This window comes from Toxorhynchites rutilus, chromosome 1 (genome assembly GCF_029784135.1).
Source record: "Toxorhynchites rutilus septentrionalis strain SRP chromosome 1, ASM2978413v1, whole genome shotgun sequence".
NCBI lineage: Eukaryota > Metazoa > Arthropoda > Insecta > Diptera > Culicidae > Toxorhynchites > Toxorhynchites rutilus.
Window position 1 is genome coordinate 16,739,656 of NC_073744.1, and position 288,358 is coordinate 17,028,013.

Genomic DNA, 288,358 nt, shown 5'->3' on the forward strand with positions numbered 1-288,358 from the left:
ACATAGGCAGCATGGATGACAGGCGGCAGAGAAAGAGAGAGAAAGGAAGGAGAGAAGATAAGAATTTAAGGGAGAAAAAACAAGTGAAGCACGAAGCAGGGTGACAAGCGATCGAGGCGCTTACCCTAAACCGACGATAGAAAGAGAGAGAGAGACACACACACACATACGGAAGCCCTCGAAGAGAGTGCCCCTGAGTGTGCGCGGGAACTTTGCTTTTCGCCGCGGCCAACGGGGGGCCGGGATAATTCGAATAAATATATGCGAAATCTCGACAATCAGATGATGTTATATTTTAGCGATACATCTTTAATCTTCAAACTCTATTATTATATACTTGTAAACAATGAAAAAAAAAACAAACAGCTAAATTCTTATTATACACAGTGAAAAATTAAAGACCCCACACAGAAAAGAAACACAAACATACAAACAAACGTCGCGTTTGGAAGTCAAATACTGAGCGCGATGCTCTTTTAGAATCTGATCGAATCTGATACAGACACAAACAGACACACACACAAACACCCATGCAAGCAAGTAAATGGATATCACTAACTATATCTTAGCTCTTAAAAATAATAAAAAAAAAACAAACTTACTCATAAATATTCCCTAGACGGAGAAAAACGTATCTATACATTTATTTTTTAAACAATTATTTTCATAAGATAAATTTTCCTACTGCTATCACACCTACCCACTATCGAAACTACTTCTAATAACACTTATTTAAGACAAGATGAGACACACGAGAAAACTACTCCCCCTTAGTTGTTAGAACAAAGGCAGACGCGAAGCTGCAAATGAAAATGAAAAAAAAAGGAGATTTCAAATCGTAGCGAAACAAACAACTAATAAAACAAAACACAAGAAACTCGTTATTGCTGCTAGCCAAAAGTCGTTTTAGTTTCGTTAAAAATCGATGAACTAAGGAAGCAAGAAGTGGTGGATATGATTAAAGATAGGTTGAAATATGGACCCAACAATATACACACACTCTCACCGAAAAGGAAAAAAAGTAGACCAAGAATACATAAACACACACTCAGACACACACACATACAACATAAAGCAGTAAACCAGGAAATCTCTTCCGCTCGATGAAGCGCACTCTGCGGTATATATTTGTTTGTTTGTTTGTTTGTTCGCTCTCTCGTGCAAACAAAACCCATTCTATTTATTAGTTTTTTTTATCGTATTATTATCCTCCTATTATTACATTTAAGCTACCAATCTGAAATATCTCTATACTCTATCTTCTATATTCTATAAGCAAGTGAAACAAACAAAACAAAAAAAAAGTTAGAATCTATCTATTGTAAAACAAACAAAAAAAACACGTGAAAAGTAATTAAATATCATACAAAAAAAAATATCAATGTATTTGAAGTTTAATCAAATAAGAGAAAGCTGTTCGTACTACGTTTAAAACAAATAATTCTACGCTAGCAAAGAAAACTAAAAGAACAAAAAAAAAACACTGATGAGAGGCAGCGGGAGGACAAAACAACCACAATGCGATACAATCAAATCTAATCTACTTTGCATTTAACGCAACTCAACAGACTCACGACGACCAAGACGACTAAAATCTATTCTCAATCTACTGCGACACACAAACACATAAATATTTCAGGGGGTAACTTCTGTCGTAAGGTTATTCAAAAAAAAATCGGTGTATATTATTATGATTGCAATATCTGTGCACTACTGAGTATCGTTTACTTCGTAAGTAGCCCTTAGTTTCTACCTGTTTTTTGTCTCATATTAAGCTAGATGATCTAATTTCGCGCCTCACACACACACGCACCTCGTGAACATGGTTTAAAGTGCTTCCGCGGGGTGTTGTGGTGGGGATGTCACACAGTATTGATTCACTTTCTACACATGCACTCAATACTGATTATCGCTGTGCGACATCTGTGCAAGGCAATTAGTTTTTTTTTTATCCAGAGGAAGAAGGACATTGACAGTGGGGAAAATCAAACAAAAAAGTGACAAACAAACAAGAAACAAGAAAAAAACCAAGTCAGGTGTTGTAGTGAAAATGATAATCAAATGAAAAAACTATAAACGGTGGTTGAGAACAAAAACACGCAGAAAAAAGGAAGTGAAATATGTGTCAAATATATATCTTAAATCGATGCGACAGACAGTGGAATTAGGGTCATAATAGATATTATCTATAGAAAGAGACACACACACAATCATAAACACATATACATTTGAACACGCACGCAAGACGAACACACACATACACACACATACAAACGTAGAGTGACAATTTTCCCCTTGCGCGCGTCTGCAACTTCTTACTTTCAACCCAGCAAACATTAAATCGTAAAATTTGCCGTATCCTAAGTCCTATATAGAGTGGTGTCAAATCACAGTCGTAATAATGTCGATCAATATGTGTGTATTGCGTATATCTGCAATCGCATAAAATAACACGATTTAATTTTGCACGACAGATTAAGTCGTAATTCGGTATGACGGGCATCGGTTTTCTGACCCACCCCAACAAACAATCATTTTTAAAATGATCGGTCTTGTCGAATCGATTTTCCAAACGGCGTAGTGATCGATCGATCTTTGAAAAATTAAAAACTTTTTTTCGGTTTATCTGCTTATTCTATATGAATTTCGTCTTTTCTTTAAACAGGGAATACAAATCTCATATTTCTTTTCAAACATCAAACGCATTTTGTTTTGCTCCTCAGCATGAAGACCACAGCTATTATAGCTATTACTTGTTGGGACATGCAGCACTGCGAAAAATTGTGTTACATGCTGCGGAAAATCATTCATCAGTAAATCGTATTAGGTCGTGATGAAGGGAATATAACATCATATTATGAATTTAACACTTCTTGTTCTTCTCGTTTAGTTAGGCATACCATCTGGTTGGAGTTGAAAATCAAGACACCTGATATAGTTACGATTATGACCAAACCATTGTGATTCTTTGAGAATAAATAAATAAAAACACGTGAAATTTATTTATTTAACATATTTCTTGACGTTCCTGAAATGCACGAGCGGCACCAGCTTATATACAGATTTGTAATTTCATTGGCCTGTTTCCAAAGCAATTTTTAAACTATTTTTCGAGTTAATAATTAATAAGCATATAACTCTTAGACACTTTATCTTTTGAATAAAATGATTATAATATACTTGGTTTAGCTGGAAAAGAATAATTAACGCTCAAGGAGAAGTCTATTTATCCTCGAAAATACCCAGAACAAATAATACCCCCTTCCCACCATCATCAAACAATTTGGTTTCTTTGATATAGTGGAATATTCTGTACACCATATCCAACATTTCATTTTCTCCGTTATCAAATGTATAGCCAATGTTACCATTTGTAAACAATCTGTATCGAATTGTCATCCACACTTCGTTTTTCGCTAAACGCTTCGTTCGGTCCGGCTACAGAAAAGAAATGGAATTGGGGGTGAAAATCATAATGCATAGTCGTTTAAGCGTGACCTTCTTTTCCTTACATCGTATGACAACTAAATGGATTTCCGAGCGGGCACCAGCTTATATATGGATTTGCATGGTTTCAATAGCATGTTTTCAAAGCAATTTTCAAGCCATTGAAACAATTTTTCGAGCCAAAAATTACCAATCATATAACTCTAGGATAGTTTTCCTTTCGAATGAAGTGATTATCACATACTATTCCGTACAGCCGGCAAAGAGGTATTAATGGTCAAAACCTTGCACTTCAATCGTCACGCTTTCGTTTTTGGAACATTGAATCTACACCCCGATACAGAAGTGAAAGACGTAGTCCTACGTCAAAAATTAACCTGGAATATCGAGACAAAACACAAAAATATCTCCGTTGCCAGCGAAACAAAATCTCCAAATGAAAATGGTTTTAAGATCTTGTGGATCATCCAACTGCTACTCTTTATATGCTCACAAAACTTTTGTCTTAAAAAAAAGGGTTTACTCAAAAACATAATACACTGAGAATAATTCTGATTCTATACCAAAAAAGAATTTCTAACGAAAATCAGGACGGCCGAAATAGATCTCAAAATCAGGACAGATGGTAACCCTATCTTTAATGACACTGACGTTTTCTACAGGAACTCCGCCGTTTCAACGTTGTAGAGATTTCTATTTCTATGACCAGAATGGGAAACGAATCTGAACCTCTGGCTTGTTTGTTTAGCTTTACAAGGCTGCCAAATTGGCTTACAAATGGTATCAAACTATGTCAAACTACATTCAGAAATACTTGAGGGTACAAATTGTTGTCAGATAATTCAATTGAGAGCGTTCCCAGGAATTTGCTACTGTTTCCAATGAACGAAACTAAGTATTTTGTTTGCTTGATTGAGATGACTTTCTTTTCCTTAGAACGCAGTGGAAAAAAATAAATGACAGCTAGGTACAATGTTAGAGAAAGTTGCCGAATGTGCTGGTTATACGATTTAATGTTTGCTAGGAACACTCTCTCTGATTTGGAATTGCTCGAAACAGCGGCAGTGAAATCACCCGCAAGCATTGCCCAATAGGGTGAGCAATTCCGGCTCTCACAAATACAGCAATCACTTGTTTGGATGATGATGATGTTGGATTAAAGAGGCTTTAAACTTTTCAGTTCATTCGCCTCTAACTTGTTTGGAATTGCTACAAATCATACAGGATGTACAATCATCGAATTGTTCACCGCGCTCCCTCTCACACATACTTTCAAGGTGATGATGTTATAAAATTGTTCACCCCCTCCAATTCTTCTGAACCCCAGGACGAGTCTACAAACAATTCTTCTTACAATGGCACAGTCTTCAACTATCTCCACCTAGGAAATGAAACTAGAGATCAACTTTTTCCACAAAATAAAAAAAGATGGCTCCGCGTGAGCAGCGACATTTATCTCCAAGCTAGCCAAAAACAATTACACAATTTAGCAAGGTCTCTTCGAGTAAAACGTGTAACCAAAAGTCAATTCAGAAGAAGAAAAGAAAATGAGATAAAGTTCCAAGTCGACAAAATTATGCGTATTAAGGGATAAATTATTCGCGCGAACGACACAGAAGCAGAGGCATCGCGTGTGACTCGCAGCATAATTGTTATTTGTGATTATTATTACTATTGTTGTTAAAAATAGAGAGTGCATGAAAAAAAAACAAACAAAAAATGGGACAACAGAGGAAGAGTAGGCCAAGTCGAAAAGACAAAGGGAGAAGCATCAAACATTTTCGCCTTCCACACACAAACACTATTCGGAAGGGATATTTTAGGTTAGAGAGTTAAATTTTTAAGTAAACCAAGTGCAATATTTCAAAAACTTGCTGCTCTTCATTCTACTCACACTTTTGAGAACAACTACTCTCTCATCTCTTCTTTTCGACCTCAGCCGAAAGCGCCTCTGTCAACGATTATTTTCGATCTATTTCATCGAATGAGCTCACCCTTCTCGACAAAAAAGATTTTTTCAAGTCATCCAAGTATGTGTGAAACAGCTCACTCGAACAGAAAACAAGGCCTACTGAGTGAAATGTAAAATCCCAAGATGGGAAAATATTCAAAATCTCCGCCGAAAATATTTAGAACATTATTTAGATGAGAAAAAAACGGGACGAAACAAACACTCGCGCCACAAGTTTCACACTAACACGCATAAAAGCAGACATCCACAGACACACACACATAGAGACCCCACAGATAATATTACATAAATTTGTATATTGAGAATAACTTTAAACAAGAAATAGATAAATGTTTACATTTAACAGAAACACACACTCACTCACTCAACTCACAGCGTTCAAGAAGCATACATATGATTGTGAATTTTTTATTGCAAACTTTTACAATAAGCAACCAAAATAAGAGAGAGGAGAAGCAGAACGTACGATATAAATAATATAACTGGTTATACGTGAGATACGTGGGGTAGGCGAAACAAATTAGCGTTAAATTGTGGGGACACTTGGACCTATTCAAACAAAACAAAGCAAACATTTGAAAAACAAACTTATTGACAGCAGAAAATGGCGATTGTTCATATATACCTAGCGAGCAACATGAAAAAAACAAAAACAAAGAGAGAGAGTGAATGCCGCCGAAACTGAAAGACACTTCTCATCAGCCGAAAAACGGGACAAAACAATCAAATTATGGAACCATCATTTTTCATCTACTCTTTCTTCCTTCTGTGCTAAATAAAATGGGAACCAACAGCCAGAGCCTACTATTTGATAATCGCTGACAGCACACACACTCATTCACACATTCAATTTTCACTTTTTCTTCTCTCTAAAAATTCAAACACAGCAAAAAATCTGAATAAAAAAACAACATATCAACGGATGAAAACCAATTCCATCTAACGCTTCTTCTACTACTCGATATCTTTCTCTTTTCCCTGTTACTTTTTTTTCCAGCACACAAAATCTGAACAAACAAAAAAGGATTACTACCTGAGCAAAAAAAAACAAAGAAGAAAAATGAGTCAACCTTGAGAGCTTTAAAGGCAACCAAAAGAATTAAAAAAAAAATCGGAAAGGGAAAAGTGTGCACGAACAAATAAAATAACTCAAACAAAAAGACACTAAGAATGCGCGCGCACGGTAAGGTATCGATAGTAGAAAAGGGGCTAGAGATTATTATTATTAGTACTGTTTTGATTGAGAAAACAAAAACCCCGCACACATGCAAACAAACACTCCGCGTTAGTTTAGTCGAAAAAAAACAGAGAAACAAGAGTAAACATCCCCCATGTAGAGTGTGGAAGCTGTGCTAGATAAATTAATTACGGTTTACGATTAGACGCAAATGAGAATGTGCAAACAACCTGAATTTGAATCCCAATTCCCCGACACCGACACAAACATACCTACACCCACAGAGAACAACAACAACAAAAGCCGTTAGCAAATTGAGTGTGAACAAAAACAACTTAGCGAAAGATGTGTAACTCTAGATGAAAACGAAAAAAAAAGAATGTAAAAAAAAACTAGTAGCTGAGATTAAAGAAAAACAAACAAAAAAAAACTAGCGGAAATTAACCCCACACACACATGTGTGATGCGCTAATCAAAGCGCTGGTAAGGAAGAAAGATAGAGGAAAAGCGCAAAATTCCTGCGTCGTGCTGCGGTTTACGAGGGTACTAAATATAGCGAATTATCACACAAAAACACACCCCAAAAAAGGAGGAGACACAAGTGAATCGAATCAAACAAAACAAAGAAATCAAAGAAATTGAAAAAAAACACACAAGGTAAAGGACATGTTGCAGAACCAGGAGAAAAAATACATATTTTTACCTTATTTTTATTGATTGATAGGAGCGGGGGGAGTATTGAAAAAAAAAACAAAACGGGAAAGAGAGAATGACAAACCATCAGCAGCAAAAAAAGAAGCAAAAGAAACGCGCGAAGAAAGTGAAAGTAAACCTTGGGAAATCAGGAACAATTAATCACAAACACACACCCACACAGAAAAAAAAGAACTAAATCAGGCCTCAGACACTTCGACATTAGACATCAGACACAACTACCGTAACAAATTGTTGTAGGAAAAAAACACACACATACATACAGACAAACACATACACACACACGCGAATATGTATAAAGGTGGAGCAGTGGAATCAAGCGGAAATGCAAGATGTTTAAAAAAAAAACACAGGAAACTGGAAACTGGAAGTAAAAGTTAAAAACACAATGGAATGTATGAAGAATATATATTATATATTAATGATTAAAAGTAAAAAAGTATGGCTACGATTTTGTCGTTTTATAATAAAAAAAAACATTTAAATAAAATTTAAAAAAACAAGTACATTATACACATAAAAATGAATAAAAATTGTAAAAAAATGACCACGCGCAATGCTGTGTGCGGCTGTTCTCAATCAGCTAAGACGTATTCGAAAATTTTGAGACCCTACTTTTGTTGTTGGCGGTCCTCGGTGTCGGCAAATCACCCCGGAGCTGGGCGGATCGTCAATATCCGTGATTACATGGTTGATGACCTTCTGAGAAGCTTAGAGGCAAAAAGCTTTCGAAGTCGTGGTAATAAAAGTTCGACGACGTGATATCGAGCAGGATGCAGATGGCCTTTAACCTTACACCATCATGGTGTATCACAAAAGGTCTGAGCGTAAATGCCGCGAAAACAACAATTATTCCTCTCACAAAAAAGGAAAACCAGCATCTGCAGTCTTTGCATCTTGGGGTAGAGGAAAAAAAATACAGCGTTTCAGTGAAATATCTTGACGTTATCCTAGATGCTAAACTGAACTGAAACGCACACTTGGATTCATTCATCAGTAAGACCAATATAGCCCTATGGGCATGTTCTAAAAAGAATAAACAGAACATGGAGCCTTAAGCCAACAATGGTTATGTGGGTCTTCACTGCCTAGGATAGGCCTAGGATATCCCATTAGTAGATATCCTAATGCACATGGACCGGCGAGGACCACGTGCAAAGTTGAGTGGCGATCCAGAGGGTTTGTTACGGGTTAAGAAAAATTATAAACCGCAACAAAAGAAAACATAAACTATAAATCTTGTGGTAAGATACGAATCGAAGTATAACTTTAAATCCTATAAACTCACTAAAACTTCTCCAAATTTCCTCTTTATCTACCTACCTGTAAGGCATTGCACACGATGTCACCGCTAATTCAAAACGAAAATCATCGTGAACCTAAAACAATATTAACAATGATTCCTTTCAACTAAGTTGGAACTTTGGTCCTAAAAAATGACAAAACAGGAGTAGAAAATGCATAGGGGAGATTTAGAGAGAGGAATAGAAAGGAGGAGAGAGAGAGAAGTCCGAGGAGCCGTACACGCCGGTCAACATTCACCTTCCTCGCATGAAACAGACGACGAAGGAGGTACCTCGGAGGGAGCGCCGGTGGTCAGCGATCCCCTAACGTGCTCGCGACAGTGCGGTACCGGTGCATCAACATAAGGTGAGTACCTCTCTCGAAATAGATATAGAGGCGAATGAACTGCAAAGTTTAAAGCCTCTTAAAAACAAAGAATCGAATCGAAATAGACAGCACCACTAAACATCTCATGCGCCTGCGAAACATCTTCCGGCGTCAATATCAAAGAACTGGTGACCGGGTTAAAAAGACCATGTCAAATCGCCTCACCGGGGTAACCCAGGAGAGGATCCAAGACTTTCGAAACAGGGACTTGAAAGAAAAATTACGACAAATCACACCACATTCACAACCTTTCTGATCCATGACCAAACTTCTGAAGAAAAAACCCAAGCATATTCCTCCTCTGGTCTCGTTTTGGGGGTTCGGGCGAGGATCATCATTTGATAACACCCATAGAGAAAGTGAACGCGCTGGGAACAGTTTGTGTTGTCACATAACATGGGACGGAACATCGTCAGTCCATACGGACGTTTAGTTGCTGAGGGAGTAACCGTTGTTGATCATTCAGACAGCTTAGTTCATGAGGAAGAAAAGATAACAGCGAGTGAACTGTGAACTTCTAAATTCAAAAACATGAAGGTCTCCCAGTCCTGAAGCCAGGGAAAGGCCCTTCTGTTCCTAAAAGCTATCGACTCATCAGCTTACTTTCTGCCATTTCAAAGCTGTTTGAGAAATCGAGACAAAGTCGAATTCGAAATCGAGAAATCGATACAAAGTCGAGTTCTATTCTTCGCTAATGAGAATGTTGTCTTCCTGGAAAAACAGTTTGGGTTCCATAAAGGAAGGTCCACCACCCATGAACTCTCGCGAGTTACCAACTTAATTCAGCGCAACAAGACGACAGCAATGGCGCTCTTGAACATTGAAAAAGCGTTTGACAATGTGTGACACGATGGTCTGATGTACAAGCTACATCAACGCAATTTTCCAATGCACCTAATAAAAATCGCTCGAAGCTATCTTTCCAACAGAGCATTCCCGGTGTCTCTGCATAACACTTTTTCTCAAATCTTGAATATCCCCGCAAGAGTGCCTCAAGGAAGCATCCTTGAGCCTATTCTGTACAATACATATACATCAGACATCCCACCTCTCCCAGGTGGTGGTGTCTCGTCTCAATTCGCGGATGATACTGCCATCATGTACGAAGGTCGTGTTTTACCTGCACTTATCCGTAAGCTGCAGGAAGGCCTGGAAGCTTTAGCTGATTACTTCACGATTTGGAAAATTGTTGTTAATGTGGCGAAGACTCAGGCTATTTTGTATCCACATTCGAAATCGCCAATACTTGTCCTGGCTGATGATTATAGAATTCGAAGAGGTAGTTTACCTAGGACTCACATTGGACAGGCAACTGATCTTCAGGTCTCATGCTAATAAAATAATTAATAAGTGTAACATATTCATCCGGTCTCTGCATCCTCTTATATGCAGAAATTCGAAACTGAACCTGAAGAACCAGTTGGCTGTCTACAAACAGATAATCTATCCCATGATTGATTACGTGGCCCGGTCTGGAAGAGCTGCGCTGCAACACGCAAATTGAGGCTCCAGCGCGTTCAAAATAAGATCCTAAAATGATTTTGGATCTGCACTCCTGGACTAGAACAAGTGAGGTGCATGAGAGGGTCTCTCTGGATACCCTAGAGGTAAAATTTACTAGCTATATCCAGAAATATCGAGAGAGGTGCTCCACCTCTGAACATATCTCGCGTAACTTTTGAAAAGGTCCTATGTAACAAATGTAAACAAATCGAGTTAATGGATGCACGCTATTAGTTTTCAATCATTGAATGTATTACAAAAACAATCGTTCACGTATCTATCTTCTTCATCTTTTTATCGCCGATACAAAAAATATCCAATGTACAGATTCGGATTTTAAGCGCCCGGTTGTTACTTCGGACGCATCTTTCCTCCGACGCCCGAAACGTCCGAAGTAACAAAGCAGTCAAAACAATACGAAGTCGTCCTTCGGTCGTTTCGAGTTTTTGTTTCATACAGGTGTTGTTACGGATTTCAGTGCAATTCGACGAGTGATAACAATAATAACCTGCCTTTAGAATGAAATGCTGTTATTTGGATTGTTGTTTAGCAGTTAGTTTCAAATTCTTATCGTGCAACGTAATATGTCCAATGTGCAAATGCGGGTAGTCAAAACGTCCAATGTAACATTTTTCGCTCCTAGTCTTCAACTTTAATCTCAAATCACGGAACAACAGTTACGATTGGTTTTTCAGAGTTATTCTTGACTGCTAGTGGTGAAAGTAGCGATAAAGATCGAAAGCTTTTAAGACAATTCGCGGAATAATGTTTGGGTTTTCAACTTCGTTTTTCTCGAGTTGACGAAAATGTTACATTGGACCTTTTCAAAAGTTACGCGAGATATAACAATACAAAATTTAGTAGGTGTTCAAGCTTAGGTCAATAATAGACTCGGTACCCTAAATGATTTGCCTACGCTCACACTTTACCGCGCAGATCATTATTATCTCAAAAATCTAATCTGCATACGCACAAAGCAGATAATAGTTTTATAATCCCTTTTGTCACAGAACGAAACGAAAGACAGATAAAACTAGATACACCGATAGCTTCAGCCTCTTTCTACGTAGATAGTTCACAGAGGACACATCAAAAATTATATCGTCGGTCAAATACAATTTCGAGCAAAGGAATTGAATAGTTTTTTCCATTACTTGTCCGCGCCAACAGTGTCCCGTCCACAATCCGGTGAACCAGTCGAATTTAGTTAGTTTCCCTACAGTAGGTTAAGTTAGGTTAAGTGGGTTGCTCTTTTATTAATAATTCATACTTTGAAACACTAAATGTCTAGACACTAGACAAACAAATTTATTTATAATTAATTTTTTTTTCAAATTCACTTCTTAGTAGTATATAATTTAAACACAGATGAAAACCACATGGTCCCACTTGTTGCAGCAAGGTCTGGTCGGGCCTAGCCCCAGCTCATTGTCATTTGGACCGATGAGACCGATCCCTGTGTGCGGGCATCGTGAGTAGAAGAAAAAACTACCAAAACCCTCTCTCCATATAGCAAAATCAAATACTTACCTGGATTCAACCTGTTCCTGCTCGACCGTAATGTCCACTTATAACAAAACCTAGAAAGAAAAGGAAAAGTAGAAGAGCTTAGGGGGCACGGACGTAAGTTTGATGTAGGACTGTGATCGTTAGGAACAATTATTTTTTTTAATGTAATTCTTTTCATTGTTCAGAAATCTGTTTTTTTAACTATTTTGAAACTCCAAATAGTGGCCATGAAAAGGGCCGTTTGTTATATGTACTCATAACCGTCAAACGGGTCGTAACGAACAAATAACAAAACGTGGTTGTAAAAAAATATGTCGTCATTAATTACATTCAATATGAAGTTTATGGGGAAGAAACAAAGAAATGTTGAAAATACCTACGATTTCATGATATTTTGAGACAAAGTACACATTAAATCAAATTTATTTTCAATGGATAGCTATGGTATTGGGCGTTCAACAATATTTCCTGGATATCGCTGAAATAATGATTGTCTGAAACAATGAATTTTCTATGGAATTGCAGACATCTTACTAACCCACTCCACCACCTATATCACCCTTATTTCTACACATTGACTGGATGTCTAATTTGTTCGATAGAACGAATTATTGCACACATTGTTGTTTTGCATACAACATTCACGGGAACCAAGCTGAAAGGAGGAAGGCATAATACATGAAAAACAAATTTCTGCATAACTCGCATGTGAAGGTTTCTTTGTGAAGGTTTGTTTGGCATGTGAAGGTTTCTATGGACGAAAAATGTATATTTATCTACAATAAAACCATTCAACAATTTTCCAAACATTTTCGATCCTTACCTATTTTTTTCGAAATGTTGGAATTTCGCACCACGAATCACGACGTCAAGGCGTCATTCATTCCTTAGCCTTGGAGCGTATGTTAGACCGCGCTCTATCATAAATGAGTAGAAAAATAATGAAATCCTCCGGCTAGATATAACCCAGCGCAAAGGAGAGGAAAATAAAAATAAACAAAGATCACCAGCGTAGGCTGAGTTCATTGCATATACAATAATGCAATAAAATGAAGGCAGCATCGATCATCGCACCGTGTGTGATGTCAAAACATGCTTGGAAACGCTGAAATGGGAGATCCTATCACACCCGCCGTATTCTCCAGACATTGCTTCGTCCGTTTACTACCTTTTTCGATCGATGCAACATGGACTGGTTGACCAGCACTTCTCCAATTTTGATGAAGTCAAAAATTGGATCGATTCGTGGTTAGCCGACAAAACCGGCCGATTATTTCCGCAAAGGGTTCCGTCAGTTTTCAGGAAGGAAAGGAAAAAGTTGTGACTAGCGATGGGCAATATTTTGAATATTAAATTTGTAACCATTTTTGTAGAATAAAGCTTTAATTTAAAAGAAAGGAAAACAATTACCGGTTGGGGGAGACACATTGCGTATTTGAAACAGAAATGCCAGCAAAGAATCAATTTTCTCCAAACAATTACCGGAACATGGTGGGGTGCCCATCCAGGAGACCTCATTCAGTTGTACAAAACAACGATATTATCAGTGTTAGAATATGGCAGTTTTTGCTTCCGATCAGCTGCCAGGATTCATATTCTCAAGCTGGAGAGGATACAATATCGTTGCTTGCGTATAGCCATGGGGTGTTTGCATTCGACACATACGATGAGTCTCGAAGTTTTGGCAGGAGTACCCCCGCTTACTCTTCGGTTCACAGAATTATCCTACAGATTTCTCATCCGTTGCAAGATCATGAATCCATTGGTAATTGATAACTTCGAAAATCTACTCCAACTGACTCCTCAGTCAAGTTTTATGTCTTTATAACATGAGTACCTTACACACGACGTGCTCCCTTCACCAGGCATCTCCAACCAAGTTTGCTTCCCATACTTCTGCAATTCCTCTGTCATTTTTGATCTGTCCATGCGACAAAAAATCCATGGAATACCAGATCACCTACGCTCCAATGTTATTCCGTCGATATTTTCGGAAAAATATGGGAAAGTTGGATCTGATAAAATGTTCTTTACTGACGGTTCATACATAAACGGGTCCACTGGTTTCGGCATCTTCAATGAAAATTCCAGTGCCTCTTTCAAACTCAAAGATCCTTGTTCCGTGTATGTCGCAGAAATGGGTGCGATATACTATGCTCTAGGGATCATTGAAACACTGCCCATCGACCATTATTTTATTTTTTCAGACAGTCTCAGCTCAATAGAGGCAATCCGCTCAATGAAAGTTGATAAATGCTCATCTTATTTCCTAACAAGAATAAAACAACTATTGAGTGTTTTGGTCGAAAAATTATTCAAGATTACCTTAGCATGGGTTCCCTCTCATTGCTCGATTCCGGGGAATGAGAAAGCGGACTCGCTAGCTAAGGTGGGCGCTTTAGAAGGCACACTTTTTGAAAGGCAAATTGCTTATAATGAATTTTTCCACATTCCTCGTCAGAATACGCTCGTAAGTTGGCAGCGCATGTGGAGTGGTGATGAGTTCGGTCGTTGGTTACACACGATTATCCCTAAGGTCTCGACGAGTGCATGGTTCAAGGGATTGAATGTAGGTCGTGATTTCATTCGCGTGATATCTCGGCTTATGTCCAATCACTACAACCTAAACGCGCATCTCTATCGTATTGGGCTCGCAGCAAACAATCTTTGTGATTGTGGCGATGGCTACCACGACATCGAGCATGTTGTCTGGTCGTGTATCCGGTTCCATGCTGCTCGCTCTCAGCTCTCTAGAGCACTGAGAGCACAAGGCAGACAATCGGATATCCCCGTCCGGGATATCTTAGGTAGCCGGGATCCTGATCTTCTGCTTCATCTATACCTGTTCCTCAGAAACGCCGATTCTATCCTGGATTCCTCGAGTCGAGAAAGACGCACCACGCTAGATATGAGGTACAGACTAGGGGGCGTTGCTGATTAATGGTCAGCTGCATCCCAATAGGAAGTATCCCGTGTCGGGCACACGTACAGAGCATCGAAGACTGCAACATACCAATTATGAGAACACTTGTAATACTAACCTCGAGCCAACCGCGAGTAATCGGTTACATATTACTAACATAGTTGTAAGCAAACATTGTAGAAAAATTGAACTCCCGGCCCCGTTAGGCTGACGCCATATGAGCCTTAATAAAAATATATATTTTGGATAATTACCGGTACTCCTGTTATCTTAAAATATAACATCCACCAAGACACCTTCGTGGGTAGCAGGAAGGAAACCGACAGGAAGGACGCTAGCCCAGGTTCCAAGCCAACGCAACGGGCGTTTTTTTTTTTATCCAAAATATATATTTTATTAAGGCTCATATGGCGTCAGCCTAACGGGGCCGGGAGTTCAATTTTTCTACAATGTTTGCTTACAACTATGTTAGTAATATGTAACCGATTACTCGCGGTTGGCTCGAGGTTAGTATTACAAGTGTTCTCATAATTGGTATGTTGCAGTCTTCGATGCTCTGTACGTGTGCCCGACACGGGATACCTGCTATTGGGATGCAGCTGACCATTAATCAGCAACGCCCCCTAGTATGTACCCCATATCTAGCGTGGTGCGTATTCTCGACTCGAGGAATCCAGGATAGAATGGTCACTAGCCGGCGTAATCATCAGCTCGTGTAGAGTTGTCATAAGCGGTACAACCTTTGGCTCTTGTTGAATGATCAGTGGACTGCACAACCTTTGGCCCGTGTATCTGTAAAGAGTATTGCCGCGACTAAGTAAAAGTTTATCGTTTGGATAGGAGGGATATGAAACGGGGACACAACGAAGGAAACATCATTAAACGTTGACATCGGCGTTTCTGAGGAACAGGTATAGATGAAGCAGAAGATCAGGATCACGGCTACCTAAGATATCCCGGACGGGAATATCCGATTGTCTGCCTTGTGCTCTCAGTGCTCTAGAGAGCTGAGAGCGAGCAGCATGGAACCGGATACACGACCAGACAACATGCTCGATGTCGTGGTAGCCATCGCCACAATCACAAAGATTGTTTGCTGCGAGCCCAATACGATAGAGATGCGCGTTTAGGTTGTAGTGATTGGACATAAGCCGAGATATCACGCGAATGAAATTACGACCTACATTCAATCCCTTAAACCAAGCTTTCGTTGAAACCTTAGGGATAATCGTGTGTAACCAACGACCGAACTCATCTTCACTCCACATGCGCTGCCAACTAACGAGTGTGTCCTGACGAGGAATGTGAAAAAATTCATTATAGGCAATTTGCCTTTCAAAAAGTGTGCCTTCTGAAGCGCCCACCTTAGCTAGCGAGTCCGCTTTCTCATTCCCCGGAATCGAGCAATGAGAGGGAACCCATGCTAAGGTAATCTTGAATAATTTTTCGACCAAAACACTCAATAGTTGTCTTATTCTTGTTAGGAAATAAGATGAGCGTTTATCAACTTTCATTGAGCGGATTGCCTCTATTGAGCTGAGACTGTCTGAAAAAATAAATTAATGGTCGATGGGCAGTGTTTCAATGATCCCTAATGCGTAATATATCGCACCCAGTTCAGCGACATACACGGAACAAGGATCTTTGAGTTTGAAAGAGGCACTGGAATTTTCATTGAAGATGCCGAAGCCAGTGGACCCGTTTATGAATGAACCGTCAGTAAAGAACATTTTATCAGATCTAACTTTCCCATATTCTGCCGAAAATATCGGCGGAATAGAATCGGAGCGTAGGTGATCTGGGATTCCATGGTTTTTTTTTTTTTTTTTGCAGACTTATCTCACTTCTTAACTAGGCGAATCTAGCCAGAATTTTCACCTGCCCCCGGGCTTCTGAATGCCAAAGGGGGACTAGGCTCTGCGGAATGCACGTATCTGCATGCTCGTGCTGTTTCAGTCCTGACCGAGAAATTGTCGGACAATCGCGCAGGTGCTAAGGATGACCGACTTTTGGATGCCGGCCAATTCCTTCTCCATATTCAACACCTTTAGCGCTTCCAGAAGTGTCTTCGGGACAATTCCAGTTCCAGAGAGAACGACTGGAACAATTCTTGGGACCTCCCTTAGCCCCCACAGTTCCTTGAGCTCCACGGCCAATGGTCGGTACTTGCAGATTTTGCGACCGTGGGTCTCCTCCAGATTCTGGTTCAGTGGAATAGCGACATCGATGATGGTGACTTTGCGGTCGCTCTTGTCGTAAACCATTATATCTGGCCGGTTGTGGTGGATCGAGAGGTCGGTCAGAACAGTGCGATCCCAGTACAGCTTGAAACGGTCATTTTCCAGGACAGGTGCAGGCAGGTACCGGTAGTTTGGTACGTTGTCTTCCAGTAGAGCACATTGGAGCGCCAGTTGTCGATGAACAATACGGGCCACATTGTTGTGGCGCTCGGTGTAGGCTGCGTTGGCCAAAACGGGACAGCCTCCCATAATGTGCTCTATGTTTTCACCTGGTTGATGGCACATCCGGCAAATGTCATCAACGTCTTGATGCCAGACGTACCGCCTGCAGTTTCTCGTCGGCATTATCCTGTCCTGGATGGCTATCATGTCGGCTTCTACTACTGAAGAGAGTTCACCACGCGTTAGCCACAGATTAGATGCGGCCTTGTCGACGTGTGGCCGGTCCAGTTGATGGGGGTGGGCACCATGCACTGCCTTCTGCTTCCAAGCTGCAATCTTCTCCTCCACTGTCTGCAGATTGCAGTTGAGTTGGTACTCCGCTTGCGCCAAGTGCAGAGCGCTGTATCCTCTGTCGGCGGCGCAGACAGCCCGGTATAGCGCGTTTTGGTTGGCGCGTTCTGCGAAGTACTCGCGCAGTTGTCGTACCTGGGCAACACACAGTGCAGAAATGTCGACGATTCCAAGTCCCCCTTCTTTGCGTGGTAGTGAAACTCTCTCCAGTGCCGATTGAGGATGGTGCATTCCGGCCTCTTTGAATGCTTTCCTCATCCTCCTCTCAAGGTCCTCTAGGTTAGTTTTGCTCCATTTGACTACACCAAAACTGAAGGTCAGCAGGGGAACCGCGAATGTGTTGATCGCGCGTACCTTGTTCCCCGCGTTGAGGAAAGTCCTCAGGACACAGTTCACTCGACTCAAGAACTTGTCTCGCAGCTCCGTCTTGATGTCGGAGTGGCGAATCCCGGTGAGCTGTCGGAATCCAAGATATTTATAGGATTCGCCACGAACCATGTCTCTTATGAACTCGCCGTCATAGACTTCGTAACCTCCGGATTCGGTAAGCTGCCCTTTCAGCATATGGACACAGCGGCACTTGTCAAGGCCGAACTCCATGCAGATGTCCCTGCTTATGTCTTCGACAACCCGGATAGCTACACCTAGACGCTGACGTGAATCAGCATAGACCTTGAGATCATCCATGTAGAAGGTATGGGTCACTTCTTCGTGGGCGCCGTCGCCATACCTTATTTTATAGCCATGACCGTTTCTATTGAGCGTCCTACTGAGGGGGTTCAATGCCAGACAAAACCAAAGCGGGCTGAAAGAGTCGCCTTGGAATATCCCCCTCTTTATCTGCAGCGTTCTAGACTGCAACACATTTTCCCCATCACTGAGGTGCAGAGACGTGCTCCACTGCCTCATCGCATGCTGCAGGAACCTAACGACGACGGGATCAATTTTGTAGAGCTCCAATACCCGGACGAGAAACGAGTGAGGTATGGAGTCATAAGCCTTCCTGTAATCGATGTAGGCCATACTTAGGTTCCGCTGGTTATATACCGCCTGGCCGACTATGGCTGCGTCGATGATGGCCTGGTCTTTGCAGCCATGCGTATTTTTCCTGCATCCTTTCTGCTCTTCTGCGATGATGTGATGCTGTTCGCAGTGAGCAGAAACTTTGGCGGTAATTATGCTGCTCAGTATTTTGTACAGACTCGATAGGCACGTTATCGGTCTGTACTTTGATGGGTTCAATGTGTTGCTGTCTTTCGGGAGGAGGAAGGTGACGCCACGGGTGGCGAATTCAGGAAGGTTGTGTGGGTCACGTAGCACCTTGTTGAAGCACTCAGCTATCTTTGGATGTGCGACGGTCAGCTTCTTGTGCCAAAAGTTCTGGACACCATCGGGGCCCGGTGCTGCCCAGTTCCTCAGGTACCGCGAGGCTTCGCGGACATCGTTCTCTCCGACGATGATAGCTGGCATCTCTCCAATTTCACCACAACTCTCCTCCTCCCGTCTTAACCACATTTGCCCGTCGCGATGTTCTACTGGGGTCTCCCAAATACCAGCCCAGAAGTTCGTCACATCGCTAATATCTGGCAAACCTTCGCGGTAGTCGGGCTTCTCGTCGCTAATGTGGTCGTAGAACGCTTTCTCGTTATCTCTGAACATCCGATTTTGTTCCTGGCGCTTTGCAGAGTCAGAGTAACGTTTCAGCCGTTTTGTAAGGACGCTCAATTGCTGTACCAGTGTGTCGAGTTTTTTTTTCTTCTTTTTTTTTCCATTTGAAACTTTATTTCCATTAATCATAAAACCTTACAAATAAGCATTAAATGCGTCGTCTGGTATGTAAATAGTCACAACTTCCTTTAAAAGGCACAATCTCTCTGAGACTAAGGAATAAAAAGGTTCAAAAATATCTTAACAATTAATAAATGCACTTTAGTATCCGTTCAGTGTGGAAGACACGCTATCTCAAATGAATTGCAGATTACATTCTAAAAATGCCAAATTTGCTATCCCCAATCGGCTTATTCAGCGCGGCCTGCAAGCTCAAGCCTAGAACCTTTCGCGTATCGACGGGATCAATAATTCCGTCATCCCAAAGCCGAGCGGTGCTGTAATACGGTGATCCCTCCGCTTCGAATTGCTGAATGATGGGAGCTTTGATTGTGTTTCCAATCTCTTCTGTCCACTGTTTTCCCGAACGTCTGTATTGCTCTTCGGTAATCTGGGCAAGAACACCAGCAGCCTGCGACCCCCCCATCACTGAAATACGACTGTTTGGCCACATGTACAGGAACCGAGGTGAATACGCTCGACCACACATTCCGTAGTTGCCTGCTCCATATGAACCACCAATGAGCAAGGTCAGTTTAGGCACGTTTGCACACGCTACCGCCGTTACCATTTTGGCCCCATTTTTCGCAATTCCACCAGCTTCGGCATCACGACCAACCATGAACCCGGTTATATTTTGTAGGAAAATAAGGGGTATTTTCTTTTGCGCGCATAACTGAATGAAGTGAGCTCCTTTGAGAGCGCTTTCGGAAAACAGAACACCATTGTTGCCGACCACACCTACGAGATGGTCATATAATCGGGCGTATCCACAGACAATCGTTTCCCCGTAGAATTTCTTGAACTCAGTAAACCTACTGCCGTCAAAAATCCGTGCTATCACCTCGCGTACGTCAAATGATTTCGTCACATTGGACCCAACGATTCCGTACAGTTCCTCGATGTCATATCGGGGCGACTCAGGCTCCGGTGTAAAACTCAATTCATCATGGTTCATCATCGTTTTGGTGCTATAACCCGCCTTTTCATCGTACTCGCTTGGGCGATTCAGATTTTGCACTACTTGTCTGGCCAAGTACAGGGCATGCTCATCGCCAACAGCGTAATGATCTGTAACACCAGACGTGCGACAGTGTAAATCAGCTCCACCTAAATCTTCAGCGGACACAATTTTCCCGGTAGCCGCTTTAACAAGCGGAGGTCCAGCCAGAAAAATTGTACCTTGTTTTTTCACAATTACGCTCTCATCAGCCATCGCTGGAACGTACGCTCCCCCGGCAGTGCACGAACCCATGACGACCGCAATCTGCGGAATTCCAAGGGCTGACATGTTCGCTTGATTGTAGAAAATTCTACCGAAATGATCTTTATCTGGAAAAACTTCAGCTTGGCGGGGCAAATTAGCACCGCCAGAGTCAACCAAGTAAATGCACGGCAGATTGTTCTCTTGTGCGATTTCCTGAGCGCGCAAGTGTTTCTTCACCGTTATTGGGTAGTAACTACCTGCTTTCACGGTAGCATCGTTACCTACAATGACACAATCCACACCATGCACTCGACCAACTCCCGTAATAATTCCGCCCGCGTTTACCACATCTTTCCCATACATGCCGTTGCCAGCTAAGGTGCTCAGTTCCAGAAACGGCGAACCTGGATCGATCAACCTGTTGATACGGTCCCTTACCAAAAGTTTACCTTTGCTTGTGTGCCGTTTGACTGCTTCCGGCCCACCCCCGCTCAGCACCTTCTCTGTGACCGATTTCAGTTCATTGACCAGTTCACTCATCTGTGAGTGATTTTCCTTGTACTCGGCAGATTGTCGATTAATTTCGGTGGGCAGAACATTCGCCTCGGATATGTGAAGCATTCGGCATTTAGGACGAAGTCGTTGGTAATTAGACAAATTTTGAAGAATCAAACGCGTTTTTCGGAACATTTTCTGCTTCCTAATTCTATGGACACACAATGTTATGTAAAAAGGAGGAAATGCGGTAGTTTGAACCGAGAAACCGTGCACACACGATAGCACACACTTCCAATTTCGATGTCATATTGCGTGTTATCCTACAAACCGGCGTTGATAAGTATTATTACTTTCCTTCCATCCTATTTCCTTCCCTATCTGGCTCTGTCCGGCTAAATCTTTAGTGACGTGGTACCACCGGATCATATCAGTAGGCGCGACATCCTCTGATTTTTTCAGTTAGATGAAAAAAAAGCTGCGGAAGTCGCTTTGCTGTCAAAACAAATAACAAAACAGAACCGGTCAGCAAACATGAGACGGTCCATGTAAAATTTTGCTCGTGGACTTTATGTGTTTAAGTCGTAAAATTGTGGAGAATTCGACAATTTTATGAGCTTAATTCATCGTAGATCATTGTTCCATGTGGTTTGTGAGACGGTAAGTGGTGTTGTTACTTATCAATTCTCGAAAACATTGTTCTGAAGTTTCGAGTCCATTCGGGGTAACCTTCAGTCAGGGTAAAACCGACACCTGTTTTGCACTTCATAGACAGGAAAAATGCGTTCTTACTTTTTGTAGATGCCTGATAAAACAGTCAAAATAAACGTTTAATCGTGCATGTCAACAAAAAAAAAACACCTGGCTGAGCTCATGGTATCCCTTCGTTCAACGCCCATCGGCAGATTTCACGTGGATGCTCACCTAAGCTAGGATCAAAACTCTCGTGTTTTCTCCGGACCAGAAGCAGGAATTTATCCATCACCTGCTTGATCTTGAGAACCGTCTGGTTTTTTAATTGGCCAAGACAATCAACGAGAAACATCATTTCAATACGAAAAACATGAGTATCTTAGACCGGAATCCGCAACATTAGTTCCGCAAACTATAGACTGCATCAGCAGCTAGAGCTGTGGGGTTCAATAAGCCATCAGTGAACAGCTTTTACTTGCAGTTGAAATACATAAATTTGTTTGCTTTTTTATCATTTAAAATCTGAAATATCCAATAACATATAATTTGCCACTTTCACCCCTCTTCCCTCTTAAAGTGTTAATTAAAATTAAAATTAAAGCCTCTTAATGCTATAATTATTGTAACAAGTTTTCATTCGTCTCTTCAAAGGTGTCGCACTCCCATTTATTTCACCTGAAAACATAAATTTTTGCATTCCATTAAAATTCGAGTTCTACTCAAAAAATGATCTACAGATACTGTAGAATGGTTCATGAATAGTTGAAGAGAGGTTCTGTAGAGAGGTTTTAAGTCGAGCAAATATGGTAGATCTTGGAAATATGTGGAAATCCCTAGGGTGTCGGTATTCCCCTGATCTCCCCTACTCGTTACGTGCTCTACGTGAAATAGCCTACCAGAAACCGTCCATTAAAGAGCCTTCCTCCTACTTTTAATCAGCACAACCCTGCAGCCACTAGCCAAATCATTTCATTTGATACTGACAATGATGAGTTTGCAATAAGTATAGGGTAAATGATCTTGGTTTGTTCAGTCGAAAATATGATCATGGTTTGCCCACTTTTTTGAATGCTCTAATTCAGCGCTCATGTATCAAATAAGGCCTTCGAATGTTTCGAAACATATAAATGAAATTGCCTTTTACATGATTTATAGTAGTTTGATAGTATATTTTTACGAAATCACATGTTTTAAAGGATTATAAAATACACCTTCTATTTGTGTCAATGCGCCCCTCATTCGAGCTAACTTTTAATCGATCACCAGATGATTATTTGGCACGTATTCAGACCTTTTCTGGATTACAACACTTATAAATATTGTAAACATCATGCTTGCTCACCATTTGTATCGGATTTACATAGCTAAACCATTAAATTATCGCATTTTGATTAACTCAATTCTGATCATGAGCTGTCCAATTCAATAATGTTGTTTTGTCCAAGGCACGTAGAAGTATATCCTAAGGTGGGCCAACTTGCTAAAACCACTCTTCAGCCATCTTGGAAGTCTACTGTGTTTTGTTTGTAAACATACGCTAGTGCCGAAGCTCGCTCCTGATCAGTCTGTCTCTTTCACGCTTCAAGGAAATAATTCCCCTTCTGCTTTCTTCCGTACTGTTTTCATATACCGCTCCCCTAACCAACTTAGTGACGAAACGGCCTCACCTAGTACCATAGACCCGTCTTGGTTTTGTCCACATGATTTCTATGGCAACCGCTTGGCGCGCTGCAGTTTGTTTATGTTTGTTTATGATGTGCTTCGCGCATAGCAGAAGTATGGTTTTTCTGTGTTGATTGTGTTGAGGTGAACACTTCTAAAATGCCCAAGAAAAGGCAATATTCTGAAGAAAGCCTAAATTATGAATGAATCAATATGATGACAGTAAACTCAAGCAATGATAAATGCAACATCTAATTGTGAATTCGAATGTTTTCATTAAAAAATGGAGATTTCTAAAACCGGACAAACCATGATCATTTTTTTTTGGCAAACCATGATCATAATTCTTCTTTAAAGAAAATCGTTAAAAAACATAAAAATTTGAATAATTTCAACACCTTATGGTAGTATTAGCAACTAGAGACTTAGGGCTAATTATTATGTGTGATTTTCATGAAGAATTGCATTTACTTTTTACTTGATTTGCATTTACTAGTTGCGTAAAAACACCCCAAATTGGACAAACCAAGATCATTTACCCTATAGTTGACCATTTTCTACCGGTGACCTTTTTGAAATGATGTTGTTCATAATGTAGTTTGTTCTTCAAGTCAAGTCCATTCATTTGATACATATATCCCAATCAACTTTTTTTAAACTAATATGAAATAATTTTTCATAAATAACTGTGTTCTAATAGTCAAGCCCTTTCATTTGATACCCACATTGATGGGGTTTTGAGAAAATATTTAATATTTTAAAATACGCAGTCTTATAATAATTGCCGAGATAAAGGTGTGTTCCAAATTTCAGATCAATCGGTCGACAGAGAAGGGGTCAATTGGTACAGCGCTACAGATAAACATGTCCTTTTCGGATAGGCACAGGATAGTTCGAGCAATGGGAACAGCATCGGAAAACATGAATTGATCATTCGCTTGATGAAACCGGTCAATGAATCTTCGCTTATTTAAGTATTTATTGGGTTGTGATGTTATTTCGCCTCCAAGACAAAGAAAAAACACCAATGCAGTTTTAATACTTATCATGTATATATTCATATATATTCATAACATATCATTATTCATATTAATATTTTATCCGTTATTAATAATTATTAGTAGATTTTTTCCCCTCTCTTCCTTCCCCTTTTTTTCTCGATTCTTCTGATCTTCCTTTCGTCATCTTACGACTTTTACTTCCCAGGACTATTCTGCAATGCTCACGCGCATTCGTGTTCAATTCACTGCCCGCCCTTTGGGCCTTGGGCCCATGGCCTTCGTTTGACCTCACTCTTGCTCTTGCTTCTTGCCTTCTTCCCGCAGTACGGGGTGCTGTGTCTGTGAATGTCTCTTCGGGTTCAGTTCGTTTCGCTTTTGTTTTCTCTTTGTCTCTGTCTTTGTTTTTTTCTTCTTACTATACACAATAAACGATGTTTTGTTTTATTTTTTTTTGTTGTTTTCTTCTACGCTGTTTTGTGTTCGCCCAGAAAATAAAAAAAGATAGATGACGTTTTTCCTTCTACTGTTTTGTTGCTGCTGCTGCTGTTGTTGCTGTTGATGTTGTTGTTGCTGATGGAATCGTTTTGGTTTTGTTTGTAGTTGTTTTTTTTTTGCTCTCTTACCATTCCTCTTTCCCTTAATAATTGTGGCAGTGGTGGAATCAGAGTATTTTTGCTACTTTCTTCTTTTATTTTATTACGTTTTCCCCTCTTATGATTGATTTATACATATACTTAATCAGTTTTGTTTTCGCGCTTGTGTGTGTAGTATGTGTGTATGTGGTGTTTATGCTGAATGTATACATTTTTCCATCATATTATTCTATTTTGATGACATTTGCTTCCTGTTCTTCGTATCTCGAGTAGAGCGGTGAGAGTTTTGTTTTCGGTAGATATTTAACACTTATTTTCTGCTTTTGTTGTTGCCGTTTAGTTTCTGTAAGTATGTGTTTGCTATTTTCTGGGTGATTGCAGCGCTGTTTTTTTTTGTAAGTTTATGGTTGGGTATGCGCGTGTATGTACGTGTTGTTTGTGTATGAGCATATTCATGTGACGATAAAGATAGGTGATTGAAACAGGGAGAGAAGATGACGTTTATTACATAGTGAAGGAGTAGAACGTTTTTCCATTTCGTTATTTGTTGTGTGTTTTTACTTTGTAAGAGGGAGAGGGACACGAATTAGCGCTTCTCACTTTACCGTACGTTTAATAAATATGGTATGTGGTATTCCGCTTATTTTTATGATCTTTTTCGAATAAAATTCGACCGTTTCAATACGATCTCTCCGTGCTTTCCAAAGGACAAAAAATAGGGAAGGTTTGATTTTCGAGTTTCGTATTCTTTGATAAACAATCAACAATTAATGACGATTCTAGTGGTAAATATTTCACAGAAACAGAAACAGTGAAAAATGATTTTTTTTCTTCGATAAAGGATAGCAGAGGATCAACAATTAGTTTAAATTTACATTGTCTCAAGAACAGCTACAGGAATGCTTCTGTTTGCAGTCGAATGGTCAAAGACTCACCTTTTCGTCTTGGAATGTTTCGTAATGCTCCTCACACAGGGCGTTTGATGTGAGGTTCCTTCTAGTTATTATTATTTTTGTTTTGCGTATATTCAATGATGTTTGCAATTGTTTATTCTAGCATTTTTTGTTTTGTTATTTTTTTAGTAATAATGTGTGTCTATTTAGTTGGTTTCATGTTGCAATTACAGTTTTTTTTCATCAAATTCCTTTAGTAATTTACGAACTTCTCGCTTTTTGTTCGGTGAATGGCATTTTTGTTACTTTTTTAATTAAAAATAAAAAACACAAATCAATGAAAACCAACCAAGCGGAATAAGCGAAACACCAAAAAAATGTCATGAAAAATGACATACAGATGGCGATGATAAAGACGCCATAAACTAAAAACAACGAGAGGCCAATAATTAAGTGTTTTTTTTTCTGCGACGTCTTCTGTTTTATTTAATTGCTAAATTCTTCGCTCCATGTGCTTTATTAATCTCAGCTAATCGTTCGTTTAGTTTAGTTTTTTTCTTAAATTTTTTTCTTTTTCGAATTTTCTACTTTAAATTGGATAAATGTCAAAACCGAAACCCAGAACGTGGACAAAGCTGTTGACAAGATATCTGGCGATCAAAAGAAATACGCAAGTCGTACACTAAAACGTGTGGTCATGAGTGTGCTTTGTTTTTTCTCCTTGCATTCTCGTTTCCTTGTCAAAGAAAAAAAAACTAATAGTCGAGACTTATATAATTGGTTTACTTGATTACGTTAAAATTAACTAATTATAGGCTACCACTTGTGTTTTACTCTTGATTTCAATATATAAAACTTCTTTTTTTGTGTTTACTTCATTTACGTTTTTAAATACAGCTACTCGTTTTTTTTTCTCCTCTTGTTTCCAGTTTAAACATTAGAATTAATACTTGTGGTGTATTGTGAGTGTTTGTGTGTGTATGTGTAATCTTTTTTTTTGTAAATTTTCACTTCTCCTACATTTTAGTTTCGTTTTCATACTCGCTCAGTGTGTCTCATACTTCCGACGCGCAGTGTCTCTCGTCAAAAACTTTTTTTTTCATTCTCAAACTTCCCATAATCAACGTGATTGTACAACGAAACTTCTCAAACACAATCAAAAATACAGGCGGCGGTTTCCGTTTCGAGGTTCGTAACTTGTGTTGTCGGTTAGACCGTATTTTTTTTCTTCTTGTAAAACTGCGAGCTAAACAGCTAAAAAAAGTTTACTGTGTACGAAATTGTCTCTCAAAAGTTTATGAGTCTGTGTGGGTGTGTTAGTCTGCGCTTTGGTACGATTGTTTCCAACTGTTTGTAAGTGGGTTTGCTTGCTTTGCGTTCCGGTAGAATAAATTATCAGTGGAAAATGATTAAAGCGAAGCTTATGGACTCTATAGTTTCACCTCTCCGCCGATTTTTGCGGGGATGCGGTGATTGGAGAGAGGGCGAGGCGTGCCGAGAATCGAGAGGATTATACAACATCTGCTTCCTTCAAGTTGGGAAAGTGTAGAGCGTGATAGCGTTCTCATTTTTTTCTAACTTTTCTCGTTTAAAGGTGTTTAAAGTTTGTAAATTTATATCAAAAAATATTTGTTTACCCTTTTTGGATGTTAAATTTTACTTTCTTCTTAATAAAAGATGCATTTGTGAGTGAGTGAGAGTGTATTTATGTGTGTAATGTGTGTGTTCTTATGGGCGTTTTGTTTTCTTTCTCTCTTTCATACATAGTATCTCTCATTAGTTTCACTTGATTTTAGATGTCCATCATATGATATGCTTCATGTTTTTATTATCGCGAAATCTCCGACTATTCTCTTAATCAGCTCGACTATCCTACAGTTAGGGATGGGAAGTAGAGTGCTCGTTAGAGTGGCGCCCTCTAGCTTCCTACCGGTAGCGTTACTCGTTTTGTTACGATGGATGATATTTTTTTGTGATGATGAATGAGAGTTGTCTGGGAAACAGATGTCGAGACAGTGACAGCTAGGCGGCGTTGATATCGGAAATAAGGTTTTTCTCCGATCACAGTAGGCGTTTTGTTTCATGGTTCATACGAGAGTTGATTGTGAATTGTGAGATGGATATTTACGTTTAAAAACAATAATATGACCGTGGTATTGTGAAGAGTTTTAGCGGTGACATATTCTCAGAAATCAAAGAGCGGGAACATTAAGATGAAACCTGTAATATTTATTTTTGACAGTGCGTGAAAGAATAGTTTCGTTCAGTGCTTGACAAAATTGTGTAGATCAACAATGAGTGGCCATTTTTGGAGTAAGTATTTTCCAATTGACGAATTTACCTTAAATTCACACCCAGATGGCGCAGTGAGTAAAATGATGTTTTGTTTTTTTTTTGTATGAAATTCGTTTTAATTTGTTGCGCTAAAAATACTGCAAAACACTGCTTGGTGGAAAAGGTAGAGTTTTGTATATTTACGATGATTCCAACACGCGATTTGATCAAAGTCATAGAAAATCTTCGAAAATTTAAAGTTTGATAATGCATACAGGTTATGAATATTGTGAATAATGAGGATGAAATCGATACCATATTAAGCTGGCTGATATAGTCGATTATGCAGTGGCCGATTCGAGAAGTTTTGAAAGTAATATTGTGGACAATTTTACACACTTCTTTATTTTATCAGGTTTAAGGCCCAGTCATTTCCTGATGGGTTCTACTATAATGAAGAAATTTATATATATTATTGAACTCACTATCGAACAACTGAAAAATGTCCAACATTATCTACACAAAAATCCCGCATTCTGGTTGGTCGATCACAAGCGATCTACGCTCTCCCAGCTGCTCATTCAATACGAATACGGGACCGGGCAATGCATTATACGCTTGATTTGTTTATCTGCTGCGCTAAATTCCACATCTTGGTTTGCGCTCTCCCAATTTCCCGCTGTTTAAAAAAAGCAAATAGCGAGTAATTTTGCCATGCAGCTTGGAGAACATTTTGCAAAAGCCTTATCCAACCATAATTACAAAAGTTTTTTTTTCCAAACCAGAAAAGCCGAATGCCAAAGGTGAACCCATTGACTTCAGCTCCGACTCGGAGTACGATTTCAACAGGGACTTCCTATTATTGATCTTGAGTCGACACTTAGTAAAGTTAACCAAGGCTCTACCGGATGAGAAACGTGTTCTACTTTGAAAAAAGGGTTTTTGAGACTTTTGTAATGAAGATCACCTCGAAGAATTAGAGACAAATATACATGACGTTATCGAGAAGAAACACCACACAGATCTAAGCTATACATTTGATCGAGCATGGAGGTACCCAGTATTGAAGGGTCTTTTCGACTGGGAGATTCGCCGTCGATTAGGCTTCCATGTAAAACATTTCAGAACCATAGGCAGCAACTCCAAATCTTCGTTAAAACTGCAAAAAAGTGGAATTCCCCAGGGCTCGGTTATATTACCAACCCTTTTCATGATTATGCAATTCCTTTTTGCAAAAAAATGTAGACAATGTATAAAACCATGATTATGCAGATTAAATTGTGCTAGTTTCAGTTAGCGTCACTGCATCAGCAATCAAAACTGGGTCCAAAAAATATTGGTTTCGAAATATCCCCGAAAAAAATCAAAATTCCTTCATATCTGTAATCCTGAAGCCCACTTCAAAATTTACTACTCAAAATACTCAATATTAACTAATTTACGCGCGTACTTGTGTGACCAAATTTTGATCGTAACACCCTTTATGTGTACAGCACCAATGAGTGGCGATATAGAGATTTTTTTCTGACGCAAAACAATGTAATCTTGATGGTCATTCAATACCGGTACCGTATCACTTGACTGATCACATTGCAGTACTGTTTGATCAAGAATCTTTGGGAAATATTGACTACCTACGGAGTTTACGTTCCAACTTTTTTTTGAACACTAGTGCCTCACAGTGTACATTACCCCAATCCGCCTAACAGTCGCTGTCCACAATTAATCTGAGAAAACAAATAATTAGTTCATATACATCGATCAAGACATACACTCTGTCCAACTTCTATAAGACCACCCTGATTCTATTTCGTTGAAAAACAAACAGTTAGAATTTCAACAAGATACATTCATACATTGTTGAATGCTTAGAATAAAGTATATTTTATATTGACGTCAGTTTCGTTCAAAAGAGTTGTTTGTTTATTTATAGTGCTTAAATATGATAATTTCAGCTGTCCAGTTTCTATAAGACCATTTCAAAATTCATAAGGATTATCGATGCAAAATTCACAACGATCGTCTGATTTACATGTCAATAATTGGCAACCTTGCCATTTAGGCTAATAACCTGGAAAATTTGTGTTGGAATACTATTTACCAAATGCTCCTGAACGAATTTCTCGATATTTTTGCATGTTTCCGAAATTGCGACCTTGAGCTCTTCAATCGGTGGTGTATTCTGCGTACAAGGATCCCCCTAAGATTTTCAACAGGATTCAAATCTGGAGAGTGAGCCGGCCAGTCCAGAAAATTAAGTTTTTGGTCCTTAATCCATTGCTTAGTTTTCTTGCTGATATGAATAGTACCATTGTTTTGCTGGAATGTGATTTTTTGTGACGATATCCACTCAAAAACGGTAGGAGAGAGGATTTCAGAACATGTAGGTAATCCTTGAATGATATGAAAGCTGTCTTGAGCTTTCCGGTTGCACAGAATCCCGCCCAAACCATGCACGATCCTCCACAAAAAATCCTGATTGAAAAATATTTTTCTTTCATCCGTAAATCACGCCAGTACCCGTTGAAACCATCAAGACTTTTTTTTAACTTTTTTTTGTCAGTGAAGATAACCTATACATTGAAGTACTTTTTGTTCTGCTATATAGCAAAATGTATTCTTTTGGAAACATTCTTTGTCACAACATACCATGTCCCACTGTCGGTTCATGTGAGCTTTGGAAAAACTCAGACGTCTTCCGATGTAAGATGGTGTAAAATGAGGAGTTTTAACCTTTCAAACCCTCTTTATATGAGGATTTTTTACCAAAACTTGATGAATTGTCACCCTAGTAACATTTAAATTGAAATATTGCTTTATTTGCATGAGCGATGTTGAGGTATTCGAATCTGTTCTAGCTATTTCCCGCTTATTCCGGTCAGAGAGCTTCGATTTACGTGGAGCTCTCTCCTTCTTACCGTATCCTTGAGGATTCGTTAAATAATTGAGCACTGCTTGATGGGATTGTCCAATCCGATGAGAAATTTCTCTGATACCAATATTTTCTTGGTGAAATGCATCGATTTGTCTTTCTTTTCTCTCCGAGAACACTTTTCCCTTCGGCATTTTCCAGATTTATTGATCAAAACAACTAAAACATCGGAAAAATGTAACTGGTCTTATAGAAACGTGACACTTGGAAAATACAAAACCTTTGGTTGACGCTCAGCGCTTGCACACACACATATGAAAATCATGCAATGTATGGTAGTCACCAATACAAACACACTAGAATATAAGTTTAAGCATTGTTTGTTTACAATGACACAAAGCAGCAAGATCATCGCCTTGATCTTATAGAAGTTGGACAGAGAGCAGCAGAGAACCGCAGAGAACCGCAGAGAACCCATCGCTTTACCCAAAAGGATGTTCAGTTTCTTTGGTAGTAGTAGACACAAAATGATTCACTGATTATCGCGTGAAACACACGTACTTCGCTATTTAGCTTGTCGCTCTTGATGACCACCGAAAAATAATACCATTACATCGATGTTACTTCATCCTTCATCTGTCATAAGGTTTATCGAGATTACGTGTGAAGTAGGCTTGTGTGTTTTTTTTTAATGTTCGTAATGTCCCCCCTTGAACGCATCGTAGTAACCATGGGTAGCTGGTGTAGATGTTTTTTTCTGTGTGTGGATGTATGATGTGTGTGTGAGTGTGTGTTAGCAGAGTTTTGCACCCGCTACAAGCGATTGTTGTGTTCTCTACGCCATCGCTGCAAAAATTTAATAGGCGTGGACAGAAACGTCACCCGAAATGGCTGCTGCTGCTGCTATCGATCGATCTTTGCTGATTGTTAGAATTAGGTTCATCCAATAAGTTGTCGCTTTTTAAGATATTAGAATTGTTTGTAAATATTGTTTCAAATATTGATGATTATTTTAAATATGTGTATGTGTGTATAGCGGTTGCCTTCCTAATATCGCATTTTTTGTTTAATATAAATTTTGATATAAATATATGTGATTTAATCTGGTTCTCGATAAAGGTTTTCTTTTGTTTCGTTTTGTTCAAATTGTTGTTGATAAGGATGAGTTTCGAGTACAAAAGGAGAGAAAAAATAACAAAAACAGTGACAGCTACGATTTTTTATCCTTTCTTTTTGATTATTTTTTTTTCGTCGGTAAAGTTCCAAAGTTTTATGACTGTATGTATGTTTGTATGACTACGATATGAAACAGTGATATAATGACAAGCCCGGGGTGGCTGAAGATACGATGATTTTTGTTGTTGTCAGTATGATGGTAAGGACCAGCTGACAGTAGCACGAGTATTGTTCGGATAGTTTCGGAGATTCACGACGCAACATTTTTATTTCATAACAAGAGACACTGCGACGACTTCTGGTTTTGCTAATGGGTTGTTTTTTTTTTACTCATGGCATACATTCAATCGATGTTCCGTTTTCAGTGTTTTTTTTTCTAATATGCTTTGTCTGTCTACTACGAGGTTTGCAGTTCGTTTATAATTTTTAAAGAGTATATTGTGCGAGTGCAATATTCGACGACAAAATAAAACTCAGTTCTACCCAACGCAAAATAACGATTAATTGGATAATGATGAGTTGCTTTCGCAAAAATACGGAATATATGTTTCAATTTGCTTTTAGTGTGTATAGTGATTAAAGCAAAGTGAAGAGAAGAACAGTTCACGGAAACGGCTGCTAGCGGTCTTGCTGTATGTGGACATCATGGATGGAAAGAAGACTGTATTTACACGAACGATGTTGACTGCCAATTAAAACAATAACAGAAACAATACTTTGCGAACTATCGATACACTAATTACAACAAATCCTATCCATTACTCCCAGTTTGTTTCGAGAATGTTTTCGAGAAGTTAAAAAATGTGTTCCTACGCATAGAAACCTAAACGAGCCTAATTTTTGTAGTTGATTTTCGAATCAATATGCATTTGATACAACACGAATCATGCTTTTAGTTATAATAGTTTTTTTTGTTTGCTGTTGTTGTTAAATCAACGAACGAGAATTATTTACAGTAATATTTATGCTAGTGTGTGTGTGTTTCAAAATGTTGACCTGTCAATTTTCTATCTCCCCTGCATTGGTTCAAGTATTCTAATTATTTAATGTCAATGATTTGGGGCGAGAGATGGCTGTTTTTTTTTGTTCGAAATGGGTTCATATGGTGATATATATGTTTGATTTGAATATTCTCAACAACGAGTTAAAGGTTTTACCTAATGAAGCACGGGTTCGATAATATTTGGAATTTTGCTTCAGGAATCCAAAATTTACAACTCCGATTAAGGTTAAACCTTATCGGGAGAAAAAAAATGAAAACATGAAAATAATCACCTGACGAAACGTAACTGATCTCAATAGTTTGCAACTGCTAGAATATATTAGCCATAAGCGAGTTTTTTTCCTTTATTAAAGAATGCACTAATTTGCACAGAAAGAATTGACACTTTTTCCACTTGGGCGTGGTTTGTTAATTTTTTTCTTCTTTCATCTCTTTTTTCAGATTTTTGTTTCGGTATCACTCGGAGAACTCTACCGGAAGGCGATACGTCGCGGTTTTTCTTATGAGTAGAACATCGGAATACGTTTCTTCTTAGAAATCCCAGGTTAGTGATGGTTTGGATATTTTCTTTGTATTGTATTCAATAGCAATTGTTATCCTGAGATATTTCCTCCATTTCATCCACTTGATATCCCGCTGACTGTTCTGATGGAAGAGGGCCAATAAATTATGGTCGCCATGAAGATTTGTAGAAATTTTATAAAAATGTAAGAGAACGCATTTCCAGCTTCGTGCCATGAGTTCAACAACAGACAACAGACTTCCGTTTCTGTCCTATTTTTGAGTTATTTTATCTATTATTTGAAGTTTTTTTTTAAGTGTAATTGTCACTCATTACACACAAAAAATCTCATGAACATCTCCGATAGACAAGTATTTACCCGTTTGCTGTTTTTCCTAAAATCGCCAAGAAATACGTCGAATTCATCATCGAATTTCAAAAATTCATTATCGTATTTCAGAAACCGTCCATGTACATTTTGTTTATTGGCCCATAAAAATCACATGTGCAAAATTGCAGCTCAATCGGACATGATTTAGGCACTCGAAGTTTTGATTTTTTCATCCTCGAAAATCTTCCAAGGGGGAAGTAATGGAAATTTGGAAAATCGATTTTTTTTCGATGCCGAATGACTTTAAAATGCATGAAACGTCGAGATCTGATATCATCTCGAAAAAAAATTTGGTTTCATGCATTTTTAAGTCATTTGGCATCGAAAAAAATCGATTTTCCAAATTTCCTTTGCTCCACCCTTGGAAGATTTTCGAAGATTAGGTGCGTTTTCATTTCGCTCGAAAACGAAAAGTCCAATGTCGGTTCAATAAAAACGGCGCAACCCAGACAGAAAATTCAATGCCAGGGGGCGACGCGGGGCTCAACATGTTAATACTTCGAACTGAAAAAGTCGATTTGTCAGATCAATCTGTGGCCCTTTTAACTTGCGTAGTAGAATCTGAAGCCACATTCTAAAATGGACACGAGAAACTCGACACTCTCTTATATCTAATATTGATGTTCACAAAAGTGCAGAAAGATCATTCAACCATGGCTACTCTTTTCTTCTAGCCTGATTTGGAAAAGGTGGAAAAAAATCATCTGATGTATGAATGAATATAGTTTAATTTTTATTCAGAAAACTGAACAAAATAACTTTGTGATTAATTCTTGTTAACCATGTGTACCCAAGCTGTTCATTGTCTGTTTTCTTTCCCATTTTTCCTTTGATAATTCAACCATCTGACAGTTGTTAATGTTAGTACTCAGTGGACTTTTTCACGCTGTTGGTGTTGTTCTGCTCACACTCACATAAATTCATGCGGTTAACTGCAGTAACTGCTGCCATAGTTGATACATTCAATTATGTTTTTATTTTTTCCTAATAAAATTTATTCTGAGGTCGATGTAATGGGGACAAAGGCTTCACCTAACGAGCATAAGGAACTGAGGCGGCCCAAGCCGCGCAATGACTCAATCCGAGTCGGCCGCCGACCTGCCGTCTGATGCGACGGCCTCTCACAAGTAAAACTGTGTTTCACTGGTTGCCCGGTTCATTTTCTTCATAGAAGAAAAGTTAGGTCAGACCGAAGGCATACGTTTGCTTGGAGCATTACGTGTGCTCGGTTATTTTTTGCTGTGAAATATATCATTCATATGTTTTGCCCGGGCCGACTCGGATTGCATAACCTCGGCGGCTTGGAGGCCGCCTCAGTACCTCCCCTCGTTAGACGGGGACTCCACCGCCATTACATTAATATCACCATATTTTTTTAAAGAAAAAATAAATTCGTAATAAAAATTGTGCTTCGTTGACGTTAATACGTTAGTACTCCAATGTTTCCAAGTTTCTTACGAGAGAGGTTTTTTTCTGTATTATAGTGACTTTCAACATTTTTGGCTGGTTCGTCACTTCTACCTTCCATTTTGGAAGAATATCGAGAGTGAGAATTGGACTCGTGATCTTCAGCGTGAGAGATATGGATGTTACCACTACGCCAGATCGCCTCCAAACTTATGAGAGAGAGAACAGGGTGCACGAATGTGTAACTCCATAGAGAGAGAGAGAGAGAGAAAGTTTTGGAGAGAATTAAGTTGATTTTTGCTGCATTTTCGCCATTGAAGAACAGTCGAGTTTATTTCCATTTCAGTGTCTATTAGAAATCGCTCCTTTTTGCTTGCAGTTGCGTGTCTTGTGTATATTGAAGCGAAATGGAAGCCAGCACAAGTAAAATGGCGACATTCAATCGTTCCCTTAAAACCTGACGAGAATTTCAAAAAACGAGTAATGTAAAGCAGATCCAGCATTCCTAACGATTATCACAAGCCATCTGAACAATTTGAACTTGGGCCAGCAAGGTAAATCGGTTCAAATCTCAACCAGATCCAAAAACACGAAAGTAAACTCATGTTGTTCGAAAAACAAATGGGAAATTTCCCATCTCCCAATTCTCAGTGTCCATCTCCTGACACTGAGGCTTTCCGAAGTATCGTCAACCAGGAAGAACATTTTTCTCGCAAATTTGAGAACTTCAAAAAGCAAATTTGAGAACTTCAAAAAGATTTTTTCCGCGTCTGAAAAGAATTGACGGTTCGATCGCATTTTCGACGCTTCGATGTCTTGTTTGTGACGTTCTCAATACGCCTCACTCCTTGAATTTTTTTTCTGAATATAATCAGAACGAAAATATGCTTCGAAATCGGCTCAGCAACTACACGATGAACGCTATTTTGAGATACAAAAAATTGAATAAACATGATAGCTATGTATAAGCATCATCAAAGACACGAATGACTTGGAAATTAATATTAGTAGTATTTAGTATAAATGAATGAGTATTTTTTTCATCCTAATAAAATATATTTTTTTTACAACCAATATTTTTGATGGTACAGATTTTTTGAAGAAAAAGTACAGATGAGAAAGATTTTTACATCGCCGATCGACTTCAATTGGCAACATGCACGGAAAAAAAATCTCATAGAAAGCTTCTTTCTATTCAGAGAATGTTTCCTTTCCACTGAAAAATTTGGTGATTATTTAATCCGACTTGCTAAATATGGGTGAACTCATAGCCTCTGAGTTCATCCAATGTTTACAATACGTACTAAATTTCTAGTTAGTTTCTGTGAAAAAAAAATGTTTTGGGAGGAATAATTTTCCTCCGTGCATGAAACGAAACGAAGAGCAATGAATACTGCGACAACGGGTGGTATGTGTCATCTCTACATGGTTATGTTTGTGTATCGTTCGGCGTGTTTGGAATAAACATTCAACACTAGCGAAAAGCATGTTCGTGTAGAACAAGAACATGGAATTTGAACATCGCGTACACATGTGTAAGTGTTTTTCGGAAGACTGCGCACAGTTGGTACGGATTGTGGTCTGTACAGTTCATGATTAGTTGCAAAATTGAATCGTCTTCTGTAAGTTTTCATTCCTGACGCGGGTTGTGCACTCCTGTTGAAACATCTCATCGGGAATATAATTCCCAGCTGTCAACAGCATTCACATTTGCAGTAATCGCAGCATCAAGACGGCACATGGCATTTGATCACATGAACCTAACTAAGTAGTAACTGGAGCTATTGCTCAAAATTGAAACATTGGGTTCATCTCAACATCTTGGATCTATTCGATTCAGGTATTCCATATTGCTACCGAGGTACAAGTTTAGACATCGAGCCTTATGTTTTTATTGTGTAAAACGAGAGAATCTTATCGAGTTTAGTTCTTGTTTGAACTTCATGTGTTGCAAATTTCATATATCGGAGCGTTTCTGAAATATTTGCAATGCGAAATATTAGTTATGTGAACCAAACTGAACTAGAAGCCACAAGCAGAACAAACAGCTCAAAAAATTATTACAGTTTTTTCTCAGTCGATGCTACCGACTTTTCACAGTGATGGGCACTAAAAAATATTCACCCTCATTCGAATTCAAAGTGTTCCAATATTAGAGGTTTTTTCAAACTTTTCGGTATTCCAATGAATACTACGTAAAAGAAAGTAATTAGTAGACCATTTCGCTATTTCAGTACCGTAGATTTATTTTTTAGAAAAACAAAAAATGTTTGTTCCTAAATCGGCACTTTTAGGGTAAAAAATCCACTTGCGTAAATTTGTTTTACCGTGTTTCGTTCCTCAATGTGCCTCTCGGTTTTGACAGTTGGTTGTTTACATTTAACACAAACATAATTTTCGTTGATGTTTAGTCAACTCCTGGACGTTTTTTGACGCTTAGGAAGCTTCCGAAAAGCGTGTGGAAAGCAAATCTCAACACAGGTCCGAAATTTGACTGTGCGTAACTTTCAGCGGAAGGAGTCTCAACGAAATATTGCTGGGAAGTATGGGGTATGCCATGGTGCGGTCCAACTGGTCATTCTGAAGCACCAGATGCTCGACAGCGTGGCCGATCGACCGGGAAGAGGATCAAAAAGTAAGACTGATGCAAGAACGGACACGCTCCAACATCTGCAATCGACTATTAAGCACGATCGTGGAAGCATCATGGTGTGGGGCTGTTTCTCCTGGGCTGGGGTGAGAAACTTAGCGCAGGTCAACGGTATTATGACTGCCGATACTTACATCGTCATTTTGTGTGAGAATCCATGCTGAAAATGGGACCACACCTTCCAGCAAGATAAAAACCTGAAGCATACTGCGAAGAGAACAGCAGCATTCATCCGATCGTCCCGAATCAAACCAATGGTGTGGACATCCGAAAGCCCCGACTTTAACCCTGTTGAGAATTTATTGGCGATTTTGGACAACTGACGTTACGAACGAGCAACACTATTTTACTGTGTTGAAGAAGGCTTGGGACCTCCGGAACCTCGTGGAGAGTATGCCAAAGCGTTGTTAGTTGGTTATTGAGACCAAAAGGGGTCATATTGACTATTTATTATTTGTTTTCATTATTTGTTTTAAATCCATGAAGTGGATTTTTTTATGTCATACCCTAAAAGTGCTCATTTAGGAACGAAAGTCATTTTTTGTTTTTTTTAAATCAGCGATATTGAAATGGCAAAATGGTTTACTAATCACCTACTTTTACGCTGTATTGACCAGGGCCGACTCCTGCTGAAAAAATGAAATAATTCGAAACCAGGGTTTTGGATGTTTGGATGTTTTTTTAAATGTATTGTATCCCACAACCACAGCTTTCTCTCACGAATTAACAACATAAATTAAGGTGAAGAAGGTTACATTTTTTTCACTTCTGTTGTGCTTCTACACCCAAGCTAGCATTGCCAGAGATCGTTTCATTTTCGGCAGAAAAAAGCCTTCTCGTGTCCTGAAGCGCCAAATGAACAAATAACATCATCTGTTTCAAAGGCTATAAAATGTTCGTATGCATTGGAGCAGACATCTCTTTCTTTTTTCTCTTTTCATCTCTTTTGGGATTACACAAAAAAAGTCCAAACGGTGCCGGTGATCGATCCAAGGCTGGATGGAATACAAGGCTGTATTACATGACCACGTTATCCACACAGCTACTGGTGCTGTTGGGTAAATGCGTGATAATATTACACCTCGTTATGAAATGAAGTTGGACAGTGTTTTCTAAGAGTAAAAAGGAGAACATAAAGAAGAGATCTATATTCATCTCGGTCTGGGCCGTTTATTTGGCAAACTATACGAAAAGTGTTTATTTGCAATGTGTCTCCTGTTTCGCTCGCTCAAATTGATCTTATGTTGCTATGCCATATATATATATATATATATATATATATATATATATATATATATATATATATTTATATATATATATATATATATATATATATTTATATATATATATATATATATATATATATATATTATACAATTGCTATGCCATTTGACAAATGTCATGACATTTTCTGTTATTTTTAGGATCATTTTGTAATAAATCGGGATGACGAAACATTTGCTAAAATTCATTTTGGGTGTACTTCGATTTCACAGATACACGTTTGTCCTTTTAAATGTCGTAACGCATCACAACACAACACAAATTTTATTCAATTTTTGTATATCTGCAGTGGGTCAAAAAGTCGTGATAGAATGCAGGTTTAATAATCGCGATATTTCTGGTTCGAATCTCGATACTGCTTTTCTTTTTTTGCGTGCGTGCGTGTTGGAAAATGGAAAAAGTCTTCAAATTGATTGGTCTCATGTTGCAGTTACCAAAATGTTAGGGAATCTGACGGTCCCTGTTTGGGTGTTTCGTAACGTGGATAATTTTGCTGTTTTACGTATTTTGCAAAGCATTATTTCCATCTAGTTCGCATGATTAAACATGATCAAAAAATTTCTAAAAAATCAGGAAGAATGAAAATAAAAATCAGAAAGAAATCAGGATAGCTCATATTGGGTTGTCTTGAAAGTTCGTGCCGATTTTTGAGAAAACAAAAGCAAAATTTTTATAGGCAACCATCTTTTACGCAGCTTTAAAATTATATCCTCCCAGAATATATATGTTTTCTCGTATATTTATGCTCGCCATAGAGTTGAAGTTTTTGTTACTAAGAGAGTTTTGCAAGGATCTTTTGATCATTTATATTTTGCCCCAAAAACCTGCAGCATCATGACAGTGAATTAGAGAAGAATCAAAATTTAGAATTTCTTTGAATTCAAAATTAATAATGTTGCGGCTACTCGTACATACACATCATCCAAGGTAATGTTGTTCGTCAAACTTAATCTTGTTATTTTTTCTAAAATTCGTCAGGTATTCCGTTTTATGAAATTATCTAGCCTTTTTTTGAAAATTGATTTTCACTTATTCGGGATTTGTCGAGTAACAACGATCATACATATTGATGAAAAGTTAAGTATAGCTTTGTATCAGGAGAATTTAATTCTATGTAAGCATCATACATGTTCGGACCGAAGAGCTATTATTATCGTTCTCATTTTTATCTAAGAAAACCTTGACAGGAATCCTAGTATATTTTTCTCGGATAGTTTTCATTCTGATGAAGTAAAAAGTACAAAAATCAGGATCATTTCTAAAAAATCTGTGTTTTTTTAGTGTTTCTCAGGATATCAGACATCTCTGCACATGATGATAACACAAATAAAACAAATTTTCCATATCACGGAATAAAATTTTGTTAATTGAGCTAAATGTCTTGATTTTATTGGGTCTTTTAACTAGGAGTCGGAGTTAGTAAAAAATTTCCGACTTCGACTCCGACTTTTAATGCAATGGAATTCCTTCCGACTCCGACTCCGACTCCGTAGCCCTGGTATTGACTGGAATACCGTAAAATTTAAAAATACTATCAATGTTGAAACACTTTGATTTTGAATGAGGTGGATTTTTTTGCGCCCATCTCTGTAACATAAACATTGACCTAACGAACAAAATTCTTATCGATTTAAATTAGTTCTTTTTTTTTCTTGAAAAATTTTTCAATGACAGCAAAATGAAGTCAATAGTTGAGAAACGAGTTCCGATAAGGTTGACAAGGAATGTGAGAAATGCGTCACAATGGTCTCGGTTCATATCCATAACCAAATCCAAAAAATTTTCACTGAATACTCCGAATTGAAGATTATTACATATATTGCAAATATGGAAACAAACCCCCATATCGCTTCCGGTGAGTGCATCCTTCAAACAAACAAAAAAAAACTGTAGAATTTCCTTCCCAATACCTATCGATCCGTTCAATACAATCGTGCGGAAATGTGCTAGGAACCTGGCGCAGCAAATGATACCGTTGAATGATGTGCCACGCTCTGTGCACCTCTCCTCCGAAACATAAGGTGTTTCGTCCTTTTCTTCCTATCGCTCCGCGCCTCCGCCGCTGCCAGGTGTGTGCACATGCGCATTTTTTTTTATGATGCCTGCCTAGTATATGCGATTACAAAGAGATCAAATAGTAAGGTGATTCTACTAATTTTCGAATAGGTTTATCTTTTAGCTAAACTTGGTTCTGGTTTTCGCTACCGTATTTGATTATGAACGATCCGCGCGCGAGAGATGATATCTGTTTGTGTTTGTGTGTGTGTTTTTTTATGATGTGCCATGAAAAATTGTGCTATATGTATAGAAGAGACTATCGCCCCAATTTTTTTCCTCGTGTGGGGAAAACTGGGGAAAAAGTCCGAAATGGCTAAAGGCTATTAATCTAATCATTCTCTTTTTTTTTTGTGTGTTTCGTATAGTGACTTCCATTCTCTCCCACGCTCGCTCGGTTTTTGTGTCGTGATTTGAAATTTTGTTTAACATCAGTAATTATGCTAATCTATTTACACTCCATTTTCTGTCAGATCGATCTGTTCATTAAAGCGATCGACACTGAAGATCAAAAATTAAATGCAATTGTGATTGTTTCTTTTTTTTCTTTGAGAGGGTGGAAAAATCCTCAGCTCGTCGGCTCCCGCTGTGACAGCTTTCGGTCGTTTGCTTCAATGTGTGTTGTTGTTGAATGTGTTTGGGTGTTTTGTGTTTGTTTCGCTTTCGTTCTTATTATTCTTCACTTGTAAATTACCATTAAGTGTAATGTAAAAGTAAGTCTTGTTCTTTCGTCTTATTGTATTCAGTTGTATCTTTTGGTTTGCTCGCAATTTACCTCCTATACGCTGTGTCTTTTATTTTGTTTTTATTTTTACGTTTGTCCTCAGCTAGTGACGTTACGAGCTAGCTTTAGTGTGTGTGTGTGTATGTGTGTGATTTCGCGTTACATTTGCCACCGCTACTGTGAGTGTGACAGTTTCGTTTAAGCTTATTATTGTTTGGTTTTTTCTTCACTGCAAAATTCGAGTTTTACTAGTTGAATGACAAGTAAAGCGTATAAAATGCACGTTCAGTAATAATCTTAACAATCTGTGTGTTGTGTTTCAATGTTTTTTGGGGGTAGTTTTCGTCTAAATGCATGTAATTGATTCGAATATTTATGTATGGTTTTGCTCAAGTTGCGTTGAATTTTTTGTCAAACAAACCCGATACGGAACTTATCAGAAAGAGTCAGAGAGGTTGAGAATTAGGATCTGATTATTTCCATCCTACTTCTCGAAATATGCGCAAAAAACTAAAAACACAAATTTGCTAGTCGCAATAGTTGTTCGACAGCTTCCTATCAACGAATAGTTCCTGCTTATGTATTTCCCTCGACTAGTTTTCCACTAATAATACTGATTTGAAGCAAATGGGCTACCTTCCTATTTCATATCGAACGAGTCATCCTCGTCCGAGGATTTCAAGCCACCGTTCCGACCGCTAGCGGCGCCGTTACCTGTTCCGCCATTATCGCTCGGTGGATTGTAACTGGGTAGAAAGGGATTCGTTGACGAGTATTGCACTCGGTACATTGGATGGCCATTACTACCATTACCTTCACCGCTTGTCCCATTCCCTCCCATACTGAAGGGACTAGTGCCGCTTCCGGTGCTGAAATAAGACGACGATAGTCCACCAGAAGTCGCCGAAGTGGTCATCGAGGCCGAGGTACCATAGGAGGAAGTCAGCCCAGTGGACGAGAATCCAGACGACTCGTAGTCGTATCCGCTTGCTCCCAGATCGGCATCACTGGAGCCGGCTCCACTGTCGGTTCTGGAGCTAGCGGATGTTCCCATCATGCCACTGTCCCCAATACCTCCACCTCCACCGGTACCGGTCAGCGCTCGAAGTCGATCGCTAATACCATACGAGCTCGAGGTTCCCGTTAACAAACCAGTGGATGTACCACCGTAAGAATAGATTGAGGAATTTTTCGGAAGCGTACCGTAGATACTCATGCTACTGACCGCCGCGGCTGTGGTAACCGCACCGTTACCACCATTGTTACCCTCACCCAGCATGCTTCCGCCTGAGCTTGCGTAACTACTAGTTGGCTTACCACTACTGCCACTCGAATAGCCCATGTCTTGCTGATATAATGAACTACTCGCACTTTGCTGCCTACCTAAAGATAATGGTAATGTGCCTGTATTGCTGGTGATCGTTCTCGACAGCGACGAGGTTAGTTTGCGAAGCAACGACGAAGTGCTTCCATCGTCTGCGGAGGTTGACGAGTCTGCACTCAACTGACCGGGTAACTTCAAGCTACTCGACGGGAACTGATAGCTGCCGAGAGTTTGGCTCCTGAGTGTGGAAATGAAACTCGATCCACTGCTTGCGCTTTCCCCAGTGCGATCGATCGGCTCCTGACGCTTCAGGGACGGCGATTTCTGTGGCGAGCGTTCCCGCAGGGAAGAGTTCGACGAGTGATGAGACGATTCCGAGGGCGATGGAGACACCACCAGGTTGTTCTTCTCGTCCAGACTGAACGTGGCAACGTCCAGCGAAGAAATGGGTAATGTCCCCGCTATCGCTGCCGAGGATTTCGATGGTGATGACGTAGTGGAAACCTTTCCGTGTGATGCAATCGACACCGCGTGCGGCTGCTGCTGCTGCTGCTGCTGCTGCTGCTGCTGCGATGTCGTCGATGTGGATGACAGATAATCCGATGAGAAAAGAACACTTCTGGATGGAAGTTGTAGATCAGATGATGAGGAGATATTTGGTCCATTGTTGTTGTTGATGCTGCTGCTGGTGCTGCTAATGCCGTGAGTAGCGCCGTTACCTTCCCGTTTACGAGTGCCGTTTGTGGGACCACCGTTGCTACCCGCACCGTTCCCAAGAAGCAAGGAGGAGGAGGATGACGACAGTGCGAGATGGTGCTGATGATCAAGCGGGGCGGAACCATTGGCAACGGGATCGCTCCCATTGGTGGCGTACTTTTTCGCCAGACTGCTGCTACTGCTCAGAATGCGGCTGGTGTCGGACTTCAGGGAATAGCTACTGCTGGATTCTTTAAACTTAACCGAGGCGGGTGAGGCTCCGCGCTTGATGGTGTCAGTGCCTACGGGAGGAATCACGAGATGCGCTGTAGTATTCACTACAGTTTGAAGTTTGGTTTGAGGATTACTTACCGGATCCAGATCCGGACGCTGAAGAGGTGGAACTAGAGCTTGGGGAGGGTGTGGCGTGATGCGGCGATTGGACGTGCGCCGCCGAGGCCGCTGAGCCCTCCAATGGATGGGGCTGAAGGTGAAACAGAAATCAATTATTAAAAAAAGCTGCACTAATGGGCTACCAAAAATGAAGATTGGGCATTGAACTTTATTTGATGCAGGTGCTTTGGGTGCTGCTCCGAGTGTATTATACGCAATGCAAGTGTAGGAGTGTAGGTGTGTGGGTAGGCTTTGTTTGTGTGTCGGTGTTTGGTGTGTTATGTTATTACCTGTTGGCCCACTTGTTGCGAGACTCGATGGGATTGAGCTAACTGAGCCACTACTGATTGATACTGTAGATTGCTGGGAGTGGCTGAGAGCGGATGCGGACCGAGTTGTGAGGATGTTGTTGATGGACTGCTGGCTACTGAACGTGAGATAGCCCCCGTCCCCACCGACAGGGAGGATGATGCCTGCTGAGCCGCCTGATGCTGCTGCTGTTGCTGCAGTAGCTGTTGCTGCTGGTGGAGGCTGCTGGCCGACGGGAGGGACTGGAGAGGCGTTTGTGATTTGCCCACTTGCAACGCACTGGCTTTGTTTCCACGCGGCTCTACTGGCTCGCCGCGCCGACCTGTCTACATAGGACTCTGAATTAACCACGAGATATTGCGTACGCTTTATGAGAGTGAATTGTGAAGTTTTCGTTTGGTTTGTTTCATTTTTGTTGTTGTTTCTTATTTGGATTTGTTTAATTGGTCGGTATTTGACAGGGGTTACAGCACAAGACAGATTACGACAGAGATGTTTGTACTCGAGCAGAGGTGGAGAGTTAGGTACAGAAATAGTATACTGACAGAAAAGCTTTCGCCTCCGCGTTTGATGCACATCGATGCAATAAACAAAAATATTATATAGAAACATGATAGTGATGGATGTTTTTAGAGGAATTTTAGAGGACTTAATGCCGGTAAAATATTTTGATATGTGCGCCATTTTGACAGCTGTATTTTTTTGAGCTTAGTTTGCTTTACCATTTCATCACGAATAACGTTTGCATTAAAAAAATGGACAAAAAGTGCCGATTTTTCATGGGTTTACCTTCACACGCACTGACGAAACTACCCATGCATCATAGTAACCCATGAGTCAGCAGAAAACTACCCATCGATCATAGTAACCCATGAGTCAGCAGAAAAAAATTGACAGCTCTATCAGTCAAACACTAACCGTGATGGCGAAAACAGTGAAGCTACTCCGTTCAGAAGTGTGCGCGTTCAAAGGTCGGTACTCGGAAAACGGAAAACGGACATCGTGCGGCACTTTGTGGACGCCCGATACGCCCGTTCCGGCATCTACAATATCTTGGCACTATTGGACAACAATCTGAGCATCGCAAGAAAAAAATTGTGTAACACATCGAGATTTACAGTTATTCAAAAAAAATTGTCAAAAATTCTTTTTCAGACAAAAAATTGACCAAGAAATTTGGCACTAAAAAAATGAAAACTCCGATTTCCGGTGATTTTTTGTTTTTCAAAAAACTCAAATTTTAACGTCTTAGACACTAGTAAATGAAGTCCGAATGAGTTAATATTTTGCATAGGGAATATTAAAGTGCAAATCAACATTTCGTAGCATGTTCCGAATTAAAAATCGAGATAACTATTTTTATTGGCACCCACAACCATACTTTTCGTCTTGTCTTCCGAAAAAAACTAATTCCCAGAATGCCGTTTTTTGACAATTTTTTTTTCGAGATCCCCGATTTCCTTTACTCCCTCTGTGGGTGAATTTTCGATTTTCATAAAACTCAAACTTTGACCGCTTTGCGCCACTAAGTCCTATTGACCTTATATTTTGCATAGGGTGTTTTTTCGAGGTGGTGAACATTTTTTATGGGGTAACTTTTTGAAATACGAGATGACCATTTTCATTGGCACCCTAATAGCCATACATGTCAGGAAGCGGAAGTCCCGTCCACTGTTCTCGGAGCTGCAGGCAATGATACAGCGGCAGTGGCTGAATAAGATGGTCAAGCCGATTTTTTCGGCGAATCGTGACGTGGCGTGATTGACAGGACACATCGTATTTAACTTCTCCCACAAAAAAAGTGAGCACCGAGGTGAAGTTTATTGCACACATCAAGTTCCCCAAGAAGGTGCTGCTGTGGCTGACAATCAGCGAGAGGAGGATGTCAAAGCTGCTCTTCTTTAGCTCCGGACTGGCCGTAAACGGGGAAATTTATAGTGCGAAGTGCCTACCGAAAGTTGCATCGTTCAACAAGAAAGACCATAAGGGCGACGATGCGGTGCTCTGGCCGGATCTGGCGTCGGCTCCCTACTCGAAGCGATCGTTAGAGGAGATGGAGCGACTGAATATCGTCCCCCTGCTGCGTCCCATTGAGAATTTCTGGGCAGACCTGAAGCGTAAGGTCTACACCGATAATTTTGTCGTGAAAACTGAGAAGGAATTGATAAATAAAACGAAGAAAGAGCTCAAAAACATGCCTACACGCGTGTTCTCGTCCACCATGGCGAATGTTCTGGTTAACTGCCAGAAGGTCGCTCGCAAGAGCATAGAATTTTTTTTTGCAAGTAAGCTGACATAATTAATTTCTATGGGAAATTTATCAAACTTAATTATCTGTCTTAGTTTTTTTTTCATCACCATTCGAAAAAAGTTCATTTTTTTAATTCAAACGTTAGACTCTGACATTAGGGGTGCTCCCTTTGCCGAGTGGTTAGCGTCATAACTAACATGCCGGGTGTTCGGGTTCGATTCCCGTTCTGGTCGGGGGAATTTTTCGTCAAAAAAATTTCCTCCGACTTGCACTGTGATCACCCGTATTCTAGAGCTTGCCACTCAGAATGCATTCAAGGCGTGTTATTTGGCATAGAAATCTCAACTAAGTACTAATAAAAATGACGCAAGTAATACTACGTTGAGACGGCGAAGTTCCTCTAGGAACGTTAGTGCCATTGAAGAAGAAGAAGAAGAAGACTCTGACATTTTAACAATGACTACAGATTGCGCTAATTGTGGTGAGAGAAACTCATCTCCGAAATTTAACAATAAAATTTTGTTCAGCAATATAGTTCACTTTTGGTATTAGTAGGACTACACTACACTACAGGAACTGAACTACAGGAATAAAAACGGAACACGCAAGCCCAAAAAAAATATTATTTTATATTTTTTGAAGAGTTTTGTTAAGTCAATAAAACCGAGAAAAAATCAATCAAACATTCTTAGATGTACCCGTTTAGCTCCCTCTAATGAAATAACATCTAGATGCTGAAGAGACTGCGAAGAAGATTATGATTTTTGCATGTTTTTTCATAAAAGTCGTCAAATTTCATATCAAAGATCTCTTTGATAATTATCATAGCATTTCTTCTCTTCTCCAAATATTGATCATAATAGAAAAATCCTTTCGACTGATACCAATACTACCAGGCAAACTCAAAATATAATCAGTACAGACTTCACGAATTTCTTATAGTCTAATTTTTCCTTTTATGAAAATATATGCCCACAACGGTTTGCAACTGGTACGGATTATTTGATTTCGAATCTCCGGGATGGACTTTAATTGAGGACTGTTATGTTTCACCTAGTTTCTACACAGTTTCAAGAAATTTATCCTCGTTTTTTTTCATCTGAATCAACTAGTCCTACGGCAAGATTGCGTCCCTCAGTAATATGCCAGATCAAAAAACATGTTAAATTTTTATGGAATAATTTTAACGTTAATAACTACTTTTGCTGCCAACTCATAAACCGCTTAAAGTAACAAAAATTGGAAACTTACTCATGTCCTTACACATTTGTTCTGCGAATTTATTTGCTTTCCTGCTTGTGCTTTCTATATCGAAGAACGAGTGGAGTAGTGAGGTATAGTAATGCATCGAAATCCGGACGCTTAAGCCCTTACGAATATAACTTCAAATAGTGAAAAATATTGACATATTGACAATATTGACACAGCATAAAAAATAAGCGTTCCTATAGAATTAGAAGGTCTTCATCTAAGTTATGAATCACAGAATTCCACAAAATCATGTTATATTTGTCCAAAATTTGAAGCTTCTGTCTTCGTGTCGTGATTTCAACACACTTTTGCTTTTAAATCCGGACACTTGTTTTCTTGGTGCAATTCTTTGAGAAAAATTATTTATTAATTATTGTAGAACCTCTTGACGGGTGCGTCATAAGTAGCGGGACTAAAAGGAAACATGTTTAGTATAAAAGTTTTTTATTAATTAAATTATTTATTGTATTTTCCCAAGATGACCACTAGGGTGCCAATGAATGTATGGGAAAAAATCGACCCTAAAATTCCAAAAAGTTACCCTATATAAAATGTTCACCACCTCGAAAAAACACCCTATGCCAAATTTCAGCTCAATCGGACTTAAGGGAGAGTGGCGCAAAGCGGTCAAAGTTTGAGTTATTTGAAAATCGAAAAATCACCCAAGGGGGGGAGTAAGGGAAATTAAGGTTTTCGATTTTTTTTTTTGATGCCAAATGTCTTAAAATTGCATGAAACGTCGAGATCTAGTGTCATCTCAAAAAAAAATTTTTTTGTCATCGACACTCTGGGACTTTTTTCGGCATGCGAAACGTAAAGTATGGTTTAGGGTGCCAATTAAAATAGTTATCTCGATTTTTCATTCGGAACTTACTACGAAATGTTGATTTGCACAATAATATACCTTATGCAAAATATTAGCTCATTCGGACTTCATTTACTGGTGTCGTAGACGTTAAAATTTGAGTTTTTTGAAAATCAAAAAAAAAACGCGGAAATCGGGGTTTAAAAAAAAAATGATGCCAAAAGTCCTAAAATTGCATGACGTTAAGTTTTACAGTTATCTCAGAATTTTTTTTTTTTAAATCAAATTCTCAGACGAAAAAACGACCAAGTGCCAAAAAAACATTTTTTTTTATAAAAAAAAATTGAGATAACTGTAAATCTCGACGAATAATGCAATTTTAAGACATTTGGCATCAACAATTTTTTTTAAAACCTCGATTTTCGGTGATTTTTCGTTTTTCAAAAAAAAAATTAAATTTTAACGTTTGTGATACCAGTAAATGAAGTCCGAATGAGCTAATATTTTGACTATGATATATTATTGTTCAAATCAACATTTCGTAGCAAGTTCCGAATGAAAAATTTTTATTATCACCCTAAACCATACTTTTCGTTTCGCATGCCGAAAAAGTTCCAGTGTCGATTTTTGACAAAATTTCGAGATGACACTAGATCTCGACGTTTCATGCAATTTTAATTTTTTTTTCGAAAACCCCAATTTCCTTTACTCTCCCCTTGGGTGATGTTTCGATTTTCAAAAAACTCAAACTTTGACCGCTTTGCGCCACTCTCCCTTAAGTCCGGTTGAGCTGATAATTGGCATAGGGTGTTTTTTCGAGGTGGTGAACATTTTTTATGGGGTAACTTTTTGAAACTCGAGATGACCATTTTCATTGACACCCTAATGACCACTACAAAAGATGGCGGCCGCTACAAAACGGCTGATTACATATTTTCGCTAAACCCCATCAATATGTGTATCAAATGAAAGGGTTGACTAGTAGAACACAGTTATTTATGAAAAATTAAAATTCAAAATGGCCGCCCGCACAAAATGGCGCCATATATATTTTTTTTCCAAACCTTATCAATATGTGTATCAAATGAAAGGGCTTGACTAGTAGAACACGGTTATTTATGAAAAATGCAAATCCAAAATTTTTAAGAAATTGTTGAATGGTTTTATTGTAGAGAAATATACTAATGATACAGATAATGTACTTCAAACAAAAGAATAAAATAAGTAAAACACACTTTTGAAGTTCAACGGTTTCATTGGGATTAAACATAATAATAATACAGATGATGTACTAAAAGCTAGAAAATAAATGGACAAATAGCAGTTAGTAATTATCACACCCCTTTCTTCATTAATCTAGGGCATTGATGAGACTAAAATAAAATCGTGAGGCATGTAATGAAACAACTAACAGTAGATATTGGAAATCTGACGTGGCCCATTTTGGATTTGCATTTTTCATAGATAACTGTATTTTACTACTCAATCCCTTTCGTTTGATACCCATATTGATAGGGTTCTGAGAAAATATGTAATCCACCATTTTGTAGCGGCCGCCATCTTGGATATACATTTTTCATCAATAATTTTATTCTACTAGCCTACTATATATTTGGCGCCATTTTGTGCTGACGGTCATTTTGGATTTGAATTTTTCATAAATAAGTGTGTTCTACCAGTCAAGCCCTTTCGTTTTATACCCATATTGATGGGGTTTAGAGAAAAAATAAAATCCGCCATTTTGTAGCGGCCGCCATTTTGAATTTTCAAGATCATGAAATACGCAGCTTTATAATGGCTGCAGAAATTAAGGTGTGTTCCAAATTTCAGATCAATCGGTTCACAGGAAGGTGGTTAAATTTCTCCTAATGTGGGCCAGCGCTACAGACAAAGTTACAAAGTTACCCACGTACACACAAACGGATCATATAATCGACCCCGTCCTGTATACCGAAGAGTTTAGCGGTTTCCGGATCGAACATCTTTGCTCCACACTCCATACTCTATATTAAGGCTTCTAACATACCCTAATGCAACTCCTTCAATGAGAAAATTAATCGTCAACTTTTGACCGTCCGGATTTGAAATCATTTTCTGAATGTGATTTTTATTCCAGACACGGGTTTGTGAATTTCACATTGATTTTCGATTTTTGACATTATTTTTGTTAACAGCTAGGTACTATGTTTGGCGCTAAATTGAATTGATACAATAGTAACTATCAGTCACATTAATTCAACATGCAAAAAATGTGATGGTTTTGGCATGATATTGAATGTAATGAAAAAGTGTCCGGATTAAAAAGCGTCCGGATTCAGAAGCATCACTGTATCTCCTCCATTTCGAGTTACATCGGGCGTACCTCAAGGAGGTCATCTTGGCGTTCAGCGAATCGAGGTGATTCAACGCAAATCCGTTCGTTTCGCTCTACGTAATTTGCCTTGGAACGATCCTTCAAATCTTCCAAATTATGAATATCGCTCCAAATTAATTGGACTAGACTCACTAAATCTACGTAGAGACGTCACTAAAGCGATATTCGTATCAAACCTGATCCTCTCAAACTTCGACTGTTCTAATCTTATCCAATCAATTAATTTTAATATACGGATACGAACTTTGCGCTCACATACATTCATTTGAGTCCCCTCTTCACGCACTAATTGAACTAATGAACTAATGAACCCGTTTCGAGTATGTGCCGAGTTTTCTACCGCTCGTACACTTCGTACGATTTTAACTTGAGCCGTTCACATCTGAAAAAGATTTTTTCTAATGCCCTTAGATATTAAGGCGTCGTGCACAAATTACGTAACGCTAAAAATGAGGTTTTTGGACCACCCCCCTCCCCCTTATGTTACGTAACGCTAATCTGTAGACAAATTCAAAGTCGTTTGAAAGTTTGTTTAGCTTTTTTAAGTAATGAGAATATTAACGTATAAAACTCAGATATCTGCACAAGTCGGAATCAAATGTTCAGACGGGAGTTCTTGATATGCAAGTAGTGACTTCGGAAGAACTCTCGTCAAGTTCAATGAATTTTGAACAAACATAGACGAAAAATTAATGCTCACATCTGTTGGAATTAGTGCTTTCAAACCATCCGGCATTTATCTTATTAAGAACATGGACTGGTATAAATTGATGTTGATTTACACAAAAGTAACTAATCCTTCATTCAATGAAGCAGTCCCTGTCGTTACATTTCACTACTTGCAGAAGGTCTTGGGATGTTCTTACGTGACGAGCAAACCACTCGGCTTAATATCGTACTAATACCGCTTCGTCGATTTGGGAGTTCGAGGACTTAATATCTTCTGCTTTGACGGGATATCCATCGATCGCTATGTCATTCCACAAATTAGCTAACGATTCCCCTGCATACTAAAAATGTTTTGTTCCAATTCAAGGTCCCTTGTTTTGAGTTTTTCATCCAAGTGAGATCTCTTAGCCCTTGATCATGAAGAAGTATTCAACCTACCGGGAAAGAGGGACACTCCCACTTTCAACTCAATTGAATGCACTGCATGCTGAAGAATTTGTAGTAACTAATATTGAATCAAGATTCAATTCATAAAAATGATAGATCAAAAATATCTATGACCTTTTTAAAACGAGAGTTCTCGTCTGGTCCTCCATCCACGCCCCGTCACCCAGATATAGGTGACACTTTCCTCGCTCAAATTGAGTAGGATTTTTAGAAGGAATTTGATAGAATAGGCACCTAAATGTAACTATAGGATATGAAGAAATGTAATTAAATCATAACCATAATATTATACTGTTTATACTATACTTTTTATTAATTTATAGTACGGATGGTTTGTACTGCAGTTTTTTTTTGCAAAACCCCTATAATATGACTTTGGCATGTGTTATTGTCATCATTTCATCTTCAATTGAAAACAAACATTGCTAGATCATGTAAAAGTTATCTATAAACTAAGTTTGATCTTCATTTAATAATTTAATCGCAAGTTGGGCTCTGCAAGAAACTCAAAAACGTCGCGTTGATTATTCTTTGGTACAGAATAATCTCGAATTCAGGCAGCGTTCGAAGAACAATACCTTCCTGAACAAACTACAACGTATATTGGGACACTGCATAGTACTACTTCAGCATGATCGGGATGCCCTAGCTTTATTTTGCATCCTGCGATAACAGACGGAATATGCTTATATTTTTCAGGCATGACAAAATCATGATTCGGTAGATTAACGCGATACTCGAGAAGCACTAAGGCAGTATTTTAGACTAGAAATTTGAAAAAAATCAAAAATATTTTCCTTTATATTTCTGGTGTTGAGGCAATCGAGAATGTACCCTAGAAATAACGTTTTCGAAAATCTTATCATTTACCGAATTATAGCCATTTTTAAGATGCGGTTTCTAACCTGGTACGGCCATAATAATTGACTCGAAACCAGAAACTGTGGACACGATACCTCAAGTTCTACTGAACCAATTTATGTCGTATTTATAAGAACACAATCTGTACTCTCTATCGCATGAACCAATAAGAAATAACATTTTTTTAAATTTGATTATTTTCAAAAAATCGGGAAACAGGAGAAAAAACGTTAAAAACTGCATTTTTTTCTTCGAATGGCCGCCATTTTGTCAAAAAACATGTTTTTGACTTGTCCGAGGTTCATGCGATAACGGCATCTTTACTGATTCCGAATCTGTTCGATATTTCTTGTTTCAGATAACCAGAAGGGCTGGAATTGTGTACGCCATGGCACAATTTTTTTTGAGTCCCCTCACTTCATCAGCTTTTAACTATTCTAATTATAAATATTTTTTTCCGTTCAATTTTAGTTTTATTGTTAAAAGATAGATAAACAAACAATGATACAGGGTGGCGCATAAGTCACGCAACGTTCTCTGAAGGTAAAAAAATAACGATCGCGCTGAAACTATCGAGTGTTGGTTGTCGACTTTGTATCGTTTTTTATTCGAGAATAAAGATTTTGTATCGTGAGACATGACTGACTTATGCGAAATTCGTCCGAAATTCGTGCCTCTACACGAGAATACCCCCTTAAGCGGTGCCTGCTTACTACCCATTTTTACACGTGCTTTATCATCTTGGCTCAGTAAACACACCTCTTTCGGTCTCTGAATCGAAGTTAGGAACGCGTGAATTTATCCAGGAATAATAATGGAATTTTGTTACGTAACAATGACGGCTACCTCCCTCCTCCCTATGTCACATTAAGTAACGAAACCTCGACCCCCCGAACCCCTCTACTCGCGTTACGTAATTTGTGCACGACGTCTAAGTAAAATTTAAGTTAGATTACGAGAAAACTGAAAACTTCAGCATCCGAGGGTCACCATAAATGCATTTCTACCTGTTACTTATTTTTTCTATAACTGCACACCCAAAAAAAATTTGAAAATTTTCGAGAAAAAACTTCAAAAAGTCACAGGAGGGTTTTGCCCGAGACACGACCGCATAGTTGACGTAGGATTCCGTTAGGCTATCTGTTGATTTTAAATGAAATAAATCGTTTCATGTATTCAAAAGTTCACCCTACTTTCAGGTATTTGCAATGTCGATTTTCTCCAGGCAGAATGGCTTAGATGTCTCTGTTAGGAAACACATTTCGGTAGGAACAGAAGTTCCCCCTACTTTCATGTATTTGCAATGTCGGTTCCCTCCAGGCAGCTTGGTTTCGATGTCTCTGTTAGGGAATACATTTCGGTAGGAACAAAAGTTCCCCCTGATTTCATGTATTTGCAATGTCGATTTCCCCCAGGCAGCTTGCTTCTGATGTCTCTGTTAGGGACCCGCCGCATGTGTCGTCAATTTCGACCAATCAGAAGAGGGTATTTCCGTTAGGATAGGGGTTGAGATTTTTCAATTGTTCGATGGTTAGTTTCATGACATATATTGTTTTATTCAATATAAAAAATTGTTATGGAATGCCGAAATCGATTGACGCAAAAATTTCATGAATCCATCATGAAATGACTGAGCAACAAGCGTTTGAAAGAGGATAATTTTCACGATGTGATCGATTTTCGATTTTCAATTTGTACTCCAATATGTTCCCGAAAGACGTAATCCTACGTCAAAAGTTTGTGTGATTTCGATATTGACAACCGTCCGCATGGTAAAGATCAAAATCCTCCGAAGACGCTGAATTGGAGGCATTACTCAATGAGGATCCGTAAATCTAAGAAGAGCTTGCTCCAGCATCAAGAGTAACCAACCAAGCCATTTGCAAGCGATCGCATGCGTTAGAAATGATTCAAAAGCAAAAAACTTGAGTTGCTCTTGATTTGAAGCCAAGGGACGTTGAACGTCGTTTTTCGTCTTTGAGCAACTGCTCCAGTGGCTCCAGCTTCATCGCATCGTGACGAAAGATGAATAAAATGGCTTCTCTACATCGATCCGAAGAAAATAAAATCATGGGGGTTTATGCTGCGAATGTTATGTTGTGTATTTGGTGGAACCAGGTCAGTATTATCTGTTATGAGCTGTTAAGATTGAACAAAGCCATCACTGGGGACCGGTTTCGACGGTTTCGGAGATTTTAACTGAAGCGATTGAGCCGAGCACTGCGCGAAAAACGTCCACAAAACGAGCAGAAGCACAAAAAAGTGATTCTACAGCGTGACAACAGTCGACCTAACCTTGAACACGCTCAAATCCCATTTCCCAACTATTGCTCCAACCGATTATTACTTGTTCTGTTCGATGGAACATGGTTTGGCTGACCAGCAGTTCTGCTCATATGAAGACTTTAAAAATTGGGTTGGCTCGAGACTCTCGTAACTCTCGCTAATCTGAGCAGCAAATCATCACCATCTTCATTATTATTTTTTTTCTAAATTGTTTTCTCCATCGCTACAACAAAGGCAACTCTACACAACACACACACACACACAATAAGTAACATCTACACGATACAATAACTATAGGGCAACAACCCTAATGATTAGAGTTAGCGTAGGAAAGGTTGAAGGCTTGGTGGATGGATTGAATATGTAATAGCCCACGGCTAGTCAGAGCAGTCTTTCGATGGATACGGGAAATAGTTGGGTTGATAGAAATCGAGTGACAGTTTCTATTAGAAGGAAAAATAAGATCCGACAAACACCCACACGCACACACGCACATACACATACACAACAACTATTCCGTGGTGGTGGGAGCAGGAATCGCACACTCCTATTGTGTTTGTTGTTGTTGTTGTTTTTGTTTGCTTGTCCGTTGTTCCCAGCTAATGACTATCGATTCCGCGGCTCCGGTTACCCAGAACCGAAACACACGCACACACGCGCATATCTAAATCCGGTTGATTTGGCTGAACGGGGATAATTTACTCACACAATGGGTGGGCCAACTGTTCATAACGCTTGAGTTAGTGTCACGAGAGTAATGTTTGTTTTTTGCTTGGTATGCGTTTTGTGCCTTTTCTTTAAATGAAGTGTAGTAATCCACAATTGAGAAATATTTACACAGAGAAAATGTTTTTGTGTGAGATTGTGTACAATCTTGATTTGCCAAATCGGAATATCTACGAAATTCAAAAAAGTATCGAGAAAAAAGAACGTTCAGAAGATTCAGCGGGATGCACATGACGTTAAAAACCAAACAGAGACGTGTGCGCGTGTGTGTGTGTGTGTGTGTGTGTGTTTGTGAGTGTGGTTCATGATCTGTGTTTGGATGAGAGCGCGCACGATCGAGTTGACTCACTCGATCTCGGTTTGGATCGTTTTCTTGTGGGTGGGCTCTACTACGTGTTGGTTGTGAGGTTATGGGTGTTGGCTACGCATAAACAGATGAGAGAGCGGAGTGAGGGAAAAAAGGGAGTGGCGATTCCTGCTAAGAAAACAATAATGGTTTGATGGGTTTTTGTTTGTTTGTTGTTTTGTTGAAGATGAGAGACTAGGAAATTAGAGCGGATTAATCGCTACCAACGGATTGCATTCCATACGGTTTGAAATCTGGCGCTCGAAACGACAAACAGAAGATGATAACAATCAAAATGCCGTGCGTGAATGACAGTTTTTTTTTGTTTGCTGGCAGGGATCAGCTGCATTCGCTAGAAAAGATAATTCAACCAATGAAATGAAGAGAGGTGAAATAATACGCAACATCTAGATTTTGCAATTTGACACTTGCTAGCAGGAAGTCAGAGATTACGTTACCTGAAGTACCCACGACGGGGCCAGCTGAGGATTGCTGGGGTTGGGGCCAAATTTGCAGCAAATACTTGAGTACTGCGATTGGTTGTGCGTGATCGATCTCCTCGTTGGAACCGGCGCTGGATGAATGCAGCATTAGGGGTGGACCCATAACTGTTGCCAGAGCCTGGGCAGACATCTTATTGCGTTCCGCAGCGGAAACGACTAGCGAAAGATGGTCCAATAGGAAGACCAGCGTCGCCTATAACGATTTACCAATGTTGTCACGTACACCAGACGTCAGAAAACGTAAACAATCTTCCACCACTTACCCTATTCGCCCGAGGCAGGCAGTCTAGAATACTGAGCATCAACTTGGCATTACCCTCCGGATCATCTGGTAAACAAACACCTGGAAAAAAAGCCGCAACACAACAATTAGACTTCAATTCCTCCCCTAGCTATCTTCACTACCTAGTGCATCCACCGTCATCTGGAACAAACACTTGGTGAACAGAGGCTCTGGAAGTTCACGGAGATAGTCCTTCAGTACACCGGTAATCACGTTAATGTCCGGTACGTGATCGGGTGTCAGCTCAACCGCGCGACTATTCCGTTCGAAAGCTTCCCTATAAGAAACCAAAAAAAAAACAATACAGACTTACAATCATCGGTGTAGTGAGGGGAGACAGCGCCTCCGGCAAACTATGAAAACGGCGCCCAAAAAAATACCACTTTTTTCGATTTTTTTTCACTAGTTTTGAAATTGTGATATCTTGAGAAAACTACTCACTTATACCAGTGTTATCTTTGAGCAGTTTATTCGTATTTAGATGGTTATAAACATCATTACCAGCTTCGCATGTTCACTAGCCAAATCTTTGCCTTGTGCGCTTTAGCTGAAGCAAAATGATCCACATGTGCATCTAGATCAATGACTGCTTGTGATTATTCCTCGATCGAAAGAATTGCCATGCCATTGAATCGGTCTTGGTTTTTTTTGAACGCAGATTTTGAATCAATTCAAGCTTGCTGAAACTGCGTTCGCAAGATGGCACTAGAACTGGAAGCGTCAGGAAAATTCGTAGCGCCGTCTCGATGTTAGGAAGAGAACACAGGAACCCTTTTCAGGACAAAAAAAAAATGAAATGCATCTGATGTTCGAGTTCTTGTTTCATCCGGTAATTGTGTCCGCGCTTTTTTCGTTTCGTCTAGTGGATGTTTGCGCGCTTACAGAATCACATCACTTACCGCAGTCCCGACTGCAAAGGAGACCTTTTTAGGTCAAACTTTAATATCTTCTGCCGTTTCGATATGCTTTTGATTTTCGAGTTTTCGTTTCGTCAACTGGTCGATAATTAGTATTCACATAAACACATCACTTACCACAGTGAATCCTGATTTTCATAACCCTTACCTACTAACAACTACCCCTTCCTTGATAAACGCGAGGGAACCACGCTATACAGGCGACCCTTCTGACCTTCGGGCGGTGAATATCATACTAACATTCCTTCCCTTCCCCTGGTGACTGTAAGGCCGGCGTCATTATTGACCATTTAAGGCACTATTCTAGTCTAGAAATTTGAAAAAAATCAATTCCTATTATTTATCGAGTTTGAGCCATTTTAGTGATGCGGTATCTAACCTGGTACGGCCATAACAACGAACCTTAAACGTGTTATTCTTTGTTTCATTTTTACGGAGCTCGAAAAAACGTCCGAAATTCGTGTCTCTACACTAAAATACCCCCTTAAAGCTCGAATTACCGAAAATTGCACAACGAGAATGATTTGCTAGTTCCAAGCGTCATTCTGTGTGTTCTTTGTGCACTTTGGTTGGTTTAGGTCAATCACGGAGAGGTTAGGGAATAGATTCTTCATCTGCGTCTTGAACACTTCCGCCTCTAATGCAAATTCCTCTTTGTCAACGTCTGAAGAATACTAGGCTGTGGAGTTTCCAGTTTATTTCATTTTTCGTGGTCGAGCAGCTTTTAAATTGTCATGGATATCAAGTTGAGTACACTATTCTTTTACGTACCGAATGGCATGATTAGATGCTTCCGTCTTCATCTCCTCGAATGATGCACGCAAGGCTTTAAGAAGTTTACTTGCTACGTCTAAGGTCATGCCTTTAAATTTGTTATGATTCATTCACTTTGTCTATACTATAGTCAACTCTCCCTAACTCGATATCCAAGGGGACCATCGAGTTAGGGAGGTATCGAGATACAGAACATTTTTTCATAATTCTTTTTTATGCCATAAATTGTCAGTGTCCCAATTATGGTATGATTTTGAATTTTAGATTCATCCCCTAGAAGTCAGAAAACAGCTTTCTCACAATTTTTTATTCTCAGAATCTCTCAGGACGGTTATATTTGAAGAAAATAAAATCATCTACGCATATGTTCGAATTTCAACGATGACAGAGTTATATACAGTAAAACCTGTTTTTGTGCGGTTTTTTTTGCGCGAATTTTTGTTGTGCTATTTTTTTTTGTGATATTTTTTTTGTGCAATTTTTTTGTGCTATTTTCTTCTCTTGTGCGGTTTTTTTTGTGCGGTATATGAAAAGAAGCATATTTGACGAAGTTATCGTCCATTTAGTTTTTTTCGATTATTATTCCCCTTCCTCCCATCAAATTCTCTAAGTTGTTCTAAGTGTTTGCATGACATGATTTCTAACAGCAACACGTTTCGACATGCAACTAAAAGCACAAAACAGCCACGCGCAACCAAAAAGGAAAAGTGTCCCGTCGCAAAGCAGAGAAACGAAAGGAAATTGAACGGTGAACGGTGTGGATTTGAGTTATTTTCTTGGGGGAAACTTTTCTTATGCGGTCCCTATCTACCGCACAAAAAAGATTTTTTCAAAATGTGTACCGAACACGATTTTTTAAAGCTACTGGTGAAGTTTCGCACGATTTTTTTTTATGCGGTCCCTTTTCCCCGCACAAAAAAAGGTTTGCCTGTATATATGTATATATATATATATATATATATATATATATATATATATATATATATATATATATATATATATATATATATGCCTCAAACTGGTTCTACATTGAAAAGTACGCTACGTAAGACGATTCTGTTGCTTTCATTTGAACGATGAGAAAATTTAGAAAAGGATATAGTAGTGGAACATCTCAATTACTGGATTAACATTTTAACATAACATTTTGGAAGTGGAAAATTTTTTTTATTTTTTTTTTTTTATCTTCACTTATTTTTCGTCGGCCTATTTCCGCCACTTTAGTGCCAATCACCGACATCAGGGAGGCGACTCCACCTGTTCCTACCTATCAGACTCAACAACTCATGAGCCGGGCCAACTTCTTTTACTTCCGCTCCGAAGGAAGACGTAACCAGAGATTTTTCGCCTCAGAAAATCCCAACGACGCCAGCTGGGATTGAACCCAGGCCGATCGGATTGTGAGGCTGTTACGCTAACCATACAACCACTGGCGCCGTCCAAGTGGAAAATTCAAAAGTTAGTATTTTTTTTAATGTGTAATTATTAATTTTATCCCAAAAATTCATGCTAAACTTGATTGCTTATATCAACCAAGTTAAAATTCTTTAACCACTCTACAATTTGTTCTTTGATGCCCAACTTCTATCTCTCTAATTTCGCTGCAATATCGATATAAACAGTTCCTGGTGAAAATTCAATCAAATTGTTCAAAAATCGCGATTTTCACAATTTCACTTTAACTTTGAAAGGTTACATTTATTCTTGAAATAAGTCATATTTAAAATATAAAAAACTTTAATTTTCAAACTGTATATAATCGAATCCAAATTTTTAAATAGTCGAATATATAATCGAGTCCGACATGCATAATATTAATTAATTATGTTATTCAAACTAAATTGTAATGATCACGCTGGAATTGTTCAATCGCAAAGATATGTTTAAATAGTTTCAAAGGAACATTTTCAGTGGATTTCAATATTCCGGTCATATTCTTCAGAGATTTGATTTAACATTCGAAGGTGTAATTTCGACACAATCAACTGAACCTTCCTGAATATTCTCCAGCTCGATAGGACTACTATCTTGAGCGTTTTTCTCAGCTTTTGCAACACTCTCCAATATACCAGTATCTGGCATCAGATCACTGCAAATCACATGTTTATCCTTATCGCACTAATCATCAAAGGACGTTGATCAATCGAACGGTACTTTACTGTCGACATCAGCAAGCTCACGACGCATTAATTATGCCAGCGGAATATCACCATTCGGCTTTCCTGAAGCAATTTTAAATAGTCTCAGATTTAAAAGGGGTGAAAGTATTTCAATTGTATCCAATACCGGTATATGTGAAGGGTCGTAGAGTGCATTTAAATACAGTAAGAATCAACAGTTGGAGTATATTTTATAGTTATATTGGCTTGTAGTTAGTCAAATACTTTTGTGAAGTCACAACACCTGACTTTTTGCTGTTTCCGACTTTTGAACATTATTGTTGTTTTTTCAGTCCCGTTTCAAATGAACACCTTCTATATTTTGTCAACAATAGAAGAACGTAGATTCCAGAAGTATAAAAATGTTTGAACACAGGTTATTCTGATAAACTAAAAAAAAAGCTCTATTTTTGTGACGTCCAATCACTGTTTTACAAATCCTTGTTTCTCACAAATTACAAAATGAAACCTAGGTCTACCAACGGCTCTTCAAACAAGTATTTAATTATCTATCCAATGGTATTTAGACATTGAAGTTTGGTTAAACAAGTGCAAAGATATCTCAAGAAACATAAAAATAGTGAAAACCTAAAATATTTTAAATATACAGCCATTCCATGTCAAACCGATATAGTAGTTCTCAGATTTTCGTAAAAATTTGTAGTTTCGTTCTTTATCGCACACTATTAGACCCGTAGTTTTAATTTTTCTGTTAGGGTGCCCATTTTCATTTTAGGGTGATCCGAAATATCGACTTTTTCCCTTTTTTTTTTCCAAAAATGATTTTTTTTAAATTCATAACTTGTGAACCACTGAACCGATTTAGACGGTCGACATATCAAATTGAAGCTTATAACCTAGTCAATCTTGGAAAAATGCTGCGCTTGCAAAAATTTCAGGTTTTGGTTTTTTTTTATTTTATCCAAAATATATATTTTTATTAGGGCCCATATGGCGTCAGCCTAACGGGGCCGGGAGTTCAATATTTTGACAATGTTTGCTTACAACTATGTTAGTAATATGTAACCAATTACTCGCGGTTGGCTCGAGGTTTTGGTTTTGGTTTTGTCATTATTGATTGTATTTGTTTTTTATAGTTTTCATGGTCTCGGGATCAAGGGCGCTATATTTTTTTATGGAAAGCTGAGGGTTTTTCACATAACATATATCGAAACCAGGGAGGCGTTTTTTCGTTTTTGAGTAATGATTTTTCAAAGTTACCCGATAGTCCAATCATTTTTCCTTTTTTTTTTTTTTTTCCAAAAATGACTTTTTTCAAAAATTTATTACTTTTGAACTACTGGAACGATTGATCGACATATCAAATTGAAGCCTACTAGCTAGCCTTTTTTGAAAAAAATAACATACTTGCCAATTAATTGGATTATAGTCACATACATCAAGTCTAGTCGCATAGAAATATTAAACGAAAACTGAAAACATGTTAACTTTGAAAAATCATAACTTAAAAACGAAAAATAACACCTCTCTGGTATTCAGATATGTAATGTGAAAAAACCTCAGCCTCGAGGGAAAAAATATAAAAAATATGGCGCCTTTGGTCCCGAAACTATGTAAGCTATAAAAAACAAATATAATCAATAATTTCGGAAACAAAATCCATTTTTATTCAGAGTGTAATATTTTTTCAAACAAGACTAGCTCATTGGCTTGATTTTGATATGTCGGTCATCTGAATCGGTCCAGTAGATCAAAAGTTATGATTTTTTGTAGTGGGAAAAATGGGAAAAAATGATTTTTCGAGCCATCGGTTAACCTTGAAAAATAATAACTCAAAATCGAATTAAAAAAAACATTCCTGGTTTCGAGATATGTTATGCGAAAAATTTTCAGCTTTCCAGAAAAAATATTTGAAAATATAGCGCCTTTGGTCCTGAGACCATGAAAACTATAAAAAAAACTAATACCGGTTTGATTACAAAACCAAAACCTGAAATTTTTGCAAGCGTAGCATTTTTCCAAGAATGACTAGGTTATAAGCTTCAATTTGATATGTCGACCGTCTAAATCGGTTCAGTGGTTCACAAGTTATGAATTTAAAAAATATCATTTTTGGAAAAAAGGGACTAATAATTTGCCGTAAAGAACAAAACTACCACTTTTGGCGGAAATCTGAGAACCACTATATCGGTTTGGCATGGAATGGCTGTATAATTCTGTAGTTTTTTAAACTCGTCTCTCTCAAAGGTTGGTGCATAAAAATCAAATTCGAACAATTTATGATATAACTAGTGTTTTTAATTCTATCCTAGAACCAGATTTGGAATTTGGTTCTCTGGTGCACAACTCCATGAACGTTATCTTGACATTAAACGAAATCAGGATAAGTTGTAATTCTTCCAAAGAAAACATGAAAAAGTTGTTGTTAGAATAATGGTTTCCCTGTAAAAGTACCCATCTTCCATTGTATGGACGGCTTATAGGAAATTGTAAAGGCTAATCCCATTTTTTTAAAGAATTTTTAAAAATTAAAAAAAAATTAAAATTTTGAGGAAAATGAGGAAAATTTATGAAATTTTTTTTCGGCATTTTTTCCCAAAAAAAATTGTGATATGTTTTTTATAAAAATTCAAACAACTTCCTACATTTCATCCTAAAGTCAGAATTTCGCAGGCATCATAGTTTTCGAGTTATAAATTTTCGTAAAAAAATTAAGAAAATAAAATTTGGTCCTTTTCAAAAAGTAGTCTAATTCTTTTTTGAAGATTTCAAGTATGCAAAGTTGCTTGAATGACCCTATCTTCTACCCACAACGTTTCACTGCTATCTGAAATTATGCTGCCAACTTCTAAGACGAGTTGGCATGAAAATCGTAAATTCTGGGAAAGAATTACTATTGATTTTTTTTGGATTTTGGCGCCCTGAAAGGCCTGCGTCCCCGGCAAATGGCACCCACACACTACGCTGCTGCTTACAATCCATCAAGAAGTCTCAAAATCAATCGAAACTAACCTGAGCAAACGCTTTTTGGTGGCTGAACCGCACAGTCGGTACAGACCGATAATGTCCAGCCCGCGTCGTTCGACTTCTTCCACGCAACGCCGCAGAATAATAGGAACTGGAGCGCTGCCGGGAGCACCCTTTGCTTCGCGTGTCACCACCGTCTCCAAATCGGCTCCAAACAGAGCCGGAACGTTTCCCCGCAGGCTGGGTAATCCCCGCCGACGGTACAGTTGGAATGGGTCGGTGTGTCGCAGGCGCAGATAGATTGTTCCACGTGGTTCAACCTGCGAACAAAACGTGACATTATATTCGCGGGAAGTGTTCAAGTTCAAGGGTAAACGACGGACCTTCAACGCCAGCTGATGAATCGGTGATTGTCGGAGTAGGGTAGTGAGCGACAGGGCACCTCTGTAGCAGAGCTTGTGCCGATGCTGAGGATCCCAGGAGTAGACCAACACATCCAGCTGCTTGTTGCACACCAGATCCAGCTCGAACGATTCGTCCCAGTCGAACTGGAGATCGCCGGAGCGTACAACGGTCCGAGCCTTGTGGATCCGATCGCACTCCAGAACACAGTACAAGTCCCGTATCATTGGCTGCTGTGGTTGCGCTGTTTCGGACATGGCGCGTAATCCACGTCCCGCCAGCAAATGAATCCAAAGCATACCGGACATACCGATCGCATCGACAACTGCGCAGAAAAATGTTATGAATGGCAACAAAAAGATGAACACCTATCTTCTTACCTGGTTTATCCAACTTGTACTTGGTGTACTCGGCCGGGTTGATGTCGATCTGCCGATGGGCTCGGGGGAGTGTTGTGCTTGGTGTCGGAGCTGGACTCTGGTGACCGGTTAGGGCGGCCACAGCTGAACCGGGGACACCTCCTCCCGGTCCACCCTGGGTCAGTTCGAGCAGTTGTCGCATACGGCGAACGCTCGGCGATCTGATCGAGGAAGGTCCGATGTGCTGCGAAGACATGGACCGCACTGGCAGTGAGGACATTCGTGGACCGCCCGCGGACAGACTGTATCGATCGAGGGTACCTCCCGTCAGTCCGGTTCGGCTGCTGTAGATATTCTCGGTATTCTTCAGCACGTCGTGGATATTTTCCGCTGAGCACGAGAAACGATGCGCCCGCTGTTGGTTAAGGATATCGCGCGAGGCTCTCATTTGTTCACAGATTGCGGAACTGCTGGGTGCTCGTCTCAACCAAGCTCGGTATTCGTCCGACGTGAAGATCGATGGGCTCGCTGTTATCCGCTGGCGTAGGTCACGCGGATCTCTCCGAATAGGTAGTGAATACTCCGGGGCCGATAGATTACCGTCGTTTTCGTCCTGGATACGTTCGCCTATGCGACTTCGGAGACCCATTCTCGAACCGGGACGTTCGCGTGGCAATGAGTTGAATTTGGCGTACTCTGGGCCACCACCGAGGGCCTGGGTGCTGCCGCGTGCTATCGTATTGGCCATCGCCGGGTGGTTATAGTAGTAGTAGCTAGGCCGAGGTCCAATTGTGGCCTCCGTATCACTCGAATAATCCAGTGCAGGACGCGAGCGTCGCTGTAGAGATCCGGTTGCTGCTCCCAGTGCCGACGGAGCATATTTCGGTGTGCGTGAAGAAGGTGGAGGTTCGTAACGTCCGTAGCGGCCAAGGGTACCGCCAGCGATCGGAGCCGCTTGGACTAGATCCGACTTTAGACTAGACCGCAGTAGTGTGTGTCTCCCGAGCGAAGCATAGTCTGCGTATTCAACCCGCGGCAAATGCTGATCGGATCCGCTGCGCGGGAACCGTTGGTGGGATTGCGACATGCTGACACCGGTTCCGGCGGACATTCGACGATTGCCGCCCGGATAGAATGAGTGTACCTTTTCGGCAAGACTTTCCAGCGTGCCGGCGTTCTGATAGTACGAATGAGATGTCTGAAAGCCATGGGTACCTTTTGGCTGCTCGGTGATAACCGATGGCGGTGGTGGTGGCTTGTAGCCCCAGTTCGGTGTCTCCACTGGGGGGCCCGGTCGGCTACCGTAGTACAAATCGAGCTGCTCACTTTGGGGACTGTAATTGTTTAGGCCCAGTCCCAGGCGCGACCGTGACTCCGTCATTTCCCGACCGTCGCCAGTCCTTCGCTCTCGTGAGGAACGCGAGGAACGTGGCGCCCGATCCGAATCGTCCAGATCGTCATCTCGCAAATCACGCTTGATAACCACGACCGGTGGCGGTTTCTGCTCCGGTCGGGCCATTTGTGGTGGCCCCGGAGAGTTTGCCCCGCGGGATCCCCTCCGCTGTCGTATGGCTAGCACAAGTCGCCGGGGTATCGACATGATTATCACCACATCGTCCAATGACATCCGGGTAACGTCCACCAGATTGACCGCCAGTATCTCATCTCCTACCTGTGGGGTATAAAAATCGTGATTGAACAATTATTTGTACTTGGGGGGAAAATTTCCGCCTCTACCGCAGACAGTCTAAGCCAGCGAATGAAAACGTGAACAGATGACAAAAAATAAAAGCCACAGTAAAAAAAAAACCAACAAAAGCTGTTACACAACCGCTGTCAGTTGTCCTTTGGGTGTGCATTAGGCTGTATTATCTTGGCACCTCTGTTGTGACACATGTCCACGGTGAGCGAATGTACGAAAAATAGATAGCGAAAAATGGTGTGACTCCGGTGGCGGCCGTTTGTTACCATTATAGCTTCGGCGATACGAAACGGTCACGTAGCCGGCAAAGGATGTACAACAATTCCAGAGGGGAAGGACAAACAGTGCTAACTGTCGGTAGCGTTTTGCTTGTCCCACCATCGAGCAAGACGGCAGCCTCGGCAGGAGAAAGGTAATTTGGAAATCGGGACCAAGCTGTCACACTTGATTTGTGTGAAGAAGGTAAATCCGAAGAGTGATGGTGGAAAGCGAGTAGGAAGCGAAACCAGAGGTTTTCCGAGTTCATGTTATTTCGAAGTTTGCTCATAATAATAATTTTGAGTTTGTATTTCGTCAAGTAATACTTCAAGTAATCCTAAATGATAACTAATTATCATATTTCATCTATATATCAAAAAATGGAATGTTGTCTGTCTGTCTTTCTGTCTTTCTGTCTTTCTGATTTTCTGTCTTCCTGTCTTTCTGTCTGTCTGATTCTTATGGACTCGAAAAGCACTGAACCGATCGACATGAATATTGGTATTTAGGGGTTTTTGAGGTCGGGGAAGGTTCTTATGATAGTCCGAGACCCCTCCACCCTCTCTAAGGAGGGTAGGGGGTGCTGCTGTACAAAAAAAGCACAAATTTCTGCATAACTCGAAAACCAATCAAGCAAATGAAGCCAAATTTGGCATGTGAAGGTTTTAGGGGGCAATAAATGTTTCTATGGTGGTTGGACTGAAATAAATGATACGAATGAAACACTAATTTTTGCATAACTCGAAAACCAATCAAGGAAATGAAGCCAAATTTGGTTTTAGGGATCGATGAACGATTTTATAGTGGTTCGACACTCCTCCCCTCTCTCTAAGGGTAGGCTGCCATACAAATTAAACACACATTTCTGCATAACTCGAGAACTAATCAAGCAAATCGAGCCAAATTTGGCATGTGGAGGCTTCTATCTTGAATCAACACTCCTCCTCTCTCTCTAAGAGGGAGTGGGGGCTACCATACGGATGAAGCATAAGTTTCTGCACAACTCAAGAACTAATCAAGCAAATGGAACCAATTTCGGTATATGGAGGTTGTAATACACGGGGCAATACACGTTTCTATGGTGGTTTGACACTCCTCCCCCCTCTCTCAGGGGGGGCTGCATTACTCGAGAATCAATCACGCAAACGGAACCAAATTCGGGATGTGAGGGTTTTTGGATAAGAGAAATGTTTCTATGATGGTATGACACCCCTTCGTCCTCTGGAATGGATGGGGGGTTCCAAAAAATTAAAACACATATTTCAATCAAACATATTCCAATCAAACATGACAATTGAAAATTTTCGGAAAACTCTGAATGGGCATTGGAAAATTCGAAAAATTAAATTCTCATATGTGCTACAGTTACATAGTGACAAGCGTTGTAAGTTCATTTGATGCTTGCGCTAACGAAATCGATCTTTTTTCGAAAGTGGAAACGGATTTTAATGGGATAAAAAGCATTCCTATATCGTATATATAAATGAAATAGATTGCCGAATATGTTGATAAGAGCAAAACTCGAGGAAGGATTTGTCCGATTTAGGGCTGTCTTTATTCTATCATATTTTCTGTATCAAACATTTATTCCACGTAACGGAAAAACATGTTATTTGCAAGTGGTTAAAAAATCTTGAAAGAGAATTGTGTCTGAAAATAATCTGACATTATAATGACGAGTTTTGGTAGAAGTACTAGAAATTTTATAGTAAAGGTAATTTTAAAGGGTCGATCAATCAATGAACAGTTCTGCGATTGGACCCATGAACGTGCGCTTAGTGAGAAAACGTGGATGTTTGAAGGTATTTATAACAAACAAATAATTTTTTGGGTGAGACGAAGTTTGCCGGATCAGTTAGTGACATATAAAGTCGTCAGTGGTTCCCAAAGGCTTTGGACCTGGACGTCGCCTTTTAGAATACGGTCTTAGGCTCTATTGTATCCAAAAATCAAATTAATTTCGTGAAAGAGTACCATTTTGAGTAACGAGACACTATTTAACCTTCCTATACTCGCGCATAGGTATGACAGACCGAGAATGAATGAGGTGGCTTGAATTAAATGGTTATTTAAACTAAGAGTTGAAGAAAAAATATTTTCTGAAGTTTTTTCATTCAATTTTTTTTTCTTTGAATAAATACAATGACGTTTAAAAATACGTAATAGTAATATTACATAGACGCGCACAGTCTGTGAGTATACGAGTTACGTTCCTTCGCGCGAGTATAGGAGTGTTAATGATCAAAAAAGCTTAAGTGTTCGGAATTTGTGACAAAGCGGTACATGGTTTTCTTGTAAGCTGAGTTTTTTTTTACATCAGATATCCAAAAATCAGAGATGTGATTTTTATCGTTTTTGAGTTATGATTTTTCAAAATTAACCGTTGAATGATCTTTTTTCAAAAATGACTTTTTCCAAAAATTTGCAAAATTTTGTACTACTGGATCGATTTAGATTAGCGGTACTCAACCTTTTTTTTCATAAGGGCCACAAACACGTATTAGTCATGGCGCCGCGGGCCGCTGAAGGATAAAGGATATATGAAGAAGGGTGATGTTCAAGACACAACCGCACTGTTAACATAGAACTACGAAATTATCGCCGGAGATCACAAACATTGAAGAAATTTAATAATAAAACTCTTTGATACATATGTTTGATAGCAATAACAAGAGCCGACAAATGAATGCTTTCACTGAGTAGATTGTCGAATTAATTATAAGCAACAACATGTACTATTGATTGTTCGCTGTCTAGAGCACTGAAACTGGAATACTGAGCTTTTTCAATATCTAAGCAGTTTTTCAGAATTTTTCAGTTTCGCAGAACGAAACAGCTCAGCAACCGCAGAATGGTAGCGGAAAATCTGAATCGGTGTGGCGAAAGCAATACCATCGAAACAAAATTTCAACTTCAGGTTTTCACCGAAGAACATAACTCGCAACGTTAAAAAATACCTTACGCCGCTTTCAACCCGAAAACAATGAAATCACGAAAGTTGAATAATCGTCACAAATCGCAAATCAGTCATCCAAGCATCTACAATTGAAAACAACATCATTACACCAATAAATCCAAACTAAAAATGAATATTAAATAGATTTTTAGAGTGCATCAAAAATTTATAAATAACCCTTTAGTCGAAAATTTTAGTGGCCTTGAAAAGGACACAAACCGATGTGTTTGTGTTGTTTTGTACACGCGGCTAGAAATGGTTGGTTCATGATTCATTATTGTTCTAACGAGAACAGTGCACGTACTCACAACAATATACGTAACGCATTCAGTATGTATCGCGACATTTTTCCCGTACTATATACAGTGCGGTTCCAGGAGATTTTTTTCCAACCCTACCGTTATCTATTTGATAACGCGTAACGCATAAAATCAACAATTTGTACAATGTCAACGGTATGAAAACCGCCGACGTACAGGGTGGGCCATTTAAAGTGGAAGGATTTGTTTTTGCAATAGCAAAGTAAAGAAGTAGAATTTTAATTTTTTTTTTGAAATTCATTTATTTTGGTCCAAGGAGATTTGTTCTAACTACTTTTTGAGTATGATATCTCATAAATGACCGCCTCTGGCCTTGACCGCAAAATGTGCCCTTTTTTCGGCATTTTCCATCACTTTGCCCAATGTTTCGGCCGATATGGCAGCAATTTCTTGTCGGATATTGTCTTTCAGCACAGCCAGGGTCCTTGGTTTACCAGTGTATACCTTGGATTTTAAATATCCCCATAAAAAAAAGTCAGGAGGCGTCAAATCAGGTGATCTCGGTGGCCAGTCATAATCGCCGTTTTTCGATATTAATCTTCCGGGGAACATTTCGCGCAATAATTTGGTCGTGGCAGCCGCTGTATGGCATGTAGCGCCGTCCTGTTGGAACCAGTAATTGTCCAATTCATTTTCACGAACAAATGGCTATAAAAAATCGGTTATCATTGTCCGATAACGCTCCCCATTCACGGTTACCGTTGCTCCATTTTCGTTTTCAAAGAAGTACGGGCCGATGACTTTATCGGCATAAATGCCACACCACACAGTAACTTTTTGGTCGTAAAGAGGTTGCGTTTCGATGAATTGAGGGTTTTCAGTAGCATAAAACCGACAATTTTGTTTATTCACTCCTCCATTCAAGTTGAAATGCGCCTCATCAGACATTTTGATTTTTTACCAAAAGCCACGTTCATTTTTGGCCATTTCGATGGTCCATTTCGCAAAATCAAGTCGACGTGGTAAGTCAGATGGGTTAAGTTGTTGAGCCATTTGAATTTTATACGGAAACATTTTCAAATCAACACGAATTATGCGTCGGAGAGTGGTTCGAGCGATGCCTAACTCTTGCGAACGATGGCGACCTGATGTCGATGGAGTCTCTGCAACACTGGCTCGAACGGCATCAATATTCTCGTCGAAACGTCTTGGTCGTTGTCTGGACAGATGACTGGCATTACCAACACTACCAGACGATATAAATTTGGCATATAATCGACGTATAGTGTTGTCTCCAGGCGATGTTTTTACTTTATTTTTATTTTTCCACGCACGTTTAGTTAACACAATTGAGAAGTTATTTTGAATGTACAGCTGAACAATTTCAGCGCGTTGTTTAGGTGTGTATTGTTCCATGGTTAAAATTGTACTGAAATGACGCTTCCAACGCGGTATGACATTTGTTAATCTGACATCTCTGTCAAAAGTTATGGGGTTGCCAGATGCTTCCACTTTAAATGGCCCAACCTGTACTTCTTATGTAATATTTCTCTTCTGCTTTGATTCCGCTCCACACTATGCTTGCTTATTGCATATTCTGAAGATGCATTCTGTGGCGAAACAAATTGTTCAACACAGTCACAAAATAGAAACCGAGATTGGCCAGGGCGAGCACTATATTTAGAGAACTTTCGCTGACAGCCAACGACATGCATCGACAAATCGTGACTAAGATGGACTTTCAAGCAGGTACTCATATTTATAGATTTTTGTGATTTCAATAGTTTACTTTCGAAGCAGTATTGAGATATTGAAACAAGTTTTTGGGTCAATAAGTAAACAGTATCACTCATACATCTTTTTATCTTTCGAATGAAGCGATTGACATACCACTTTGTACAAACAGGTGTTAACACTCGAAGCTTTGCAACCCCAAACGAAAGGCTCTGGTTTCATAAATCGTAAACTTACACCGCAGTACAGATACAAATATGATGTGATGCAAAATACAGAGGCACTCTTCACCGGAAGGCATGCAAAACATTGTACCATACAGTGTGATATTGATCATTCATTCTTCTATAGAATCGAGCGAAACCATTGTGTGTGACATCAGCATTGAGAAAGAGTGCTGTTTGATATCTGGAGCGAGACGACTTGAATGATAATGATGACTATGATGTTTTGAATTATAGAGGCTTTCAAATTCATCAGTTCATCCGTCTCTAGCCTTGAAAAATATTAATTTGGAAAACTCAACTAAACACTCGGCCTTGAGAAAGGTTATCCGCAAGACTCGCTGCCGTCTGGTCGCTAGCTATTGTCCGTAGAACGAATGCTGCAATTGCATTTCGAACGACCAGTCTTATTCAATCGGCCTATCTTATGAGCAGTGATATTTGTATATTGTACCTCCCTCATACATACTCGGCCACAAGAACATGACAGGAAAATGTGTATTGTTTCAATTTTTTCTTAATTTAAATCATTTATGGCTTAGGAACCGTAATGTATGAATTACCGAAAAAAAATTAAAGAATTTCCGATTCGATTGGAATACAAACCATTCATAGATAAAATAAATATTAAGGGTAAAACTATTACATTTGAAACCATTACAAGTTTTCTGATTTGGTACCATTACTGTCAGATATAGTCTCATGTCAAAAAAGGTAATGATTTCATGTTCATATTTTCATATCGACAACTAACAAGACAACTAACTAATGTGTAGATGTGTAATGTGTAATGTGTTAAACTTCGTTATTCTCAGCTCATGCTTCCTAAATGATTTCTAAAGTTTTCGTGATTGTTACACATACAAAATCATAACGGGCATGGCGGGCCGACCGAAAGAGCCTGGTGGGCCGCAGGTTGAGTATAGCTGATTTAGATGATCGTCATATCAAACTGAAGCCGGTCTTCTCTGAAAAAATATTACACTCGCAGAAAAATTTGATTTCCTATGTTCTTACCTTCTGTTCAAGAAGCTACCGCAACAAAAAACATCTCAACTTTGAAAAATCATAACTCAAAAACGAAAAAAAGACACGTCTCTCATTTTTGGATATTCAAGTCGGACTCGATTATCCGGAGTATTGATTTTTTTTTCACTCCGGATAATCGAATCCTCCGGATAATCGAGTCATAAAAAAATGAATTTTCTCTCGGTAAACGTAATATAATTATAATTTGCACTTATTTATTAAACGGTTTTATCTAGATTGATCCGTTTGTATGTTTGTGACTCTGTAACTTTGTAACTTTGTAACTTTGTCTGTAGCGCTGTACCACATAAATAGAAATTTAACCCTCTTCCTGTTGACCGTTTGATCTGAAATTTGGAACAGATCTTTATCTCTGGTGTCATTATAAAACTGCGTATTCCATGATCTTGAAAATCGAAGAAGGTGGCCGCTACAAAATGGCGATTACACATTTTCTCAGAACCCCATCAATAAGGGTATCAAATGAAAGGGTTTGATTAGTAGAATACAGTTATTTATGAAAAATGCAAATTCAAAAAGGCCGTCACCGCAAAATGGCGCCATATATATTTTTTTTCAAAACATCATCACTTAGATTTGCATTTTTCATTAAAAACTGTATTCTACTAGTAAAACCCTTTCATTTGATACCCATATTAGCTATTCAATATGGAATTATTATACAAATTATTCAAAATTTCCGAAAATTAAAAATAAAATACTCCGGATAATCGAGTCTAAACATCCGGATAATCAAATCCCGGATAATCGAGTCTGACCTGTATTATGTAAAAAAAACCTCAGCTTTCAAGAAAAATATAAAAAAATATAGCGCCCTTGGTCCCGAAACCATGTAATCAACAATTACGGAAACAAAATCTGTTTTTTTTTTGCGAAAAAAGCATTTTTCCAAAAACTAATTGGCTTTAATTTGATATATCGATCATACGATTCAGTCCTGTTGTGATTCTTTTAAATTGCATTTTCGCTGTTCGCAATTTGAGACAAAAGTGTTCGGAATATGAATCAGTGATTTAAATTCTGAATTCGAGATAAATGTGATTGAACATATTTTTTATTTTTCACTATGAATACCGTTTTGTCTCATATTCCGAACTGTCTCAAATTCCAAACATTTCATTTTTAAATGTGAATTTACTAAACTTTCATGTTATAAATAATTGAATAATGAAAGGATGGACATTCTTTCAGGTGTAGGCTTCATTTTGACATCATTTACAGGTATCAATACAGCCTACAATTTATAATATTAGACATTTGCATAAAAGTGACAATAAAAACCAATGATAAAATGTTTGCGTTAGCAAATCCTGTAAAAAAACAAACATCGTTCACTTTCCAGTTTTTGTAGTTTTTCAACTATTTTGTTTGTTGTTTTCATGTTAACTCTTTGTGATCGTTTGTTTGTTCTCAGCCACCACAGCAAGAAACCATGCTAAAGGGTGTTCGGATCAAAAAGTGGTCAAACTAAATTGCGTGTAAATCGATTATTTGTTTTTCAAAAAAAATCTAAGTATCTTTCTTTTTGAAGTTCAATATAAATTCGACCTAGTCCAAATTGGCGTGCCTTTCGTTTGACGCCTGCCATCAGATTTTGTACAGTCACCTTATCCACTTTCTTCGCCGAGGAACGCAAGTTTGCTTTGAACTGCTTCTCGCTGTTAACAGTTTTTTGGGTGTTCTTAAGGTTCTGCTTAACTATCGCCCAATATTTTTCGGTTGGGCGAAGTTCTGGTGTGTTGGGAGGGTTCTTGTCCTTGGGTACAACCTGTTTCTTGTTATGTTTGTTATGTTTCATTCAGTCATGTTTCTTCAGGAAAGGCAGCAAACGCTTTTGAAGACACTCTTTCACGTAAATTTCCTGGTTGACGGTCCCGGTTGCAACGAAAATGTCGCTTTTCATGCCACAGGTACAGATAGCTTGCCAAACGAGATATTTCTTGGCAAACTTTGATAGTTTAATATGCTTGAAAATGTCCGCCACCTTTCCCCTTCCAGTTGCTGTATAAAACTCTTGTCCAGGAAGCTGTCTGAAGTCTGCCTTGACGTAGGTTTCGACGTCCATTACCACGCAATTAAACTTTGTCAACAATGTCGTATACAGCTTCCGAGATCTTGTTTTTGCTTATCGTCGCGATTTGGAGTCACTACCTTCTTATAAGCCGATAGTCTGGATCGTTTTTTAGCTTCATGCACGGTTGTAGACGATATTCCCAACTTATTTGCGACATCTCGAACGGAGAGGTTGGGGTTGCGCTTGAAAGCGCTAGCCACTCTTCTGTTCGTCACTGCGGCTCCCGGCTTTCGATTTCCCCCAGATCCAGGCTTTCTAGTTGTCGACAAACGTTCCCCGAACATTTTTATTACTTTGGTGATGGTTGATTTGGCCACATTCAACGATTTTGCTATTTCTGCGTGCGTGTAGTTTGGATTTTCACGACGCATGTACAAAATTTTGATTCGTCGCTCCTCTTGCTTTGACGCCATTTTAATAACTAAATATCTAATGTCAAAATCCAAATAGAGGCATCGTTCTACACACACACACACACACACACACACACACCTACAAAATGAGGGATGATCAGGTTTTTTATATGAATGATTAGAAAAAATACGGCGAATTTAAGTTGACCACTTTTTGATCCGAACACCCTTATATCTTATATTTTACTCAACCAAGAATCAGTTTATGCTTTTTCTAAACGAAGTTTGATGTCTAGTGAACCTGGTATTCCTATGAGTAATGAATAACGGTACTCAGTATCAAACAAAGTAGTACCCCACACAAAACATTGCACATTGCGTTGAATGCATAGCAATGTGTGACAAAAATCATAACAGCAGAATTTAGCCTTTGTAACACTTTGGTGTGATGGAAAAGATTGTTCATAAGTATCAGAGTTACTGTTTGCATAAATGTCTCATGTTATTTGAATAATCGCATAAGTGTCTCAAGCGACAATTCTTTTGTTTATCTAAAATAAAAAGTTCTGATCATTTTGGATAGGCAAAACTTATGTTGAAGTAGTTGTTTTTAAAAAGCAGAATAATTATTTGCGTAAGTCAGCTAGTCAGCAGTTATGTCAGCTGAATAATCTCATGAAAAATCTTTGTTTGTTAAAAGTGAAATGTGCTGATTTTTTCAGATACACATTGCTGGTATTAATTATACATTTATTGCATCAATGCCAAAAGTGTCTCATAATCAACGGATAATAAAAATAAAATTATGTATTGATTATACTTCATATGATTTACTCTTGGAGACTGTTTCGAAAGATTTAATATAAAATTATTAAAAATTAAAATTAAATTAATATAAAAAATAATGTTTATATAGAAAAATCACATTAAAACTTATTGTTAAGTTAATACATGTATATACTTCACAAAAAAAATAATAAAAAACGTTTATTTTTTATAAGCTTGCATGTATCACTGCTTTTTTAAGGAAATAAAATCCGTCCAGTACGATACGCATGCCCAAATTTAATACGACCGCAAAGGGTTAAATGCTAGAAAAGATAAGAATCTAGAATAAATGGATGAAATAAAATGATATTTTATGCAAAAATCTTCATTAAAATTAGTGTTCGGAATATGATTCTACACATGATTCCAATAAATTCAAATCAATTTGCGAAAAAGACACTGTTTTTTGGAATTTGAAACAAACCGGTAATTGAGCCCTTGAATTACAAAACAGAACCTACCGTTTACTAATACAACAATCTGAAATCTGAAACGCCACTGCCGTCTCTGTACCGGCGAGAAACATTGTGTCTTTGGCCTTCCCCCCAAAAGTCCTTAGTAACAAGTGTAGTATCAAAAACACCCGCCACGTACCGCACACACGATTTTCCCAGCAAACGGAAAGGGAAAATGGGAAACCAGTGCCACAAATGGTTCCCTTCGCTGTGAGCAGCATCGTATTGCCAAACAACAGCAATAGCAGCAGCAGCAGCGATAACAATGAAAGACCGGAGCATAAAATCGAAGCCAAGCGAATCGGGAAATGAACCAAAGGAGTGATTAGAGCGAGAGAGATAGAAAGCGCGCCGAGGGTGTGGCTACCGCGAACGGGTAAAAGATGTTTGTGTGTGAAATAGGAACACATTTCACATTGATAACAGATGGAAGCGAGCATAGGAAGTGGAAGGAAGTGACCAAGTATCAAGAGATAAACTTGTACAAAACGTTATTTTCTTGTACAATTCTCTGCAGCAATATTCTTCTACTATGTGTGTGCTTATTCAGTTCCTGCTCGCCATGGAATATATCGGCGGTTTACTGCTTTCTTCGCCACATGTCAACATGTCAGATGATGGGTGGCCGATGGGGGTGGAAGCATTCTTTTGTCCTGAGCTATTTTTCCTCGTGTTCTTCATCCAAAGCTAGAGTTGATTGTGTCGCTGGCGCATTGAGCTATCACTTCATGCTACCAAGACGTTGTAGACAGAGAAAGCGTTGTGGATTGCCTCTGAAAGACAATCCGATTTGAGATCACCATCACTCAAATCGGGTTTTGTTTGTTTGGACATCAAACGAGAATCGGACACCAGGGAGTTTGAAGCGTATCTGGAGCGCCTTCTTGCAAATCATTACCAAAGTGAGCTCAGTGATTCCGGGGATGTGGAATTTCCAATCGGAAAAAAATGAACACAATACTCAGAATTTCTTCGATACTGCTTAAGCCTAGCAAAGCAGAATTGTGATGAGCATTCTTTTTTCTCACGATCGCTATTAAGCAAATGGAAAAAAAGCAGAAAAGCAGAGCGCCCGAAATGTTGACAGAGCCTTCGAAATTGGAAATGTTTATTGGGTGGAAATTTTGTCCATAGCTACGGTTTACATTAGATAGAGAATGTATTTTCCAAGAATTCTCATATTTGTGCTGGATACACATTATTCGTCAGAAAACGCAGAGGCAGAGCCGCACAGAAAAAGATTTTGTTTCCTGTCAATACTCATTATGCACAAACAATATCACGAAATAAGGCGACAGCTTCCCAGACAATGCCAAATTGCGTATGAAGAAACTTGTCTCCAAAAAACAGGCACGTGTTTCGGTTTTTCCAATTATTGTTATGGATCATCCTATGTTGTGTGATAGAGAACTCATCGCTTTCCTAGAATTGGGAACGATTGTTTGGTGTCACAGAAACTAGTTTAGAAAAGCTCTACACCTCAGCAACTGATTCAATACCCGTTCGTTTTGGCACCGTTCGATTCTGGCACTGTTTTTTTATTTATTAAAACATGAGGAACATAGTAAAATGACCATTTAAACACTGGCCATTCTTAGATGGTCGGTGCATAGTCTGACTAGACTAAGTAACATATTTATGACTAAATATATCAAACTTAATGCTTGGAGCTATGTAGTTTTAGCAGCTTTCAAACATTCTTCCCATTTGTTTTTCTTCAGCTCTTACTTCCTTTTAAATAAGGTCGTGTAATTCTATTACAGGTCGGACTCGATTATATATGATTCAATTTTATACAATTTTAGACTCGATTATATACAGTCCGAAAAAAATATTTTTCTTATATTCCAAATATGACTTGTTTCAAGCGAAAATTCAATATTTCAATGTTAAAGTGAAAGTTAAGTGGGTATAATGAGTACAGTGAAGTAAAAATCGTTATTTCGGTAGATTCCAGTTTAACATTTACCAGGATTTGTTTAAAATAATATTGCAGCGAATTTAAAAAAGATAAGAGAGGTGGGTGTCAAAGAACGAATTTCATGCCAACTTGTCTTAGGAGTTGCCAGCACCATCTCAGATAGCAATGAAGCGTGGTGGGTGTAAAGACATTGGTCATTTAAACAACTTTGCACACTTGAAATCTTCGAAAAAAAAGTTGAACTACTTTCTGAAAAAGGCCACAAAACAAATTTTCTCATTTTTTACAAAAAAAAAATAATTAAAGAACTATAATATCTACAAAATTTTGGAATTTGGATTCTTTTAAGAATGAAATGTAGGAAATTGTTTAATTTTTGATAAAAAAAATCAAATGATTTTTAAAGAAAAATTGCACTGAAAAAAAATTATTTTGAAAATTAAAACTCTTTCCGAAAACTTTTTAAAAAAAATTACAATTTCCAACAAGTCGTCCATACATCGAAAGATGTGCACTTTTACAGGAAAAAAGTTTTACCAGCAACAATTTTTCCATGTTTTTTTTGAAAAAAAATCAATCGTAATGTTGTTTAAAGTCAAGATATCGATATAGCGTATTCGACGAAGTTTTAGATTTTATTAAAATACTAGCTGACCCGACAAACTTCGTCCCGCCTAAAATTTTTCGTTATCACATCCATGTTTTCTTGCTAAGCGCTGTTCATGGGTTCAACCTTTTACTATAAAATTCCTAGTACATACTTCTACCAAAACTCGACATTATAATATCAGGAGGAGTATCTAACCACCATAGATTCATTCATTGCACCCTAAAACCTCCACATGCCAAATTTCATTTCATTTGTTCGATTGATTCATTTGTTTAATTTGTATGGCAGCCCTCTCTTAGAGGGGGGGGGGGGGGGGTGGAAGGTGGTGTGGTGGTCTAACCACCATAGAATCATTTACTGCACCCTTAAACCTCCATTTGCCTGATTTGGTTTCATTTGCTAGGTTAATTCGCGAGTAATGCAGAAATTTGTGCTTCATTTGTATGGCCCCCCCTAAGAGAAGGGGGAGGGGTATCTAACCACCATGGAAACATTTATTGCACCCTAAAGTGATACAGTGATTCTCAGATTTCCGTGAAAAGTGGTGGTTTTGTGTCTTTATCGCGAAACATTAGACCCGTATTTTTTTTTGTTTCTTCCATTTCCATTTTGGGGTTGCCCGAAAAATCAACTTTCTCCTTTTTTTTTTTTTTTTTTTCCAAAAATGACTTTTTTCAAAAATTCATAACTTTTGAACTATTGGACCGATTTAGGTGATCGACATATCAAATTGAAGACTTTTTTGGAAAAATACTATACTTGCAGAAAATTTGAATTCTGTTTTCGTTATTATTGATTGTATTTGTTTTTTATTGTTTTCATAGTTTCGGGACCAAGGGCGCTATATTTTTCTGGAAAGCTGAGGATTTTTCACATGAAATATGTCGAAACCAGAGAGGAGTTTTTTTTCGTTTTTGAGTTATGATTTTTCAAAGTTAACCGATGGTCCGAAAAATCTATTTTTTCCTCTTTTTTGCAACACAAAAATTCATAACATTTGATCTACAGGACCGATTCAGATGATCGACACAAAATTGAAGCCAATTAGAGAGTCTTTTTGGAAAATGTTGGACTTGCGAAAAAAAAAATGGATTTATATTGATTGTATAGGTTTTTCTAGTTTACATGGTTTCGGGACCAAGGGCATTACATTTTTTTTATATTTTTTCTTGAAAGCTGACGTTTTTTACATATCATATCCAAAAATCAGAGATGTGTTATTTTTCGTTCTAAGTTATGATTCTTCAAAGTAAACATGTTAACATGCTAGACTGGATGTGTGCGACTAGAATCCAATTGTTTGGCAAATATGTTTTTTTTTTCAAAAAAGGCTAGCTAATTGGCTTTAATTTTATCTTTTATATTTAATTTCAATCAGTCCAATAGTACAAAAGTAATAATTTTTTTAAATAAGTCATTCTTGGAAAAAAGGGAAAAATGTTTTTTGGACCATCGGTTAACTTTGAAAAATCATAACTCAAAAAAGAAAAAACACGCCTCTCTGGTTTCGACATATATTATGTGAAAAATTCTCAGCTTCTCAGAAAAAAATCAAATATAGCGCCCTTGGTCCCGATACTATGAAAACAATACTTTTATTGAAAACTTCAATAATTTCCAATATTTCATTCTCTAACCAAAATTTTCTAGGTGTAATAGTTTTAAAGTTATTTTTTTTAATTTTGAGTTTTTTTCCCAAAAATCTTGACTGAAATTATTTATTATTTAAGTTTTCATAAAAAAATATCAAACAAATTTTTATAATAAAACTTCAGTGAAAAAAAAATATGAATAACCCTTACAATTTCCAATAAGTCATCCATACATCGGAAGGTAGGCACTTTTATAGGTAAAGAGTTTTTTCAATAACAACTTTTTCATGTTTTATTTAAATTACTATTAATGTTTAATTCGTAACATTTTTATGTATGAATTATCACGATTAACATGTTCTGCAAACTTTTTTTCTATTCAGAAACATGTCAAGACCCTGTCTCCATACAAAAATGCCATGTATTCCAGAAACTATAAAAGATAGAAAGTTGATATTTTCCAGAAACTATAGAAGATAGAAAGTTCATATTTTAATAAGATCTAAAACTTTGTCCTGTGCTCTATATCGCTATCTTGACTTTAAATTACGATTAAATGTATTTTTTTCATAGAAAACATGAAAAAGTTGTTCTTAGAAAAACTATTTCTCTGTAAATATGCCCATCTGTATACATTTGTTTAGAATTTTAGAAAAATACGATTTTGAGAAAAACGAATTTTTATTTTTAACATAATTTTTTTTTTCAGTGTAATTTTTCTTTTAAAAATTTTGGTATTTCTTGATTTCATTCTTTGAACAGAATTTTGTAGTTATTATAGTTCTTGAGTTATAAATTTTTGTAAAAAAAATTGACGCTTTTCGAAAAGTAATCTAATTCTTTTTCGAAGATTTCAAGTATGCAAAGTTGCCTCAATGACCAATGTCTTTACACCCACAATGTTTCACTGCTATCTGAGATGGTGCTGCCAAGTAAGACAAGTTGACATGAAATCCGTCAGATGATTGTACGAAAATGCCCACGTCTGTCCACACTGAGGGGGGCAGGGGTAACTATATTAAATATAGTAAATATAACGTGAAAATATTAAATTAATATTTCAGAAAAAAAATACATGTACAGTGATTTGCCTCTAATTGGGCATACAAGGCACCACTCTGTGTCGCATTGGAGGCGAATGTGACTTGTAATTTCGCATATCAAGAAACACAACACGATGTGAAAAACAGGTTAAAAATGGAAAATCATTGAAAATCTAACAAATAACCATTAGAAAAGTGTGAAAAATACGTAATTACTAGATTACGTATTGGTTACGTATGGTTGGAAAATAGTTGAAAACACTTCTAAAAATTTATCGTGTTGTAGAAACTGGCACAAAGGATGTTTAAAAAAATGTTCAATTAGAGGATCAAATGTCCAATTATTCGGTCGCATTACAGGATAGTTGTCCAATTAGAGGCAAATCACTATACATACAGAAATAAATGGTTAGATCAATAAAAAATTGAGAAATGTCCATTGAATATTATTTAGCGAGTTCTGTGATATAATCAAAATGTATGACATACACTCTGTCCAACTCCTATAAGACCAGGTGATGATCTTGCTGCTTTGTGTCATTGTAAACGAACAATGGTTCGATTTATATTCTAGTGTTTTGGTATTGGTGACTACCATACACTGCATGATTTTCATCTGTGTGTGTGCAAACGTTTTTTTTTTTTTTTTTATTAATCCGTTTATTTTTACAGGCTCAGTTACATAAGTTTAATGGAGCCAAACTCTTAACTATATTTCAACTAGCATATATCAACATGTTGTTTCCTTAATTCTATGGTTAATGAAATAGGAAACCGATTACTCGCGGTCGACTCGAGTTTAGAAGGGTGACACATTTTCATTAGGAAAAGGATGGGATGTAAGGAGATGTGTGTTTACACTCGCACTCACATTCACATTCACATTCTCATTCACACTGACACTTCACACTCAATTCTTAAAACTATCCTTACATCTAATATGTATTTACAATTTAACTTATTCTAATGTTAGTAGGAAGGGAACCGATAGCTCGCGAAGGACGAAAAGGAGGGGAAAAAGGATGTATGAACAATCACACTCGAAGATCGATAGCTTTAAGGAAAACATATATTTGGGACATGTAATCAAGGTCTAACCGAGCCAACACATCTCTCACCGGCACATTGGACTGCTTTCCTCCAGCCCGAAGGGAGTTTTCTAAATTCGATCTGGCGACAAGATACAACTCGCACGACCAAACAACGTGTTCGATATCGTTGTAACCATGGCCACAACCGCAGAGATTGCTGTCGGCAAGATTAAAACGAAAAAGCAGCGCGTCTAACGAACAGTGATTGGACATGAGTCGGGAGAAGGTGCGAATAAAGTCCCGACTCAATTCCAGACTTTTGAACCACGGATTGAGGCTAACCTTAGGGATAATTGAGTGGAGCCACCGGCCCAATTCATCTTCGTTCCATTTGCGTTGCCAGTTAACGATGGTATTTTTACGAACTAAAGAATAAAATTCCTTGAAGGCGATTTGACGCTGATAAATTTCGCCTTCAATTGCACCTACCTTTGCTAATGAGTCAGCCCTCTCATTACCCGGAATTGAGCAATGTGAAGGGACCCAGACAAAGGTAATGACATAACAGCGTCTGGATAAAGCACTCAAAATTTCTCGTATTCTCTCAAGGAAGTACGGCGAGTGCTTTTCCGGCCTCACTGAACGGATAGCTTCGACAGAGCTAAGACTATCCGTTACAATGTGATAGTGTTCAACAGGTCGTGAGGCGACGCTGTCCAGCGCCCAGTGTATTGCTGCCAATTCAGGTGCAAACGTTGAGCGTAAACAAATGTTTTTGTATTTTTCAGGTGTCAATTTTTTTATAAGACCAGTTACATTCTCCGTTGTTTTACTTGTTTTGATCAATAAATCTGGAAAATGGCGAAGGGAAAAGTGCTCACGGAGAGAGAAAAAAGACAACTCGATGCATTTCACTTAGAAAATTTTGGTATCTGAGAAATTGCTCGTCGGATTGGACGATCCCATCAAGTAGTGCTCAATTATTTGGCGAATCTTCAGGGATACAGTAAGAAGGAAATAGCTCCACGTAAATCGAAGCTCTCTGACCGGGATAACAGCTAGAACAGCTGTGAGTACTTCAAAATCGGTTATGCAAATAAAGTAATATTTCAATTTAAATGTTACTCGGGTGACAAATCGTCAAGTTTTAATGAAAAATCCTCACATAAAGAGAGCTTGGAAGGTTAAAGCTTCTCATCTTACACTATCTCACATCGGAAGACGTCTGAGTTTTTCCTATGCTCACATGAACCGACAGTGGGACATGGTATGTTGTGACAAAGAATGTTTCCAAAAGAATTCATTTTGCTATATACCATAACGAAAAGTTCTTCAATGTATAGGTTATCTTCAGTGACGAAAAAAAACTCAATTTGGATGGTCCTCATGGTTTCAACGGGTACTGGCATGATTTATGGAAGAAGGAACAGTATATTTCAACCAGGAATTTTGATGGAGGATCGTGCATGGTTTGGGCGGGATTCTGTGCAACTGTCGCAATTTCGGAAAAATGAAAAAATATCGAGGAAAATTTGTAAATAGTATTCCAACACGAATTTTCAAGGTTATCAGTCGAAATGGCAAGGTTACCAATTATTGACATGTGAATCAGCCGATCGTTATGAATTTTTCATTGATAATACTTATGAATTTTGAAATGGTCTTATAGAAACTGGACAAATTATCATATTTGAGCACAATATATGAACGAACAACTCTTTTGAACGAAATTGACGTTAATTATACTTTATTCTAAACATTCAACAATGTATGAATGTATCTTGTTGAAATACTAACTGTTTGTGTTGCAACGAAATAGAATCAGGGTGGTCTTATAGAAGTTGGACAGAGTGTATAAGTGTTGTGTCCTAGTTCCGTGTCGCGTCTCTTGAGTGAATAGTTATAATTTATTGTCTTTTTTATAGTAAATAGGCTTGGTAAAAATATATGCTTAGCAGTTACGTTGAGGCTTTTATTTTTTTTAATATCTCGAGAATGGCTGCATTTATAAGAAGATTGATGAAGATCATTTTTGTTTTAAATCACATCAGGATTCATAATTTGTGGCTAAAAATGATTGTTAACATACAAAAATTCGAAGTTTCGAAAATTCATAAATATTTGATGTTCCACAAAATTCGCCAAAAATAGATTTACCATCTTGGACTGATTTTGAATAAAAAAAATTTTAAAAATAAAAAGTACATATTTTAGATATTTGAAATTGAAGTTTTTTTGTCAGTGTATATTTTTTCATGTTTAAACATCAATACTCTATAACTTTTTCTAAGACACTATTTCGATACGACTCATAGTTTTTGAGATATAAATTATCAAAGATTTCTCTTAGTAAAATCGATACGCCCTTTTCAAAAGTTACGCTTGAGTCAAAAAATTCCCATTTGCTGTGTAAAACTCATGTGTCCTCCAACCCAAACGGAATACAAAATTTCATTCGAATCAAAAATACATGTTTTTAAAATCTGCATTTTAGGACGATTTCATTTGGAATTACTCATGAACAACATTTCTCTTTTTGATCCAAGAAAGCACAGAAAGCTTTATCGTTTTTTTTTCATTTGAAGACGGCAACAAGTCATTGAATGCTATGTGATGCATGTGAGTAATTTCAACCTATCAATACTGGTTTAGATGGTTCAAGTGAAAAGATTACGACACGAGCGACAAAGATCGTGAAGGATGACCTGCAACGGTTGAAAACATTGAAATGGAATCGCCTACAAGAAACATGCTGTACAAATCTCTCATCAATCCGGTAATCATTTATGGACAGCTTTCAGAAGCGTTCCGAAGGGGATTTTGAACTTGAAGTGCACAGAACGATTTGAAGTTACTGCAGGAAAAGGAGTTTTGAGGAGAAAAATTCACGGAATGACGACAATCTACGAAGAAGCTAGCATCCAAAAAATTGTCGAAGACGAACAAGTGGCATGGACGAACATTCTGATGGGAGGATGTCACGAATCTGAGAAACTTACCGAGTTTATTGACGAAGAGTCAAACCTTCTGAGCTCTCCCCTGAATGTAAAATCAACAGTTCAGAGAAAAAAGGGAGATATGAGTTCTGTTCTTCAGTAAACCGTAAATGGAAGTAAACAAAAACAGCTGGGTACAATTTAAACCACATCAATTTCAAGTTTATCTTGCTTTAATCGCATTTATGCCATCCTGGCGGGGCACCGCTTATCACCCCTTTGCGCTAATTGAAGAAACAGCAAATTATAGCTGTTAATTCTCAATTACCAGCATAATGAAAGCCGCGAAATTATTTATCATCTCGTCTCTCGACCCTAGAGTGAGAAAAACGCTGGGGATATGTATGAAACCAAAAAAAACAAGGGCGCAAATAAATAAACAAATCAATTTAACACCTCGACAAACACTCGGCGGCGTTTGCCTGGTGTGATGCTGCTCGGGATCAGTGTGTCTTTCATTAAAATTTTAATGAGAAAATGACGTTTGCACTTGCAGCAGTGGCGACTGCTGTTCCTGCTGCTGCTGGAAGTCACTTACCCTCAAACAGCCACTGTTGTAAACGGCCGACTCGAGCGCTATCCGGGAGATGAACACCCCGTCGGACCGATCCGCCCCGTTGCCCTCGCGGATGTACAATCCCAGGGTTTGGCCGGGCCGCTTCACGATCTCCACCAGCTGCAAACACGAGAACGAAAATATGTAAATGGGAGCGGGATAATAAGCCAGTTGTTGGGATGGGATGGGAAGTTGCGTCCGCCGCCGCTACTTACCTGGACCGTGTGACGTGCGTCGGCCTTATTGAGAAACTTTTGACCCGCCTCGACGGCCTGTCGGCTACCCATGCAGCGGGGTTCCAGGATCCGCACTATCATTTCACCACGTCTCTCCACCGCCTGTGGAGGAGATGAAGAAGGAATGAAAATTTATACACATATACTCAAAAATAGAGAACTATATATTAGATAAAGGAGATTATTTTGCGGGAAAAACTTTTTCCGGCGGTGGAAGCGGGTCGGAAGCGCTGTCGAACGTGACTAGAAAGTAGTTTGCAGTTTGACGAAATGCTACTCGAGAAGAGGTTTGGGTGGAATTCGAAAATTGTCCCCTGACGTGAGGCTTTGAACTAACGCTAATTTGCGATGCAAATGAATATGTTAGTTTAACGATATATTTTTTTTGCCATGTGTTATCCAGGGAATGGGTAGAGAAAATACATTGGAGTTCACGACATCCACCGAGAAAGAATTAGTCAAGGCATAGTAGGAATGTCTTTCATCACAGCCCTTCCGTCTTGGGCAACGCAGCATAAGCCGCAGCACGAATCCTCTTAACAGTTTCTGCTCCGCCTTCCCCACAAGCAAAAAAAAAATTCCGACCACATTTTTGGCATATTTATTCAAGACTAGCGGCCCAATTCTATGTTTTAATAAGTTTACCGCAAAGTCATTGGAATAGCTTTGCTGTTGCACTCAAACAGACTCTCGCAACAACGCAGACGCACACACTCCCTCACACAAAAAACGCATCGCAGCTGCTCACTGCTCACTCTCTCACTATGTTTGTGTTTACGTCAAGAATACGAACATTTACGACCGTTTACGACTGTTCACGACGACCGCGCTTTATTTTTTAGCGATTTTATTTATAGTATTCAAGAAAAAGGAAGAAACTTTTTTCCTCCTTTGATCTACATCTCCGTCTTCTCCAGCTGCTGTTGCTGCTGCTGCTGCCAATGAAGTGATGGTGTGACAAGGACAAATGACAATAATGATATGAAATTTGAGTTGGTCTTAAACGAAACAGAGAGTGCGGCAGCTTCTGACCAATTTCAACGGTTTTGTGTGCGAAGCTTTGATGTTATTGTGCCAAATGGGAGCCCACTTCGGCCGGTCAGCACTAGGATTGGGCAATCTTGGATCGATCTTTTCGTCTCCGATTTCCGATTTTTTGGATCGATTCTTTGTACCCCAAAAAATCGTGAAAATCGATCTTTTCATTTTGATCTTTCCGATCTTTTTGATCGTTGGAGAATTTGTTTTTCAGTGAACATTGATTTGAATCCCACCAAAAATAACCTGATAGTAAATTTTATAAACAAAGGATCTCTTTCAAGGTTGTCAAATTAGTGTTCGCAAATTTAGAAGAAGCAATTTTGTAAGTTTGGACATTACAAAACAAGTACACAAGTTATATTTACACCATCACATTCGCTAGGCTGACAGTGAAAATTGTAACGAAGTTGGATGGTGACATCAGTCCCGTTGAAAGGTTTTTTTCCGGAGGCGATCTGGCGTAGTGATTACCACTACGCCTCTCACGCTAAAGGTCACGAGTTCAATTCTCACTCCCGACATTCTTCCAAAAATGGAAGTAAAAAGTGACGAACCAGCCAAATGAGTTGAAAATCACTATAATACAGATAAAAAAAAACGTTTTTTTCCTAGAACTGGGACTGCTACCAAGATTTTCTAATCCAAGACTACCACATACCAGACGTATGGCACGATTGAATTTCATAGGATTGGTGCGAAGTTCAGGCTGAATATCAGTTGTTGAATTTTCAATAATAATTTTCAATTGATTTATTTAATTAAATAATTCCATGACGATACAAGATGAACGCCCTGGATTTTTGTAAGCTTTCAAGTTTTTTTTGTGACCCTCATGTTGAGAATCCAAATAAAATGCCTTTGATATTTAAATAGAATCTACTATCAATATTTTTCTTCCGAATGAACTGATTGGAATTTAACTTTGTTCAGAGTATTCGCAGGGAAAGTGTTTGTCTGCCAATTGTGTGTTAATCTTATTATGGACTCGAAAACTATGAACCGATCGACATGAAAATTGGTATGTAGGGGTTTTTGGCTCCTCCCCCCTCACAAAGGGGTGGGGGGGCCTTTTACTGCCACACAAATGAAAGATAAATTCCTGTATTACTCGAGAATTAATAAAACAAATGAAAACAAATTTGGCATGTGAAGGTTTTAGGGTGCAATAAATGTTTTACGGTGGTTAGATACTCCTCCCCTCTCTTAAGGGAGGCTGCCATACAAATGAAACACAAATTTCTGCATAACTCGAGAACTAATCAAGCAAACGAATCCAAATTTGGCATGTTGAGGTTTTAGAGTGCAATAAATGTTTCTATGGTGGTTCGAGACTCCTCCCCCCCCCCCCTCTTAGAGTGGGCTGTCATTCAAACGAAAAACAAATTTTTGCATAACTCGAAAACTGATCAAGCAAATGGAGCCAAATTTAGCATGAGAAAATTTTAGGGAACACGAATCGTTTCTGTGATGAATAGACTTTCTAAGTGGGACTGCCATACAAATGAAACACAAATTTCTGAATTACCCGAGAATTATTCAAGCAAATGAAACCAAATGCCATTATTTGGAGGTTTCAAGGTGCAATAAATGTTTTTACGGTGGTTAGACACTCCACCCCCCCTCTATAACGGGAAACTGCCATACAAATGAATGACAAATTTCTCCACAACTCGAAAACTAATCAAGGAAATGAAACCGAATTTGGCATGTGAAGATTTCAGGGGATACGAAACGTTTTTGTGGTGAAGAGACACTCCTCCCCCCTCTCTAACGGGAGAAGAGGGAGGGGTCTGTCCTTATTCCATCATATTTTCTGTATCAAAAATTTGTTCCATGTAACGGAGAAACATGTTATTTGCAAGTGGTTCAAAAATTTTGAACGAGAATTGTGTCTGAAAATAATCTCATATTATAATGATGAGTTTTGGTAGAAGTACTAGGAATTTTATAGTAAAAGGTAAATTCAACGGGGTCGATTAGAAGATCAATCAATGGACAGTTCTGCGATTGGACTCATGAACTTGCGCTTAGAATTTTTGACCGATTATTTTCCTATTTCCATTCACAAGAAGAACGACTTGTTGTACTAAGCGATTAATTTGGAAACCAGGGTCTCAAACTACAGTTACTTTTCGCCACAAATGGTTAGTGTCCTTTCAAACATAACTTGGCCTTCTTCGGACAATGTTGCTGAAATTGCTGTTAATTTTGATTATATGATAGGGGATGAAATATTTTTCACTAATGAGGTACAAACTATTCTTAAAAGTCTAGTTGATTCAGGTGGAATACAGGAGGCAAAATTTCTTGAAACTGTTTCAAAGTAGCATTAGTAAATATCTCCTGTTCAGATAGATGAAAACATTTTGTTCGATGAGCGGACAATGATTGAAGGGATTATAATTAATGAGTTAAAAAGGTGGAACAAAGATCCGTGCCAGTTCCAATTACTGAACTTTGATCTGGAATTTTACAAATTGTATGATAAAATTTTCAAAAATCATTTTCTCTTTCGTAAAGTTGCTTCTTTATCTGAATATACCTTCATTATAGAGAACAAAGAAGTTACATCCAAGAATGTTTGATTGTTTGGTTTTTTCACGGTTTCATTGAATCAATAAAATTGGATGTGGTTTCAAAAATCGATGGTGACAGATGATTTTTGCTGAATCGTGAAGTGTGAAGTGTTACTGCGTTGAAAATGCCGAATTTCGTTGCAAATAAGCAGGAAGTTATGATCTTATGTTTCCATTGGAAGAAAAGTACATATTAGGTGACTCGGATAGATTTTGTAGGGAACGGTTCGGGCGATTTGATAGTGGTGATTTTTGTGTTGAAATCAAAAAGTGTCCGGATCCGTTTGAAGCGAGCTATTGCATTAAAACGAGTCGATAATATTTCATCATGACAACGCATGGTCTCATGTTGCTGTTCATATTGAAACTATTTGGAAAATAGTGGATAGGAAATTCTGGTTCACCAGCTTTATAGCCTAGACCTTGCCCCATTCGTTTGAATGAATTCAGAACGCATTGAGTGGAATACGCTTTAATTAAGAACAGGGTATCACAAATTGGCTGGATTCGTACTTGGCTTCAAAAAATGAACTCCGCAACTCCGCCTGTGAATAACGGATCTCTATAGTAGCATCTCCAAAAAAGAACCTGAAACCAAGTATGGAAAAGTTCATACGCTCATTTCTCTACACCTAATTATAAATCACTCTTGTATCTGCTTGGAATAATCATGGCGAAGAGAAAGCAGCAAGCAATCGTGAGATTGCATGATGAATCATTTTTCACTCTCCGACCATCTTCATTCGGGACTGAGAGTGAACATAACAAAAGAAAGAGTGGAAAACAACATTCGATGCATGAATACTTCTTTGGAAGGATAGCACGAAACAAAATAACGAGTGAATCAAAATAGACTGAATCTGCGTGTATGTATGATTTTATTTTCCCTTGTATTCTTTTCTTTGTCAGCATTCAAGTGCATTTGTTATCGACAATGCACATGAATCTACCTTCCCGCTCACCAATAACTTGCGTTAATATGGTCGTTTGCGTTGGCTTAGATCGTTTCATCCTAGAAACAAAAAAAAATGTCATTGCAATAGTGCACAGAAAACAACTCGATTTCAACTATCTACCTATATTTTACTGCCGCGATCGAGGCTTCAATGTTTGATATTTGAGTGAAAAACGAATGATTTTACAGAGACACTCGCTGGCTCAAGCAAAAGTTTCCATTTTGATTCTCTCACCACGTCATCCCGAGAGGCAAATGAGAGAATGAAAAATTCTCTGAGGATAGATGAGCGAAATCGAGACAGTATTTTTCCGTTTAACTCGAGTTTGAACTTTGCGAAGATGATTTTGCCCATACCTGCCTGAAACTATTGAGAACCTGAGCAGAGGGTCCAAAGCCCCCTAAGGAGGATGGTTGTATTAGCTATTATCCATGGTTATTATGCAAAAAAAGACATGGATAAACCCCCAAGTCAGAAATTCCTTCCGTTGAAAAATATATTGTCTATTCGAGGAATATTAAAGGAGTTTCTCGGCAACCTTCACAGTATACCAAAAATAATCTCAGTGAAGAATTGTTAGAAAAAATTGAAAAGCAATATGAGTGATGAATAAAATATAGAATTTTCTCAGTGACCTCTCAGTTCGCGTTTTCAGAATCACATCACTCACCACAGTGAATCCTGATTCTTCTCACCCATTTTCACCAACAGTTTATTTTTCTTCCATGATAAGCGCAAGCGAACCACGCTGCAGAGGCGACGCTTCTGGGCGCAAGTATCATACTAATATTCCTTCCCTTCCCCTGGTGACTGTAGAGATGTGGCCGGTGTCGTTATTGACTATTCAAAGCTCAAATCACCGAAACTTGTATGATGAGAATGATTTGTTAATCTCAAGCGTCATTCAGTGTGTTCGTTGCGCAAATTCGCTGGTTTAGGTCAATCACGGAGAGCTGCTAAGAAGAGTACAATCTACCCAAGCTCAAGCTCAAAAGATGAACGCTTCTCGAGGGAATCCGATAGGAAAAAGAAGTGACTAGCAATGGCCAATACTTTGAATAACGTTCAAATTCCTTTTATTATTTAAATAAATATGTTTTTCATGAAAAAAAACAGCACGAATTAAGTTGCACACCCTATGTTATGATATAAAAGTTTTCATGGCTTACGCGTCCCGTTTCTATTTCTGAACTATTTGGTCAGCCTATTTTTACCATTTTTTGACGTAGGGCTACGTCTTACATTAAGGGTGCCAAATCAGAAAACTGGTCACGTTTTTATGAAATAAAGTCCACGTTAATAACTATATTTGCTGCGAACGGATTTGAACAATTTGCATACCAATCGAATCGGAAATTTTCTTTTTTGAAGATTTGTTTGATATGCTACACATTACAATCCCATAGTCTGTATATGGTTTAAATTGATGAAAATTGGAAGCATTCCCATTCCCCCATACATTTGTTCTGTCCATTTGTGTGCTTTCCCAAACACAGCTGTCAATAACGGACTACTTATGCAGCCGCTAGAATAGAAACAACGAAGGGGGATGCCCGAAACAACAAAGGTCGCTTATTCTGCTCTCGTGCGTATCGGCTCTGTTCTGATGTAACAAGCTCCTAGCTTTGTTGACGGTTTTGACCGAGAGTCGAGGAACGACTTTTCATAAACGGTCATTCTCGCGATGTTTCATTTTTATCGCTGCAACTGTGTGCATCTGTTAGACGCGTGTTTGATGCTTGTTGAATGGCGATGCACGGAAGATCTCTTGTTGAATACTCAGTGCAATGCGTCCATTGATATAAAGAAGCAAATTGCGACATATGACCAATTAGTGCATTGTTCTCGCAAAGGCAATAAAAAATCATTGCTTCTCGAAATGAGTCTAAATCTTTTCAGGATCGCCGGAACTTTTTACTAAAGAGTAATTTATTTTCAAAAAAAAAAAGGTTGCGTAGTCCTATGTCCTAAGCGGTCGTGTCTTGGATACAACTCCTCGATTTTTTTACTTGTTATATACTTGTCCTATAATATTGTATTTTCCAGGACATGACTGTAGTCATGGAATTATTCAATTAAATAAATTAATTGAAAATTATTATTAGAAATTCAACAACTGATATTCATCCACAGCTCCGCTGACAATAATCCCATTAAATCGAACCGTCCATACGTGTCGGATTTAATCGAAATCTTCACAGTATTCCCAGTTCAAGAAAAGAACGCTGCCGCCACCTTGGAGATGATAGATGAAACTTGTTGACCAAATTTACAAAACTACATCTCTTAATTTCACGACCTCTTGTTTGCCAACCTTGAAAAGGATTCAATGTTTATGAAATTTGTCAGGTGGTTTCAATGAGAATAAAATCAATGTTCACGGAAAAACAAATTTTCACCGAAAAAAAAATCTACGATCAAACAGATCGGAAAGATCGATTTTCCCGATTTTTTGGAGTACAAAGAATCGATCCAAAAAGATCGGAAATCGGAATGGAAAAGCTCGATCTTCTAAATATCGATCCAAGATCCGCCAATCCTACTGTGGAGGCTAATCTGAAAATTTCAAACTCAGTTGGTTAAGATGCTGGCGGAGAAATTAGGTTGGATGAAGAAGTCTGTCTGGTTCTATTGATCAAGCTGGTTAGTCGTTTGGGTTAAAATTCAGTCCATGCAAAAAAAAAACAAGTGTGAGTATAAAACTGAATTACCCATAAACTTCATATCCGCGGCGTCGACCTCTCTGAGTCACCTCTACCAAAGTTTAATCGATTCATCGAATAGACACTCTGCAGGCGGCCCCGTTTTTTTTCGCAGCTACAACCTTCAACCATTGCAACAACCTTTCGGCGACCTGTCTGGCAAATGCCGCCGCCCCAGAAACAATCACCTTGAGAGGGGTTACTCGGCATGAAAAGCGATTGTACTCTTGAATGGGGGGAAAAGACACCACCGCCACATGCATATATACTGTGTATCCATTTGGTGAGGGTGGCACTGTCGAAGCTTATTAAACTGTCTAGATGAAAAGCGTCCCTCCCCCTCCATCGAAGCGCCGCGCCGAAAGGGCGCCACTCAAGAACGCAAATAATTCATGCTCCTCGATGCAATTTCGATTGCCTCATCCATTGGACTCGAATATAGGACGGGTTGTAACCGAGAGGATCAAAGGCACTTCCCACACTGGTGGAGTTGGAGGAACGGTTTTCAATTTCCAGCCGTTAAGAAAAGCACAGCATAGGCACTATGAGGGTGGCGCAATATAAATTTTACCGTTTCTCTCTTTAATCAGAGCGAAAATTTAATTATTTTCATCAGCCAAGCAAAGGCCTTTTCTTGGCATCAGCACTGGGAGGCATAAATAAGGCAAACGGATGCAGCAGAGTCGGTTTTGTTCTGGTTCTCTTCCTCGGAGACGCTGAGTCGGAAAAATCATTAGACGAAAATCCTCCGCGCTCTGGATGAAGAGATTTCTAGAGAAGAGCTCCAATTATATGATGATTTCAAACGAGAAGAAACGATATTTTATGTGCTGTAGAGGAACTTAGGGTAAGACGCACCACCATGAAAAATCATGGAAAAAACAGTAATTGGAATTATAAATGTCATTCAATTTAGTTTAGCACCGAGAACCTCGTTTAGCTCCTAAAATAGTAATATCTTTAATAAAAACACATGATTTCATGCAAATTTGGCCGCAAGAAAATTAAATTTTCCAATCCACCTCATAACGGGGCACATCGCTCCAGTTAAGGTTAGTCAGTGTCAGTGTTACCAAATCACTCAGATATTTATTGCAATTGTTTTATGTCTAGATGATTTCTCAAAAGCATAAAACCGTTGTCAGAACGAACAAAATTATTTCAATGTTTCTGACTACTAAAATCCTTCTATTGTTACGAATAACACAAAATCAAAATAACTCAAATCAAAATTTAAACTCATAAATATGAAGGCCAAATGTTCGGCAGCACATTTTTCAACAGCGGCACATAGCAATATATTTGTGAACAGTGGCACATATCGGCACTAGCGTATTGTGTTTTGTTTACAAACAAAACACAATAGACTTCCAAGATGGCTGGAGAGTGGTTTTAGCCAAGGCGCGTAGAAGTATATCCTAAGGTGGGTCAACTTGCTAAAACCAAGGCGCCTAGAAGTGTATCCTAAGGTGGGCCAACTTGCTAAAACAACTCTTCAGTCATCTTGGAAGTCTATTGTGTTTTGTTTGTAAACAAAACACAATACGCTAGTGCCGAAGCTCGCTCGTGATCAGTCTGTCTCTTTCACGCTACAAGCAAATAATTCTCCTGCTTTCTTCCGTACTGTTTTCATATACCGCTCCCCTAACCAACTTAGTGACGAAACGGCCTCACCTAGTACCATAGACCCGTCTTGGTTTTAGCCAAGGCGCCTTGAAGTATATCCTAAGGTGGACCAACTTGCTAAAAGCACTCTTTAGCCATCTTGGAAGTCTACTGTGTTTTGTTTGTAAACTGTGTACTGTGTTTTGTTTGTAAACAAAACACAATACGTTAGTGCCGAAGCCCGCTCCTGATCAGTCTGTCTCTTCCACGCTTCAAGCAAATAATTCCCCTTCTGCTTTCTTCCGTACTGTTTCCATATACCGCTCCCCTAACCAACTTAGTGACGAAACGTCCTCACCTTAGGATATACTTCTAGGCGTCTTGGTTTCAGCAAATTAGTCCACCTTAGGATATACTTCTAGGTGCCTTGATCGATACGTTTGTAAACAAAAATTCAAAATTATTCGGCGTTTTCGGCGTTCGACAACAAAAATGCATCGATAAGTTGATGCCATCTGACGATTCTAACAGAAGAAGAAGCACATCAGAAACGGATGGTATAAGCAATGAATCAAAAATTATCCAAAATAAATACTTCGATGTCGTTTGACATTTCGACTAGTGATCCCCGACTTTTGAAATTATTCGTTCATCAACTAATCGATAATTTTTCAGCTATTCGATACGATTAACCGCCCCAAACTAATCGATTAATGGATTAAGCGCCGCACTAAGCTGAATAATTAGTTAGACTATTTTACTAACTTGCTAGATTTTTTTAACCGTTATAGTTAATTATATTTGTAATTATTTTAGTTTCTAGTGGTTCTGCGGTTGCAATTGTGAAAATGGAAACACGTTATGCATCGTGCAACAAACTCTACCCGAAACATTATTGATTAATATTGAAATTGAATTATATGAATTGCAGATAACTTCGACGTATTAGGTGTATCTATAAGTTTTACATCAGATGGCGTAACTTGATTATTATTCCAGTGAATCAAATTTCCAGACATTCGTTGGAAAGCTACTGTCATTGCGCGTCTTTTTCAGTATATTTGAAAAAGTTGGAGCGTGAACAACGTAGTTTTTTGCCACTTCGAAAATGTCGAAATTCGTACCAACAAGAATGTTTTTGCGGGGAGTGTTTCTTCATTACTTCAATATGAAGAAAAAAGCAGCTGAAAGTCATCGCATATTGGTGGAAGTTTATGATGACCATGCTCCAACTGAGCGAAGTTTGAAGATGAAGAATTGGAGGATTTAGTCGATCAATATCCGTCACAAACGCAACAAGATCTTGCAGATATACTCGGAGTATCTCAGCAAACCATATCCGATCGTTTAAAAGCAATGGGAATGATCCGAAAGATAGGACATTGGGTGCCGTATGGATTGAAGCCACGAGACGTCGAACGCCTTTTTTCACGTGCAAACTACTGCTCCAACGGCATAAAAGAAACAGTTTTTTGCATCGAATCGTTACTGATAATGAAACGTAGGTCCATTACGACAATCCTAAACGTGGGGCAACGTATGGATACCCCGGCCATGCATCAACATTGACGACCGCGCGGTATATTCACAGCCAGAAGGTTATGCTGTCTATTTGGTGGGACCAGCTGGGTGTGGTGTACTGTCGGCAGCTAAAATCGAATGAAACCATAACGGGGACCTCTACCGACGACAATTGATGCGTTTGAGCCGTGCACTGAAGGAAAAACGGCCACAATACGAGCAAAGACGCGATAAAGTTATTTTGCAGCACGACAATGATCGGCCGCATGTCGCGAAACCGGTCAAAACATACTTTTTTTTTTATCCAAAATATATATTTTATTAAGGCTCATATGGCGTCAGCCTAACGGGGCCGGGAGTTCAATATTTTGACAATGTTTGCTTAGACTATATTAGTAATATGTAACCGATTACTCGCGGTTGACTCGAGGTTAGTATTACATGTGTTCTCATAATTGGTATGTCGCAGTCTTCGATGCTCTGTACGTGTGCCCGACACGGGATACTTCCTATTGGGATGCAGCTGACCATTAATCAGCAACGCCCCCCTCAAAACATACTTGAAAACGCTGAAATGGGAGGTCCTATCCTACCCGTCGTATTCTCCAGACATTGCTCAGTCCGATTGCAACCTTTATCGATCGATGCAACATGGCCTGGCTGACCAGCACTTTTCCAATTTTGATGAAGTCAAAAATTGGATCGATTCGTAGCTAGCCGACAAACCGGCCGATTATTTCCACAAAGGGATCCGTGAATTGCCAGAAAGATGAGATGGGCAATACTTCGAATATTAAATTTGTAACCATTTTTGAAGGATAAAGCATTAATTTTTGAAAAAAAAACGAATAAGCGTGCTGGTATTCCTATTATTAAACAATCCTATCACATAGAAGATAGAAAAACATGATTCTTTGCAATTAGTGAAGATATCATGAATATCACAAAACTTATAGAAAAATGGTTATGTCATGTTTTCTTCAAGTGCAGATTTTTTCATTGATGTAAACAGAAGTTTTATCGATTAAATTTTGAAAAAAGAGATACGCTTCTATTCTGTATACTATTTTATTCTCTTTATTATTTATATATATGACTAACTGATCCGGCAAGCATCGTCCCCTCCAGAATGGATTTTTTGTAATGAATACTTTCACGTTTTCTTAATAAGGGAACGTTCTAATTGACACTGTACAATTTCCTTCTACTATAAATTTCCTAGTACTTCTACTAAAACTTGTCATTATAATATTCTCGTATAATATTCACAATTCTCGTTCTAGATTCTGCAATCACTTCAAATAACATGTTTCTCTGTTCCATGGAATACATGTTTGATATATAAAAAAAATAATAAAATAAAGATAGTTTTGCGCTTACTAACACATTTGGCGATCCATTTTTATTTATATAGACATCTAACATCGAATGGACTAACAACGTTTATCACGATATAATTATAGAACATTTATATATATATATTTTTTTGGCTTAACGTCTTTATAACATGGTCTGATTCACAATTTTTCTCCAATTAACTCGGTTCGTGGCTAACTCTCTCTAATTCCGCGGGCACCCCGTGCTCACCATGTTATGATTCACTTGGTCTAATCACCTTGCTCGTTGCGCTCCTCGTCGTTTCGTACCTGCCGGATTCCCGATGAACACCATTTTTGCAGGATAGTTGTCCGACATTCTTGTAACATGTTCTGCTCAGCGTATCCTTCCAGCTTTGATCACTTTCTGGATACTGGGTTCGCCGGTGAGTTGCGTGAGTTCGTGGTTCATCCTTCGCATTGTCGTCCAAAGACTCCGAGTGCTCGTAGGCCCTCTTCGAGTATTTTCCAAGTTTCGTGCCCGTAGAGAACAACCGGTCTCATGAGCGTTTTGTACAGGGAACATTTCGCACGACTGCTGAATCTGTTTGACCTTAACTGTTTGTGGAGACCATAGTAGGTACGACTCCCATTGATAATGCGTCTCCGGATCTCGTGGCTGGTATCATTGTCCGACGTTATCATTGAGCCAAGGTAGACAAATTGGTCCACTACCTCGAACTCATCGCTGTCGATACTACCTAATCGTGTCCTTTCGTGCTCTGATCCAGAAACCAGCATGTATTTGGTTCTAGACGCATTGATTTTCAGTCCAATTCACTCTGCTTCGTGCTTAAGTCTGGTGTAATGTTCAGCTACCGTTTCAAATGTATTGGACCTATTGAAAATCGTACCACGCAAGTTGAACGCCGCTCGTTTCATAACACCCTCTAGTGCAATGTTGAACAGCAGGCAAGAGAGACCATCACCTTGTCGAAGCCCCCTGCGGGACTCGAATGAATCAGATAATCTACCCGAAATTTGCACACAGCACTGTATTCGATCCATCGTAGCCTTACCCAGTCTTGTCAGCTTCACGGGGAGCCGTTTTCGTTCATGATTCTCCATAGCTCTTTTCGCGTTATTGAATCGTATGCGGCTTTAAAATCGATGAATAGGAGGTGCTTAGGGACTCTGTATGCACGGCCTTTCTGGAGGATCTGCCGCAAGGTGCCGCAAGATTTGATCAGTAGTAGCCCGACCTTCGATGAAGCCGGCCTGATAACCTCCCACGTATCTGTTTGTCAGTGACGATAGCCGACGGAAGATGATTTGGGGAAGCACTTTGTAGGCGACATTCAGGACGGTGATAGCACGAAAGTTTTCACAGTCTAGTTTGTCCTCATTCTTGAAGATAGGGCAAGTAACCCCACCTGTCCACTCCTCCGGTAACTGTTCTGTTTCCCAAATTCTGACAATCGGCCGATGCAGATAACTAACCAACTTTTCCGGACCCATCTTGATCAGTTTCGCTCCGATACCATCTTTGCCAGTAGATTTGTTGTTCTCAAGCTGTTTGATAGCATTCCTAACTTCATCTATCATTGGGGGTGATACATCTTCATTATTTACTGTAATCGCTTCCATCGTCATCTTGGTCCTCTGTACGTACGCCATTCAGGTGTCCATCGAAGTGCTGTCTCCATCTTTCGGCCACATCAAGTTCGTTCGTCAATATACTCCCATCCTTATGCCGACACATTTCTGCTCGTGGCACGAAGTCTTTTCGAGATGAATTGGATTGAGTTTCCGATAGAACTTTCGCGTCTCATGAGAACGGTGCAACTGTTCCAGCTCTTCACACTCCTCCTCTTTCTGGCAGCGCTTCTTTTCCCGGAAAAGTTGGATTTGCTGTCTCCGCTTCTGTCTATATCGTTCCACGTTCTGACGGGTAGCTTGACGCAGCATCAGCTCCAGTGCAGCGTTTTTTTTTTCGTGTAGCTCTTATTGCCACTCATTATCGAACCACTCGAACCGTCGTTTTCGTTCCACGTGTCCACGTGTCCGCTGCGCTGTTTATGGGTGTTTTAATTATGCTCCAACAGTCCTCAAGAGAAACTTCGTTAATTTGGCCCTCTGTTGGCACATCCTAACCATCACTAGATAGAACACATGATAGGCTTAAAATGAAAGGGGTGTATATAACATCATTGATTTCTCTACATCGACTCTCTCTTTTGGTCATAACTTAGCTTCAAACACTTTCCCAGCTGTATTTGACAATATGGAAGATTGATTAGAACCTCATCTATTGTATTCTATAAGAACATTTTTGTTATCAACTAATAAAAAAGTTGATGAAGAGAAATCGATCAAGTCGCTTATATCCCTTTCCTTCTGAGTCCGTCATATGGGAATTCAATATTCTGTATTTTTGCATATTTCTTAAGTGTTTTCCGAAAATTTTCAATTGTCATGTTTGGTTGATTTCAACCAAACATATTGTGTGATGTGTGATATTTTTATGAAAACCCCCTTCCCCTTTCAGAGAAGGAAGGGGTGTCATACCAGCATAGGAACATTCATTGTACTGAAAAATCTCACATTCAAATTTTGGTTCCATTTGCTAAATTATTTCTCGAGTTAGACAGAAATTTGTTTTGTGTTTTCTTTGTTTGGCCTGCAGTTTCTTATTTACTGCCCAGCGAATTTAATTTTTTTTCCCTCACATTCAATTTTTTGACTACTATCCAAAAGAAGTCCATTCTAAACTGAAAAGGAAATATCCACTGACAAAAACATGCAGAGGCCATGTCGGCGTTTTTTTCTGAATTTGGATCGATTAATGGACGTAAATTATTCGTTCGCTTCGATTATTGGTTGCACAGTATTCGTTCGATTAATAATAGATTTTTGTAGAAAGTATTTGATTAATAGATTAATCGAACGATTAGCGGACATCACTAATTTGGACCCGTTGCTTTGGTACATTTTGAACACGCATAAGGGCATCTTACCTCGCCTATTTAAACATGGCGTAATATACATGCCAAGGCACCTAGAAGTATATCCTAAGGTGGGCCAACTTGCTAAAACCACTCTTCAGCCATCTTGGAAGTCTACTGTGTTTTGTTTGTAAACAAAACACAATACGCTAGTGCCGAAGCTCGCTCGTGATCAGTCTGTCTCTTTCACGCTACAAGCAAATAATTCCCCTCCTGCTTTCTTCCGTACTGTTTTCATATACCGCTCCCCTAACCAACTTAGTGACGAAACGGTCTCACCTAGTACCATAGACCCGTCTTGATACATGCGTTTAGAGTTCTAGTTATTTTTGTTGGTTTTCTAATTCGTAATCGTTTTGGTTCTTTTCATTACAAAGAAAACAGATGTGGCTACGTTGTGGATGAGGAAAATGTTGAAATATGTAGTATAAATACATGTTTCATCCTGTTTTGTTTAAGATATGCGTCTTACCCTATCCTCCCCTACCCCGCAAAATAATCGAAGATTATTGAAGTGAATAAAAAGTAGGGATATTTTTAACAAACCTCCAATGCAGCGGCCGTGCTCGGATCGTGGTCATTCTCCACCGCCTCGATCTGGCGGAAGATCTCCGAACTGATGCCGGACACCTTCCGGAAGTCACCCTGTAGTAATACTGGCTCCTTGTTGGCACCACTGCCAGAGCCGGCCCCTCCGCCGCCTCCGTATCCCCGCTGGCCCTGCTGGTGCGGGTGGTGCTGCTGCTGTTGCTGCATGCCCTGGCCCTGGTGAGAGGGCATTGGTCCGGGGGGCGCACGGCCCGGACTTGCAGTGAGGTCAGGCACTGATCTTCCATTTTCCTGCGGAGAGTGGGATAAATAAAAAATAGCAATCAGAATAAATAATCGGGGCAAATTGATTCGGGCGTAGGAACAGGCACAGTCCTTGTTGTGCTGTCCGCCCCCAGAGAAGAAAATTGACTCTTGATAACCTTTAAAACCGCCCACAACACAACTCAGAGTAAATAAATGCTGATGGAGCCCTAGAAGCCTTCCCAACATTCCCTAATGGGGAGGGAAGAGTGAATTAAAAATACCAGGTATTCCATTTCTGTTCAAGCTTATTCTACGGTAAATGGTTTTGTAATTCATGATTTCCGTGTTGAGATGACCAAACAGGTTATCGATTTTATAATTATAAAGATCAATAACAATCACAACAATCTAAAAATCTCTCAAAACTATCATTACCACACTTAATTACTTCCAACTTACGAGACAATGTTTGTGTACAAATCTTCAAAAATGTTCTGTTTTCATTTACCAACGTTCCTGATGCCTCACGAAGCGTACCCTCCGCGACCAATTATTTGACAATTGGCAGCTAAACAACGCTTCACGGGCACCGGAGGAGGGCAGAGAACTCGTTGCCATTTGCATGGAAATTGTTATTTTGAGCACCGTCTAATTTTGCGAAGCGGTCAACACTGAAAAACAAACAAGTTGTATAGTTGAATGGAGGAGACAAACGGCGGTCACGGCCACCAGGGAGAGCTGTATTCTAGAACCACAGTTGTTGATTTTGGACGGAATCCAGCGAGAATGTCAGGAGCCAGAGATTTGGTTTCTTAATTAGATTCTATCGAGGAGAACCAATGGGCCATTATTTTCCAAATAGAAGAATTATATGCTCTTCCCTCGCGATCCTCCCCACAACTTGCCCCACGTATTCATGGCGGAATAAATCCCAAAGCCCGCATAGTGAACCCGCGAAACCATTCTAATTTGTTGCAAGTATCAACAGTGGTTTAGTAAGCAGCAAAATCGCTCGTCGTTGACCCCATTAATCAAACGTATCGCCCATCAATGTCCCTAATGTTTAACGGTCGCGCAGTAAAATCGAACATCGCGCGGAAACGGGGAACTCACCGAGACTCGCGTGACGGATTTGTTTTCGTTTTTTTTTGTTTTTGGCGATTTACTTTCGATTTCGTGTTCAATGAATTTATATATTTATAAGATAAAATCGACATGACATGCTTCGATGATATTTAGGATGTCATTGGTGGAAAAAAACAGTTGGATGTTTTTTTTCACAATACTTCAAAATTGGGTACCGTCGCGTCTAGACTGGATACTCTGCTCTGTTTTGAAGTAGTTTGTGATTTGTGTTTATTGTTTGGATCACCAAAAGGCCAAAGAGGAATCTTATTTTTATCCTTGGGAGTAAGGAGTGTATCGAAAAGTAGTCGTAAACATTTCACACGTTATTACACACAAACGGGTGAACTTATTTTTGTCGTGTAATCAGAGCACGCTTTGTAAACATGTCAAAAATCGAAATACAAATCATTTAGTCGCGGTCATAAAGTTGTTTTTGAAATGTCGCGGAGTGATTTGGAAACTAAAATGAAAATTCTGCACAATTGGTGCACCGAAAAGGGTGTCACACACCAAAAAATAGCAAAATAAAAATCAAAGTGTGTCCAGAAAGTGTTAAACGAACCGTCGCAAAGATCGGTAATGAGTGTTCTTTCGAAGATCTCAGCAGAAGTGAACGAAAATCCGGACCAAGTAATCCCGAATCGGGCCGAAAAGTTGTAAATTATATTCAGAATCGATTTTGCCGGATTTTACATTGGCACATACAATGGTTTTCGGAAACAACATCATGTTCGTCGAAAAAGACCTCAACCCACCTAACTGTCCCCAACTGCGGCCAAATGAACGTTACTGGGCAATTGGCAAGGCCAAGTTCAAAAAGGAAGGTACAGTGTCTAAAAATATGTCAGAGTTCAAGAAGATGTGGACTGCTTCGTCCAGAAAGTGCACAAGGGCCACTGTGCAGAATTTGATAAGTGAAGTTGAATCTAAGGTTCGATCATCTTTTTAGAAATCAACATTAAGCTTGATTTTTTCATTTAGTTGATATGTAAACTTAATATTCTTCAATAAAATTCACTTTTGTAAACACTTTCCGAACGTTTTCTGTTTTATTTTGATGTTTGAAAGTTTAAGACTACTTTTCGATACACTCCTTAATCGTCTCTGAGTAAAAAAAAACTTCGAAATCTTCAGAGCTTTTGGTCAGACAATACCAGATAATTATTTCCAGGGAAAAACCTAAGAGTATTCTAGTTTGTTTGAGTTTCAACTGTTGTGTTGTTTCGAAGAAACCGTCCAGTATTGTTTTGGAAAGTTGTTGTCATCCTTCAGTCGAAAAATGTGGAGTGGTTCTGCTTTTATGAGCCGTGGAAATTTGTGGGAAATGGGCCCCAAAGCAACAACCGAGCGACAACACCATCATCCATTGCTAACAACATTTGTAAAGCAAACCCACGCACATGCCTGTGGCATCAATGAGGAAAAACTTCCCGCACAAATGAGGGCACCGGAAAAAAATCATGTAAACGAATTCAACCGAAGATAAAAGTCGTAAATATTTAATGAGTGGTAAAAATTGATTTTCCAAATTTATCGTAATAAAACGATTTTCTTTGCGCACCCTTCGCCGCCGCCATCCTTCATTCCGTGTGCCATTCAGAGCTTTTTTTTTGAGGGGGGGATTCCATACCGCAACCTTAAAACGAAAAATTAAATGCCTCCCCGCTCTCCACTCATAAATGATTCGCTTGTTTAAGTTTATGTCCAACTTCACTCAACGAAGGATTCAATCAAGAACCAACGCACACCCCGGATTTGCCCTCATCGGATGAGGGCAGAACCGAATGGGAAAAGGAGGAGCATAAGATTCCAGGGAAAATTATTGCCAAATGATTTGTAAGTACTTTGTTTGGCTCCCTGATTGTTTCGAAGCAAAATCCTCAATTACGTAACAGTGGGTACCCGATCGAGAGCAGCAATCAATTCCGGAACAAGATAAGATGCTTCCACATCGAGAATCGAAAACTCGTTGAACCAGAATAATTTGATGAGTGGAAAGTTTTGGAGTTTGCGGTCGGATTTCTGCTACTCGGATCCAATTCAAAAACTCACATTTGGTCTAGCCTTTGCTAATGAAAGTGTAAACATTCGTGTTTCAATTCCGAGGAAGTATTGAAAACTTGTTCGGTCCATGCGAACCCCAAATTTGAGTGGTCAATGATTGAAGAAGAAAGCCACAAATAGATGCGCAAACACACGCTTGGCAATATGGCTTCTCGTTTGAGTGATTGCCTGCGGTAACAGTAGGCCATGGCAAACTTTCCTCCGCTGACTTTCCGTTTGTTTGTTTGGTTTGTTGACGAAAATAGTCGGCGAAGCTAATAGTTATGGAGCAAATTTGATTTTCTTCGGGCTCACGATTGCCGTGCGTGATGATAGTGTGTGCCTTTCACGGATGGTGATATTCTGATTATGTTTGTTTTAATTTTAGATGAAGGTTCAATCCATCAGCGGGAGAACGAATAAATTCTTGAAACTTCGTTGCGTGGTTATGTCCGAGGGACACGTAATAGACGCCCCAATTAATGGATTTGCTATTGAAGGAATTGCGCAACGGACGAAATACAGTCAATCGCAAAATTAACTGCGATTGTTTTTTTGTGTTGGTTTGTTATTTTTCAGTTTTCCCCGGTTAAAAAGTGAATAATCAGAAGCGGCTTATATTCTTCTTGAAATCGATTCTTCTTACTTTCATGAAATGAAAAAAAAAAGTTGAAATTGACACATTTCTACTTCAAAACAACTACAAAACAAACAAGAAATCTTCAATTCAGACGTGGAAAAATTGAGAGTACAGTTCAAGTTTTGACGTAGGATTACGTCTTTCAGAAACATTTTGGGGTACAAATTGAAAATCGAAAATCGAGCACATCGTGAAAATTGTCCAATTTCAAACGCTTATTGCTCAGTCATTTCATGATGGATTGATGAGATTTTTACGTCAATCGATTTCGGCACTCCATAACAATTTTTTACATTGAATAAAATAATATATTTCATGAAACTAACTATCGAACAATCTTAACCGCTCTCCTAACGGAAATATCCACTTCTGATTGGTCGGAATTGACGACACATGCGGCGGCTCATGCACTTACAATTATTGGTCCGTTATTTCCTGATGGATTTACGGGATATTTGCATCAAACGATCTGAGCACTCCAGAACAATTCATCACAATGAAAAAAAACAATATATTATATGAAACTAACAATCAAACAATCGAAAAATCTCCAAACGGAAATACCTTGTTCTGATTGGTCGAAATTTAAGATACGGAGAAATCGGCATTGCAAATATATGCAAGTCGGAGGCATTTTTATATTGCAAGTAAGGTGAGTGATACGATTAATTCTAGCAACTAAAATTTAAATTTTGAACATCAATGTTGGTTGCTTCGTGAAATTTCATATCAATGATCGATCATGTATTGAAAAACATTTAGCACAAGTGTAAGTGTAAAATTGTATATAATAGCAGTTGTGTTGAAAATGACTTGAAATATAAAACGATTTATTTACATTTTCATAAATTAAAAATCAATGTGTGTTCCCGCTCGAGAACGGATCGTCCGGTTTAAGCTGTCTGCTTTGTTGTGTTCATTTTCACCCAAGGAAAGTTCATGCGGCGAGAAAAAATGGAAAAGTGAAGGAATATTCGAAAAATTGATTTCCCACTCATTCCACTTCGACAGTTTCTATCGTGATACGCGCCATCCAACGACTAATTACCATTCTTTTGTCATCTTCACTCGGTTGTAAACACTGGTGGAGTGAACAAACAATACCCAACAACCAAACAAAACGGCCCTGTTCAGGGCCACCAAATCAAAACAAACATATCCAAAATCAGACACATCGAAACATATCCAAAATCAGCATGCAACAGATAGCCTAACGGAATCCTACGTCAACTGTGCGGTCGTGTCTGGGACACAACCCTTCTGTGACTTTTTCCTAAAAAGAAAATTGAAATCTGTTCAAAAATGTTAACATTAAAACATCAAAAATCAATCTCCTAGTATTTGGTATGACCCCATTTTGCGCCCAGCAATTCCTGCGACCGCCGAGATGAGATTACTGGTCACTGTAGACGCAATGCTCTTCTAGACCTCCCTAATCGTCGTTTTGATTTCCGTTTCGTTCGATTTTTATTCTTTCAGACGGTTCTTGTTTTCCCACATGTGTGAGTAAAAAATGCTCAATGGTGTTTAAGTCCGGTGATTGCGGAGGTGTTTTGACTCCCGCACGATGAGATCAGTTTGCTCCGGGTCACATTATCCAGTTGAAAGTAGTAATCACGGAGGAGACCCAATTTGTGCACGGAGAACCGCAAGCTACGTCTCAGGGTGTTCAAGTAAAGATAGCTACTTGAATGGTGTTGAATCGATGGACTCCATGCTTCCAGTTCTAGGAGCCGCCATTGTACCATACATCAGTTGACTGCCGCCACCGTGTTTTACCATGCGCACCAAATGCTGAACCTGGAGCACCGATCCTGGTGTTTCCTCCACACCATCTGTCTATCCGATTCAGAGAGAATTGTTTAATCCGTTTAAAGGACCCTGTTCCAGAACTTCTAAGGTAAGTTTACATTTACCTTAGCAAACTGTAGTCTTTTTTCATATTCACCATTGAGATGAAAGACTTTTTACGGGCAACATGACCTCTTAGATTGTTCATGTATGCTACTCTCCGGACATTGTCTGCGCTGACTGTTGTGTCCACCACTTGGATGTTATCCATGCTTTCTTCGTATTTCCATTTGTTTATGTTATCTACCGTAGAGTGGCTTCTTCCGACAGCTGCACTGTATTTCTTCGACAAGTCTTACTTGTTATCATTGTACGTGTAACAATGAGGACCCAAAATCTTCCAAGGTGAAAAATGAAAATCGATTCTCCTCTCAGTAACTTCGCTTCGACTAGGACTTCTTCGGCATTCGCCGTCATTCGCCGTCGTGCCTTGAATTGCTTAGAAATGAATTGACGAGCCTTCAGAGCGAAGATGACTGATTAACTGTTCTAGCTAATGGTTATTCTAATTGACGTGACTAATGCATACAAATCTGCCTCTTCATTCAACCTGACCGTAGTGTTCACCTCAATACAATAATCTTGGTTTGGATGATCCCTCGCGATGTCAACAGACAGAACGTAGGGGAAGAATGAAATGGTGTGTGAAAATAGTGATCGCAAGGAATAGACAGCAGACAGGATGGGACGAATTGGGTCGAAGGCCAATCCACTACACTGACTTCTATCCACAATACTACTCCCCCTGACACGAATCTTGTTACCCGCGTACACAATCTTATTTTAACGTCCATATAAAGTGAAACGAAAACTTGATTTCTGATGCAAAAAAGTAGTTACACCATTAATGGACGACTTCATTGTTTAACCAACTCAAACCAACAAACTTAGACAGTCACCAGATGCTTCAAAGGTCCTCGGGTTAGTATCAGTGAATAGCGTGTAGTTTGGGAGGAATTCTGAACAAAATTTCAGTTCCCTTTGTCTCCGGGTTCAATTTCACAAATTTGTCAGAGTTTCTGAACACAACACTGCACGATATTTTATATGAATTTTCGAATTTTCGTGTTCGATACAAAAAAAAATCTACGTTGAGCTCAAACATCGATACATGAGAGAGAGAGAGAGAGACGCATTCATTTTGAGGAGAGTCACTTCGAATAAAATGAGATAGTCGAGTCGTAGAATGAGATAGAAACTAAACGCCCGAATGACTGTCGAGCCCTGGTAACAATATCTGATTATGTCCTCTTACTTGCCATTTTGATAAAAACTTTTTCAAACATCAATAAAAAACAAAAACCAACACCGCCCAAGGTTGGGTGTTGACATTACACATTGACGAAAAATGTACGCTAATTTGCAATGATCTTACCTACAGAGTTTGTTTGTTTGGAGAAATTTAAAATGTACACTCAATTTTGCAATGCCTCAAGTCGAGTCAAGTTTCATCATTTTGGGGTCAAGGCACACAATTGGAAGCACCTATTACCTGAAACTATCGCTGGTGAACGGTACCGATTACAATTTTGTACCGTTTGGACAGAGTTCTGCAGGAAAATCGATCGAAATGGGAGAGTAGTCACGACAGGATAGTTTTGGACCACATGTTCAAAGATCTGTCAGGAATTATCTGGACACTGATCCCTCAGATTACTATTTATTTCGGTCCATGACGTCAGCCCTTCCTGAAGAGTTGTGCCGATGTTATGAAGAAATCCAAAATAGGCTTGATATCTGTCAATATTGAATGAGCCACAATGTGTCATGCCACTACCCACTCACGAATATATAACCTGACATGGATGGATGATTCAAATATTTGACCGAATGACAGTATTCACTTTTGTTGCACCAAATGAATATACGCAGCGAGGAATGACGCCTGCACACAAATTCGAACCGCGTATAGCGTCCCGTTCTAGCTATAGCGAATAACCTCTGCACAGACAAGTGCAGAACGATAAATGATACATGAAAAATTACGTCATCATTCGGTCACCATTTGCGGAGAGCGATGAATGGGAGAAGAGCTAAAACGAGAGAGTTTTTGTTTCTCACTGGAGCTGTGTTGGATTTTTGTCTGTCTGTCTGATTCTTATAGACTCGAAACTACTGAACCGATCAACATGATAATTGATATGTAGGGGCTTTTGGGCCCGAGGAAGGTTTTCGTGATACTTTGAGACCCCAGGGTGCTGCCATACAAATTAAACACAAATTACTACATTACTCGGGAATTAATCAAGCAAATGAAACCAAATTAGGCATATTGAGGTTTTAGAGTGCAATAAATGTTTCTATGGTAGTTAGACTCTCCACCCCCTCTCTAAAGGGGGGCTGCCATACAAAAGAAACATAAATTTCTGCATAACTCAGGAACTAATCAAGCAAATGGAACCGAATTAAGCATATGGAGGTTTTAGTGTGCAATAAATGTTTCTATGATCGTTAGACTCTCCACCCCCCTCTCTAAGGAGGGGCTGCCATACAAATGAAACACAAATTTCTGCATTACTCGAGAATTAATCAAAAAAACGAAACCAAATTTGGTATGTGAAGGTTGTGGAGGCATTTGAAAATTTTCGGTGAACTCTGAAGGAAAAAGGGAAAATTCAGAAAATTAAATTCCCATATGTTTTACAATTACATAGTGACAAGTGCTGTTTGTCCATTTGATGTTTGCGCTAGCGAAATTGATCTTTGTTCCAAACTGGAAATGAATTTTAATGTGATAAAACGCACTCCTATATCTTCTTCTATCTATACCAAAAAAGGATCGCCAGATGTGTTGATAAGAGCAGAACTCGAGGAATGCATTGTCCGATTGAGGGCACTCTATATTCTATCATATTTTCTGTATAAAACATTTATTCCATGTAACGGAGAAACATGTCATTTACAAGTGGTTGAAAGATCTTGAACGAGAATTATGTCTGAAAATAATCTGATTTTATAATGATGAGTTTTGTAAGAAATGCTAAGAATTTTATAGTAAAAAGTAAATTTAACGGAGACGAATAGAAGATCAATCAACAGTTTTGCGATTGGACCCATGAACTTGCTCATAGTAAGAAAACGTGAATGTTTGAAGGTATTGATAACAAAAAACAAATTTTTATCGGGACGAAGTTTGCCGGGTCAGCTAGTGAAAAATATAATCTGACTACCCTTCCTTGAACATCTAGCTAGTTAAATATTCCCATAGTTTGCACTCTCTGACAATTATGGGTCAGGATCTGTTGCTATAATTGAATATGAATCATTCGCTTTGCGTATTCCGTAAGATTCTGCTGCTTCATTGTGCATGGAAAGGTTCGACATGTAATCAGTTACCGGCAAAGAAAAATATAAACTTTCCGCACCGAAACCAATCATGACGGTTTTGGTTTGCTTACTCGTGTATCATGAAGTGTGAACCGAAGCAGAGTTGTCTCATTCCCTTTTGTGTCATGTTTTGTAGCGTTCAAAAGCAAATGAATGCCACTGGGAGAAAGCGAATTATTCAGTGAAACGATCAATCGGCAAATACCGTGAAATATTGATTGGCCAATATTGTGACTTCCAATGGATCACATTTTGAACAATGTAGCAGTTAGCTTTATGTTTCGAACAATTAACTTTACATAAAAAAATCTGTGCAATCATTTTTGTTCTACATAGGCTGAAAAGTCCCGGGATTTTTCAACAAATGGCGCCACTTAAAAACGAACAAGATTCATTTCGAGTGGTTCATCTGTCACTAGCTTATGTGTGAAGTTTCATGACATTTTGTTTATTTGTTCACAAACTATAGTTGTCTAAGTGTCACTATCTGAGCATTCGTATAGAAAATGGAAAAAGAGGAATATCGTATTTTGATCAAACATTGATTTTTTGTTAGGAAAAACTCCTGAACAATCAATGCAGTAGTTGACGAAATATTATTCCACTTCTACTCCTTCGAGAACAAAAATTTTTCGGTGGTTTAGTGAATTTAAAATGGGCCGTACAAGCACCGCAGATGCCCCTCGCCCAGGAAGGCAAAAAGAGGCTACGAATCCATAAATCGTAAAACAAGTTCATCGACTTGTTCTAAACGATCGTAAAGTGAAGTTACGCGAGTTTGCTAAAGCCATAGGCTCTTCAAAAAACAAAAAACAAATTTCAAAAAAACAAAAAATAATTTACACGACATTCTGGACATGAAAAAGCTATCCGCGCGATGGGTGCCGCGTTTGTTGACCGTCGACCAAAAACAACGGCGCGTTTACGATTCAACAGCCGGTTTGGCGTTTTTGAAGCGTTATCGAGTGGACTTCTTTCGGCGTTTTGTGACAATGGATGGAACGTGAATTCATTACCACCCTCCTGAGTTCAATAGGATGTCTGTAGAGTGTCACTGAGGCATAATTCGAAGACATAGACGTTTCGTGTTGAGCTATTTAGCTTTGTCCAAAACACGATTGTTTTCATTAGAAATCCAAGGACTTTCCAGCTCATGTAGTATACCTAATATAATTTAAAAAATACATCTACATCATTTTTTTGGGAAAATTTCTTTGAACAACCAGAATGCCAAATTAGGCTTGAATCCAGGCCAAATGACACCGCTAATCTAAATTAACGTGAATTGAAATGTCAGGCTTTTATCTCAGGCAGCCATCAACAAGTGAGGCAAATACTTGATCACGATGTCACACACGAGCAATGGCGAACGCACAACTGACGTTGATTGATCCGAACAGCTAACCGCTCAATCTTCATAAACGCACGATAAACATCAGCCCGAGGCACTCCACTAAATGACTCCGCGCAACAACAACAACAACAAGCCTTGAGTTCTCCGACACCTTAAATGCACCTTGCATTTGTGGAATGCAATTAGGTGCACAAGCGCTTATCTAATGTGTGCACCGGAACGCGACTATAGCCTCCATTAACCAGTAGGAAGGAGTTCAGGATCGGACAAACCCCACGAAATGGCGAGGTGTCAGCCACATGTGACAAATGGCATCATCACTTGTCCGCTGTCACCGCACCAATAACGGGTTTTTCGCTTTCGCCTGCTTGAAAAAAGAATATACAATATATCTAAGGATGGGATGTAATTGCGCCGAGTTAACTGTATTTTACGGGGTCTCTATCGGAGCAGTTCCTGTCACTTCGCTCTGGTAATTCATTTGGTCCCATCGCTGAACACGTCAATCTGGCACATGGCTTACTCGGTGAGTGGCATTATTCGTCTCAGTGACAAGTAAGCAACATAAAAAAACCAACAGTCACTGACATCTAACATCTCCTAGACGCCATATACTCCACGGATGGTGGCAGGGAAGAGTATATGTTGGACAGTAATTTTCCCACGTGACAAAACGAAGAAAGAATATGTGTTTTTGTGGGCCATATGCAATATAGCTGAAGCATAGCAGAAAATAAGGGTGAAATACTTCTTGCTAGGGTATTGACTGGAACAAGTAAGCCTCTGGCGCAGAGTGGTTGGAGAAACATAATTGCATCTCTGGTGCTTTTACATGTATGGATGTTTCGTTTTTCTAGCTGTTTGGGTCGAGACGAAAAGTTTTATTTTTGTGTCACACAATACGATGACATCTGTGTACATTATTGAAGTCTCAGTGGAAAGAGCCAAAAAAAACAACGCTCTTGACAGTATTATTTATAGAAAAAAATATTCCAATTAAAAATATTTCCCGTGCATTGTTGGTATATTCAGCGTCAATTACATGTTAATCAAACCGAACGCTTATAGACACGGAAGTGACCAATTTCTCCCCTCGAACCCGTGCATCATCATCGTCTTCCGAACTCGCGAAGTGACATCGAATACCATTGCTGCGGCACAGTTAAGAAGGAACCCACACGAACCAATGACCATGAAATGTCCGAAGGCAGTAATAGCTGACAAACTGGAAATCATCGATTTAACCATCACCCCCTGCCAACGCCAGCAACCATGACCTGGCCGCCGCGGAAAAGGGAGAGAGGCAGCAAAGGGATAGGACACTCATTTCGGCTACTGCCTGCCTGAATTCTGGCTAGCCATCCTACTGTCACTCTTGCTGCTCTTGCTCCTCGCTGCAGGAGTTCGTTTATGATGGACAGAAGGACCTACGCCTTCACGCACACTGCCTGAGAGGGGGTGGCTGTCTCCATAGGGATCCGAGCGCCCACTTCCGAAGGAAGAACATAGCAACACACCAACACACACTTACGCGCACTCAAAGTTGGGTGAATGAAAATCAATTGAGTGGTTCACACACACATCCCTCCAAAAGACTGTGGCATGTTATCTCAGCGTGTAGTGCGTGTGTCACACACTGACACAGTTTAGTGCAGGCAATGTCGATTGTTCAGATGGTTTCGGTTTGGTGGTAGGAGAGGGGAATTATTAATAATGCAAAAGAACAAACTTCGGTTTTTGAGAGAGAGAGAGAGAGAGAGAGAGAGAGAGAGAGAGAGAGGGCGTTGAACGAATCAGAGGGATGGAGAGACAGCGTTGCCAACGGTGCGATTATACTTATGATATGAAAAAGTATATTTTCTGCTGATGAATTGAAAACTCAACCATCAACATCAACGTTGATAAAATTGTGTAAGGAAAAGGGGCATTTGACTACCATTTCTATACTGTTCACTTCACAATATTCACTGTTCCATCATCCAACACACAAATTTTACTAAGACATGATAAATGAATATAGGGCGTACTCGATAATATATAATCTCCGATTTCCTTTCACTGTATATAAGAGATGAAACAGATATCCGGGAACTATCCGGTATCCCACCTATCCAAATAAAGACCTATTATCCGGTCGGATACCAGATATTGGAAAAAATCAATAATTTCTCATTAACACAAGATACATCTTTTAATTTTTTCAAAACTAAATCAATATGAGCTCATAACATTATTTCTTGAAGGCAGTATTCTAGTCTAGAAATTTGAAAAAAATTTAAAAAAAAAATCCTTCATATTTCTGTAGATTAGGCATTCAAGAATATACCCTAGAAAGGACTTATCGAAAATCCCATTATTTACCGAGAGCCATTTTAGTGATGAGGTATCTAGCTTATCTAGGTATCTAACGGCCATAACAATGAACTTCAAACGCGTTTTTCTCGAAACAAGTTTTTTCAAACTGGCGTACACGATATCTCATGTTCTACTGAACCGATTTGTGTCGAATTTATATGGATAAAATCTGTATGCATCTCTCTATCGCATGAACCTCTAAAAAATAATATCTTTTAAATTTTACTGTTTTAAAAATAAATCGGGAAACGTAAGAAAAAACGTTTGAAACCGCATTTGTTTTCTAACGACCGCCATTTTTTCAAAAAAGATGTTTTTGACTTGTCCGAGGTTCATGCGATGGCGGCATCTTTACTGATTCAGAATCTGTTCGATTTTTTGTTTCAGATAACCAGAACGGCTGGAATCGTGTACGCCATGGCACAACTTTTTCTGGAACCCTCTCACTTCATCAGCTTGTAATTATTCTAGTTATGATTTTTTTTGTTAAAAGATAGACGAACAAATAATGATAGAATAGATAGTAAAATACTCTTTGTTTTATGTTTACGGAGCCCGAAAAAAAACGTCCGGAATTCACTAGAATACCCCTTTAACACTATTACTTTTATTATGAAGATTTAACCAACCGAATACGCTTCGATGTAAACATCACTGCAAGGAGCTAAAGGATAATACCTCTAGTAAACCTTGTCAGTTGGGGGTACTGTTTAGAGTTTAATAACCACTAAACGCAAGGAACGCGTTTTCGCATAACAGTCAATAATAACGCGACGCTGACTATCATTTTCATTTACGTTGAAACTGTCACAAAAAGTGTCGTGAGGTTCGCGTGTAAGGTTTAATTCAGTTTAGTCTCTTTTGCTTCGTTTAATTTGATTTGTGGTGAAGTAAGTGTACCCGCTCTCACAATAGCATTCCTGAAGGTAGTTCTAAGTTTTTAAATCTTGAACGAAAATAATTTATTGATGTTATTTGCCTATTTGAATTCGTAGTACAGTAAGTTACCTCTAATTCGACATACCGTGGCACCCCTCCGTGTCACATAAAAGATGGATGTGACATGTAATTGGTGATTCTTGATACAGTGTAGACGTCTGATGGCGGCTTTCAATCTGGCTGACGCCAATTTGGGTCCCAAACTCGATGTTTACAAAAATGTCCAATTATTCATTTTGTATTGAGGGTCTGTCCAATTAGCTAGGTGTCGTATTAGAGGTAACTTACTGTATATGAAAAATTTGAGCTCATATTTCATTTTTTTTATGTAAAAATGTGTTCATTACTCCAGGAGCAGTGGCGTAGTATGACCGGGTGACACCCGGGGCAGGTGTCTTGGGTGTCACCCCTCCAATGAACGTCTTTGTTATCTTTGTCTTCGTTTTTAAAAGAAAAATCCTATTTATATAACTAAGAAACTGTTTTATTATGATATCGAATAAGGCTAACAAGAAATCACAAAATTTTCAAGCCTCTTGCAAATTCAAGCCACCAGCAAATTATCTGATCACATTATCGAAATTAAAAGAGTTAGCACATTCACTTTCAATTGACAGCAAAGCTAATCCATTTAAGTACGCAATTGTTGAAATCATTGTTTATTTAATTTCAATTTTGAGCTTCACATGATGCCACAGAAACGCAAACGGCTAGCAGCGGTTTCAAACTCACATTAAGATTTGGGAGCGTTTCTTGGAAATCTTACTTCACGATGAACTGTAATACATTCAATGCAATTCAATGAAAATTGGATTCGTCGTAGAAAATTGCCAGTTTCGAAATGTAATAGAAGATCAAGTGAGATGTATTACGTAAAGAAGGTCGAAATTTCTGGAGCAATTCAATTAAACTTAACGAAAAACAGTAGGAAAACCGAAAAACCACACGTGAAATGCTGCTCGCCATGTACATAAGGAAAACATTCCTCCTCGCTGGTTATGGAAAGTGGATTTATTTCAAAAATACTAAGTGTCAAAGATCTTGGGTAAGTCCAGAGGAAGCATCAACATCGATTGCAAGGTCAAATCTCTATGGGCGGAAGATAATGCTATGTATTTGGTGGGATCAAATGGGTTTGATCTAATATAAGTTACTCAAACCTGGCGAAACCGTTAATACTAATTGGCATCGACAACAAATGATCAATTTCAATTGAGCTTTGGGCGAATAACGACCAGAGCACCAAAAAAAGATAACACAAAGTGATTTTGTGTCATTATAACACTCTAACGCTTTATCGATTGAAGTCATTTGGTTTGTGAAGTTCTTTCAAATGCGAATTACTCACCAGACTCGACTGAGCAGCGCTTCAATACTTACGGAAATTTGAAAAAAATGGCTTAATAAATGATTTGCTTCTAAAAAGGAACAGTTCTCTTCACGTGGTATTCACAAACTGCCAGAGTTCGATGAAAAATACTTTGAATAAGACAGAGTTTTGACGTAGGACTACGTCTTTCATTTCTGTACCGGGGTGTAAGTTCAAAGTTTCTCAAACCGCAGAGTGAAATGGTATAATAATCACTTCATTCGAAAGATGAAATGTCAAAGAGTTATATAATTGTCACTTATTAGTCCAAAAATGGTTTTTTTTTTACGTTGGCTTACGTCTTACATTAAGAGTGCCAAATCAGAAAACAGGTCACGTTTCTATGAAATAAAGTTAACGTTAATACCTATTTTTGCTGCGAATGGATTTTAACGATTAGCATACCTTGCATAGTAAGTAAACTGTTGCTAGCATATAAGTATTGCATCTCCTCTGAGGAAAACTCTAGAGGGACGAATGACCTTTGGTTTAAAGTCCCTTTAAAAACAAGAACCGAAAAGGAAAATTTTCGGAATCTTTCTGTGCCCAAAACAACAAAGATCGGGTATTCTGCTTGTTTTGTGTTTTATGATTCCCCTCGAGTTGTGAACGCTAGCAAATATTCCTCTGTTTTGATGCAACAAATGGAAAAAAATAATTCTTCCGACCACTCTAACATGGAAATGGTCACCCTAACGAAAAAAAAAAAACGGGTCTAATAGTTTGCGACAAAGAACAAAACTGCCACTTTTCATGGAAATCTGAGAATCACTGTATCTGTTTGGCATGGAATGGTTGTGTTCATATATGAAATATGGAAAAAAACATGTTTTTCAAACTGTATGTATGTAGGGATGTAGGGATGATTTTCTGAAAGCATTATGTTAAGAAGAGAGAAAATCCTTGCCATTATGGAAGAATGTTCAAGATTAGAGCACAACTTTCGAAAATGAGCTCAAAATGTAAGAAAAAAAGGAAATCCCAATGCTCATCAAATGAATTCAAGTGCGGACATTGTTTATAATTGAATAAGTAAAAAACGGAAAGAAAATGTGGGAAAAAGAAAAACGTATGAGAATGATAATAACAATGAGAAAGAGAAAAAGGAAAATGTACTTCAACTGGACTTTCTGCGAATTTTGTTGCAATGCGACAAGCAAAACGTCGGGGCTTGATAAGTTTTTGCAAACTCAGTTCGAAAGTTTGGTAGGTGGTACAATGCCGGAGGATACATCTGTCTTGTGTAGTTGTTTGACCAAAACATATGAGTGCACCATAGTTCTATCGAGTAAAAGATACAGTAAGCGGTTCATATACTTATTCGTTTTGATTCGAATATTATGTCCAGATTTTTTTGTACTGCAGCAGATCTCAGAATAAGGCTCTAAAGAATGTTTTTAAATATCATGTTCGATTTCTGATCAATCAAGAATCATCCCGGAGTGAAAATTCGCTTGACATGGCTTGTTTTTGTTGCAGATATCAACTAATAAGTAAAAAATTATAAAAGAAAAATATATCTATATTTTTCTTTTAAAATTTTTCACTTATATAAAATATATATGTTTTCAATATAATTATCACTTATATAAAATTATAAAAGAAAAATATAATCTATATTTTCCTTTTATTATTTTTCACTTATTAGTTGATATCTGCAACAAAACCAGTCCGTTTTATTTTGCATGCTAGTGTTCCGTGTGTATTTCATGATTCAAAATTTCTCATCATAAATACATGGTTCCTGATTTTTCTTGTACTCTCAAAAATGAAAAGAACAATTAAATAATTGAGTTTCATAAAGATAATTTCTTCACAGACGGGATTATCTAAGATACACCATTCCATTTCATTTCAAAAGGTATAAGAGTGATAGTGACACCTAAACAACGGCTGAATTGACCTCCGAGATCATGCAATTTAAAATCTTTGATTATTTTGGTGTAGTCATGTGAAGTTTCTCTGTTCGCCACTGTCGCCAGGATACCACAGATATGCGGCCTTCGTTGCTGCAGAAAATGATCGAATATTCGACATTCCGATTGGGTTCCCTCTGATCCAGCAGAGCCAACCATATGTCGGAAATCATAATCAAATAAAAATGGCAAAGAATTCGAATAAAGTCGAATTTATGGCAATTAACACCATTTATGTGGGTTTCAATTTAGCTTCCAATTATATGGCTCTTCAAAAAATAAATTGTACAACATTTCAGAGAACCTACGGTTCCTTAGAAACCGATGAAATGAAAAGGAAATTTATCAAGAAAAATTCCACGAACACATTTTCACCAAATTCCACAAGAAATTAGCCGAATAAGCAGAAGTTTTATGACACGGAAGATCAAAGCATAACATCATTAGCCATCAAGACATTTCCACTAACGGAGGGCGAAAAAGAAAAGCAGGCAACACTGGTATCCGGTGACGGTGACTGAGAACGTATTTCTTCAGAAGCAGGCTGGTGACTGCGAGCGGAAGGCTAATGGAGCGCGTTCACTTCATAAGAAGAGAGGAAGCGGGGAGTGTCCGGAAAATGCTTCCGAGATCAGTGAGTGGGATGGGAAAACTCGGTTATGGCTCACTGGAGAAACCCTTGGTTTTCGATGATTCGTGCGGCAGTAAGTGAGCATGCGAGTTGCAAAGAATGTTTGTGTGGGAAATAACATTTTTTTAATGATTTTTTTTTTGCTTCTTCTCCACCGAATGTGGACCGTGGAAAATTTTCTGGACGCTGCAGGACAAGACAACGGTTCTGACAGTAACAGCAGACATCTCACCTTACTACTCCTGGTAAAAAAGCACCCTGTATTTGTGCTGTCACACATTTGAGCAATGATTGACGCTGAACTTTCTCAAAATTTGTGGTAATAACTACTGTGCTCATTTGATATGTTTCAAGCTATCACAAAATTGGAGATTTTTCTCTTCACCAATCCTCGTTTGTGCCACTTTCCAATATATATATATATATTTATATGTATATGTATCACATCTCGCTCCTGCGGAACGATTTTTCTCCACTTGCTTGCTTGCTTATTGGGAAAATAATTGATTTCTTTTCATGCCTCCGCCAGCATTGCTTGCTTATCACAACTTTTCCACCAGTTTGGCACTGCGACCAGAAGATGATCTCCGAACGCGTTCACTTTGAAAATTCTTTTGGTTCCACTAGATATCTTTTTTTTTTGCTCGTTCATAGAAAAAAAGATACACGTTATCCTAAGTAAGGCTCGCTTTTATCCTGACCACCGAACGCCGCGGCTTGGCACAATTCCGGACCTCGACACACTCCCGCAAACGGACGAAACGGGAGGACAATGGCGCTTCTTCGAACCGTGTCGAACCGAAAATGGTCCGAAAGCACCGAGCAGAAGTTCTATTCTAGCCCACAAAACTGTCCTGTACAAGGATCTCTCCCACTCAGTGACGATAAACTTCTAGTACTGCACCCACTCATCTCCATCTCCTTTTTCTTTGGGCCGATTCTTGTGCGTTGGGGGGTGAGTTACGGGCCAGGCAACCCAACGTCACTGTTGTGAAGGCGTTTGAATGAGTTAGTGTGTGTGTGGGTTGTATTGAATGTCAGCTTCTAGTACTTATCCGTACAACCACCCTCTGACCAACCTTGGTTCCCCTACATGGGCGACGTTGAGAATTTTCCCGAACCCACACATATACACACACACGCACACATATTATACGAGTGTTTGTTTGTTGGTGCGCTGCTAACGCGCAAACTCCATCTTGTCAGCACTTCTGTCGCACGCTGTTGTGCTTTCGTTCATGAAAATCCCTCTCCTGTTATGCTGCCGGGCTACTACTACGACTAGTATCACTACTACAGGTACTACTACTATCACCAATACTTGCACCTTTAGTGCTGTGCAATTCGATTACTAGCCTCATCTGTCCTCGGCTGGTATGGCGGGTTATTTTTTTTCGATAGAAAATTTTGAACAGTGCTACCTCAACAGTAACAGCCGAGAAACCGACCATCCCACGATTCAACGATAGCTAGCTGGAGCGGAGCTGAAAAAAAAACCGGACAAGAAGACATAAACGATGCATAAAATATGTATCTCATTGTTTGATCCTAAGCGCCGTCTGTGGGCATCTTTACGTAAGACGAAACTGAACATTCCAATTATGTGTCCAACTATGCTCTGAAGTGTCACCAGAATAAGGCAGTTGGGCAGTTGGGTGATCCCACACACAGACTCCAGCGAATTAAAGCCCATCATTTTACAGTGTGCGTAGGTTCGATCAGAGCCAAGAACGTGGGCCAAATAAAATCTCATCAAGACATAATGGTTCCATAATGAGATGTTATGTCCGTTCGCATAAAATGCTGGAGGAAGGTTTTTTTTCGCTTGCTTCATGAGAATCTCGTTTTCTTAGTATTATGGCGACACTGCTTCTAATGCTTTTACTTGTACAGCATTGCACGCAAAATCAAAATTATTAATGAGATAATTGAAGGTAATTATGAATGACATCCGGAGAAATCATTGTGAAAGCAAAAAAGAAACAAATCCAATCTGTTATAACTCGAAAGCATTTCAGTTGGGCGTAATATAGTCCAATGGTTGATGACAGTCATTTGTCAATTTTTTTGAATTAGTTGAATTTTTGTTGAATTCTGTTAAATTTAAATAATATTTATAATATCGAGAATCAGTATTTTCTATAGAAATACTACAGCAGGACATAATCGTCAATTGAGGGCCATTCAGAGATGAGAGTACTAAATGACGGAAGCTGACGATTAGGTCGCATAACTTTTTTGATATATTTCTTCCGAGCAAAACAGACACCGACAATTCCAAGATGGATAACCGAATCGATAGATTCGTAGGAATACACTAGAGAGGTCAAGAAAGTGCTTTCTAATTACTCAGAAATAAACAACTAGATGACATCAGCTGCGGATGAAAGCATAGGGAAAAAGTGAATATAAATACAATAAATAAAAGGAATATCCTCAGAAAACTGAGAACAACTATAGCCCATAACTAGAATATCAAGCGCTCCTTAAGTTGTACAAATGTCTAAACAACCCTAAAAAAGCATTAGTCCCAAACATGACGTTCATAGCATGTGAAGCATATAAAACAAAATATTTTGTATACAGAGAGGATGGAAAATGAATTGAAACTGATAAAATATTTATGGAAAAAAAACACAGTGCACTCATCGAATTTAACGTCAAATAATAACGTATAACGCAATACAACAGTCATACAGACAGTTCGGGTTCGGGTTTTTGCTTTTTTGCATAAGCTTTCCGAGTCGCTCCTCTCCCATCGTTGATCTTAGATAAACCTTAAGTCTACGAAAACTTCGTTTGACCGATGCTGTGGTTGATGGAAGCGTTAGTGTTAGCTTTGCGAGTAAAATAATAACCCCTTCCCCCTCTCTAAAGAGGGGGGAGGGTGCTAAACATCTCGAGAACTAATCAAACAAATGGAACCAAACTTAGCATGTAGAGGTTTTTGTGCTCCCTTGGCCGAGTGGTTAGCGTCATAACTAACATGCCGGGTGTTCGGGTTCGATTCCCGTTCTGGTCGGGGGAATTTTTCGTCAAAGAAATTTCCTCTGACTTGCACTGTGATCACGCGTATTCTAGAGCTTGCCACTCAGAATGCATTCAAGGCGTGTTATTTGGCATAGAAATCTCAACTAAGTACTAATAAAAATGACGCAAGTAATACTACGTTGAGACGGCGAAGTTCCTCTAGGAACGTTAGTGCCATTGAAGAAGAAGAAGAATGTAGAGGTTTTAAGGATCGATAAACGTTTCTATGGTAGTTCGACACTCCTTCCCCTCTCTAAAGAGGGGCTCCGATACATATAAATTTTGGGCGGGACAAAGTTTGCCGAGTCAGCTAGTAGCAATATAAGATCAATATGAGACAAGAGACACATTGCAAATAAGCACGCATTAGAGCATGCTTTGCCAAATACACGGCTCAGACCGAAATAAATATAGATTCACGTTTATGCTGTCCTTTTTGAAGTGGGACGCGGCGCGAAAATGGACATAGGAACAACATTCCCAAATAAACTCTTAACGTCAACACACCAAGCTGGTCGAGGTGTGACTGAACGATGTATCTTCCGCCCTTCTCTCATATATGCATCGCGCTTCGATACGACTTGATTCTGTGAGCGGTGCGAAAATGAGCATAGCAACTACATTCCCATATAGAGAATCACGTTGACTCGAAGCGCGATGCATATATAAGAGGAGGGTGGAAGATACAACATTCGTTCACGCTCCGACCAGTTCATTTGGGAATGTTATTGTTGTGTCCATTGCTCGCCCCGCTCAGTAAAAGCGTTCTGTACAATGAAGGATGCATTGGAAAAATAGAATAAGTTGCATCGAGAGTAGTAGATATATACATTGTGTGTTCTGTGGTTTATATTTCTAATAGCAATTATAATTCGACAGTCAGCCATTAAGCAATGGTGTCCATCAGCGGCGATGGTGTCCATCATCAGCATATGAATACGAGGGTCGTTCAAAAAATAAGTTTCAGTGCCTCAGAAATCGCAGAAAAATAAAGTTAGGACAAAAAACAATGTAATTTTCATAATCTACGTTTTCTTTCCCATCGTTCGGCGTTCGGCGGTCAACGGAGGTCAACGATTCGATAACACTGAAAAAATTCGTAACGCAGTTACATCGTACTTCAAAAAGTTGGACGCTACGCACTTCGCGCTCGGAATCGAAAAACTCATGCCACGCTATGAAAAATGCCTCGAAAGATACGGCGATTATGTAGAAAAATAGAAAATAAAACGTAGATTACGAAAATCACCTTGTTTTTTGTCCTAACTTTATTTCTCCGCGATTTCTGAGGCACTGAAACTTATTTTTTGAACGACCCTCGTATTTCCGCCGAATGAACAATGGAGGAACGCAGTGAGAAGGTCCCACGTCTCTCCGGTGATGTCCACGACATTACCCACCCGTTTTTTTTGCTCTTAGAAAACACGTTCCAACTTATGCAACAGCACAAGTGGCCATGTGGATCGCGTGGTATGTAAAACAGCCTTGCATTCTAGCCGGCCTTGGTTTGATCCACGTTGACATCGTTTAAGCTTTTTTTTCCGGGCACAATCCCAAGCTGACGCTCAGTCTGGAAGAAAGAAATGTCTGCTCCCATACATACAAACATTTTAAAGGTTTTGAAAAAGGTGCTTTTAGTTGTTCATTTCACCCTTCAACACACGAAAAAGCATTTTTTTCTGCCGGAGATGAAATGTTTTCTCCCAACGCTAGTTTGGGTGTGAGGACGATTGTGTCACATTTAACCGAATGTGACAATTACCCGAATGCAATATTGACCCGAAAGTAACATTTAACCGAATGTAATATTTACAATTATATTTAATGAGAAGCTATTTTCATATTTGATCCTGATAAGCGTTATTAAATGATAATATTTATAAATTGACTAAAAAAACACGGCGTTGCATACTATATTTTTCAAAATTATGAAAAAGATATATGGTTTCACTTTTATATTAATGAAATTTTTAATTTTGTATGAATGTAGGACTTCCAAATTCGATCATAAACATTATCCAGCCATTTGGATCACGTAGCTCATACACATAGAAAAAAAAAGTCATTTCCAAGCAGTCGACATAAAAATGATAAAATTAGATATTGAAAAAAAAAAGACAGACAATGCGTTGGAAGGAGAACAGTGTTAGAACACAATGCGAATCTGAGAAATTTACTAGAAACAAGGTCACTCGAATACCATTTATATGGATAGAACGTTTACCCGAATGGTAAATAATCTCTAATGAGAAAGAAAGAAATATTCAAAGAAAATAAAATTGTGTTAATAATGGTAGCAAATTAAAATCAGTTGAACACCCCCCGACAGAGAAGCTCAAAGCCAAATGATTAATAATTTTCGTAATTATTGAATTGAGATATTTACGTTTTTTTTTTTTTTTTTTTTTTATTAATTCGTTTATTTTTACAGGCTCAGTTACTTAAGTTTAAAGGAGCCGAATTCTTAAATATAATTTTAAAACTATATATAAAAAATTTTCTTAGATCTATGGTTAGTAAGGTGGAAAACCGATTACTCGCGGTGTACTCGAGTTTAGGAGGGTGACATATTTTTAGGAGAAGGATGGGATATAAGGAAATTGTAACAATGTTGATGAACACTCATTTCTTAAATCTATTCGTATATCTATAGTGTATTTACATTTCAGCTTATTCTACTATTTATAGCAAGGGGACGAATTACCCGCAAAGGAAGGAAAGGAGGGTATAAGGATGTAGGGACAATCACACACGAAGATCTATAGCTTTAAGGAAAACATATATATGGGACATGTAATCAAGGTCTAACCGAGCCAACACATCTCTCACCGGCACATTGGGCTGTCTTCCTCGGACCAGATACACCTCGCACGACCAAACAATGTGCTCGATGTCGTGATAACCTTGGCCACAAACGCAGAGATTGCTGCTGGCAAGATTGAAACGAAAGAGTAGTGCATCTAACGAACAGTGATTGGACATGAGTCGGGAGAAGGTGCGAATAAAGTCTCGACTCAAGTCTAGACTTTTGAACCACGGTTTGAGGCTAACCTTAGGGATAATCGAGTGAAACCACCGGCCCAATTCATCTTCATTCCACTTGCGTTGCCAGTTAGCGATGGTATTTTTGCGGACTAAAGAATAAAATTCATTGAAGGCGATTTGACGCTGATAAATATCGCCTTCAATTGCACCTACCTTTGCTAATGAGTCAGCCCTCTCATTACCCGGAATGGAGCAATGTGAAGGGACCCAGATAAAGGTAATGACATAACAGCGTCTCGATAAAGCACTCAAAATTTCTCGTATTCTCTCAAGGAAGTACGGCGAGTGCTTTTCCGGCCTCACTGAACGGATAGCTTCGACAGAGCTAAGACTATCCGTTACAATGTAATAGTGTTCAACAGGTCGTGAGGCGACGCTGTCCAGCGCCCAATGAATTGCTGCCAATTCAGCAATATACACTGGGCAAGGATTCTGAAGACTGTGTGAGGTGCTAAAAAATTCGTTGAACACTCCAAATCCTGTGGACTCGTTTATAGTGGACCCATCAGTAAAGTACATATTATCACAATTGATACCCCCATACTTTTCATCGAAGATCGTTGGAGCGATCCTCGATCGTTGGTAATCTGAATATTCATGGATATCTTGCTTCATGGACAGATCAAAATGCACAGAGGATTGATGTAGTCAAGGAAACAAACACGGTTGGGAATATACGAAGAAGGATCAACCTGCATGGAGATAAATTCATGATATGAACTCATGAATCCGGAGTGAAAATTTAGCTCGATCAGCTGCTCAAAATTTCCGATCACCAATGGGTTCATAACCTTACACCGGATGAAGAACCGAAGAGATAATAAATTGAAGCGATCTTTTAGTGGGAGTAGGCCTGCCAAAACCTCGAGACTCATGGTATGCGTTGAGGGCATACTATATTTACGTTTGTTAATTCCAATTCAAACAGGGAAACACACGTTCAGAATTAAGATAAAAAATTTGGACAACATATTAATTTTTTCGGTACTTACGTAATAACGCCACCGCAGCGTAATTTTTATTGTAAGCTCTTTATTTCGTAATGAAATTTATTCTGGTAGAATGTAATTGGGATGATGTTCCCATCTAGCGTGGATAAGGAAGCGAGGTGGCCCCAACCGCCGAAGTGACGCAATCCGAGTCGGCTGCCGACTCGCCGTCGAAAGCGACGGCCTCTTGCAAGCAAACTTGTATATTCTACCGACTGCCCGGTTAGTTTGAAACATAGAAGACGATCCTTTAGTTAGGTTCGACCGAGCATTAGCGAGAAGTCTTCAATAACATTTGCGAATTTCCTCATTACAATTTCTCTTTTTACCTCGTATTTTTGTTGCTCTTTCATGTTGTTTTCATTTAATCTCATTTATCAACAGGAGATTCGACAAAACTTGTAATTCAAAATCATTGAACTTTTCTTTCAAAAAATAGTTACTATCTAGATGTCTGATTGAAATATGATGTTTGACAAAGTTGTTGGAAAACTATTTAGAAGAATTAACGTTTAACTTACCCAAAAACTGAATTTAATATTGAAAACTATTATATCTCATAAAACTGATTTTGAATATGCTCTTTTCAAATCAGTCGTAAATTCAAATTGGTCATATGATATTGAAAATTGTGATTTTAAGTAGCTTCCAGCACAAGTACCAGGTAAAATCAAAATTTGCTGTTTTCGGCTGATTAGGCGTGGAATTACTCAATAGCAGAAGTATAAAATATTTCGATTGAAGCGATTTCGAAAATAATGAGGAATTAATTACACAAACACTAGGAACAGTGAAGCGAAAATCCAGAAGTGGAAGATCTCGTGAATCCTGGATCGACACCACTAGAACGATTCTTGTGTCAAGAGAAACCGTTGTGTGCAGGGTTGCCAACTATAATTTAAAAAAAATCAGGAAGAATGAAAATAAAAATCAGGATAACACATTGGGTTGTCCGAAAATTTGATGTCGATTTTTGGGAAAACAAAGACATCATTTTCAATCAAAGCATTATAATTTAATTTTATATGCATAGTTTTGTTCCACAATCTTTCGCCATCTTTCACACAGCTGGAATATTCTATCCTCCCAGAACATGTTTGCTTCCTCGTCGAAAACTGCTGCAAGCCATACATGTAAGAAACAGGTTGCTTGGTAGTAGCTCATAATACAGAATCCATTCCAAATCCTACCAGAAACAGAGTATATCCTCCTCCGGGCGAAGACCGAATATGTAAAAGAATTAATAAGCATGGTATAAATCCTCGCATAAGCGGGAATGCTAGTGGTTCGCCTGACTTTTTGATCGTTTATATTTTTTCCGAAAATTCTACAGCATCACTACAGCCAATTGCAGAGAAATCAATTTTCAAATTTTCACAGAGTTCATCATCCATGCTTTGGAATGAATCTTTACTCAACAAATGAGGAAAGCATATCAGCAGTGGAAGACTTGTTGAATTTTTCCTAATTTTTATGATATGTAGTACGGTTATAAATCTATTTACCACTTTGAATCAGACGAACAAATCTATATATATAAAATTCTCGTGTCACGATGTTCGTGGTCGAACTCCTCCGAAACGGCTCGACCGATTTTCATAAAGTTATGCACTGAAAACTTGGTAGGCCTGAGAATAGGACGTAAACTATATATGATACCGCTAGGGTACCGATTACCATATGTTTTATACCGATTAGGGTGGTCCTATGCAAAAAAAAATCTAAATAATTTTTATTTCTTTTTTTTATAAATTTGGCATAAATGTACATATAACCTCAAAGGTTTACCTCCATTTTTAATCGCGATTTTAGTATTTTGGTATAAATAATATCCAAATAATCGACCCGTAGATTGTTTTTCAAAGAGAACGAATGTCATCCGACCTTGAAACGCAATGCGTATAGACGTCATTGAGTTTCGTGTTCCATTTCTGTGAACAAAATTTTTAAATGAACTATGGCTCTATTGTGTGTTCTGTGTAACATAATAACACATTCTTTACAGGTAGGCAAAGTATCGGACGAAAATAGCCTCTGATAATTATTTTATATTCTGGATAATATTTTGGCTGAAATGCAAGGAGATTTATAGAAAAATAGTTGAGTTAGGGTCAAGACTATGTCTACTAAGTATTCAAACAACATCGAATAAACATTTCCATTCAAATTTCAACAATTCAAATTGCTTTCGGGTCTGCTAATGACGAAATATGGGTGATTGTTTGATATTGTTACCATAAACATAGCCTTTTTTTATAGCCTTGTATGGCAGATGGACGCTGTACAATGCATTTTCTTAAAGATTTCACCAACGACACGACCGCAAGCCTAGGTGGATGTCCAATATAGCAACGAATAAAAACTGATAATGACGGACAATATTTCATAAAAATTAACAACGCAGTCATTGACATGGAAAACCGTTCAGTAGTGCCATATTCGCCTCAGCTGAGCAAAACATTCGATGAAGAGCAACAAATTTGCAACAACGAAATTTATTCCTTTTTTCAATTTACATTTAACGTTCAAGAGAACAAACATGTCAGATTCGTGAATGAAATACATCGGGAATGGAATACAAGGAATGTTTTGTGTTTTTTTTTTTAATTTTTGTCATCGACTTGGCACTCTATACCTCGGTATGTCAAACACAAGTATGAAAGAAAGAGTAACGAACGTTTCAATTGACGAATTTACGTTGGATTTACAACCAGATGGCGCAGCGAGTAAAATGAGGATGTTTTTGGTATGAAATTCGTTCAAATTTTCTAGAAAAATCTGAATTTATCTTCAAATTTCCCGGTTTCATGTATTCTTTCCACGCTGAAAAGGTTAGAAAATCATCATTTTACAATTTGCTATGTACATTATGAGAAATAGCTTGTTATAAGTATTGTAACTTTAATTTTTTTCAACTAAGTAAACGATGAATAGGGTGTTTTGCGCGAAAAATACTGCAAATCCTTCTCGTATCGGCCCCTACATAATCAATGATATCAGCCAATTTGATATGATATCGATTTCATCGCAATTATCCATAATATCAATAACCGGTATGCATTATCAAACTTAAAATTTTCGAAGATTATCTATGACTTTACGCCTTCCGTAAACTGCAGGAACCTTGTTCCGTTTATGTTGCTGAGCTGGCAGCAATCGACTTCGCATTGGGGATGATCTCCAACAAGCCAGCAGACCATTACTTCATTTTCTCGGATAGTCTCAGTTCGCTTGAGGCTCTCCAGTCGATGAGAACTAGTAGGCACCCATCTTATTTCCTCACAAAAGTGAGGCTGCAGATGAGTGCACTGATCGAAAGATCTTATAAGATAACCTTTTAATGGGTCCCCTCTCATTGCTCAATTCCTGGCAATGAGAAGGCGGACACTCTAGCAAAGGTGGGTGCCCAGGAAGGCGAATTGTTTGATAGACAGATTTCATACGATGAATTTTTCCAATTACTGCGTCAGAGTTCCCTCTTGAGTTGGCAAACCGATTGGGACACTGGAAGTCTTGGGCGGTGGTTATATTCAATTATTCCAAATGTTTCTTCGAGAGCGTGGTTCAAAGGTTTGGACGTAAGTCGTGACTTCATTCGTGTAATGAGTAGACTTATGTCCAACCACTCCTCGCTAGATGTGCACCTCCACAGAATAAATCTTGTTCAAAACAATGTCTGTCGGTGTGGAAACGGTTACGATGACATCGATCACGCAGTTTGGCAATGTACGGATAATTACGCAGCCAGAGAGTACCTTTTGAATGCCCTTGAGGTCCAAGGAAGACAACCCTATGTTCCTGTTAGAGACGTGTTGGGAACTCGCGACATCTGCTATATGCAGTTGATCTATATGTTTGTGAAACGGTCTAGTATAAGAATTTAATGCTTTTGTGTTTTTTTTTCTTTTTCGTTATTAGTTTGTTTGTCTTGTCCCCTCATCTCACCGTCGCCCACCCTCGACAGCTAGTCGAACACCAGATGCTATCCCTGGTCATTATGCACAATGCTACAGTGCGTGCGGCAACCCTCGGTTGAGACAATGATACCTCATATCCATATCCCTAACCTGACCCGTCCCACAAAAATTGTTGCCCCTCTAACCTCGAGTAAACATAGATTTAAGATGAAATTTTTGTATAAACAAAACTTGAGTTAGCGGCTCCGCAAAGCTTATGCGATTGAGCCTTACAAATAAACGAATTGGAAAAAAAAATCTATGACTTGGGTCAAATCGCGTGTTGAAACCATCGTAAATATACAAAACTCCAACTTTCTTACCATATACTGACGACATTCAATGGCTGAAATGAATCTAAATTGACATAAAATGAATAATCACCACCGAATCTTACTTTTCAGTGCGTAAAATAAACAAACACCCTCACTTTTGTAGTTCTGAACTCTAATGTAGATGCCGCATGAGCTGATTCAGCTTTGCGTAAATTCGTCAATTATGTGTAGATCTTTAAAACATTTAAACACACTTACAATACATTAGTTATTTTTTATTTTACAATCAACATATTCACTAGAAATAATGTTTATGGCAGAATAACGTTTGCCGGGATACCAGGGAGCATGCTAAAAAGTCTGGGAAATCCTGACAAAATCAGGAAGGTTGACATCTCTGGTTGTGTGGGATACCAGCTGATGGACTGTTGTCTGCTCCTCGCAAGATTAATTCAAATAATTTAATGGTAATTAGATTGATTCAAATAATCGAATATATGCGTTTATAATCGAGTAATTGTATCGAACAGTGCAAAGTCAAAAGATCACTAAAACTCTTCTCTTCTGGTTGGTTCGCCTGGCCCGTTATCATTTTGTATGTGTAGCAATCAAATGTAGTTTGACACACTAGACATTATTACACAATACACAATAGTTGGTTGTCTAGTAAAGTAGTATTAGTAGGTCAATACACATTGAATTGCACATTCGGCAGCAAAATAATGACAATTTAGTAATACCAGTAAACGCAAACCGCCTCAACTCTTCTAACTTCGCGATTCAAAGGAAAACAATGAATATCACGTACAAACAAACATACGTTGTATCCAACTCATAACAAGTGATAATGACAACCGCTTATTAAGGGCGTTAAAAAATGTTTCCCCAACAACATTGCGATCATGACAATTTGCAGCGACCACGAATTTAGTGTCCCTTTTCATTTTGTTCCTTGCAGTGATCTTAATTGACCGGGTGAAACATGTTAATAAGGGTGTGGTGCCTTTCCATCTCATTACCGGAAGTGCTGTCTGTGTAAATGCACCTCGCTGAAGGATGAAGGTGAAGAGGAGGTAAATTTATTCCTCCGGAACTGTCAAATTTCAGTTGGGATCACCTTGCAATTTCACAAACTCCGGACTTGGAGTTTGGAACATCTATCGTCAGTCGTGTTGGAATGATATGATTCTCCAGGCTGCAGGACAAAAGTTGATTTGCTACTCTTGCACGTGTCCCATAGCGTACGGAAAACGGGTGATAATCTTTTGACAATTGCTGGTGACAACAGTACTCCTGGCTGTATGTACATTCGGTTGAAATGTGTCGTGCTCTGAATGTTTGCGGAGGCGCGCGCGTCAAACGTTGTGCTGTCATTTTAATGCTCACGTTTTGATGGAAGAGACTACATTCCATCAACAATTGGAATTGTTTTCAACTTAGCAACTTACTCATGTTTCATCTTCCAAGGTTGTCACGTGTCTTACCTGGAAGAAGGAGAAAAAAAATGTTTGTTAGCAAAATTATCGCTTAGAAGAGGGACACGAAACAGCTTAATACTACATTACTGGTAATGATAAACCGGTGATTGATCACCATCGGTTCCCAGTCTAGTATTGAGTGAGTGCACCATTTTCGGCCATAGCGCCCACCGATGGATACATTAACCCTGTCATCAACGAAAGCACCAATAATCACCAAAATAAAAAAAATATGAACGACATCCAGAACCATGTTTTCCCTCGAGATTATTAGCACTGATTTCCTGCCCATAAAAGTACATCGAAAACATTCTCCATGAAAAAACCAAAACATATTTCAGATTGCTTCCTCCTTCCTTCGACCGTTTCGTGATGGTATACTCCTATATGTATATAAATAAACTATTCCACCTACCCCACACTCACGGGGAACGAGGGGAAATCTTCTATCCCTAACCTTACCTTACCGCTAACTGACCACAGCAACCATTGGTAAAAATAACCACAACTCAGCTCCTGTCGCCATCCGAAAAATTTCCCCTCCTTCCGCCCGCCTCTTCAGGGAGGGGGGTGTCGCGTGTAATGTATATTTTGCTCTGACGTTGAACGAGAACGACCAATGCCATTGCCTACCCTTAGGTGCACGCATAGGGCCGAAGTAGGCTGGGAGTGTACCGATGCTCGTGTCGCTTGGAACCAAACAATAACAACAACGACAACATCAATCGGGAGAAGGCCATGAATTTCACAGGTGAACAGAAAGGAAGAAAAGAAGAACGAAAAAAAAAACATCAGAGGCGCGAGAAAACCCCAGATTGGAGCGAATATCGATTGTTTGACTTTTTTTTCTGCATCTTTGTTTGGTTCGTTTTTTGCACGGCGAAATTAGCAGGGAAAGCGAGCTGATCCTGGATGAATTTTGATGTTTTCCATCGCACAGGAAACTATTGTTTACTATACCGGCCTAAAAGTTTTGGGCCTTAGATCTTTTTTCGACCAATAGATCAATAGATCTTTTTTCGACCTTCAAATCTTGAACATAATTAAATAGAAGGATATTCATTTATTGCATCAAACCTTTATAGCATGAAAAACGAACTGGTTTTGTTGTCTAGCTGTGATTTAGTGCTCTTGAAGTTTTCGTGCTAAAAATTTCAGTTTCGTACTCAAAACTGGAAGATGTTTGTTGCAAAATGTCCAAAAAAGCATAAATTTCGATCAGCATCCGAAATTCGATTATGGAACATCACAAAACTGGCAAAAGCTACCGTAATAGTGCCGATATTGTCCTACTTCACAGGGATACGGTCGCTAGGATTGCACAGATGTATAAAAATCGTGGTTCTATCTAAGCGATCGGGGCGTCCTTCAAAGACAACTGGCCGAATTGACAGAGCTATCGTGAAGAAGGCGGAGCTGAACCGAGGACTGTCCTGCCGTAATCTCGCAAAGTGACGCAAGCGCTAAAATTGACATTTTACGTTTTTTGTTATAGATCGATAAAGAATACCAAATCCTTCCAAACAACTGTAAATTATTACAGAAATTTGAAAAATGACCCCGTAAAAGCATGAAAACGTCATTTCCATTGTGATGTGGCGCAAGCGCCATTTCCCCTATGCTGTGACGTAATTTGATTGTGATGCGATGTGATTTTTTGATTTGTTCTGATAGCGTAGAATGAACGAGCAGGGGCAGCAAATTTCACATAACAACATCTTCCGTAAAGAACGTTTAGCATAATAAAAGTCACACGCTTACTTTCTTGTAAAAAAAAACCCTTTCCGAAAAACTCGTCATGATAAATATGTTAATCAAAAACAGTCCATCCCCATGCAATGTTGCTTTTTTAATAGCAATTTTGTTTTAGAACTACAAATCATGTACTAAGAAGCTCATAAAATCATGTACTTTAAATTCAAAATATCAAACTCATCTTAAACGAGAAATTTATCCTATATTGAAGTGTATTGCTGTTCTAAGATTAGAACTAAATAGTTCAAACTCAATAATTAAATTGTTGATTACAAGGATTCCCTAATATGTAGTGTCTTTTTTCTTCAGGCATCAAGGGGCAAAGCTTCTCGATGATGTTTACTTTTCTCGCCTGCTCAATCTCGGATAAATTGAAGCTGAGTGTTGATGGAAGAGTAAATGTCGGATTTGGTGAACAGCTGCACTCTTCTAAATGCTCCATCGGATGCATTTTGTAAAAAAAAACTCAAAATATCCTCGCGTAAACTGTATCGCCGATCGGTTGTGGAAACAGCGATTTAAATTTGATGTTTCCACAACAAACTGGCGTTTTTTTTATCTCATTTATTTATTTATTTATTAGGCTTATTAGCATTTTAGCTGTAACAGAGCCAGATTTTAATCGTGTACATGTGCATATGTTTATGTTTCTATAAATTGTAAATTACACAGTAGTAGCTATTTAGGCGTAAGGGTATTCTTTCTGTTCATCCATTGTTCAGCAGACCGGACAGCGGAGACAGTTGATATTGATCATTGTTGAGTTATTTATAGAACAGCAGCCCGATGTGTCTTGCAGAGCAGAGCAGTTGTATGGATGAATCGATCTCATTTCGACCGTGGATCGATTTCCATCGCCGATGATGGTTGCGTGGACGTAGTTATTCTATAACAACACAAAGATGGTCAATTGAGGGCCCTGAGTTTGAACTCACGATCGATCGCTTGTTAAGCGAACGCGTAACCAAGTGGCTACGAAGACCCCCTAAAACTGGCGTTGGCACAGCTTAAATAAAATTGCATTTTTTCAAAAATTAAGCCGATGGCAATGTTTTTCCATCAACAGTTCACATTTTGTACAGATCAGATTTTCGTAATGTAAGCGTAATGCTGATTATACATGCAATTTTACAAAAAGTCTCGTACTGAAAATGCTTCTCTCTAGCGGTAAAAAGGTATTTGGTTGTTCTCTACCGATGATTTCACGTTTAACTTTTCAATAGAAACTATCTGTTTTGATCGATTCTCTTCATCGACATTCTCTACAGTTAATAACTCAGCGGTAAAAACGTTTCCTGGCCTGTTCGATGACTAGGAGTGTAGAGGGGAACATCGTTAATCAAACGCAAAATCTGTCTGCAAGGCCGTTGTAATCGAAAGAGAAAGCCAGTAGAGAGAATCGATCAAAACAGATAGGTCCTATTGAAAAGTTAGGCCTGGAAACGCTTTCAAGTGTCTTATGAGAGAGAGCGAAATGTACGTAAACGTGATTATATAAGAGAGAGAATGTTCGAGAGAGAATTCATTCGATGAAAAATGAGGGGCTTAAAATAAAAGGGGTGTGAGTGACATTATCGATTTCTCTTAATCGACTCTCTCTTTTGGTCATAACTTAGCTGCAAACACATTCCCAGCTGTATTTGACAATGCGGAAGATAGGTCAGAGCCTCATCTATCGGATTCTATAGCAAACTCAAATTGGAACGTTTTTGCAGTTGAGTTATTAACTCTAGATCAAGATTCTCTTTTATTAATAACTCAGCAGTAACAGGATTTCCTGATGTGTTCGACGACAAGGAGTGTGAAAGGGGACCTCGTTTGTCAAACTACATGGCAAAACTGGAGCAAAATCTGTCTGAAAGGCCGTGGTTATCGAAAGAGAAAGACGGTGAAGTGAATCGATCAAAGAAGATTGACCCTTTTGACATGTTGATCTAGAACTAATAAAAAGGTGATGAAAAGAAATCGATTAAGTCGCTTGCACCCCTTTCATTCTGAGCCCCTCAAATAAGAAAACAATATGTTTGATTCGTAATGAAGCTGTTGCTGTTATGAAGCTACAATCTGAAACGAAAACATTAGTTGGAACATGCGTCAAAAAAGGACGAATTTCTTGACACATCCTGTGCTGGATGGGTTAGGATCCAAAATTATTTGTTAGAATGTTTGAAAGAATGAGCTGCCGGCTATGTAACTATGTGAAAGTACCATTAGCATTCGTATAGTTTCCATAACATTATGAAAAGTAGTGAGAACAAAATTATTGCTGCCCGCGGTTATGATGAAAGTTTTCATTCGGCCCGCACTATCCCTATACCTGGCCACCACTGGTCTAGATCTACTGTCATCTGCAACAACAATTTGGTCAAAAATCGACACTCTGGGTCTCCGATTATCCCACGGATGCTTAGGGACACACAGGCTGTAACACATAATGTATGATCATTATGATAATAAGTTATAGGGAGTCTTCGTAGCCACATTGGTTACGCATTCGCTTACCAAGCGATCGATCGTAAGTTCAAACTCAGGGCCCTCAATTGACCATCTTTGTGTTGTTATTGAACAACTACGTCCACGCAACAATCATCAGCGATGGAAATCGATCCACGGTCGAATGAAGATCGATTCATCCATACAACTGCTCTGCTCTGCAAGAAACATCGGGCTGATGTGTTATTAATAACACAACAATGATCAATATCAGCTGTCTCCGCTGTCCGGTTTGCTGAACAGTGAAAGAACCGAAAAAATACTCTTACGCCTAAATGGCTACTACTGTGCAATGTGCAATTTATAGAATCAATGAAACCATGTAACATGTACACGACATGTGCATGGCACTGTTACAGCTAAAATGCTAATGAGCCTAAATAAATAAACAAATAGGATAAAAAATAATAAGTTATGGTATTAAAATACTCTTGCCGGCGAAAAAAACTTGAGTTATTCAACACTACAAAACAGTAATTTGTACTCCGGCAAGATGATATTACAAATCTTTGTGCAATTCTACATTGAAGGTTCCGTTTTGAAGGTAAAAAATAAAAAAAAAAGATCAATCGGGTTAATCGAGGCCAGAAAAAAGGTCATGCGCTCTACATTCTCTGCCTGCCTTTAGAATGCTCCACTCTTAAATCAGACCGTCTGCCTGATTTCAGTATGGACTGCAGTATGTAAATGGTAAAATCGAGCGTAACGTTGGAACGACGGCATAAATTAACGCCACTCGAAGGAAGCAGCCGAACATTAATGATGCTTATTGTGAGCTAACAATACGCTGGTGGATGCACTCTCTATGCTACTCCGGCTTGGATTGTCCGGACATCTACCCATTCTCTCGTTTGATTCGCCAGCAAATGCAATTCAATCGAACGACACAACGGACAAATTGATTCGATGCACTCTTCGTGACCTCAAATGCCTAACACAGACCCTCTGAACTGGTCCACCAGCCCCAGAAGTGATCCGTAAACAAACCCTCCGTCCAAAGAGCCAGTCATTAAATCAAGTTTTCCTCCTTTCGGGAGAACTCCCATTAACCTCTGTGCCGCGGAAGCAAAATTGAACAGCATTTGAGGAGGAACACTCAGCGAAAAAATTGCCATTTACCGGCGTGAAGTGCGTACGACGGCGAGGACGAGGACCACGACGTCGCCGGAGTAGCAGTAAATATCGGCGCGCGGTCTTTTTTGCATACCCCATTCCCGGTGCTGTGTGTCCTCGCTGCCGAGAATGCACTGAGCGATGCTGTAATATGTGTTATTTACGACGGGGAAATTCCGGAAGAGAAGTTCATTTTTACACTGGGTGGTGTGCCAAAGCCACTACTTCCACCGGCTCCTCTTGGCGCAAAGGACGATGCAATCCTTGGAACGATGAGTGCGTGGAATGCGATCGGGACATGGTGTCGTGGTGCGCTCCGCTCCGGTTTTTCGTACATATGTGGCTGTGAGTAAATAAACGACAGGAGACATTATGGCTAGGTGAATGCAAACGAGAGATCCCCGAGCAAGGAATGTCGGTAATAAATAGGTCATGGAATGAATAATGCATATTTTAATCGTTCCATAAAATGGTATCTTCTGCTTTCGAACGGGGCTCCCGTTTTTCGGGGGAAGAGTACATTTTCTGCTTCACATACATGTGTACCTATTGCACCACCACCAGAGTAGATCAGTACGGAAGAATGCATACGAAAACTGAAGTGTGTGACATGCTGATGGCATTAAATTGAGGAATGAAAGGCACTTCTATTTTGATAATGGCTCTTCAGAGCCTTGGGTATTTCCTCTCGAGGTTTTTCGTAGGCACATATGTTTGCTTCTGCTCAATCTTTCGTGTGTCAATCGGATTTGTTACCTGGAAAACTGTGTTCTCAACCAGAGAGGATTAGCGAAAGTTATTTCACCACCCCTTCTCCATTTCTATATTAGGGTGAATGGTCTTGGTTTGTCCAATTTAGGGTGTTTTCAGGCAACTAGCAAATGCAAATCGATTTTTCTTCATGAAAATCACATGTAATCAATACGAGGTTGGGTTTGTTGAAAAGCCCCATGTCTCTAGTTGCTAATACTACCATAAGGCGTTGAAATTATTCAATTTTTTAATGGTTTTTACCAATTTTCCTCAAAGAGAAATTATGATCATGGTTTGTCCATAGAATGATCATGATTTGTCCGGTTTTAGAAATCACTATTTTTGAATGAAAAAAAAATTATTTTCAAGAAGATGTTGCATTTCTCATTTCTTGAGTTTACTGAAATCATATTGATCCATTTATAATTTAGGCTTTCTCTAGAATACTGCCTTTTCTTGAGCATTTTAAAAGTGTCTACCTCAACACACTCATCACAGAGAAATTTTATTTCTGCTATGCGTGAAGGACACCATAAACAAACTGCAGCGCGCCAAGCGGTTGCCATAGAAATCATGTGGACAAAACAACATTAGTGAATCGGACATGAGGTCGTATGAATAAAAAAAAGTATTTACTTATTCTGCCCGTTTCCAAGTAAAGTAAAATTTCCTAGTATTTACTTGAATCCGTATGAATAAAAGTTTACTTTACTTATTTCATTTAACGCATGTTCGAATTCGAACATATTTTTTACTTTGTCAAACATCTGTCAACTGATTGTTTAGGTTTGGTTTTAGAACGTTTTTTTTTGGACAAAGTGAATATTCGCGATGACAAAGGAATAGTGTCGACGTCTGGTGGCGACTTCCAATTAGGGACCATAGTTTGGGTCCCAATCTCGTTAGTGTAATACCTAATCAGATTAGAAGACACGAAGCCAGTTTTCAAAAGTTAAAATTTGAATGAAAATTTTTACATCATGTTATTTAATTTTTTTTTTTTTTTTATCTGTATTATAGTGACTTTCAACTCATTTGGCTGGTTCGTCACTTTTACTTCCATTTTTGGAAGAATGTCGGGAGTGAGAATTGAACTTTATCGTGAGAGGCATGGATGTTACCAGTACGCCAGATCGCCTCCACATGTTATTTAATTACTTAAAACACTTATTTCAGATTTTTATTTAACCCTTTGTCTATAAATTTCCAACATTGTTACTGAAACTTTTTATTATAATATAAAGTCGTCTTCAAAAACAATTTTCGTACAACATTTTTTTCACCGCCTATAAAAAAGTGTTCTTCATTTAAACAGAATGCTAATTTGGTATGGAAAGGTTATTTTTCATTCATAATTTAAATTTAAAAACGTGTTCATTCCGTCTGAAAATTAATCAATTTTTTGACGCTTCCCTAAACTAGTAAACGAAGCTCAATGCCATCAATGCCGATTGTTAACGTTTTTAACTTTAAGCGCAAGATAGCAGCATTAAACATAAATCGGATATAACATCCAAACGAATGAATGTGTTTTCAGATCCAGAGTATGCTCATGAGCACACTTGATAATAACGAAGTATATACTTGATAAATGCTGTTTTATTCATACGAAATCAGCTAAACATCCATTTTCGAAAAGTAAATACTTAGTTGTTAATTTTATTCATTAAAATGATGATGGTCCCACCTAATTCCCCTACAAAGGTTTGAGCAGGGCGAGTTATCTTATTGAAAATAATTGAGTTACTGTTTTTCTTTATTACATCATACTAACCAGTGAGCACATTAAATTGAAAAGAAAACGGGCTGGTTATCGCGCAGACATAGATTACTAATCGAAAGAACAATTCAAGCCTTCATCTAAAGTATTCATTCCATGGCATGTCGAGAGAATTCCCAACCCGGGAAGACCCTAGACCGATCGGGAATTGAACCCAATGCATATGTCAGTATTAGCCATAAATTCACAAGGGAAATCCCGCTTTATCAGATCCCCGGCCACGGCCTGCAATTGCAATCGTTTCCGAGTTCTAGTAGCTGAGCAAACCCAAGCCTAATTCTAGCCGATACTTCAGGCCCATTACTTTACATATCCCAAGGCATGTCAAGAAAATTTCCAGCCCGAAAAAATCCTTGACCGATCAGGAATTGAACCCAATACCAATGTCAGCATTAGCCTTGAATTTACAAAGGAACTCCCGCTTCACTGCACGCCCGACAACGGTCTGTTAATCGTTTTCCAGACCAGACTGCTGAGCAAACCTAAGCCTAATTCCAGCCGATACTTCAGGCCCTACATTAAACCTGGGGTATAAACGTGTCAACCTGAATCTGCAATGAGATCTGCCACAACACAGAAAAGTGTTGATATAATTATCTGTTGAGAAGATGAACTTACAAGTATTCCGATTGAGCTATCCCTAGCTTTCCTCAGGTTTCCACATTAAACCCATTTGAATACATTTATTGAAAAAAAAATTATTTTTTTTGCATATGTTCTATCTCAAGTTGTTTATGTTTGCTAACGCGCGCGGGCTCAAGCTATTGAGATTTCACAAGTATTGTTTACGTTGATGTCTACAGGTAAAGGTAAAAAATAACCATTATCATTATAGTCTAAAGATAAGAAAATACAAATATCCGTTAAAACTTCGTCATCTTACATACTAACAATAATCATATGCAGGGTGAAAATATTCGAAGGCTTGTTGCTGTCTTTGCTTCATTTGGTAATGTGTTATACAGGCGATACCTTTATAAAAAAGTGAGTTTTGGGTACATGATATTCGAAATTTCATGGTTCTGAGGTCACTTGCTTGTCTTGTGTTATATCGGTGCATATCTCTTCCATACGTTATCGTGTTTTGTAAATAGTTCGGTGTCATACCGCTAATCATCTTATACAGGGTTTTCCATTTCGGGCTTCCGAAAGTATACAGCCCTGCGCTGACAACCGTTTGACATAGCTGTCAACCAAAGCGTCATATCGTTAGTTGAATATTTGTCATTTTACAATATGGATCGTTTTAGCATCGCACAACGTGTTAATTTTGTTAAATTATACTATAAAAATGACGAAAAACCGGCAAATGTTTTTCGAGCATTACGGACGGATTTTGGTCGTCATGGATGGCCTACAGAGCACACAATCGCTCTAATGTAGTGCGTAAATTCGAACAAACCGGATCCGTAGCGGATATTGTGAAACCTGTGCATCATCGTAATGTGCGTTCGGCCGAAAATATTGCTGCTGTTGCTGCCAGTGTGGAGGATGACCCGAATGTTTCGATTCCACGGCGTGCTCAGCAATTGGGCTTGTCAAACACATCATTGTGGCGAATTTTGCATATGGACTTGCACCTACATCCATATAAAGTCCAACTGGTACAAAAATTAGAGCGTGGTGACCATGGAATGCGTCGGGCATACGTCAATTGGGTGAACGAACAACAGCAGCAAAATGCTGAATTTTCGCATCAAATTTTCTTCAGCGATGAGGCACATTTCAAGCTCGGTGGCTATGTGAACACCCAAAATTTCCGTATATGGGGCTCAGAAAATCCACACGTGATTGTTGAGAGGCCATTGCATCCGCCAAAAGTCACTGTTTGGTGCGCATTATTGTCTGGTGGAGTCATCGGGCCGTATTTCTTTGAAAATGAGGACGGCGAGACGGTAACTGTGAATGGTGAGCGCTATGGCCGCATGTTAACCGATTTTTTTTTTGCCACAACTTGAAGATATGGATACGGATGACATGTGGTTTCAGCAGGACGGCGCCACGTGCCACACAACACGACCGAACATGGCCATATTGCGAACGAAATTTGAGGGACGCATAATTTCGCGTTTTGGTGATGCCAATTGGCCGTCCAGATCATGCGATTTGAACCCGCTAGACTTTTTTTTTGTGGGGTTATGCGAAAGACCGTGTCTATGCCAACTCTCCGCAAACTCTTGAACATTTGAAAAACAACATTCGTGAAGTTATGACCGAGATACCGCCCCATATGTGCCGAAAAGTCATCGAAAATTACCTGTTCCGGATCAAGGTGTGCGAGGAAGCCCTAGGTGGACATTTGAATGATGTTGTATTTCACACATAATGTACCATAAACCAAACTTTAATTTGAAATAAAAGTTTCATCGAAATTCGAATTCTATGTGTGTTTTATTTCAATTTACTTTCGGAATTCAAAGTTGGAAAACCCTGTATATGAGCGTAAGAGTGCAATATTTGATACACTGTCCCACTGACATCCATTGTGGGCATTCAAGCATAAATCTTCGTGGAGCAAGTCGATCACATCTCAATATCAAGTTTTGAACAATTTGCATTCTTTTCATTTGCCTCTTATTTGCGAGAAATAGCACAGATGCACAATAATCGAAATGTGGAGCGATAAATGCTTTGTAGATGGTGATTTTACTTTCAAAGGTCAAGAATCGATTATTTCTACAAAGCACTCCATATTTTTGAGCTGCCTTCTTTATAGTATAGTTTCTATGTTCGTCGAAGCGCAGCGTTTCGTCAAGATTAACGCCAAGATATTTGATTGATGTCATTCTTTCCACAGTTTGCCCATCGACAGTTATACTAAGACTATCACTGTCGAGATTGCGTGTCGATACTACCATATACTTTGTTTTGCTAATGTTTAACTTAAGTTTTTTCCATTTCAACCATTCGTCTAAGTTTTGCAGTTCTCAGCAACAATAAATATCACTGTGTCGTCAGCAAACAAGCTTACGTCACTGTCATTTAACACCTGTTTGATGTCATTAATATAAACGTAGTAAAAACTTAATCTCACTGCTCGACTGCTCGATTGAAGTAAAGTAAAGCTAAATTTTGTTTTTATTCATATGACCTATGATCAGAATTGATTTCATCTAAATGCGTAATTACATGGTTTAGCTATGTAAATCTGATACAAATGTTGTGTAATATTTGTAAGTGTTATAATCCAGAAAAGGTCTGAATACGTGCCAAATAATCATCTGGTGATTGATTAAAAAATAGCTGAAATGAGGGGCGCATTGACACCAATTGAAGGTGGATTTTATAATCTTTTAAAACATGTGAATCTCTAAAAATATATCATAAAACTACAGTAAATCATGAGAAGGACATTTTTATTTATATGTTTAGAAACATTCGAAAACCTGATTTGACACAGGTGCGTTGAATTAGAGCATCAAAAATAGTGGACAAACCATGATCATATTTTTGACTGGACAAACCAAAATAATTTACCTTATATTCATTTTCAGATTTTCAGAATTCTGTCTCTACCCCCTATTGGCAATTTATTATTTTTGCCTCGGTTCTCACACAAATATATTCGAGACTGCTGCAGCATTCTCTTCTGGTTCCACTTTCGGCGGCAACTTTCCTACATTCTCCTATCGAATGCCGAGCCCCTAGCAGCTTGATTTGGTCCTGTCGCAGCGCAAACCGCTCTCGCCATTATCGGCGGCCACCGCCGCCAAAGTGTGAAAGTATGTAATGTCATCGTTTGATTAAATGCCCAACCCTGATTACCATAAAATTTCCATCAATTCACAAGAAAACCGATAGGCCGTGTGCCTTTCTGGGGGTCCGTCCGTAAGCTTCGATGCGGAAAGGATCCAAGAGGCGTGAGCAAGGTGGAATTTTTCCGCCAGCGATCGATTTGCCTTCCTTTCGTCGGTGTGCAAAAGCAAAAGCATGCCCAAAGATAGAGGATTCGTGGAGTCAGTTTCGACCCGACCCGGTGTGAAATTGGCAGCGAGAGGAGCAAAATGAAGGAGTAAAGGATTCGAAAGCAATTACCGGCAAGCGAAAGCGGGCACGCAAATCACGAGAACGTGACTGTTGGCTTCGGTTGGGATGTTGCGGATATTGGCTCCTGAAGGCAGTGTTGGAATGCTTTTTTTTTTAGTATTTCATAAAACCTGGCGGAATTCCGATGAAATTCTGGGCTAGTTTGCCGTCTCTTCGCTTGCTCCACTGGTTTCGAATGAACGTTAGTTGGAGATATTTATTCTAAAGAGCCACGTATCCCGTATTAATTTGAGACATTTACACCTTTGACAGGATGTTTCATGGCTCTCATGGTTGAGATGTTTGCGTTACTCATCGTGCTGTGGGATTCTGGATCAATTTCCGTTATTGTCGGGAATCCACTCAGAATACAACCAAAATGTGTTATTCAGCATAGAAATCTCAACCAAATACTAAAGAAAATTTCGTTGAACGTTAGTGCCGTTTCTGAACCACTCTAAATTTTGAAGTCCTTTTCCTGAGGCCGCCCACGTTTACAGTATTTTTCCATAAAATCATTCATACATAATAGAATTGATTCGAAGACAGACAGAATTGAAATGGTTCTCGTGCCGATTCTAAGCATATTGCTGCCCGCGACTGCACTATAAAAAAAATCCATTTCGGTACCCGGTGCGTGGGAAGCAAATTACACGTTTCACGCTGAATGTGCGTCCTGGAAGGAAGGCATACTTCATTTCGTTACGACCACTCGCAAAGGCTCAGCACAACTAACACAGGAATTGAGTTCAGCCCACCCTCCCCGAAAGCAACAACGACAACAACAACAACAACAACAAAAAACTGACGATTCCCGGAACTGTGAAAACCAACTAGAGTACGAAACGTGAGTAGCAAAAGTAATAAAAGGGATAGAGGGAAACTTTTCCTGGGCCCCCCGTCCGCTCACTTCCATCCACCCACTCTGCTGGAATGCTTCCTCTGCAGCAGGAAACACTAAATAGCAATAAGAGTATTCCACCCGCGCGTTCCGTTCTCCGCCCAACCCAATATAGAGACAAAGTCCTTGGGGTGCTTCAGCGTAAAGCTTTGTTGCATCATCGCTGCCTTCATGGAGGACCGGAGGACCGGAGAAACCGAGGCCAAATTGCAATAATCCTTGAAAGTTCGCTGCTGTCGATGAAAAAGCATCTCGTCTCTTCCTTAAATGGGCATCGGAAAGACTCTCCCTCCCCGTTTCATTGTTTCAAAAGTTGCATTTGCCGAAAAGTAGTACTATTGCCGCTTCCAGGAGTAGTAGTAGTGGTAGTGGTAGTAGTAGTAGTAATAGTAATAGTAGTCGCTATAGTACTACCACTGTCAACGTCACCCTCCCCCACCGAAAGGTACGAATGCACATGAATTTAAATTTGCATTCGCAGTTGTGTTCTACAGCCGCAAGAGAGCTCGTGTATGTGTGCAATCGATGGATGGAACTCTCCCTGCGTCTCGAGACCTCACACATGCACATCGAAAGAGGCCACACAATGGGCCCCTAAAAGCTGACAATCAGAACGTACGAACGACGTCATCTCTTCGGAACGATTGTATCTATCCGTATTTTTTGCTCCCTTTTCGATCCGTTTTTTCACACGTAACCCAGATACCGATCATTATTTTCGGTGTCGTTACGTTTGGTCAGTTCTATCGGCAGTTCGGTTCATCGGTTCAAGCAATCGCCAAAGCAATCGATTGTCTCTTTTCGGACCGAATGATATGGGGCTTTGAGGTACAAACGCATGTATTGCTGCGCCACAAAAGACAAAGGAGGAGAGTAAAAAAAAAATGAATCGGCTCCGTTCCACCTCGAATAGATTGATGTCACAGATATTCATCCCAAGCGGAAATTGTCCACTCCCGCAAGGAGTGTATTCGATGAAGATAAGTTAACGGTAGACACTTCACTTACCGGGTGGTATATATCCTCTTTGTTTTTTCCTTTGATGTGGGGAAGAATAGACTGCCGGAGCTATTGTTTTGGGATTCCATTTTGGTGGCTGAAAATGTTCCCGAAAAAAATCAGCATAAGGGACCAGGGCTCTGCAGGATAGTCAGCTGACTATCTGACTGACTATATCCGTGTTCAGTTAGTAATGACTCTTGGATTCTTAACGCAGTTTCTCCGCCAAAAAGACCAAACAGTCAGTCGGGCGTTTGGTCGCTATCTCCCTCTGCCGACTCGACTATATCATTTCATTCTTCCCAGTCAAATTGTCCTCATTGCATTTTGAACTAATGGGCACCTTACACGATCAAAATTATTGTCAATAAGTGTTTTCAATATCGTGACAGCTAGGCTTTTGTCATCCGATCTAACCTCAATCAATATTTTGCCACCTTACACGGTCAATATCGCCCGACTGACGCAACTGATCGCAACGAAACTATCCGCAATGACTAGTGGCGACATTCGAGTTTGGGATCCAAACTATTCTCTATCAGATTAGAAGGCTCAAAGACAATTTTCAATTGGTAACATTTGAATGAAAATATCTTCTTAGTATTACTAAATTACTTGAAGCACGTAGTCCAAACTCTAACTTAACATATTTTCTGAATTTTCCGAAATTCATACTAAAACTTATTATTACAATATAACCCCAATTTCAGACACCAGTTTTGTAAGGGATTTTCTCACAACTTGATGAAAAAATTATTTGCATTCCCATAGAATACTAATTTCATTCGGAAAAGTTAATTGTCATTCGTAATTTACACTTCACAATTCGTTTTTGTTTCTCAAAAACACATCATAATATTCGCTACACAAATGCAGTCTACTCCATTCAGTTTCAGAGATCCCAGTTTTTTTAGTTCGTGAAGATATATGCAAGTTATATTATCTGGAATCAAATGTTTTTATTCCATAAATAAGACTAAGACTGTGAACCCCGATCATCCGAGAGTGGGTGATTCGCCGTGCGGATTATTCACGACTGCGAGTTCCATAGCAAATCAATAGGCCTTTTCGGAACTTGTTAGTGAGTGGTAGGTCCATGACTTTTTGTTGTGGTCATGGCTTCTACATTGTTCAGCCACTGGTGTACACAACCTTATAGATGGATAATTTAATGATTTCTGTATTGATGAAACAGTTGTTTTTATGTTGAAACATCTTTTTTCGTGTTTGCATTTGTCATCCGCGATTTTCATTATACGCGGAGAGTTTGCCTAACTAAAGGGTGTGTCACATCAAATTGCATCACGGAAAAAACGCTGTAGAAATTCGCCCAGTAGACCGATCCTTTTGAAAATTTTAGACAGTAAAATAAAAACTATTAAACAACTTTTGGCATTTTCTTTTTATTCATACTTCGAGCCCAAGCCCGTATGCTCGCACCTTCCTCTTTACCCCGTCCATAAGGTTCTGTACAACGTCAGGTTGTAGTTTTTTGAACAGAAATCCATTTTCTCTTGAAGTCCGCCTCCGATTTGACAACTTTTGGGTTCTTCCGGAGGGACTGCTTCATAATCGCCCAATATTTCTCTATTGGGCGAAGCTCCGGCGCGTTGGGCGGGTTCATTTCCTTTGGCACGAAGGTGACCCCGTTGGCTTCATACCACTCCAACACGTCCTTTGAATAGTGGCACGAAGCGAGATCCGGCCAGAAGATGGTCGGGCCCTCGTGCTGCTTCAATAGTGGTAGTAAGCGCTTCTGTAGGCACTCCTTAAGGTAAACCTGCCCGTTTACCGTGCCGGTCATCACGAAGGGGGCGCTCCGCTTTCCGCAAGAGCAGATCGCTTGCCTCACCATGTACTTTTTGGCAAACTTGGATAGTTTCTGCTTGCGAATCTCCTCCGGAACGCTGAATTTGTCCTCTGCGGAGAAGAACAACAGGCCCGGCAGCTGACGAAAGTCCGCTTTGACGTAGGTTTCGTCGTCCATTACCAGGCAATGCGGCTTCGTCAGCATTTCGGTGTTTTTTCATTTCGGGCTCGCGCCTTCTCCACCATGTTTTGCCTTTCGTCGCGGTTAGGAGCCTTCTGAACCTTGTATGCACGCAGCCCCCTCCCGCTGCTTGGTCCGCTGGACGAATGAACTTGACAAATTCAGCTTATTGGCGACATCCCGGACCGAACTTCTCGGATCACGTCTAAACTGCTTAACTACGCGCTTGTGATTTTTTCACTGACGGAGCATCCATTTTTGCCGTTCTTCACCTTCCGGTCGATGGTTAGGTTCTCGAAGTATCATTTTAGTACTCTGCTGACCGTGGATTGGACGATTCCCAGCATCTTACCGATGTCCCGATGTGACAACTCCGGATTCTCGAAATGAGTGCACAGGATTAATTCACGACGTTCTTTTTCGTTCGACGACATTTTTCCAAATTTACGAAAAATTGACAGTGAAGCATGGCCAATGTGATCTATACACTCTTATCTGATTATAAGCGAAACCTGAAGATATAATTCCTAAAAATTAAATTTCTACAGCGTTTTTCCGTGATGCAATTTGATGTGACACACCCTTTATTCCGCGGATAATGGGGATTCTACTGTAGCTTGAATTAACACATGATGGGTTTTCACCTGTGATTTTCCCAGATCTTCTCATTCTCCAAATTTTATAGCGGAGTGTGAAGAAACACACAACTTAGACTAAGTGGCTGCCCCGCTCGCTAGCGCAAAGAATGGACCAAGGCGCCTAGAAGTATATTCTAAAGGCTGATTTAGACGATGCCAGTCAGCGCTCTAGTTGAAGTATCCAGTGAATAGAGAACAGACACTCTGTTCAAGTTAGAGGCCAATTACTTGTTCGATACTGGAACAAGTAACTTGGACAGAGTGTCTGTTCTCTGTTCTCTGGATACCTCAACTAGAGCGCTGACTGGCATCCAAGCAGGTTCAGAAGGCTCCTAACCGCGACGAAAGGCAAAACATGGTGGGGAAGACGCGAGCCCGGAAGCTGTACACCGAAATGCTGACGAAGTCGCATTGCCTGGTAATGGACGACGAAACCTACGTCAAAGCGGACTTTCGTCAGCTGCCGGACCTGTTGTTCTTCTCCGCAGAGGACAAATTCAGCGTTCCGGAGGAGATTCGCAAGCAGAAACTATCCAAGTTTGCCAAAAAGTACATGGTGTGGCAAGCGATCTGCTCTTGCGGAAAGCGGAGCGCCCCCTTCGTGATGACCGGCACGGTAAACGGGCAGGTTTACCTTAAGGAGTGCCTACAGAAGCGCTTACTACCACTATTGAAGCAGCACGAGGGCCCGACCATTTTCTGGCAGGATCTCGCTTCGTGCCACTATTCAAAGGACGTGTTGGAGTGGTACAAAGCCAACGGGGTCACCTTCGTGCCAAAGGAAATGAACCCGCCCAACGCGCCGGAGCTTCGCCCAATAGAGAAATATTGGGCGATTATGAAGCAGGCCCTCCGGAAGAACCCAAAAGTTGTCAAATCGGAGGCGGACTTCAAGAGAAAATGGATTTCTGTTCAAAAAAAAACTACAACCTGACGTTGTACAGAACCTTATGGACGGGGTAAAGAGGAAGGTGCGAGCATACGGGCTTGGGCTCGAAGTATGAATAAAAAGAAAATGCTAAAAGTTATTTAATAGTTTTTATTTTACTGTCTAAAATTTTCAAAAGGATCGGTCTACTGGGCGAATTTCTACAGCGTTTTTTCTGTGATGCAATTTGATGTGACACACCCTTTATGAAAACAGTACGGAAGAAAACAGAAAGGGAATTATTTGCTTGTAGCGTGAAAGAGACAGACTGATCACGAGCGAGCTTCGGCACTAGCGTATTGTGTTTTGTTTACAAACAAAACACAGTAGACTTCCAAGATGGCTGAAGAGTGGTTTTAGCAAGTTGGCCCACCTTAGGATATATTTCTAGGCGCCTTGGAATGGACGAGTTCAACGTTAAAAAATTCCTAAGACGTTGTTAATTTTCATCCACTCTCTTATTCACATTGTCAGTTTACTTTGAGGTTTTGATTTGTATCGTGAAAAGTACCGTTTTTTGCTATTAAAATTATCAGTTTTCCAAACCAAAAGCTTTCATTTATGATTCCTACAATTTCAGAAGTTTATAGATTTTAGTTGCAATCGCAAACAAGACTAACAAAAATTAAATGTCCGCTTGCCAATCTGGCAACTCAGTCTGGAAGTTCGTGAGGTAAAACGTCTACATCATGCATCCATATGAAATGTCACGATATTGATGCCCGAAAATCAGAAAATCCGGATTCCTGCGTTGTCGGCCATATTCAGCTGTCATTATGCTCTCAAATGTCATCATATTTTCTATAAACTTTATCGTGTAAGGTCCGTTTCAGATTTTGAAGTGACTTCCCCCAAAACCAGGTGTATGGCACGATTCTCGCTATCTCACTCTACCTACTGTCACCGCCTATCTCACTATCCCTCTGCTGAAAAAGTTCATCATCGACATCACGATATGTCAGTTTGTGGTAAATTGGTAATTCGCGACGACAGTGGCATTGTGTCGACGTCTGGTGACGACTTCGAATTAGGGCCATAATTTGATTCCCAAACTCGTCAGTGTGATCTCTATCATATTAGAAGACACGAAGCCGGGTTTAAAATTTTAAAATTTGAATGAAAATTTTCACATCATGTTATTTAATTACTTGAAAAATGTATTTCTGACTTTCATTCAACCATCTGGCTATACAATTCCAACATTGTTACTGATTTTTTTCAATATAATATAATGTTATCTTCACAAACAATTTTCGTATGAGACCTTTTCCCCACCTGCAATTCAAGTGTTTTTAATTTAAATAGAATACTAATTTGATATGGAAAAGCTAATTTTCATTCATAATTTTAATTCTGAAAACGTTCATTCCGACTGAAAATCAGCTATTCTTTGGCGCTCCCCTAAACTAGTAAACGAAGCTCAATGCCGTCAACGCGGATCGCTGTTTTGAAGAAAACAAATACTTTTGACGTTTTAGATGTTGGCACCAAAAACATGGCGGGTGTCATACGGCTGCCCAAAACGAATTCATTCCTCTCTTTCGCTCTTCCATGTACGTGTGCATGCAACAATGTTCGTGTTCAACGTGGTTTGACATACGCTACAGGTGAGCTAGATTATTTTGTATCGTACACGAAAATTACTCATACGTATAAAACAGCGCGCAGTGTGTGTGCGCTATTTTGCACGCTATTAACTAATACTAACGCGAGGACCTTTATAGCATACTTGAAAAATGTCTAAGTTCGTTGGTTTGAATTGACGAATTTACGCAAAGCTGAATCAGTTCATGCGACATCTACAGTCGATCGCAAAATTGAGTGTACAAATGCTACTTGACGATACTTTGCATTTTTTTGGTATGAAATATTTTGAATACATAGATTCTTTTGATGCATATTTATTACTCACACATTTAACTAGCTGTACGTGCAATAAAATTCCGAAAAAAGTTTTCTGCTAATTGTTTATTCCTAAAAATTTAAAACAATCTCTATTCTAGGCATCGCAAAATTAAGTGTTCACTTTAAATTTCTCCGAACAAATTGGTCTTGTAAGTAAGTTTCTTTGCGAATTAGCGTACTTTTTTCATCAGTGATTGGTGTCAACACTTAACCATTGCTTGGGAAGTGTTGGTTTTTGTTTTTTATTGATGTTTGCATTATTTTTATCATAATGGCAAGTTAGAGGAAACAAATATATATTGTTACACGTACAATGATAATAAATATGAATTGTCGTGGAAATTCATTGGAGGAAACAGCAGATATAGTCGGAAGAACTCACTTTACAGCAAATAAAATCAGAAACAAGTGAAAATACGAAGGAACTATGGAAAATCTCCCGAGTAGAAGACACAAACGTATCCTGTCTTCTGATAATGAACGAGTAATGATGCGAACATTGCGAAAGAACCCTATAACAAACATTCCTAAATTGACTACCGAAGTGGACGGCATCATTAGAAGACCTGTCATCGCAGATACTGTCCGGAGAGCAGCATACAGGAACAATCTGAGAGGTCGTATTGGCCGTGAAAATTATTTCATCATGAAAAAAAGTCTATAGTTGCATGTGTAAACAGACCTAAGGAGTTCTGGAATAAGGTCATTCATACCGATGAGCCGAAAACCAATCTCTTTGAATCAGATGGAAGACAGATGGTGTGGAGAAAACCAGTATCGGTGCTCCAGGTTCAGCATTTGGTTCCCACAGTAAAAAACGGCTGCGGTAGTCAGATGATGTATGGTACATTGATTGCTTCTGGATCTGGAACCATGGAGTTTATCGATTCGGTGATGGACAAAATGGCTTAATTGATCTTCCTGAAACGTAACCTGCAGTCTCCCGTTCTGAAATTGGGTGTCCCTCGTGATTACTACTTTCAACAGAATAATGACCCGAAGCAAACTGACCTCATCGTGCGGGAATACATGCTCTATAATGTCCCAATCAACTCAAAACACCTCCGCAATCACCGGACTTCAACACTATTGAGTATCTATGGTGGGAAATAAAGAATCATCTGAAGAATGAAAATTTTATTACGGAAATCTGGGAGGCAGTTCCGTCTACAGTGTTCAGAAATCTCGACACGGCGCTTGCAGAAAGTGCTGGACGCCAAAGGACCATACCAGATACTAGGGGATTTATTTTTGTTATCTGTTAACATTTCTGAACTGATTTTAATTTTCTTTTTAAGAAAAACTTAAACTGTACACTCAATTTTGCCACGTCTTAATTGGAGGTTTTTTGTTTGTATATGAAATATGAAGCAGAGATATGACAACTTTAATTTTTTTTCTTATCACTACATGAGAGTAGAATGGATCAATTTTACGATGAATATGAGTCGCATTTGATTATTTACTTTTTAACCCCGAAAAACTCAAAAATAACTGGGGAGGCGCTTGGAGTTACCCTGCTATATCTGCCGATAAATAATTATGCGCCGAGTAATAAAAAAAAATGTGCCGCGTGTGTTGAACCGCCACGGACCGAGTGGAAACTTGAGATTTGTTTCACTCGCACAAAAATAACAAAGTTGAGTTCAGTAAAAAAATTTAGACTCGGCAACAACATAGGTTGAATAAAAATGGAATTAGAGAATTTTCGACAATGGTAATGCACTTTTTTAACTTGAAGACAAAGAGCAGGTGTGCTTTAATCAAATATGAAGAATGGTTTGGCGAGGTATTCTCCAAGCATCTCTATATCAATATATGGAGGGATTAGGGCCGCTTCACGCCGCCAGAATATAACCGATTCAGTTCGGACTTCTGTTGCCATTCAACGAAAAGTAGTGCATATACAAATTTGTAGATTATTTATTTGGGAATGATGTTTTTGAGAGCATTTGAGATGTAGCCTTGCTGAATTCATACTGAAAAACTAATTTGATATTCAATAAGTTCAGTGTTTCAGGGTTTCAGGGTCGCCCTAGACACCACCAAACAATCAACATGCTAATGTTGAGGCTGAAAGTTAATTTGGAAGTGTTAATGTTCCGCTACATTACATCTGCGCTGTATATAAATGTAAGAAGCCAAACAATGAACTGTTAGGTGTACCGGTAAGTTTCTTCGGTCTTACAACAGATGGTGTAACTTGATTATCATTCCAATGAATCAAATTTCCAAACATTCGTTGGAAAGCTACCGTCATGGCGCGTCTTTTTCAGTATATGTCAAATAGTTGAAGCGTAAACAACATAGTTTTTTGCCACCTCGAATATGTCGAATTCGTAGCAACGAGACTATTTTTGAGGAGCGTGTTACTTCATTACTTCAATATTAAGAAAAAAATTGCGGAAAGTCATCGCATTTTGGTGGAAGTTTATAGTGTCCATGCTCCAACTAAGCGAACGTGTCGGACGTGGTTTGCACGGTTTAAAAGTGATAATTTTGACTTGGAAGACGAAGAACGTTGCGGGCCGCCAAAAAACTTTGAAGATGAAAAATTGGAGGCTTTATTCGATCAAGATCCATCACAAACGCAACAAGAACTTGCAGATACACTTGGAGTAGCTCAACAAACCATATCCGATCGTTTAAAAGCAATAGGAATGATCCGAAAGATAGGACATTGTGTGCCGAATGAATTGAAGCCACGAGACGTCGAACGCCTTTTTTCACGTGCGAACAACTGCTCCAACGGTATAAAAGAAAGGGTTTTTTGCATCGAATCTTTACTGGCGAAGAAAAGTGGGTCCATTACGACAATCATAAACGTCGAGCAACGTATCGATACCCCGGCCATGCATCAACATCGACGGCCGCGCGTAATATTCACGGCCAGAAGGTTACGCTGTCTATTTGGTAGAACCAGCTGGGTGTGATGCTGCTAAAACCGAATGAAACCATCACGGGGGACCTCTACCGATGACAATTGATGCGTTTGAGTCGTGCACTGAATGAAAAACGGCCACAATACGAGCAAGACACGATAAAGTTATTTTGCAGCACGACAATGCTCGGCCGCATGTCGCGAAACCGGTCAAAACATACTTGGAAACGCTGAAATGGGAGGTCCTATCCCACCCGTCGTATTCTCCAGACATTGCTCCGTCAGATTACTACCTTTTTCGATCGATGCAACATGGCCTGGTTAACCAGCACTTCTCCAATTTTTATGAAGTCAAAATTTGGATCGATTCGTGGTTAGCCGACAAACCGGCCGATTATTTCCGCTAAGGGATCCGTTAATTGCCAGAAAGATGGGAAAAAGTTGTGACTAGCGATGGGCAATACTTTGAATATTAAATTTGTAACCAGTTTTGCAGAATAAAGCATTAATTTTTGAAAAAAACGTAGAAACTTACTGGTACTTACCAAATAAGATAAGAGCGGGCAGAAATGAATGTATTAGTTGCTCGTTATTAATGGTTCAGATAGGGTTTGCACACAAATCGGCAGAATAAATGTGTGGGAAGATTGAAATTTTTCCAGTTTTCAATAATTTTCTATCTTTTGAAGGTGTTACTTCGTAATATTCGATATCCATCGAGCGCATTTTGCACTCTCGATCAAAATGATACACATTAGTCTCTGAGATTGCAGCTCCGGCTTCACTGCCGGGATTGAATCACTCCCCAAAATATCAAATTGCAAAATAGCACAAAGGTGCTGCCGTAAGGCATTTTCCCACACCGGCTCGAGTCTGGTTACGACAACCCTCAATAAACCAATCAAATCCAATTTGATGCACCGGAAACTTGTTGGATGTAACGCCTCCCTGCCACGCGAGCTCGGGAGGCGGCAGCTGAACAAAGAGCGGGATAAAAGCAATCCACTGGTTCAAGGCTGTCAACATGATAAATTTTACTCCACGCCATAGTAACGCCACTGAGTGAATCCCGTCTTGTCAATTAAACCACCATCCAGCGGAGAACGACAGTCGAGAAGGGGCGGCGCAACGCTACGAGCCGTTGAACTTGACTCCATTTCCGGTCGGTTCGGTTCGGTTGCTAGGGCACCCCCGCGTCCTGCCCTACTCCCCAGCGCACATTTGTGCATATATTATTACTGTTATTATTATTGCTAAACACGACACAGACCCGAGTATCCCTCCGCGCGCGAATATCGACACCCGCCAGAAAAAAAGGCCAGGAAATTTACACATAATCACGTTTAGCCATCCAGGGCGCGCTGCTTCCGTGTCATCGTTCGTCATCGGGCAGACTCCGATGGCTGGTGGCCGAGGAAGCAAAATCGTTCATTATATAGACTAACGGTTACGGTTTATAGCCATGAGGACGACATGATTCCACGACCCCCACTGCCCACTGCTCTATCGAGGAGTGCCTTCAAAGCCGGTGGCTGCGTTTATTAGTGACCTGTTTATTAGAGTTCCAATAGTCGCAATTTTAGAGCATAATTCACGCGGTTGCTGGAATTGCTAATGGTAAATGGATCAAGCACTCGTTTCAAGACTAAATTTGCGAATAAATATGATTGAATTACTTTTTTCACCCATGTTGCAATTGAGAATAAAATATTAAGACTAGATTTTTTCGCGACAGATAAAACTTTAACAGACATCAGAAACTAAACCCAATCAAGCGCTGTCAGAAAAAATATCAACTTTGGCAGAAAAAAAGTTTTTTCATGTGTTGAAGGGTGAAATAAACGTTGAAAAATTCACTTTCTAAACCCACAATTTTTTAGTAATGTCTTGGGGGCTGTCCACATACCACGTGGACAGAAAAAGCACGATTTTAGACACCCCCCTCCCTCCCCCTCCGTGGACAAGCGTGGACATTATCTATAACCCTCCCCCTGTTGTCCCCGTTTACATTTCTCCATTTTTTGACAACAAATTTGAAAAATAATTGAATTGCTATTAAATTCCATTTTAAATGTGTTTCTATTTTCTATTCTATGGCTTGACATTGATAGAAATGTTAGCTTTTTAAATAGTAGCGGTTTGTTCTCAATTTGTTCCCCAACATTTCCCGTGAATCTATTGTATAGCTGCACAGTTTCTCCCAAATTCCATTAACGTTATTATTAAGTTATATTACGTTTTTTATTCTTAATTTTTTTTAGATATTCAGCTATCCTCTCCTCTTTTAAAACTACTAAGCTGATTCGTTCCAGCAAGAACGACCTAATAAGTGCCGCGAGGTGTGTTTACAATGAACTTTTTTTTTTTTTTTTTTTATCCAAAATATATATTTTATTAAGGCTCATATGGCGTCAGCCTAACGGGGCCGGGAGTTCAATATTTTGACAATGTTTGCTTAGACTATGTTAGTAATATGTAACCGATTACTCGCGGTTGACTCGAGGTTAGTATTACAAGTGTTCTCATAATTGGTATGTCGCAGTCTTCGATGCTCTGTACGTGTGCCCGACACGGGATACTTCCTATTGGGATGCAGCTGACCATTAATCAGCAACGCCCCCCTAGTCTGTACCTCATATCTAGCGTGGTGCGTCTTTCTCGACTCGAGGAATCCAGGATAGAATCGGCGTTTCTGAGGAACAGGTATAGATGAAGCAGAAGATCAGGATCCCGGCTACCTAAGATATCCCGGACGGGGATATCCGATTGTCTGCCTTGTGCTCTCAGTGCTCTAGAGAGCTGAGAGCGAGCAGCATGGAACCGGATACACGACCAGACAACATACTCGATGTCGTGGTAGCCATCGCCACAATCACAAAGATTGTTTGCTGCGAGCCCAATACGATAGAGATGCGCGTTTAGGTTGTAGTGATTGGACATAAGCCGAGATATCACGCGAATGAAATCACGACCTACATTCAATCCCTTGAACCATGCACTCGTCGAGACCTTAGGGATAATCGTGTGTAACCAACGACCGAACTCATCACCACTCCACATGCGCTGCCAACTTACGAGCGTATACTGACGAGGAATGTGGAAAAATTCATTATAAGCAATTTGCCTTTCAAAAAGTGTGCCTTCTAAAGCGCCCACCTTAGCTAGCGAGTCCGCTTTCTCATTCCCCGGAATCGAGCAATGAGAGGGAACCCATGCTAAGGTAATCTTGAATAATTTTTCGACCAAAACACTCAATAGTTGTCTTATTCTTGTTAGGAAATAAGATGAGCGTTTATCAACTTTCATTGAGCGGATTGCCTCTATTGAGCTGAGACTGTCTGAAAAAATAAAATAGTGGTCGATGGGCAATGTTTCAATGATCCCTAGTGCGTAGTATATCGCACCCAGTTCAGCGACATACACGGAACAAGGATCTTTGAGTTTGAAAGAGGCACTGGAATTTTCATTGAAGATGCCGAAGCCAGTGGACCCGTTTATGAATGAACCGTCAGTAAAGAACATTTTATCAGATCCAACTTTCCCATATTCTGCCGAAAATATCGGCGGAATAGAATCGGAGCGTAGGTGATCTGGGATTCCATGGATTTTTTGTCGCATGGACAGATCAAAAATGACAGAGGAATTGCAGAAGTATGGGAAGCAAACTTGGTTGGAGATGCCCGGTGAAGGGTGCACTTCATGGGTAAGGTACTCATGGTATAAAGACATAAAACTTGACTGAGGAGTCAGTTGGAGTAGATTTTCGAAGTTATCAATCACCAATGGATTCATGATCTTGCAAAGGATGAGAAATCTGTAGGATAATTCTGTGAACCGAAGAGTAAGCGGGGGTACTCCTGCCAAAACATCGTATGTGTCGAATGCAAACACCCCATGGCTATACGCAAGCAACGATATTGTATTCTCTCCAGCTTGAGAATATGAATCCTGGCAGCTGATCGGAAGCAAAAACTGCCATATTCTAACACTGATAATATCGTTGTTTTGTACAACTGAATGAGGTCTCCCGGATGGGCGCCCCACCATGTTCCGGTAATTGTTTGGAGAAAATTGATTCTTTGCTGGCATTTCTGTTTCAAATACGCAATGTGTCTCCCCCAGGTACACTTAGAATCAAAATATACACCCAGGTATTTGAAAAACATAGAGTGTTGGATCGTTTTGGCGGATAGGTGAAGCTGGAATTGGGCGGGTTCGTGCTTCCTAGAAAAAACGACCATTTCAGTTTTCTCCGTAGAGAATTCGATACCCAGCTTAAGGGCCCACGTGAACAGATTGTTCAGGGTATCTTGCAACGACTTTTGCAGAACGACGGGATTAGTACCCGTGATGGAAATAACTCCATCGTCTGCAAGTTGTCTCAGCGTGCAGTCTCTAGTTAGACAATCATCCATATCATTGACGTAAAAACTGTACAAGAGGGGGCTTAGGCAGGAGCCTTGTGGTAGGCCCATAAAACTGTATCGAGAAGATTTCGAGCTGCCATGAGAGAAAATCATGTGCTTTTCTGACAGTAAATTGTACAGGAAATTGTTAAGAATCGGTGAAAGTCCACGATTATGAAGCTTCTCTGAGAGAATTTCCATGGAAACTGAATCAAATGCCCCTTTGATATCGAGAAAAACGGAAGCCATTTGTTCTTTGCGAGCAAATGCGATTTGGATTTCAGAAGATAGCAGCGCGAGACAATCATTTGTCCCTCTACCTCGGCGGAAGCCAAACTGCGTATTTGACAGCAAATTGTTCGTTTCGACCCACTTGTCCAAACGAAGTAGAATCATTTTCTCTAACAATTTACGAATACAGGATAACATTGCAATCGGCCTATATGAGTTGTGATCGCAAGCCGGCTTGTTGGGTTTCCGTATGGCTATCACTCTCACTTGTCTCCAGTCATGCGGGACAATATTCAGCTCCAGAAACTTGTTGAACAAGTTCAGCAAACGCTGTTTTGCCAAGTCGGGAAGATTTTTCAACAAGTTGAATTTAATCTTGTCCGACCCCGGAGCTGAATTGTTACATGAGAGAAGGGCAATTGAGAATTCCACCATCGAAAAATTCTCATAATCGTTTTGAAGTGGAATGTCGCGTACGACGTTTTGTGCAGGAACGGTGTCGGGGCAAACCTTCCTTGCAAAGTTAAAAATCCAACGGTCAGAGTATTCCTCACTTTCATTTGTATGGTTTCAGCCACGCATTTTCCTAGCCGTATTTCAAGGAGTGCTCATAGCGCTCTCCCTTGACAAACCATTGACGAACTTCCGCCAATATCCACGCTTTTTTGCTTTAATCAAACCTTTTAGTTTGGCTTCTAGAGCTTGGTACTTTAGAAACCATTCCACTAATCCAGTTTTCCTGAATTTTTTGAAAGCGGATGATTTTTCAAGGTAGACCTTTGAACACTCCTTGTCCCACCAAAGTGATGGAGGACGACGTCGGAAAGTGGTAGCCGGTACACGTTTTATTTGAGCTTGAAGTGCGCTTTCGTAAATCAAACTCGATATAAAGTTATACTCTTCGAGTGGAGGAAGTTCATGCATTGAAACAATTGCTTCAGATATTATTTCCGCAAATGTTCTCCAGTCAATATTCTTCGTGAGGTCATACGAAATATTGACTGACTCACGAGAGTTTGATTCATTAGCGATCGATAAAATTATTGGTAGGTGATCACTACCGTGGGGATCTTGGATTACCTTCCACATGCAATCCAGGGATAACGAAGAAGAGCATAGAGATATGTCTAGCATGCTTGCCCGTGCAGGAGGGTTGGCTATTCTGGTTGCTTCCCCAGTATTCAAAACTGTCAATTTGAAGTTGTCGCACAGATCATAAATCAAAGTGGCACGGTTGTCATCGTAGAGTGATCCCCATGCTGTTCCATGGGAGTTAAAATCACCTAAGATTACCCGCGGCTCCGGCATTGCCTCGATAGTATCAAAGAACTGATGGCGGCCTACCGTAGTTCTGGGAGGGATATATATCGAAGCAATGCAGAGGTCTTTGCCATTGATTTGTGTCTGGCAAGCAACAACTTCAATGCCTGTCATCGATGGGAGAGTGACTCTATAGAAGGAGTGACATTTTTTAATCCCCAATAGTACGCCACCAAACGAGTCATTTCGATCGAGGCGAATAATGTTGAAATCGTGGAAATTCAGCTCATCGGCTGAAGAAAGCCATGTTTCACAGCGAGAAAATACATCACAGTTAGAGCTGTGAACTAAAAATTTAAACTGATCTAGTTTAGGAATAATGCTTCTGCAATTCCACTGTATTACAGTGGTCAAATCCTTGACCTCTTGCACTGAATCAGGCATCGAGGGAAATGAACGCTGCTAAAAAACCACATTTCTCTTTCAAAAATGTTCTCACAATCGGAAGCAAACATAATACTATGCTTTTAAGAGGGTCGTTTATATTTAAAGCATTTAAAATTTTGTCCACCAGGTCAGAAAGCGCAAGCAAGCCAGAATGTGGCTGTTGCCTCGACCGCGAAAAAGGAGCAGACGTGTTGGGTGCTGCTCCGGGAAGTGCTGAGGACCTCTGGTGCGTAGAAGAACCGCTTAAACCAGGAGGTACTTGCTTCGATCTATTCTCAGCACGTTCGATTCGAGTTTTCATTCCAACTTGGGAAGTTTCGGTTTTCTTTCTGGGGAGTGATGGAAAAGAAGTAATTTTTCTTTTCCTGATGGCACCCTGCGATGTACCGGAACTTCCTGCATTGGGAGCGTCAGCAACAGGCTCGTCGTTCTGCAGAATGGAGTAGGGATTGTCCTGAGTCGTTGGAACGGGACTCTTAAGCATTTCTGCATAAGTCCGCTTGGAACGTTCTTTTAAGGAACGCTTGATTTTTTCCCCTCGTTGTATGTATACCGGGCATTGAGTAAGACCATGAGGAGTCCCGCCGCAATGAAGACACTTGCGCTCTTTCGTGCAAGGATTCTCATCATGGCTATCTCCACAATCTGCGCAACGTTTTTTGTTGCAACAATAGGCGGCCGTGTGACCGAGTTGCATACATTTGTTGCATTTCATTACCCGGGGTACAAACAACCGAACAGGTAAACGAAGTGCACCTATTGCAACGTAGTTAGGAAGGGCGGAACCCACAAATGTCACACGAAAAGAGTTTGTCCGATTGAGGACTCGTCTGTCATTTTTAAGTGACACAGATTTCAGTCGATCGCATGCAAGAATCTTCACACTTTTAAGTGAAGAGTTCTTGAAGCGACCGACACCATCGAGTATCTCTTTTCGAGTCAAACCCTTTTCGTTTATTACACCGTCTATTTCAACGTTGCAACAGGGTACGTATACGCGATACTCGATCGCAAAGAGATCACAGCGCGTTATTTCATTCGCTTGGGTTCTGCTGGAGACGACAACTCGTAATTTGTCTGGCCCCATCCGAGTAATCACGGTAACTTCGGAAAAATTCTGTGTCAACTCTTTTGAGATGCGAATGACGTTAAGAGGTTTGGATTTTCGTCTAAAGTATACGATAAATGGGCCCTTGGCGCCATCAGGGTATTCTTTTAGACGAAAATCCTGCTTCTCGTCTTTTTCCTCATCTTCAGAGCTTTCTATCTCGTAAACAGAATTTTCCTCCTCATCTTCTGTTTCATCCTCCTGCTCTTCAGGAGGAGGTTCATTATCTGATATATTCTTTGGCGTGGATGGGGGATCCTCCCCGCCCTCTGCCATATTAATAAAAACGAAGAAGTAGACAACTGTTCGATATGAACAGAATATAATAATTTGGAAAATATAAATTAGTAAAAGAAATTATATTTCTATATTAGTTATTGTTGAAAATTTTAGTTATTTCAATTTTTGTTATTATGTGTAATTTGAAAATGAAAAAAGTTCCAATAATAGTTCAACAGTGATGTATCAAAATGGACACCCCTAATGCCAACGCTTGCCGATTTGGTAAACACAAAGTTTAAACAATGGTGTAAATCGTGCACAGAAGCTATACAGAATGATGGAAGAAGAAAGAGGAAAATAAACTTCTACTTGCCGCCGCTGTGTAGCGTGTGTGATGATGTGTCTTGCTGCCGGATTGTCTCGATAGCGCACCACTTTTTATAAGCTTTACTTCGCTCGCAGCGCACCAGATGAAAAAATACACACTAGAAACGGATGTAAAAAAAACACCTGTATCGGATCAAATATAGGTTCGACCGATCTGCTGAATACAGAAAAGTTATTATATTTAGTATATATCAATACACATGACGTTAGACCAGCGATACTCAACCTGCGGCCCGGCAGTCCTTCTGAGGGACTTCTTTTTTTTTTTGAACATTATTGATTTTACATACATATACGGAGAAACAATTTAATATGTTTATATCACGATAATTTCTACATATTTACACATTGAGTTCTTTTCATCGGTAGTTTGGCAAAGTCCGATTACCAAGAGCCTAGACCAGTGGCGATGAATCATGGAGGGGAAAAAACAAGGATCTTTGGATCACAATTTCTTATTCAAATTTTCAAATACAAGTTGCCATTTTTGAGAAAATAAAGCAGTGTAGCAGTTTATGAAGGGTTATCTTCAAAGATGACCACAAATGCTCCCACTGATCCCGTCAAACTTCCGGAGGTTCTCGTATTTCAGGAAAACACAAACGATTTGTTCAACCGGATTGCGGATCTCGCACAGATCACAAAGGGGATGAAAGAATCTCATGTTGAGGTTATGTGATATTTTGCAGTGGCTGGTTCTTAGTCTGGACAGGATTCGCTGCTCCCTCATCGCTTTCGCGTCTTCGATTCTGGTTATGGAGCTTTTGATTTTTCGAACCGCTTCAAGCCGCTTCAACGAACCATTTTCGTGAGATGAATTAACAAAAGTTCGTTTTAGGCCCACTGAGCTCGTCCAGGCTCTGAAAATGTTTCTGTTTTAGACAAGGAAGCTCGCAATTCTGGAGATTTTCGCCGCGTCCTCGAAGATGCCAAACGGTGGTTCCTCTACTTCAGCGCATACCGGACCTGTTGATATGGAATGTAGCAATCCATAGATAATCCACAGTGAAGTTTACCTCTGGCCAGGCACGTCAGTTGGAGACCATCTCTGACCACCCGTAAACGGATCATTAGGTATTACTCCGGTGAGGTTTGGTAATGGCTAAAAAAAACCGAGAGTCGCAGTTCATCCTCAGGTTATCGTCGTATAGGTTGATGCGAACAATGGAATCTTGAAATCTGGATGGAATCATCAGTTTCGTCGTGGAACTGCCTAAAACTGGTTTACCCAACATTTACCTCGAAGGTTCGATTTGACGCCAGGTTTTTCGCAAAGTGCAGCAGATCGCCGTCTATCCCCCAGTCTGGCATTGTATTCAGAACTAGTGGAATCCAGGTTCGGTTGTATGTCTTCTCAAGATTTAAGACTACAGTCTCCACGTTTTGTCGATTGTTTCTGTTTTATGAAAACAGAATTCCCAATTCCACCAGACTCAAAGAACGACTTCCTCCAAGTGAAGATCGGCTTTAGGGATAACTAATAGAGGTTCATTTCGCTTGCCCTAAAGAATTTTCCCGATCAACATTTTTATAAATAATTAAACTCTTCATCGTCCATCACGATTTGTTTGAAAACTGCGAGCTTTCATTGCGTTTATAAAGCGACTCGCTGATAGAGACACGATCCATTCATTTAACTTTCGATCAAATAGTGTAGAACCATACATTGCAGCGTTTTACGTAAGCACGGTTCATCATGTTCCAGGTTCACTCATGAATATGAATATTTGTCATGGATCTGCTATGTCATGGGTCGTGTACTGAGGATTACTCTTGATCTGCATCTCGATTTGATTATCATCAGTGGTGATACAAACTTTCCGAACAAGCCAATAGGAGTGTTTTTGTGAACTTTTTTTCGCCAGCCAATCCGAACGAAGTGCGGAATCTCTTGCGAAAAAGTGAAAAAAGAAAGAACTTCCCAAACTTTTGCTTTGCTTTGACAGTTGCCTCTGTCCACATCAGAAAGATGGAACCAGACAATCAATATGGGTGCTGCTGCACCCATATTGATTGTGTCGCCCAGTTTCACATCGATTGAACGATATAAGCAATATTCAAGCTTACTACAGGATAATAAATAATTCTTCAGATTTCTATTTATATTCCACTGAATTTTCTAATATTGAATTGTATCGAGTTCGAGAAATACTTTAAGTCACATTTGTGATTGATATGAATTTCTCTCACCAGACTCGTACAACTTGTTTTCGTTGTAGGACGATTGATTTCGTAATTCAATGTGAATGACTTTAGCGAAAACATTTTGCAAGAACCAATTTCTCATCTGAAAAATTCGCTCATTCCTCAACCAACATTATTATGGACACTTATCCAGAAATACGGTCTGTGTATCCATGAAAGAAAATGTTTTTCGTGCTCCATTTTCGCAAAACTTGGGAGTTCTTAAAAAAAAGAAACGTAGTTTTTACTTTGGTGGTGTCTTCAACTTTCATTTTCTTCAATGACTCTAAAACAAATGAAAGTAAATCGATCGCTTTCAGTTCATGTACGTCATTTCCAGAATACACACAACGATATCAGAAACGACTACCAGAGTATCAGAAAGCTCAACCATTTATTGATCAATATGGCTTTTCTTGGAAATGCAGAATAGGTTTCACGTATTGTTGAATACAGAAGAGATTGTTTTTTTTTACAATATTCATTTAACGTGGCCAGCTACTATAGGCCAGCTACGATGTTTACATTCCACACTCATAGACAAACATGTTTGGTGCGCTAAAGTTGCAAACTTCACACACTTGTCTGTCATGCTTTACGTTTTTCGTTTCCCTCCAGGGGGGGGGGTTGTGGTGTTGGTGCTGCAGAAATATATAAGCGAACGAAAATTAAAAGCCTTCCACTTCCACTCGGCTGCTATTTTTCCATATGAAAAACGTGAACAACCCTGCGGCTCCACCGCAAACGGAGCTCCGAGAAACCCGAGATCCGTCGCAATTTGCTCTCCCTGCAGGACGTTTTATTGTTATGCTGTTATTAATATCCAGTTTGGATTGTGTGGTCGGATAGAGGAAAAGAAGGATATTTGACCATTCTGTTGAAGGCCCCGGTGTCTATCCATGTAAATCATGGTTTGTTCCAATGTCGGCGCGAACCGCAGGGGAAAACTGCCGCAGGGTTTGGAGATGTAAATTTGTCAAACTATTTGTGCTCCGTTGCGATAAACGATCCCAAACGCTAGCAGAAGGGTCTCGCTTGAAGGATGAGTTTGACAGCTTCCCCTCGTCTGCATATTTTATTATTCCACAAGTGTGCCATTAAACAATTATTAACGCATCTTTGAACCGAATCCCCAGTCTGCAACAAAAAAAAAAGCCGACTGACGTAAAATCGTCCTATTTATAGATTGATTAATAAGTCTCGCAACGACAGCGAACGCGGTCGGTCCTTTGCTTTGGATATTTATCAGGAGATATAATGAAATCACTGATCCGCAAAGAGAGAGTGTATCTGCGTCATAATGGGTTTTGACGTGAAGTGTCATCCCCTTAGTCATCTTAGTTTGACATCATCAGTCCGTTCTACGTTCTCTTGCAACAGTGGTAATTAATTCTCTATCTTGGTGTATTTTTCAGTGCATTATAAAGTTGTTCTTGTAGCTTTGCTTTCAAAATTTAGAGTCCAATGGACTATTCATGATCTCACACGCTGCATGTTTTGTGAAAAAAGGCAATAAAAAGCATCCAGCTAACCCCCGTCTACCTACTGTTGCCGGTAGGATAACAACATCCGCTGTAAACCTTTCGTGTGTCAAAGTTACGATGACAGCAGATATTATTCGTTCAGCAGGTTAAATCGTTCCAATCGAAATTTCGCGTGGGAAAACACATTGCAAGCGCAGATCAAACCAGCCGGAGGCGAGCAGCCAACGCGTTCGAATCGATAGAACCTACACTCCACAACCCACGCACCACTCAACAGTTACTGCTTCAGATTATTTACATTTCATGCTGATAACTGTTGGGGAGGGGGGGGGATTGGAATGACGCAGGCTGACGCAAAGTGCTTGCAATTTCATGTGCAGAAATCTGTACCATAACGCTTAGTAGTGTTCATTAAACGGATTCATCGGATATTCTTGTTGGTGTTTTTTCCACAACTAGATGATGTCGACGGTCTGGCTGTGGACGAACATCCCGAATGTTCATCATGAGAATTCTAGAAACTAGATGCTTTAAAAAACCTCCAAAAACACAAAAAAAAATTATTTCAATCGGCTTCCGTACAGATTAGCCAAAAATGTATTTCGGTCCTGGGCCGGTATCGATTTAAGCTCCTTCCGCGAAATTATAACATTTTTGAGCTCCGGTTGATCAGGATTGCCTTCCCCGAAATGGTAAAACCTGTGTTCGGGAAACTGGAATGAAGTCACTTGGGGCCATTCCGGAAAGATCTGATGTGTTCCTCGAGTCGACGACTTTCCGCGAGCATTTGGCCAAATTTATGCGCACAAAGTTGACAAAGACAGGCAGGAAGCCGGATTTGTTTCCAGTGAGTAAGTTAAACAAACATAAATGTAAAAGCGTATTTTTGATTCGAATGAAAGTTTGTATTCCGTTTGGGTTGGAGGAAATATGAGTTTTCCACAGCAATTGGGATTTTTTAACTCAAGTATAATTTTTGAAAAGGGCGTATCGATTAAGTAAGAGAAATCTTTGATAATTTATATCTCAAAAACTATGAGTCGTACCGAAATAGTGTCTTAGAAAGAGTTATAAAGTATTGATGTTAAAACGTGAAAAAATATTCACTGAGAAAAAAACATTAATTTGCAATATCTAAAATATGTACTATTTATTTTTTCATATAAAATAAAACTTATGTAGAAAATTTAAAAAAATTAATTCAAGATGGTAAAACTGTTTTTGACGAACTTTGTGGAACAGAATTTTTATGAATTTTCAAAACCTAAAATTTTTGTATGTTAGCATTAAATTTTAGCCATAAATTATGAATTCTGATATCACATAAAACAAAAAAAAAACTCGTTATCAATCTCTTTCTAAATGTTGCCATTCACGAGATATTTAAATAAATATTTCTAATTTATTGTCTTTTTATAGTAAATAGCAGGGCCCGAAATCTTCGAAGGTGGAATATGAGATCGACTCTCCTCTCAGTAGCTTCGTTCCGTGACTGATGAATTCTAGTCAATACTTATTCTAACTGACGTCACTAATGAATACAAATCTGTCTCCTCATTCAACTGATTTCAATCCACACTTCTACTTTGACATTAATCTCTTACCCGCGCACACAACCTTATTTTTACGTCCATATAAAGTGAAACGAAAACTTGATTTCTGATGCAAAAAGTAGTTACACCTTTAATGGACGCCTTCATTATTTACCCACCGTGAAATTAAACCAACGAACAAGTTACCAGTTACCTGGTATGCTATGGAGGTTCTCGCGTTAGTATTACAGTCAACCCTCCTATAACGCGGTGAGTGCGTACCGCATTATATGGAAACCGCGCTGTAAGAAACTTGGATTTTGCATACAAACCAGGCTAATCCGTAGCGCGTTGTATGGAAACCGCGCTATAAGAAACTCAGAATTAGTACAAATCACATCATTCGTACCGCATAGTATGGAGAACAATAAGAGATCAAGAAGTAGATGGGTCTGAGCCTAGGGGCACGGACGGAAGTTTGACGTAGGACTTCAATTGTTCAGAACAGTTGTTTTTTTAAATGTAATTCTTTTCTTTGTTCAGAAATCTGTTAGTTTAATTCTTTTGAAACTCTAAATAGTAGCCCTGAGAAGTTTTCGGTGGAATAATGTTCGTTTGCAGACAATCTTGATCACAATCAAGTCTTGATGGTTCTACTACTCAATCTATCATAGAAGGAATTGAGTCATTGAGAATTATGAATATGAGTCATGAAGATCAATATTTCATTTCGTTTCATTTTTGTGATGCGATGTAATGCCGATCTCAATAGGACCTCGCATGATAACCGCTGCCATCCTCCTAGTAATGATATCATTTTTCGCTGTACAATTGCCCATGTTGCCGCAGCCCGGAAGACACTCGCTTATGGTGTCCATCACCACGTCATATACAAAAGTAATCCACTAACTGGACTATCTTCAACTGGACTTATCTATAACAGGGCGTACGTTAACTGGGATGCAAAGCAGTTATGTATCAATAATAGATGTTATCTCCAATTCGAAGTATTGCTTTTGCTGTTTTGCAGCCCAGCTAGCGAGTAAAATTCAATAAGCGTATTGATTTTTCGGCCCAATTAACGAACCTCTTTTTTTTTGTTAAATCCGCTGTTGATGTCTCAGGCGAAAAAAATGCTGGATAAATTTGCTGTCAAATGGTATATATTACTATAAATAAAATCGCTAAAAAATAAAGCGCGGCCGTCGTGAACAGTCGTAAACGGTCGTAAATGGTCGTATTCTTGACGTAAACACAAACAGAGTGAGAGAGTGAGTAGCTGCGATGTGTTTTTTGTGTGAGAACGAGCCAGCACCCGCAGTACGCAGTGTGTATAACACTGCCCCGTCGGCAATAACACCAAGTCCCAGAAAGCGTCCAAGTCCCCCCAGCATACAGCACACAACAGTTTGTTCATTTTATCACTGCGCGAAGTGTGCGCGTCTGCGTGTGTGCATGTGTTCGTTTTCTCACTATAAATAAAAGCGCTTAAAAAATTCGTGTCCAAAAGCGCGGTGTAAATAAACAGAGAGCATGTTTTGTTAACACACAAAGAGAAAGAGAATTAGCAGTGAACAGCTTGCTTTGTTGCATGTCAATGAAATGTTGAAGAAAATCAGCTGAAAATCTGCAAATGCATGAGTAGCCAACACGTAAATCGATTAAAGTGAACAGTGACAAAATTCAACATATGTCACAAATCTAATCGACAAAAATTTTCTCCTCGGAGGTACTCACAAGAGTAAATATGTGAACTTGCGGTTTGTGAGTTCCTCGAGGCGGTCATATTCCGCCCATTAGGTATGTACCAGGAAGATCGCTCCGCGACATGCCATTGTGGTCCAAGCGCACCGACAAACAGCAATACTGTTCGAGTGTTGCCCGGACAGCCAGACCAAATCTATCAGACTGTTGGTCTACGCCGGTACAAGTTGTCGGAAATGATCGATTGGTTCCACCAGGTGATGTGCAAGAATGAAAGCTGGTAGAGCTATTGGCGTTTACGGGACGATCCTACTTTCATGATGAAGGTGAGATTTACAGAATTCGTTTGCATCTCGTTCCCGTTGGGAGACTTGCACACCAAACCCGTCGAGCGCGATTATGTGACCGATGATGTCAAAAATGGTGTCCCAACGTTGAAGGATTTGGGCGTGAATTTGACACTGATCAGTATACAATAATTAAGTTTTATTTGGTGACTTATCGTGTCTTCTATCACATTGGTTCCACTATAGTATGTGAAACTTTAATTCATTAACTAGGGCTCGCATAGAAGTATACAAATAACACCTGGTACATTTTTTTGCTCTTTATTATAGAGACTTTAAGCCGTAGGTTGGTTCGTCTCTCACCTGGTATATCGAAGTTACTAATTTTCTACTGTTTTGATCGCCGGATTAGATTAATTCGCTAAAGTACCGTCGATGGGGATGAGAATGGGTCTAAGCTTGATGTGTAAATACATCAAATTTTGATAAATTACTAAACAATAACTATTTGTATTACAGTAAACTATTATGCACTGGAAGTAGTGAAAATATATCTCCTCCTAAACGGTTCACAGCTTTCAAAAATATTTGCAATACTTGTCTAGATATCACTAACTGCAATTTCTTTCGATTTGATCCAATCTCACCCCGGTGCTACAAAGAACACGGTACCGTCATCCGGGGGCAAATTGATCAAACGTATTGATGAAAACAAACATAAATTTTCAGAGCAATTTAGTTTAATTTAATTTTAAATTTTTTTTCGTCTGAAGGTTCTTTTTGCCAATGGCTCTCAACGAATCCCTTATTAAATTGCATAAAAAACAATATTTTTCTAAATAGCATTTTCGTTTTCATTTTCAACTATGGTAAAGAAACTTATTTTCAACAAATCAAAACAATATTTATAGACGCTAAACATATTAATCCACTTCTAGCCGATACTTGATGAGTTGAATAAGCATTCAAATACTTGTAATTACTATTCAAACAAGTAAAAAACATACTATTTTACAAAAACAGCACGACGCATGACCAGAACCGAATCCCATCATGCGACATATCGAACGTCTTGGTTTGGCAAAACTAGCTTATTGGTGACAATTTCAAGGATTTCACATTAGGATAACCGGAATGGTCTCCGGATGACCTACAGATCAGTGTTCAAATCTCATTCAAATGACCGTAGGTGAAGAAATAATTGATTTTGTATACATTTTTGTGCGTATGACACTAGAAAATCCAGAAAAACATAGATTTATCAATTTCACCCCGAAGTAAAATTTTGAAATTTTCTGCTAAAAATTTTCCAAATTAACGCTCAAGGATTTTTTTCAACAAATTCCATAACGTTTTGTGGCCTTAGCACCAGTACTGATTTCAAAAATAATTAGGTTTAAATCTAACAAAAAAAATCGGAAATATTTACATTTTTCTGAAAATCGTGATCAATTTGCCCCCGGTTTACGGTACTACAAATAACACAACACAAATTAACAAATAATTAGATGCTTTCCAGGCATGGCAATTTTTTTTTTTTTTTTATCTGTATTATAGTGACTTTCAACTCATTTGGCTGGTTCGTCACTTTTACTTCCATTTTTGGAAGAATGTCGGGAGTGAGAATTGAACTCGTGACCTTTAGCTTGAGAGGCATGGATGTTACCACTACGCCAGATCGCCTCCAGGCATGGCAATATTATATACACTTCTGTGTTCGGATATTTTGGTTATTGTTTAAGGTTTATATGAAGTTGTATTTTCCATTTTTTTTTAATGCACGAATAATAATTATAACACTGTTGACAGCTGGATCCGTAGTACAGAAGCAACGGGGTGTCGTAGAACAAATTCCAATGAATATTTTGAAGCTTTAAGGCAGTACCTGAGGCGTTGCATAGTTTTTGAAAATTCGAAAAAAATGCCAAAATGGCGGTCTTTTTTAAAAATAAGTTATTTTACATGAAAAATCGTTGTTTAGAAGCTCAAAAAAATGGAATAAAGGAATATGAAAAACGGTTATGTAACGCTTCAGATAATCCATTTTTACGAAAAATACTTTTGGGATAACATTTCCTAGGGCATAAGTACTCAAAAATGCAAAAAACAAAAATTCGATTTTTTCGATTTTCCAGATCGGGGTCCCCCCTTGATGGAGAAATGGCTGATATGTTTCTCACAATGCTACTTAAATAGGTTGTCCTACAAATAATAATAAAAATGCAAAACTGTAGAATGAATATGCCATTAAATAACTTTAAAAATCGTTCTTTAAAAGGTTACGAGAGAGTTAATTTTGCTATCCTCATTAGACTTTTCAAGGTAAGAGGAAAATGAACTTTGGTGTTTCAAACCTCTATAATAGTAAGAAGAAAATTTAAATTCTATTCTCGCTCTAGCCAGTCAGTCAACAGGCTTCCTCGAGGCTAAAAGGTAATTTTAAAATTTTCTGAGAGAGAAAAGAGAGACAGAGAGACAGAGAGATAGAAGACATGCATACACACTACATACATACAACTCCCTTTTCCAGCGCGTTTAAGTGGAAAGATTGAATAATCAATTTGAACAAACCAAACACCAGGGCTCATTTGTTTCAATGAGTATGCGGGAAACTTGGGAAAACATGGGACGGGCCGCTAGTATTATAACATATATCGTAAGAAAGATTCTGCGTAATATGCATTTGAAAAATCTTAATAAACGTTATATTTTTCGTAGAGTGACCCTCCTATATAGAAATCAACGACGTAGTCCTACGTCAAAACTAAACTAAACTTTTTCATTTAAATGTTAAAATTACAAAACTGTATTCGGGTGTTCTTCTCTGATAAAAACGTTGATGATGCTGAAGTTAAAGAAGTGGCTTCGCATACTCAATCTGCATTTCTGTAACCATTTTTAAAGCATACCATTTTTTTGAAAACAAAACAAAATACGCTTGTGCACATTTGTGAACTCCACAACAGTTCATGTTGCAAACGTTTATCTTCGAATAAAATACTAGTAGCAGCTGAATACTACTTAAACAATGAGGGAGTGCAGAATTCATCCAAACTCTTGTGATCATCCTTTCTCTCTAACATTTCAGATAAACCCTCTTCCGCTTTCTGCCGTACTGTTTTCTACCGCTCCTCTAATCCAGCTTAACATATTAAGGACCACACTTTTGGGGCAAACTTGAACGCTTCATTTGTTCGGATTCCACGAATGAGATCGTTTCCTTCGATGTGGATGAGACGAAGGCGAGGTATCGGTAGGCCTTGTTAGTATTCTTGGGAAACCAAGGATTTAACCTTCAACTGTAGAAAACACTGATTATTTCGTGATCCATCCGTAACAGACGGAACGCGAAACACGAGAAATCTCGTGAGCGGTCCGCAATGTGTTAATAACCAAACGGGCGCACTTTTTCCATAGATCTGCCTTGAACTCACCGAGTAGTTCGATAGGTTTGGCAATGACAGCTAATTTTGCAGCACATCTTGACTTGCGAATCATATACTCAAAGCCGGAGCTTGCCTGAAACCGATGTCGTAAACGGCTAAGAAATTATCTTGAATGTTTATATAAACATATTCAGTTAAAATCATGCATTGGTTGCACGAAAAGAACTTATAAGACGTGGTTGAACGGAAACCGCGCTATATGAGTACCGCGTTATAGGAGTGCTGTCGCAATTTCATCACCGCGTTATATGGAAACCGCGTTCTCAGAGTACCGCGTTATAGGAGGGTTGACTGTAGTAAATAGCGCGCAAAATAGCGTGCAGTTTGGGCACAACATTGCACGCTATTATATACGTGTGAGTAATTTTCGTGTACGGTACAAAACAATCTAGCTCACCTGTAGTGTATGTCAAACCACGTTGAAATCAAACATCGATACATACACCCAGAAAATGGGTTACTAAAAAAAGCTACCAAATCTTTGCTAATGTAAACATTAGTAAAATGTACATTTCGGTTCGATAAGATCGAGAGCGGAGGCTCTGGTCGAATGGTGCACCATTTCACTGGGGAAAACGTGTCAATGGGCGCTTGAACGTACAAAGTTCACATTGGAAACAATATTGGGAAATAGTTTGCTTGATTACATAAACAAAAAGCACGATGCGACGAGAATAAAGCATAAAAACACTCGAGGTCCCTTATTCACGTTTGACAAGAATCTCAACTCTTCACTGTCAAACATGGTGGAGAAAAAAACATGTCCCAACACGTTTCAAGTTTTCTTGTTCTGCTTCTATTTTGGTTTCAATTTGATGTGCACTGTTTCACGGCTGGACAAATATTTACTTCTTCTCCTACTGGACCGCTTTGCCAGTTGACAGGAGAATCACAAAAGGTGGAGGGGATGAATTTGCGATCCAATGTTTCTCTTCTCTTCAGGGACTGAACATACATACTTTCTGTAAATATTACTTACTGTATGTAAAATAAATGTCTGAAGCAATACATATCCCTACCAACGATTGGTACATTTCACTACGCGGTATCGGTAACTTTGACGATTGTCATTGCTGGCAACCGTGAAGGAAATGTAAACAAAACATTATTAACACAAGCTGATAATTGAGTTTTTTTATCCCATTTATTTATTTATCAGGCTCATTAGTTTTTTATCTGTAACAGAGCCGGGTTTTTATCGTGTACATGTACATATGTTTATGCTTCTATAAATTGTAAATTACACAGTAGAAGTAGTAGCCATTTAGGCGTTAGGTTTTTCTCTTCCATTACATTATGGTAAATTACACTGTAGTAGCCATTTAGGCGTAAGGGTATTCTATCTGTTCTTCCATTGTTCAGCAGACCGGACAGCGGAGACAGTTGATATTGATCATTGTTGGGTTATTTATAGAACAGCAGCCCGATGTTTCTTGCAGAGCAGAGCAGTTGTATGGATAAATCGATCTTTGTTCCACCGTGGATCGATCTCCATAGCTGATGATGGTTGCATGGACGTAGTTATTCTATAACAACACAAAGATGGTCAATTGAGGGTCCTGAGTTTGAACTCACGATCGATCGCTTAGTAAGCGAACACGTAACCAAGTGGCTACGAAGACCCCCATTAATTGAGTTGAGCGGAACTACTTTTCCATATTGATTTTTCCACAGAAGAAGATCGAATTAATCCAGATGCTGGACAGGTGAGTGACGTTCTTGAAAATCAATTCAATTTATGTTCTTCAATCAGCATCGACACATATTGAAGAGCCAAACAATGATCCGTGCAAGAGAATGCGAAGACTTCAATTCAATAATGTGGCATCTGGGTACTTCGAGGCACAAAAACGAACCCCGCTGATTTCTAATTTCACCGCTATGCTGTCGGATTTGGTCAAGGGCAACTTCATAAACGATTTGCTGATGATTGCAATCGGTGGTTCGATCAATTGGATATTTTCGGAATCGTCAAGACGAAGGACGCTGGTACTGGGAGTGAATAATGGTGAGAATTGTCCATCGTCTATCAAAAGTGAGGCGCTGCAATAGCCATGTTACGAATTAATATGCAATGTAATGTTGTTAATATTGCATTTTAGATAGTTCAATAAATGACTAAAACTGCACATAATAGTTCAATAGTTTCATAAATAAAGGTTGGGTTAACATAATATGTTTAGAGTACATGTTAAACCAACGTTGGACCGACGGCTTATATTGGGTTATACTGGCCGGTTTGACATTTGTTTACCAATGTTATCGCGTAATATGTACGAATAATTCGTATTGCAAAGATTGACTAATCATTGGTAATATTTACCAAAAAATTCGTCATATATACCAATTTTTCCTAAGAGTGTGCATATGTGATACATGAGTGAGAGAATCGAATTCATTTTGAGGGGAGCCACTTTAAAATGCAATGAAGTCCATTTGACGGGGAAGAATGAATTGAGATAGTCGAGTCGTAGAGTGAGATAGCAACTAAAAGCCCGAATGATTGTTGAGTCGTGATGACGGAGAAACTGCGTGAAGAAGCCAAAAGTCATTTCTAACTGAATAAGACGGGGAATTTCTTCATAGTCCGTTGAGTATGACTATGCCGAGCCCTGGTAAATAGGCCATTTTATTATGTTTGTCCTGTTATTCCGTCATGCTCATGAAATTTTATGAATTTGCTTATAATTTCCAACAACTTTTCCAAATATATCATTATAGTAAAAATATATGTTTAGGAGTTACGTCGAAAAACCTTTGAAGACATGTGGTTTAATACAAAGCTATTAAAAAATCTTTTTTTTTATCTCAATACAAACTTTTAACATATTATTCGTGTTGCACAATCAAAACACGAATAGTTTCCAAAGTAGAATTAGAATTCCAACACCACAAATATAAATTATCACAGATTTGATGTTCGAAATTTTGCTGTCGTTAAGAATCTCGATCATGCCATTGTCAAAGTTTGAAAAATCAGATCAATGGTAGTAGAATTTGTTGTTGTAACTCTTGTGTGATCAAGTAACTCTTCGTTTGGATCCGGTGGCTTGGGTGATTGCTTTCAACTCAGCGGATTTTGTGTGCTCCGTCCAATCAATGTTGAAATTGCCTGGTTCTATATTACCGTCGTGACAACGTAACCATACTTTATCTTCATTTGTATCAATCTGACGCGGTATCACCTTCATTCACGATCTGCGGATAGTGAATTTTGTGTCACTCTCACATCTGTCCCTTACAGTACCCGACATCTTCGAAGGTGAAAAATGAAGACAGACTCTACTCTCCGCAGCTTCGCTTCGACTAGAACTGCTCCGTCAGTCGCTGCCAACAAAAAGAGACTGGAATAGAAAATGAATTGACTAGCGTTGACTAGCGAGGATGACTCGTGAACTAGTCCAGTCAGTGGTTATTTTAACTGACGCGACTAATGAATACAAATCTGCCTCTTCATTCAACTGACTTCAATCCACACTTCCGTTTACCCCTGACACTAATTTTATACCCGCGTACGCAATCTTATTTTTACGTCCATATAAAGAGGAACAAAAACATGATTTCTGATGCATAAAAGAAGTTACCCCATCAATAGACGGTTTATTGTCTACCCATCGTGAATTCAAACCAACGAACTTAGACATTTTTCAAGTATGCTATAAAGGTGCTCGGGTTAGTGTTAGTAAATAGCGTGCAAAATAGCGCACACACACTGCACGCTGTTTTATACGTTTGAGTAATTTTCGTGTACGATACAAAATAATCTAGCTCACCTGTAGCGTATGTCAAACCACGTTGAACTCGAACATCGATGCATGCACACGTACATGGGAGAGAGAGAAAGAGAGGAACGAATTGGTTTTGGTCGGAAGAAGTGACAAATGAGCCCAAAGCACCCAAAAAATTTACACGAAATCTCCACCAGCAAACAAATCCAAAAAAAAAATCAGTTTGCTTAATATTTCGTATAATGCTTTAGAATGCATCGAAACAACCTATATCGAAATTTTCAGATGTTAACAAAATCGAGGGGTTGTATCCGAGACACGACCGTTTAGGACGAAAAACTACGTAATCTTTTGTTTTTAAAATTTGTTGGTTTATTATTTCGGATATTCTTTGCGAATCCGTCGAAATTTCATAAATAATTCTTTAGTAAAAAAAATCCGGGGACTCTGAAAGGATTTAATGGTTTGCGTGGTTTTGTAGAATCATTTCGAGAAGCAACGATTCTTTCTTGCTTTTGCGATTGACCGTTTATGAAAAATGGCTTCTCGACTCTCGGTCAAAACCGTCAACAAAGCTAGAAGCTTGTTGCATCAGAACAGAGTCGATGCGCACGGAACCAAATACGAATGGCAACTAGAAGTGCCAAAGGTGTACTATTCACATGTAAAGGAAATGAACAAGTTCTAAGTATCACGCAACGGAAACAAGCAACACACACAAAGCCAAACACTGATGGCTAGAAGCGACCTATAATCATTTGCACTCTTCTCTTTTTTTGCCTGCTTTGCCATGGCTCGGATGGCTGTGTTAAATGCAATGCCAGGTGCACTTCAAGTGAAATATTCGCTAACGTCCTAAGTCAAAAAACTTGTTTGCAGTGGGCCGAAGCTGCTGGAAGCCATGACGTGGTACACCTTTCATTATTTCCCACGTGATCAGTGCACAGATTTTCATTTTACCCCCCATATGTTCAGTTAGACGAAGTCCTACATCAAAAATGAAAACGCGGATAAAAACGCACAAATAATCTCACAAACAAAGATTTCGTTTGAACACTTTGTCTCGAAAATGAATGACAACAACTTGCTTGATTAAAATTGTCCAAATTGAATTTTTTTTTTCTTTATTTGATGTACAAGCTGAAAAGTTAACAAAAACTGTGGCCAGCTATTCATAAAGTGAATTCAGTTGTAATGCACGTATCTTAACCTAACCAAAATATAAATTATAAACTCACTTTGCTGTCCTTATATTTGATTGTTTATTATATACGCTTTCAAATTTTGTTTGAGTATTATAATATTTGTTTCTTCTTTGAGATTTGATGGAAGTGCATTGAAGTTCGTAATTCCGGTATAAAACACATTTCTAATGGCTAATGCAGTGCGAGGTCTATTGATGAAAAATCTATCTCGATTTCTTGTCAAATGTGAGTGTATTTCTGTGTATGGGATTAAGTTTATATTGCTTTGAATGTTCGCATGTTTTACTTTGTAAATTACAAATATTATGCTAAATTTATACAAATGATTTAATGATAAATGGGTTGCCGTATACAACGCATCTGTAGGATACAAATTAGGTAGGCGTTTTATAGTTTTTATAACTCTGTTCTGCAGTACTTTCAATATGTTAAGGTGTGTCTCAGCAGCAGAGCCCCAGAGACAAACTAAATATGATAAGTGCGGTAGAATATAAGCATTGTATAACTTCCAACAGTTTTGCAAACCTAGACATTTTCGAACCTTTTTTATGGCGAAAATGTATGGTACAATTTTTTGTTTGACTTTTTTAATATGTCTATGCCATTTTAATCTGTTGCCAATTACTAAGCCCAGGTTTCAACTTGTTTCATAAACTTGTTTTATTTGTACATTAATAATTGACAAAGTTAATGTAGGCGTAACGTTGGTCATACTAAATACCATAAAATTCGACTTATCAGCATTCACTGACATTCTATTAGCAGAGAACCATTGGTGCATCAAATTCCAATCATGCTGCATCATTTCATTCAATACACTCAAGGTTTTTGCACGATATTTGATGACAGTGTCATCTGCATAACATCGCAAGATTCCGTTGAGAAGCAATTTTAGAAGATCATTAACGAATATGTTGAAGAGTATTGGTCCCAATATGAATCCTTGTGGGACACCTGTGCAAATGAACATAGGATCACTCAAAGCGTTGGGTACGTAACATATTTGTTTCCGACATGAACGATACGATTTTAGAATATTGGAAGCTGAATTGCATACACCGTAATATTTGAGCTTTTCTATTAATATGTTGTGAGGGATGCAGTCAAATGCTTTCCTGAGATCTATAAAGACGCATGCTACAAATTCACCTTTATATAAACCTTCAATGACAAAATTAATTAGTTCCAGTGTTGCCGATTCATTAAAAACAAACGAAGTCAGAGTCACGTAAATGTTTACACCTGCGATTTGAAAATATTCGATAAAAAGTGGAAGGAAGAGATGCCAGATGAAAAAAAAAGTCTGTAAAAACATGTGAATGTCTGTAAAAAATGTGGAAAAGTCTGTAAAAGTGTGCAGATCTATAGAAATGTCTTTTAATGTTAATAACTTTCGAACCACTTAACCGATTCAGATGATCGACATATCAAATTGAAGCCAATGAGCTTTAATTGAAAAACATTGAACTTGCAGAGAATATGGATCCTAGTTTCGTAATTATTGATTGTAGTCGTTTTTTAATGTTTTCATGGCTTTTTGGACTAGGGGGTGCTATATTTTTTAATATTTTTTCTTGAAAGCTGAGATTTTTTTTTCATAAAATATCTCGATATCAGAGATGTAATTTTTTTCGTTTTTGAAATACACTCATACCTCGCTACACGGCCGATCTTTATACGGCTTTTCATTATAACGGCCCTCTTCAATTAAGGCATGTTTTCGATATGCGGCCTAAAATGTTTCGCTATAACGGCAAAAAAACAATTTTCGACGTCGATATACAACTGATTTTTTATACGGCTTTTAGCTTTGCGGCCAAGTTTCATGGAGCGTATCTAGGCCGTAAAGCGAGGTATGGGTGTATGATTTTTCAAAACTAATCGATGGTTCGAAAAACAATTTTTCCCCATTTTTCCCACTACAAAAAGTCATAACTTTTGAACTATTGGACCAATTCATATCATCGACATATCAAATTGAAGCTTACGAGTTATTTTTCTTTTATATTATATTACAAATATTACTTTTGCGAAAAAAAATTGAAATTTGTTTTTGTAATTATTGATTGAGTTAGTTTTTCATAGTTTTCTCGGTTAAAGACAGGAGCGCTATATTTTTGTATATTTCTTATGGAAAGCTGAGGATTATTTACTTAACATATCTCGATATCAGAGATGCTATAATTATCGTTTTTAAACTATAATTTTGTAAATTTAACATGTTTTAAGTCTTCGTTTAATATTCCTATGTGACTGACTAAACTAGTCCTATGCGACTAGAATCCAATCTTCCCGCAAGTGTGATATTTTTTCAAATTTTGCTTATTGGCTTCAATTTAATATATCGATCATCTAAATCGGTTCAGTAATTCAAATGTTATTTTTTTGCAGAAAGTTATATTTGGACAAAGGGGGAAAATGATTTTTCAAATCATATCTGAAAAACGAAAAAATGGCATCTCTGATATCGAGATATGTTATGTAAAAAATACTAGCTTTCAAGAAAAAATATAAAAAAATATTGCGCCCTCTAGTCCAAAGTCATTAAAAAAAATAAAAAACGACTACAATCAATAATGACCAAAATAAAATTATTTTTTTCGCAAGTTAAGTATTTTTTAATGAAAGGCTAGGTCATTAGTTTCAATTTTATATGTCGATTATCTAAATCGGTTCAGTGATTCAAAAGTTATTAATATTTGTCTTTTTTTTTTGTCATTTTTGGGAAAAAGCGGAAAAAATGATTTTTCGGGCCACCCTAAAATGGGAATGGGCACCCTACAGAAAAAATAAAAAATACGGGTCTAATGTTTTGCGATAAAAACAAAATTACCACTTTTGACGAAAATCTGAGAACCACTATATGCTAATTGTAAAATAAAAAATAACTTATGTGTTGTAAGTGTGTTTAAATGTTTCAACGATCTACACATACATACATACACATACATACGCGTTGTTAATTTTTATAAAGATCAGTATTTCTTCGTTGATATGTTGGACTTGCTTGCGGTCTTGTCGTTGGTGAAATTTATTAGAAAATGCAGTGTATATTTTCCATCCGCCATGAAAGGCTATACAAGCTTTAGATCACCACACGGCCATGAACCATGTCTGTGGTAACAATATCGAACAGTAACCCATATTTCGTCATAAGCAGACCCGAAAGGAAATGTAAGTTGTTGAAAATAGAATAAAAATTGTTATTCTATGTTGTTTAAATACTTAGAAGACATAGTCCTGCACCTAACTTAACTATGTTTCTATAAATCTCCTTGAATTTCAGCAAAACAATCTTATCCAGAACAGAACATAATTATCAGAGACAATTTTCGTTCAAGATTTTTCCCTACCTGCAGAGGAAGCAATTTTTCATTAATTGTGAATAATCATATCCCCTCTGTCGTCTGCAATGATGTCAGGGCAAAAGTATTTATGTGTAGGAGCTCCAAACTTCATACACGACAGATGGGCCAACCAGAAAGTCTGCCGGGTCGCAGGTTGAGTATCGCTGGTCTAACGTCATGTGTATTGATATAAACTAAATATAATAACTTTTCCGCATTTAGTTGAAATGTAAATACATAGTAGTTATAAAATAGGTTTAAGAATTGAGTGTGATGAGTGTGAGTGTGAGTGTGATCATTCCCAACATATCCTTATATCCCATCCTATTCCTGATAAAAATATGTCACCCTCCTAAACTCGAGTCTACCGCGAGTAATCGGTTTTCTACCTTATTAACAATAGAATTAAGGAAAATTGTTCATAGATATATAGATATAGTTAATATGTTTAGTTAAGAATTCAGCTCCTTTAAACTTATGTAACTGTGCCTGTAAAAATAAACGAATTAATAAAAAATAAAAAACTTTTCTGTATTAAAACTATGGAAAAATGTCATATGGTGAGTCAAATGTTTTTGATGTGATGAATAGAGCCTCTTATTTTTCAAAAACCTGTGAAATATTGTTATATCCAAAAAGTCTACAACAAAAATAAAAAGTGTTTTACAGATATGTCTGTAAATTTACAAACATATTTGTAAATCTGGCATCTCTGGTGGTCTGAGAATTTATTGCAAGAAATCGCTTGAAAGCATGCATTAATTTGCTTGAAAATGAAGTGAATTAAGTCCGCACCACTTAGGTTTGAACCAAGTACATGGTTCTGGAAGAGATAGTCCTTCAACTGTTGATTCAGTACTTTCTCTGGTATTTTGGAAAGCGCTGGTAGAACTGATATTGGACGATAGTTCACTTTATCTAGTTTGCTTCCAGTTTTATACGAAGGTACTACCTTAGCAAGTTTCAAAGTATCATCAAATGTTGCTAATCTTATCAGACTATTTACAAGTTCAGTTGTTTTCGAAATCATTAAGGTTTTACATTTTTGCAAAAACTTGGCAGATATTTTATCTAAACCACTGGCGGCGCTTGAATTCAGATCTTTTATTATATTCGATATGGTACTCTCCTGGACATATGAAAATTCAAATAAAGGGTGTGTCACATCAAATTGCATCACGGAAAAAACGCTGTAGAAATTTAATTTTTAGGAATTATATCTTCAGCTTTGGTTTTATAATCAGATAAGAGTGTATAGATCACGTTGGCCATGCTTCACTGTCAATTTTTCGTAAATTTGGAAAAATGTCGTCGAACGAAAAAGAGCGTCGTGAATTAATCCTGTGCACTCATTTCGAGAATCCGGAGTTGTCACATCGGGACATCGGTAAGATGCTGGGAATCGTCCAATCCACGGTCAGCAGAGTATGTCGCCAATAAGCTGAATTTGTCAAGTTCATTCGTCCAGCGGACCAAGCAGCGGGAGGGCCTGCGTACATACAAGGTTCAGAAGGCTCCTAACCGCGACGAAAGGCAAAACATGGTGGGGAAGACGCGAGCCCGGAAGCTGTACACCGAAAAGCTGACGAAGCCGCATTGCCTGGTAATGGACGACGAAACCTACGTCAAAGCGGACTTTCGTCAGCTGCCGGGCCTGTTGTTCTTCTCCGCAGAGGACAAATTCAGCGTTCCGGAGGAGATTCGCAAGCAGAAACTATCCAAGTTTTCCAAAAAGTACATGGTGAGGCAAGCGATCTGCTCTTGCGGAAAGCGGAGCGCCCCCTTCGTGATGACCGGCACGGTAAACGGGCAAGTTTACCTTAAGGAGTGCCTACAGAAGCGCTTACTACCACTATTGAAGCAGCACGAGGGCCCGACCATCTTCTGGCCGGATCTCGCTTCGTGCCACTATTCAAAGGACGTGTTGGAGTGGTACGAAGCCAACGGGGTCACCATCGTGCCAAAGGAAAGGAACCCGCCCAACGCGCCGGAGCTTCGCCCAATAGAGAAATATTGGGCGATTATGAAGCAGGCCCTCCGGAAGAACCCAAAAGTTGTCAAATCGGAGGCGGACTTCAAGAGAAAATGGATTTCTGTTCATAAAAAACTACAACCTGACGTTGTACAGAACCTTATGGACGGGGTAAAGAGGAAGGTGCGAGCATACGGGCTTGGGCTCGAAGTATGATTAAAAAGAAAATGCCAAAAGTTTAATGTTTAATGTTTAATGTTTAATAGTTTTTATTTTACTGTCTAAAATTTTCAAAAGGATCGGTCTACTGGGCGAATTTCTACAGCGTTTCTTCCGTGATGCAATTTGATGTGACACACCCTTTATTGTATCTATTCTTCGTGGCATGTAATCGCGAAAATCATTTTCTGTATCGTTTGTAGAAGCATGTTTACCAACATTGATGAAATAGTCGTAGAAACAATCAGCAGTTGATTTATCATCAAGTAACACAATTCCATTCTCATGGATAGACAATTTTTGAAAAGTTACGTCAGAATTTTTTTGAACAAACAGAACTTCTTTCAGCAAATCCCATTTTTCGTTTTATTCCTAAGTGTATTTCTCTCAACGATATATTTTTTGTATAATTCAGTTCTTAACTGAATGTTAATTGGAGTTTGTTTATATAATTTGAACAATTTGTTTTTATTTTCAATTTCAATTATTAGCGTTGGATTGATGTACGGTTTCCGAATCTTGAACGATTTCGCATTTCTTGAACGGTTTCGCATTTCTTGTTTATTTCCATTGACAATGTGAGTAAGAATAGTTTGCAAAAATGAATGATTGAGGAAACTATCGTATGCAATATATATTTTCGTTTTCACCCTTTCTGTTCTTGGAGGAGTAATTTTAATAGACAGAATAAGAGTTCTATGATCTGATAGGTGGCTTTCCGTATCTTTGACTGTAAGCTGTAGTTTATGTTTGAATTGATTCGTAATAAAATGATGTATACTACTACAACAATCGTATTGGACAAGCGAGTTGCATGGATTGGATTCATACTATTCAAGAGTAAAAATCCTAAGCTTTGCAATCTACAACGATAGTTTTGGACAAGTTCATTTGAGTCGTCTAGTATGCTCAAATTGAAGTCACCGCATATGTACAAAAAATCATGATTTGAAATTATTCGTTCAGACATACCCAGGAAAGGATCGACATTTCTTCCAGGGTTGTAGACCCTCATTAGTTTGATTCCGAAGTCGAGTAATTCAATCATTGGAAAATTATTGACTTCACAGTTATGCTTCATGATCAGTTGGCTTCTTAGACGAAAAGCACGAATACAGATACACCTCCACCTCGATATTCTCTACAACTATGATATGATGTATAATCATCAATGTTACAAATATCACCTTTATGTAACCATGTTTCAGAGAAAACAATAACATGAATAGTTTGTTTCATGTCGCATATCATTTGTGTCAATTCATCCATTTCATTTCGGCAACTTCTTTTGTTCAGGTGAAGAATATTAAAATTCGAGTTGGACAGCTCAGTTCATCAGTATTATATACAATGTCAATTTCATTTAATAAACTAGGATAATAATCCATCAATAATTACAATAATAATATTTTTTCAGAGGTATCAAAGATATGATAATTTTAGTTCGATCCATTTAGATCACGTATTTTCATGATAAAAACCCGTAAGAAGAATTAAGTGCGATTCACATACAACATACACGTCACGTTCACGTCCCGTCACGTCACGATACGTCAATGATTCTACCATGCAATTCTCATGAAAACATTCACATACACCAGCAACGTAACGACCCGTCAGCATACGTTCAACGAAAACGACCGGCAGGGTTTGTAGAAAAGAATAATTGACAGAGACGGACGGCTCGTTTGGTTTTTGTCTGGGTTTTGTGTCTCGGCTTTTGTTTTGATTTGGTTGTACAGTAATTTACATCTACATCGACATTAAGCTAATTGAACAGATCTGTGATGCAACACGTTTAATTAGAAATTTTTACCTCTAGTTGGACATTTTTGTAAACATTGAGTTCGGGGCCCAAATTATGGCCCCACATTGAAAGTCGCCACCAGTCGCAAATGTCCAATTACTGGTCAAAACCTACTCCAATGCGACACTGAGTGGTGCCTCAGCATATCGCTTTATAAGTAACTTACTGTACTTTTTATGCCAACATATCTCTTAGCTCCAAATTTCGGAGTGAAAATCATTCGCGACTAGTTGAAAGAATTATTCCATTTATTATTATTGTTGCATAAGGGTCGGACTACGGGGTTTAAGCATTTAAATAGTTGAATTCAATGATTCTCATTGAATTTTTCAAAATTTAGAACTGAATCTAGGCATGCTGATTTGAAAGAGGGCATTGCAATTTAAAATTGTTGTAGGTGGCGACACCATGAATAAAATTAAATAAATCATTCGTTTGGCATTTGACGTGACGGTGCTGGTGGAAGCATTGACTGCATGTGTGAATTGGTGGAGACGTTGACGGAACGTAGACGTTCTTCTCCGTAACGTGCTATGTGAATCGCACATTAGAAGAAAAAAACTATCTGTCATTCAGCTGGCTCCTCTCTCTCAGGTTATAACGAGGGTACGTTATATCGAAGTTTCCCCGTACTATGGAACTCATTTTCGTGGATAACCCGCACCGCGGATCATCGAGATAATCGAGATCATCGAGATCATCGGATAATCGAGGTTTTACTGTTTTACTGTAATATTTACAAATGGTCACATAGTCGGATCATAAGTGTATCTTTCGTCATCACATTTAGTTAAAAGTAATTTGTTTTTCTTCCCGAACAACAAATAGGATGAATCACGTGAGTAGTTCTTGTTTACATTTCGTCCGTTGGCGCGAAAGGCTCATTACAACAAGCAATGAGGATAATTGGTTCCCAGGAAAAACGACGAGGAGCTGAGGAGAGCCACAACAACAAACCTTGATACAAACGGAACCACTATACATATGTAGTGAGTGGTGGTGAGTTTTTTCCTTCTGCTTTCCGAACCTGGCATCCATATCGCGTGACACACAGAGGCACCACACCTTCCAGTGCTAACCGCCGCGGTTTTTAACGCGACCGCAGCTTTGCCTATTTAAAAGAACCGACACACATATAATGCTGTCCCCCATTACCCAGGATTTTCTCTATCCCCGCGTTCCAATCGTGAGAAAGGAAGGAGATTAGCTGCGTAATTAGGTTAGTTATGCAAGCGCATAGCGGATGGGTACTTACCTTTCTGCGGCCACAACAAAGCATCCTCCGCGTACGCGAGTGTCCAGTAGCAGTCGTTTTCAGCCGTGCAAACTTCCTCCACTGCATTAGTCTTCGTCGGGCGCGGGTAACTACTAGCTTTGGACTGTTGCTAGCAGAGACTCGGCCGTGCTATGACGCGCCGTAACCCGTAGCCGCGGTCCGCTGTGGAAGATTCGCTGCCGTCCCTGTTGATAAGAATATTCGGCAACACCTTGCCTCTTGCTGCTGCTGCTGCTGCTGCTGCTGCTGCTCCTCCTCCGAAACTTTACCACAAACGATATTCATTGACAGCCGCTGCTGCTCTCGTTAAGGTGACATTTGATATTGCACTCGGACTCACACATTTTTGCTGATCGCAGTTCGGGTTCCTTGAGAACATGTTTTACCCTATCTTCACTTCACTCACTGAATCACTTCCACCATTGATGGCACAGTTTCACGTATTCTCAAAAAAATTTCCTTGCTGCCGCTATTGTTGTCTTAACCTCAAATCATCCTCATTTTTTTGGTGACACTACTTTCTCCATTCGGGCAAATATCTACGAGAAAAAATATTCTTTATTTTCGACCAGTTTCCTAACCCATCCTTTACAACTTGTTACATAAACTTTTACTGGCACATCCGCCAGGAAAAATAAAACTGAAAAAGGCCAACCAACCATCAGAGCAGCAACAGCCTGAAAAGGTTCACCACAATTCAGAAGAAGACTTTGGCATATTTTTAAAAAGGACGACCACAAAACAACGACCGTCACCGCTCGAGGAGCATCGAAATCAAAGTAGTCTGTGCTGCCGCTGTTGCTGACATTCCATTAGCGTCAAGCAAAATTTATCAATTCAACGCGATAAAGCAGGAGCGCCCCCGTCCGATCCGATTACCTTTTTTTTCCGGGAGCCTTGAAAGAGCACTCGTCGCGTAATTGCGTGGAGTGGATGGGAAAAATATGAAAGAAAAACTTGTAGCGTAGTGTTGCGCTCTGCGTTAGCGTTGAAACCACACCGTAAACTGCATTAAGCATGAGCGATTGTACTATGAAAGTCTTATCTGCTGCCCCCTATGCGTATGTCACAATTTCCTAGTTTATGGTGGGGAATGCACATTAATGGATTCCCCAGCCCTCGGACTGAGCTACACGCCATTATTGCAGCTGAAGCTCGCTCTCACCCGTACACACGTGACTTCTTCCATCCTTATCAACGGGGACTCTCCCCAAACGCTCCCTGATGCTTGCGCTCTCTCTCTCTCTCTTTGCGTGTGGAGAGCTTTTACGCGCCTGCATCTGCGTGTGATAAATTACGGTTTTCCCTGCTATCCCTGGCATAGATTCACATGCCGACACACACTACCAAGCAACCGTGTTGGGACAGAGGAGAAATAGAGAGAGCGAAATAGAATGAGAGAGTGCCGAGAGAGTCCCATGCGTAAAAGTGACAAGTGGGGTAAGATTTAGTATTCACCAGGAAAACGCACATTTGCCCATTTTCCGATGGAAAGAATAATGTGGAGAGATTTTCTCAGTTACGCGTATGCGTCACACTTCCTGTGTCCGTGTGTGATAATGCATGTGTGTGTGTATATGTGGGGCGCAAAATCGCCTTCCGTCATCGACCTCTGGCTGCGAGTGTATGCGAGTAAATCGTTCATGCCTCTTCGTCTTCGCTCGTGAGTCCACCTTCGGCTTTTCACTGCTATTTGCCCCACGAACGGGGAAAGCGATCGATATTCACTTTTTCAGACAACTTTGCTCCGTCTAAGAATCTTTTGAATTTACTATTTTCTGTCGTTTTTAATCAATGAAGCACTCTTTTGTCCTGGTCAACGACATCCTTTCGTTATCGATAACAACAGTTTAACACCTAAGCATCACTGCACGGCAACCAATCATCACCAAGCGATTTTTCATCCATCAACTACACGAGAAAATTCATCAAAATGTCCTTACGAGCCCGATTAGTATCCTCCTGGTGAGAAATCCCTCTCAAATCGCTGTGTTCCAATGGAAAAACTCTTGCCGAAATCAGCAATATCAATCTCACCGTCACAGGAAAATGTCCCCATTGTGATCAATCAAATTCACTCTCGGCGGCAGCATATAAACCAACTGTATTCCCCGAAACTGTGCAACTGAACTTTTAAATCGGACACCCACTAAAATCGAAACTATCTCGCGCTCATCTCACACAGCACTGCTGGCATCCTTCAGGATCTCGGGGACTGATCTCTCTTCTCTGGCCTGCTTCTACACCTCTCTACTGTCTTGGAAGGAAAACTTCCTCCTCGCGCGCGCCTTCGGCCTTAAACCCAAGTGTCACACATAAAGTAATCCCACCGCAGCACCAACAAACCGTCCCGTCCCGTCCCGTCGCTGTTGTATCTCGCGTTTGTTCTTCCACGGACCTTCCGTCGGTCCGAAGCACAGGAAGCAATGGAAATAAATACGGTACATAAAATATTAAACCGAAGCAATTTTCACACTCACTTAAGAGCTGGAGCATTATTTTTGACCACGAAGGAGAAAAAAAACCAAAGCCGTGAGAGCAAGAGAGAGAGAGAGAGAAAGCTACGGCCTGAACGCGAGCTTCCAAAATGGCTGCTGCAGCTGTCATGTGTTGAGTTTTTCCAACCACCCACGGCTTACAGAGACAAGGCTAGTTCTTTAGCGAGTAAACCTTTTTTTGATGACGTCATCCGAATTGTCAGTGTAAACAGTCGTCAGTTGTATTTTGTTCTCCGACTTACGCGTAAATGTTTCTGAAATGAAAAATCGAAAATGGTTCAATGCGCTGTGAGCGGATGTATAAATTATGAAAATGACATTATCGTGCCAAAAAAGAGATTATTTTGCTTTTCTAAAAACCGAGAATTATGTTCCTTGTGGATAAATGTTTTATCAAATTATTCATGGTGTTAAATATAATCAACTATATTATCAACGCACAAACTTACAAAGCACGAAAAATAAAAAATAAGAACACATTGTTTACTTCAACGACTCAGATGACGTCACTAAAAAATGACTGATCCGGAGTAGCTAGCCTTGTCTCTGTAAGCCGTGCCAACCACCCAACTGTCAAACAGTGCACAGAGGAGAAATTGCACACTATGTGCTTGTGTTGTGGTGAATAAACGCCGCCGCCACTCTCAACCGAAGCTTTCCACATGAAACGAAGAAATCAACCCCAACCCCAACCCTCACTGAAAACGGAAGATGCAAATGTGAAGATATTCTACTCGGGGTTGCCTCTCTTCTCTCTCTGTTCCTCCTTGCGGCATCAACCACGAAGTTATTCACAAGCGCCACACAAGGAAAATCTAATAAAAACTCCAACAAGGAGCCGGATTAAAAGCTCTTCCATTCTCTTGATTTAGCCTTAATCCCACTTGATTTCTTTCGAAAGTAAACAGAAATATTTCCAGTGCTCCCGTGCGTCCTTATTCGCCTCCACCACTTCTCGGGCCTTTTTCTTCACCGAATTTTTTTTTCACAGTATCCTTTCGCTTCTGAAATTAGAAATTAATCAACGCAGCGTATTAACCTCATCTCACTCGAAGAACAATTGCAATATTCATTGAACTACAAACTTTGCAGCCCAAATGCAATGATTTCGACCCCGTGTGCACAAAAAACCGCGTATTGGAGCGCGCGGCGAAGGACACGTCCGACAGCGGCTGTCGCTACGCTACGATTGAGTTTCGCGGCCCCCCGCTCGAATCCGTCCTGCCCCGAGATTTGTTCTTCCCGTTCACGAAAGCTTCGCGCTCGGTGGACTTTTTTTTCTTCGGGTGCGCGGGGGAGACAAACAAGGAACACCAATTGATCAAAGTTTTAATCGTGACATCGGGATGGCAGTCAAAGGCGGGAGAATACGCACAGTGAGAAAGACTTCGATTGAAAGGAATTCAGTAAATGGCCTCAAGTTATCCGGATAAAAATGAGACAAAATCCGAATTTTCACTCAAATTTCTCGGATTCAAGTATTCTTTCCACGCTGAAAAGGTTAGAAAATCATCATTTTACAATGTGGTATGTATATTATGAAGAATTGCTTGGAATAATCCAGCAAACATTAAATCGCATAACAAGCGTATACATAACATCATATCGTCCCCATATTGCTGCAACTAGGTAACTCGAAAATCAAAGTTTTGAGAAAAATGACTTTGAATATTCGACCTTGTTTCAAGAACATGGACTGGCATCCAAGAAAGCTTGAATATGGTATTTTTTTTCCCAGTTCCGGTCACTGAAACTTTGCTTATTCCTAGCCAGATCCATAGATCCATAGTTACCTAGTTGTAGCATGCAAAACAAGCCTGATTTTTTGGAGCTATTGTCCTGAGATAGCCCTTTTAGGGGTATTTTAATGAAATTCCTCGAGTTAAAAATTAATGTATTTATCAATATGGCTGTTTTGTAGATTTATTGACCTGTTCAAAAGTCGAATCACATATTAAAAGCTTTCATTGTTTTCATTAACCTCATCTTCGTCATTAACTGTATTGTTGTGTGACAGATTAAAATAAAAAGGTTTATGTGGTATTCTAGATTTAGAGTGTAATTGGTATGACAGCACGAGCGTGTTGATTATTACATTTAGAGAGAAATGGATTTCGGTTTTTGAACAATTGATAGTGTTGTGTGTTGTTGATTGTGGGAATATCACATTGGCGATCCTGCCATACTAGATTCGTTGGATAGGAGAATGATTTTATTCAAATTCTCAGATTGGTAAGTGATAAAAAAGAGAAACGATAAATAATAATTTTGTTTCTAGTTTGGACGGGGAAACAGATGAAAACAATGAGTTAGAAATCGAGGTGGAATAGTAGAAGAAGTATATCAGTATTGGTAAGCAAAATGTGATGGCGTCATTGTGAATATGGAAGAAACAGACACAAGTATTGACGTTGCGATATGAAAGGTGGTTATGGCAGTGCATGCGATATCGCTCGTTACTCCACTATCTCCATTACCTTCATTTCCAGTGTTTCGAAATGAAACTGACGAGAAGGGATGCCAGAAAAATGATTTTACTGAGATCAAAACAGTTGAGTCGGGTCAAGCCCAAGGCCAACTTTTTCTAAAAGTTTTGAGTAAAGTATAGCTCTAGGCCGAAACAGTTAGGTTGGGTTAAGCCCAATGCCAACTTAGGCAGAAAATTTATACATCGAGTTTCGGTTACAGTTGAGTCGGGTCAAACCCAAGGCCAACTTGTACTAAAAGTTTTGAGTCGAGTATAGCTCTAGGCCAAAACAGTTGAGTCGGGTTGAGCCCAAGACCAACTTGTACAGAAAAATTATACATCGTGTTTCGGTTACAGTTGAGTCGGGTCAAGCCCAAGGCCAACTTGTACTAAGAACAAATAAATAAAATAAAACAATCAAAATTTATTGAATGGACCTCAAGGAACAGTTGAGTCGGGTCAAGCCCAAGGCCAACTTGTTTACAACAAAACAGCTGAGTCAGGTAATGCACAATAGCAGCATATACAAGTGAATGGATAAAAGAAATGAACAAACATTAAAAATAAATTAATTGAAATATTTATATAATTACAGAAAACAGCCACACTGCCGCTCATGAAATGAAACAAAAGAAAATAAGCAGCGTTGACGTTCAACCTAATTTCAAAATTGCTTGCACTGAAACCAGTCGCAGTTTGCGAACGCGAATATTTACAATATTTAATGTTAATTTTATGTAAATATGAGCGGATTTTGGCGGGTGAGTGATATTTCGTCTTCGGGGGAATCAAGTGAAGAACTGGAAAGTGTTGAGAATGGAGAAAGGCCAGGAATCACTTTAGTGGAGATCGGTATATTGCGTAGAGTTTAGGAAGAAACAAAAGTGATAGAGCTTAAGCATGGAAAATCGGCATCAAAAGTGCTATCGGGTTCGTGGCGGTTCAAGCCTTTTTAAGAGAATTCGCCCCTCAATGTACACAGAGCGGAATCAGAGCAACGTAAGGAAGAATTTATTCAAACGCTGATCAGATGTTCTGCATGGGAGATCGCGACGAAACTTTAAGATGAGCGATATAGTTAAGAATGATTTGGAACGGATTTCGGCGAATGGTAACAACTTTTATTATATTCGGATAGAAGTTAACGAGAGAAATCAAGAAATCAATAATTTAAAAAAAACATGCGAGCGAAGTTTTTTTTTTCTCTAAATTTACCCTAATTTTTACTCAAACAGCGCGGGAGGAAGTTCCTGAATCAACATAAAGATATCGCAGTCATTTTGACAACACATGAATCACTAACAAAGGATCCTAAGAAGTTCTGTTCGTCTGAAGGTGCATTACCAGTTAACGGAGAATCAATCACGAAGCGCCTTGACACGTAGCAGATCAGAAAACCCCAGAGATTCTTTAATACGATCGATCAAGTTGATGAATGAATAAGGTTTCTTGTACAGTGTTTTCTGGTATCGTTATTTTGTGGTATTCTAGATTTAGAGTTGGTATGACAGCACGAGCGTGATGATTATTACATTTATAGAGAAATGGATGTCGGTTTTTGAACAATTGATAGTGTTGTGTGTTGTTGATTGTGGGAACATCACAGTTTACAGCACTCTTTAAGAGTTGGTGGTTTCAAGGTGAAGAGAGACTTAAGGTCGATATATTTTGCTGTTGAGATAGGGATTGGTGAGCGGTAAGGCTGCTGTAGTGACTTCTGCAATTCTCTTTTGTTCCGCTTATTGAAATCAATGGAACGAAAATCTTCTCCTCATACGATATTGAATGTATTTTTATACGGCTCAAATTCCTAGGAACGAAAATTAATGTAGATCGAACGAATAACAGACGAGCTTATCGTTTGATGATGTGACTAAATATAAACAACTACATTCCGATTTTCTTGTCTAACTTTATCCTTTTGAGCCAAGAGATGGTCGTGTTCATCCTTCAACTCATTATCAGCATTATCATAGAAGTTACAAATTCGGCATTGATCTTTCTTGGAGCTGTGAAACCCCAGATAGAAATTTTCATTGAAAATTTAGCGGTAGGGGAGCCGCGGGTAAGACGGACAGTGGCGGTATAATGGACAGGTGGTTGATTTGTATAGTTGCATTATGAATTTCAAATTTCTGTTGATGGGAACCCCTTCTACATGCTATTCTAGAATATTTAAGCCATCCTATGGCAATGAATACTGATCAAAAGTGGAATAGGGAAACAAAAACAGAAAATCGAACATGATTCCGCGTGTGGATGTAATTTTTGCGGATTCGATATTAAGCATTTTGAGTGGTTTAATTCCAAAATTGAATTCGCCGATGGTTATATTTCGGTTTGTGAGTTGACAGAAGAGTGAAAAGTAAATTCATTCGTAAGTGGTAAATTTAAATTATTGAAATTATTGCACTGGTGGGGTTGAAATAGACTGTCACATCCATAATCACATCCAATGCATGATGGAAAGTGAAGGAAAGAATATTGAACCCTTTTTTATTTTTATTTTTTATCCAAAATATATATTTTTATTAATGCTCATATGGCGTCAGCATATTCTCTCTCAGTTATTGGACGCACAAGCACTGAGAGATGGTGAAATTATTCCTCTTGCGAGTGATAAACTTCTACGCTTCGTAGATTATGAACCTGTCCATATTCCCCCCACTACATGTCCATTATTCCCACACCGATAAAAATGTTCTACTTTTCGGCTTGTTTTAATTTCAGTAAAAAAAACATAGAAAAACACATTTTTATAAAACATTTGGCCAGTTATTTCCAAAACCAGTATATTGAACTGTAAGAAACTGCTTTTAAATTTTTGAAAACATGAGTTTTTAAAGATACAATTGAAGTTTTCCTTAACACGTTCGTCTTACCCCCATCTCCCCTATATGGAAGCAGTAACTTTCTGTTCTCCTATTTTGTCGCAATACTCGCAATACAGACGGTACATTAGGGTTATGTTTAGAGAAGGATGAAGATATTTGCGGTATGATTTCTCTCGGCGATATGAGCAGATATGTAGCACTGATAAAATAATAAAATTGAAATTATTTTCCGAGTTACCTAGTCTTAGCACACAACATCATTGTTGTAAACTGAGATATCTAGTTTTGATAGTTATAAATATCTATTTCATTTATTGTCAAAATTCAACCATTTTTTGATATGTTATAAAGCTTAACGAGATGAATATTTTGATATATTTAACTCAAAATCGACAAATTTTGAGTTACCTAGTTCTAACATTAAGGGGACGATACCCAGCAAACATTAAATCGTATAATTTTGCACGTGCCAAGTCTTTCAAGAAATCCGAATAAATCATAATCGCATTTTTTTTCCTTTATTGATTTAATTAGGCTCAAGTGGATAAAGAGCCACCATCAAGCAATACATTTTAAAACTATTTGAATATATTATAACTACATAATTATTAACTTAAGTTTAATTAGCTAATACTACAGTGCAATATAAAAAAAATATAATTTATTCCTTCGTTGCCTCGTCGGTATTGTCCTTGTCTTGAACAGTGCCTGTGGTGGGTCGTAACAAATAATCGCATATAATATCAATCAAAGTACAGGGAAACTTCGATATAACGTACCCTCGTTATAACATACCCTCGATATAACGTCACTCGATATAACGTACATTTTACCTCGATATAACGTACACCTTTGCAAAGTGTAAAGGAAAATTTTTTTCAATATTTTTTTTCTGATAGAACAATGAATTATCTGTATTGTGATGCTAAAACAAGTTTTGTACCTTCAATCAATCTCGAAATACAGCTGGTTTGGTGATTCCAGATTCTAAATGAATCAAGCTTTAATCAACAGTACGAAGGGAAACATCATGAGAAAGGCTGGCTTCGTCTTCTGATTGAAGTTATTAATTAACTTGACTAAAACAGCAACTCAATAATGTATTATAGACTACGTTTGTGAGTACTTTATTATGCTTCGATACAATTCGATACAACGTACAATTTTGAAAGTGAAATGTACGTTATATCGAAGTTTATCTGTATGTATCGTGTATATTTGAAATCGCATGAAATGTAAAAACTCGATTTTATATACCATTATCAAATTAAGTCGCAATCCGGTATAGTAAACATCAATTTTATGATGTACATTGTCGTAAAATATAATTAATCCGCACCATATGCGTATATTACGCTGATGCAGTTTGTGTGTCGTATAAGCGTATAATTTAAATCGATTTAGTACTGTAGTAAATCGTGTTGCATGCTGAAGAAAATCATGAAACAGTAAATCATATTAGATCCTAATAAAGAACATATTACATCATATTGAAATGTCAATGAAATGCTGATGCAATCGAAAGTTTCAACCGCTGTTGAATTAAATTTCAGATAGCCGCGCGAGATAGCTGGTGGATGATAATCCAGACGATTGGAGTTCGAACCCACATCGAAGCAGTTTTCACTAAACATTAATCTGTGCCATTTTAAACATTCATATTCCACGCCCAACACAAGTCAATCAAACAATTACTATTTCTACAAACATAAAAAAATGGCGATTCGTGCGGCTATAATAAACATTTAACGAAAATTATTTTGCGCCATTTGTTTTTTTTCTATGTCTGTAATAACTCATATATGAGTATGGCAAAAGTCGTATTTGGTGCTTTGACAATTCATGAATATATTCATATTAGATCGCAATTCAATTCCAACATAATCGCTATTATAGCCGGTCAAAGTTGCATATTCATCCAAACAAATTCGGTAAGCATTTGCCATGTATGTATATGGCCTCCACTTTTGCATGTATATGCCAGTTAGGCGCATTATATGCCAACCAAATTTTAGGGCATATGATGTTATATATACGTTTGTTATGCGATTTAATGTTTGCTGGGAATTGAGCTTGATGTTGTTTTTTTTTAATCTGGGAACAAACAATAAGTTTTTTCGAGTTTTCCGAAAGATTATGCATAAGCACTTCGTTTTATGAAGAAAAGTGAAAATTTCCAAGATGTAACATGGGACAACTATGCGTAGAACGTCAGTATAAATGTTGTTACACTGAAGAGTATATCCTAAAGAATATCGAGGTTCTCATAATTCAATTATTTATAACATTGATCTTCAATAAATTTAGTTTTTAAAATGAAGCGTTCGGAATATGAGTCAAAACGTTATAGGAATATTTTGTTTTATGGTGAAAATTAAACAGCAAATACGGTTAAAAAAGACCAGAGCTGCAAGATCGCATAACAAAAAAAAAATGTCCAAGACACTTCCGCATTGGGAATAATTCGAGCTTTTTTTTTCGCAGTCCGGTCAAGCTGTGCTCTAGGGATGACGGATGAAATTATCAAAATAAAGTAAGTCAAACATAGAAATTATAAAATAAACATTGATACTAGAAATGAAACGGATATCCGGCCTTTCCGGCCAATATTTCCACTCAGCCGGTATCGGGTATTGTAGAAAACCAACAATTTATCATTAACACAACATAAATCATAACAAAATAGCTCATTAGCATAGCATAGCAAAATCATTTATCCTCAATTAAAAATAAGGTTTGATTACTGAAATGCCAGACTTTTTTTTAAATCAAATTAATGTTTACTCATAACATTCACATATGAACTCTACTCAAAATTACTTAGTGGTAAATTATGATGAATAAATAATAAATTTTCAGAAGTTAATGATGACAAACGATTACGCTTTGCTTCGTACACCAGGCCAACTTCAGAGAACAATCTTCGCTGTAATACTACTGCAATGAACTGAAAGATAAACCCTAACAATCCTTGCCCTTGATTGACTGCTTAGATTTTAATGACCACCAAATGTATGGATCGTGATTGCGATCGATTCTAAATGTTTTCACATTTCGTCGATTTCGTTAGCAACGGGATCTTTTTCCTGGACGCGACGCTAACTATTACTTTCATTTGCCACTTCGCTGAAACAGTCCCAAAAGGCGTGTGGTGAGTTCCGTGTATAAGGTTTCATTCAGTTTCGTCTCTTTTGTTTCATTTACAGGTCTTGAAGAAGACGATGAGCTGTTACCCTCAGAAGATTTGTCGCAAGATATTTTATATACTCCAAAAATATTGCCAGCAAAACTGTTTACCTTCCAAGAACTCCTAAAAAGACTGACTTGATCCTAAGAAGGTGGCAATTAAGTAATTTTAATCTTCTCCTAAGTAATTGAATCCTTATCAGAAAAAATCCTGTTGAAGATTCCTTGCAGAAAACTTAATACTCTATTGAAGGATATCCATTTGAAACAGAAAATTTATTCATAGGGCCCTATCCCAGAAAACGAGACGAGCAATTCGTCTCGTCTCGTCTTGGCTTCAGTCACTGTCGAGACGAGCAAAATATCCCATTCCAGTACACGAGTTTCATTGAAATGTTTTACTTGGTAGACCGGAGAGACTTCTGTCACCTTTTCTCGGTATGATCAGTGATGTCAGATGAGAAGACATGTTTTTGTTTTGAGAAAAGCATCAAACAGTTTTAAAATTGATCAATCGATACTCTTTTCTCAGTGCCAAAATATATAACAAAAAAAAACATAACAAAAAGGAATAAGTTTCATATATCTTTTGGTTTCATTGATATTTTTCCTCGAGCATATGGATTCATCACTCAGACGTTTTGTTATTATGGATTTATTGTTTGTTCACCTTATGAATGATTTATCAAGAAAAGTTTTATCTCTCTCTCTCTCTCTCTCTCTCTCTCTCTATATATATATATATATATATATATATATATATATATATAAGTTATCAGCGAAGCCGACCCAATCCAACGGCTGAAGACGTTACAACAACAACAAGAAGAACTAGCAACAACGTTATCATCATTGGTTAGCACTACGACGTAGCAACCGACAAAATCCCACGGCCATCAGCGAGAACTGCAACAACAGCATACCTGCACATAGCACATGAATTGCAACGCTAACAGTCACCTGAACCGAACACCTTCCTGCGAAGTCCGACGACGCGACAGCCCAAACGTAATGGAATTTGCTGATATAGGGAAATAGAGTCAGGGACTTAAGCTTTGCTTGAATGTTTATTGGAAGGAATAAATCAGTCTGTTTTAGTCGTTACTAGTGATCGGTCATAAATTGTGTTTGTTTTTTAAAAACTTATCCATTATCCACTGATATGTAACTGGCGCAGTCGGCGCGGATCAGTGTCAAGGTTGTAAAGTGTCGCGAGTGACTCCGGGAAGAAACCATCCTTGATGGCATATCAAGGATCTGTGAAGAATACTCTTAGTGATTCATCCGGTACCCGATTTTGGCGGCTTACCAAAATAATTGAGTGCAACTCGGCGGCCGCCTTGCAACGATCCGGCGCTTCCACCATTCACTCAGGACGTCACTTCAGAAGAAGATCAAGACGCAATTGTAGAGAGGGTCCACGAACGCGCACACAGAGGAGCGAACGAGAACAATGAGGTCATTCGAAAGGAGTTCTACTTTCCAAGGATCAAGCAGAAGGTACAGAGGTTCATTAACCTCTGTGAAACGTGCTTGGAGAAAAATGTTGTACATACTGATGTTTCTCGCAGTAACCACCGCACATCACTTAGCAATCGAAAATCTACATGATAACCCCTTGTTATTGATCAAGGAAAAGGAATGTAAAATACAAATAGGAACTATCAAAGTTATACACCCCATAAATATGACGATAATCGAGAACATGATAGAAACATTAACCAGCATTACTTATAAAAGACTAGAAATTACCAATCCGCTTACTCATATTGTAAAATCAAAAATTCAACAATTGTACACTACCTTTTACGGACTGAAACCTAAAAAGCATAGGAGTAGACGATGGGACTTCATCGGAACGGCCATCAAATTCATCGCAGGAACCCCCGACGCCGAAGACCTGAGGATAGTCAATCTCACAATGAACGAACTGATTGACCAAAATAACGAACAGCTTAAAGTCAACATACAGATAAACCAGAGAATTTCACACTTAACCGATACCATTAACAAAATCGTGGAAAATTCACTCACCAACAAAATAATTTCGAACGAGGTCGAAACTATAACGACTATATTGAACATCGACAACATAAATCACCTTCTCGATAATATACAAGATGCAGTAACGCTATCTAAAAGCTCGCTTGTCAGCAACAAAATCCTGTCTTTACGTGAATTGAATACCATCAAAACATTATTACAGAACCAAGGCGTCGCAGTTGACTACCCAGACGAGGCTCTCCAATTTGTCATTCCGAAATTGGTATTGAAAGATGACATCCTTTTATACATGCTTAACGTACCGCAATTGGAAAACACTACGTCGAACATTTTGAGACTTTATCCATTGGTTAACAACAATAGTATTCTGTATCAATATCCAGCACACGTGATTAGAAGAGGCAACAATCTCTACACAACATCGAAACCTGAGGACTTTGTCCAGAAATCATCTTTTCTCAGCAATTTATACGATAAATGTTTGAACTCACTAATCAACGGGAAGCAAGCAGAGTGCGTTTCAGTTGAGGAAAATAGCACTACACAAAGCCTAATCACAGAGAATTCCATTTTGATCACCAACGCGAAAAATCATGTTCTTCATTCAACATGTGGACCAGACAATAGAACCCTGCTTGGAAATTTTCTTATTTCATTTGCAAATTGTACTATAATTTTCAACAATCAACACTTCAGCAATAATGAGCTAATAAGCGAAGCGGACGTTATTCAAACAGCATTCCACAATCTCATAATAAACTGGAAAATGCGTAAGATTTACGAAATAGAGAAAATTAACAACGAAACCGTCATCAATAGAATTAAACTGGACCACGTGTACCTGAAACAAAGCAACTCCAACTTCAAATTCTGGAGCCTATTTGGTGGATTATCCTTCATACAAATTACCTGCATCCTTGGAATATGTTTTATGATCTATAACAAATTCTCATCAAAATCATCCGATATCGGAACGGGACGTTCCTCACTTAGGGAGGGAGAAGTTATCAGCGAAGCCGACCCAATCCAACGGCTGAAGACGTTACAACAACAACAAGAAGAACTAGCAACAACGTTATCATCATTGGTTAGCACTACGACGTAGCAACCGACAAAATCCCACGGCCATCAGCGAGAACTGCAACAACAGCATACCTGCACATAGCACATGAATTGCAACGCTAACAGTCACCTGAACCGAACACCTTCCTGCGAAGTCCGACGACGCGACAGCCCAAACGTAATGGAATTTGCTGATATAGGGAAATAGAGTCAGGGACTTAAGCTTTGCTTGAATGTTTATTGGAAGGAATAAATCAGTCTGTTTTAGTCGTTACTAGTGATCGGTCATAAATTGTGTTTGTTTTTTAAAAACTTATCCATTATCCACTGATATGTAACTTATATATATATATATATATATATATATATATATATATATATATATATATATATATATATATATATATATATATATATATATATATATGCATTTCCCATAAAGTAGTTGTAAAAAAAATAACATGGTATATATAAATATGCGCAGAATTAAATTTCTTCCAAACTCATCGCAGTCAAATAATCTTTTATGATTATAACATTATAATTTATGAAAAGAACTACAAACCTCCCATAAACTCACATTGCAAAATTTAAAATCATCATCACTTTCACCGCAGCGCCGCCTATGAGTAGATTTGTACGTTGGATCGCCAATTGACGAATTTACGCAAAGCAGAATCAGCTCATGCGACATCTACATTAGAGCTCAGAACCACAAAAGTGAGGGTGTTTGTTTATTTTACAAACTGAAAAGCAAGATTCGGTGGTGATTATTCATTTTATTTAAATTTAGATTCATTTCAGCTATTGAATGTCGTCAGTATATGGTAAGAAAGTTGGAGTTTTGTATATTTACAATGGTTTCAACACGCGACTTGACCAAAGTCATAGATAATCTTCGAAAATTTTAAGTTTGATAATGCATACCAGTTATTGATACTATGGATAATTGCGATGAAATCGATATCATATCAGATTGGCTGATATTCATGATTATGTAGGAGCCGATACGAGAAGGATTTGCAGTATTTTTAGCGCAAAACACCCTATTCATCGTTTACTTAGTTGAAAAAAATTAATGTTACAATACTTATAACAAGTCATTCCTCGTAATGTACATAGCACATTGTAAAAAGATGATTTTCTAACCTTTCCAGCGTGGAAAGAATACATGAAACCGGGAAAAATAAAGTTATTGACGATTTTACGTTCGATTTACAACCAGATGGCGCAGCGAGTAAAATAAGGATGTTTTGTTTCTTTGGTATTAAATTCGTTCAAATTTTCTAGAAAAATCAGAATTTATCTTCAAATTTCCCGGTTTCATGTATTCTTTCCACGCTGAAAAGGTTAGAAAATCATCATTTTACAATGTGCTATGTATATTAAGAGGAATGGCTTGTTATAAGTATTGTAACTTTATTTTTTTTCGACAAAGTAAACAATGAATAGGGTGTTTTGCGCTAAAAATACTGCAAATCCTTTTCGTATCGGCCCCTACATAATCAATGATATCAGCCACTTTAATATGATATCGGTTTCATCGCAATTATCCATAGTATCAATAACCGGTATGCATTATTAAACTTAAAATTTTCGAAGATTATCTATGACTTTGGTCAAATCGCGTGTTGAAACCACCGTAAATATACAGAACTCTAACTTTCTTACCATATACTGACGACATTTAATGTCTGAAATGAATCTAAATTGAAATAAAATGAATAATCATCACCGAATCTTGCTTTTCAGTGCGTAAAATAAACAAACACCCTCACTTTTGTGGTTCTGAGCTCTAATGTAGATGTCGCATGAGCTGATTCAGCTTTGCGTAAATTCGTCAATACCACTGAAAACCCGCACATCACTCGTTAAAAAATCACATGGGGGAAACAAATCACGCTAGCGACACCTATGAATTTCTATTGCTGTTTTCATCAATCACACCAACCTTCACTGATAGCGTCATCTATACGTCAAATCCGCTCTGAATAATAAAGCCATCAATTAACGTTTTATTAATGAATATTACAAAACAAAATAAAAACATTGTTCGCAGATACACACCAAAGCAACATTACGCCCCCAAACAACCATCCAAGTGTTGATTAATCTGTTCGAAGGGAACCTTCCGCCCACAAACAGGACATTCACACTGCTCCCCAATCGTGGTCAGATCAATTTCATCCACATCGTTCAGCAAACGACTTTCAATCGATTCGTTTGCCTTTATCTGTTTGTTGTTCTGCTGCCCATCGGCCTCCTCCTCCTCGTCATCCGTCATGTTGGCCAGCGCATTGGCGATGTCCTCATCGCTATAACCGCATTCTCGCAGGATTTTCTTCTGCGCCTCCCGTTCCGATTCCTTGCTTTGGCTCGCTTTCGTCGTTTGGCTCGTCTTCGTCACCCCAGCTCTGGATGTGGACGGTAAATCCGGATCGAATGCCACTTTTGGTTTCACTTCTTGCACCTCAGAGTCATCGTCTCCAAGCAGCGCGCTGTAACATCGCTCGAGATGAGCGCCAACCTCCGAGCGTTTTATCTTCTTCAAACACATCGGACAGGAGACGATTTCGTCCTCTTCCCGTTCGACTTTCACCCGGGCGTTGGTTTGGTTGAATTCCTCGATTAGCGCATCGTTTTCGCTAAACAGCTCATCGATCACCGATGTGTCCGTGAGGGAGTCATCAAGATTGGCCAACTGCCCAACATTATCGGCATCATCGTCGTATTCGTCATCAATCAGTATTATGTCCTCCATATCGTCATCCGCGAAAGAATCGAGAATCTCCTTCTTGATCGCGTCCTGTCGTTCCTGTTTGATCTTTTCCACGTCAATCTCCTCGAAGATGTAATCCGTGTCATCCGAAAGATCGATAGTTTCCTGCTTTGTTTCGATTCGGGGTTTCTTTTGCTGCGGGGAGAACTGAGCCAACAGACGACTATTTCGGGCATTGCCAATTTGTCCCACACGACTTGGACCTCCCGAGGATCCGCCCAAAGTATGTCCAGTCCCGAGAAAGAGTGGAACCGCAGGATTCTTCACGGGACTAGAATCCGAATCACTATCGGCAAGGTCCTTAAATTGTTTCACGTTCTTAAGATTGCTCCCAGGCGGAACGACTGGAGTTGGTTTTTTGACGACACCAATCGGCTTTTCCACCTCTGTCTGAGGTTTCTTGACAGTTTTTGTGATGGGTGGCTTCCGAACAACAACCGTTCCACCACCGATGTTAGCCATGGTTCCCGAATAGGGCTTTTTCTTGCCATTGTAATTTTGAGAGCCACCTGAATTGGGAGTGCTGCCATTGAAATAATTGAATATTCGATTATTCCCTGGAACTGTTGCCACGTTTTTCGTTTTCTTCCCCTGGGAACCGCCCAACTCAGGGTTATTTTCTTTGTTTGCGACCTTCTTCCTCTTTGGTTCCGGTTCTTTGACTTTAATAAATTCTCCCCCGCAACTTCTTTGATGCTCCGTCCACCACATATCGTATGGACCGGGTTTTCGATTGGAAGTCCTTTTCACCATTCCATAATATGGTCCTCTATTTCGGCACACACCGTTACATTTCCACCAGTGCGTTTTATATAGATTGACCTCATCATGGAACGTGTGGTAAACCTGCAAAACATCCATAAATAAAATTTGCTTCAACTAAATTAGCATCGCGAGTCCGCGAACCGTTATGTTCGTCCCGGCAATCTTATTAATCCCATGCATTATCTTCTTGAAATGTGGTCCGTGGCCTCCGTTCCCCTCTCGGATGCCCAGCACGAAGCAGTACGCGTGGATCATTTCATGCAGCAGCGTCTCGACCAGATCCTTGCGCGACCGCAACTTCAGCAGTGGCTCACTCAGCCGAATGATGCAGCTTTTACCCATCGCATTCGAGCGCTGGTAGCAAATCCCGGCGCAACTATACATCTTCTTGCTCCACTCCAGCTGGACGCAAACGAGCTTCCCCTGGAAGAATTTTCGATCGAACATCGGAAACAGACCGTGGATATCCGGCGTCGGGTCGATGGTTTCCCATTCCGGATGGACTAGATTTTGTGTGCTGTTGAGGTTATCTGAGGCACCCATCTGGTGAGCTAAAGCCTTCGAAAACGGAAATTTAGTGTGTGTATTCAAAGCAATAAAGAACTCGGTTGAATCATAATTGACCTTTGCTAAACTGCCATCGAGTAGTAGCGGACGAAGAGTTGTACACAACAAATAGCTGTTTGTTTACGTTTGTCTTGATCTTTCAGGTTTGCATGGTTGCGCCCAAAGTACGTAGAATAGAAGGTAAGGGATATCTCCTGTGTATACACACGGAGAGCGCATGTGTTACACACACAACGAAGTTAGTAATAACAAATCCTCAATAATTAGTTCGAAGTACTGAAGTTTTTTAAATTTTTCTCGATTTTAAAAGTTCCAAAAATCCTGAAAAGAGACAAAATCGCAAGTCGTGCCGACGGTAAACACGATAATATACCGCTTTTTCAGTGCAAGTAAGTTTTTATGTGGTTTTTTATCGATTTCATACTGAACAGGTTTTGTTTACTTCAGAGAAATGTTGAAGTACCACGTCCCGCGATGCCGGAACAGAATAATTTCGAATGAGATAAACTAATCAGAGACGTTTTCAGTTATCCCATGCATTCGCTCCATGGATCGGGAACGGGAACGACACTGCTTCGATATAACCTCTCAACACATTTGTTTATCGGATTGCATTATTTTTATAGTACAGGTGCGATAATTTTACAGTTTTAAATTTTAAAATAATTAAGTAAACTGCTATTTCATCATTTCGAAACATTTTTGGAGACAGTCAGTGTTTGGATTTCGATCAAAATCAAATGATACACGATGTGTCATGCAAGTAAACTCTCACGAACATATAACCAAATATGAGAGGATCATTCAGATACTTGTATGAATGTCAGCAATCACTTTTGTAACATTTAGTGATTAAACTAATGGGCACCTTACACGATCAACCGGATTGACAATAAGTGTTTTCAATATCGTGACAGCTAGGCTTTCAACATCTGATCTAACCTCAATCAATATTTTTCCACCTTACACGGTCAATATCGCCCTCAAGCCGAGACAACGAAAATATTCGCGATGGCTAGTGGCGACATTTGAGTTTGGGATCCGAACTATTCTCTATCAGATTAGAAGGCTAAAAGGCAATTTTCAATTGGTAAAATTTGAATGAAAATATCTACTTGGTATTATTTAATTAGTTGAAGCGCGTAGTCCTAACCTTAACTTAACCTATTTCCCCTGAATTTTCAGATATTCCTACTAAAATGTATTATTCTAATATAACGTCAATTTCAGACATAATTTTTGTGTGGGATTTTCTCACCACTTGCAGAAAAAAAGTGATTTGCATTCACATAGAATACTAATTTGATTCGTAAAAGTAAATTTTCATTCATAATTTACACTTTAGAATTCGGTTTTTCTTCTCAAAAATACATCATAATACTCGTTTCACAAATACAGACTGTTCCTTTCAGTTTCAGAGATGCCAGATTATTTTAGTTTGCGAAAATATATGCAAGTTATTTTATCTGCAAGCAAATGTTTTTATTCCATAAATAAGACTATGACAGTAGAACCCCAATTATCCGCGAGCGGGTGATCCGCCCTGCGGATTATTCGTGACTGCGAGTTCCATAGTAAATCAATAGGCCTTTCCGGAATTTGTTAGTGAGTGGTAGGCCCATGCTCTTTTGTTGTGGTCATGGCTTTTACATTATTTAGCCACTGGTGTACACGACCTTATAGATGGATAGTTGATTGATTTCTGTATTGATAGAACATAGTTTTTATGTTGAAACATCTCTTTTCGTGTTTGCATTTTTTGTCCTTTAATGGGTCATCCGCGATTTTCGTTAATCGCGGTGAGTTTGCCCGACTATTCCGCGGATAATCGGGATTCTACTGTAGCTTGAATTAACACATGATGTTTTTTCATCTGTGATTTTCCCAGATCATTCTCCAAATTTTATAGCGGAGTGTGAAGAAACACACAACCCGCTCACTAGCGCAAAGAATGACCGAGTTCAACGTTAAAAAATTCCTAAAACGTTGTTAAGTTTCATCCATTCTCTCACCATCACATCGTCAGTTTACTTTGAAGTTTTGATTTGTATCGTGAAAAGTACCGCATTTTGCTATTCAAAGTATCGGTTTTCCAAACCAAAAGCTTCCATTTATGATTCCTACAATTTAAGTAGTTTATTAATTTTAATTGCAATCGCAAAAAAGACTAACAAAAATTAAATGTGCGCTTGCATATCTGGCAACTCAGTCTGGAAGTCCGTGAGGTAAAACGTCAACATCATGCATCCATATGAAATGTCACGATATTGATGCTCGAAAATCAGAAAATCCGGATTTCTGCGTCGTCGGCCATGTTCAGCTGTCATTATGCTCTCAAATGTCATCATATTGTCAATAAAGTTGACCGTGTAAGGTCCGCTTAAGAGAGGAACGAAGACTGTTGTTTGCATATTCGAGCTGTATCAAACATGGCACACTATTTTCGCAGCCTGCATACAAGTTTGAACCGCATATATCGACCCGTTCTATTATAGCGAAACCCACTGCACAGACAAGTGCAAAGCAATAAATGATACAAGAAAAATTACGTCATCATTCAGTCACCATTTGCGGAGAGCAACGAATGGGAAAAGAGATAAAACGTGAGAGTTTTTGCTTCTCACTGGAGCGGTGTTGCTAGTAAAACTATGCGGTCTATATGAATATACACATTTCAAGGGATAGCGGCGTTAAAAATGGAAAATATAATCTGACTACCCTTCCCTTAGCCTCTATCGAGCTAAATAATCATATAGTTTACACTCTCTGAGACTTGAAAATCAGGATCTGCTACATTAGCTGAATATGAATCTTTCGCTTTGCGTGTTCCGTACGATCCTGCTGTTTCATGATGCATGGAGAGGTCGATATGCATATGTTAGAGGCAAAGAAGAAAATAAGCTTTCTGACCAAAAGCGTATATGATAGCTTTGCTTGCATGCTGGTGTGCAATGAAGTGCGAGCCGATGCAGAGTTGTCTCGTTCTCTTTTGTGTCGTGATTTGCAGCACATAACAACAATAGAATACCGCTGGGGGAAATGTTTCCTTAAAGATCATATTTGAACGAACGAAAGCGATTTTTTCAATGAGTGGATCATTTGGCAAACACTGGAGACAGTTCTTGTATTATAATTTGAAAAATTAAAAAATGTTTGAATTTATATGGATTCGATCGATGGTTTATTACTATTTCTTACTTTTTTCCTTTGCCTACCACACTTGAACAAAGCAGGGAGTAGACTACCTTCTTATTCCACGTACTTTGGGTTGCGCCACAGGGCTGTCATCAGATGTTGTTTCGTAAATAGGGTTGCCAATTTCAGTCCAATATGGTGGAATCCAAGACGAGTCTATGGTACTAGGTGAGGCCGTTTCGTCACTAAGTTGGATAGGGGAGCGGTATATGAAAACAGTACGGAAGAAAGCAGAAGGGGAATTTTTTCCTTGAAGTGTGAAAGAGACAAACTGATCACGAGCGAGCTTGGGCACAAGCGTATTGTGTTTTTTTAACAAACAAAACACAGTAGACTTCCAAGATGGCTGAAGAGTGGTTTTAGCAAGTTGGCCCACCTTAGGATATACTTCTACGCGCCTTGGTGGAATCTAAAGGTGGAAACAGAATACCGCGCTATGCGTCACGTTGCGACAATTGTGCTTTGACACTTCATTTTAAATATGTGTGTTTCCATTTAGTCGAACACAAAAACGCGTTGCGTCATTTGCATCGTTGTACTAAACGCTAACATTTGTTCTAAACTGCTTGCGCCGAATTCGCGATGACAGTGGCACGGTGTCGACGTCTGGCAACTTCAAATTAGGGCCATAATTTGGGTCCCGAACTCATTAGTGTAATCTTTATCAGATTAGAAGACACGAAGCCGGTTTTAAAATTCTAAAATTTGAATAAAAATTTTCACATCATGTTATTTGATTACTTGAAACACGTGTTCTGACTTTCATTCAACCATATGGCTAAACATTTCCAACATTGTTGCTGAATGTTTTCATCATAATATAGAATTGTTCATAAACAATTTTCGTATGAGACTTTTTCCCCACCTGCAAACAAAAATGTTTCTCATTTAAATACTAGTTTGATATGGAGAAGCTAATTTTCATTCATAATTTTAATTTTGAAAACGTGTTCATTCCGACTGAAAATCAGCTATTCTTTCACGCTCCCTCAAACTAGTAAACGAAGCTCAATGCCGCCAGCGCGGATATGTCAATGTGTTGTTTTTAAAAACATTTAGCTGATCCATGGACACAACAAGAACAAGATTTTCATACGAATTTTATGTTGTTTTTGTTTACATGACAAGTGGTGACGCGAATGCTAGATTGTGACTGCAAATCAACAGACTGCGTCGGGCGAATGTTTTAGTACAAAACGCAAGCAATGACAGCTGATGAGAAGCAACGCACCAAGGCGCCTAGAAGTATATACTAAGGTGGGCCAACTTGCTAAAACCACTCTTCAGCCATCTTGGAAGTCTACTGTGTTTTGTTTGTAAACAAAACACAATAGGCTATTGCCGAAGCTCGCTCGTGATCAGTCTGTCTCTTTCACGCTACAAGCAAATAATTCCCCTTCTACTTTCTTCCGTGCTGTTTTCATATACCGCTCCCCTAACCAACTTAAGGCCCATTTATACGTTGCTAGTAGCTGACTTGACAGTGAGCAGCTACTGACCCGGTGGACTCGCTTGACAATCGGTTGACTCGCCTTGTCTGTTCACACAGTGTGAGTTGTTGGCATGTAACTAGATACAACAGCACGGGTTTACCAGGGATGCCAGGTGATTTTTCAAATGTACATCAAATAATGAGAAACAGGAATCAGATCAGAATTTGACAGATAATTGATCCGAAATCGACATCTCTATTGGCAGTTTTTATCTCAGGTTTTCAGTTGCATTTATTATCACACAATTTGATCCCGAAATACACGCTAACCGTAGTTTATACCGTATACAATGTTGTCCAGCAAAACACGGCTGACTGTAGTTCGTACCGTGACAAAAGCGGTTACAAAAATACTTTGTGCTGAATTACTTCGAGCTGAAGGTACTATTCGGAAAAAGCAGAAAGGCAAAAGGATTTGGGCCAGGAATTGGATGCAAAAAAAAGGAGCAACAAATACAATACTGAACGAACTCTACGATAATGATCCCCGAGAGTACAGAGCAGTGTTGAGAGTAACACCAGAACAAGTGGAAACACTATTGGATTTAATTGCTCCAAAAATACAACGCCAAGATACACTTATGAGGGGTGCTATACCTGCAAGAGTGAAATTAGAAATTACTTTGGTGTACCTCTCCTCTGGAATATCGTTCAGATTATTGTCGATATTTTTTAGAATCTCGAAGGCATCCATAGCTAAGATAATTCCGGAAGTATGTGACGCTATAAATTTCAGTCTAAAAGATTTTATTAAAGTAAGTAGCTTTTTTTATTATCTAAGTTCTATTGTATGGAAAGTGATCCTTAAAAATAGTACAATATTGCATGACTTGGTTATAGTATTTGCGACTGTTGATTTGATTGTGAAGATGTAGGACGTTAGGGTGATCTTGGTGGAAAACCTACAGTCGCCTGTGATGTTTCAGTATATTCGTGATCAGAATATGTGTATTGCATTCTACTGACGCAGAGGGCATTCTTACGGTATCTAGAAAGAATTGCATGTATTTCATCTGTCGCATCAATTCTATCAATTGGGGATAACTGTCTGAGCTGCATTATAACATGTCTTCCAATTGCCTCACATTCATCTTCTGGTTCTCCCATACTCGAGGCAGACACTGTTAAATTATTATTCAGTTCCTTCAGTTCATTCACGGCCGCTTGTATTGTAGACTGCTCAGTTGACAATTTCTTCTTCGATCTTCTGTTCGATGGCTTCTTTGGTAGGATTTCATCAGCGTTGTTTTCATCAGTAGCATCGAGGTACTCCTCATCGATTATTGTAATTTCTTCAGCAAAATCGCTCCCAGATGTTGATGCATGAAATGGTTCCTGAAATTGAAAATATTTTATTTTATGACACTATTCTAATTGAAATCATAACTAACAATTATATTTTAATTTTTCAGATGCCGAATAAGGAAGAATGGCAAGATATAGGAGTAGGATTCCATTCAAGGTGGAACTTCCCAGGTTGCTATGGAGCTATTGATGGGAAGCACATCACAATTCAAGCACCACCTAATTGTGGTAGTGAATATTACAACTATAAGGGAACGAATAGCATAGTGTTAATGGCAATCGTGGATCACGATTATTGTTTTAGATATGTTGATATAGGCTCATACGGTCGTAACGCAGATGGTGGGATATTTCAAAAATGCTCTTTATATTCTCATCTAGAAAACAATATTCTATTGCCTGAAAATGGCGTTTTAGTAGGTGATGATGCGTTTCCATTAAAGCCGTATTTATTGAAGCCCTATAAAAATACACCGACTAAAGAAGAAAAGATTTTTAACTACAGATTGAGCAGAGCAAGGAGAATAGTTGAAAATGGATTTGGCATTTTAGCATCTCGTTTTCGTATTTTGGGAAAACCAATCCAGGTTAGAGAGGATACCGCAATGAAGATAGTTTTATGTGCATGTACTTTACACAACTGGTTGCGTATGTCTGCATCGAAAACGTATACTCCACCAGGAACAATTGACTATGAAGACATAATAAATTTTGAAATTAATTTAGGGCAGTGGAGGTCAGAGATTGAGGGTTTACGAAGCATTCAACGCTCACGGATGAATAATAGATCAAAGGCTATTGCAGAGAAAATGAGAGATAAATATAAACATTACTTTAATAGCGAGGGAGCGGTTACTTGGCAAAATAATATGATTTATTAATTAGAGAATACAGTATAATATAGTGTAGTATAGTTGCAGTATAGTATAATATCGAATCATTTAGTAATGTATATATATATTTAGTGTTATAGTGCATTATATAATAGAAGAAAATAACTTACTAGATTACTTATTGTTTGTTTTTCCTTCAGATGAATAATATTCATGATGTAATCCATGGCATCGAACCATTGGACGGAAGGTTTATATATCTCATCAGTACCACATCCGCTTCGTTTGCTTTTCTCAATTTTTAATTTCTCCTGGTTGTATGTAGAACGTAAATTTTTTATTTTTTTGTAACTTCTTTCGTATCCGATAACCCCACTTCTGAACGAATGTATTCAAGCGAGGCTTTACGCAAATCTCTGTTTTTATAATTGGGATCCATACAGTTCCACAAAATGGTTTGTTCTTTATATAATTCCACAAAGTGTTCATTTTGTTCCGAATTCCATCTTTGCGTCATTTTTTTGCTTTTAACTGCTGCTGCTAACACGAAAAAACATGCAAACAAACAGAATGCACACGGACTACTATCTCTTCGTATTTCGCCTTGACAGCAGCTTCTTGTGCCGATTTGTGAAGTGAAAATGATAGTTGATTTACAGGTGGAATAAATACGCGCCAAAAATTGAAATTATGAATGAAAATGAACTTTTTCAAATCGAATATGTATTCTGTTTAATAGAACAATACTTTTTCTGCAAGTAGTGAGTGAATCTTGAACGAAAATTGTGTCTGATGATAACTTTATACTATAATGATAAGTTTTGGTGGAAATATAAAAAAAATATATAGGAAAATAGTTTATTGAGGATCAGGGTCACGTGCTTTAAATGGTCAAATAATGTATGTATGAAATTTTCATTCAAATTTTAACGGTTTAAAACTGCCTTCAAGTATACTAATCTGATAGAGAAATTTGCCTCACAAACACGGATGCCGCCATTTAATATAGATATTCTATCTTTGATTAGGGATGCCAGGTATCTTTCTCAAATATCCTTGCACGGCATATGGAATTATCATCTGATGTCTTCACTCATGGATGGCTTATGTTTTTGTTTTCAAGAAAACTATCTCAAAAAGAAAGAGTATAAAACAAAATAACAACGATTTTATTTAGAAACTATGTGGGTTTTATTTGTTTTCCAAGAATTTTCGAGTTTGTTAATATTTTGAAATATCTTCAAAATGGAGACATTTCTTTACGTTTGGCATCCCCGATTCGAGCGCTAAATGCTGTTTTTGACGTTTTTAGGGATGCGAGTGCGAGTAAAATCAAAAAACTTTGAAGTAGCTCGCACGCCGGATTACTCATGACACTAACTGGCATGATGTGTTCACACGGTGTGAGTAGCTGCACTGCAGTAACTGACTAGACCGACTCGTATGCTTACTCGCACCGTCTGAACCCGGCTTAAGATAAGGTCAAGGTGTGTATATATATATACTAAAGGTGTGACCGTGTCGTCAATAAGTGTGCGAGGGGAAACTATATAAATATACAGAGGACTGTGGAAAGGGATTTGACTGCAACACGCGGAAAAAATATTTCCTTCACCAACCGACACCGAGAGTCGATTTGTTCTCTTGAGCTGAAACAGTATATTACAAACCTAGCTTTAACCGTAAAAGACTTACCTTTCAACTATTCAATGATCTTATTGCCACCATGCTAAAACGAGAAACGAAAGTCGTGGAGCAGGGCGCAAACCTTGGCCGGGCGCGGCATGGTTCGATTCGTTCTCCTCTGTTCCGTGGAGGTGGAATTGCTCAAGGACCACGGTCACCAACGACTCATTTCTACATGCTGCCGTTCTCCACTCGGATGTTAGGAGTAGTATCGACGCTATCCATCAAACTTACCCAGGATGATCTGTCAAATCAGCTCATCATGGTGAGCGACTCAGAGCCGTTCGGCTCATACATGTGAGCTGCTCATTTGGAACAGCTCTTCATCTCAGTTGAATTTTGCGGTTGTCTACACAATTACATATGAAACGTAATCACCATGGGACATTGTATAGTGTGCGTTTTCTTAATAGACGGAAAGCAAAATATAAACGAATTTAGTTTGTAATTTTACACAAACTAAAACTGATATGATTTCTAATAATCGTTATATATAAAAGAGTGTTTTTCCCACGTACGCATAACTCATAATCACGGGAGAAGGACTGATTAGATCTACGTCGTCCATATATTTTGTAAGTTTGTCTTCAACCAAATTAAAATGATAGAGTACTTAGAAAAAATCGAAAAAATTGACTATGCATATCTTTATGTATAAGAAGAATATTTAAAATGAACAGAAACAACAGAAGAACCAGCAGTAGCCAAATGAAATGCCTTCAGAAATATTGGCCGAGATCACGTTTTTTGGTAAAACTACTGAGATATTTTTTTGCATCCAAGGATCTAAAAATAAATCCACTAATAGGCGTAACGAGAAATAATTATTCGCGTACCAAAAATACCATTATCAACCATCAACATTTATGCTGAGTGGTTTCCTGAATTGTTTTGTATTCAGCACGCGTAAATTTTTTTTGTGTTTCCAAGTCATGTTCAAATAACAATGCAATATAGTAATTTTATTTACAATTATATAATAATGTTTATTATTTTGTTTGGCGATATAAGAAAAATTTAATGAAGTAACGAACGATTGAATATCTTCAAAACAAAAATCTTCTCCTATCTGCATCTCTGCTAAAGCTAAAGTACGAATAGGGGCACACGAAAACAAACTGACGTCATACCATGAAGCGCAGGAGACGAAAAATCTTTTCGCGTCACACAATTTACGCTCTCTGCAGCTTTTGCGCTCCACATCCATGCAGCTCTTTAGTTCAACAGCTCAGCAGCTCATCAGCTCAGCTGCTCATCAGCTCAACTGCTCATCAGCTCAACTGCTCATCAGCTCAGCTGCTCATTAACTCCACCTCCGTAATGAGCTGCTTTTTTTATTGCGAGCTGATCCGAATCCGCTCACTATGAGGAAGCGAACGAACAGCTCATGAGCGGATGGCACATCTCTATCGTGAGCATTGAACGGAAGCCTGGGTCCGGCCGCCGGATTGTCCATTTTTTAATGCATGCCTTAGCCCAAAACTATAAAAGTTCTATAAAACTATGAAAGTTGGGATTGCAGGATATGTGTAGAGAGTTTTTTCAGCAAATGTTATTTTCAGTCCTACCCATTTCGATAAGTTGCCTTACTGCCTGTATAATAAATAAATAATAGGAATAGGAAAAAATGATTTTGTAACGGAATAATGAATAATATTGAGGTAAATTGACTTACGCGAATTTATTTGCATGTGAATTTCCTGTTATTAATACTGCAACTGGGCATTACGACTAAAACTCAGGAACTGAGTGAAGGGACCAGTTAATTTTTCGAATTAAACTATTACGGAACTCGTTGATTAACACTCTTTGATGGATTGGTGGAATGGATGATTCTTTGCTTCGACATGAGAAAAAAAAGAATGTGGGGTATTCAGGATGATCGAAAATTTTAAAATTCAGAGCACTTGTTTTTGAATAAAAATGCAAATGTGTTTTTTTTAATATCAAGATAGCGATATAGCGTATTCGTTTTAAATCTTATTAAAATATGAACTGTTGTGGAAGACATTAACTTTCTATCTTTTATTTCTGGATCGCATGGAATTTTTGTATGGAGACTTCTGAAAAAGTAATGTTGTATTCGTAACATATTTGTGTGTAAATTCTCGCGTCTTTCATGTTATTTAAATGTTTCTTCATAGAGAAAAGTTTGCAGAACATGCAAATCGCGATAATTTATGCATAAAAATGTTATGAGTTAAACATCAATAATTATTTTTCAAAAAAAGAAAAACATGAAAAAGTTGTCGTTGGAAAACTTTTTTCCCTGTAAAAGTCACGATCTTCAAATGTATGGGTGACTTGTTAGAAATTGTAAATTGTATTCATATCTATTTTTTTCAAAATTAAAAAAGCACATTTTTTTATTTTCGAAAAATTTTTTCAACGAAATTTTGTTTCAAAAACTTGTTTGATATTTTTTAATGAAAAAATAAATAATTTTCTACATTCCATTCTCTAGCTTACATTTTGTAGGTCTCAGAGTCCCCGCACACTGCAGACTTTTGTCGGCCGATAGATAGGTCGGACGACTTAATCAATATGGAGCGATATGCATATGCGCACACTACACCGATTCAGTTTGGACTGATAAAAAAAGTCACAGGAGAGTTGTGTCCGAGACACGACCGCATAGTTGACGTAGGATTCCGTTAGGCTGTTGATTTTGGATATGTTTGAAGAATTAATCGTTAAACTCTTTGATAATGATTTGGTGGGCCTGAAAAGAGCCGTTTTGTTTGGTTTTTGGGTATTGTTTGTTCTCTCCACCAGTGTTTACCGAGTGGTTATGACAGAAGGATGGTAAACAGTCGTTGGATGGTGCGTATCAGATAAAAGACACCGAAGTGGAACGAGATACGATGAAAACCGCCCTCTGTGATCTTAGACGAAATGCCTCCTGTGTTATGTATGGATGAAACAAAGAAAAACTGGAAGTGGGTTATATCTATGGTATAACCGCAAGGGTGACGTAGGACTATCGTTGATTTAGAGATCATTTGTATGAAGTTGAATCTGAATTCATTCTGAATGAATGAATATTTGGAGAACTTCGAAAACGAGAGCGTTACGTTGGAGGCATAAGGTTTTATGCATCCAATATTGGATACGGAAATATCCTACTGATGGGGAAGAATAATCTTCAGAAGCTATCCTGTTGATTGCGATTGATTGAAAAATCACAAAACCTAATGTATTTGGTCACAGTGTTACATGGATAGAAAACATTCAAATAAACTCTTTCACATGAATGTATTTTTAAATTCCTAGAGGAACTGGTAGATTATTTTCCGGATCTTTCTCGATCCAAACGGAAAGAATTCCGTGCGTGTATGTGTGTGTGTGTGTGTAGCGGCTGCTTCGAGATCTTCCCGGGGAACCGTTTGTAGCATCACTCTCCTCCTGATGGATTCCCTTCTGGCCTAAGGTGCACAAACAGGCTCTTGGTGACACCGTTCATCCGCGCTTTCATGATAAATGAAGAGCTTCACCAAAACAGCGACAACATGCTCCAATCGCTGTTCAATTAGAACTGAGTGGATTTCCGAGCGGCGCTCGCTTATATACCGATTGGTGATTTCAATAGCCTATTTTGAAAGCAAATTTAAGACTATTGAAACAAGTTTTTGGATCGGAAAGTAACAAGTATAGAACGCGTAGACATTTTATCTTTCGAATGAAGTGTTTATCATACCATTTCGTTCAGTTGTTTAGGAGCTATTAACACTCAAAATCTCGGTCTCCGGCGTAACGCTTTCGTTTTCGAAACTTTGATTTTACACCCCGGTATAGAAATGAAAGACGTAGTCCTACGTCAAAAAAACTCACCAATGTAGTATAAGATAATTACCAATACCGAACACAATTATCAATTTTTTTCGTCAGTAAACACATGTTACTTTCATATAGAGAAAACATATTTGAAATGGAAAAGGTAATTTTCTTTGATGAGATTTATTTTCTGAGTGTTCAACCAATGCGAATTTGAATTGCACTAACAACACCTAATACTATATGTAGAGCATGTGGGAAATAAGTTTTTCTAATATTTCTTCACCTCAATTTTTCTCGCCGTATAAACTTTCCTATGGTGAAAATGAACACAACAAAACAGACAGCTTAAACCAAACGGCCCGTTCTCGAGCGGGAAGACACCTTGGTGATGTATCTGTTGGGGAATACATTTCGGTAGGAACAAAAAGACGGGTGGGTAATGTCGGGGACATAACCGGAGTGACGTAGGACTATACAAAGGGGACAGCTTTTGTTAAATATATATTTTAAATATATTGTTTGATTTTCTTCTCCTGAAAAATGGATTAGTTTACTGATTACTCTTTATGAACATGTTGGTGGTTCTGAAAAGAACCTTTGGCGTTGTGTTTTTGCGTTTTTTTCTGAAACCTTTGTACTTATCAACGCCGGGCAACTTTTGGCGTATGCACATATCGTACAATCAAAATGATGGCTGTGATAGGGAATGCATAGGTGGTCATCAGCGCGCGTTTTGTACTCTAGCGGTACACACTCACAGGATAGAGACAAATCGGCATACTCAGCCAAAGGGGCGAGTCCAACGAGACGAACGAATGAGCGTTAAAAGGGAGCGATGACAAAAAAATACATTCATTACGATTTGTTCGCTCGTTGGATTCACATGCAGGCTAAAAAGGGTCCTTTTCAGGGTCACAAAATTATCTTCAATCTAAAGAGTTTATTGTTTTGTTATCACTCGATATCCCCATCTTGTTCGGCTAAACCTTTCTGTTTAGCGATTGCGTTTGCCACTCGCCACAGCTTTCACAGTTGGAAAATTTCTTCCCATCCAGCTTCGTGACATGTAAATTACATTCAATGCGACGTGCCGAAGCGCCACTCAGTGTCACATTGGAGGCGATTTTAACCTGGAATTGAACATTTGCGATGACAGTGGTACAGTGTCGACTTTCAATGTGGGGTCATAATTTGGATCTCTATGTTTACAAAAATGTTCAACTAAATAAGTCGCATTACATGTCCGTCCAATTAGCTAAATGTCGAACTAATTGTAAATTACTGTACTTTCAATCTGGAAACAATTCAAGAATTGGTGAAAATTGAATAATCAGAAAAGTCCCCAACTATCAATAAGCTTAGAACAACTGCCAAATTCACATTCTCATCATATCCTGGCAAACAAATTATGAAAAAATCAATTTGTGTTTTATTATTATTTTGGATATTGTTTTAGAAAGCATTGAACTGTATTTCCTAAACTCTTTTTTGAAAGGTTTAATGGCCCTGAAAAGCGCCTTGTTTTATGGAATGGTTCCAATTTAGAGAACTTAGTACTCGTGGTTTTGAAAAAAACCATTTCGAACGTCCTCGATGCCGCCTTGTTCTGGATTTGCCACCAAAGCAGTTTGTATAAAGAACAAACTTTTTTCTTCTGCTACCTGATGCCGTTTTGTGATTGCGTTTGCCACTCGCCACTCGCTGCAACTGCCTGTTGTCTTGATGTCCACCGAACTGAATGTGCTCTGTTCCGAATGCGGGGTTTCTTATCGTCGCGAGTAGCTTTGCCAGCTAACTCGATCACTTCGGCGGCCGAAACTATATAACGCCGGCTAGGTGGACTGGTGCACTGCTACTAACGCGCTCGGCCTAGCTACCCTTGCGGAGAACTCCAGACCAACACGGTTCGAGCGGGATTTTGCCTTTCCCTTCACTTTTCCTCCTTTACCATGTCCAGACATGGCTGCTTGGGTTGGTTTGTTGATGTGTTGTGATGCGAACCGATGTGGTGTACGGTTTGGATGAGAATGATCGTTACGGAAGGAAGGAAGGTCTTGAATTATAGAGGCTTTAAACTTTTGCAGTTCATTCGTCTCTAGCCTTGAGGAAGGCCCTTTGAAAACTCTACTCTACTCTACTCCAGCGCTACCACCTCCGCCCTCTTGCCATGAGAAAGGCACTCGATCCCTCGCCGTCCAGCCCGTCCAGCAACGATGTTGTCCAGTCGGTGTCCACACATAGAATGATCGTTACGGCAGCGTAGCGGGGATTTTTAAGCTGACTGGCTGGCTCGAGAATTACGCATGTGTGAGACTGCGACCAATGTTTCGTTCATTTTTTTTTCTTTTTCCTTTCCAATCGTGCTTCATTCTATTTCGCTGCTGCTCTGGTTGCCCGTTTTTGTCGGTACGATTTGAGGAGCACAAAATGGACCAATCAAAAATGGGCACATAGTGCATTTGGACAATGCTTGATATTTCACAATTATTCAATTATTTATCTCAAGAAAAATGAAATGTTATTCGTTATGATAGATGCGTAGATATATTTCCTATCAATTGATGCAAAAACCTTTGCGATCTATTGAGAAATGCTCGAGTTATAAGCGTTCCAAATCTTGCATTTTTTCCTACTTGTTCAGTGCCTACATTTCCATTTCACCCCCTATATCTTCCGGTTAGACGTAGTCCTACGTCAAAACAAAAGCTCCCCATACTTTCATGTATTTACAATGCCGATTTCTCCCAGGCAGCTTGGTTTTAATGTCTCTGTTAGGGAACACATTTCGGTAGGAACAAAAGTTCCCTCTACTTTCATGTATTTGCAATGCCGATTTTCCCCAGGCAGCTTGGTTTCAATGTCTCTGTTAGGGAACACATTTCGGTAGGAACAAAAGTTCCCTCTACTTTCATGTATGAGCAATGCCGATTTTCCCCAGACAGCTTGGTTTTGATGTCTCTGTTAGGGACCCGCCGCATGTGTCGTCAATTTCGACCAATCAGAAGTAAGTATTTCCGTTAGGATAGGGGTTGAGATTTTTCAATTGTTCGATAATTAGTTTCATGACATATATTATTTTCTTCAATATAAACAATTGTTATGGAGTGCCGAAATCGATTGACGCAAAAATTTCATCAATCCATCATGAAATCACTGTGCAATAAGCGTTTGAAATTAGACAATTTTCACGATGTGCTCGATTCTCAATTTTCAATTTGTACCCCAATATGTTCCCGAAAGACGTAATCCTACGTCAAAAGTTTGATAGGCTTCCCGATTGCATTGAAACTATTCTATTGTTCAGCTATCGGCCGTCCGTTTAATCAGTACTGGCTAGCATCGACCTACGCACACACGACGATTGTTTATCGGTCGACAGTTCAATTCGCTCTCAATTTGCTCTCAATTTTGGCATCCGACAAACGCGCCGTGTGAATCACTCAGAGTGGGATGCATCCAACGCACTCTGAATCTCTTTTTGATTTTCCATCGCCGTTTTCTTCTCCGATGTCACATGTTAACATGTAACACGAATTAAATACAGTCTTTCGAGAATATTCGACCGACAGTTGCACTAGCAAACCGATCCTACCAAACTATCGGCTGACCGAACGACAAGTACATATTCAATAATTGGATGCCTCCAATATTTTTTCGGTCTGTTCGTCAAACTTGTATGGTAACCTATCCATAAATATTTCAGTCAAATTTTTTTCATGTTCGATGTTCGACATGGTTGGTCAGCGATGATAATTGAATCGACGAATTCAAGCAAAGCTGAATCAACTCATGCGACCTACATTAGAGCTCAGAACTACAAAAGTGATAATGTTTGTTTATTCTGCGCACTTAAAAGCACGATTCGGTCATGATTAGTTTCATTAATTTCTATTAAAAAATCATTTTAGTCATTAAATGTAATCAGTAAATGGTAAGAATATTATATTTTTGTCTTTTTACAATGGTCTCAACACCCGATTGGACCAAAGTCATAGATAGATAATCTTCGAAATGTTTATGTTTGATAGTGAATATAGGTAATGAGTACTAACTTCCGGGCATTTTTCAAAAGCTCAAACATGGTAAAATGATGATTTTTCAACCTTTTCAGCGGGTAAAGAATACTTGAATCCGGGAAATTTGCAGAAAATTTCTGATTTTTAAAACTGATAGTAACCAGATGGCGCAGCAAGTAAAATAATGATGTTTTGTTTTTTTTGGTATGGAGTTGGTTTGTTTTGTTTTGAAAAATCAGAAATTTTCTGCAAATTTTCCGGATTTAAGTATTCTTTCTACGCTGAAAAGGTTTGAAAATCATAATTTTACATTGTTTCATTCATAACATATGACGAATGATTCGGTACAAGTATTATAATTTACATTTTTTCACTAGGTAAATGATGGGTGGCATTTGTTGCGCTTCAAATATTGACGTATTTACGTTGGATTTACTACCAGATGGCGCAGCGAGTAAAATGAGGATATTTTGTTTTTCTGGTATGAAATTCGTTCAAATTTTCGAGAAAAATCAGAATTTATCTTCCAATTTCCCGGTTTCACGTATTCTTTTCACGCTGAAAAGGTTAGAATATTGCCATTTTACAATGTGGTGTGTGTATTTTGAAGAATTGCTTGGTATAAATGTTGTAACTTTTATTTTTTCTCAACTAGATAAACGATGAGTAGCATGTGTTGCGCTAAAAATACTGCAAATCCTTCTCGTATTGACCCTTACATTATCAATGATATCATCTAACTTAATTTGATATCGATTTCATCGCAATTAACCATAGTATCAATAACCGGTATGCATCATCAAACTTAAAATTTTCGAAGATTATCTATGACTTTGGTTGGTTGCTTTTCAGTTTGTAAAGTAAACAAACACCCTCACTTTTGTGGTTCTGAGCTCTAATGTAGATGTCGCATGAGCTGATTCAGCTTTGCGTAAATTCGTCAATAGTGTTTGTACAAATTTCAAACCAAGGAGCTGGAATTGACAGGTGGTTCGTTTTCGACAGTATGATGATAAGGCATGGAAGATGCGAGAGGGGATAAAAAATGACAGCAACTATTTTTGTTTATAAACAAAGCAGGTCTAATTTTCATGCTACATAGCAGTCCACACCAACATATACATACGCTGGGCCGGTTTCAAGCGAACTAGCTGTTGTGTCTCACAACCCGCACGATCAGGTGAGTCTCCAGCTAAAGCAGCAGTCGCCGGGAAACGATATGCATGGATATCCACAGCGTATCGCTATCACTCAATCCTAATGGGTCGCCAACGACTAATTCCACCAAAGCGAATGGAACTTAGAGCAGTACGGCACAAGCCCGCCGGTAGTGACCCTTTCATATACCCACTAGCAAAGCTCCCACAATCGCTCCAATCCCAGCAGCAACAGCAACAACCCTCACATTCCGTAAAACAGCAATGCAGACAACAACTTGCAGCAGTCACCGAAACACAACAATGATGCCAACAGCGTAAACAAAACCAACGTTTATGCGCAGCAAACACATAGCGGTATGCACTCATCATTGCATGCCATTTTCTTTATCCTCATTTATCCTCTTTCTCGGAAAACTCTAGCCGTTCGTTTGGTCGCTGTCAATTCGAACTCAAGTAATTGCTGAACAGCAGTTCTGACATAACGTTCCACCTTATTATACCGCCTTGTTTCAAACCAAACTTTATCTGTCAAGAAGTAGCAAATATTTGACCTCCGGACAAACAATGTACGGGCACCTTAAGTATGATTTACATTGATCACACGTCAGAAAATCACGAAATTTCCCACCCTTGACAAACCCCATTCCAGGTGGTGGTATGAGTGTGACGCAAATCTATGTGTGCGTATAGTTCTGTGAAATCGATGCTCTGGCGAAAGCTCTTGCACAAAGTGTGTCGTCTCTTCAGTTGGTGCTGAGCCATCGAACGTGCTGTGCGTCCTCTGACTTTTGCTGGGTTGTGTAGTGTGTTGTGTAGTTTTCCCGTCGCCGTCGTAGTCTTCTTCGTGCATCCACCTCTTCTGCACGGGTGAGAAGACATCCGTCATATCGACACATTCTTTGCGTCGTGTGGTATCGTATTCCGTGTTCGAGCAGCAGCAGCAGCAGTGTCGAAGATGATTGTGTAAATTCGGGTTGATTTGTGTGTTTTCCTCGCAGGGGTTCAAATTTTGGAAGAATGGTGATGAATCGTATTTGGTATCGATCATAGTGAGAAGCCCTGTGCAGGTGGTGGTCATTTTTTCCCTTGAAATCATTGGTGTTGGTGAAGGGAGTGGTGGTAACCAAGTGTTTTTTCTGCAGAGCGAGAAGAGAAATACATGGAGAGAATCTGCTGCTCTAGTGAAGGAAACAAATAGGAAAAAAGGCGGAAGGTGAAAGTTGTCCACTCGGACTGTGCTCGGAAGTGATGATGTCTCTATCGGATATTGCCCTGAGATTAATTTTCACTATCATGAAATATTGAAAATCCTTCGCCTGCTGCGCTATCAGGGGCTTGTGTAGTTTCCATTCAAGAACAACAAACGTATGAAAAAAAGAGCGCAGTGGTGTAGTATTCTCACACAGAGAAAAACGACATTTGATTCTCCCCGAAGAAATCAGTGTAGAAAGAGCGAGAGCGAGAGATTAGCAGCGCCAGTGCCCATTTATGTGTTACCAGTGATGCCAGCTTGTAGGGTGCAGTATTTCGACTAGAAAAAAAAATTATCAATGGATCTTCTGATTGGAATCGACTGCCGATCGCTTTTGGATGGTTTGTCGTAGAGTATCTCGCAACCATCGCATCGCTGCACAGGTGTTGTGTTGCAGTGGACGAAAAGTGAAATCTCAGCGCGGTGTTCATTCATAGGTGTGTGTGTAAGTTTTCTCTCTGTTTCGTTCGATTTTTTTCCTGTTATACGGGAAGTCACAGTAGGAAAGGTAAACTCTGATAGGTGCATGTGTGCGCGTGTGTTTACATTTCTCCTCGTTCTTATGTTTGATGGCAATCGAAGTGCAATGGGATAGTTGTCACTGAGCTACAGTAAAGGGTTTATGTATCGATGTAGGTGGAAGAATGTTGTCAAGTCAAACAGTCAAGTTGACGGATAGTATATGAGAATTTTGGACACCTGGAATTAATCCAAGAGGTTTTCGAAAAAATGAGTCCATATTTTCTGAGTAAATAATAAGACAATAAGAAACCCATGTAAATACAATGCAAGGGACATTCCATAATTTGATTCTAATTTGCTTGCAAATATTTTTATTGGGTATCTCAAAATGTTCTCTATCTGTTTCAATTCGCCTTATAAGTTATTGTGGGTGTATATTTCACACTATGTTTATATTCCAACAGGAATTGTAATTTCTTGTAAACATTTCATCTACATACAAAAGTGCTGTTCCTTCTAGTTGGGACAAATGATGAGCTAGAAGAATATGAGGTAGAACTGTATTGCGTGACTCCATTGGATTTTTGACGAAAATCTGAGAACCAATATATCGGTTTGGCATGGAATGGCTGAACTAGAATAGTTAAAAGCTGATGAAGTGTGGGGGTTTCAAAAAAAAAGTTGTGCCATGGCTACACGATTCCAGACCTCGGTCAAGTCAAAAACATGTTTTGACGTAGAACTACGTCTTTCATTAAGGGTGCCAAATCGGAAAACAGGTCACGTTTTGACATAGGACTATGTCTTTGATTTCTATATTGAGGGGTTCCCCCTAAGAAAAATGTAACGATTTATTAAGAGTTTTCAAACGCATATTACTCAAAATGGTTATTGCGACATATGTTGTGAGTTGATGCGTAAAATGAATTATTCTCCATTTACCGATAATAGGCATACATTTTATATTACACAAATAGTTCAATCAATTTGTGCTCAATTCATGTTTTTATCGTGTAGGTCTCACTACTAACAATTTGTGTAATTGTGGTCCAGGATGTCATAATATCGAGTATGTTGTTTGGTTATTTAAAAATGCAATAAATGAATTTAAATGGCTGCTGATTTAGAAGATCGAGAGGGTATACCCACGTAAATCAGATTATGATAGCTTGAGTAGTCGCGATCTTACTAGTTATTATAAACAATGTTCCGGACAACGTGGTAACGAAGGAGATAATGCTATTTTTATCTATAATATACTTTTGTAGTCATAGATTGATTTGACTCAGTCTTATATTTATGTAGGCCTTAACTATTTAGACTTGTGTTTAAAAATGATACATGATGACTCTTTGTCTTCTCCTGCATGGTTGAATAAACAGAAGAAAAGGGTAGTAATGGCTTTAATCTATTTTTGTGTACATTTTTGAATAGAATGCGGTACCGAATTCTACCACGTTATGTCATCTAACCCGTTTAAAGGATACAAGTACATACAGGAAATGGTTTTTCCAGGGCATCCATTTGATGTTTCAGAAGAGAAAAAAATACGGATTTTGAACAATGAAAAACTCAATTTAAATGCAATTACTACACACAATCACAGTCCTATGTGAAGATCCCGTCCGTGCTCCTAGGCTCAGACCTTTCAACTTTTAATGAAGTAAAGTTAACGTTAATAACTATTTTTGTCGTGAACGGATTTTGTCGATTTATATACCGAACGAATCGTAAATTTATGCTATATATTACAATCCCCTGATGCATAGGCGGTTTCAATTAATAAAAACTAGAAGCATTTTCATTTTCCCATACATTTGTTCTGGTCATTTGTGAGCTTCCCTAACCAAGCCGTCAATAACTAGCAACTTATCAGCGATCAACGAAGGCGAATGATTCCAAATCACCGTGAACAAAGGAAAGAACAAGAAGAAAGGGGATATTTGCCTCGAGCATTAATATTGGATCTCGTTGAGGGAGACTTTCAATATCGTTCTAGATACGAAGCAATGAACATCGTTTGTTCTTTCATGCTTTGCGTCGACACATGTTTTCGTTATGGATTGAGCTGTGAACGCGACCGAATTACTTACTCGCTGATGTCTCGGGCATTGCAATCATTACATTTATCTGACATTAAGGTTCTGAACTACACATTTGTGTGGGGAATCTTCAAACTAGGCTATCATCGGCTCACCTAGAACCAGTAGCAAAGCTATATCCACCAAGGATGACAGCTAAGTTAAACGAGACCGAAAATATTAACCCTTTGCGGTCGTATTAAATTTTTGTATGGGTTTCGTTCTGGTCGGAATTAATTTCCCTTGAAAGAGCATATATCACTGCATGTATCATGTAAGATTATGAAAGCTAAATAAGATCTGTTTATTTCTTGTGATTTTTGAATATACAGGGAAACTTCGATATAACGTACCCTCGATATAACGTACACATTTCCAAAGTTTAAAGGATTTTTTTTTTCTGATGGAACATTGAATTATCTGTATTGTGATGCTAAAACAAGTTTTGTACCTTCAACCAATCCCGAAATACAGCTGGTTTTGTGATTCCGGATTCTAAATGAATCAAGCTTTAATCAACACTACGAAGGGAAACATCATGAGAAAGGCTGGCTTCGTCTTCTGATTGAAGTTATTCATTAACTTTACTAAAACAGCAACACAATAATGTATTATAGACTACGTTTGTGAGTACCTTATTATGCTTCGATATAACGTACAATTCGGTACAACGTACAATTTTGAAAGTGAAATGTACGTTATATCGAAGATTACCTGTATGCATATAATGAACAATGTGTTTTTATATAACAAATCTATTTTATAATTCTCCTTCGTGTATATCACACGAGAATAAACTCAAGTCTCACGAACCAGCCTACGGCTGTCAGTCTCGAATAAAGGCAATGAACCTACAAAACATTCCACCAACTTTCGTACACATTTTGGTACTCCTCCTCTATTCATATAGTAGTTTGAAATAAAATTTGGATTACTAACGTAGACGGTGCCGCCTCGTTTCATCCTTTTTTACTATCACTGTTGTATCCGATGTATCGTAACTATTCAGTATCGTGACTATCCTCTTATGTTTCCTCGCTAATTATATTGAGTACCGTTATCCATTATTCATAGAAACACTATATTAACTCGTGAACAGGTTCACTAGACATTAAGATTCGTGAATAAAAAGTTTAAATCGATACATGGCTGAACAAAGTACACTGAAGTCGCTTTTTACGCGGTTTTATTTTACGCGGTTTTTGGAATTTACGCGGTTTATTTTGAAGCGGATTTCGGAATTTACGCGGTTTTTTCAACGCGGCTCGCATTAATCGTGTAAAAATTCAATATGCTAATTGATGAGACATTTCACGAAATAAGTTTGTATTGTATCACTGATTATTAGCTGAGAATTAAAAGAAGATACAGATAGCATGAATGTAGCATGCAAAAAAATTGAGGTAATCAATTGTTAGAGTATGAGTTGCATGTTGAACTACTTATTCACTGTTTGTTAGATTTTTACACGGATTTTGAAAAATTACACAGTTTATTTTTTCGCGGATTTTGAAATTTACGCGGCACGTATCCCCCGCGTAAAAAGCGACTCCAGTGTATAATATTAGTATGATTCCTTGCTGTGGTGGCTGAGAGCAGACAAACGACCAGAACGGTAAAAAAGGTATGGTGGATGAGAGCTGACAAGCGACCACAAAGAGTTAATAGAAAGAGCTTCTGTTGAGAAGAGCGCAAAGCGGAGAAAAGTTTGTGTGTAAAATAATATCAGAAGTTATTAACAAGCGACTTGAACAAGATAACAGCGTAGTTCTACATCAACAAAGTGGTCGTGTCTTGGACATAACCTCATATAAGGCTATTCCGGTGGCCTTTTTCGCAATTGACATAGACTCGACTACAGTCGATTATATACATGTTGCACCAGCACCATTATTCCACATCTCATAACTACATCAATATATCTTTGGCACCACGAGGAAACAACAACGATGACAACACATGCAAGTATCAAATATCATGCTACATGTTATTTAGTATTGCCTCAGTGGAATTGCACCTCTAGGCATCGTTCGTACAACGTAAACCAAGCGCCAAACAAGCGTTCGCCATAGCATGCATACAGAGTCATACATTGGTGGCTTGAAACTACTAGGAATGTAAACACTTCTCATCATTTTACGTTATTCTCAAAAGAAACGATTCTGTTTATATTATGGGCTCGAAAAAAGTTGCATTACTTTCTCATGCTCGAGTTAAGCGCAGCTGCCACCCTTAGTGGAAGAAGTTTTTCTACTGGCAAGCGAAACCTTATCACATACAACATTCCAGAACGACATTTACTTTGTTGGTGTCTAAACAAGCGGAATAAACTTTTTTTGTTGATATCAACAGTAGCATTGTTTTATTATGATCAAGATTAGCGCAATCCTAGTTGAAGGCAGTTTTTCGACTGGCACGCGAACCCAAATAACTTATAATATTCTAGTACGACATTCAAGATGCTTGGTATTCCCCAAATGATTCTTTGGCGCTCAACCTTCACCATAACGTCAGTTCAATGCATTCATGCAATGTCAAAGGCACCAATGAAGTCCTTATGATGACGAAAAACAAACAATGTTAACTGCTTGGGAAAAGACTGAATTATGCCACACAGTTTGTACTCTGCTGTAACACCCATCGATGCGAATTCGCTGATGAGTTTGTCAGGAGCGATCGCCTTCACCACCAGCGGGGGGAGCTTGATTTTGGTTGCTACCTGGGTAAAGGCGTTTACATTTTCGACCGACGCGCCGGAGTCGCCTACTTCGCTGTTGTTCGATGCGGTGTCACACTCGCAAAGGATCGGCTCAGTGCGAGCGCTTTTCACTACACCAACATCGCGTGCATAATTAGATGACGCTCGAAATTTGATTGCCCCTGGCAACGCGTTCGCTTTTTGCAGTACTCGAGCCTGCCTTTCTCTTCTTCTTGTTCATCACACACTACGCGAAGCGTCCAATTTATGACGCGGGAATAAAAACACACGATACGAATAACGCCAAAAACGAACTGAAAAAACCACACGACGATATCCCAGTTGGATTACCACTGGTGGGATCTTAGATCGAAGCGCAGCGAAGGCAAAGTGAACTGGATTGCTCAACAGTCCAATGCCGAATGAAAGTTTGCCTCAGCGAGATCCACTGTTTATACTCTTAGTATTCCCCTTCGTTGTTCTTCTTTTCCTTTGTTCATGGAGACTTTAAATCCTACGATTTCCCCTTCGCTGCTCGTCGATAAGTTGCTCGTTATTGATAGCTCTGTTCGGGAAAGCACACAAATGGACAGAACAAATGTATGGAAAAATGGAAACGCTTAAAGTTTTCATGTATTTTAACCATTTACAAACCAGGAGATTCTAATATATTGCATATTAAACAAATCTTAGGGAATTTCCGATTCGTTTGCTATGTAAATCGCTAAAATCCGTTCACGGCAAAAATAGTTATTAGCGTTAACTTTATTTCATAAAAACGTGACCTGTTTTCTGATTTGGCACCCTTAATGAAAGACGTAGTTCTACGTCGAATGTTGATGGGTCTGAGCCTAGGGGCACGGACGGGATCTTGACATAGGACTGTGATTGTGTGTAGTAATTGCATTTAAATTGAGTTTTTTATTGTTAAAAATCTGTAAATTTTTTTTTGGATACATCAAATGAGTGCCCTGAAAAAACCGTTTCCTGTATGTACTTGTATCATTTAAACGGGTCAGATGACATAACGTAGGTGAATCCGGTACCACATTCTGTTCAAAAATGTACACAAAAATATCATTAAAGCCATTACTACCCTTTTCTTCTGTTTATTCAATCAAGCAGAAAAAGACAAAGAGTCATCATGTACCATTTTTAAACACAAGTCTAAATAGTTAAGACCTACATATATATAAGCCTGAGTCAAATCAATCTATGACTACAAAAATATATTATAGATAAAAATAGCTACAAAAATATATTATAGATAAAAATATCTCCTGCGTTACCACGTTGTCCGGAACATTGTTTGTATTCACTGTATAGCCCGGTAAGATCGCGACTGTTCAAGCTTTCATAATCTGGTATACGTGAGTATACCCTTTCGATCTTCTAAATCAGCAGCGAGTTAAATTCATTAATTGCATTTTTACATAACTAAACAACATGCCCGATATTATGACATCCTGGACCACAATTTCATAAATTGTTAGTGGCAAGATCTACACGATAAGAATGTGCATTGAGCACGAATTGATTGGGCAACATACGATACAATAACTGATAAATGCCTATTATCGGTAAATGGAGAATAACTCATTATACGCATCAACTCACATTGTGCGCTAACGCCCGAATCTAGACAAACATATTGCTCGTTGCGTCGGGGAGACAAGCGAGTGGTTAGTGCAATCGAAAGAAAATATACCCATTTAAATCGCAATAACCATTTTGAGTAATATGCGTTTGAAAACACTTAATAAATCGTTACATTTTGACGTGGGACTACGTCTAACCGGAGTATATGGGGGGTAAAATGAAAACCTAAACACAGAACATGCAGGAAAAAATGAAAGATTCCTAATGCTTATAACTCGAACTTTTCTTACTGGATCGAAAAGATGTTTCCATCAATTGATAAGGAATATTTCTACACTTCTATCGCAATTAATGAAATATTATTTTTCATTAGATAAACAATCGAATAACTGCAAAATGTTAAGCGTTATCTAAACGCCCTAACTACCTCGTTTTGATTGGCCCGATTTAGGGTTTCCCCAACACAGCCATCATAACCAAGCAGTCTTGGGGAAATCAGCATTTCAAATACATGGAAGTATGGAGACTTTTGTTCTCACCGAAACGTGTTCCCTAACACAGACTTCAAAACCAAGCAGTGTTGGAGAAATCGGCATTGCAAATACATGAAAGTCGGGGGTATTTTTGTTCCGACTGAATGTGTTTCCCTAACACAGGCTTGGAATCCAAAAAGCGTGAGGAAATTGGCATTGCAAATACATGTAAGTCGGGGGTATTTTCCTTCCGATTGAAATGTGCTTCCCTAATACATACATCAAATCCATGGAGCGTGGGGAAATTGCCATTGAAGATTCATGCAAGTCGGAGGCATTTTTGTTCCGACTGAAATTTGTTTCATTAACACAGACTTCTAAACCTAGGTGTCTGAGGAATTTTTTTTTCTGTATTATAGTGACTTTCAACGCTTCTGGCTGGTTCGTCACTTTTACCTTCCATTTTGGAAGAATGTCGGGAGTGAGAATTGAACTCGTGATCTTGAGCGTGAGAAGTATGGATGTTACCTCCACGCCAGATCGGCTCCAGGTGTCTGGGGAAATCGGCATTGCAAATACATGCAAGTCCCACGTCAACCTTGCGGTTATATCATAGATATAATCCACCCTTTTTTTTCGTAGAGTTACCCCGCTATATAGAAATCAAAGACACAGTTCTGTGTCAAAAAACCGTTTTTAACGCTTTTTTTCTCTTGTTTCCCGTTTTTTTTTTAATAGTATAGCTTAAAAAATATTATTTCTTATTGGTTCATGGGATAGAGAGACGCGTATAGATTGTGTTCAAAATTGGTTCAGCAGAACTTGAGATATCGTGTACGCCAGTTTGAAAAAAAACTAGTTTTTAGAAAAACGCGTTTGAAGTTAATTGTTATAGCCGTACCAAGTTAGAAACCACATCACCAAAATAGCTATAACTCGATGAATAATGGGATTTTCGCTAGAATACTGCTTTAATGCTTTTATTTTGATTGAAGTCGCCATAGATATGGAATTCCAAATCTGGTTCTAGTTTTTCTACTATTCCATTCAATTGACAGCCTTGGTGTAGTCCTACGTCTCTCGGGTTATGTCTCCGGCATTACACACCCGTCGTTTTTTAAATAAAACCATCCTTTCCACGGCACAATTACTAATGGTGATGAGAGAATGGCAATGCCCAATAGGTGTGTCAATTTCGGATTAGTCACATACAAACCTTTTGAAATGTTGATAATGTTGATAAACAACAATCATGCTAAAAGAAATATATAACATTCTTTTATTTTATACTTTTCCGGATTTTCGCAAGTCATAAAGCGGGCTAGGATGAGCTTCCGAGTGTTCTCTATCCATGAATAGTTCGAAGACGGCTCAGATTGCAAAATCAAATTCCGGATTTGTAGATTCCGAGAGTGCAGCAACGATGTGAAAGATGCATAACACATCGGAAGAGCTTCTTTGCAAATCCGGAAGAATGCGAGTGTGTCGTAAGCCTGTATAAGGTTTCTTTCCGTCGTCTTCGTCGTCGTTGCATCGATGTGAAAGCGGATTACATAGAAAACATAGAAACAATTTATTCCTAGGCAATGGGAGATCACAGTCGGTCCCTGCACACCCAATCTAAACTCTTTGCGTCGCGCGTTGCATTTGACTCTCTGCTGCTGCTTTCCATCCAAACATAATGTCTGTCTCCAATTTCACTTCTGTGTTTTCCTCTTTTCAGATACTTTCGCATTTCATCGAGCGTGAACAGCAGCTCCCCCTGTCTTTCCGGACCCCCCGTGTTTCGCCAGCGATTAGTGGAGCATTAGTGCAGTGGCGGAACTGCAGCAATCTGCATCTGCAGGCGAAATAGACACCACCATTGCTGCTCTGCCATTTGTTCGAAGTGTTGATGAACAATCGGCCTCGTTCGTCGTTCGTGTTCGTGTAGTGTAGTTTTTTGTGTGTGTGTATTTATTCCAAGGTGAAATCAATTAGAAATACGGGGAGATACGAGTGTTGTATTGTGACGCGGAAGATTAGACCGTGACCGGAGAGAGGTTGACGACGAGGAAGCAAAGTTATTTTCGGTCTATGCTGGGGAAAGAAGCAACCTCGGGGGCGAAGAGTGTGTGCGCACGTATGAAACGCCCACATTCCCTACCACTCATTCGCTGGATGATGTAAGAAAACAAAAAGAAAGCAAAGTAAACATATCGAAAGGGGGCGATGTTTGCTGGTGGTGCTGTTATTGTTATTATTGCCGCTGTCAACCTTTGACAGTCAGCAAAAGCAGCAGCGAGTGGCATTATTGCGAAACAAACAAACCGGGCGAGAAGCGAATTGTGTCCTGGGAGTGAGTGATTGAGTTTCGCGAAGGGTCGCCTGAGGTGAAAACAGAAAGAGAGAGTTACACCAATCGATACCGTTGCCGAGCTACTACTATTGCTGGTGCAGCAATTTGCATCGAACCTAGCCGCGGGATCCGCCGCCGCCGTCATCATCTGCCCACGCACACCAATATCCATCTTGCACCAATACAGCGGTGCACCCCATCAAGCAGCAGGACGTAAACGCGCGTAAGGACACAACAGACGAGACGAGAGACTGAGGAAGGGGAGCGAACGAGTGCTGTGTACCCTTTTCCTGCAGGCTGGGGAAAGATGTCGTCCAAAAACATACCTGCTGATAAGGTGAGTTTATGTTAGCAATGGTTTTCATCGCCTGAATCGCCTCTCTCCTCGTTGCTGGGCAGGAAGAGGATTAGGAAAACACTATCGCCTTGTCAACATTTCTCCGGAAGAATCTCTTTCACTTCCCACTGCAAGGCACTCTGAACGGCACACGGGAATTTCTGTGCTAGCGAAAACATGAGGGTAAACAACGCCCTCTGTGTGCTACTATCGCCGTCGAAAGGGTTAGGTGTGGGTGCGGGGGTTGGAATTCTGGAAAACTTATGCCAACAGAGGCAAACAGAAAAATGATGGAGTTTTCTGTCCGGTTGTTGTTTATGTCGGAAGCATTGCCACTCCTAGATGAGAGTACGCAACTTTGAATGTTTGTGATTTTTTGCGGGTCTCTAAAAAAATCTTCCATTATTCATTCCAGTGCTATTTTTGGAATGAAAACCCACCTCTTTCGAGCTTTTGAGGCTTATCTCCAAAGCTCGTAAATACCCACACTAGGGGAACTTGGGGTGAACCCGGCCCCATAAGAGAAAGTATTGTTTTGTAAGATCTGAGGGCGCATATTGTTATGTTTCCCTCACAGAATCATTGTCTAGATTATTTTCCATGAGATATAAGTAATATCAGTGCTTTTTAACGACAATTTTTGCAAGTTATAGTCAATTTTAGAAGCTGACATAAAAACAGAGTTTACCAACCAGTGCGGATGAAACCGGCACCCCATGGGAGTGGCACCGGCACCCTCAATTTGCCAATAAATATACTGTTGAACCAGTTGAACCAGTTTGAATGTGGCAACCGCCAAATGGGAGGTTTTCTAATTCTAGATGTCCTTATCGAATATGGTTCGAATCACTCAACTGATTCCGGAGATATGGTCGGAACAAGTTCCGGTGAGCATGGAATATGGAAAAGAAAGTAATTTGATATTAGGCAATTCTATCATGCGGCACCTCAAACCACACTACAATTCAATTACTAGTTCGATTGAATTTAGATTCTAGTTTCGAGCATACCACCTTTCACAAAACGTGATCCTGTAATATAGACTTGGAGATTCTAAAGTCTTGGAAGCTCGTTTGACAGAAACTCCACCAACGATAGCCTCGTTTGCAGAGGCGAGGTTCTCCTGGAACCCACTCTCACAATTCGATTTCCGTGGAAGCTGCGATGCATCTGAAATAGATGGAAAATATGTCCCAATAACCTGCAACTAATTAGAAATCATGCCGGGCTTACTCCACTCAAAAGTCGGTGACGGGCTTAACCCAACAGCATACATTTTTTTAAGGAGACTAATTCTATTAATTTATTGCTTTAAGGTGAAGGTGGAAGGAAACCACAAATGGCTGCCATAATGGCGGTAATTTTTTCATTTTGCGAAACAGTGTGTAGAAAATGATCGTTTTCACACACCATATGCCATACTAATTAAACACAAATTTCTGCATTACTCGAGAATTAATCAAGCAAATGAAACCAAATCAAGCATATGGAGGTTTTAGGGTGCAATAAATGTGTTTACGGTGGTTAGACACTCCACCCCCCTCTCTAAGGGGGAGCTGCCATACAAATGAAACACAATTTTCACAATTTTCAGAAACACATTCGAAAACTAATCAAGAAAATTGAGCCAAATTTGTCATGCTTAGTTCTAGGAGATACGAAACGTTTCCATGGTGAATAGACACTCCTCTTCTCTCTCTGAGGGGGGGCGGGGGGCTGCCATACAAATGAAACTCAAATTTCTGCATTACTCGAGAATTAATCAAGCAAATGGAAGCGAATTTTGCATGTGGAGGTTTTAGGGTGCAATTAATTATACTCCTCCCCCTCTCTTAGGTGGGGCTGCCATACAAATGAAACACAAATTTCTGCATAACTCGAGAATTTTAAGCAAATGAAACCAAATTTGGCATGTGGAGGTTTTAGGGTGCAATAAATGTTTTTACGGTGGTTCCATACAAAATTCAACGGGGTCGATTAGAAGATCAATCAATGAACAGTTCTGCGATTGGACCCATGAACTTGCTCATAGTAAGAAAACGTGAATGTTTGAAGGGATTGATAACAAAAAACGAAGAGAGAAGGGTTAAAGCTCTCCAACGTGAATATGTGGAAAAAATACGTTCAACGAAGGAAAATATGAAGGAATTATCAACATCGAGTTACTGTGCGGAAGAACTTATTAGTACCAAAAGAGCCCCAATTCGCATTTGCTCATGTTACGCTCGCGCATGATCAGAGTTTTACTTCATATAAAAATACACTTTCTATATATATTTATATTTGCAATTGTTCATCGGAACACATCGTTCTTTTTTTTCACTTCAGTATTGAATTGTTATTTTTTTCAAATGTATTCTAAGACTCGTGTTAGTGAAGCGCCACACAGTCTGATTAGTGAATTGATCTATTTACGTGTGCTTTGCTCTTCTCTCACAAACACTTTTACCCCATGAATATACACGTGGTTTTACCCATACTTCTACAATGGCTTCCTTCCACCTTCACCTTAACTTAACTCAACTAAAATCCCAGTGATAGTTACCAATCCAGGGGACAAACTGTAGAATAACGAAAAAGGATTTGACACATCATTCAAGAATAGAAGCTCAAATTCCACTACCCAAAAATTACATCCAGTTGAACATCATTGGCACTCGCGTTTGTTTTGATTAATATTTTTACATTTGACGAATCACGGTGGGTTGGATTTGATTTAAAACGTCTCAAACAGTAAATACTAACATGTACAGTGCTCAAAAACATAGTTTATTAGAGTATTCTAGTAAAACTCAAGGGGTGCCGGTATTACCCCCAGTTCCCCTACTGGTTCCATATCCAGATTGGGCCAGCCGGAAATCGGTTGTGGCCGAACGAGGCGCCTCTATCGATTATCCCCGTGTGGCCGCCGGTGTCCGAACATTTGCGGAGATGTTGTTTACGGTTGTTTCGTTCGAACGATATTTTTTCCCTCATGAAGCGATTACTCAGACAACTGCGCTGCGGCTAGAATCGAGCCGCCTGTCAGTTTCGATTATATTTTATTGTTGTCAAATATTTATCCTTTTTATTCATTAAAACGGCGGCGTGTGATGGAAAGAGGTTCGAGGGAATACGCATATCTCCTCCGGCGGTATTATTCTGTTTGGTTTCGAAGCACGGAACGCAACCTGTGCAATATGGCTCGATGCAGGTGGGGATTTGCAATGGTTTTTTGTTCCTTTGTTCAAAGGATAGTGATTTTTTATTCCAAATTGTGTGCAGTGCAGGAATTTGACTGTCCTCTGTGTTATACGATTTCGCTAAAAGTTTTATGCAGAATAACATTTTTTTTTGCATTCAAATTGACTTACGCGCTTGGAGTAATGGACTTCCATTTGTCGAAAAACAAAACGTGAAACGTGGCGTCTCGTATGTGCACAACCTAATATTTAAAATTTAAAAAAAACTTCAAGTTAAAAGGTTTTCTTGTGATAAGACATAATAATACAGTCATTCCATGTCAAACCGATATACTGATTCTCAGATTTTCGTGAAAAGTGGTAATTTTGTTCTTTACCGCAAAACAATAGGCCCGTATTTTTCTATTTTTTTCATTAGGATGACTATTTTCATTTCAGGGTGGTTCGAAAAATCAACTTTTTCCCTTTTTTTTTTGAAAATCACTTTTTTCAAAAATTCATAACTTTTGAAGTACTAGACCGATTCAGATGATCAAAAAAACAAATCAAAGCCAATGATCAATTGGATTTTGTTTTCATAGTTAATGATTGCATCTGTTTTTTTATAGTTTACATGGTCTCGGGACCAAAGACGCTAATTTTTTTAAATATTTTTTCTTGAGAGCTGAATAACATATCCAAAAATCAGAGGCGTTATTTTTTGTTCTTGAGTTATGATTTTTCAAAATTAACCAATGGTCCGAAAAAAATATAGTGCCCTTGATCCCAAGACCATGTAAACCATGAAAAACAAATACAATCAATAATTACAAAAACCGAATCCAAATATTTTTTCGTAAGTATTATATATTTTTTAGAGGCCGCCGAGGTCTTGGATTTACATTTAATCAAACCCTTTCATTTGATACTCATATTGATGGGGTTCTGAGAGAGTGTGTAATCCGCCATTTTGTAGCGACCGCCATCTTGGAATTACATTTTTCTTTAATAACTGTATTCTACTAATCAAGCCCTTTCATTTGATACCCATATTGATAGGATTTTGAAAAAAAATATATATGTGGCGCCTTCTTGTAGTGACCATCTTGTGAAAATACAATAAATAATTGAATTAATAAAAAACTTTTGAACCAAACCTGTTTCCATTTAGTTCCGCTATTTATGACGCACCCGTTAATAAGTTTTACAATAATCAGTAAATAATTTTCCTCAAAGAAATACTGCTGACAAAATGTGTCCGGAATTAAAAGCAAAAATGTCCGAAATTCAAATCATGATTAAAAAGCGTCCGGATTTAAAACCACGAATCGATGAAATAAATTTCAAACCTTGAACAAATATAACATGACTTTGTGGAATTCTGTGATTCATAACATAGATGAAAGCCTTCTAATTCTATAGGAACGCTAACTTTTCATGCTATGATATGTCAATATTTTTTTAATAGTTAAAGTTATTATCGTAAGCGCTTAAGGTGAAGGTGGAAGCTAGCCATTGTAGTAGTATAGGTAAACCCACGTATAAAAATCGGGTAATAGTGTTTGTGAGAGAAGAGCAAAGCACACGTAAATAGATCAACTCACTTATCAGACTGTGGCGCTTCATTGACACGAGTCTTTGAATACATTTGAAAAAAAAAACAACAATTCAATACTAAAGTAAAATGTATGAACGATATGTTCCGATGAACAATTGCAAATATAAATATATATAGAAGGTGCATTTGCATATGAAGTAAAATTCTGATTATACGCGAGCGTAACATGAGCAAACTTATAACACATGCGAATTTGGACTCTTTTGGTATTAACTAGTTCTTGCGCATAGTAACTCGATGTTGATAATTCCTTAATATTTACCTTCGTTGATCGTATTATTTTCACATATTCACGTTGGAGAAGTTAAAGTTGCTAAATCTTACATTATAGACCCATTAAACGTAAAAATAATAATTGTATTGATATCAACACAATTTTATCCTATTGATTCTCATGACATGAAACGCTATGACTCAGGAAAAACATTTTATTGAGTGGTTTTTATAGCTGTTTCGCTGATGTTGTCTGGCATCAGTGTCGAAAAAATAATGATGCTTTCACCAATACAAACAAAACCATTGCCGAAGATGGAAAAATGAAAATTTAACTTTCAGAACACTAACTCGAGTTTTCCGACGTTTTTCACTATACAGTGCGACAGCAGATGAAAATTTAATATCTTGTGTGTAATCGATTAGAGTTTGGTTGGTATTACTTAATGGGAAGTGTGCGAAAACGATCATTTTCTTCACACTGTTTCGCAAAACTATTGATTTTCGCGCGAGGGGTGAGAGAGGGAGATGAAAGAAATGAGCGCCATTGTGGCAGCCATTTGTGGCTACCTTCCACCTTCACCTTAAGCGTCCGGATTTCGACACATTGCTACATACAGTGATTCTAAGACAAAGGATAGTTTTCAAAGTGCTTCAATTTTGCTCAAAATTGCACAGATTGGTCAAAAAATTAGACCCGTATTTTTTTTTTATTTGCTCTTTAGGGTGCTCAGTCGACATTTGACTTTTTTTTATTTATTTTATTTTATTGATTTATTTATTTATTTATTTCATTCATTTTTTTTAAATTTTATTAATTATTTGATTTATTAATTTTCTTATCTTTTACACATAGGGGAAGGTCATTAGAGCATAGTGAAGGGTGCAGCCCATGAAGGAAGGGGGACTTTATTCTCAATCAAAGCCCGGCAAATTCAGGTGGCATTTTTATAAAATTATAGTTTCATTCAAATTAAAAAAGACCAGCCCTTTTGAAAAGTTGGTCGTTTCAGCCATGTCAAAAAGATAAAAAAAAACTTTAAAAAAAGTTAAAAAAAACTTTATTGCCATGTATAATTGTGGAAAATATTTTTGATTTTGTATATTTCCCATAGGGACCAAAAATTTTCAAAACACATCAAATCATACAGGCGCAGGTCGTCGCAGCTTTGCTCCTCAGAACTTGGTAGTATATACCTAAAACTTGGAAATAAAACAGGCCGACCAACAAGGGTTAAATTATGGTTTATCTTATTTTCCTTATGCTTTATCTTTTTTTCTTCACCTATGAAGCCACTTAATCACAAGTTTTTCGGGAAGCCTAATCAATAACGTTTATTGCAATATAAGTTATTTTGTGTTGAAAAACACATCTCCCTTCCGAAGAAACACGATATCTAATAACTATTGTGAGGCCATCACGATGTGTTTGTAAACAATTCCATTTTCAACCGTTCCTTCTGAGAACACAAGTGTGTAGAAGTAAAAATCAACTGTGGTACATGAGCTGACTGATTTTTTCTATACTTGAACATTTGTATAGTTCTATATCGCATTGGCAGTGCGGCCAGATCATAAAATTGTAATCTATTGTAAACTGTTAGTATGATTAGTAATAATGTATCACTACACCAACATGTAGTCTTTCGACCACTTAGGATAATTTAGACGAATAAATTATAATCAGTTGAAAACCAATTTACGATTGGGTGTTTAACTATAATTCAAGGTGGAAATCTCAACATTTTGTTATGATATATCGATTTTGATGTATAATCTTGCATTTTTCATTTCCTGAATACGCATATCTTCTCCCGTGGTGTTTTTATGAAGCATAACATTTTTTAATATAGTAAATTCTTCAAAATGATTTTCGCGCTTGGAGTAATGGACTTCAATTTGTCGAAAAACAAAACGTGAAACGGATAATGGATGTCTTTATCTCCCTCCAAAAACCAGATTCACTACTAGTTTGAATAGAAAAGAGCCAAACTATTTGCTGCTATCGCTATGGCGTAAAATTCTACCAAAAAAAAAAATCGGACGATGATCCTGCCGAGTCACCAGACATTATTGTTTCTGATTTATGACCCTGGAAAAATGCGGTCTAGCGAGCTAAAAAGGTCAGAAGTAACAAAAAAAAAAACGAACATATTCTGTCTACGACTGTTTTTTTTTCTGTGTCTACAATGTTATTTTTCATCGCCGCGCCCATCCGAACGTATCATTATATTGGCTGACGGAAAGAAATGATGGAACATGTCTCGACGATTGTGTATGAGGTTTTTTTTTCACCATCGAATTCTTGCAGACTCGTCTACCTGTGGTATCAACATCATCATTTCGGTCGATAGCTGTTGGCAGGATGAACGAAAGCAAGAACGAAACGAAAAAAAACAAGGGGTCTGTCGTCGTCTGGAATTTGTTTGCTTTCACCTTCCTCGTGGGGATTATCTTTTATCGATAGATGGGAAAGGTAAGCCCCCTCAAAATGTATCCACTTCGTGGACGTGTGATCTGAGTCTCGTCATCCCTCGTCACCCTCTGTGTTCGTTTCCATCCATAATCCATCGCGATGTGACTTGGAGCCAATCAATCAATTCATCAACCAATGACAGAACTGGGAGATACAGACATAGAGCTTGTGCAGCTTCCATTTCGTGTGACAAAAATGCAACGTTTGCAGAGATGATCGAATCGATTGTGTTTCCCCGTTGCGAAAAAAGTTTTCCCCTTGAAAATTAATAACTATACTTCTACCGGACCTCACCGTTCGCCTGGATCGGCTTTCATTGCCTCCCGCAGGGATTGTCTTGTGCTGGGGAGAATGATTATGGAGGCGATTTGTGATTTCTATGGTGGGCTCCCCTGTGCTCGAGTTACGTTACCACGGATAGGGTTTTTGCAATGGTGACAATGCTCTGCATGCATGGTTCTCGTGGAGAGTTGTTTCAACTGGTTGAAAAATCGAGTGCAAATCGTGGACCATCTGGTTGTAATTAACTTGACCATTTCTAGATGGATCGCATTGGAATTTGAATGCATAAATACATCTGCACCATTCTATCCAACGAAACAACGAAAGAAGACACACTACACATAATGAATTCACTTCAACCAACTTCAATTTCTATTTTGCTACTGTGTTGAACGGACGTGCAGAAGCAAAGTAGATGATTAATATTGAGCAATTCCGCGCCAGAAAACAACAAATTTTGACTCTACCCTCTTCGATTTTTTTTAAACTCGGTACTTATGACGGAAGCTATCAAAAATCATAATTTTCATTATGAAATGAATTTTTGAAAACGACATCCAAAATCATTGATCTTTCTTTCAAAAAATCGTAACTCAGAATCCAGATGTCTGATTCAAATATGATGTTCTACTAAGTTGTCGGAAAATCAACTACACCAAAAAAATGGAGATGAGTTTTTGAAAATTTATGAAATTTCAATACTTTGTGAAACCGTAACCATTTAAGAAAAGTGATATGAAAAATAGAATCTACATGCGATTCAACACGAAATCTGGATTTTGAGTTACGAAAATTGTGATTTTAGATAGTTTCCATACCAAGTTTCAAAAAAAAACCGAAGGGAGTCAGCGGCCGAACGATTTGGCGTGGAATCTCCCTATAATAAATCGAACTGGAAACATTCATTCTCGCTACAGTCAGCGAACAGACGAAAGCCACACAAAGAGTTTTTGCTCGACGCAAAATATTAGAGCGAATTCGCTTCGGAGTGTCTATGCTATCATGTGAATGAAATATATCACTACACTGCAGTGCAGCTTTGATTTTTCAAAAACTTTTTGCGAAGACTCGATGAATAGATACATTGCGTCGATTACGATACCGTTAGGTGGAGAGCGTTTGTGTATGATTGAATCACACGTTGCCGGTTTGGGATGTTGTGAAATATGGAGGGGAAAGAAATATAGGAAACTAAGGTGTTATTTCAAGAAAGCCAATGCAATCTAAAGTAACACTTTTTGGAACAAATTATTAAACAATTGAAAAATGTCAAGCACATATCCCACACCCAAACTAGGGTTGGCAGAAAATATTTCATCTTCGGCAGAAAAAATGCTTTCTCGTGTGCTGAAGGGTGAAATGAGCAAATAAAAGCATCTGTTTCAAATCTTTGAAATGTTTGTATGTATTGTAGCAGACATCTCTTTCATTTTTCATTTCTTTTGTGTTTGTACCCACAAAAAAAAGTTCAAACGATGTCAACGGGGACCGAACCAAGACCGGCTAGAATGCAAGGCTGCTTTACACGCTATCTTCGTAGCCACTGGTGCTGTTGCATGAATGGGTGATAATATTACACCTCATTATAAAATGAAGTTGGAAAGTGTTTTCCAAGAGTAAATGGACAGCATAAACGTGTAAAGATATATAGTTAGAGAGTTTTTGAGGGAGTTTTCTCAGTGACCTTATCAGGTCAGGAAAACGACCTATGCACTACGCACAATGAATCACACCACTCACCACAGTCAGTCCTGATTTTTACCTCCCCACACTAACAAATATCCCTTCCATGAGAAACGCTAGGGAACCACGACCCTTCTGGCCTTCGGGCGGCGAATATCATACTAACATTCCTTCCCTTCCTCTGGTGACTATAGAGAAGTGGCCGGCGTCGGTATTGACTATTTAAAGCTTGACCGAAACTTGCACAATGAGAATGATTTGCTACTCCCAAGCGTCATTCAGTGTGTTCTTTGTGCAATTTCGCTGGTTCAGGTCAATCACGGAGAGCAACTTCGAATTGAATGTTCTACAGCTGCATCGGAAGAAAACTTAGAAAATCGCGTATACATATCACGTCGTGATTTAGAAATAGACGGTGGATTTCCTGAAAAATCTAACCCGAAAAGAGACACTTGAAGGATTCGGTTGCTTTGGGTAGTCCTTACCTTCATTGAAAAATATCGACAGAAGTCCATAAATTTCATTGTTTTAGCTGATTAAATGTTTCAAGAAATACAATTAGAGAACTAGTAGAAAATTTAATCACTAGCTTACATCTGGAATTTTTCCTGACAAATTACTGGAATATCAGGGAATACCAGAGAATTTCTTTTCGCGTTTCGATTCGACACTGTAGGGTGTAAAACATAAATTTCAAAATAATGTTTTTAAAGTTCAAAGGATTATATTTTTTTATCAATAAAAAACCGTGAAGTCTTGTTTGTACATCTAATTTATACTGACTGTGACGCGAATATTCGGTAAAGCTCCCACCGTCGGAGGAGCCACCAGTGTCGAGTAGAATGTGGTCGATTCATAACATGAAGCAAGGAAGTGATGCAGAAATGTTAATCAAATTGAAAATATACGAAAAACTATCAGCTAATGGCAGTTCATATTTTGTGTGCCTTTCGCATCGTTCTAATTTGGTTACGGCCGTTTCCAAAATATATTACAGCCACTAACGACTATCGTCCCTCACTATCTTTCCCTGCTGGGCAAAATCAATTTCCTTCTGGAAGTGAAGGTTGAACACGAAAAAATCGGGACGCACAAAAAAATGCTGTTATTTATTTTATCGGTGGATTTTTTTTTATTTTATTCAGAGACGACGCAACTAAGTGAGCTATCTGTTCAATCAACAATGGTGCGTGTGTTTTCTGAAACGCTATAAATCGGCTCCGTTCAGCAGAAAACTTTGAGCCCCAAATATCATTTTTACGCAAAGCGGCGCATAAGTAGTAGTGATCGCTTCATATATAACTGATTGCGTTTGCCCTGTCGCAATGACGACAGGTTTAGATTAAAGGTTTGAACCCGGTAGTCATTACTGCTTATTTCGTAGTGTTGTGTTGCGTGCGGATTGTGCTGTGTAGTCAAGTGTAGCCATCAGATCGCAGTTTGACATAATTTTACTCTAACAAGATTTTCCGATTTTTTTGGTGTTCCACATTTAGCTTCCGCGATGCAATATGAAGAACCGAAGAAGGTGCAGCTCCAGCGGAATTGTTATCAGTGGTGGGTGATTGGTAGGAAAATAAGCTTTTCTTGTATGCTAAGAAAAAAATAGAGAGAAGATAGTGCATCATGATTTTCTCATGCCAACGCGACTTTTCCTAAAAATTTCACTAACAAATTCTATTCTGTACCTTCGCATTTTCCTGCAGAATCATCGCGTCGAGAAGGGACGGCATTCGCTGTTGGTCCCTTCCGTGATTGTTGTATGCTGCGAAATCGAACGTCTGCACTCAACCTTGGTTGCAACCAACCGTTGGTGATGATGACCCACAACAGGCTCAACAAGGCTGCAGCAAAATGCCGTCGGAGGCCGTATGTGTGTGTGTATGTGCGCGTAGAGGGACTAGAAAATAAATCATAAACTTATGCAGGTCACTGTGGAGGAAATGGTTCTCTCGCTCGCTGCTCGTTCTCTTGCCACTGGAAGGACAATTTTGCGCAATTTGTTGTGAATGGTCCTGCTTGTTTTTTTTTACAAATAGTTTTAGGGGGTCCCGTTTTCGGCATCAGCGGGGCGGCACCGACGGAACGACAAAGATTTATCTTTCAATGAAAATGGCGCTGTTCGGACAGATTAAATGGGAGAATCATTGGGGCAATTTTCAGGGAAAACGAACAGCGGAACGACACGTTTGCTTCAGTTTAGTAGTAGAAATATCATCACAGTAACAGAATCGATTTTTGCGAACGACCGAAAATTTTCGCATTCCGGACCCAGAATAAAAAAAAGGGAATAAAAACAACTGACCGCATAAATATATACCCATTACCTATAATGCAGAGAGTTCTACAAAAAAAATACACGTAGAAGCTCTCTGCCCGATAACCAATGAACCGAGTCCTGTTTTTCCTGTTCATTTCCCTTCCGCTCCCCGTGGAGGGTGGGAAAACGAACTCCGATGATAACCCCATGGCTACGTACACACACACACACATATACACACATTTTACACCCTTCACCAAGTTCACTTTTCGACAGCTCTGAAAATGGCGAAAGAGTTATCGATTTGCAGAAGTGCATGCGCGCGATGTAACAATCGCGTTTCTCGAATGTAAATCCCGTTGCATCGGTTATCATCGAGCTGAATCAGGCGGCGCTTCCTATCGCGCTCCCGTCATCGGTCAGCTCCAATTACAACCAAAAACAGCTGTCGGGCCCCGTTGATTGGCAGTCAGAAAAATTGCAGAAAAATTTGAGTAACGAGCAGCAATAATATAATAGATGATGGTTTAGTTCGAATGTGTTTTAACAGTCAGTAATCGCAAAGCGCTCAGCACGCAGTGGTTTCCATCACAAGCTATTATATATCAAATAATTTCAACCCGCCGAAGACGGAATCTTGTTAGCATTCCGCGAACGAAATAAGATCCTGGAGGAAACTTTCCACTGAAAAGCTCTCGCTTCTCCTCCGCAGCCATTAACCATCTCCAGGAGCGACCAAAACTATACCACTTCTCATGAAAACCGGCTATGGATTACACATCGCACCGTCAGGGTTGCCATATTTACATAATAATCTACCTGAAAGTCCCGGGAATTTTGAAGAAACCATTGTTTTTTTGGGCAAAGCTGTATTTATTCCTCAACATAGTTTCCTTCGAGGACAATACACTTGGTATAGCGAGTTTCCAACATTTCGATTTCCTTTCTGTAGTACGAAACGTCTAGCTCTTCGAAATATGCCTCAATGCCACTCTGCAGACCAGGGTTGCCATAATAAAATCTGTGTTTTTGGTTTCAAAAATTCTTTCATCTGTGTTTTTTCTCAGAAAATCTGTATCAACGCTTTTCCGTTGTTTGTCTGCTAATATTGTAATTTATGCAACAATGTATAAGTTCGCACTTTTTCTAAACGAATTTTAACGTCTTGTGAACGTATTTACGAACCAAAAAGGTGCTACTATGAATAATAGATAACGGTACTCAGTATGAACAAAAGTTGTCATCCATGCTTGAGGAAAAGATTAATGGAATACTTCATGTATTACGGCACTGTGTAGATGTGAAGAGCATTGTTCTGTATGTTCAAACAGAAACATGAAAGGCAAAAGGCACCAAACTAATTATTTTTGTGATACATATGAAAGATATCACACGAAGAAGAATTATTATAGTATAAATATTTTTTAAACATAAACATCAAAACATTGTTCGTTTAGTGAACACTTATCAGAAGTTTACAAAACATAATAGAATCTTGTTCACCTTCCATAATCTCACAAAGTTATACATCACTGCTTTATCATGTTAAAAAAATGCGACCAGTACGACACCATGTCGAAATTTAATACGTCCGCAAATGGTTAAATTTATAAGTTCAATTTTGAAGCATACTTTTAGCTTTAGTATCATTGATTGGGATAGTTATTATGAGTTTGACGATGTTGATGGTATCCACGTGAAATTCGTATTCACTGTGCTTTAGTAAGAAAAAGATAAGCAGTGTTAATGATTTATTGTAAAGCTAGACGATGACGCAGACTTTTACATATTTTCGCCTTAGATTGAACATGATAAAGCAGTACTACACGCTACATTTGAATGCCAAAACGACTCTCAATTAGACTTATTCGAATGCTATATGAATACAATTGGTGAGTTGGGAAAAATATTATTGAGATCAAGCCATAACTAATATTTGATCGTTATTTTGAAAAATCCGTAAATTTGTATGAAATCCAAAAAAAAATCTAATTTGTATCTACAGATTCTTGGTTTAAAAAAGTAAAAAAAATCTGTATAAATAAAAATTATTCTGCAGATATGGTGAATCGATCAACAGATCTGGAAGAATAACTTTGACATCAAGGCAAGGATGCTACATTCGTATAGCACAATTGAATTTGAATCGAACGGCTTCCAGAAAGCAAAATTCGATCTCGATCGATTTGTGAAATCCGATCGAATTTAAAACCAAATCAATTCCGGAATATAATCGGAAGAACAGAAAGAATACTCTTACGCCTAAATGGCTACTATGTGAATGTACCATATGTAATGGTATAGAAGGAATACTGGCGAATGATAACTGTGTAATGTGCTAATTATAGATAATGATAACCATGTGACATGCACACGATTAAAATTCGGCTCTGTTACATCTAAAATGCTAATGAGCCTTAAATAAATAAATGGGATAAAAAAAAAATTCCGGAATATGGGTGACCGTTCGATATTGTTGTCATAAACATAGTGATCTGAACTTTTATCGCCTTGCATGACAGATGGAAAATGTTAAAATGTTTGCTCGATATCCACGTGGGATCTGTACTCAACGGCAGGGTTGCCAACTATTTTTTTAAAAAATCAGGGAGAATAGAAAAAAATCAGGGAAAATCAGGATACATATTGGGTTGTCCGGAAAGTTCGTACCCATTTTCGAGAAAACAAAAGTATATTTTTTTGAATTTTATATGCACACTGTATACTGTATATACACACTTGTTTTGCAATCAATTCAGAAAGTTCTGAAATCTTTCAGGTAGCGTAACATTTCTAAACATTAACTAATTATGGAAGCTAATTTGTCGAGTTTCGAGCAGTATTTGTGGGAATGTATCGACTGGTTGCTTGGTAGAAGCTCACAATACATAATTCCTCTCCAATACCACCTGAACCAGATCATATAATATTTTTCAGGTGAAGACCGGGTCAGTCGGATTGTTTCAAATGATCCGTTTTCATCACCCACCACGATTTGCTTTAAAAAAAATCGATGCATAGATGAAACGCACAAGTCGTAATGATTTACGTAGCCATGTTTCAACTGATGCACATGAACGGAGATTTTAAACATATGTAGTGAACCTGCTAATTAATTTGTCGTGTCTCACGGATCATTCTTGCAACGTCTTGCTTTACAAACAATTTAATATATATTCTTCAAGAAATAATGCACTTTTTAATAATAATAATTAAGTTTAATAAAAAAAGATGCTTACATGTTCTTCTAAAATTATTTGCTGCGAAAATGTAACGAAACCTGTATCGTTTCTATTTAACTGTACATAATTACTGTACGGAACTGCGAACAGATAGAGTATAATCGAAATAAAGAGTAAGCATTATATGAGCGTGGACCGGAAAGCTTTTTAATGTAGACTATTTTGACAGTTCTCATACACAACCAGCAAAACTCCCAGTATATTTATATAACTTTTTTTTCTGATTTAGCAAAAAGTAAAAAATCAGGAAAAATCAGGATCATTTTATAAAAATCAGGGAAAATTGAGTGTTTGTCAGGATATCAGGGAGCGTGCCAAAAAGTCTGGGAAATCCTGAAGAATTAGGAAGGCTGGTATCTCTGCTCAACGGCATACAAATTGTGCAGAGGCGACACGTGAACAAGTGAGCTACCTGTTCAATCAACAATGGGGCTGTGTGTTTTCTATCGTTTCCATCGGCTTCGTTCAGCAGAAAACTTTGAACATCAAATATCATTTTTACGCAAGGCAGCGCATTAGTAGTAGTGATCGCTTCATACATAGCCGACTGCGTTTGCCCTTGTCGCACTTGAAGATGCGGAAAAGTGTTCGAATGACGGCGGGTTCAGATGAAAGGATTGAACCCGGCAGTCATTACAGCTTAGTTCGTAGTGTTGTGTTGTGTGTGTAGTCAAGAGTAGCAATTAGATTACATTCTTCACGGTAGAGAAGTTTCACCCAAACAGAAAAGAAAATAAGTATATATAAGTATATATGGAAATTACGAATACAAATACAAATACAAATTTCTTTCGATAATTCCTCATCTATGCTAAAAATGTAAAATAATAATATTTTTTTTTAGAATTTGTTCTGAGATTGTCTACCTGTCCTATGAACAGTTTGAACAGACGGACGAGACGCCACTGGTAGTGAGTGAAAACGTTGTCGTCACGCTGGAATGGGTCCATTACTATACCAATCAATGATATAGATTTTCCAAAAAACAAAGATGTAAAGTTTTTTGTAGACCAAAAACACAGATTTCAATATGGCAACCCTGCACACCATTTCTGCAGGGGGTAGGGGGGTTGATTTATCAGATTTCAGCGCAGTGTTCCTCGAGAGAGATTTACCGAGAAAAGTTTTCCCTCTGTGTTAAGCACGGGAAAAAAACCCAAATAGACAAGAAATGTAATCCAATTCGGGTGAAACGTTGGAGAAATTAAGCTGCTTTTGCACTCCAAAGCTGATGCTCCTTGATGACAATACGTTGTCCTTCTGGTGTGCGCTTTGCGCCAAGGACCGAACTTGACAGTCTATCTGCTCACGTCATCGTGATGCTGTTGACCTCGTTTCGATCCTTTCCTTCTATCTCAGCGTAGAAAACAGCCAAAGTTGATTATATCCGAGTGTGTTTTCCGCTCTATTGTAGTGTTTTTTTTTTGTTTTGCGCTCGTTCGATTACCGAGAATTCGCATCCCACCATTATGGTACTCTCGAAAGAAAACACAAATGACGACTCCAATAGGCGCAACCCCACCACATTCCACCACTCGACGCTGGCACTGGCTGGAAAATTGAATTCTTTTCCTGTCACATGACTCCTCTTTTTTTCACAACTCCGGCTTCGATTTTTTTTCGCTCCACAATCAACCACTTGTTCCGCCATTAACCACCACCATTCTAGGGCTCGCGCGTAATTCGCTTCTCGCGCGAATCGTGAACCGAACACACAATGTACACACAGTAAATTGCTTTCCCATCTTGCTTTTCGCTTACAATTTCGCATTCTTTCCACGATCAAATAACTGTTCCCTGGCGCGAGGTTCCGTTCAAAAAGATGGTCAGAGGGGACAGAGGGGCGATAGGAAGGAATGTGTCACACGTTGATCCAGCTGCCGCCACCGATGGAACTCGGTACGCAGAGGGGAAGATTAAAATTGAAAATTCTCATCAACTTTTTCTCCATTCGCGCTGTCCGCCCTCAAGTACTGCAACCAGCACAGCGAGCGTGAGAGTGGGAGGGGTTCAATTATATCGCCGGAAAAGACCCGTTTCTCGTGATTGTTGAAACCCTGATCGAAATATTCTCTAAATGTGCCTATTTTCGAGCCCAAAAGTCATTGAATGGGCTCATCAAATTAGGCGGAATTCGACTGTTGAAAGTTTTATGTTTTTTTCAATGTTATTTTTCCCCGAATGGCAGAAATATTCCTAAGGGAACTTCACTGTCTCAACATAGTAATTGCTTGAAATTTTTATGTCAAGCAAAGAGCTTTGATTGTATTTTGATTAACAAGTTTGAAGAAACGCCTGTTTAATATCTCGCAAAATGGCTTGGCTCTTCAATTTCTATCTTCTAAGCACAATCCATTTTCTCCAGGGATCTCCATAGGCGAGTACTTCATTTCCGAAACTATTTTGCAAAAGATATTTTTTGAAAATACCTCTCAACCCCACCATGTGGCGAGTACAACGAAAACTCTCTTGTCTATCACACATTTCAACACTCGGCGACGGAGGACATTCATAGGCAACCGAACCGGGAAAACACATCTACAACAAAAAAAAAGAATCGACGATATGTTTCGTGACTCATCACGTCGCGATCTTTCTAAATCTGATAAATCACTCCCCAATTCCGGTGGCGAAAGTAATCCCCGGTTAACCTGATATGTCAATCGAAAGAGCTCTTCTATAAGAAATCGGCCCATCGAAAAATTTGTTCACTAATCGAGCATAGTGCCTTTCTGTAGTGAAATCGTTCACATGTTTTGCGATTTATCGCGTCGAAAATTCTAAATCCTCAATCACATTTATTAATGCCTAGAGGGTCTTCATAGGCAATGTGTCCTAAAAATTTTCCAAGGTGAATGATGGCAAAAATTTTTTTGTGCTCCCGTGGCCGAGTGGTTAGCGTCATAACTAACATGCCGGGTGTTCGGGTTCAATTCCCGTTCTGGTCGGGGGAATTTTTCGTCAAAGAAATTTCCACCGACTTGCACTGTGATCACGCGTATTCTAGAGCTTGCCATTCAGAATGCATTCAAGGCGTGTTATTTGGCATAGAAATCTCAACTAAGTACTAATAAAAAATGACGCAAGTAATACTACGCTGAGACGGCGAAGTTCCTCTAGGAACGTTAGTGCCATTGAAGAAGAAGAAGATGGCAAAAAATCATATCAAATTTATTTTTAGGTACATTCTTCTATCATGAAATCATTAATTAGACTTCCATGTTCCACTTTTTTTTAATCTTAATGTACTGTAGAGTTATAAAAACTTTTGTCACCGAAAGAGAAAAACTTTCCAAACAATTTTATGTCAAAAAAAAAGTCTACCCAAACTCAAGCTCGTGAGCACTGTGTCTCGTATTTGTCTTGTGACTGTGAGAAAAGAGAATTCGGCGAACTTTGTATGTAATAATAAAAATCAGTAAAATTTTAAAATAATATTTTCAATTTTCAATTTTGGTGCCCTGAGCGGCGCGAACTTTTTGCGCACAACAAAGCAAAGGAAGGCCAATTTGAAAACTCTTGAATTAATTCTAAGCCTTTGCAGAGGATTTGGACTTCTCGCTGGCTAGAGTGATACCGATTCACACACAAGTAGAAAAATAAACATTCATATTTACAGGCACTGTTTCTATTTTTTGCTTTTATATAATGATGTACGATAATTAGCTACGATTAGTTTCGCAATGGTATTGCTATGAAGCAATTCTACGCCCCAATATCAGAAAAACTGCCAATTTTGACACGGCCATTTCCATTTTTTTGAAACCTTATATAGACGAATGTCATGCCAAGTCGACTGGGCGTTGGCAGCATCATCTCAGATATCAGTGAAACGTTCTTTTGAGCATCTTTGCATACTTGAAATATTTTGAACAATAGACTACTTTTTGAAAAGAGCCAAAAAAAATTGATTTTTTACAAAAATTTATAACTCAAAACAAATATTACAATTTTCATAAAAAAAATTCAGATTAAAAAAAATCCCTGAAAAGGAATATTTCAAAAATTGAAACTCATTCTTTTCGAAAACGGGTTTTTATTAATTCTCAAAAAAAAATATATTAGGCCGTCAAAAAAGTCCTGCGGTATTTCCGCGAGGTGTCGTTGTAAGCGCGTAGTTCTAATTGTATTCATTGTATCGAGTCATACTATAGCTTGTTGGAAAGGTATTTATATAAGGCGCTATAATATAGTCCTTGACAGTGTTTTGTTTGGTTAAGTCGTTCGTGAGTTATAGTGTCGCAAATATGGAGCAAAATAAAGAGAAAATCCGACATATTTTACAGTACTACTATGACACAGGCAAAAATGCATCTCAAGCTGCCAATAAAATTTGTGCAGTTTATGGACCCGATACAGTTTTCATTTCCACCGCACAACGATGGTTTCAACGTTTTCGTTCTGGTGTAGAGATCGTCGAAGATGCGCCACGCTCCGGAAGGCCTGTCGTCGAAAATTGCGACAAAATCGCTGAATTAGCCGAGAAAGACCGGCATAGTAGCAGCCGTAGCATCGGCCAAGAGCTGGGGATAATTCATCAAACCGTTATTAACCATTTGAAGAAGCTTGGATTCACAAAGAAGCTCGATGTATGGGTGCCACACACGTTGACGCAAAAACATCTTTGACCGTATCGACGCATGTGAATCGCTGCTGAATCGCAACAAAATCGACCCGTTTCTGAAGCGGATGGTGACTGGCGATGAAAAGTGGGTCACTTACGACAACGTGAAGCGCAAACGGTCGTAGTCGAAGCCCGCTGAAGCGGCTCAGACGGTGGCCAAGCCCTCATTAACGGCCAGGAAGGTTCTGCTGTGTGTTTGGTGGGATTGTCAAGGAATAATCTATTATGAGCTGCTTCCCTATGGCAAACGCTCAATTCGGACCTGTACTGCCTACAACTGGACCGCTTGAAGGTAGCACTCATGAAGAAGAGGCCATCTTTGATAAACAGAGGCCGCATTGTCTTCCATCAGGACAACGCCAGGCCAAACACTTCTTTGGTGACGCGCCAGAAGCTCCGGGAGCTCGGATGGGAGGTTCTTTTGCATCCGCCGTATAGTCCGGACCTTGCACCAAGTGACTACCACCTGTTTGTGTCCATGGCGAACGAGCCACAAAAGAGGCCTGTGAAAAATGGGCTATCCGAGTTTTTGGCCAATAAGGAAGCGAGCTTCTATACCAGGGGTTTTATGAAGTTGGCATAAAGTTGGGAACAAGTCATCGAACAAAACGGCGCATATTTGACTTAAAACAGATGATTGTAACTAATTTTATGAACAAATGAAAATTCAAAAAAAAATACCGCAGGATTTTTTTGACAGCCTAGTATGAACAGTCCTCGAAATTTCCAATAAGTCGTCCATACATTGAATACATGAATACATTTCCCACATTTCATTCTTTGGATAAAATTTTACAGGTCTGATAGATTTTGTGCAAGAACTTTTCTGAAATTTTTCATTTTTTTTTTCATTTTTTTCGAAAAATATTATTTTAAAAACTATAAGATATTGTGTAGATCTTGTTGGTTGAAGAATGAAATGCAGGAAATTGTTTCGTTTTTTATTGAAAAATATCCAACAAATTTCAAAATTGAAATTCGTTTTTCTCGAAAACATGTGTTTTGAAAATTCTGAAAAAATTGGTATAAATAGCCTTTACAAATTCCTACAAGTCACCCATACATCGTTAAATGGGCACCTTAACAGATAACAACTGATAACAACTTTTTTCGTGTTTTTTTTTTTTTGAAAAATTACTATTAATGTTTAACTTGTGACATTTTTATGTATGAATTATCGCGATTCACATGTTTTTTTGTCAAGAACATGTAAAACGCGAGAATTTACACACAAAAATGTTACGAGTTTTCATAAAAAAATGCCTTATATTCCAAAAACTAGGAGAGATAGAAAATTGTCCAGTTGTTCCAAAATCCAGATTTTTAGCGTTACGTAATTTGTGCACGACGCCTACTTAGAAAAACTTTTTCCCTGTAAAAGTGCCCATCTTCTGATGTATGAACGACTTGTTGGAAATTGTATGGGCTATTCATATAATTTTTTTGAAAATTAAAATTTTTGAGTATTTTCTCAAAAAAATTAGATTTCAAAATATTCTTTTGAGTGAAATTTGTTTTCAATTTTTTGGTATCTTTATATATAAAAGATAATTTTTCCCTCGTACGTATAACTCATCATCACGGGAGAACGGCTGATCAGATCTACGTCGTCCATATATTTTGTGAGTTTGTCTTCGCCCAAATTAGAATGAAAGAGTACTTTGGAAAATATTTGAGATGATTAGAAAAATTCGAAAAAATTTTCTATGCACATCTTCATATATAAGAAGGATATTTAAAATAAAAAGGGAAAATTCAAAAATAAGAGGTACGCTGTGAAAATCATCATTTAGATTAATTTTACAGATCTGAACGATAATATACAAACTCACTTGAAGTATATTTGTTATTTTTACCAACCAAAATATTCTCTAGCAATACATTATATGACAGGACAACGCTAGATCTATATGAAAATTTAAACAATTTTCTACATTTCATCCTTTGACCAAAATTTTGTAGGTTTCTTTGTTTTTTGAGTTATGAATGTTTGTAAAACATTGAGAATTGTTTTTGACCCTATTGTTCAATTCCAAATGAAATCGAACAAAAAATGCATATTTTAAAAACTTGTATTTTTGATTCGAACGAAAGTTTGTATTCCGTTTGAGTTGGGGGTAATATGAGTTTTCCACAGCATTTGGGATTTTTTTAACTCAAGTGTAACTTTTGAAAAGGGCGTATCGATTTTAGTAAGAGAAATCTTTGATAATTTATATTTCAAAAACTATAAGTCGTACCGAAATAGTGTCTTAGAAAGAGTTATCGAGTATTGATGTTAAAACGCGAAAAAATATACACTGAGAAAAAAAAGTACACTTTTTTTCATTTATAAAACAAACTTTAGTTTGCAATATCTAAAATACATATTTTTAATTTTTTTTCTAATATTTTCATATAAAATAGAAGTCATGTAGAAAATTTAAAAGATCAGTCCAAGAAGGTTAAACTATTTTTGGGCAACGTATGAATTTACCAAACTTTTGTATGTTAACAATCATTTTAAACCACACATTATGATTCTGAAACAAAAAGCTCTGTATTAATCTCCTTCTAAATGCAGCCATTCTCGAGATATTTAAAAAAATATTCATATACCCAAAACCAATAATTCGTAGTTCGAAATCAAATATGATGTTTGTCAAAGCTATTTGTAAGTCGAATAATTTTCTAGGAGAAATAACATTCAAAATACCCCATGAAAAATATGAGGTATAGAAAAATCAATAAAGATCAATTTTTGAGTTTTTTAACGGTGTGTTTTAGAATATTATTTTTCCTATGAAGTTTAGTTTTGATGAACACGACATTTTATTCAGACAGTTTGATCTCGACTCACCCTTTCCTTAAAATTATTTTGGGATTAGCCTCTATAAAAACTCTCCATACTCTGTACAAAAATTCTTTGATATAATTTTTTGCGGCTCTGGAAAGGGCTGATGGTTTGCGTGGTTATGTCATAACTCACTCGTAACCTTGAAAAAACATTTTTTTTAAATTAATTCTCGATCTTAACGAAGGCTGCCGACTGTTCGCAGCCTGATTTGATACTAGATCAATTTTTGTGCTTTGCCGTAAAGAGCTGTCAATAACGGGCAACTTATGCAGCCGCTAGAATAGAAACAACGAAGGGGGATAGCGAAAACAGAATACAGGTCGGACTCGATTATCCGGAGACTCGATTATCCGGGATTCGATTATCCGGAATTTTAGACTCGATTATCCGGAGTATTTTATTTTTGATTTTCGAAAATTTTGAATAATTTGTATAATAATTCTATATTGAATAGCTAATATGGGTATCAAAAGAAAGGGCTTGACTAGTAGAACACAGTTATTTATGAAAAATGCAAATCCAAGATGGCGGCCACTACAGAATGGTGGATTTCATATTTTCTCAGAACCCCATCAATATGGGTATCTAATGAAAGGGCTTGACTAGTAGAATACAGTTATTTATGAAAAATTCAAATCCAAAATGGCCACCACCACAAAATGGCGCCATATATATTTTTTCCACAACCCCATCAAAATGGGTATCAAATGAAAAGGCTTGCCTAGTAGAACACAGTTGTTTATGAAAAAAACCCAAAAATGTATCAAAAGAAAGTTCTTGACTAGTAGAACATAGCAGATAATGAAAAATCCAATTTCAAAATGGCCGCAGTCCCCAAACAACTAATTACTTTTTGAATGGTTTCATTCAGCTTGACCTGTTTCTACGTATGTTTGAATGTGACAACCCAACAAGTCCCACATTAATAGAAAATTGAGCCCGTTCCTGTTGAATGATTGATCTGAAATTCGAAACATACATTTAATTCTACTGTCATAACTGCGTATTCCATGATCTTAAAAAATTCAATTTGGCCGCCGCAAAAAAATGGCTGAATGGCTTGATTTGGAGAATACACTACACTATGAACAACATAAATTCGAAAACGTCGCCGCCACAAAATGGTCGACTATGTATTTTTTGCAATCCTCTCAATATTGGTATCAAATGAAATGATTTGAATAATAGAATACAGTACAGGTCGGACTCGATTATATGTGATTCGATTATATACAATTTGGACTCAATTATATTGAGTTTGGAAAAAAACCTTTGCGATCTATTGAGAAATGCTCGAGTTATAAGCGTTCCAAATCTTGCATTTTTTCCTACTTGTTCAGTACCTAGATTCTCATTTCACCCCCTATATCTTCCGGTTAGACGTAGTCCTACGTCAACAGTAACAAGTATATAACGCGTAGACATTTTATCTTTCGAATGAAGTGTTCATCATACCATTTCGTTCAGTTGTTTAGGAGCTATTAACGCTCAAAATCTCGGTCTCCGGCGTAACGCTTTCGTTTTCGAAACTTTGATTTTACACCCCGGTATAGAAATGAAAGACGTAATCCTACGTCAAAAATCAATTTGTGTTTTATTATTATTTTGGATATTGTTTTAGAAAGCATTGAACTGTATTTCCTAAACTCTTTTTTGGAAGGTTTAATGACCCTGAAAAGCGCCTTGTTTTATGAAATGGTTCCAATTTAGAAAACTTAGTACTCGTGGTTTTGAAAAAAACCATTTCGAACGCCCTCGATGCCGCCTTGTTCTGGATTTGCCACCAAAGCAGTTTGTATAAAGAACAAACATTTTTCTTCTGCTACCTGATGCCGTTTTGCGATTGCGTTTGCCACTCGCTGCAACTGCCTGTTGTCTTGATGTCCACCGAACCGAATGTGTTCTGTTCCGAATGCGGGTTTTCTTATCGTCGCGAGCAGCTTTGCCAGCTAACTCGATCACTTCGGCGTCCGAAACTACATAACGTCGGCTAGGTGGACTGGTGCACTGGTACTAACGCGCTCGGCCTAGCTACCCTTGCGGGGAACTTCAGATCAACACGGTTCGAGCGGGATTTTGCCTTTCCCTTCACTTTTCCTCCTTTGCCATGTCCAGACATGGTTGCTTGGGTTGGTTTGTTGATGTGTTGTGATGCGATGTGGTGTACGGTTTGAATGAGAATGATCATTACGGCAGCGGAGCGGGGATTTTTAAGCTGACTGGCTGGCTCGAGAATTACGCATGTGTGAGACTGCGACCAATGTTTCGTTCATTTTTTTCTTTTTCCTTTCCAATCGTGCTTCATTCTATTTCGCTACTGCTCTGGTTGCCCGTTTTGGTCGGTACGATTTGAGGAGCACAAAATGGACCAATCAGAAATAGGGCATTTTGACAATGCTTGATATTTCACAATTATTCAATTATTTATCTAATGAAAAATGAATTGTTATTCGTTATGATAGATGCGTAGATATATTTCCTATCAATTGATGCAAAAACCTTTGCGATCTATTGAGAAATGCTCGAGTTATAAGCGTTCCAAATCTTGCATTTTTTCCCACTTGTTCAGTGCCTAGATTTCCATTTCACCCCCTATATCTTCCGGTTAGACGTAGTTCTACGTCAAAATATTTTTTTATATTTCAAATATGGCTTATTTCATGAAGAAATGTAACCTTTCAACGTTAAGGTGAAGTTTAAGTGGCTATTACATGTACAGTGGGGTAAAAATCGTAATTTTTGAAGATTTTGCGTGAATTTTCACCAGAAATTGTTTATATCGGTATTGCAACCAAATTAAGAAAGATAGAAGTTCTGCGTCAAAGAACAAATTGTGGAACGGTTAAAGAACTTCATTTTAATTGATAGAAACAATCTAGTTTAATATAAATTTTTAGGATAAAATTAATAATAACACATTAAAAACTATTAACTTTTAAGTGTTTCAATTCCAAAATGTTATAAAATTCACTAATTTAGTTGTTCCACTACTATATCCTATACTAAATTTTCTCATCTTTCAAATGAAAGCATCAGAATCGTCTTCCGTAGCGTACTTTTTAATGTAGATCCATTTTGAAGCAACAGAATCAGAAACAAAAAAAAAGTTCTGTAACTCTGTAACTCATTGTTGAAATTCGAACATATGCGTAGGAGGAGTTTTTTCATCAAATATGATCGTCTATCACTTCCTGAGAGAATCTGGATATATATATTTTTTCATGTGAGAAAGGTGTTTTCTGACTTTAAGGGGATGAATCAAAAATCAAATTCCTCTTTTATTTTCAAAATACTAAAAATACATGCAAAAAAACAAATAAAGAAAAAAAATTGTTTTGACTCGATTATCCGGAGGATTCGATTATCCGGAGTGAAAAAAAAAATCAATACTCTGGATAATCGAGTCCGACCTGTATTTGCGAAGTAAACTCCACCCTTGCATAGTAAGTAAGCTGTCGCTAGCGTATAAGTATTGCATCTCCTCTGAGGAAAATTCTCAGAATTGTTTTGTGCCTGAAGCAACAAAGGTCGCTTATTCTGCTCGTTTTGTGTTTTATGTTTCCCCTCGAGCTGTGAACGCTAGCGAATATTTCACTTGAAGTGCATCTGGCATTGCAATTAACACTACCATCCGAGCCATGGCAAAGCAGGCGAAAAGAGAGAAGAGTGTAAATAATTGTAAATCGCTTCTGGTCATCAATGTTTGGCTTTGAGTGTGTTGCTTGTTTTCGTTGCGCGAAACCTAGAACTTGCTCTCGTGTGTATCGGCTCTGTTCTGATGCAACAAGCTTTGTTGACGGTTTTGACCGAGTGCCCCAGGCACAATAGTTTTGAAGTCCGTGTTAGGGAAACACAGCTCAGTGTGAAAAAAATTCCCCGACTTGCATGTTTTGACAAAGTGGATTCCCCCAGGCACATCGATTTTGAGGTCTGTGTTGGGGAAACCGTAATCGGGTCAATCAAAACTTGGCAGTTAGGGCGTTCAGATAACGCTTGACATTTTAAAGTTATTCCATTGTTCATCTCATGAAAAATAACATTTTATTAATTGTGATAGACACGTACAGATATTTGTGCTCCCGTGGCCGAGTGGTTAGCGTCATAACTAACATGCCGGGTGTTCGGGTTCGATTCCCGTTCTGGTCGGGGGAATTTTTCGTCAAAGAAATTTCCTCCGACTTGCACTGTGATCACGCGTATTCTAGAGCTTGCCACTCAGAATGCATTCAAGGCGTGTTATTTGGCATAGAAATCTCAACTAAGTACTAATAAAAATGACGCAAGTAATACTACGTTGAGACGGCGAAGTTCCTCTAGGAACGTTAGTGCCATTGAAGAAGAAGAAGAACGTACAAATATTTGCTATCAATTGATGCAAACATCTTTCAGATCTGTTGAGAAATGTTCGAGTTATAAACATTCGAAATACGGGCAGTGTTAGCACACAAATCGGCAGAACAAATGTATGGGAAAAAAGGAAGTTCTTCCAGTTTTCATGAGTTTAAACTGTTTAGAGATTAGCGAATTGTAATGTATAGCATATCGAAGAAATCTTAGAGAATTTCCGATTCGACTGGTATGCAAATCATGAGAATTCGTTCACAGTGAAAATAGTTATTAATGTTAACTTTATTTCATAAAAACGTGACCTGTTTTCTGATTTGGCACCCTTCCTGAAAGACGCAGTTCTACGTCAAAAAATTTCCGTAGTCCTCGTCCTAAGCGGTCGTGTATCGGATATGACCCCTCGAATTTTTTCGCTGGTTTGGGATATCATCAAAGAGCTGAAAAGGAATAATCATAATTATGTCTGAAATGATTATGGTAGGTCTACCTTACAATTCAACGAAAAGATCGATCTACACACATACTGCGCCATCTTCTCAGCTGAAATCGCCGCATAATAAATAGCCGTTCAAACACACGTTTGCCCTGCAATAGAATAAGATTACAGACCCCCTTTCGCGCACACCGGCACAGCTTCGATTTGGGGGGGAAGAAAACGTGTGATCAAAAATTGCCGCTGGCAGTAAATCGCACTCCAATGAACCCCCCGTGAAGCGCACTTGGCGGTGATTATCTCACATAAAACATAAATCGTGCTCGAGAGTATAGAAAATGGCATGTACGAAAATGGGGAAAACTGGTGGTTATGAATCACTCCCAGAGCTAGTTGGATCCACTATTTTTTCTTCCTTTTACCCGCCCCCATCGTTGGGGAGCTGTTTCGCACCGTTTAAGACAATAAATTACGGTGCTTCCTGGCGGCTCGTTAGCTAACATCATATACTGGTAAACTGGAATACTCCACAACACACTGGTTCATCGATGCGTGATGTACCGGTGAAGAAACTCTTGTTCTGCTTCAACTTCCTTTCCCGCACACAAAACACACCAATACAATATCCCAACACAACGCGGCTGGTAATTGAATAGAGTCCCTTGGTTCGAACCAAAAGACCCAACTACTCTTAAGTGCCCGATTTCGCTTAGTTGCATTCGAACAAATGGCTCCGTCCGGTCTAGCCCCGCGCGGAATGAGATCACCCGAGCATGTTCTCTTCTCGGTTAGGGTAATAAATTCAAAGCCCCACCAACAACTTCATGTTGACCCAGTTTCTCACGAACGTGTGTTTCATGTATTGTGTGAGCTGTGTTCCGTTGTTTTTTAACGCGGAGTTACGGGGTGCAGACCCACTGACACAGACTCAATGACAACGTCGCTCACACGCACGTATAATCGTGATTCCATCAAATCTCACATTGCAACATGTTTGCGTTTATTTTTGGATGAATTAGTCCTTCACTTGTTAAAGGATACTTCCCCTCACATACACACACCGTGGTATGGGGTTCTTTTTTTAGAACCCTAGATTCCCTCTGTGTGAACATGTTCATGTTTGCGAAATGTATAAGAAGTAGAAAAACTCGGTGTTTTTCTCGTATTAATGGGGTTGTATTCATCAATGGACAGTGGCGGCAGCAACGGTGACACATATTTTCTTGGCAAAAAGTAAACACAACTTCATTTACTGGAAGCAGCTGAAGTGGGTCGCATTAAAAAGTAACTTTCCGCCGCCTTGGTTTTGTGTGTAACAACAATCTTTTTTGCAAGTAAGCAAGGTATCACTGGTGAGTGCATCTGTGCTCAAACGTTTGCAACACACCCACACGTTGGCGCCGAGCATGTCCTTCTGCCAATTTCTTCAAGATTGATGGTAATGACAACACGTTTCGCGAATTCATGATAATAATAATTATTATTACTGCATCTCCCATCCCCTTCTCATTGGCACTGACAGGAAACCGGTTCGGTTCAAGCTGCAACCTCCCCGCTCAGAGCTCAGAGCGTTGCATGTCCCAATTGCGAGCGCCGAAGTGGGTCGTCGTTCTGCAAGGTGACTACTGGCTGCTGGCTGCACAAGGTAGGTGTTGAGGTCGAGATACCGCAATGCTTAGTTTCTCGCATTTCCTACTACTAGCAGGAGAAGGAAACCTGCAATCGAACCATGTGCAAAAAAACGCGGCAAATCGTTCTGGCGCATCCCATTACTTATCAGGGGCGCCCTACTTGTAGGGCATCGGCAAGTTTGAGCGCGGGTGGATGGTCTTCGGCTGGTTGTTATTTTTAACCAGGTGACCCTCGCCCAGTAGTAGAAACCGGGTAATGTATATACGGAAAGGTTGCCTCGCGAAACCGCTCTCCAAGCTTATCGGACGCATCGTTCGTTCGATTGGCACAGTTCAGAATAACTATTCGAATGACGGTCATCACCTTGATGCTCGAATATGTTTATGAAGCAGACAACTGGTGATCGTGTTTGAAAGATATTATTTTGTTTAGCCATCTACGAAACTATTTTCGATCCACTTTAACGGAGTGGAAAGTGGATCGAAAATAGTTTCGTAGATGGCTTAGATGGCAACAGTAGTTTCCGTTTATATACGCAATCAATCTTTCCGCCACACTTTTGTTGAATTTCCGATCCAAGCTCAGTGAAGCTACTTCAGTTCAAGTAGCTAGATAGATATCTAGGTATCAAAACGACAATTTTTTATGAAATATATATTGGGTTGAGGAAAAAGAAATGTCGCATTTCTGATCGAAATTTGACGCTTTATTTAACATACTCAAAATTATCCAATTTAATCAAATATGCGCCGTTTTTTTTCGCAAACTTGTTGCCATTTAGAAGGCAACTTCATTATACCCCCCTTATGAAACCCCCCCTCCTTATTTGCAAAAAACTCAGACAGCCTGTTTTCGCAAGCCTCTTTTGATGCCAACTTAGTATCACCAAGAGCGTTTTGCATGGACCGGAAGAGATGACAATCACTTGGAGCCAGGTCCGGACTATACGTTAGGTGCAATAGGACATCCCATCCGAGCTCCCGTAGCTTCTGGCGGGTCATCGAAGATGTGTAAGGCCGAGCGTTGCCCTGGTGGAAAACAACACCATTTCTATTGATCATTTCTGGCCGCCTCTGGTCAATCGCCTGTTCAAACGATCAAGCTGCTCACAGTAGAAAACCGAGTTGAGGGTCTGGCCATAGTTGAGCAGCTCATAGTGGATGATTCCCTTCCAATCCCACCAAACACACAGCAAAACCTTCCTGGCCGTCAATCCGGGCTTGGCGATGGTTTGGGCCGGCTCACCGCGCTTCGACCACGACTTTGTTCGCTTTAGGTTGTCGTACGTGATCCACTTTTCATCACCAGTCACCATCTTCTTCTAAAATGGGTCGAGTTCGTTCCGTTTCAGCAGTGCATCGCAGGCGTTGATTCGGTCTAAAAGATTTTTTTTTGCGTCAACTCGTGTGGCACCCATACATCCAGCTTTTTTTGGAATCCAATCTTCTGCAAATGGTTCCAAACGGTTTTATGGTATATACCCAGTTCCTGGTCAATCGAGCGAGTGCTCACATGCCGGTCTACTTGGATGATTTCAACGATTTTATCGGTTTCCACGACGATTGGCCTACCAGTACGGGGTGTATCTTCGACAGCCACTACACCAGAACGAAATCGATCAAACAACGCTGTGCTGTGCGATTCGTTACAGTATCGGGTCCATAAACTACACGAATTTTTTCGGCCGCCTTCGTTGCAGTTTTACCTCGCGGATAGTAAAAACGTAAAATATGGCCAATTTCTTGCTTAGTGGACTCCATCTTTGACGCGCTATTACTTGAGACTGAAAAGGACAATCACAACACTGTCAAAACGATACTTGTAGCACAGATTGTCGTCTTTAAATAGCCGTATAGTATGACCCGATGCGATAAGTACAACACAAGATATGCCAGAATTAGTTCGTAGAAAATGAACCTTCAGCAGTCCAGTAAAGGTCTCTGAAGAAAATTAATTAATTCGTTTTAATTAAAGATACTGTATCGTTTTATTTATCTAAACTTATGCTTCTAAGTGATTACTTTTTTGCTCTAATGTATTGTATTTTTACCCCTTTCCTTATCCATCAAAATAGAAAAGGCACGTTTGCTCATTTACGGTGACAGTAAATATCAAATCACTATATTCCATCGCACTAATTAGTTCATTATCGTACCAACAGTCTTCAGAATGCAACGCGGTACTGATGTGTAATTGGAAGACAAACTAGAGGCGAATGAATTCTCTGAGTTTGAAGTGATTTCTCTTCAACAACTTTTTATTTAGTTAACTAGCTGCGTTATTCCACCTGAAAATCCATTTCCACCTTCATACAAAGATCAATTTCGTTAGCGCAAACATCGAATGGACCGACAACGCTTATCATGATGTAATTTTAAAACATATGGGAAATCAATTTTCCGAACTTTCCGACCTTCCTTCAAAGTTTTCCGAAAATTATCCGATTTTTCTCTCCATAACATTGATCTATTGGCAGAGACGAATACATCCAAATGAAGATGGATCAAATCGGACGATTCCTTCTTCGGGTATCACGCTTAGCAACACATTTGGCTCTACATTTTTATTTATATGGATAACTCAACTGCAAAAACGTTCCAATTTAAGTTTGCTACAGAAACCGATGGATGAGGTTCTGACCTATCTTCCACATTGTCAAATACAGCTGGGAATGTATTTGCAGCTAGAGAGCTCAAAAGAGAGAGAAAAATCAAAATTTTACCTATAAAATAGCATTGATCTACGGAGAGAGACGAACACAACATAATAAAGACAACTCAAATCAGAAAATTCCTTCCTCGAGTTTTGGTCTCATCGACACATTTGGCCTTCCATTTTTTTATATAATAGGAGTACCAGTAAGTTTTTTGTTTTTTTTTAAATTAATGCTTTATTCTGCAAAATACCTACAAATTTAATATTCAAAGTATTGCCCATCGCTAGTCACAACTTTTTCCCATCTTTCTGGCAATTCACGGATCGGCCGGTTTGTCGGATAACCACGAATCGATCCAATTTTTGACTTCATCAAAATTGGAGAAGTGCTGATCAACCAGGCCGTGTTGCATCGATCGAAAAAGATAGTAATCGGATGGAGCAAGGTCTGGAGAATACGGTGGATGGGATAAGACCTCTCATTTCAGCGTTTCCAAGTATGTTTTGACCTGTTTCGCGACATGCGGCCGAGCATTGTCGTGCTGCAAAATAACTTTATCGTAACTTTGCTCGTATTGTGGGCGTTTTTCCTTCAGTGCACGGCTCAAACGCATCAATTGTCGTCGGTAGAGGTCCTCCGTAATGGTTTCATTCGGTTTTAGCAGCTCATAGTACACCACACCCAGCTGGTCCCACCAAATAGACAGCATAACCTTCTGGCCGTGAATATACCGCGCGGCCGTCGATGTTGATGCATGGCCGGGGTATCCAAACGTTGCCCGACGTTTAGGATTGTCGTAATGGACTCACTTTTCATCACCAGTAGCGATTCGATGCAACAAAACCCTTTCTTTTGTGCCGTTGGACCAGTTGTTCGCCCGTGAAAAAACGCCGATCGACGTCTCGTGGCTTCAATTCATACGGCACCCAATCTTTCGGATCATTCCCATTGCTTTTAAACGATCGGATATGGTTTGCTGAGCTACTCCAAGTGTATCTGCAAGTTAGTGTTGCATTTATGACGGATCTTGATCGAGTAAAGTCTCCAATTCTTCATCTTCAAACTTGTTTGACGGTCCGGAACGTTCTTCGTCTTCCAAGTCAAAATTACCACCTTTAAACCGTGCAAACCCGTGGCCGAGTGGTTAGCGTCATAACTAACATGCCGGGTGTTCGGGTTCGATTCCCGTTCTGGTCGGGGGAATTTTTCGTCAAAGAAATTTTCCTCCGACTTGCACTGTGATCACGCATATTCTCTAGAGCTTGCCACTCAGAATGCATTCAAGGCGTGTTATTTGGCATAGAAATCTCAACTAAGTACTAATAAAAATGACGCAAGTAATACTACGTTGAGACGGCGAAGTTCCTCTAGGAACGTTAGTGCCATTGAAGAAGAAGAAGAAACCGTGCAAACCACGTCTGACACGTTCGCTCAGTTGGAGCATAAACATAAACCATAAACTTCAACCAAATTGGGATGACTTTCCGCAGTTTTTTTTCTTCATATTGAAGTATTGAAGTAACACGCTCCGCAAAAACACTTTCGTTGGTTCGAAATTCGACATATTCGAAGTGGCAAAAAACTATGTTGTTTACGCTCCAACTTTTTGACATACACTGAAAAAGACGCGCAATGACAGTAGCTTTCCAACGAATGTCTGAAAATTTGATTCACTGGAGTAATAATCAAGTTACGCCATCTATTGTAGAACCGAAGAAACTTACCGGTACACAGAACAGAGAGAAGATATAGAAGTGCGTTATTTGCCAGAAAATTCATTTCCACTTTCGAACAAAGATCAGTTGGCGCAAATGGACTAATGGATCGAATGGACTAACAACGCTTATCATGATGAAATTGTAAAACATATGGCAATTAAATTTTCTGAATTTTCCGACTCTCCTTCAGAGTTTTCCGAAAGTTTTCGGATTGTTCACTCCGCTATATTGATCTACGGGAAAAGACGAATACAACAAAATAAAGACGGCTCAAATTGGACCATTCCTTTCTCGGGTTTTGCGCTTACCAATATATTTGGCCTTCCATTTTTGACGTAGGACTACGTCTAACCGGAAGATATAGGGGGTGAAATGGAAATCTAGGCACTGAACAAGTAGGAAAAAATGCAAGATTTGGAACGCTTATAACTCGAGCATTTCTCAATAGATCGCAAAGGTTTTTGCATCAATTGATAGGAAATATATCTACGCATCTATCATAACGAATAACATTTCATTTTTCTTGAGATAAATAATTGAATAATTGTGAAATATCAAACATTGTCAAAATGCACTATGTGCCCATTTTTGATTGGTCCATTTTGTGCTCCTCAAATCGTACCGACCAAAACGGGCAACCAGAACAGCAGCGAAATAGAATGAAGCACGATTGGAAAGGAAAAAGAAAAAAATGAACGAAACATTGGTCACAGTCTCACACATGCGTAATTCTCGAGCCAGCCAGTCAGCTTAAAAATCCCCGCTCCGCTGCCGTAACGATCATTCTCATTCAAACTGTTCACCACATCGGTTCGCATCACAACACATCAACAAACCAACCCAAGCAGCCATTTCTGGACATGGTAAAGGAGGAAAAGTGAAGGGAAAGGCAAAATCCCGCTCGAACGGTGTTGATCTGGAGTTCCCCGCAAGGGTAGCTAGTCCGAGCGCGTTAGTACCAGTGCACCAGTCCACCTAGCCGGCGTTATATAGTTTCGGCCGCCGAAGTGATCGAGTAAGCTGGCAAAGCTGCTCGCGGCGATAAGAAAACCCCTATTCGGAACAGAACACATTCGGTTCGGTGGACATCAAGACAACAGGCAGTTGCAGCGAGTGGCGAGGGGCAAACGCAATCGCAAAACGTCATCAGGTAGCAGAAGAAAAAAGTTTGTTCTTTATACAAACTGCTTTGGTGGTAAATCCAGAACAAGGCGGCATCGAGGGCGTTCGAAATGGTTTTTTTTCAAAACCACGAGTACTAAGTTTTCTAAATTGGAAACATTCCATAAAACACGGCGCCTATCAGGGCCATTAAACCTTCCAAAAAAGAGTTTAGGAAATACAGTTCAATGCTTTCTAAAACAATATCCAAAATAATAATAAAACACAAATTGGTGTTTCCATAATTTGTTTGCCAGGATATGATGAGTATGTGAATTTGGCAGTTGTTCTGAGCTTATTGATTTTCACCAATTCTTAAATTGCTTCTAGAGTGAAAGTACAGTAATTCACACTTATCTCGAAATTTAGCTAATTGGACGGACCTGTAATGCGACATATTTATTTGGACATTTTTGTAAACATAGAGTTCGGGGTCCAAATAATGACCCCACATTGAAAGACGACACTGTACCACTGTCATCGCAAATGTTCAATTACAGGTTAAAATTACCTCCAATCCGATACTGAGTGGTGGTAATGCGACGTGCCATTGAATGTTATTTACTGTAAAATATGTCACAAGCTGGATGAGAAAAAATTTTCCAACTGTGAAAGCTGTGGCGAGTGGCAAATGCAATCGCTAAACAGAAAGGTTTAGCCGAACAAGATGGGGATATCGAGTGATAACAAAACAATAAACTCTTTAGATTTAAGATAATTTTGTGATCCTGAAAAGGACCCTTTTTAACCTGCATGTGAATCCAACGAGCGAACAAATCGTAATGAATGTATTTTTTTGCCATCGCTCCCTTTTAACGCTCATTCGTTCGTCTCGTTGGACTCGCCCCTCTGGCTGAGTCCGCCGATTTGTCTCTATCCTGTGAGTGTGTACCGCTAGAGTATAAAACACGCGGACCCCAAAAAAATATCTTATTTTCTTTTAAACCGTAAACCCGTGTGGTTGTACGACATCGGCATCGTGGACGTAACAAAGGAGGACAAGTTAAGGGAAAGGCAAAGTCTCACTCGAACCGTGTAGGTCTCCAGTTCCCTGTTGGTCGCATTCACTGATTGCTCCGCAAGGGTAACTAGGCCGAATGGATTGGTGCCGGAGCACCAGTATACCTAACAGCGATTATAGAGTTTCGGCCGTCGGAGTGCTCGAGTTGGCTTGCAAAGCTGCTCACGACAATCAGAAAACTCGCATCAAGAACAGAGCAGCTTCGGTTCGGCGCTCATCAAGGCAACAATTAGTTTCAGTGAGTGGCAAAGTGTTTCTCCGGCATGTCGCATTAAATGTAATTTACTGAACAAACATGTCACAAGCTGGATGGGAAGAAATTTTCCAACTGTGAAAGCTGTGGCGAGTGGCAAACGCAATAGCTAAACAGGAAGGTTTAACCGAACAAGATGGGAATATCGAGTGATAACAAAAACACAACACCAAAGGTTCTTTTCAGAACCATCAACATATTCATAAAGAGTAAACAGTAAACTAATCCATTTTTCAGGTAGATAGGTAGGTATTCACGTAGGAGAAGAAAATAAAACAATATATTTAAAATATATATTTAACAAAAGCTGTCCCCTTTGTATAGTCCTACGTCACTCCGGTTATGTCCCCGACATTACCCACCCGTCTTTTTATTCATATAGATCGATTGATGCAAACATTTTGCGATCTTTTTTGAAATGGTTATGTTAAAAGCGATCAAAATCATTCATTATTTCCTACATGTTCAGTATTTAGATTTTTGTTTTGACGATTCAATACTGGTTTTGCTGAACAAATCTGTAATATTGAGAAATTAAGGAATCTGATCGAATTCAAAGGAATACAAGCTAACCAAATGTTGAAGGTCAATTAAATTTAGTCAAATGGATATTACACGAATTTCATGCCAACTTGTCTTAGGAGTTGGCACTGCCCATGTTTGTATAGGAGACGTAAACGACAAAATGAACAAAATCGACGTTTTTGCTGTTTCGCATCCTACCCAATGTAATACGTTTGCTCAACATGCAAACACACATTTTTTGTTCGAAAAAGATTGAGCTTTTGAAAAAAACGTTTCCGAAAAATCGCTGTTTGTCCGCATAACACCATGCAGCTTTTATACATCGTTCGAAAATCAACAATTGTCAGTATTATGTGCTATAAGCTAAATCTATATTTGAATCACATTCTTTATAGAGTTCAAACATGTCTGTCACTATAGTGTCTTATTACTTAGTGTTTCCTAATAGATGAATATAAGAAACCATTGAAACGCTACTCATATAATTATTATTTTTTGTACACGATGAACAAAGAGAAGCAATTGTGTTTTTTAATGTTATAATTACCTAAATTTCTGCATTTGAACCTTCAAGTAGATAATGAAACAATCAGATCAGTAGTAAAATTAAAATAATATTGGTTCTTAGCATTATAACTCCTCGGATTCAACGTTGAATTATTCCACATACTCAGCATTTACTCATACCGTTGGAGTAAGTCACTCCACCATCTTTATGTGATTGATCGTGATATCGGTAAATCATGTTGCTAAAATTACCAACATTGCAGATTGCCTTCACAAATTCAATTAATTGAAAAAACACGAACCTGCTGTTCTTATCATATCCCAGAGTATTCTTTAGGAAGAAAGTGCTATTATAGACTTGCAACAAATCAAGAGCACCTTTTACAGACATTTCACTAAATTTCTTCCAAACCTTTTTGATTTTATCCGATAACAACTGAAACAACCGATGGAGATGTTTTGACCATTATCGGAAATGTAAATACTAACGCTACAAACAGAGCAACCTGGTGATTACGTCTAGCTATGCGGCCAAATGTTCATTAAAACGATTGATTGTCCGCATACATAGACGCAAGCATTTTCCAAATGGTAAAAATATGTTACAATCCGCAAAATCACCCAGGCCCTCTTTTTGCCGATAATATCCTTCAACTGGACAGATCATTTCATCGGAAATTTGCATGGTTATGCTTGTTGGCCAAAAAACAACAAAAATGCGTTTTCCCAACACTAATGGTGTTGTCGATTACGTCTCCTATGCAATCATGGGCAGGGCAGCACCATCTCTCAAATATCAGTGAAAGGTTGTGGGTGTAAAGACATTGGTCATTCATGCAATTTTCCGAACAAATTAGACTACTTTTTGAAAATTTAAGTTAAAAGACCAACAAAATTTTGGTCAAAGAGGGAAATGTAAGGAATTTGTTTAAATTCCAATCAAATCATAAAAAAAATCGATTTGCAATAGAAAAGGATTATCAAAACGTGTTTTTTTAAATTCTCGAAACAATTAAAATTAGTTTTGAATTTTTGAGAATTAAAAAAAACTTTTTTTGTATTGTTATCAAAATTCATTTGATATTTTTCAATTGAAACTTTTTTCTACAATTCAATCTCCGACCAAAATTTTTCAGGTCTTTTGGATTTTAAGTTAGAAATGTTTGTAATTTAGAGTTTTTTTCCTGACTTTTCGAGAAAAAAATCTGTCTGAAAACAATAGACCTGAAAAATATTGACCAAAGAATGAAATGTCGGTAGTTTCATTTTTAAATATCAAAAAATATATAATAATTCACAACAAATATTTAAAAAAAAAATACATTGAAAAAAAAATTTTCATTGGTTCATTTCGACTTTAACGTGTTTTTTTTCGGTTTCGATTCGTTTGCAGTGGTTCGTGCTGATGATTGCTGCCTCGTTTGCATGTCATACTCGTACACCCATGTCTTGTTTCCAGTAATTATGAATTAGATGAACGTGAAATCAAAATTTGATCGTTCAAGCATGTCTTCAGCCACTTGATTACGGTGAAAATGTTTGAAGAAAATTGAGCTATTTTGGCACTAGTCGTGCTGCGACTTTTCGAATACCCAAAACTTCAACCAAAATAATGATCTCGTGAGAGATGTTCAATGACATGACACATAACAACGCCAGACCTCATGCTGCAAATGTTAAATGTCACAACCAATGCATATGTTAATAAAAACATTCTTCTAAAAAAAAAAACAATGTTTATTTCATTTCGCAACGAATTCATAATCAGATGACATAACGTAGATCACTAAAACATGATTTTGTCTCGCTGAATGGCAAACGAAGTAGTGCATATACATCTGTGAGTGAGTCATGAGCTTGAAGGGAACCGAAATATCATCAATAGTGTTGGCATCATTCGAGCGCGCGCTAAATTATCTCAGTTTTCTCACATAAATATTTTTCTGTTGATCGCTCGACGGCGGGAGAATCTCCCAAACTATTTGATCGAGTGTCTGCCCTTCTACATCGCGATGATTTATAAATGATTTCCTCCTCCCGACGGGGCGACCAATATAGACTATATGTCGCGAATTGCGTCAATGGTCTCTCTCTCACAAAGTTCAAAATTTTGTTTAATTTTTAAATGGCCTCCCGCCGACCCTCCGAAACCCCGAGAGTGCTGTTGGTGCGATTCATAATTAAAATGCATAATGCCATTCACACCTCGTGCGGTATAAATTAGTCTGCCCGCATTTCCGCCTCCGGAAGTTCATTTTCGACGCGGTCGACAGCAAGATATTTTTTTGGCAGTAGCATCTTCTCTCGTTGACGTTATTTTCGTCACTTTTTTTTTGTAAACTATGTGCCACAACAAAGCGAACACGGCCTTGAAATTGACCACTGACGTTCCGAAGCTTAAAGTTTCGCCACTAGGCTCGAATCCTGTGTGTTGTTTTGTTATTTCGGAGCTCGAATAATGGAAGGCCATTACCCGGGAGACTCGTGCCTCGCATAGGATCGGAAGCATTGGGCGATAAATATTGAATGAGAAATTGAGTACACAGTTGGGTGGGGTGGGACGAAATATGGGAGGCAAAATTTATCACCTTTGTTCGATTTCCGGAGGGGGCAGCAGCTCCATTTTTCCCCCAATGATGTTTTGTTGGGTTGCAAAATGCCTTCGATAAGGTCTTTTTTTTTTTGGTAGGCTTGAGGGATTTTTCGATTGAATCGAATGGCTCAACAAATCAGGTCAATATTCCGAGCACGCACAAAGCTTGGTTATGTATGCTGCTGCTGGTCCTGCTGCTCTTGTCCGCTATAAATTTGTTTGTGTATTTGGCTCCATCTTCGTGACGATGATATACTACTTAAACCGTGATCTAGATTGGTCTGTTCGTCTCTGTGGTCCCCTCGCATCACTCCTGAAAAACTCATTAATTTATCGCTTTCACTCTGCTTGGCGGTGTCAGACCTTTCCGTGTCATTGAGGAAAACCCCATCTTTATGAGACTTTCCTGTCGGCCTCCCATTTGCCCGCCAGGAAAAGAAAGCGATTTTCTATGAGTTTTTATACTCACTCTCATCTCCAACCCACTCAAACTTGTGCTACTTTCTTCGCGCACTCCGGATGAATAGGTGAGAGCTGTCCGAGGATCCCTTTCGCACGCTATGCTGCTGGTCGTTTTGTGCGTCGACGCCTGTCCAGAGACGTTCCCGCCGACAGGGCGATCCCATCGAGCACCGCGTGCGAACGAGAAGAAACATATTTGTCTTCAATTTTTCAACCCCTTAGACAGCCCCAATTTCCTTCCACCACCACCACTTCAACAGAATGACGTGGAGGAAAAAGTTTAGCACATTGTACATTTATTTAACGAAATGTGCTCGCCTAGAAGTTGACATTTGAGAGAGTACCGTTGTGTTTCGGGAGGAAGGACGACTCAATAAAAATCACACTTTACTGCTGCGCTGACAGCCAGCCACCCTGAGCTGTGTGACTGTAACCACAATCGAAAGTTTTTCGGTTGCCCACCTTTTCCGGGTATAGCTATATGTATATCTATGGGACTGAAAGCGACCTGTGCCAAAGCTGTATCATTTTGGTGTATATACTTTTGTTGTCCGGATATCCCGATATATACAGGATACGGCCGATAAATTGACAGCATTTTACTTCATTCTAGTGTGCTGCGTCACAAATTGGTCGCTTCTGTCTACATGTAAACGTACGAAATGCAGCAAATTTCGAGCTAATTTGCTCTTCCGTTTGCTGCTCTTCACGCTACTTTTTTCGTTTGTTGGTCATTGAGTCAGCATTGATTGCCGGCGGGCGTCGAGCGTCGAGGAGAAGAAACCGGAAAGATGCCATCATCTGCTAACAAATAATCTGCCACTTCTGCTAAGAACTTTGAATTACGTTGAAACAAAAGAGTTCACTTGGTTTTCTATTTATATAGAAACGTCAAATCTATAGAAAAAATTGCTCAAATCCGCTCAAAATTGTTTTTTTTTGTTATTAATACCTTCAAACATTCACGTTTTCTTGCTAAGCGTACGTTTATTGGTCCAATCGCAGAACTTTTTATTGATTGATGTTCTAATTGACCCTTTACAATTTCCTTTTACTATAAATTCCCTAGTCATTGTAATATCATATTATTTTCAGACACAATTCTCGTTCAAGATTTTTCAATCACTTGCAAATAATATGTTTCTCCCTTACATGGAATACAAATTTGATACAGAAAATATAATAAAATTATGACATCTCAGATATAACGATTCCTTCCTCGAGTTTTGTGTTTACCCCTTTGCTTGATTAGTTCTCGGGGTATGCAGAAATTTGTGTTTCATTTGTATAGCAACCCCCTTGAAGCTCCTGAAAGAGGTGGGGGAGTGTCCTACCACAATAAAAACATTTCTTGTCACTTAAAATCTCCATATGCCAAATTTGGCTCCGTGTATTTGCTTAGTTCATAAGTTTTGCAGAAATTTGTATTTATTTTGAAAGGCACCTCACACCTCCCCCCCCTTCCCCTGAACGAGTGGGGATGAGTTTGGAATCACCATAAAAACATTTTACCTCCTAAAACCTCCATATGCGAGATTTGGCTCCGTTTGCATTCTTAGTTCTCGTGTTATGCAGATATTTGAAAAAATCATTTTTCCATTCTTATCCAAACATGATCTTGAGAAAATTCATAACATTTGAACTACTGAACCGATTGATTGTAGATCTTGTCGCACAGGTCTAGTCGAGTCACATAGGAATATTGTAAGAATACTTAAAAGATATTAAATTGGCAAAATGATAACTCAAAATGCAAAAATAGCTATCTGATATCGAGCTATGGATTGCTGTCATACAAATGAAACACAATTTTTTTTCATAACTCGAGAATTAATCAAGCAAACGAACCCGAATTTGGCATGTGGAAGTTTTAGGGTGCAATAAATGCTTCCATGGTGGGTAGACACTCCTCCCACCTCTCTGAGGGGGGAGGGCTGCCATACAAATGAAACACAAATTTTAACATAACTCGAAAATTAATCAAGCGAATGGAGTCAAATTTGGCATGTGAAGGTTTTAGAGGACACGAAACGTTTCTATAGTGTAGGGACACTCCTCCTCCCTATCTAAGGGGTAAAGCATAATTAAAGAACTAATCTAGCAAACGGAACCAAATGTGGTATGTGGAGAATTTAGGGGCAGTAATTGAGTCTATGGTAGTTTGACAATCCTCCCTTCTCTGAAGGGGAGAAGGGCTGAATAACTCGAAAACTAATCAAGCAAATGGAATCAAACTTGACATAAAAAGTTTTTAGGGATCGATAAATGTTTCTATGGTGGTTTGACACTCCTCCCCCTACCTCAGGAAGGATACTGCTGAACTAGAGAATCAATGAATAATAATAATATAAGTGACAATCAATGTTTCTATAGTGGTTTGACATTCGCATAACTCGAGAATTAATCAAGCAAACGGAACCAAATTTGGCACGTGGAGGTGTTAGAGGGCACGAAATGTTTCTATGGTGATTCGACACTCCTCTCCCCTCTTCAAGGGGGAAAGGTCTGCCATACAAATGAAACACAAACTTCTGCATAACACAAGAACTAATCAAGCAAATGGAGCCAAATTTGAGATGTGAGGGTTTTTGGGTACGAGAAATGTTTCTATGGTACCCCCTCTCCCTTCTCTGGAATGGAGAAGGGGTACCATAAAAATATTACACATATTTCAACCGAAATATTACACATATTTTTTGAAAGTTTGGAGATATTGATAACAAATAATAATTTTGGGCGGGATGAAGTTTGCCGGGTCAGCTAGTTTATTAAAAAGCTAGATCATTGGCCTCAATTTGATATGTCGATCATCTAAATCGGTTCAGTGGTTCAAAAGTTATGAATTTTTGAAAAAAAATCATTTTTGGAAAAAAATGATTTTTCGGTCCACCCTGAAATAGAAAAAGGGCACCGTAATGAAAAAAAATAAAAAAAATACGGGTTTAATGTTTTCCGATAAAGAATAAAATTACCACTTTTGACGAACATCTGATGAGCACTATATTTGTTTGGCGTGGAATGGCTGTATATATAGATTTGTAGATGCAATAAATCGTAAGAACTTTTTCCCGAGTTATGCGATATATCATGGAAGAAAAATGCTGGTAAAGATAATTTGTGGCCAGGTACGATTCTATGACGTATTCACCTCGGAAATCCACCTACTTTTCGTTTGGTGGTCATCGGTAGACATCGTTGCCGGCGAGCGTCAAGCGGGAATGGATTGTCTTTCTCAAGACAGATGAAGGGGGAATAATGGAGTAGTTTTCTTTCCACAAGGACCCTTCTCACAGCTAGAGACAAATAAACTGTGACATTTCAAAGTCTCTATAAAATCTGTGTGTTTCCCTAACACAGATCTCAAAACCAATGAGCTTGGCAAGCTCCCCAAGCTCATTGGTTCAACTCACACGTCAAAATCAAAATTGAGTGCTCTAAGTTATTCAAATCAAGTGAATTTGTGGTTCGAGAAGTACATACACTTGGGCAATGCAATAACTTCAGAGGGAAATGTGAAACACATTGATCGCTTAGCCTTTCTTCCGTTCACATATTTTGGAAGACTACGACAAATGAATGAAATGAACAAGGCACCATGCCATACGTCAGGATTTAAACGAAGAACGTGGAGTGAAATATGCTGCTCCCGTATGGTCGTCTTATCATGCAGTCCACAGTATTCGGAAGGAGAAGGTTCCACGCAGCTTCATTCCAACAAATTTGCCAAACCATCGAAGTCGCTGTAGACTCATTCATCTTGAAACTCTAGCCGATAGACGCAGCAACCTTCAGAGACTGTTTGTGTTTGATTCCATCGTTGATAACATAGACTGCTCTTCTCTTCTGCAAAATATTAATTTGTACGTACCTTTCCGTCAACTTCGTGAATATGATTTATTTATAATTAATCGTCATAGAACAATGTATGGGTACAGCAATCCTTTTGATAACTGTGTTAGATCGTTCAATGGTGTCAGTACTGTTTTTTTTATTTTAATTTGTCTAAATACGTGTTCAAAAGTAGATTAAAGAACTTAGACTAAGTTTCAGTCTGCGGAGTCTTGAGAAGAAGTAAATAAAACAAATAAAAGTAATCTAATCTATCACAATGTAGGATTGACCTAAATTGGGATTCGGAAATTGTTTCATTCAATCACTGGTTTAACCCTTTCATTACGGCAGTGTGCTCCGCCGAAGTGCTACCCCTGTACGGAGCACTGCGCCGAAAAGTGTGCACATCGCGCTGTTGTGATCGAAGAGCAGTATGAATATCATGTCGTCCAAAGACGACGCTCGTACACACAGCTCGTCGCGCGGATGTCGTCTATAGCCGACGCTCGTAACGAAAGGGTTAATCAATATTCTAAAATGATCACTAAGCCAACGGTAGTCCTACGTCAACCTTGCGGTTATATTTTAGGTATAACCCGCCCATAGTTTTTTTGATGCCAAATGTCTTAAAATTACATGAAACGACGAGAATTACTGTTATCTCGAAATTTTGGTTTTTGCCAAAAATTGACTTTTTGGCACTCGATCGTTATTCCATCTGAAAAGTTGATTTTTCGCAAAAAAAAAATTTTAAGATAACAGTTGTTACTCGTTCAACATCAATTTTTCTGGTAGACGATCCGAAACAACTCATTTTGATGAATGAAACGGATGATGCTTTCGATTGAGCTGCGAGTGTCCTTCCGCATGGATGAGAAATGATGAACTTTGACGATGATAATGAATATAGTGAAAAAAATTAAATAATGAAAAAAAACCCTATTTTTTAATAAAGCAGCGTATTTTCTAGTTTATTGTATGTTACATATTTCAACAATCAACAACTTTGAAAACAGAAATGCAAAACCGAGAGGACACGAGCGCTTATCCTTCGCTCAGATCAACTTAGTCATGGGGAAGACACAACAGCGACAATTTGGGTTCATTATCCATTCCGACCGCGAGCAATCAGAACCAGTAATACGTCGAACTTTCGCCGAGAAGCGGAACGTACCGTATCAGAGGACGGCGGCGGGGAGCAAGGAGTTCGCAATTAAAGTTGTAATAAAAATTCTGAACGCGAAACTGTGCGCTTTTCGCGCGTTTGGGGCCGGGGTTGACTTTGATATATTATCGCCTTTCCGATAAGTTGCTCCTTCGCGATTCCTGCTTTTTTTTTCTCGTTTCTCTGCATACATGCTGCTATGGAACTGGAACCGTGACTAGAAAAATAATGTGTGTGTGACATAAGTGGGGTAAATTAATGAACGATTGAGTGAGACTGTATTTCCACGTTTGTCATTTCCCGGGAATCGGGAATTTCCTTGGAAGCACAAAATTTTACGTAATCATCGATTATCAACCAACGGGATTCGATGCGCTGGCAACCTCAAATATTTAGATACTGTTCGGTAGATGAGGTTAAACAATTCCAACATCAAATTAGCAACAACCAAGTAATGAATATTGATTGGCTCTGCATTCCTAATATCAGGCGCGCGCGTGTGCATGGTTTCGTGGGGACAAAGCGATGGCCTCTGAAGTGCGAAGGTCACCAACCACCCAACAGCAGTGTAGCGCGCAGCGTGCGTGAAGTAATAATAATTAGAGCAAATTAATGGAATTGTCGCGTTCTCCGGTTCAATCAAGTTGAGCGCTTATTATCGGTTTCTCATGGCTGGCTAACTTCCCACGGTTGACACAACCAGTGAGCCACAGAAATGGCGAAATGCTTCTCACCTTCAAACGCTGGCGAACAGAGCGAATAGAAACGACAGAAAATACATTCCATTGAGAAAGCTTATCCAAGTAATATGACACTAACTCTTGCTATTGACGTCTTTCAGCGTCTCGCTTCGGCTAAGATCAATAAACTTGTTGGAGAAAATCTCATTTTTCATCGAACTCCGCGTCCAGATCCCTCCTGTCATCGTCAAAGACGAGTAAGACGAGAGCTATTGCAGATTTTGGTCTGACGGATTTGAATATGGTATATTCCAGAGTTCACATTCCACTGGCGGTGTGACAAAGAACTTTACAAGATACATTTATGTTTATTCTTTAACTAAAATATTTTCATCTATTATAGGAATCAGTCTGACCTTGTGCCAGAGTCATGCCTCACTTCGCGAATTAAAATTGGGATTGAGAGCACTCAGCCTAAGCAAAGCAAATTATGATATACACACATAAGCACAAACCTCCTTCCTTCGCTAATCCCGTAGAAGAGCAAACCAAGGAAGGAACCGCCACCAAGCTGAAAATTATACTCTTTTGCAGTCTGTTTACCTCAATCCCCCCTCCCCTGTCACGGGGGTTGTGTTTACACATGGGAAACATATTCAAACTCTATAATCTGTAATGGACTGTTAGGAATTCGGCAAGCCCTCGACGCTCAAGAATACATATCATCAGAAGCATACGATAAAGAAAGAGGCGAAGCACATGAAGGATCTTCGTCAGTTTGAAAAGGGTTACGATTCGTGCGTTCAACCGAACACACAAACGCACACACACACACGTGCACAAAAACATTAAAATTTTGATACGTTTAGAATGGTCCCTCCCCCTCTTTGTGCCTGAGGTATGCGAGACACGGTAATCCTACCATATTAAAAATATGCAGAAAATAACAATGAACACAAAAATGGGAGCCGCAGTGAAGCGATTTATTATTTTATTTTTTCTTACTGCCGAAGAGGGGATTTTCGAAACGAGGAGCGACGTAATATCTCCTCCTCCTCCCGGGTTGGTTTCTCGCTCCCTTTTCTTCCTGCGGTGCATAACAATGGAAAGGTAAGCCCAAAATCTGGGAAAGATACACGCGAAAATTTCTTCCATTTTCGGGGATTTGCTCGCTTGTGAAAGCTGGATGTGTTGGGCGTCGTACACAAACTACGTAACGCCAAAAATGCGATTTTTGTTTCGTTTCCAGTTGAGATCTCTCATGATGACGTTTTGAACCAACCAACTCCCGGGGAAGAGGAGCCATTCGACGTTCAACGATTGGAAGCACTGCGTCCTGCAGTATTTGTAGTAACGCGTATTGGATCAGGATCCAATTAATTAAAATGGTAAATCGAAAATATCTATGGCCATCCACATTTATATGATTATTGGCTTGATTATTCCTTGAAGCTGAATAATCTCGAATTCAGGCATCTCGCTCACCCTTTTAAAATCGAACCCATGAGAAAATGCGTTCAAAGAACAGTGCCTTCATGAACGAACTGCAACATACATTGGACCACTGTATTAAACTGCTTCAGCATGACCAAGGTGCCCTAGCAGCCTGCAATAACAGACGGAGTATACTTTTATTTAGCAGCCATGACAAAATCAAGATCTGTGTTTTTGGTCTGAAAAAATCTTTTTATCTTAGCTTTCTTTCAAAAAATATGTATTGAAATATGTATAAGATAGCTATAAATATCGAAATTTTGAGCATAATTTTAGCATTAGTATCGTTGATTGGTATAAAAATTATTGATTAGACGATGTTAATGGTATCCACGTTATGCCGGGAAAAATATACATTGTAGTAAAAATACATTGCTTCATTGAGGTGTAATGGAAATTTATTTAGTTACCAGGGGACGATTGTTAACATTGGGCAACGTAAATACCTTCATTTTAATATATTTCAGGTACACACAAAAATGTAATGGTAGTAATGAAAAGTCACAGGAGGATTGTGTCCGAGACACGACCGCATAGTTGACGTAGGATTCCGTTAGGCTATCTGTTGATATTGGATATGTTTGAAAAATTACATCTTTAAACTCTTTGATAATGATTTGGTGGCCCTGAAAAGAGCCGTTTTGTTTGGTTGTTAGATATTATTTGTTCACTCCCCCAGCGTTTACCGGGTGATGATGACAGAAGAAATGAACAGTCGTTGGATGGTGCGTATCAGATAAAAGAAACCGAGATGGAACGAGATATGATGAAAACCGCCCTCTGTGATCCTAGACGAGATGCCTCCTATGTTATGTATGAATGAAATAAAGAAAAAAAAACTCACCAATGTTATATAAGATAATTACCAATACCAAACACAATAATCAATTTCTTTCATCATTAAAAACATGTTACTTTATTATAGAGAAAACATTTTTGAAATGGAAAAGGTAATTTTCTTTTATAACTTTTACTTTCTGAGTGTTTATTCAATCCAATGCGAATTTTAATTGGACTAACAGCACCTAATACTATATGTAGAGCATATGGGAAATAACTTTTTCAAATATTTCTTCACTTTTCTAATTTTTCTCGCCGTATAAACATTCCTTGGGTGAAAATGAACACAACAAAACAGATAGCTTAAACCAAACGACCCATTCTCGAGCGGGAACACACCTTGGTTTTTATTTAGGAAAATTGAAATAAATCGTTTCATATATCAAGTCATTTTTAACACAATTGCTACCATATACAATTTTACACTTACACTTGTGCTTTTTTCGGTGATATGAAATTGATATGATATGAAATTTCACGAAGCAATCAACATTAAATTTCCAAATTTCAATTTTATTTGCTAGAATTAATCGTGTCACTCACCTTACTTGCAATAGAAAAATGCCCCCAACTTGCATCTATTTACAGTGCCGATTTCCCCTGGGCGCCTTGGTTTTGATGTCTCTGTTTGAGAATACATTTCGGTTGGAACAAAAGCTCAGCTCAACAAGGCAGCTTGGTTTCGATGTTTCTGTTAGGGACCCGCCACATGTGTCGTCAATTTCGACCAATCATTTTCAATTGGGTTTAGATTTTTCAATTGTTCGATAGTTAGTTTCATGACATTATATTATTTGTTTCAATATAAAAAATGGTTACGGAGTGCCGAAATCGATTGACGCAAAAATTTCATCAATTCATCATAAAATGACTGAGCAATATGCGTTTGAAATTGGACAAATTTCACGATGTGCTCGATTTTAGATTTTCTATTTGTACCCCAATATGTTTCCGAAAGATATAATCCTACGTCAAAAGGTAGCATAATAAGGCTAAACTGGAGAACTGTCAATGCTTGGGAAGTTACTATATAGTTAATGCTTAGGATATGGACAGGACAGGAATTTGTAATTCTAAACAAACTTGAATTTTGAATCTGATGGTTCAGAAGATGGTTCTTAAAGCTATTGTTTTGTTCTCGCTCAGTTCATTAGCTTCTATTTCTAGATCTTCGACACCTACGTAGATATCTTCAGATGCTTTTCTAAATCTCCAAAGTCTGGTCCTGGAACATCAGATTTGATGTATTATTCTTGGCATATATTACTCAAGAAAGTAAGATAAAGTGTTCTGGTGTCCGAATTAATTTATGTTGATTCAGGTGTTTCAGTTTGTTTTGTTCAATTCAACAATCAATAGCAAAAAGTTCTCTTGTGGAATTTACATTCTCTGTGCTTCTTTAAGAAAAAGATAAACGATGTTACTTATTTATTATAACGATACATAAATGAAATAGGTGCGATAGGAAAAATATGATTAACCCCAAGCCATTATTGCAACGTTATTTTGGAAAATCTGTAAATTTAGTTTGGTCCGTGAATTTACTTAGGAATGAAAATGGAATTTTTGTTACGTAACGATCACGGCTACCCCCCTCTCCCCTATGTCATTAAGTAACGAAACCTCGACCGCCGTACTCGCGTTACGTAATTTGTGCACGACGCCTTGCTGACTCCCCTTGCGTCGCATCGTTTGAGGGTTGAGGGTTACGATCCGCAAAAAAAAATCCTCTACCGACTGCTATTATTTTCTCTCAACAAAACGAACTTCGAACATCTCTCTGAAACAAGTTGCAAGTTGTTCAATCTACGACAGGATCTTCGCTCGCATCCTCCCATCCTTCATCCTTCTTCACCCGTGTTATGTTCGGGTGTCTGTTTCATTCCGCTTTGCTTTGAAGGAAGTGATGTTCATTTTTTGCAATTGGTGCTCGATGCTAACGTGTGTGTATGCATCTGAGGATGCATTGCACAGGAAAAGTTCGTACAGCACTGAGCAGCATTATGACCCTAATGGAACCAAAACTGTATCGACGAATGCAGTTCAATGTGAAGGTACAAAAGGGAATGATTGCTCGGGCTTCTGTCATGTTTCCTTCCATTGTGTGTAGGATTTGATATTTATCTTTTCGTGTAGCATTATGTAACATAATTTGATCATGCTCTCGTTTTTTTTTCAATGGGTGCCAAATCAGAAAACATGTCACATTTCCATGAACTAGCTTTCTCGTTAACTAGCTAACCCGACGAACTGCGTCTCGCCCAAAACTTCTACTGAAACTCGTCATTATAATATAAAATTATTTTCGGACAAAATTATCGTTCAAGATTATTCAATCACTTGTAAATAACATGTTTCTTCGTTACAGGGAGCACATGTTTGATACAGAGTATATAATCAAATAAAGACAGCTCAAATCGGAGATTCCGTCCTCGAATTAGGCCTTAGAGAAGGGGAAGAGTGTCGAATCACCAAAAAAAAAACATTTCTTGCTCTCAGAAACCTCCACTTGCCTAATTTGACTCCAGTTCTCGAGTTCGCTGATCGCTGTCTGGAGTGAAATTAAAAAAAGGAAGTTACTGGGTCAAATTATTTATACCTCTTGCCTGGTACAATGTTACATACTTTTTACTTTGGTTTATTTTATACACATAAAAGTTCGTAACGTAACGTGTGCGGAGTCGACCCCATAGATGGATTTTGATTCCGAATACACAAATTAAGTGAAAGGATGTACACTGGAGTCGCTTTTTACGCAGAGGATATGTTCCGCGTAAATAAAAACCGCGTAAATTCCAAAATCCGCGTAAAAATAAGCCGAGTAGTTTTTCAAATCCGTGTAACAACCTAACAAACAGCGAATTATTAGTTTAAAATGCAACCCATATTCTAACAATTGATTTACTGATTTTTTTTGCATGCTACAATCATGATATCTGTATCTCCTTTTATTTCTCAGCTACAAACTTATTTGGTGAAAAGTCACATCAGGTTTTACGCGGTTGATACGTGCCGCGTAAAAAACCGCGTGAATTTCGAAGTCCGCGTAAATTCCGAAATTCGCGTAAAAAAACCGCGTACATTCCGAAATCCGCGTAAATCCCAAAAACCGCGTAAAATAAAACAGAGTAAAAAAACCGCGTAAAAACCGACTTCAGTGTATGTTTTTGTCCGCGACATATATAATGGAAATAGTAATACAAGTGAACAATGTAACGATGTAAGAGGGCGATTTTACTTGTGTATGCTTTCTATTGCAACAAGCAGCATTCCTCCATTCCTTTCAATTCGAGAGTAAGCTTACATGGCGTGGCTTCTGGGAATATTGTCATCTTTCTATCTCTTTCTCTCTCTCTCTCTCTCTCTTTTTTTCTCTCTCTCTCTCTCTCTTTCTCTCTCTCTCTCTCTCTCTTTCTCTCTCTCTCTCTCTCTTTTTATCTCTCTCTCTCTCTTTTTATCTCTTTCTATCTCTTTCTCTCTCTCTATCTCTTTCTATCTCTTTCTTTCTCTCCCCTATGTATCATTATGCATGCATCGATGTTTGAGATCAACGTGGTTTGACATGGACTACATGTGACCTAGATTTCTTTTTGTATCGTACACGAAAATTACTCACACATATAAAATAGCATGCAGTGTGTGTGCGCTATTTTGATCGCTATTTACTAATGCTAACGCGAGGACCTTTATAGCATACTTGATAAATGTCTAAATTCGTTGGTTTGAGTTCAAGACGGGTAGACAATAAACCGTCCATTCATGGGGTAACTACTTTTTTACAGCAGAAATCAAGTTTTCGTTCCTCTTTATATGGACGTATAAATAAGATTGCGTACGCGGGTATAAAATTCGTGCCAGGGGGAAATGGAAGTGTGGATTGAAGTCAATTGAATGAAGAGGCAGATTTGTATTCATTAGTCGAAAAATACCACTGAATGAATACCAAATATCAAATACCAAATACCACTGACTGGACTGGTTCACCAGTCATCCTCGCTAGTCAACGCTAGTCAATTCATTTTCTAGTCAAGTCACTATTTGTTGGCGGCGACTACCGAATCAGTTCTAGTCGAAGCGAATCCACTGAGAGTAGAGTCGGTCTTCATTTTTCACCTTCGAAGATTTCGGGCCCTGTGATGAGTGTTGGGAGTTTGAGCGGCGCGAAAATAGACATAGCAACAACATTCCCAAATAAACTCTCAACGTCAACACATCAAGCTGGTCGGGCTGTGACTGAATGTTGTATATTCCGCCCTTCTCTTATATATGCACCGCGCTTCGATGAAACATGATTCCTTGACTGCCCGTGTTTGTATAGGAGACGTAAACGACAAAATGAACAAAATCGACTTTTCGCATTCTACACAATGTAATACGTTTGCTCGACATGCAAACAAATATTTTTTGTTCGAAAACATTTGAGCAATTTTGAAAAAACATTTTCGCAAAATCACTGTTTCTCCGCATAACAGACGTAGTTCCATACAGCTTTCATACATCGTTCGAAAATCAACAATTGTCAGTATTATGTCCTATAAGCTACATCTACATTTGAATCACATTCTTTGTAGAGTCCAAACATGTCTGTCACGATAGTGGCTTATTACTTAGTGTTTCCTACCAGAGGAATATAAGAAACCATTGTAGCGCTGCACATGTAATTACTATTTTCTGTACACGATGAACAAAGGGGAGCAATTGTGTTTTTTTAATGTTATAATCACCTAAATTTCTGCATATGAATTTTCAAGTAGATAATGAAACAATCAGATCAGTAGTAAAATTAAAATAGTATTAGTTCTTAGCATTGTAACTCCTCGGACTCAACATTAAATTATTCCACATACTCAGCATCCACTCATACTGTTGGTGTAAGTCACTACACCATCTTTATGCGATTGATCGTGATATCGGTAAATCATGTTGCTAAAATTACCAACATTCCAGATTGTCTTTACAAATTCAATCAATTGAAAAAAACACGAACCTGTTGTTCTTATCATATCTCAGAGTATTCTTTAGGAAGAAAGTGCTATTATAGACTTGCAACAAATCAAGAGCACCTTTTACAGACATTTCACTAAATTTTTTCCAAACCTTTTTGATTTCATCCGATAACAACTGAAACTACCGATGGAGATGTTTTGACTATTATCGGAATTGTAAATACTAACGCTACAAACAGAGCAACCTGGTGATTACGTCTAGCTATGCGGCCAAATGTTCATTGAAACGATTGATTGTCCGCATAAACAGACGCAAGCGTTTTCCAAATGGAAAAAATATGTTATAATCCGCAAAATCACGGAGGCCCTTTTTTTGTCGATAATATCCTTCAACTGGACAGATCATTTCATCGGAAATTTGCATGGTTGTGCCTGTAGGCCAAAAAACAACAAAATTGCGTTTTCCCAACACTAATGGTGTTGTCGATTACGTCTCCTGTGCAATCATGGGCAGTTGAGCGGTGCGAAAATGGGCATAGCAACAATACTCCCATACAGATAATCACATTGCGCGAAGCTGAAGCTGAAGGTTTAAGCTTTAAAATGATGTATATATCATTATATAAATAGAATGTTTCGAAAGCTTGTTTCCGACAGTCGAAAGTAGGAAAAAAAGATCTGCATGGTGGGGTACGAATTCGAGTTTGAGTCACTATATGATGTTAGATGATCGCTGTCGAGAGTGATGCTCAAAAACGTATCCGTTCGCCTCCGTTCGATAACAACCGCTCCAAAATCAATAAAAAAGACTATGGATGGGTTATACCTATGATATAACCGCAAGGTTGACGTAGGACTGCCGTTGGCTTAGGTATCATTTGTTTTTTTTGTTTTTTCAATTAGCAATAATCGCACTTCGAATGTTCCTTATTGGGTACGACATCACCTCTGCGCAGAACTATTGTTTAAATTATTGATTAAACTAGTGAATGAATGAAACAATTCAAAAATTCAATTGCAAACATATCCTAATTTAGGTCAATTCATGCATTATGGTAGTGGTTATCGCAGCAAATAGTTATCACCGTTTTGCCTAATCATCAAACGGTATGCGTAGAAGTTCAGTGAGCTGGTGACAAGAAGGGGCATGCAGTATTGAATAACTGAGCCAAAGCGTTGCATTTGTACCCGCTTTTGTAGATCGTGTTAGCAAAACGCATTCCGGAGTGTAAAGATGCATGGAAGTATAAAAAGTA

General features: G+C 38.8%; 5 protein-coding genes and 2 long non-coding RNA genes across 31 annotated transcripts in view; 3 read left to right on the forward strand and 4 right to left on the reverse strand.

The window, feature by feature from the left end:
* Window positions 1-7,857, forward strand: part of LOC129775128 (polypyrimidine tract-binding protein 2) — a 658,886-nt gene extending 651,029 nt beyond the window's left edge. For all 13 annotated transcript variants that reach the window (XM_055779479.1, XM_055779504.1, XM_055779496.1 and 10 more), the window contains one exon: window positions 1-7,857. This exon is cut by the window's left edge and continues 2,866 nt beyond it. The gene's annotated coding sequence lies outside the window, so the exon portion shown is untranslated.
* Window positions 7,858-19,458: 11,601 nt separating this feature from the next.
* LOC129771720 (probable methylcrotonoyl-CoA carboxylase beta chain, mitochondrial) lies at window positions 19,459-21,423 on the reverse strand. The gene has a single exon (XM_055775694.1). It carries the CDS (start codon window positions 21,391-21,393, stop codon window positions 19,648-19,650), a length of 1,746 nt encoding a protein of 581 aa, XP_055631669.1. The 5' UTR covers window positions 21,394-21,423; the 3' UTR covers window positions 19,459-19,647.
* A 3,469-nt stretch (window positions 21,424-24,892) lies between these two features.
* On the reverse strand, window positions 24,893-191,255 carry LOC129763504 (rho GTPase-activating protein 100F). Of its 10 annotated transcripts, none has more exons than XM_055762632.1 (14): window positions 191,115-191,255; window positions 187,557-188,116; window positions 102,589-102,882; window positions 87,300-87,422; window positions 87,067-87,204; window positions 65,463-67,113; window positions 65,064-65,407; window positions 64,726-65,000; window positions 58,022-58,179; window positions 57,883-57,962; window positions 57,575-57,812; window positions 45,082-45,422; window positions 44,771-44,882; window positions 24,893-44,700 (listed from the first exon to the last, which is right to left on the reverse strand). In XM_055762632.1, exons 2-14 carry the CDS (start codon window positions 187,641-187,643, stop codon window positions 43,019-43,021), a joined length of 5,523 nt encoding a protein of 1,840 aa, XP_055618607.1. In that variant the 5' UTR covers window positions 187,644-188,116; window positions 191,115-191,255; the 3' UTR covers window positions 24,893-43,018. The 10 variants fall into 10 exon arrangements, with proteins under 10 accessions (XP_055618607.1, XP_055618610.1, XP_055618612.1 ...); XM_055762635.1 differs by lacking the exon at window positions 191,115-191,255 and adding an exon at window positions 189,759-189,956; XM_055762637.1 differs by lacking the exon at window positions 191,115-191,255 and adding an exon at window positions 189,615-189,752 and having other exon boundaries at window positions 58,025-58,179.
* Window positions 191,256-192,212: 957 nt separating this feature from the next.
* On the forward strand, window positions 192,213-199,674 carry LOC129763506 (uncharacterized). The gene is made up of 3 exons (XR_008740949.1): window positions 192,213-192,307; window positions 197,861-197,909; window positions 199,335-199,674. It is a non-coding gene; the product is annotated as an uncharacterized LOC129763506 (long non-coding RNA).
* A 3,930-nt stretch (window positions 199,675-203,604) lies between these two features.
* LOC129770907 (DNA-dependent metalloprotease SPRTN-like) lies at window positions 203,605-205,912 on the reverse strand. 3 transcript variants are annotated; one of them, XM_055774100.1, is made up of 3 exons: window positions 205,797-205,912; window positions 205,314-205,730; window positions 203,605-205,253 (listed from the first exon to the last, which is right to left on the reverse strand). In XM_055774100.1, exons 2-3 carry the CDS (start codon window positions 205,713-205,715, stop codon window positions 203,706-203,708), a joined length of 1,950 nt encoding a protein of 649 aa, XP_055630075.1. In that variant the 5' UTR covers window positions 205,716-205,730; window positions 205,797-205,912; the 3' UTR covers window positions 203,605-203,705. The 3 variants fall into 3 exon arrangements, with proteins under 3 accessions (XP_055630075.1, XP_055630080.1, XP_055630065.1); XM_055774105.1 differs by having other exon boundaries at window positions 205,314-205,723; window positions 205,797-205,900; XM_055774090.1 differs by having other exon boundaries at window positions 205,314-205,883.
* A 4,517-nt stretch (window positions 205,913-210,429) lies between these two features.
* LOC129762964 (uncharacterized) lies at window positions 210,430-213,233 on the reverse strand. Of its 2 annotated transcripts, XM_055761603.1 has the most exons (3): window positions 212,735-213,233; window positions 211,472-211,761; window positions 210,430-211,414 (listed from the first exon to the last, which is right to left on the reverse strand). In XM_055761603.1, the coding sequence occupies exons 1-3, from the start codon at window positions 212,789-212,791 to the stop codon at window positions 211,306-211,308; spliced, it is 456 nt and encodes a 151-aa protein (XP_055617578.1). In that variant the 5' UTR covers window positions 212,792-213,233; the 3' UTR covers window positions 210,430-211,305. The 2 variants fall into 2 exon arrangements, 1 of the variants encoding a protein (XP_055617578.1); XR_008740764.1 differs by having other exon boundaries at window positions 210,430-211,761; window positions 211,818-213,233.
* A 10,730-nt stretch (window positions 213,234-223,963) lies between these two features.
* LOC129763388 (uncharacterized) lies at window positions 223,964-234,403 on the forward strand. Its single transcript, XR_008740905.1, has 3 exons — window positions 223,964-224,166; window positions 224,346-224,892; window positions 233,492-234,403. It is a non-coding gene; the product is annotated as an uncharacterized LOC129763388 (long non-coding RNA).
* The last annotated feature ends 53,955 nt before the right edge of the window (window positions 234,404-288,358 follow it).

Excerpts from the sequence above, each read along its gene's own strand:
- LOC129771720 (XM_055775694.1), bottom strand. The coding sequence starts at position 21,393 with ATGTTCCGAAAAACGCGTTTGATTCTTCAAAATTTGTCTAATTACCAA.
- LOC129763504 (XM_055762632.1), bottom strand. The coding sequence starts at position 187,643 with ATGCAGTGGAGGAAGTTTGCACGGCTGAAAACGACTGCTACTGGACAC. Across the intron at positions 87,205-87,299 it reads ACGCACGTCACACGGTCCAG|CTGGTGGAGATCGTGAAGCG; the intron begins GTAAGTAGCGGC and ends TCGTGTTTGCAG. Across the intron at positions 65,001-65,063 it reads TTCATCAGCTGGCGTTGAAG|GTTGAACCACGTGGAACAAT; the intron begins GTCCGTCGTTTA and ends TTTTGTTCGCAG.
- LOC129762964 (XM_055761603.1), bottom strand. The coding sequence starts at position 212,791 with ATGGATTACATCATGAATATTATTCATCTGAAGGAAAAACAAACAATA. Across the intron at positions 211,762-212,734 it reads AACAAACAATAAGTAATCTA|GAACCATTTCATGCATCAAC; the intron begins GTAAGTTATTTT and ends TTTCAATTTCAG. Across the intron at positions 211,415-211,471 it reads GTTATAATGCAGCTCAGACA|ATACCGTAAGAATGCCCTCT; the intron begins GTTATCCCCAAT and ends AATTCTTTCTAG.
- LOC129770907 (XM_055774100.1), bottom strand. The coding sequence starts at position 205,715 with ATGGGTGCCTCAGATAACCTCAACAGCACACAAAATCTAGTCCATCCG. Across the intron at positions 205,254-205,313 it reads TTGCCGGGACGAACATAACG|GTTTACCACACGTTCCATGA; the intron begins GTTCGCGGACTC and ends GATGTTTTGCAG.